The sequence below is a fragment of the Trematomus bernacchii genome, unplaced genomic scaffold (assembly GCF_902827165.1).
Source record: "Trematomus bernacchii unplaced genomic scaffold, fTreBer1.1, whole genome shotgun sequence".
NCBI lineage: Eukaryota > Metazoa > Chordata > Actinopteri > Perciformes > Nototheniidae > Trematomus > Trematomus bernacchii.
Window position 1 is genome coordinate 6477750 of NW_022987656.1, and position 288358 is coordinate 6766107.

The following is a 288358-nucleotide window of genomic DNA, read 5'->3' on the forward strand; positions in this document are numbered from 1 at the left end:
GTGTGTGTCTCTGTGTGTGTGTGTGTGTGTGTGTGTGTGTGTTTGTGGTGTGTGTGTGTGTGTGTCTCTGTGTGTGTGTCTGTGGTGGTCTGTGTGTGTCTGTGTGTGTGTGTGTGTGTGTCTGTGGTGTGTGTGTGTCTCTGTGTGTGTGTGTGTGGTGTGTGTGTGTGTGTGTGTGTGTGTGTGTTGTGTGTGTGTGTGTGTGTGTCTCTGTGTGTGTGTGTGTGTGTGTGTGTGTGTGTTTGTGTGTGTGTGTGTGTGTGTGTGTCTCTGTGCGTGTGTGTCTGTGTGTGTCTGTCTGTGTGTGTGTGTGTGTGTGTGTGTGTGTGTGTGTGTGTGTGTGTGTGTGTGTGTGTGTGTGTGTGTGTCTGTGTCTCTGTGTGTGTGTGTCTCTGTGTGTGTGTCTGTGTCTGTGACCACATCTGCATGTCCATGCACTTAAGTGTCTGTGGGTTTTACAGAAAATGCAAAGGTAAATGAACCAAAGGGAAACCTTAGACCCTGCTTTTTAAACTGAAACTTTGTACTGAGTTTGTGGAGACACATCAACATGTTGTGCTTATAGTCAACTTCAATTTAGGTTAGTTTATTGATGTAGCACATTTCAACGACAAATAAAGTGCCTTACAAAGGCATGACCTACAAGAAAAATTGAAAAAAAGACAATTCATTAAAGACATTGAATATAGTTGAAATAAGTCAATACAGTTGATGCTGCAAGAGGCGAAAGAGGTATAATGACAACATGTTGTTAAATGACCTCTGGAAAGGCATGATTAAACAAAAATAAAAAATCAGCATCGATTTAAACCAATCAGGGGCAGATGTTCTGGAAGTTCATTCCAGATCAGCAGAGCGAAAAACATAAACACTGCTTCCTGTTTTTAGGGTTAGGGTTGTTGATTGGATAGAAAAACCACCCTCTGAAAGTGCATGGACTTTACACTGAAAGCTACTCCACAACAATCAGTCAGAGAGTAACTTAAGCTTTTATAGAATACATAAAAAAGGGGGGAGGTGTGACGAGGCAGGCAGAGAAGAGGGAAAAAGGGGAGGGGGGCGGGGGGGGGACATGAAGTTGTGCATTCCACAGTTGGAAGGTGGGGCATCTGGAAAACTTTAGAGGAGAGGGGAGGGGAGAAGGAAGGAGAGGAGGAGGCTAATGGAGAATCTGCTGAATATTTAGGCCACATGTGCAAAATTTGAGCAGGGTCGTATTTCTACGAGGTTCTTTTGAGATTAAAAAGCCTGTTGATATGAGAAGATATGATCAATAATAAGCATGATCTGTAACTGTACTTGCTCGAGTAAGAGAACACTAGACTGAAAGGAAGATGACATGACAGAAGTTAGAGAGTATGTCACAGACTAAAAAGACTGAGAGCAGAGGAAGTCTGACCAAAGTGTTCTGCCTCTTCCTGCCTAATGATCAACTCAGGAAGTCGACAGAGAAACAGAGGGGAGGGCGCACAGAGAAACATATTTTCCCTTTGCCTTTTAGTTTTCCCTTATTCAGTCCTGAAGCAATCAACAGAGGGGAGGAAAAAAAAGGGGGGAGTTGAGAAAAAAGGCGGAGTGTTCAATGGAGCTCAGAGAGAGACATAGTAAAAGAGAGCAGTCCAACACTCAAACTGTGGAAATATGATGGAAGCCAGCGTAGTTTTCCACGGACACAGGGTGAGTGTGTGTGGGGTCTGTGATAAAGGTGTGTGACAATGCAAGGATATAGTCTGTTGGGACAGGGGGGGGGGGGGTGTAGGTGGGAGTTAGGAGAGGGAGTTGGGGGTTGAAAGTTACACAGCCAAAGCAGGAAAACAGATGTGATGACTCACCAGATAATATTTAGGTCAATAGTCCCTAAGAGCTTTTGAAATACTACATCCTGATTTTACGGGGTTTTGTCAAATCAGGTTTCTAATACAGGAATTGTAACAAGATTCTGGTTTTCTTACAGAAATGCTTTTCATTTGAGTATCTTTAAATCACTTGTTGTATGGAAGAATGTCAGTGGTTGAAAGTTGACGCTAACCACTGGAAAAAAGCAGATCAGACCGTTATATCGAATGTGGGGATATTGCAATTTGTTTAATTTTAAATGTACACAGCCACCCTCACCCACATCAACTTCACACTTTAGACCGTATGAGTGAGGACGTTGTTTACAGTGGGATCCTTTTTAAAGTTGCACTTTGTGTCAGTTCAAATGTTGAGGCTGCTGCATTTGTTGAATCTCAGTCATATTTCTCCTTTATAGGATTTACAATATATATTTATACTTTAGGATTATATAGATTAGGTAATAGATTAGGATGTTTTCATGTTTTTGGTTAAATTACTTGTTATTTCCATGAGACTGTGACTATCCCTAAGGTCATGCTAGGTCAGCAAAATCAGGGAATGAGTTATGCAGATCCCTGCTTAAGTATCAGTACTGCAGTATATAAATACTCCATTATAAGTAGTGCATTGGAAATGTGACTTAAGTAAAAGTACTGTGTTATTGTTGTAGTAGCTCGAGGTGGAGCCTATTATAGCCTTTTAATAGAGTTATCTATAACCATCATATTTTGTAATTAGTCCTGAAAGTAACTAGCATCTAAAACTGCCAAATAAATAAATAGAATGGAGTGAAGTAAACTAAAAATAGGTAGTGCAGTAGGAATATAAAGTTGAATGGAAAAACTCAAGTACAACTACTGTATCATGAATGTTTACTTACAGTACTTCAAATAGACTAAATGTTCTTATTTCCTTTCCACCCCTCTGCAAAGTCATGGTGTGTTATTCCAAGGACAGCAAGTCACACAATTAAGACAACTGCTTTTTGAACCAACGTAACAATGTCAATATATATTATTTCTAACATTTCTAACTAAAAAGACATGTTGTTAATATGAGCGTATGATGTCACCTAACGATAGCAAATATAAAGTCAAACAAATGATGTTTTCAAATGACTGTGCTGACAACATGCTGTTGTTCCTCAGAAGATTAGCTGACCTCATGGTTATTCTGTCCTTCCTGTGAATGAGCATGTCGTGCGTAAGGGGATGGGGGGGTGGCAATGGGGTTGTAGACATGTGATTTCCTCATATTTGCCAGATATGCCTATTCAATTCATAGAAAAGTGATCTCACTCAGAACTGGGTTCTGTAGCCGAAAAGGATTAAGATAAGATAAGATAAGATAAGACTTTATTTATCCAGAAGGAAATTGTTGTGCCAGAGCAACAAAATACAATAAACACAATAAACACAGGCAGCACAACAGCAAACTGTACACTAAAAGTGCAGCAAAAAGAGCAATTAAACATCTACAGACAACATGAAACATAGAAACATAGATGGTCACACAATCAATGCAATTATTAGCAGTATTTAGTTTTCAGTTGTTCAAGTAACAAGTGGTAAAAAAGGGGCAGATCATAACGCTTAACCCTATATCTGTTCTTAGAATAACAAATGTAGAGGGTTTTTTCATCCAAATTATATAAATAATTAGGAGGGTTTTTAGTTTTAACCCTTGTGTGTCCATCAACTGTGCAACTTAATTATATTACAATATATGATCAAAAGACCTAATTTACACAAGATGAAACCTAATTTCTGAGTTTTATAAAAGACTATTACAGACTGTTCTATATCATAGTTAAGAACATAGTTTTAAAATTATTAAATGTTTTCCAATACCAGAGCATAATGACACCTGTTGATCACAGATGCTATAAATTCATATATAACACCCATATTTCAATGAAAGTAGTGATCATTCATTTTTCATGTGAGGATGGAACCATCCATGTTATGTTTATGGAAATTAGATAAAATAACCCCTTATTCCAACATAAAAATAGTTTGAAACGGGTCAAATTTGACATAAGGACAACAGGTAGATTAGGTCTAACTTGTTTCAACACCTCTTAACATTTGGTCCATATACAGTAACACTAGTTACGGGTTTTTCCTCTCATCTATGTTTCATACAAGTGGTTAGCTGCAGGCCATTAGGGCCCACATGGATCATGGGATTGAAAGTGGGAGATCTAGACAATAACGTACTTTTTCTCCTGCTCATCACAAGGATCCGCTGTGAGTAAATAATATAACAGATATATAACAGAAGCTCAGGCATAGTAACAGCTTTCTGCACTAGTGATGCAACACCACTTGCAAATATCTACCCCAACTTGTGTTTAGCTAGCTACCCAAAGCTAACAAAAGGGGAAGTGAGTACTCAACAGCATTGGACGCCACTTAATCAAATCTAAAATTAGATTGATATGATCACACTTTTTCTTATTTAAAAATCAGTATTTTGTACAAAATGCACACAGCATCTCATCTGGCTCAATGTTAAAGTTAAGATCAACATGCTGTAGTACTGAATGCAGTGCTGGTTACAGCTACATGAAACTAGCTTAAGGGTGAAGCAGACATAGAATGTGTCTTATTTCTGAGCTAAACAAAGTGGTGGTCTCTGCCATCTGAAGGCCAAAGTAGTTAGTTGCTGTTATGTGTGAGTGGGACTGTAGCAAAAGTTATGGCTGCAGCAGTATGAAATAATGATCAAACTATTCCTATTGTAGCATCTTTATCGTGCAGATAAAGTTATAGCTCAAGGTTAAGACTACCTTTTCCCCACTCAACAAACCACACTGCTTCCTCTGACGATCACTATGTTAACCCTTTCTCCACTCCTAGTGTTGGACCATTGTGTTTGAAGAGCAGAAATTAGGACAAGAGACAAAAACAGCCACTAATCCAAGTATAGTGAAAGTGATGCAACAGATTATGCAATGTGAAGGTACAGAGAGCTTAATGGTATTTTTTCTTGTTTTTAAACAAATGATAAATTATCTTTAAAAAGGCGCTTGACATATATTTGATATATGTGACGTGCATCGAGCAAATGTATTATCACATCTTATTCTGTTGCATCCATTCGAATCAATCAATCTTAAAATCTGTCTGTTATACATTTTAAGAGTTTAATTTAATAATGTATACCTCTAAATATACCCCTAAAATTAATACATTATTATTGAAATAATACATATTGCTAGCTAGCTAATTTAAATGTTGACATGCTAACATCCCCAATGCTGATATCGCTAAAAAAGGATAAAGCAACGGTGTCAAAAAAGTACTTTTCGGAGTAATGCAGAAAAGAAGAAACCCTAAAATGAGTCAGCATTACCACCTACGAACCCTCGTCTCAAAGTCAGTGTTATTTTGAACTTGTTTTTGGTTAAATGCTTATGTTAGTATCTCTGGTGTACAACAAGCTTAAGTGATTTTTATACAGTAAATACCCCACTCAGTCGGGCGATTACTTTTATGCTTAAAAATCACAAAGTGGTGTTAATATGTGGAGATGATCCATAAACGTGTGTTTGCCACATAGCTTATTTTCTGCAATACACCAAAACCAATGGAAAAATCCCAGTGGCTTTTTGTCGAGGATTTCCTTGCAATGCTAACTTCCAGAATAAACGTCATCAGTGCTTCACTCTATTGGAGATAATAAAAATGGTATAGAATAACATGAGCTTTATTCTTTAAGCTTATGCTAGCTAAATGTGACTGTAATGCAAAAGCAGAGTTTTTCTTTTTCGTACCATAATGCAACACACAACTGCAGATTCATTAAGATGACTCCTGGTAATGGGGAAACTTCAACTCCTGTCAAGGTTTCTGAAGTCACAGAGAATGAGTCCTGGTGACCAGATTCAAGTCTCTGGAAGCTTACTGAAGACAAGATAAGAACAAATCCTCCACATGAAGTTTCTATGCCTGACCTTTACCCCTTTTATCCTTTACAGCCTCACAAGCCCTCTGACAGGACCACTCGACTCTCCACTCACCCCCTCCCCTGCCTCCATCCCTCCAGCTTCTCCCCTCTCTCCACCTTCCCTGCCATCATCCAACCTTCCGCTCCGGCCATGTCGACCCAAACCCCCGCCTCCCCTCAAGTCCACCTGTCCTCCGGCTGCAACTCCTCCAGCCCTTCCTCCCCCTCTCCCTCCTGTCTCCAAACCTCCTCCTCCTCTCCATCCTATCTCCAAACCTCCTCCCACCCTGTCCTCCAACCCTCCTCCCCCATCTCTTCCTCCTCCTCCTCTCTCCCCTACTCCGGCATCTCCTCCTCCCATCCTTTCTCCCCAGCCCTCTGATCCTACTCCTTGTCCCCCTCCTCTTCTCGATCCATTATCGCCAACAATTCCATCCTCTTCATCTCCTCCAACTCCCCCTGTTGTCCCACCATCCTGTTCAACTCCCCCATTGCTGAGTCCTTTAGATCGGCTGCTTGGTAGTGTCTCGGTGTGGCAGCCCAAAGGACTCAGCCAGGACCGAACCACCAGTATATTGGAGAAAGAGACGTCCGGGGTGAGATACACACACATTTATACTCTATTTACCCTCTAACCTTTCACTTAAACTTCTTCTGGAAAGAGAAGTTTGGATGTCTTATGACAATCAACTGGAGGGCTTGAGGTTCTTGTAAGGGAAAGTGGTCAGTGATACCCCTTTTTCTTTCTACTGAAATGGTACTACGTTCTAGTATTCTAGTAGCTGGGGCTAGTTTGGTTAATGTTGGTTCAACTTGCGACCCACTTAAGAACCAGTTTGCTTTTCCACCAGAGTCCAAGAGGAGCCACGTCATGAAAACACGTTTACATCATTGCAATACTAGTGTGAATATCCATTACGATAAGAAAAATGGCGGACTATGTTGGAGGTGTGCCCATGCTGCTATTACATTTTTTCAAAGCTAGATCAACAACCAGTTGTCAGGGCAGAAAGCAAGCACAGATGCAGCGGAAACACAAACAACAACTGGTTCTTCATTGGGCTCCTGTTCCAAACTGGCCGCCCAACTGCCTCGGTGGAAAAGGGGTACCAATTCCTATGATGTTGTAAAAGCTTACTCTGGCAAATGTTCATAAAATGATATATTAAAAAAATATATGATTTCATTAAAATGCCTGTGGAAGCTTTCAGGAAACAACTGTGTAGTTTGCTAGTAATTATGGGGAAAATACACACAAAGTACTGTTTAGTTTAGAGTTTAGTAAATTGTGTTGAGCTTATAGGCAGTTTTGGATTGCCAGGACATAACTCTCATAGCCCAATACACAAACACTGTAACTAGGTGCATACAATTTAAAATAAAAATTACTTGTAGAGTTTGACAGATGAGAATGGCACTGGATTTTATCATCAAACTGAGTAAAAGAAGTAAGATACAATAACTACTAAAAGGCCAACTAAAATCCAGGAGATATGCTACGACTGTGAGAGGTGTCTTTGAATTGCGGTAACGTGTATTTCGCTAAGCATGTGAGACTGAAATGCCTCTTAGACAAGCCTTAACCCTGCTGAAAAAAAACAGCTTAGACCAACTTAGCCAGTAGATATTAAGCTGGAATGGTTGGCTGGTTTAGAGGGGTTTTGGACACTTTAGCTGGCCAGGATGGCCGGTTTAGCTAAACCAGCTAAACCGGCCACCAGCTAAACCAACCATCCTGGCCAGCTAAAAAAAAACAGCATAGACCAGCATAGAATCAGAATCAGAAACGGGTTTAATGCCAGGTAGGTTCACACATACGAGGAATTTGACTTGATGTCATGGTGCATACTGTACATAAAATATTAAACAAAGAATCTCCATATAAAACAAAAAATCTAATATAAAAAAATCTTTAAGGACACTGTAATAAAATATAGTTAAATAGCAATAAAATAGAGCAGTAATTTACAGCGAAATGGAATGCAATTATAGAATGAATTATAGAATATAAACTATGAAATATGAAATAAGAATATGTGCAGTAAGCAGTATTTGAACATTGTGTGCATTAATGTAATGCATATAGAGTCTACGTTGTGTCAGTGGGGGGGCCGGGCCTTGTTTAAGAGGCCGGTAGCGGAGGGGAAGAAACTGTTCAGGTGGCGAGAGGTTTTGGTCCTGATGGAGCGCAGCCTCCTGCCAGAGGGGAGGGGGGTGAACAGTTTGTATCCAGGGTGGTAGGGGTCGGCCACTATCTTCCCTGCCCGCCTCAGGGTCCTGGAGGCGTGCAGGTGGTGGAGGGATGGCAGATTGCAGCCGATCACCTTCTCTGCAGAGCGGATGACACGCTGCAGCCTGCCCTTATCCTTGGCTGTGGCTGCAGCGTACCAGATGGTGATGGAGGAGGTGAGGATGGACTCGATGATGGAGGTGTAGAAGTTCACCATCAATGTCTTTGGCAGGTTGAATTTCTTCAATAGTATGCTGGTATGCTGGGATGGTCACCAGCATCCATCGATCACCAGCTTATGTTTAATAATAGTAGTAAATATACCATGCTGGAAGCTTACCAGGATTCCAGGGGACCAGCATACATTGTTTAAATACTGGTATGATTATTTAAACCAGAGAACATAAATATATTACAAAGATTCATTGTGTCAAGTATTCTGGTATCTACCAAAATAAAGACATTGTATAGGGTTCATAACAGTATTTTAATTGAATAAATAGCAATGAATAGCTAGTTAATATAATAAAATACACAGTAAAAATACAATAATTATACAAATAACGACCAACCTGCAAATCAACCTATACATCAAAATAAATATATGATCTAAAACCGGTGCATTTGATTTAAAATACAAGTAATAAATAGAATTCAATATTTAAATGGTAACAAAAACAGTAACACTATGTATGATAAGAAAAAGGCGAAAGAAAGTGTTTTTTGTTTTTCCTTGTTCATGTCCATAATGTTTCCCGTTGTGTAGCGTCCAGCCTTTCCCAATCTGGCCTGCACTTCTGTCTGTTGAAGCCCCTTCTTGAAGCAAACTGAAAAGAAATGTACAGATATAAGAACACTGTAAAAAGAAAACTTGACATTTACGTTAACATTTGGGCTGCTGTGGTTGCCAGAACTTGACCGTATTGTAAAATCCATTACAAATTACAGTTGGTTGGCATAGACGTTACAGTCAACAATTGCTTATGGTGAATTGCAATGGCAAAAACAAATAGAGCTAGTGTACACGGTGCAGCTGTATTATCTGGGAAATAGAAGAATCGGATCAGGATTCGGTATTGGCAGACAATCAATATCAAATTAATCGGATCAGCATTTGATCACCTTTGTCGAATTGCAGCCTAAATACAAAGATAACTCCACTCCTCTCCTACCACTCTTACCTCTAATAAGCCTTGGTAGAACTAGTGTGAGTCATAGCGACCAGAACGGACTGAAGACATGTGGAACAGAGGACAGGCATGGTTCCATGTACAGGAAACTGGAACTTTGAACAGGTGTTTTCATCTTTTCTGCCTGAAGATTCACAAGTTCTTGATCAGGTGTTTGATGTGGGCTGGCATGATCCTTTCTGCAGTGATAAATAAAGAAAACAAAGAAAACATTTTAAATAATAGTAATGATGGTAACAACAATAATATTAGTATAACTAGGGATGCTCCGATCGCCAATTTTGGGGCCGATCGCCGGAATCAGTATCGGCCGATACCGATCACCGATCCGATCGAGTGGGGGCTATGGGGATCTTCCATTTAAAGTGATGTTTAAAACTCAGTTAATGGGGCTCATTCACTGGCGCTTCCACAAACAACAACCAACATCATTATTACATTCAAATGAAGTACATTATTCAAGTTTACATTAACTTTGGATAATAACACGGGAGAAATGAGCGGAAGCTCTCTCTTTTCCTCTCTCCCTCTCTCTCTCCCCCTCTCTCTCCCTCCTGACAGCCTGTCAGTATCTCCTGCAGCTCACTGATCCAGTAATGAGTGACCCGACAGTGAAGAATAAATATATTTATAACTAGTTTAGCTTGTTCCAGAGGTAGATCAAATAGCTAAGTGTGTTAGGTCTAACTCTTGTGTGTTTTGCTCCGCTCACCGGTCCGTCACAGTGGGCGGAGCTGCAGGATTTCTGCTTCACACACACGTTGCATACCGCTATTTTATTGTCCTTTTCTGACACCTTAAAATACTGCCAGACTGGTGAAGCCATTTTGGCGAGCTTGTTTTGCCGCGCACAGAGAAAAGTGTCATGTATTTTACGTCATGTGATCGGCTCTCCTGATCGGCCTTTATAGAGAGCACCGATTGATCGGCAGAGAGTGAATATCGGCCGATAACGATCGGCGGCCGATCGATCGGAGCATCCCTAAGTATAACTATTTATATAGCACTTACACAATTGCAAAGGGATTCTCACAACAAAAATAAAGAACAAAACAATATCAACAATAAAAAAACAAATGATTATAGGAATGTTAAGAGACAAAGAAATGATAAACATTCTGAGAGGGCCGACTACAAAAGGTAGACTCAATGGCTCTTGATGACATCAATGCGCAGTCCCAATAGATGCTGTTGTATAAAAAGAAATAGAATAGGTCCAGATTTCTTCTATTTTGTGTTGGATGATTTGTTTTATTGATTGCTGATGGATGTTAAGATGTGTTTTACAATTATAACAAAACGATTATTCTAATTGGAATAAAAAAGATTGCAAATCATAGTTTTAATAAAATCACTAGCAATATAGGGTTTATTCAAAAGAAGTAAAGCATTAAGTTGCTAAATTAACGTACACTGAACTTTAAAAGAACTTACCACTATGTAGGAAAGGCTCTGATCAGAAGGGTTGACTAGTAGGACAGCAAAGAGGTGGAGGAGGTCTATGTCATGTACAACCATTGGTAGATGTTACACCTGAAAGAAAGATAAGGAAATAAGACAACACAGGAGGACAAACAATAACTTGCTTTTGGCATTGAAATGGATTAGAATCTCACCTTTTTCCTGGATGACAGAAAGGCCAGGAAGTCGTTCCCTTCAAGTCCGCAACCAGTCATAGGAGTTCAAATGCAAAGTCTGAACCAGCGTTTCCGCCAGACCAGGGCTGAGAGGGCGTCCACCCCGAGAGCGGGGGGGGGGTGTGACGTCATGTCTTGTCACGTGACTTGAATTGAGCCGTCCCTTATAGATCTCTTTACGTATTAGTGATGGGAATTAATTTAGCTCGGCTCACTAAGAAGAGCCGGCTCTTTCGGCTCCTAAGCGGCTCTTCATTTTTACCACAGTTTACCACGGAGCCTCAGTTTCGCCGCTGCGAGGCAAATAAAAAGAAAATACACCTTACAACATCTCATTTGTTGAAACCGTACACAAACAGAACAGTGAAAACGTAAGTGTGCCGTTTTAGTGCTAGGCTAAGGACAGAACCAGGCTAGCTGTTTCCCTTGTTTCTGGTCTTTATGCTAAGCTAAGCTAATCAAATCCTATCCCAGATTTATATGAATCCTCTCAACTCACTCACACAAAGAAAGTAAATAAAAGCATAGGCCTACATCATATAATTCAATTTTCCAAAAGGATAGACCTCTTCAAATAAATGTGCAGTTATATATCATTTTCTTTCTAGGAAATCATAGGAAACTATGGGAAACTTAAAAATCGTCAGCTTTAAATCCCATATTGTTTGAAATTGAATGTGGTCTTTAAGTGTTGGTATGACGTTGTTGCTGTTGCTCAACGTGTGGTATGTGAAAATGTGTTACAATACCTCTAAATGTTGTAACTAAACACTTTAATTTATGTTTGTGGTGTTGCCCGGTGTCTGTGTCTTGTGTATTTCTGAGTCTTGTGTCCTTATTTTAATATAATTGTGTTCCATTCTGACCTCAGAGTTGTAACCACATGTTGTCATTTGCAGGCATTCCTGGTTCACAGCACAGAGGACAAGGCCATGACGCTGTCAGTACGCCTGCCTGATGAACAGGGGGGGGCGTCCGTACACAACCTGAGGGTCAAACAACACAAGACATGTACGCGTTAGAAAATATGCAAGATTTGTGTGGTAGAGGACAGATAGTAGAGCAGTGAGTGATTTCATTATTACATTGTTTTCTGTCACAGTTATTCACTTAGATGGTTCTTCTCTGGTTTTTGATGACATCTTCAAATTGATCTCCTTCTACTGTGCCAGCAGGTAACAACACAGTGCAAACACAAAATAGCAAATGTACATACTGTGTTGTGTACGGTATGTACTGTATAGCATACAGCATGTGCACATAAAGTAGTGCAGTGATGAAGTGATTTCAGTAGGCTGACCCAAAGTTAGCATTGCAAAGGCTCCCTCGATAAAAATCGGATTTGAAAATATTGCAGAAAAAAAGTTCTGTGGCAAACACACCTTTATGAAACATACACGTTTTGTTCAGCAGCATAATCTCCATTGATTAACACCACTTTATATTTTTTGACACTTAAATGCACTCGCCAGAAGTAAAAAGCTAACGTAAGTAAGCTAACGTTGCTTGTTAGCAACCGCACATTTTATGACACATAAAGCTTTTGACATACACCAGTGGGGAATTTACTGACGTGAAAATCTCTTAAACTTGCGTTAACAATTGATCTTATTTCAGGCACGATTTTTATGATGTTTGAAGCGTTAATGCAAATGCCAGAACTAAAAAGCTAATGTTAGAAAATAGGGTATCATCACTTCAAGTCACCACCGCTAAGCTAAAGGCGGCTAATTCAATTCAATTCAATTCAAATGTATTTATATAGTCCAATATTACAAATCACATTTGTCTCAGAGGGCTTCACAAATCAGCAAACATGAATGATAATGTAAAAACAACAAACATATCTTAGAATATAGTAAAATGACAAGATGAATGTGAAAATAGCAATGAATGGGTACATAACACAATGACACAAATACAGTTAGAATACAATAATTACAATTATAATGTTCGTCATGATGACATTTTGTAGTCTCATTTAGTCAACCGCTGTTTTTCTGACACATAGAAGTTTTAGACATACAGCAGTGGGGTATTTACTGACATATTTTACATAGTTAAAAAAATCTCCTCAGATTGTGTTAACCACAGACCTTATTTCAGGCATCTAACCAAATACACTTTCAAAAAAACTATTGACTTTCAAGACCAGAGAACTGAAAGAAATAAAATGACTCATTTCTGCACCATATTGTATGCTAAAATATACAAATGTTTGTACAAAATCACAAAGACATGGCATATACACACAAACACATGTGGCATGCATTAAGTATACAGTACACATAGATATATATATACAGACAATGCACATTTATACAGTACATACACTTAACATCCATAACATGCATTATGCGCACATGTTAATGCCATGAAAACATGAGACAGTACACTTAATGCTGGCTTTTATTTTTAAATCCACCAATTAGGGACATTCTGGCCGTCCCACTGAGGTTACCCCGGGCCATCACCACGGCAACTAAGAGAGAGGAGCTGGAGGTCATCTCTGCTATGGGTGCAGGTAGATACATCTTCATCATCAGTGCATTCAAGTTGTTGTTGCTTTAACAAAGAATAGATACAGCAATGAAAGAAACCACCATAAAATGAATCAGATCAAAAGATGACTCGGCAGAAAACGTTAAAATAATATATATTAAAGTGAATATGAAAAGTATAAAGCACTAAGACTAGCAATGTTATTTATATACCAAAAGAGAAAACAGTAGGAAAACAGCATGAATATGTCATGAAAACATGACATGCCCTCTACTCTGGCTCCCTTGAGTTTAGACAAAAATAAGAAGGAAATAAAATAAAAATATTTGTAGGACTATTTATATTTTGTTGCACGGTTGAAAATGTTTCGTATCTTGTATTTTGAGGTGATGCTGTGACACATAAACAAATACAAAAAACGGTTTTAATTAGGTGAACTAAAAGATGCGTCATATCTGCTACGGTCCCGCACCAGCGCCTTTTCTTGCAGGCGAATAACCTGACCCCCGTCTCGATGAGCGAACTATGGATAAATCAAAGAAAAGAAAAGTATCTGAGGAACACAGAGGGTTTAATTCTGCGTGGACAGAGTTATCTGCTTTCACAGCAAACGATGCTGGCTTACCGGTATGTTTGATATGTGGAGAGAAGTTGTCAAAGGTGCTGCAGCCTTTACGTATTGGAGGAAAACACGGAAGAGGAAGACAGCTGACGATCTTCAGTCATAATTCAATCAGTTAACTCTTTTTAGGGTGCAGCTATATGTTTTATTTATTTCAAAGTGGGCCCATTTGAATTCATTTTCTTCAAATGTGCAGAGGACTCCCCAAGTGCTGTGTTGATTTATTTAAACATATTCATGTATAAAAGACGAACAAAAGTGCATTTTGCATGATAGGTCCCCTTTAACGTAGGCCTGTGTATTTTTTAGAATTCTCCTTATATGAGTTCTTTGTTTCTTATTAGAGGCAAACAGTTTTCTATAATGTAATAAATAATAAATGCAAAAAAACTGTAGTTTTTGTCTATGATGTAACAATATATACAACTTTATAAGCTATCAAGCTATCAAATATGTTTTGCAGCTCCAGACAAAAGAAATGGAAATGGGGCAAAATGGCTCTTTTGGTCAAAAAGGTTGCAGACCCCTGGCCTAGTTGCATCAAAGGAAATCATATTTCCTTATCATTTTGTTACCTTTCTAGATATAGATTCTACATTTCAAAATATGTTATGCACCTTCTATCCGAGAATTAGAGTAATAAATGGGGACATGGATGTTTTGACTTCCTACACATGAATAGTGTCAAATGTTGTGTTTGCATTTAGTTGATTTAGTTTAAATAAGCATGTTTATCTAGGCCCTTTTTGGTTTTTGTTTGATGTATATATGTCACACTGTAGGACTGCAGGAAACGATATTTCGATATTTCTGGATGTACAACATGTAGAATTCTTGACAATAAAGCTGACTTTGACTTTGACTTTGAATAATAATAATAATACACAATCACAAATACAATAGCATTTTCAAAGATAGGAAATTAATAATAGAAAAAAGGAATTTAAAAAGATGAAAAGACCAATTAAATGGCGTTGTTGCTAATTAAAACCCAAAATAAAAAAAATTATGTTTTCAGCTGTCGTTTAAATATGTCCACGAGGTTGCCTCTGATATTTCTAGGCTGGGTGGACAGTACCCCTGCTTCACCCATTTTATTTTGGGGGACTTGAGGTATATTGTAACGGTATACATGTTTAAGTAACCCTCGCAACCTTGACTACTTATCAGCTTTAACACTGACTGCATGTGTTGCAGATTTCTGGACGTCCGCTCTGAGCCTGCAAGCAGAGAACCAGGAGCAGGTTCTGGATCAGAACCAGAGTAGACCCTACATGTATGTTAACCCGGTGCCTATGGAGGACTCCCCCAGCAAAGACCTGAACACCTCCTCTATCTCCAAACTGGACATCATCGCCAATCATACCCCCACCCCCTCCCTGCAGAATGGAGAAGCCCCTCAGAAGATGAGCACAGAGGTCAAAGGGCAGTCCAAAAAGGTGCCCAGTCCGGACATTAAATACAAGCGTCCCCCGCCCCGACCCCCAGCATGGGCTTAGGGTCGGGGATGGGCCTCCTCTTCTCCTCTCCCCCCTCGCCTCACATGTCTGTAACTGATAGAAAAGAGGAAGGAAAGGGAGGGGCAGGGGAGAGAGAAGAGAGGAAGTTGGTGTCAACATCACTCACTCCGTCCAGGCCTCCGGTCCCCCCGCAGAGCCGAGCCGCTCCCCCACTGCCTCCTGCGCCTCTACGTCGCACCTCCTCCCGGAAAAGCACCGACCGAGAGGTAGGAGAGGGGACAGAGAGAGAGAAGGGACAACATCCTGCGAAGATAACTGAGAGAGAGGGAGGAGGAGAGGGAAGTAAATCAGGTCAGCCCAGTGAGGGGGGTGAAGAAGAGAGCATGCATCAGGAGGAAGAGGGGGAAAAGGACAATGAGAAGAAGGAGGAAGAGGAGGTGAAAATGGAGGATGATAACAAAAATCCAGCTCCCTCTGTGCGCTGTTAACCAAGAAGCCCTCCCGCCCGGTCCCTCCCCCGAGGAGGAAACCCTCTTCCCAAAACACACCTGTGAGCCCCGCTGCGGGAGGATCAGCCAATCAGACTGCAGGGATGAGAGGGCCCCCTCCATCCCCAGCGCGGAGGCCGGACGTGTCGCTGTACTCGCCACAAGGGGGGGCAGTGCTAGTAACAGACCCCGACTCCCGCTCCACCAGCAGCACAGAGGAAGAAGCAGAGCTGAGCCAGGAACAGGAGCAGAACCAGAAGTAGGTTCTGGATCTGTGGCAGAGGAAAAGTGTGCAAATATATGATATGATGTAAAACCAGGTTTGTAGTTCATCAAACTGCATAGTATGTGGATTTGAATTAATTTCTGAGTATGAGAACATTTATTTAATGGGCATATTCAACTGACCCATAATGCATTGTGGCTCTTTAGAAATGCCAAGGCAGACTGTGAGGCAGGTTTCTGTCCAATTTTAGGGCAAAGGTTAATCAATTTCACAGAAAATCAGCTAATGAAAATGTGAATGAATTATTAATTAATAGTGTGTTTCCATCCTGTGATTAGCATCAGCAGTTGGTTTAGCTTGACTTGCACTCTCATAGATAATGGGGGCAAATGTACTACTAGAATAATAGATATGACAAGTGAAATGGTCAAATCAGAGCCTATAAGGCTTGCCTATACTCTGATAGCAACCAGGACCAGCTTCCACACAGTCAGGAAATACTACACAGTAAAATATGTTATCCTGACTAGGGCTTTTTTTACATGACCTGTAACCCCACAAACAAAAAATTGGAACCTACGTTACCCACAATGCAACTCGACCGCTTGGTCAGACATCGCTTAAGTGTGTTATGCTTGCAGCGACTAATATAGCCTCCATAATTCTTAATTCATCTGTAATAATTAATCAAACATGTATTTCTGATTTGTGCATTACAAAGTATTTCACATCGCACATTAGCTTAACAATTGTATTAAAGTAATTATGTTAAGTCTTATACTTTTCAACAAATGTTTAAAACCTGCAGTTAAAAGGTATACAACTATCTAACTAGCAAACAGTTGAACCAACAAAGAGCAATTCTCGACCTATAATATTTGTAGTAAATGTAGTTTAAATCTGTCCTCGTTCATTCTAAATAAAACCAATAAAAGTCACTGGTGTCTAATAGCAATGTAGCACAGTTTTTCAGTATAAGTATAGAAAAGCATTATTAGAACCCCTTTATAAACCAAAAGATTCCACTACAAGCAAGGGCAGCTACATGCTTCGATTAAGCATGCTTAATATCAGAATGTGCAAGGCTGATTTTAGATTATTATCACAGACAAGATTTTTGTACAGAGTTCAAATCATCAAAACGTTTTAAACTATGCTTATAATTTGAAACTTCCCTGCCCAGAAGGTCTCAGACAGTTGAAGACTGGACCTCGAAGCCAATTGGTAACAATGTGTTGGTCAAAGAGCCATGCTCTACAGTTTCTATTTTTGTTTAAAAGATGTACCTTATCATTCTTTCCAGTCGCCCCCGCGGAGAGTCGCATCCCCAAGGTAGCAGTGAAGAGAACCCCCACTGTGATGTTGGACCGAGCCCGCTACCGCCTGTCCACGGTCCTCACCGGCCTCATCAGCCACGACCGGCGCCTCACGCAGCGCATCGTGGAGCTGGCCCGGGACCCGCTGAGCTACTTCGGCAACCTGGTGAGTACACAGGAGATCTTTATCTGCTTTGGATTTAGACCTCAATGCCACACATCATCTGGATTAAAAAATGGAATCAAGTATAGCTTTCTTACTTTGTATTTAGGTGAAAGAGCACCGTGCGTTCACCCTGGAGACCATGTCGAACCACTCCACCTCGACTGAGCTGCTACAGGAGATCCGACAGATGATGACCCAGCTGAAGAGCTACCTGCTGCAGAGCACTGAGCTGCAAGCCATGCTGGAGCCACAACACCAGTATTCAGAAGAAAAACTGGGTAAACTCAAATGACGCTGTTTTTTATTTAATACGTTGTTTTTTTTTCTTTTTATCAATTGGATTCTTATAGTAAGGGTTAGGGTTCCGGTCTTGGATTATTCACATTACTCAAGATTTGCCTATTGGTGTATTTTACAACTTTTAGGTCCTAATAATTAAAATATGTTCTATTTAAGTGATCTTCCTGGGAAGATGATTAAAGGGGACCTATCATGCAAAATGCACTTTTGTACGTCTTTTATACATGAATATGTGTCCCCGGTGTTCCAGGGAACTCACCAAGTGTCAGAAAACACAACCCTCTCTATTTTCCTCCATACCCAAATCTCTAAAAAAGGGGCTGCAACGGATCTGATAAAAACCGATCCAGATTTGAACACTGTCCTGACGTCAGGACGGTGGCGCTACGGCTATTGGGCCAACTCTCCACCTATCAGGGGAATGTGGGGTTGGGCCACGGCTGGCCATTGCCGCTCGAAAGCGCTGGAGACGCTGTAGTACATATGCCAGGCCTGTAAGTGGCGCTGTAGTCTGCCACAAAAGCAGCGAAGAAGACTTCCCGCGCATGGGTTACCATGGTTACCCTTCTGTTTATTCTCCGCTGTGGCTTTTTTTTCTCCCTCCCGAGGCAAGCGTTTGCTCCTGCTGCTTTAATTCAATGCAATCCCTCCCCGTCGAGGCAAGCACTGTAATTCTCTCCGGTTAGTCCACCAGCAGATGACAAACACCCACCTCTCCGCCTCTTCCAAGGAACGAGGGGACCGTGCGGCAGAGTTTCAGTTTCAGTTTCTTTCGCGGGTCAAGATGTCCGTTAAAGTTTCAATCTTCCGGACAAAATTAGAAAAGTGCCGGTCAAAGGTCTTCTTTGTTATTTATTGAGCTTTAAAACAAATGAATAACGACTCTATATAATAATATAATAAAACACGGAGGACGGAGATCTATTTTTCTCCCCCTCTTCTGACTTGATCAGAACGGCTCCCCTCTCCTGCAGGGGGGCGTGGTCAGCTGCAGCTCACAGAATCAGCCCCCTGCAAAAACAGGGCTGGAGAACAGCAAATAGAGCGAAATGAGGCATGGCTAAAATGCATGATCTGTTTGGTGTTTTGAAAACAGAAACGTATAAATATACCTTATATAGGTATGGCCCTACAATATATCATTTAAATATAGCATGATAGGTCCACTTTAACTTTAAAAGACAGATTTTTCCCAATGTATGTCTATGTAAGTCTTTTTGGGCCAAATGGCATCACTTAACATTGTAATACCACAATTAGGCCACTATTTCAATTTGATTTAAAGTCTGTCTCTGTTTCTTGTAGCATGTATCCGTACTCTTTATACATCCTTGCTTGGCCAAAGATGTTCTCCAACTATAGATAGCACATTACAATTGGCTAACATTACATAAAATGAGATATTTATACAGATTTAATAAACATGTAAATCATTACGAACGTTCCAACAAAGTCGACATTGGCTTAAAATGTTTACACAATTTGACTAATGTTAACGGCCCATGTTTTCAGAGCTAGTAAAATTGCCAAACTGACACAGACAAAGTTCATTTCTGCCTGATATGTCTGTCTAAAGATGTGATTGTCGTGTGAGAATATTTGGAAGACAAGTGGCTAGTGGAAAATAAGTCCAATATTATGGTGACTCTGGGGCAGAGGAGTTGGTCATAATCTCCCGTTGAGTTAAAAGACTCAGATCTACTGATAGATACAGAACCAAAGAGGCAGAGCCAGAGCAAAACCAACATGATACAGGGAATTAACTCTCAGTGTGGTGTCTATTTTCTATATTGTGGGATGGCCCTTGCTGCTGCTCTTCAGCTTCATTCTCTACACTAATGGCCAAGTGCTACAGAGACTTACTGTTGTCTCTAGACGAACAGGTGGTAATACAAGAGAGGACAGGCCAGGGCTAGTCCGTTAGCATGCTAATTTGAGTAGATATATCACAATACATAGACGTGTTTGACATAACATCAACACTGTAACCTCTTTCACATTCTGGTTGGCATTTTAGTTCATGTTTTGAAGATTCTAATTCTGGACCACATTTTACACATTTCACCTTTGAATGCTTATATGAGTCAGATTTTGTGAATCCAAAGTGTTTAGTTTTTGTTACAGTCATTCTCAAAGGAACGGTTTGCGTGATGTGTTATGTGTATTGACGGAATTGTACATGTGTGTGCCTGTGCAGAGAGCATCGCAGAGGCTGCTTTGTGTAAGAGTGTGCTGAAGCCACTGAGGGAGCACATTTACCAGAGTCTTGAGAAACTGCGCACCAATGACAGCAGCCTGAAACAGCTGGCACAGAACCAGGTAAGACTGGACCGGACAGCTGTGAGAGACGTGTTCATATCATTAGTAGCAGCTGATGCTGATGGTGTGTGTGTGTGTGTGTGTGTGTGTGTGTGTGTGTGTGTGTGTGTGTGTGTGTGTGTGTGTGTGTGTGTGTGTGTGTGTGTGTGTGTGTGTGTGTGTGTGGTGTGTGTGTGTGTGTGTGGTGTGTGTGTGTGTGTGTGTGTGTGTGTGTGTGTCAGTCTGTCATTCTAGGCAGCACCACCACAGCTTTAGGAGTAACCACTGCCGTCCCTGAGGCCTCTGCTATGGAGAAGATCAGCATCAAACTGAGCAACCTGCATCTGGAGTATTCACCCCAGAAAAAGATCGAGCTCATGCTGAAGGCATGCAAGATCATCTATGACTCCATGGCTGTCAGCAGTCCAGGTCAGAACCCCAGAAAAATAATTTAACCTATGAACTCCAATTCTATTGTTTTTTTTATCAAAACCAAACCTCCATTCATGGCAGTACGATTGTGGCAATATACATCAAATATGTTTTTAAGCCTTTGTCAGGCGTCTTATTGGCCCCATAACAAGCATTAGCATTAGCCTTCTTTACACACATGAAAAATGCTCTTTCAATGGCAAGCTAAGGTGAGCTCACAGGCCAATTACATGAGATCAGATATTCCTAATTGGAAAATTGTTTGTTAAATCCAGTTTCCGGGAGGCTTTTGGTGGTCTCAGCTCACTCTAGAGAATCTTCAATAATCATCAAAAGTCATTGTCCCAATTATAGCGTAATTACCACCACAGTTTTCTTGTCATGTCAACAACACTACACATTGGCACAAAACGTGTTTTTAGTGAACATTTTTGTACATCTCCCCACTTTTAATCAAAGAGTTTCCTCCCCGGGGAATACTTTGTCAAAATATTTATGTGTGTGTATGTGTGTTTGTGTTTAGGGCGTGCCCATGGCGCTGATGACTTCCTGCCAGTAATGATGTACGTCCTGGCTAGATCCAATCTGGCCAACCTGCAGCTGGATGTAGAATACATGATGGAGCTGATGGACCCTGCCTTAGCACTAGGAGAAGGTACCCAGAAAATACTAACACCCTGATCCCGTATCTGTGTTTGCAACATTATTGATTGTGTGTGTGGTGTGTGTGTGTGTGTGTGTGTGTGTGTGTGTGTGTGTGTGTGTGTGTGTGTGTGTGTGTGTGTGTGTGTGTGTGTGTGTGTGTGTGTGTGTGTGTGTGTGTGTGTGTGTGTGTGTGTGTGTGTGTGTGTGTGTGTGTGTGTGTGTGTGTGTGTGTGTGTGTGTAGGTTCCTATTATCTGACAACCACCTACGGGGCTCTGGAGCACATTAAGACTTTTGACCAGCAGAGGACAACAACACGGCAGCTCAGCAGAGAGGTTCAGGACTCCATCCACCGCTGGGAGAGGAGACGCACGCTGAACCAGGAGCGCATGGCCCAGGGATCTGTTCGGGTACACACACACACACACACACACACCAAGACGACATTATTAACAGTGGCACGCTGTGTGATCTGCTAGGGTCAAAGGGACTCACATGCTGTAAGAGATAATAAGGATGGTATTGCATGATGTACATGTAAAAAAACTGAATTCTACTTGTATTGTGGGAAAAAATTGAAACAAAAATAGCAGAGAAGTATTCAAGATTAAATTCAAGATTCAAAGGTTTTATTGTCATATGCACATAAGCTACAGTGTAGAAATGGCAATGAAATTCTTCTGACCTGAGCTCCTCCAACAATGCAACATAAAAAAAAAAAAAATAGTGCAAAAAGTCTACATACATAGACTATGTATGTACTATGTCTAATAGAATATGTTATGTTCAAGAACAGAATATGAAATTAAATAATGTACATTATTTAAATACGGTTTATTGCGGTACGTATCATAATATTCAGTGAATATTCACACAGATTATAATAGAGAAACCAGCTAAGATGTGTCCATCCATTGGTCTTTGAGTAACTTTTTGTGCATTGTTGTTGTTCAGGACTTTCTGACAGTGTCTTGTCCAGAGTTTGGAATCAACCTAAAAACTCTAGGGGTCCTGCCCACCACCACGATGGAGCAGCTGGCTGAGCAGTGTGCTGCACGCTTTGAACAAGGTACTGTATGATAGGTACTGTCACATGCTACTGTTAGCACTGGCTTTTCATTTGTTTCATTCACCACAATTCAGAGTCTGACCTAAAAGGGCCACTCCAGCAGTTTGATTATGCTAAACTTGGGGGACTTGCAAGAGAAAGATTTTCTAAAAAGGATTTTTAACACTGATGCAGCAGAGAATTAGATAGCCTGACTGATAGTCCCTAGTAGGGCTTATAACTACACCTCCAATAATGCAATAACTACCTTTACCCTGTGGTAATTTCTCCATCTACAATTCCTGTCTTTGTTGTTAAGCAGAGGTGGCAAATTACGCTTTGTATAAAAATAACTACTTAAAGGTATCCTATTATACTATTTTTAGGCATATTATAGGTCTCAGATATATCAAAAACATGTCTATGAAGTGTTTTGCTCAAAATACCAAACAGATCACCCATTCTAGCCTCATACTCCTCTATTTGAGCCCTCTTAGAGAAGTGCTGATTCTGGGTCCGTAGCTTTAAAAAAAAGACACTTTGTGAGTCTCCTGACACACCAGGGACACATATTTATGTAAAAAAGACATCAAACAGGGCATTCATAGGTGACCTTTAAAAGAAAAAATAAATGTGGTTTACATTTCGGGGGTTAACGTCATGCTTCCTTGTCCCTGTCCCCCAGACTCCTACATCCTCAGTGTTTATGTGGATGGTGTTCACCGGCCCATGGCCCCTACAGAGCTGGCCCTCATTGTTAAGAGCAGTTCCAAGCCTGGAGCTTACTGCTTCGTCTATCACCATGCCGACCAGCCCATCAGCCCGCCCCCCCGCAGCTGCCCGGCTGACGCACCTCCAGCTCCACCAGCTTTAACAGCTCCACCAGCTCCATCAGCTTTAACAGCTCCACCAGCTCCATCAGCCCCAACAGCTGTACCAGCTGTACCAGCTGTACCAGCACCACGCACTCGACCTGCACCACCCGTTTTACCAGCACCACCCGTTTTACCAGCGCCACCCATTCTACCAGCAACACCCATTCTTCCAGCTCCACCCGTTTTACCAGCACCATCCGTTTTACCAGCGCCACCAATTCTACCAGCAACACCCGTTCTTCCAGCTCCACCTGCTCCACCCGCTTTACCAGCACCACCAGCTCCACCCGCTCCACCTGCAGAAAGCTTCTCCCCAGATGAGTCTGCTGATGTGGACTTGGTGGAGCTGGAGGTAGAGGAGGAGAGTTTGATCAGCTTGTAGCTACTCCAGCATCACAGTGGCAGTATTGCTATGGTAACTACATCACCGTGGTAACAGCATTGCTGTGGTTACTGAATCCACCAACAAATATTTCAGACACTGATTCTGCAGGTCAACCTGGGGTCTGGAACCACAGGGACTGCAGGTTTATAGAATGTAAAAATACATATTATTGGAACATGCACGTATATGATCATGTTTATACTGTTTATATTACGTTATGCTTTGTGATGCTTGAGACTTTCTACAGACTTTGAGTCAAATGTATTAATTCATCTTTCTTCTCTTTATTAAAGTCCAGATAATTCAGACCCGTTGACATTATTCTGAGACAAAAAGCAGTCAAAACACTTAAGAGGGTACAAGGACTTTGCAGAATTACAAGCACAGGTATATATTAGCAGCAGCCATAGGCACAAATCTTCCATTTTCATTCAAAAAGTCCAGTAAGCACATGTTCTTTTAATTATATTACATTTTTTATACAAACTTATACTGATTGTATTGTAAATAAACTTGCTTTTTCAATTTTCCAATGCTGTTTCAGGTTTACAGTACATTTTTAAACTTAAAGGTAGGGTAGGTAATTTTGGAGAAACCAGCTCGACTGCGCTAGAATTTGAAAATACACAGCCGGAAAAAATCTGCCACTTCCTTACAGAGCCCCTCCTCCAACACACACGAGCGCGCACATGACCAATGTGGGCACGAGATAAGTTTGTGCACAGATGGAAGGCTGACAGGCAGGTAGGCCATCCAATTAATTATCTACGGCTTCCACAGATTACATTTTTTTATGGATTTTTTGCCAAAGCACTTAAGATATTCATTGCTATCGGGATGTTAAGAGCATTCCATGGAATATAACAAAAAGTGTATCTCGAGCCGGTTTCTCAAACTTACCTACCCCACCTTTAAGTTGCGGTACTTCACAACGTTTCCACAGTATATAAACGGTTATAATGCCATTACTTATTGTGTATAAACCCTTTTTAAAGAGTGCCAATTCACACAATAGAGACAAGACCAAGGTTATAAATTGGTGGGGCAGGATTTAGTCCTAAAACCTGGCAACGAGTTAGCATTTTACCATTTCCGGTTCCTTCGTCCCATGGTAAATGTACAAGAATGTGTTTTTGGTTAGATGCCTAAAATAATGTCTGTGGTTAACACAAGTTTCAGATGTTTTCAAGTTTTGTTCTAAAACATAAAATACGTCAGTAAATAGCCGACTAGTGAACGCCGGAAGCCTCTATGTGTTGGGGGCGGTTGCTAATGAGACTACTAAACCTTATCACGTCGAACATTAGCCGACTTTAGGTTAGCGGTGTTGACGAAAGATTATCATCAAACTGAACAACCTCCATCTGGGGTATTCCCCCCAAAAAAAGATTGAGCTCATGCTGAAGTCCTACAAGATCATCCAATGTTAGCTGTCAGAACCCCCAACAGCCCTTTAACCTACAACCTCTAATATCGCTAATGGTTTTTTATTTTTTTAAATCAAAGCAAGAAGAAACCAATCCCCATTCACGGCAATACAATTTGCCCACAAGGCGCGTACATACATTTTTGTAAAACGCCTGAAATAGGATCTGTTTTAACACAAGCTTAAGATATTTTCACGATTTGTCGTAGGACATAATATATGTTAGTAAATACCCCACTGGTAAATGTCTGAAGCTTCTATGTGCCATGAAAAAAAGTGACAGTATGAGACTACTGAACGTCATCACGTAGACAATTATTCGCGTTTAACCTAACAGTGTTGACGTGAAGTAATGTCATTGTAATTTAGTTAGGCTAGTATGAGATCCTAAATGGCCAGTATGACCGTTACCTAGTGCCTTTTGGAATGAGATGCACATTTTCCTGTCCAAGGGGAAAAGTGTGGTTGACTCTCCCGGATTCAAGCAACTTGGTAGGAGATCCTTGCTTCCACCATTGACCTAAATACATCACTGAAAGACATCTTTTAAGATGAATCCTAAATTAAGAGGCAGAAACACCAGCAGTCCCCACCCAAGAGGCCCCGCCATCTGCTGCTGGCACTGGTCTTTTAAACACTTCCTTTTCCAGGTGCACTTTGTTGTGCACCTCGTCACAGCAATGCAGCACACCTGGGAAGAGCAACTGCGTAGAAGGGTAAAAGGCACAGGAACACATACAGCCGTAACATGTCTGTCACGCAGGTGCCACTAATAACAGCTAATGAATCAACCTAGACCACACCCCTATACAACTACCAGACATAAGATAAAATAATACAGCCATATCATAACATTTGTTTATTACATTACAGTAGCTTTTTATTGCTTCTTTGCATTTGCTAACTTTCCTTCAGGTCGGTCTACAAAAATGCGTCATCGCTGCACCACTCCATCAGACTGCTTCAAGGGTACAAAGAAAAAGGAAAAAGTAAGTAAGTAAGGAAAAAGGAAGGATGACAATTTTCTTCTTTCTCTCTGCACCACAGTAAGATGGCAATACAAATACAAATCTTATACTTACGGAGGTCAGATAATGCTTGTTCAATTATCTCATCTGATATCAACAGTGGATGTCATGACAAAATGGATGTCAAGGAAACCACATTCATTGGCTTTATTGACATTATCAAGTAAAGGGATTTAAGGGAGGTAATAAACAGAACAGAGGCTATTTATTGACACTATATAACACTTAGTCACGAGGGACAGAATCCATCTCTATTACAGCTTATGAACCTACCCATCATACGTCATTGTCAGATTAGCCCCCCCCCCAATTCGACAATCGTCCGCTTCATGCAGTAATTGGAGTAAAAGGAGACAGAAGTGAGAAAACGTAAGATCTGAACTGCTTTCTCAAGCTCTGTTTCAGAAAACAAACAACAACATATCAAACCATAAAATCCAGGGTTCCCAAATGGGTTCTTTGGGGAATATTCAATTCAATTAAATATATTTAGCATGAACAGCGTTCTGCTATTTAGTCAAAAAGCATAGTCAAAGTAATACTGGACTTATCTTAAAATAAAACCATTTCACAATGAGAGTAAGTCGTGTTGAACAATAACTGCACCGATCAGCAGTTCTGGGCAGCAGCTCTTGGACGTTATCATGCCTTTCGCGAACAATTGCATGTGTAATCAGAACAATGTGTTTAACCCCACAACATCTCTATGTGTTGAAGAAGGATGTGGAATGCAGCCAGAAAAATACCTTGAAACATATGAGTCCCAGATTCCAGATCAAATGACATACAAAGCATCCGAAAACACTAACCAAGTTTTACTCAAAATATTCTCCCTGTTTGAAATGGACAGTATTAATGGGTGTCCAGACACTGCAATATCACAAATTCAAAAACCAATGTTTCCACAGATTTGTTATGATTGGTTAGAGGTGATTTACAACTGATGGCTGAAAACTTGAGATGAACACAACGAGGATGCAGGGTAAACCGAAGAAACGAGGGAGGATAGCTGAGTCCAGACTTATGGAGAAAGTCGTCTCATCATGGGCAACTTAAGATTACAGGTTAATAAAAAGTAGTCGCATTTGCTAGGAGTCAGAAGGAATTTTTTGAGTGTATGCAATGCATGAGGATATACATGGCAGCGTTCCATCGAAGGCCTCTGGACTCTTCGGGCCAAGAGGGATTGCACCAAGAGTCTTCACCATGAGCCTTGAGTCTTGAGAGGTCTCTGTGCTGTGGAATACGTCCTGCCTCGTTCCTGTGCATAAGACGCACTTCTGTATTTATAAATATTTATGTATTTTATTCTAAAATGGTCCAACTGTCACAAAACCTTATTTCCCCTTGGGATAAATAAAGTATTTTGATTCTGTTAAGCAAGTCAGTGACAATGGTACCAATGGGAGATGACATTGTCTTTGATGAGAACATAGGTGTTGTGAGGTGATACTACTTTGTGACTTCCGCTAGTTATCTATAAAAGACGTGTGTTGCAGAGCCATTGTTAAGGCCAGCTGCTTCCTGTCTGCAGGTCGTTATTTCCAACCAGGCCCATAACGAGGTCCTTAAATGGTAATAAGCTTCCTGCATGCCGACAAACTCTCGGAAATCTCCACCCTCTCAGCTTTTATCTAGTTTCCATTTTAGTCCATCCACACAGAAAGTGTTTCATGACCCAGGTACAAAGTTTCAAATATAGGTTTGTGTGAATAGAAACATCCTTTTATACATCATATCATATCATATATATATATATATATATATATATATATATATATATATATATATATATATATATATATATATATATATATACATTTCCTGCAAAGCTGGTGGAGATGGAAGGTATTTAAATACTGACATGCATACTAACAAGGTGTTTTCCAACATTTTCTAAAACACATTTGTCCAACAAAATGCAGCACTGAATATCAAGGATGACATTGGTTTCAGATGTTTTTCTCAGGTTTATGATTTGGTAGGCTGAGGGGGAGTTCATGGACCTGATGGACTCATATGCAATGCAATGAACACATAAGTAGGTTTCCCACTCATATTTCCCTTTTGGTTTAAGATAGTGGTGAAAGTTTGAAAACATAAAAGTACTTTTGCAAGTTACGGCATTATTTGTAAAATGCTTAATAAGCACCGTAACTTACAAGATCAGCGTTTCCCTGTCACGATCGTTTGTTTCCGTGAACAGTCCAAAGGATGGTCCAGTGTATAGTGAGCTAAAGAAGAAAACTGAAGCTTCTTTCCTATCACCTAGAGAAGCCTAACAGCTCTTATCATGACTGTCACTTCCTTTATTTCACGCCGTTAAGAATTTTCCGAAGCAAAAGTGACAATTAGCCCTTTCAACAATTCGCAACCCTAGTTTTTGTTCAGTCTTGGTTGGATTCTTGTTTGTTGTGTAAGTAATTGTTCCATTGTTCCTGCATTCGGGTCCACCCTGCTCCACTAACTTTGACACAAGTAATTAAAAAGTAAAATAAATGTGCTATCTATTTCAAACGTGTGTTTTCTAGAATATTCCATAATAAACAGGAAAGCCATAGACTTCGTCCAACCAGTGTACAACCTGCCAGAGAGTATGAATTAACACCCTTGCATAAATACAAACACGCACTATATAGATTTTAAGTAATAAGATGGTGGGCTCTGACCAGCACCGTGACTAAGAGTCATTGAAACAGGACACTAACAAGCTAACACACTTCCCCCGGGGCTGTCCTCCTGCACGCTAAACTCAAAGATAGTTTGATCTGGTGAAGGATGTGTATGCTTGCGTATATGTGTGGGTGGGTGGGTTTGGGGGCTGGGGTTAAAAACACGGCAGTCCAGGGTATATAAGTATGTACGACAAGAAAAATATACTTTCCAAACATCGTTGACCTGCAGAGAGACGCTAACAGAACCAAGTAGAAGTCTGAAAGCAAAAAAGAAAAAGTGGAAATTCAAATTTTTATTTAATCTTCTTTGTAATCTGAAAAAACAGGAGAATAAAGAAGGTAGGAAGCAGCAACACACGTACCTGACAGCAAGTAGAGTAGTCATTTCTGTTGCTGTGATTTGTTGTTTGCACTGGAATCTTTCTCTGCTGGTGTGACGACTGACCTTTAATCTTTGTGGTCCAGCCTTGAACCTTCAGACAAGCATCAAGACCACCTGAGAACCAGGTAAGAAATCAGCGTACTGCCTGCCTTCTGACAACTATAACATCCCATTCTAACCCTAACCCTAACCAACCCTATTCGCATGAAACTAATTACTTTAAGCTGTGTTGCAGGGTGATTTGTTTTTCAAGAAGAAAGATTGTGACCGTGACTGACACAATTTGTCTCCACACATACAAAACAAAAAGACGATTTTTAAAAGTTAGGTTTTGTTAATAATTCATAAATAGACAAATATATATATATAAATAGAGCAGCTTCTAAATCGTCAGGCACATTTCAGTAGATTTTTGTTTTCTATTTTCAAGATCTTTGGGAGGACTCAAAGGGAATTACAAAGAAACTATGACATATCCTAAGCTAACCTTTTTTCAAATATATGGTATAATGACATTAAATGGAATTTTGGGCATTACACATTATCTTGTGTAAATTAGAACAAGCCTTAGCACCGAATTTAAATAATTTGAAGGAAAAAACAGCAATGTGGTAGCGTAATAGTGAGAGAGAATTGTGTGTTAAATTCAAATGTAGAAAACATACTAGCATTCATAAAGATAAAAATAAGTTTCTGCTTTTATTGTTTTTACCTTATTTTATTGGAAATAAATTGGAAGATCATAAATACGCAACTCAGTTAACATGTAAATTGTACTATGTTAATTCTTTATTTTTTGTTAGGATGTCTGATCTGCTGGCTTTTCCCCGGATGTCCTTCCTGTTGCTTTGCATTCTGGGTATGATCTTGGTGACATCTGGCTTTCCTCAGCATCGACTTCATCTCAGGTGCTTACTCACTCAATTTGATCAAGGTTATAGATATGACTGTAATATAACAGTGAGTGAACTAACTAACAATAAATGAATACCCTTATATGTTGTATTTGTTTTGATATTCCTACATAATACAAACAAATACATATCTGAGATTTCAATAAGTTTAATAGTTATTATTATCTGATTCCAGAAGTGATTCAGAGGAACCTAAACGAGAGGAATGGGATGTCCTCATCCCCTCCATCTCTCTCCGTGATTGGAGCATTGAAATGATGTCAGCGCCCAGCCTCGGCGCAGCAGCCAATAGCAATGCAGGACTGATGAGAGAGGCGTGGCTGTTTGGCCCTGAGAGGGCAGAGGAAAGGTAACTGTCTAGTAGTTAGTAAGGGGAAATGCCATAATGTGTTGCAGTGATGAGGTATTTTTAAAGGAAGGGCTCTCTTTTAAAATAGTGAAAGAGTAAATGCAATAGCCAGGTATAAATAGCTAATGTTAGACTATACACAAAGTACATCAGTCACATGACTTCATGTCTCCACCGCTAGGCTAAAGGCGGATAATGTTTGGAGTGATGACGTTAAGTCGTCTCATTTGAACACTTGTTAGCAACCACTGTTTTAATGCCCCGTAGAGGCTTCAGACATCCACTAGTGGGGTATTTACTGACAGATTTCTATGTCTGAGAACAAAATGTGAAATTACAAAATGTCACTTAGGGCCCCAATTTGGCCAGGGGCAGCACTGCCGCAAGTGCTAAAGTGTCACCTAGATATTTGTAATATTCAGAAATTACTGCTAGATTCTAAGCTTTTTATTCTGGGTATGTATTCATCAAGAGTTTTGATTCGTAAACATGTTTTTTTACAAGCTCAACAAATTATTTATGTCTGTCCTCAGTTAATAAAAGTAACTGGTACTCACTGTACAATTTAATTGCCAACTCTAAACCAATATATATATAAAAAAGATCCTCACAGGAAGCTCATTGGAATGATGGAAATTGTGTTGAAGAGAACAACTCCCATGATCCCACGCTTCTTTAAGAGGCCATCAAAACTCTTTGTTGTAATGGTTCCGATTGAGACAAACAAATGACATTATGTGGAGACATTTTAAAGTTAAGTCATATCTTTTCCTATACTCTGGTACCTGGACTGATCCTGGGGTCTCGGTGTGTGTCTCCAGCGTGCGGGGGGCGTGGCCTGCAGAGTGGACGCACGGTGCCAGCATGAAGAGGAACATGGTGGTGGCGGACGACGCTGCCTTCAGGGAGAAGAGTAAACTCCTCACATCCATGGAGAGACAGAAGTGGCTCAACTCCTACATGCAGAAACTACTGGTAGTGAATTCATCGTGATAGTTCAGTCCTCACAGCCTTTATTCAGTCCATCAAACCACTTTGGCATGCTGCAGTGGCAAAACGCTTTTTAAAGGGATCCCTGGGTTACTGCAAAGCTCATATCAAGTCATCAACAACTGCTGTATTATAACTGCTCATGGCTTCATTTCAAAATGATATTCCTATTTTTTGTAGCACTTTCACTAACTAATAAAATTCACTATTAAAATAATTTGGTTGTATTTATTTGACGTATAAATAAAGACGCTTGTGTTGGATTTTCTACAGTAGTAATGCTGTGATGACAGATGAATTCAATATTATAAAGATGTAAGTGTTTGATTTACTTACGGCTGTAAATGTGAATAAACACATTTTAAAGACACATTTAGTATATCTAAAAACAATTATTTACTTTCAAATAAATTAACAAAACTTAAAATGATTTGGGGAACATATTGTGAGATACGCTCGTTATATTTCTTGTGTTTAGTACTGATTTGGAATTAGGATGCATTTAGCCAAGCTTAGAATTAAGATTTGAAAAATTGTGAAAATCCGCAATCTAGCTTCAGTAGACCTCGGCAGGTGGATAAAGATTCAACTAAAAAGATGCGGGTACATTTTTGAGATTTTGAGGGCTTTAAAAATGACTTAAAAATAGACTTTTGGAATATTACAGGAAAGAAGATCTGTGGCAAACAAATGATCATGATACTTACACGTTTAGTTCAGTAGGATAATCTCACATTTTAACATCACTTTATAATATTTGAAGCCTAAAGCAATCACTAGAAGTAAAAAGCTGATGTTATAAACAAACTGCTCATTTTCACTATGATGAGGGAAGGTTGTGTCATTTAGTCACTTATTAGCTTCAGACATTCACCAGTGGGATATTTACTGATATATTTTTTCTAGGGCTGTCAGTCGATTCAAATATTTAATCGCGATTAATCGCATGATGTCCATAGTTAATCGCGATTAATCGCAAATGAATCGCACATTTTGTATCTGTTTTAAATGTACCTTAGAGGAATATTTGTAATACTCTTATCAACATAGGAGTGGACAAATATGCTTTATGCAAATGTTTGTTTATTATCATTGGAACAATGACAAATATTCTCCTGAATATTCTCAACACAACAACCTGGAACCTCTTTCTCTCTCTTACACTCTCTCCCAACCCTGTGTACTTCTCTGCTCTGAGCCAGTTGCTCAAACAGACAAGCCTGTTCTTTTTGTTTTTTTTATACTTTTATTGTAATAACACAGTAGGCCTACTTACTATGGCCCAATCCCAAACCACGCCCTACACCCTACCCCTACACACTACCCCTCCGTTTGCGCGTTCGCGCGGAGGGTCCGCCACATTAAGTGCTGTTCCAAACCAACGAGTGTGGAGCGGTGTGGAGGGGGAGTGGGCTATCAAGCCCTCAAACAGCGAGTCTGCAGCGGTGCTGACTGGAGACCGGTCTCTACCTGACCGGAGTCACGCTGTGTGTGTCCGTCAGGAAACACGCTGTTTACAAACAGTTCCATCAAACATCCACTGATAAACTGCGATGTTAACAACCTCATGATAACCTCATATGTTTTAACTTAGGATCATACCTGTGTTTAGTCTAGAAAAAGGTAAATGTGTGCATTTTATTATAAAGTTGTGTATATTTACAGACTGTTGCAAAAACTAAGAAGCTTATAAACATCAGGTTTAAAACTAAAAGAGCTTTACAAAAAAGTAACACAATGAAAGATGTTTGGAGTTTTATTTGAGTTATTAATTTACATTTTTTGTCTAAGAGATGCTGATTTGAAACCGTTGTTACATACAGTTACGGCATTTCCTGTTTCTGCCGGAGAGAGGGGAGTTTGTCCCAAAGCTTGCCGCTGTATTTACTCCCTCCATCTGACAGGAGGAGCCTCGTTGAGCTGCGAGTGTGGCTACAGACGGAGTTCACTCCGTCACGGAGGGGTAGGGTCGAGGGAGTGGTTTGGGATTGGGCCTTAGTAACGAAATGGTTTCTCTGCATTTGACCCATCCTAGTGTCAGTTGTCGGCGAAATGCCGCTCCTCTGTCTTCATCTTCAGTCAAAGCATGAGACTGAAGTTCCCACTGTGGGTCAAAATAATGCGCTGTGATGTGCAGTCGACACGTTGGATGCGATCCGAATTATCTAACACAGCCCCTCCACAATGTTAAGCTGTAGCCACCCATTTAGCTATCGCTATTGTTGTCCAGGCGTCTCCCCGGCAAACTTTCAAGCGTGGTCTGCCGCAAGCGAGCGGCAAGAGCGGGGCTGTCAGCATCAGCTGTGTGCTTGGCTTGCTGTTTAAAACACCTTTCTTGTATCCATATCTCTCGCTAGAATCTCCCACCATCCAACTAACAACAACAACGTCAAGCCTTTGGGCTCTGAAACTACGGGGCGGGCCGAGGACAAATACACATGCGTTTATCGCACGTTAAAATAATTAGTGGCGTTAAAAAAAAAGTGCGTTAACGCGTTATTAACGCGTTAACTTGACAGCCCTAATTTTTTCGTAAAACATAAAAATATCTTCAGCTTGTGTTAACCAATAACCACAGATCTTATTCCTGGCATCTAACCGAAAACACGTTGAATTAATTGTTGACGTGTTTGAGGACTCATTCCTGCACCAATCTAAGTTATTGAAAGTGTATTTTTTGTGAAAGAATCTGAATATTTGGCAAACTAAAAAATGTGAATCCATGTTGTTTATTTCTGAATTCATAAATAAGCAGTTTGAGGATTTAAAAAAAAACAGCCTATGGAGGAATCAACACCAGTTCATCGAGCCTGCCAATCATCTCCTGCAGCTGCGTCCGATTGGCCAGTCTCTGCCGGCCCCTCCTCTCCAGCAGCAGAGCCTCCGTCTGCAGCAGCAGCTCTACAGCCTGAGACGCTGAGAGCCCCCCCGCAGTGGGGGTCCCGCCCCGGGCCCCGTCTGCTGGGGGGCTGCTGTGTCTGACCGGCCTCTCAGTCTGGAGCCTGTAGGCCAGGGGGCAGCAGGGCAGGCGGGGGGGGGCAGGAGAGAGGAGGGAGGCAGGAGTCTGATCTACCCTGCAGGAGTCCTCCTTCTCCTCGGCCCTCAGGGGCCTCTCTGACCCTCCCCTGTCCTTTCTGGGTATAAGATGACACAGAAACATACCTTAAGAGTCACAGTAGTGCTGCACAATACATTTCACTTTTATCTTGATCGAAATATGGACCAAGCATGTCCAAATCACAGTAAACATAAATATGTGGTAAAGGAAAAATACATGAAAATATCTGAATGAAATATTGTGGACCTGCAGAATTCTATGGTATTCTACACACTTAATAAAATACCCTGGTTTGGTACGTATCCTCTTAAGAAGAAAATCACGCCATGATGAGTCTAATTTATTTGTCCATGATAATGTGAATAATGTTCCAGAAATTATAATTTGCTTTAAAGGGGACCTATCATGTAAAATGCACTTTTTGATGTCTTTTATGCATAAATATGTGTCCCCGGTGTGTCAGGGAACTCACGCAGCGTCAGAAAATAAAACCCTCTCTTTTTTCCTCCGTAACCAAATCTCTAAAAACGGGGCTACAACGGAGCTGATCCAGATTTGCGTCCGATATGACGTAATATCGGAAATGTAGGCTGGCTTTACACCCACGGCCCTATCAGAAACGTTGCTATCAGAAACAATGCACGACTGTTTTGGACGTAATATGCATGTTTACATTAGCATCGCTAACACTCAGAGCTAACCTGTACTGGAGAGCATGTGTGTGAAGAAGCAGGAAATAAACTCACCTTGTGGTATAACCGGCAAGAGAGAAAGCCTTTGAGCTCCATACTGTTTCAGAAATAATCCTTGATAATCCATGATATGGCGTTTCATCACCGCAGTATTTAGTTTAGACAGTAGCTGCCGGGTCCCGCATGAGCTCAGCCCGCTCCTTTTTTTTTACCAATTTTTTTTTCATGCATAAAGATGAAAATATCCTTAGTTTGTTGTAATTCATGCATGAAGGAGTTAATAAATCACACACTGATGGACCATCCCTATATTGTAATTATTTATATAGGCTTTTTCTATAAAGAAATGTCGGGGTCGGTCAGGGGGTACTTGGCTGAGAAAATGTGACAAAGGGGGTACATTACTGAAAACAGTTTGAGAAGCACTGCTCTATACCAGCGGTTCCCAACCTTTTTCAACTCAGGGCCCACTTAAGAATCCAAAAAACTGTCGCGGCCCACATTCAACCATAAACAATACGGAGGCTAAATAAAGTTCTGATTGGTCCATTCAGAACATGTGACACGTTGTTAATCCTGTAGAACAGACCGCTGTCAAGGACTGTAATGACCGTTGCTAAGGAGGATCAAGAAAGAGAAAGGAAAAGAGGTTAAAATAAAAAAAAGTCTTAATAATAAAAATGTTTCCACACAAATCATAATGTTTTGCAAATTATTTGGCGGCAAATATTGAATTTACATATACTGTACACCCTTTAATATTTTATTTGGGCTTTTAGATGAAGACCGCACACAGTTAATAAATACAACTATTCTTCTGGCTAAAATACATATTTTTAAAAGTCAATCAAGGAGTAATCTTAATTTAAGGTGTTTGAGGAGTAGATTCAAAATACAATTATTATTGCTACAAAAATCAAAGGGTGGCTGAACACGCCATGAAATGGGAAATAATGAGCTCTAACGAAGAGTGGGATTAAAGGAACAATAAATATGCTTGCCATGTTGTTTTTTTGGTGGTATTTGGTTGTCAACCTATTTTTGTTTGTGAAATGTTGAAGTGGTCCAACTGACTCTATCTTTATTTCTTCTGTTTTTGTTTTGTTGTTGTCTGAGATGGGAATGTCATCTCCTATATGTTATTGTTATGTCCATGTTTGTGTCTTTAGCCTGTACAAAATAAAAAAACAAAAATACAAAAAAATAAAAACAAAACATCTTTATTTGGCGGCCCACTTTGCAATGCCAACCACAGGTTGGGAACCGCTGGTCTACACAATGTAAAATACAGAAAGAGGATCTTAGTTGCTAATTATTTTTGTTTTGATTTGTTTGACTGTTTGTATTTTTCTTTGTTGCATATGATTTGTAAGATTCTTATTTTATTTTGATTAAACACGAGTTGTGCCACAACTCACTCCTTTTCATACACTTGATTTTCAACTTAAACAAACATCTCTCACAATCGATCATCAAAACCATGAAGCAAAGACATCTGTAGGACGACTAACCAACGCGTGTGTGTTGTGCGTGTGCGTGTGTGTGTGTGTGTGTGTGTGTGTGTGTGTGTGTGTGTGTGTGTGTGTGTGTGTGTGTTGCACACCTGTCTTGTAGGCAGTCTCAATAGCATGTCATCCAATTTCTCTAGCCCACAGTTTCCGTGGTGACACCCTCCTGCTCTCCCATTAGGTGCTACTGTAGGCTTCTTGTGAACAGGATCTGTCAGATGGCCATCCACCACACTGTCCTGCACACACACACACACACACACACACACACACACACACACACACACACACACACACACACACACACACACACACACACACACACACACACACACACACACACACACACACACACACACACACACACACACACACACACACACACACACACACTAAGAATTTATCTTGAGTACAAATCTGTATGCTGTGAATAGTAGAATATATTAATCCATATATACAGTACACGATATATTTGATATGAATTTGCAGATTAACTTTTTCAGAGATAAACAAGTTGACATAATTTTCTTCAGACAGGATGTGCCACATCAAGGATTTTGCATATAGATTTATAGAGGCATAAATCCTAATGTTGTGTTGATTTGTGCTCTCATTGACCTGTGTTGTTGTGTCTAACTCACCATCCAGGTCCAGAAGACTTTCTCTACCTGTCTCCAGTTCAGATATGCTTCCAGGAGGTCACAGAGCTGCTGCAGACACACACAGTCCTACAACACAAACAAACACACTTTTCTTTTTAGGGATAGTTGAGTTTTCTGACAGCAGTGGGAATTGGGTGTTATTGGTTGTTACTACCTTTGGACACAGCTGCTCATTTTAACAGACACATATTTGACTGATTACTGACTTTCACATTTGTTTTCTTCACATTTACAAAGCCCAAATGATTTTAGCGGACAGAAAGTACGAAATTAAGATGATAACGATTGATTGATTTTTATTTTTTTATTTAACCCCAACAAAAGACATAAAAAGCATATTATGGAGAATGATTTGAATAACAGCACAGACTTACCTTCCTTAGCAATGTTGAGCTCTGATCTGAGGAGGAGGGGGATACAGAGGAGGGAAGGCTGGCAACAGAAACCTGAAAATAAAACTTAATATCAATATTTTACACTTCAATTAGTTAACAATTCTGATTTCATGCATCATTGTGCATTTTCTACAATTTTGACACTTTTCTAAGAACTTCTTTTAAGTTTTCAATGGAAACTTTAACAGTCTTCCTACACATTTGCTTCAAAACGTCCTATTTGTTGAACTTTGAGAAGAGTTTTTCGTTGCAGTACTGTCAAATGATATAAGAAAGCACGTAAAAAGTTTGAAAGAGGGGGTTTTCTCACAGCATGGAGAAGGCAGGTCCTCTCTTCTTGCATGGACAGCAGGGTGCGGCCCTGGTGTCTCAGAGAACCAACGAGCCACTGAAGCCTCCGGAGAGACGCTGAGTCCAACGGGAGCTCAGTTGGAAGCCGATGGTTTACCTAACAGAGAGAGAGAGATTAGAAATGTAAGATTACACAAATACATGTATTCAAAATGTATGATATGATACTATATTGTCAGGTCTGAAATGCTTCTTTCATCCCAGCAGAAGGGAACAGAACTGGCCAAACAGATTTTTCCTTAGCATTCTCATATTTTTTTAATTGTATATAAAATATCAATAACGGTCTATAGCTTATTAATATTTATTCTGTCTATAGTGTTTTATACTGTCTATTCTTATACCAGAACTAATGTATTCAATTTGTATACTGCTGTTTGAAATGGGTATACCTCCTTATGCTGTTCGAAGTGTTAATACTGTCAGATGTTTATATTTATTTAATACTATGAATAACACTACTTTAATACTTGTTTTGCAATCCTGCTAAGATGCTAACTGCATTTCGTTGTCTTAGTTCCTTTACTCAGTGCAATGACAATAGAGGTGAATCTATCTATTCTGATCTAAAACAGAAGAATGCGTTTAATTGCGTGGCAACAAAAATGACTTCTTTGTTTTGTCCTTTTGCAGACATATTCACCACCATAATGATGTGGTGCTTACAGGTGAAGGAGTGAGTATGAGTGTTTTGTCCTTTTGCAGACATATTCACCACCATAATACTGTGGTTCTTACAGGTGAAGGAGTGAGTATGAGTGTTTTGTCCAGTTGCTCCACTCTCTGAGTCAGCAGTTTCTCCAGAGTTCCTGTAGCGAGCAGCCAGCCCAGCGCCAGCAGGAGGTCTTTGCTGGAGTATCTCCCTCCCTCCCCTCCTTCTCTTCCCCCCCGCTCATACATCCAGTCAGCATGGTAGCCAGTCTGCCAGAGCCCTGCAGCCACCAGCCTCCTGAGCTCTGTGGCTGTAGACAGACAGAGAAAACACATTCAGTCGCTCAGCAAGTTCATATAACTATTTCTAACACAACAAATCACATTTTACTTATAGTTTCAGTTTCTTATTACGATTTCATACCCCTAGTATTAGACGCCTTTAGAAGTTGTGACATGAAGTCATGCAATTTTGATTTGATTTTTTCAATATGCAGGGATAACCTGCTGAAAAAAGAAAATCGTATAAACGTGTCACTAAGCTAATTCTCTGAAATATTTCAAAATCTCATTGGATTTAGTGGAGGGAGCCTATGCAGTGCTAATTTCTGGGTTACAGAAATAGGTCATGACCGCACCACTCTACGATGTTCTTTTTAGTGCAACATAGAAAAAAAGCATCTAAATGGAAATCAGTGAAGTCCTTGACAAATAGCAACAATTGCCATGTTTACATCAATAAATGGACCATGAGAATTACCTCCTCCTAGCTGTGAACGGGCCTCACAGGAAACAAAGCCACATTTCTGTTGGATATTGGCGAGGAGCTGCCAAAACTGATCCTCCTGAGAAACAACAGCAAGCAGAAAAATGTCCAAATACTATTTCAATATGTACAATGCAGTTTATTAGGAACGCATTGGTCCAACATACTATAAGTTGTCTAGTTTGACATACTGATATCTTATACAATGATGGGTACTTGTGGGTTATCTGTCACAACTTTTTAATAGCGGGTAGCAGACAGATAACAAATAGTACCCAATGATGTCTTTTATATTTGAAGTCAAAACAATTGTATCTTGTTTTCTTCTATATGAAATCATTTGTAACATCATGCGTCAGCCGCTCAGTCTAGGAACTTTGCTTAGGAACCTGAGAGTTGATGGTTTAAAGGTCCCCCCCCCCCCCCCCCTATGAGCCCACTGTGCTCTGATTGGTCAGCTCGCCCACTCTGTTCTGATGAGTCCACCACCGTTACAGCGGAACATCAGTGATTATGTGTTACAATGGCGTTTGTTGGCAACAAGAAAATGACACCAGTAATGACAAACAGATGAGAATGCTGCGTGGGGTCTGGGTGCCGTGTTGGCGGGATGTTGCGGGGCTCGCTGCTCCGCCCTTTGAGGCTCGAGGAGTGGACAGTGTGAGCTGTATTACTCATGGATGTATAATAAGAACTTATTCCTGGGTTGAAAATATTAAAAGCGGTGTCTCGCTGTCTCAGGCTGAGAAAAGATAAGGCTGAGTAATCCTTACGTCACTACGACCAGGAAGAAAAAAATGGAAAAAGAAAAATCTCCAACGAGGCGTTCTGGGGCAGCATAGACAGGTATTTTCTGTGTTAAGAGTTTTACTCGCTACAGGGTGTACTTTGAGGGTTTGTGACTCTGCAGACCGTTTACATGCATAAAAAGCTACATAACACACAAGGGGACGGGTAATAACCGGAAAAGCATGACATGGGACCTTTAAATCCCACACGTTACTGACCAAGTACTGTTAATGGTACTTTAAGATGTTCACCTCTTGGGCACTATTGATGTACCCTTGAGCAAGGCACAAGATCCCCACACTTCTTTCTGTGCGTATTTTCGCATTGCACTGCTTCTTAAATGCATTTTCACTGTATGCACGTTTGTCAAAAGAAAATATAAAGCTGTAAAATAACTTTACTAGAGTAATAAGTAGGCTGCAATATAGGTAACAGCTACCTCACACTAGTACTTGAGTTTTGGAGGAAATGCAGTTACATTCCACCCCTGACAGTGACAGCACATGATGAACCTACCACCGCGGGTCCTCCTCCGAACTTAGCCCGCCTGAAGTGCTCCGGCGCGGGGACACATTCCAGCCCGGTGGCCGCGAGCAGTCTGCACAGAGCCGCTATCACCTGCTTCACCTCCACACTTACTGCCGCTGCACTGCGCTGCATTACACACAGCTGAGTCACTATACGAGTATGAACAAACTGTATATCCACTCAGCTATTACATTAAGACCAGTACCGACAACCTTTTTCACACATTTTTTATTTAAAATCTAACGCTTGGAAGTTGAGCTGTTGATATTTCGCGGCGAAGACAACAACTTCCGGGTACGAGGCTGTTGCCAGGGAAGTGACTCTTCTTCTCCTTCTTATATGTCGGTGTTATGGTGCCGTTAAACTGCGTTACCGACACCTAGGACCATGATCAACTCTACACTTAATATGAAACAAAAATCAAACAAGCAAATATTGAAAACCATTCTGTGCAATAACTGTGTACAAATCAACGCAATTTATGTATATTAATGAAAAAAACAAAACAACATTTATAATTTGACAGTCTAAAATAGGTTTTCCCTCTGCCTGTACTAGAAGTCGCATCTAAAAAAGCACTTCACATCTGGAAATAAATATGACAACAATAAATAAAGTGTCTTGCTTTAGAACTGAATCTATACTATATTATCATATATTATCAAGGCACAACTGATTTACTTCAACAGTATTTATTTCAAAAATCTAAATCATAAAAAAAAACATCTTACAATTGTATGTACAAACCTACCTGAATAATTTAAAACATGAAAATAATTTTACACAGATAATGTGTAATGTAAATAATGAAGACATGCTACATGCATTAACCTTGGTATCACAAGGAACAGGAACAATGTAGAATGTATTGATCCAAAATTAAGCCTGAAAATAGAGTAGTTTCAAAAACTCTTGACAGACACTACATGACCTCAAACACAGGGCCAAACTGATCTATTTAGGTCATCCAAGTTTTCACTCTGAAGAGCTAGGGAGGTGTAGATGTATACAGTATGGTGCCTTCAAATCCCATGAGAATAATAAATACAAATGTAACCTCCTAATTTAATGCTACTGCTAATAACCGTCTGAGAAGTTAGTTTGGTAATAGAACCTAATTTCAGCGTATTCGAGAATTCTGATAGCAAAAACAGTATGAAATGTCCAATTTGACGTAAATGTAGCATAGAGCTAATATTTAGCTTTATTTGGCAACATCTCCATAGAAATACTATGGAGGGGTCACACACATGTCTTTACTCACTAGTGTGTGTGTGTGTGTGTGTGTGTGTGTGTGTGTGTGTGTGTGCTACATTGTGCTTTAGTTCTTGCTAGAGGTACATAGAGATGCATACAAAATCAAGGACAATAAAAAAAAACACATTGTAAGTTTAAAAAGTATTTTTTGCCCACATTAGTTCTGTTTCAATTTTCAGTTTAAAATGGTGCGATGGAAGGCTTCTGTGTATTAAGCCTCTCTCCAATTCTGCATTTGTATTAGTCACTTGCACTATTTAATGTGTTTTTATTCTTATTTCTAAAGTATATTGAATGTTGCATTGCTGGAGGAGCCTTCAGAAGGACTTAGGGTTTGTATTGCCAACAACTGCGCTGTAGCTATTGTGCATATGACAACAACACTTTTGAATCTTTTAATAAGGTCTCATTAAAACCTTTTTTATGGTCGCAAGGCCTGCAGGTATTAACCATTTAATAATTGTTTCATAGTTCTAAAATGTACGTGTGTGCTTTTATTGGTGTACTGTTGTAAAAGTCATTTTGTATAAAGGAAAGCACCATGACAAACCATACAAAACTTTAAAAAGGGAAGACTCTTTGGAAAGGTGATTCTAGTTTTGCAGATGGTTACGCTTCTCAGCTTTCTCCATCTCCTTCGTCCACTTCCGGTTTGATGACTGGGGTCCCTGAAAAAAATGAGAAATTAAATTAGCTAGCTAGAATGCTAATTCATTTCCAGGGTTAGGGCTCAAACCTGCACCACTGTGTTGATGCAGAAGCAGTCTTACCATCTAGTTTCTTCAGATTAGGAAGTCTTTTGGAGGCTTCATCCATCCAGGTCCCTTCAGATGAGTGCTTGTCCTCCAGAGGATTTCCCACAAACACCAGGTCTACCAGGCAGGGCAGGTCAGCTAGCCTCACAAACTCTCCTACAACACAGAAAATACATCATATACTAATGATACCAGCAGATATACCAGAGTGATCCATGACTATGGATATGGAAGCCCATGTAGATGCAGTGGTTAGTGAAAGCTACATTTATGTTTGTATTATTCATCTCTTTTCTTCTATTTTTAACTAGAGCATGTATGGCATAAGACAAGGATAAACGTATCAATATTTCAGAAAGAAGCGCAGTGCAGCAGACTTTGAGACGATCATCGCCCAAAGCATCTTCCAGCCATCCTGCCAGAGAGCTACACCTGCGACCTAACTACCATGAAGGAGGAGTAAGCAACCAGCAGGAGAGGAAAAGAGCTAAGAGCTAAGCTAACCAAGCTAGGACCTGTAAGGCTATTCCACTACCCAGAATGCTCCTGGCTGATGTCACAGGAAAAATACACTCTGCTGTACTTTGTGTCTTCATCATGGTATTCTGGATCATGCTGTAACTAGACGAGAGAAGGCGGACACTGCGTGGCTTGGTGCTCAAACGTCAAAGTAGATGGAAAGTGTTTTTCTTAAGTTGAAGTGTTCTAATGTATAAGATGCTAGCCATATTTCGTCTAAGCAAGAAATTGACATTGTTTTTGATTGTTTCAATTTCTCTTGTTGCAAATTCCAACAATACATTCAAGAATGCAAATACTCTTAAAGCTCTGTTCTGTATTATACTTTGTGTGTAGCACACTTTATTTGGTTGTGCAACCCTGTGTTGTATAATGACAATAAATGACTCTTGAAATGATTGGGTCAAAAATATTAGACCATTGCTAAAAGTTAGAAACCTTTACTGGCCTTGATTAGGCTTTAACAGCAGGTGAGACAGTCTTTTTCATTTCATTTCAAACCTTTATTTATCCAGGTGTATCCCATTGAGATCACTGATCTCTTTTTCAAGGGAGACCTGCTCAAGTAGGTTCCACATGAAACATTAAAAACATAAACAGAACAACAAAAAGGACATCATAGAGCATCATTACAGGGATTACAATTTACATAACTATCCACATGAACAGGTACCAACAGCTTCCGATTCAGTAGCATCCAACCGAGCTTTAAAAACATTTAGTGGCACCAGATTGCTCAGTTTCCATTTCAATTGCAGACTATTCCAGGACAGTGGAGCTGCGCATCTAAATGCTATCTTCCCTAAGACAGTCCTAGCAGTTGGCACATTTAATAAAACCACAGCATGCGATCTCAGGCAGTAGCCACTTACAATTCGCCGTGAGATCAGGGAGCAGATGTAGGATGGAAGTTTCCCTAACATGGTATATAAAAATGTACCAGTGACTGAGCCTCCGTACAGTTATCGAAGGCAAACCAGCCCTTGCATACAGGGTACAGTGATGGGTTAATACTTTACAGTGAGTTCTTATACAGGAAGTCCTCCCCGCAACATATAAAGGGGACACAGTGCTTTCAGCAAACGCAACTTAAGTTGATTACAAAATACTTCTAAACCTATTTATGACCCTCTTCAATAAAATAAAAGAAGGGAAAAAAGTGTCCTGATATAGGTCACTTCATAAATGTTCCATAAAGCCACCATTTCATCATGTGTAGATTATGAATATTAATGTAGCTCACCCCATTCTTTGACCAGGTTGTTGGACATGTAGAGGACTTTGAGGTTCTTCAAGGACTGGACACCCTTCAGTTTCTCTATCAAGTTATAGGAGATCCACAGCTCTTCTAATGTCTCCCCTACGGACTCCTGCACACACACACACACACACACACACACACACACACACACACACACACACACACACACACACACACACACACACACACACACACACACACACAGACACAGACACAACACAGACACAGACACAGACACAGACACAGACACAGACACAGACACATACACAACACACACACACACACACACACCACACACACACACACACACACACACACACAGACACACACCACACACACACACACACACACACACACACACACACACACACACACACACACACACACACACACACACACACACACACACACACACCACACACACACACACACCACACACACACACACACACACACACACACACACACACACACACACACACACACACACACACACATACACACACCTACACACACCGACACACACAGACACACAAACACAAACACACACACACACACAGACAAACACACACACACAGACACACACACAGACACACACACACAGACACACATACACACAGACACACACACACACAGACACACACACACAGACACACACCGACACACACAGACACACACACACATACACACACACACACACACACACACAGACACACACACAGACAGACAACACACACAACACAGACACACACACAGACACACAGACACACACACACACAGACAAACACACACACAGACACACACACACAGACACACAGACACACACACAGACACACACAATTGATACAAAAGGACATACATTTAGATGTTGTATTTAGCATGTGTAAGTACTGAAACTCGTTTAAAGGTGCAATGTGAAAGATATGGCAGCATTTGAGTTTGAAATGTTAGCAACAGATAGTTATGACCGGCTCGCAGACTTTCAGCACTTTGGTGGAATTAAGCATATTTTAGCCCTGGTGTTAGTTAGTATTAGGACTTTTCGTTAATAACTGACGTCTATAAAATATATTGTATGGAGCCAGTATTAGAGGTGAAATGCTGCCCCCTATTTCTTCAGTGTGGCCTGGAACTACACATTGCACATTTAAGTAAGTAAGTAAGTAATAAAATAAATGTATAAAAGCAGACAACAAGAAGAGAGGAAAACATGGAAATAATACAACTTTCTTTTTCATATGTAACTTACCAGCCCAGTAAGGGCCTTTATATTATTTCTTCCTAATGACAATATCTTCAAGTGTTCTGGAAAATACAACACAAATGTCATTAGTGCACCAGATTTCCACCTCTGAGTTTGTGTGTGGTTATATGTAATTGTGCAGTCAGTACTCACTCAGGCCGTTGAGATTGGTTATTTTTTCAATGCAGTTTGTGGACAGAGAGAGCTTCCTGTGGATGATACAGTACAATTAAATATCAGGTATTTGAATGGGGATTACATCATTGGTGACTAAACACTTTCACTGTATTAGCTGCTGTTTTACTTTCTCTTCACTAATCTACCAATGACAATTCTGTTAATGCCTCGAAAAGGAGGGGAAATGAGCGGGTAGCATTTAACAGGAAAAAGCTAACTTAAAGAGGTGGGTTTTAAGGTCTTAATGAGGAATCAGCAGTCAGTCACGCTATAAAACAGTCAAAAATATGTTTGTTTAAAAAAATGTGAATCATCAAAACTACGCACGGTCCTTAAGCATACAGTAATAAATGAACACAAAAATATAAGGCAGTATTAGCAATCGATCCAGACCGACAGTCTTCTTGCGCATGCCGGAAATGAAATGGAACAGATCTTTCTTAAAGGCATAATTCTACCTTACTATAGAAAATACTCAACATAAGCGATTGAGGAAGTACTTAGAACTTATCTTAACTTCAGTAAAAGTAACAACACTGAATTGTAAAAATACTAATCTTACTTAAGTAATATTACTCAAGTACTTTCATCAAAATAAACTCAAGTACCAAAAGACAAAGTACTTGTTATGTGAACTTCATTCATTTCAGAAATGTAGAAAATGATTGGATTATGATTATTGATGCATATATGTTTATCAATATAGAAGCATAAAGTAGCATAACATGACAATACTCTGGTAAAGAACAAGTATGCTTGTACTCAATGCAGTACTTGAGTAAATATGATTTATTACATTCCAACACTGCTTAATATTTCAACCTGTAAAATGTGTTGAAATTGCATGGTTACTCACTCGCAGTTGGTGAGCGTAGAGAGGGAGGGGTCCATCTTCTCTATAGGAGGAACCTGACCATACAGTTTGACGGCTTTAGTCTCACCCGCTTTCTCCCCTGACTTCTCCTCCTGCACGCACATGCACGTGCACGTGCACACACACACACACACACACACACACACACACACACACACACACACACACACACACACACACACACACACACACACACACACACACACACACACACACACACACACACACACACACACACACACACACACACACCACACACACACACACACACACACACACACACACACACACACACACACACACACACACACACACACACACACAGATCAAAAGAGACAATTACAAATACTTTGCTACAATCCTGTAACTACACAATGCTCCTTCAGTCCCAGATTCGACGTAATTGTCAGAGCACAGTTCAGTGATTCTGTTACACAGTATTTCATTCACGGTATTCTTTCTGTGCGTTTCAGCCGTGTTTATGTAACTCACCCACTTAGCCAGTGCTTCTCTCACTGTCGTTGCTTTGGCCTGCTGAAATAACATGACATCCAGTTAGACAGGCAGAGGCTACATTCATATCTGTTCATTTATTCACAAAAAGGTAACAATACAAGTACCATCATGACACAGAATGGAGATATGTGAATTGGGACACACTCATAAGCTATCCAAAGCTTTAGAATGCTAAACTTAGAATACTTACAAAATATGTTACTAACACCTCTTGAATTGGAGAGGGTTTATGTATTACACAGAAACATCACAAGCTAAAAACACCGAACAATAACCAAATTGCCTAAAAACTAATCCAAACCTTACGACTAAATGGTCAGAAAGAAAATCATTTTATCAGTGTGAACATTGGTTTAAAAAAGATGGGATATAATACACAGATATATGACAAGAACAAATAATAGTATAAAGTATAAGAATTAGAACAGCTCTACATCAAACTAAGTTAGGCTTTTATTACACTCTGTTTTTATTCTTATTTTCATTTGTGGTTTTTAAAGGCATGCTGAATGAGTAGACACTTACGTCCTAACGTTAGTCCTCCGAATATTACATTTAGAACTAGGAATAATGGCATATTAGACACATACATACACTCACGTTTAGCGCAGAGTTGATGTTAGCTAGTTCTTTAACGTCAGGTTAACTGACAATAAGGTTAGCTAAGAAGGCCTAGCTAATTAAAGCCCATATTAGCTAACAGCGACAACAACGCTGCATGTAAGGTTGAGCTTTGAGACATGAATAATTGCATGTTCGGGTAGGTTGTCATACTTGGCAACCTACCCAATTGTACACAATTGTGCAATATTATCCGAAAAAGCGACGAAGAATGAACGGAAAACACAAACACTTACCATGTTGATGTCTGCCCTGGTTGCTATGGCACTGCCAGGCAGGCAACCTACAAGCTGCGCATGCGCATTTTAACAAAGCAAAATGTAACTGCTGAACATTAGTGACTGTGTGTAGATAGTGCAGTATAAGTGGTTTTATCTAAGGTGAATTATTTCTCACCCTTTATCATAGTTTTACCCAATTTCCCGTGGGATAAAGAACGTTTTCTGATTCTGAATTTCAAGAATTAATTTTGTGGATTAAAGTAAGTTAAGTTCTGTTATCACGCTTTTCGATGAGAAATGGGCACAGAGTAGTACATAGCCCTGCCTTGTACAAGCCTGTCTGACATACAAGCTGACAGAATATGGACGTTGTACATGAAAAAGATGAAAGGGGTCAAAATAAAGCATTCCATTGTCCCATTGGGATGTCCCTTCACATGCAAACAGTAAGACTCTGTGTGTGTCAAACAAAAGCACACTGCAGACATGGCTGCTATGAGGCAATGTTATATAGCAAAATAATTGCTCAAATTCTTTGCAAAAGTAGAAATACTATGTTCTTAACATATTGCATCAAAGGTCAGGTGTCATGTTCTTATTATACATCCATGGTGTGTATGCATTGCTGCAGCTGTTATCCTCGTAAAGCATTGTAATACTGCCCTCATGTGGTACACTTCAGAATGGTTCTTAGGCTCTGTATGACTTCACCTTGAATCAACACTTGAGATTTCATTACATCTATAAGTGCTATTCCAATGACCAAAACACTCTCATTCTCTGTTTATGAAAGGTGCCTTTATATGGTACATACTTATGTCAATCATTTAAATGTAATCAGAATGAAGTTTAGATTACTCTATTTATCCTAGGGAAAATCAGGTGAATGAAATGTTATACAAAATATAGTTCAAATGTGTATATAGACATAGGAAGTCAAATAAGAATGTGCAATAACACGATACAATTAAATAAATATATTTATATTACACATAAGATGTTACATGTCCAATTTAAGATAAAATAAAATAGATACAAAAAAATGATATAAACTTTTAAATTGCCATATATTGTAATACAATATATACAGTACAGTGGTGTATTAGTATTAGTCCTAGTGATAACCACATACTGTATATTTATTATATATTGGAAGTACACGATGGTCACATGACTTCATGTCAAGATGGCAATGGCCAAAGCAACATCAAGGCTTCAAAACCAGTATAAAGCGTCTTTGAGCATTTGGAAAAGCGCTATAAAAATCCCATGTATTATTATTATTATTATTATTATTATTATTATTATTATTATTATTATTATTATTATTATTATTATTACTATTATTATAACCATAGGCCAATAACCAATGGGTGACGCCACAGAGACTATTTCACTCTTTCATATGGCAACAAATACATTGCACTATTTTTCAATATCTTTCTACAAACAAATGACAGACAACATTTTACAATAGATTTGTTTTAATAGCTTTCTGATTTGCTATACCCTTATATTCTCATGATACCATTTTGCTAAAGGCCGTACACCCAGAATAAAAGCCTTCTTACCCTAACCTTTAACCTTTTGATCTACTTTACAACTAATGTATATTCAACAGTAGCATATCATCTGATAATGCCACATAATCCATTCTCATGATGTCGAGCATTAAATCATGTTGTGTCCAAAAAGAGAGCATGTCATGTTGTGCCATTGCTCATCCACATATGATGACTTATGATCTGTGTGTCTCAAATGGTGAGATGTGTTGATCTTCAGACCTTAGAGTGAAGACTTCAGGGTCAGGGTGCCTTATGTATATTTCATAATTTATTTTCGTAATATTTTATATATTTAGAAATACATTTTGTTTTAACTCATTAATTACCTCTTTAACTTAACTTTTTTGTTGTCTTTCCAGTGTCTTATAATCTCTATATTATTTATATAGTTAGCTACATTCATTCAGAAAGAAACATTATATGTGATAAATTCTTGATATTAATTTTTCGATAAAATTTGACAGGCTTGAAAGTTTCTTGCAGCCCGAACATTGTTACTGGTTGATAGACATGCAATTGAATATGCACAGGACACTACACACTAACACACACACACACACACACACACACACACACACACACACACACACACACACACACACACACACACACACACACACACACACACACACACCTTCCTGGCTGTCAGTGGAAGAAGTGAGCTCACCGTGGCCTGAAGGCTATGCAGACAGGGTATGGTTACACAGACCAAAACACACAGCTCATAATACGTCCACTGCAACTCTAGAGCTGACGTGCACAGCGTCATGTTCAGTAATATGCATATCTCTAGACAACTGAAGGTATTATAGTCATTGTCATTTTGACTGTACAGCGTATGCCAGGACATTTGAGACGAATGACAATTGTGTATCACTACCTAACATTTTGTAGGTTCTGTCACAAAGGAGGCGCTTTCTGTGGTTTCTTGCCAAAACTATATTTGATCAGTATTCTTTTCATTCATTCCATCCGTCCATGGGTGCAATTGAAGTGCACAATATCTGTGACAGCTGCCTAATAATCAGTGGTGGAAAAATTAGAAAGACATTAAGTAGCACAACTACAGTGTAAAAATACTGATACCCCTTCTAAAGCAGGACCAGTGCCTGTTTGCGAATAAAGTTTTCCGGTTTCAACTGCAGTGGCCCTGGCTCTAAGCTCCAAAAACTGGTTCCATTCAACTATTTGCTCAGTTGGCACGAGAACAGCGAACAACGTAAATTGGAGGCTAGGACGGGATTTACGGAGCCACAACAGTTCACAGCAAGAAAGTTGGAGAAGCAGTAGCGTAAGATCGGAAAATGGCTAGAACACAACCATACATTTAAAAATGTCATGGAACATTAACCAAGCATACATGGGACATATCATTATTTTTCACTATGACTACCCTTTTGCTATCATTGTTGCGTTAACAGCGGAATTCACTCCCGCTTCACATGATACAATCCTTCAAATTTAGGGTGCTATGTTGCCTACCATTGACAATTAAAACTGAAAAAACCCCTACATTTTTGGTGAAATATGCATCAAGGGGTGTTACTGCTGAGACAGTCTAACCGTAAATTACTTATTCCAAGAAGCGGCTAGGATTAGGAAAAGGTAGGTTGAACACCGGTGGAACATGAGCAGCATACCACTCTAGCGGTCAGATAAATCCACTGAACTATAGTCGCATACTAAAAGCCACGTTACTCGTACTCTTTGGAGTACAACGTTGGAGAAGTCACTCTTGCAATTCAAACTGGCTTCACAAGTTCAACCAACTCCAAATAAAACTAGCCCACGGACCTAGAACAGAACTCAACTCAGTGGAAGAGGGGTGTGAGGAGCTCTTAAAGATCTCCTATCATGCTATTTTTAGGCATATATTATGGGTCTCAGATATATAAAAAATATATAAAAAAACATGTCTATGATGTGTTTTGCTCAAAATATCAAACAGATCATGCATTTTAGACATCCCTCATATCCCTCTATTTCAGGCCTGCTAGATAACTGCAGGTTCGGGGTCCTTAGCTTGAAAAAAAAAAAAAGAGGAGGGGGAGCTAATGCCTGCTCAGAAATCTACGAGATACAGCTAAATGCTGCCGTGATTAAACGCCATATCACGTTCCAAACCACATCAAGGATTATTTCTGAAACAGTATGGAGCTCAAATGCTTTTTCTCTTGCCGGTTTACCACAAGGTGAGTTCCTTTCTTTATTTCCACATACTCTCTCCAGTACAGCGTTAGCGAGTGTTAGCGATGCTTGCTAATGTAAACAAAGACTATTAGGCGCGTTCACACCGCAGTACTTTTCCCACTTTAGTTCCGATATAGTTCCGAAATGTTGCGTTCACACCAAAAAAATCCGGAACAAAAATTAGTTCATGAGAACCTTTTTACTACCTTTTCCGTCCCTGCTAGAGAGCAGGGACTTTCGTGGGAGAAAAAGGTTCCATATTTCTGATTGGCTGGGCGGATTGCAAACCACGCCCCGTAAAACTCCCAAAAAGTTTTGTGAAGCCGCCATTTTATTATCCTCGCATTAGCATTATTAGCATTAGCCCAGCGCACAAACGCAGAGAGACTAACTTATGGCAACACAAAAGAAAACATGGGAGCGGTGGAGATGAGGAGGTGTCGGCGTTCTGGCGATTTAAGTCCCAGCAGCTTCTACTGAAGCCAGTCCCCAACTCCGGGGACTTCCGGCCGGGGACTTCGGGTGGCAGTATACGCCGTGAAGTTGTTTGCGGCCTGCCAGTAAACCCAAAGCAGAAGAAGAAGAAGTGACGTCAGCGGCTTCATTTGCCTAATCCCCCCCCAGGGACTTATTCCGGTGTGAACGCGATCTGTACTTAGTTCATGAGAACTAAAGAGTTCTCATGAACTAAGTTCTGATTAACCTTTGTGGGAAAAGTGATAGCATTGTTTCTGATAGTGCCATGGGTCCACATTTCCGATACTACGTCATATCGGACGCAAATCTGGATCAGCTCCGTTGTACCCCCGTTTTTAGAGATTTGGGAACGGAGGAAAAGAGAGAGGGTTTTATTTTCTGACACTTTGTGAGTTCCCTGACACACCGGGGACACATATATATATATATATATAAAAGACATCAAAAAGTGCATTTTGCATGATAGGTCCCCTTTAAGACGTGACTTCAAACTGAAAAGTTAAAACGTAGGCTTGGGTTTTCAGCTGGCTACAGAGTCATTTCCTGCTCTGACTAAATAATTGGGTAAGTGGCTAAGTGCCAGATCAGATGCCCTTAGTAGTGAATATAACAGTAGGCATCACCTGGGAGACATGTTTGGAAGACTCTTGATTCAGCCCAATAATCACAAACATTTTCATAGCATACAACACAAAAATGGTAGAAACCAAAGGAAAAGCAAATGAGGAGAGAGACATTTTACAATTGCTTCAAATATATTCAGCATGACAAAATTATAGAATATGTAGATGGTTGGAAACTAAGCTCACACACACACCATGTCAACTCATTATAAAGGTTACTAACACGAAGGAGAAAAGAGTCAAGAGGAAAGGCTAAATATCCTCGGGGGGAAAGATCCAGATGTAAACACCTGGAATAAGGAGTCAAGGAATGTTAGCCTAGCTAAGCATGAAGACAGGAAGCGGGGGGAAACAGCCAGCTGGCTTAATCTAGAACTAATTAACACTTTGTATTTAGTTTGTTAATGGCAAGAGCAGGGTGCACTGACTCTGTGTATCCTGCTGGAGTCATGTCGTCTAATTGAGGTCTAATTCAGGTCTGTTACAATCATGGCTGTAGAGATAACAAACCTTTTTTTATAGCCGGGGACGCTTCATAGAAATGCTGGGTGGATTCGCTTTTTTAAATAGTCTTAACATTTTCTAAACTGCGATTGCTGCAACAGTTTGATGGGCTATTGTATTTCTGCTAAAGCTGGTCAAAATTCCATAAGCCTACAATCGTAGTTATAGAGCGCCGAATGAATGAGTTCCAAACCTAGAAATAGGTTACATTTTAGCATTTCCGGGCTCCCTTGTCTTGAAATAAGCAGTTATTTGATTGGTTTTTTGGTTACATTTCCGAAATAACGTTTATGGTTAAAATACACTTACAACATTTTACCTTTTGTTCTGTGACACAAAACACATCCTTTAACAACGTACCTGTGAACTTGTGAAGCTTTTACGTTTTTTTTACGTGAATGAGACTATTAAACTTCATGACGCTGATACTTAGCCGCCTTAAGCTTAGTAAAGTCATGTGACCGTGATGTAGTTAGTTAGAGCTATTTACCTCTGCCCATTGCATTTAAGCTTGAACAATTATAAAACTAATGTTAATATGTGGAAATTCAGCTACTTAACAAAAAGTGTAAATATCACATACGTATGTTTTCCAAAGATCTTTTTTTCTGCAATATTTCAAAATCCGAATACCATTGACTTTTTGTCGAGTGAGCTTTTGCGATGCTAACTCCCTGAGCTTTTTAGATTACAATTTCAACAGTTTGTAAACATTCACCGGGCAAAGTGAATACAATACAAACGTTTATCGTACAGTGCAGTGAAAAAAAAACTTAATTTAAACTTGTTTTAACAATTCATTCAAGAATAGAGCTAAAGCAAATAAGAAATAAACACAATATCTTCTGCACCTCAACTGTCCAAGTGTTTAGGTCCTTTCAGGTAACCAATGGGTAATGTTACAGATTAAGTGACTGCTCTGGGTTGTGTGTGTGTGCATATGTGTCTGTGGAGTGGGCGGGCAAGGGAGTATAAGGAAAGGTTGACAGACAAGTGGGTCTGCCTGCGTCCAAAGATAGATCACTTTTTTCTGACAGAGGATGCAACAAACTGTTGAAGCTATAGAGACATCAACCAGTTAGGGTTACGACAGGGATAGAATGTTTCTGAACTGAGAAGTAAATCGTTGGAGATCGGCATCCATAGGAATGGTGTACTGACGGTTCTTCTTCTTCTGGCGTTTGTCTTTAGACCTTCAGCTTTGTTGAGGTCAATTGGACCACGGTTGCCATTCGGTGGCCGGTGTTTGGGGGAACTGGGGATGATGTGCTCTACGGATTGTTGCAACAACAGCACAGGATCATCATTTTATTCACAAGCAGCTGCAAATATTAGCCCGTACTGCACACGTCCTGGCGCAGTCAAAATGTCTAAAAGGGTCCGTCCAAACCAAGACAAATGAAAAGCATCTCTCTTCTACCAATCAAGAACCACTGGTGATTTACCAGTGGACAGAAAGGAATGGGCTAAACCAAAGGAATATAGACCCTATTTACCAACTGGTACTGTAATCATAGAAAATACAGTGTTTCATCTGTTGGTTAAACTACGTGGGAAAGTTATTCATGAGTCTAACAAATATCTCAAAGTCTGTATTGCTCTTGCAGCAGCAAACAAAACAGCAATCCAGGAAGCAGAGATAAGAGCAAATCCAGCAACAGTGGACCCTACGGTACGACAAAAGAAGTATGACGTTGCTGATCCCGGTGCCAATGACAGCAATACGATGATGCCCGTCACGGTTAAACCTGATGCTAGGCCCGCCGAAGCAAGGAAACAAAGAGATCTCTGCTCTGATGTCTCAGCTTCTGAAACAGAATCTGAGTGCTGTGGTTGTCTGGAGAGGCTGAAGGAGGACAGTGAGGATGAGTACTACACTGAGCAGAGGATCACAGAATGGGTTCTCAAAGTCAACTGCAGCCTCTTCTCAATAGGAAACGATGAGCTAAAAAACTCAAAACCTGTAGAGGAGCAAGATGTAACGACTATAAAAATCATCTACACTGGAGACTGAACTGAAATAATATTGGTATTATTGTCAAAATCATTTGAACTCATTTTCCATCATGTGATTATCTCAAATGTCAGGGAAAATAAAATAGTAACAGGACATCAGCTTTTTTTTGTCAAACTAACAATTCCAGGAAGGAACGTAAGTACTATTATTGCTAAAGCTAATTGCTAGCAATTATTGCTAATGACAGACCTACTAGTTTTTGTGATAAATTACATAATTATAAAACCAACGATATATAGTTCCACAATGATTTTAGGAAGACAAAGACGTTTCCAGTTCATGATGATTAAACCTCTGCTTGGGTTCAGGTTCAGTGAAACTATAATGGGGATTGCATTACATCAATAAATCTGTATCCTAATAAATAATGCAAATAGACTGAACTGTATTACCCAATCATTTAATGAGGCAGTTTTACTTGAAGGGTTCACATGAATAGGTCACGCTTGGATTTCTTTGTTCTGCAAGGCCATCCAATGTCAAGACAATTTAAGGGACAGGGAGATATGTGTCCAGTTGTAATCAGGTAAGTGAGAACACCTGTGGGTCATGGCTTTGTCTCTGTTTTGTCAGCTTTAAAGGTGGCTCTATTTTACATGTTGTTCTTTTTCTATAAGTTTATAAGTACTGTTAATATATTTTATGTATCCAAAGAAAATTAGGTAATGGACATCTCAATATGTAGAAGTGTTGAGTATACTAGGTTTTTAGTCTTTCTCTTTGAGTCTGTTATAGTTTTTTTAAGCTGTGAAGTGTTGTACAATATGAGTTTTCATTAATTTTAAGTAACGGACAACTCAACTCTTTTCAAAAATTATAAATAAAATATATCAAATGACCCATCATTACACTTAAAATCACTGAAAAGGTTATTTTAAAAATTATTTTAGTTAGTGAATACCAAGCAATTGACATTATAAAAACAGATTAATCAACAATAGAGATAAATTGCCCTGTTTTCCCTCCCTTATTCTGATGATTAAGTTGAAAAAATAAATGTAATACAATTAGTCCAAAAAAAAAGAACGAACATAATAATTTCTACATATTTCAAGAATTAGCCATTTTGCCAAACTCTTTCTGACATTACAGGTCAAAGGACACTACACCGCGGCTCACAGGTGGAGCAGGATGTCCCAGATATAGCAGCCACCCCCATCACATGCTCCATGAGCAATCAGTAATTTTCAGCACTGGTGACATTTGAATGTATGTTGTGTTCTACTCAGCATGCTGATTTCACACTTGGTCAGCGAGTTCTGTCACACATCCGTCACATGAAACCTGTAGTTCTTCCTTCCAAGACATGTGACCAGGGTTTCCGTTAGCCGGTATTGCCCGAACACTGACCGGACAAATCTATTGAAGCACTAGTTAGCACTAACCGCACTCATCACAAGCAACAAGAAGCATTGTCATAAGGACAGCTCTTTGCGATTATCGAGGCTTCAATTTAATAACGGCAAAGTCTTCATAAGTGATTTTAGCTAAATCCATTCCTAGGGGGCCAAACTGGCCAAGGTAGCATTCAAGCTGGCAGCAGGATGCCTTAATTTAAATGTGATGAGCCATATATTTTGGTTTGTTTATAAGTGTTTTTTTTCTGCTTTAGTTTACCTGGGGAATAAATTGTCCTTAAGCTGAGTGAGATTCTTTGTGTTTAGAATTACAGCTTTGGCTTGCGTAATATATATATTTTTAATTATACCCTATTTACGGGACAGGCTTTTATTTGAAATAACCTGCATTTGATAAGATATAAATCTACATGCATTGATTATAGCCGTCCTATCAATTGATTTTAAGGTCAATAATAAACACAGATAATATTTGACTGGAATTCCTCCAATTTCTCCTATTTATCTAATTTGTCAAGTGTCATAAAAACGGTGCTTGCTAGCAAATGGCTAAATGAGACTACTAAACGCCATTGAGCCGGACACTCGATGACGTTTAGTATAAGTCCACATTTAGCTTAGCGGATATGACGTGCAGCCATTTGACTATGATGTAGTTTTTTTATTGTGGAAATATCTGTTTGATTTTGTGTCAAAGGGGCCCTTGCTATGCTCACTCTTGTGTAGGCCTACAACAATAGGCATCATTGTCACAAAGTATAGGCTTCCCTAAGTGGTAGGGGGAAGAGTGCAGCTGGTGGCCTTTTAATTTGTTGGCCCCTGCACCTTAGACATCCTAAGACCACCACTGCCCATACTGTGTTAGCAGGAAATCAAGGACCAAATGTCCCCTTATAGCTAAATGAAACCCATTTTTTCCACAGTAAAGCATAATTACTGCTTGTGGTATGCTTCTTCCAACAAAATTAGAAAACATTTTGTGCAAAATGGAGCACTGATTGATGAATGATCAGACACTATGAGTATGATTCACAAATAGGTCACCTTACTCATTTTGGGGGATTTCACACAGTACCAGTCTGGGTGTTGTAGTCTCTCTCTACTAGTGATTTTTTTTAGGCGGCCCAAAATCTTCACTTATTAATTGGAGGACGAGGACACCTTAAAGCAGAGGACATGCACGCTCACACACACACAGAGCCGTCCTCCAGAGGTGGTGCAGCAGCAGCAGCCCGCACACCACCTCACTGTTTCTATGTATGTGCGGGCACAGTGCAGACAGAGGTTGTAAACATGGCGGCGGACGGGATGGTGCTCACCAACCACGACCATCAGACCCGAGTGGGGATTCTGACGGGTAAGGACACTGTGTGATAAAATGCAATAAAATGCTTCTCTGCAGTGCACCTCTGTGGCGTTTTGTCGTCGGTTGCCTGTGCACGTCGGTGTCACGATACGGGCTGTCTTCGCCGTCGAGCTAGCTATCGTTAGCCACTATGCTAAGCTAACCGGTTTCATTGACTTGTCATTGCTTTAACGTTAGCTGCCTGCCTTTTGACAGGTCGCACAGATGTGGGACTAGTATGTAGCGACGATATTTGCAATTATGTAGTGACGTTTATACCGTTTATATTTACATGTGAACATGGCTGTCATATTCAGTTATGTACTATGTAGCTACACGACATTTAGTAATATATTTTAATCAGTGTCAAGTGAGACAGTAGGAAAAAGAACACCTAGCAAAGACTTTCAAAACTAGGTGGCTATTCCTTGGCGAGCAAGTGCTGCAATGAGTTTTTAACTAAGATTTGTGCTTTTATTTTGAAGGCAAACTCATCGTACTTCCCGTTTTTCTGTGCTGTGTCTTGTCACCTTTACGTTTATATTTCCAAGCAATGTAGCGATACAGAGCCTACATGAGCTGCATTATTCATGTCCCTTTGCAGATCCGCTCTGTTGTCCGCTATTGGGGGTGCTCTTCATTAACATTTATGTATATGGTTCCTTTGACGGCCATTTCACACGGGTTTAATAGAGGACTTTCCCGTCATATCAGAAATGCACGTTTATTAATCATAAATCGTGCGTTTGGAAGCTATTAAAAGCTAATAAGAAGGCAAGGCGCACTGCCCAGGCGAAATGAATTATGTTGTGTAGGTTGTTTTAGCAGCTTCGCTAATTAGCTCGGCTGATGTTCGCCTGTGAGTCGTGCGGAGGAGGACTGGGACCAGTATACAGCCGTGTGACAGCCACCGGTCGGTCACCAGTACCACTGTTTCTCCTTCAAAGCAGGGGAAGACGTGATAAAAATGCTAAGCGGATGCTCCCCAGCAGCTGCTCGGAAAGCCTGTCGTGCTTTTGATAAGCTAGCATCTCGGCTAGCCAAACAGCAGCTAACACTGCCGTCCATACAACCGAAACCTCCTGTCATATGTTTGCACACGTTACCCATTCACGTCATGTGTGTGTGTGGTTTTAGACAATCATTTAATCCAGGAGTTAGGTCACGTATAGGGTCAAATATGGGGTTTAAATTAGATCTAAGCTTACATAAATGGAGCAAAAGGCGTCGAAAAGATGAATAAATAATGATGTGTTGGTACTACTAGGCAAAGTCACAGGCTGGTTGTAAAATCAGCAGTCAAACCACAGATATGAGATGTTCCTCCTGTGGTTACTGGGCAGAAGGAGCCAGGTTCAAGCTACACAGTGTACGAGGAGTGCTAAATTTAGCTGAAATACTTTGGGAAATACTTCAAACAGAGGCCGTGTTTTTACCAAAGAGCTCTGTGTCCAAAGGGGAAACCACTTAAAGGGCCAGTGTGTGGTATTTAGGGGGAGCTATTAGCAGAAATTAAATACAATATTTCTACCTATTTTTATCATCAGTGTACGATTATATGAAACTGCAATGCTAGATGCCGCCAAATCCTACATATAGAACATGAAAGCTGGGGAAATTCGATATTTTTAGCATTGTCAACAAATTCCATTTTAAAGACACAAACCAGCAATGAATAGATCCTAGGAATGAGTGTGATGTATGTATACAAGCCTGATTCTTGTATTTTACTTATTGAAAACACAATTAAGCAACACATATGAAAACCTGAGTCCACAAAGCAAATCAAATGGTTTCCAATGAGGAATTGGCACAAACGACTTTCTAGAGAAAAAAACCCCGCTCCTAGTGTATTTTTTGTGAGCGCTTCGCCATTTATGTGCGGCCACTCCGAGGAGTTGATGTTGAAAATATTCCAACTTTTTAGAAATGCGCTGATGGCGTCTCTGTAGAAATTAAAAGAGAAATTTGTTTATGGCATAGATATATATAATTATGTTTTGCCGGTAACTATCATAACAGAGATTTAAAAAAAGCCAGTTTCTTTCTTAGGATATCGACCAGTTATTCAATGGATGTTGCTGCCAGTGAGTGTTGAACTTTTATCGTTATAAGCGGATTGTCCTGCTCGCTCTAGAGCCAGCCGGTTGGTGTTGAAAAACACAATGTTAAAAGTCAAACCTCGGGAGCAATTTTTTGATAAAATGCTTGGAGGATGCTCTGCTTAGTGCCCTGCAAGTGCCTTTCTTTCGGAAAAAGATGATATGTGGATGAAGGGCCTAAGTAACCATCAGTGACGAGTCGACCACTGTAGTTTACTTCAAGATGGTCTATTTGCGGTTTCAAAGTACCATGGAACATGCCTACAATATGATTCGCCTTTGAAACACTGACAGTTTTTGCACCAAAACTACTTGGTTATGTTTAGGAAAAGATCATAGTTTGTGATGAAATAAATAAATGAATCCCAGAAGTGGTTAATCTCAGAGGTGTTAGTAAAGTGGTTGTGTGTTGTAACCTCTGATACTGGAAATAGTCACTTCTCACTTATTTTCACTTATCACACCGTCCTGTAAATTCTCACTAGCTCACCAAGTCTTTGTTTATCTGAATTTAAAGTACCTGAACACACAAGGTTTGAATTTGACTGTTCGATGTATTTTTTTTTCTATCTCTCCGGCTTCCTGTTCATCTTCGGCTGATCTGACAATATAGGCAGAAAATAACCCAAAATACAAATTATAATATTTACTGTGGAAAAATCTACTATCTTAGTAAGTACAATTTACTTTGAGGAACAGATGGGGAATTTATTTTTATTTTCTCAAAAATAAATATACGTCAATCTCTTGAGAACCTATAGGTTTGAAATCACACAAGCAGCAATGGCTTATGTTACGGGGTGGCCCCTTCCCATGTCCTTCATTGCATGTTCAGTGTCGTTGGGGTTTTAAAAAACCCAACATTACGTTTGAACAAAACATAATGGTCTTGTAATGGATATATTTGACATTAAGGAAGATATAGAAAAATCGAATTTTGTGCCTCAAAAATCTAGTTTTGGTGGATCATTGAAATAAAGGGAAGGTAATGTACGTTGTAATAAATTGTGAATATATTATCTATGGGCTAAGGTGCCTCTAGCTAGTGTCAAAGCCAAACAACTTTACAAGAGTTAGCCGATAAAGTTTAAAATATGATCAATTATTAAGACATTTCTATTGACACTTGTAATCTTAGCCTTTGCAGACCATTTACACAGAAACCTATAGAACACACTACAGGAAAGAGAAACCCCCAAAAATGAGTATCAAATGAGGTTCTACCCTTTGAAGACAACCAGTGTATCGGTGATCAGTTTGATTTCCATATGTAGTAAACTGCATCATATTCATCCTGCTGGAGGTGTTTCTGTTCTGTAACCTGGACTCCCCTCTCTCCAGTGAGTGACAGCTGCTTCAGGAACCTGGCTGAGGACCGCAGTGGAGTCAACCTGAAGGACCTGGTCCATGATCCCTCACTGTGAGTCTACATAAACAGCCTCACTACTAATGAATGCACTGAAGAATTCATAAAAGCATTTGATTATTTATATAGAAATGACTCTCTTCACGAACAAATTGTTCATCTTGTAATTACAAGTATGTCATAGAAAACACAAATACATGTATTCTAAAGTGTTCTTTGCAATCTTACTCATAAAACACATGTTTCAACTCCCTGTTGAACCTGCATTAACAAACAGCTTTAATTGTGTGAACTTTACTGCATTTGTGTGTGTTTTTTATTTGAAGACTTCCCTGTAGTAGCACGGTTAACAATAATGTTTCTGTCGGATTAATCCTTGTGCTTCAGCAATCCATGTAAACTTAGTTGTATGGTTATGATTGAAGGTGATCACATAGAGTTAAAAGAGTAGGCATTAAAATAACTCTGTAGTATTTACAATAGCACAAGCTAGCGAGTTAACTATATAATACTAATAGGCAATATGTCCTTTGTCTCAATTTGTGGACTTCTGCGGTTGCAATTGCTATTTTGAGTGTGTTTACACTGAGAATTATAACAAAATGCAGTGCACGATTAATGGTCTTAACATTCCACTTCACTTACGTTGTAACCATAACTTAAACATGTTTACTTAAGCAAGACAAGACATTTGTTATTTACGCATGGAGCTGCCAGGCTCCATGTTGACATTTACCTCTGACCTACATTTTCTGATGTGTACATTATCCTACTACTGCTGTGAGGTCATCCGTGTTAGCCTCCAGTCTTTCCTTTCCCCCCCCAGATAGCACTGAAGTAATCATGTTAAGGATATTCTGTATGTTGAGATGCACAGACTACATTCCAATTTTTAAATGTCTTGTCCACTGATACAGTTTCAACTTAATCTTACTAAAACAAATCTCATTAACAGTAACAGGTTTTTGGATTAATAAGATCATATTAATGTGAATAGCAGCATGTCACACATTTCTTTACTTTTCCGGAAGAAAATATATTATTATATTATTGCGATTATGGCAAAAATCATAATCACGATTATTTTGGTCAATAATTGATATCACGATTATTAAAAACGATTATCCATTTACTTTGAAAACATCCATTTATTGAAAACATTTGAACAATATGTTTTTAACAGTTGATTACCCTGAACTTTAAGTATAATTCAACTGAAAAGCCAATTTAAAAAAAAATAATCGTTTTATTTCGATTACGTTGTTTTTGTAATCGTTGCAAGCCAAGATCGTAATCGAGATTAAAATATGATTAATTGCACAGCCCTAAAATATATGCAACATATCTATATAAAACACCTTATGTGATTTACATCCAAACTTCCCGACATAAGGTGTAACTGTGCTGTTCTGTGGGATTTCAAATGTGACCAAATTGGATGTAAATACATGTATAACCGATGTTTTATTTGATTGTTGCCTCTGTGTTTAGTGTCCTGTCTGTAACTTGGTGTGGTGGTGTTACCACTGAACAGGTCTCTCTTGAGAATGAGACCTTGTCTCAATGAGATTCACCTGTATAAATAAAGGCTAAATAAAAAAATAAAAAAACGTTCATAAACTTAGCTGACTCTAACTCTCTAAAGGTAACAACATCCAAATATGTTTTTGATTACAGTTGCAATTTTAATACATATGTTTATGGATTTCTAATACATTTATTTAGGATAATAAATATTTGACATCATATCAAAAAGGTTTTGCAAATGTATTTCTATGTGGACATTCGTAATAATTTTTTTCCTGTGCATTGAAACATCTTATTTTAGAGTCATTTTAAATGGAAACAAAATCTATTTTTGAAGTCATTCTTTGTGCATAGATTATTGTTGAGACTGATCTGGCCCCATAGAATATGGTCTGCATGGTTGACATACAGTACACATGCGTGTCCTCTGCCATCACACTGACTCTGACTCTTTCTCACCCTGCAGGCTGGGAGGAGTCATAGCAGCCTACAAGATCGTTCCAGATGAGATTGATGAGATCAAGGTACGTTTCTTGAAGTCGAACTCACCAGCAATCACATGACTCAAAGTCAATACAAAAATAAATGACAATTTGTCGTGGAAAAAGTCTGGACTTTGGTCCACACTCCAAAAAGTTTCAGTCTGTGTCGCAACGCTGGAGAAAAGCAATGGCTAATTCCTCCTGACATACTTCCTGAACCTTTGCTCTTTGGCTCATGTTTTCAGCAGTTCCAGGGACCATCAGTCTATTATCAGCCAGCTGGGCAGGACACAGTTTACAGGACACAGTTTACAGGACACAGTTTACAGGACACAGTTTACAGGACACAGTTTACAGGACACAGTTCACAGGACACAGTTCACAGGACACAGTTCACAGTTCACAGTTCACAGTTCACAGTTCACAGTTCACAGTTCACAGTTCACAGTTCACAGGACACAGTTTACAGTTCACAGGACACAGTTCACAGGACACAGTTCACAGGACACAGTTCACAGGACACAGTTCACAGGACACAGTTCACAGGACACAGTTCACAGGACACAGTTCACAGGACACAGTTTACAGGACACAGTTTACAGGACACAGTTCACAGTATACTGTAGATGGAGATTACAATGATTCTTTATGTGCAGAGAATCACATCATCAACAGTAGCTCACATGCTCATTTACAAATAGCAGTACAATACAATTAGACATTTTGCTAGGACTTGCACTTTTTAAAACTCTTTAAATATATAAATATAATGAATATTTCATATTTATAAAAAAAAAAAAAGATCCACAATGCCTAAGCAAATAAAAGCTGGATTTAGAAATGCCTATTTTTATCCGTTAGAATAAACAGTAGGGCAACTATGGCAACCATGCTCCGGGTCTTCTTCGCTGCTTTTGGTGTATTTTGTGGCGGCAGCAGCGCCACTTACAGGCCCGGCATATGTACTACAGCGTTTCCAGCGGGTCGAGCGGTCTCGTGTGAACGGACACGTTAAATGAATCGAATGCGTGTGAACGGAAGACTTTTTTAAAAACGCATACGGTGCGTAAATGCAAACGTTCCCGTGTAAATGGGGTTTAAAGGTGTACACACAGGATGTTGATCTGTTGACACAAAGAATCCTGAAAGAAAGGAGGAATGCATGGTGTAGTTGTAAACTGTGAGTGTTTTCATGTGTACAGGACACTCTCCTGGAGTGGTGTGATGAGCAGCAGCTGAATCTCATCCTCACCACTGGAGGAACTGGGTTTGCACCCCGAGATGTCACCCCTGAGGTACAGAAGAACACAACTAGGCAAACTGTGTGAAAAGCTCAATACAACAAGCATTAGGTCACAGTTGATTGATCATCAGTGTTACAGTTGGGAATGGACTGAATCGGACACTCTTTTTTCATTATTTCTCATTATAAATGCTAATCAAAATAAGTATATAAGTTTACAAATATTTTATTAAGAGATTACACACATTTTTGATAATCACCAATTTGAATATTGACTTTGATTAATTCAGTAATCCAATACAATTTATTTTATAAAATAAAAAACTAACTGTCATGGTTTTTGGTTCATCTTTCAAAATTATTATATAGGGTTATAGTAACTGTACTGTATATATCAATATTAAATAAGTTGAATTTAAAAAAAAAAGCAAACATTGAGCCACTAACTTGATCAAAACATAACAAATTTATATTATTTATAATAATAATAAGTATTATTGTGATTAAAAAAAGGAAAACTAAAGACTATAACACTCGTAGTTATTTTTTATGTATAAAATGTAATAAAGAACTGTACTACTACGCAGTATTTATATTTAAAAAAAAACTCAAATTGCAGCTTTAAAATGCTATCACATGTATTTGATTAAAACAGGATAGTAGAAGAACCATCATCATAATAATAATAATAATAATAATAAGATTTAGCTAAAAGAGCCATTCTGCATAATGTATACTTTTACTTTTAATTTCGTTCTTTATGTTATTATTATAATAGTTATTTTAATTTTAGCGTAGGTTAAGTTTGATGTTAACACTTTTCTTACCTAAACTCGGGTAACATTTTGAATGTATAAGGTACTTTAAGACCAAAGAATTTCTACATAGTATTTCTACTATTATATTATAGTATTTCTACTATTATATTATAGTATTTCTACTATTATATTATAGTATTTCTACTATTATAGTATTTCTACTTCCATCTCCTGGTGTTTTGTGTTGCAGGCCACCAGAGAGGTGATAGAGCGGGAGGCTCCGGGGATGGCCCTGGCCATGCTGATGGGATCACTCAATGTAACACCACTAGGCATGCTGTCCAGGTGAACCCTTGATGTTTTCACTGCTGTGGTCACTGCCTGTCAGTTAGACACGCTGCCTACTCCAGGAGTGATCTGCTAATCTGCTGTTTTCTAACTATATTAGAGTGTGTGGTATGATATCTTGTGCTCTAACCATCTTTCCACTGCTTTCTCTAGGCCTGTGTGTGGTATCCGTGGTAAAACTCTGATCATCAACCTGCCAGGGAGCAAGAAGGGCTCTCAGGTAAGATCATGTGACTTTGCTCACCTATGCTTACCCTGAACTCTGCTAGAAAGAAAACCTCTTATGATAATCTTCTCAAAATATCTAATGCTAATTACTTGAAATAATTCAATACAAAACCTACAATAACCTACTAACTATGGAATATCATTTAATGTTAAATGTTTGTCATTTTGAAAGCAAATTGAATTGGGAAAATAAGGCATTGTGACTTTTGAAGGACTTGACTTGAGAATATTGCTGTACCTAACTCTAAACAGTAAATGTAAGTACAGAAGAACGCAAATTGAGACGCAGCCCCACTACTTCCAGAATTCAGAAAGTGACTACATTTTACAAGGCTAAAACTTTGGGATCATGTCAAAACCACAGATTTAATTTCAAATGTTTTATTTCACTTTCACACCCATTATCCAGTAAAGAAATATGACTATCATTTGAGGATTTTACAGTTTGATGAAACAATAAATCCTCACCACACTGTTTCAAAACCTCTATGGGTGGACAAGAGGAGGGGGCAGTAGCTCCTGAGTAGTGGGACAGCATCATGTAGGGTGGGCTAGTTCCAAGCTGACTTCTGATGTCAGTGCTTTGGTTTGTGTTGCAGGAGTGTTTCCAGTTCATCCTGCCTGCTCTGCCTCATGCCATCGACCTGCTGCGTGAGGCCATCGTCCAGGTGAAGAACACGCACGCCGCCCTGGAGCAGCTGCCCTCCCCCTCCCCTCTGCTGGCCAACATGCACCTCGACTCCAACATGCACACCATGGAGCGCGGCACCCAGTGCGAGGACGAGGAGGAGGACGAGGAGGAGGACATGAGGAGAGGGCGGCACGTGCACAACCACCACCACCACCACCACCTCCAGCACGGCTCCTCCCACATCACCGCAGCCGCCATCGCTGCCAAGGTAACAGCGGACGGGACACACATCAGTGCTGCTGCTGCTGGAAACCTGATAGATGAAACTTGAATGATCCCTGTGGGGAAATTGGGTCATTGCAGCAGCAGGGAACTGTACTACACACAACTCTGTGCTCTAATGCTGCTGCAGGACTCCAACTAATATTATCAAATATAAGAAATGACATATTAGTAAAATATTTCAATGAGATAGTCAGCAGAGCATTTCAGACCATTTTCAGAAACATTCTTGGCTCCTTTACTTTCACGAATAAACAATTTGTTTCCTTTACTGTTTTTGAAGACACTATCCTTCAAAGCGCTGCCCCATAATGCAATGCAACTCCCATTCCCTATTGGCAAGAAGTTGACACCATGAAATGCACAAAAGGAAACTTTAAAATAAATGATGAAAATATAAATAAAAAAAATAGGAAAAGAGATATAAACATTATTATAATAATAATGACATTAATAATTTACAATTAATCTCTGCCTCAATTGAGCACCGAATATGCTCTAGACATATACTAGGATTCAACCTCGTCTGGTATATCAATAAGTCTCTTTCCTACAGTGTTTTCATTCATGGTCCATTTTGTACCAAGTACCGTAGTTGCAACAAGTAATATCAACGTCTATTCCTACAACAATTTGGACCCATTTTTCACATAAGATGCAACCCTATAATTAATCAAATAGTCTATTTTGATTTTGTTACTTTGTGAAACAATCTTTGTTTATTTTTCTTCAATATTTCCCACAAGAATAGCTCTTTGCCAAGTCTTTTTTGTACTAAGTATTGTAGTTACAGCAAGTGTTGATATTGCAGTCAAAATGAAGAACATAACTACTTTGAGCTGGTGCAAAGCCAGCACGTTAAAGATACTTTCACATAAGCCGATTCCAAATACTCCGAATGTAAAGCCATGTAGAAGAAAAGTGGAGGGAGCATTAAGGAAGTCCAAGGAGCAGCTTTGAAATATAAATGTCATATTTTTTGTGTTTCATTCATTTCCCACTGTGAAGCACTCCATTTCAACTCATTCACCTGTCTGTTTACGGGGACATGTGTCTGTCTGTCTGTCTGTCTGTTTGTACCTACCCCGCATGCATGTGTGTTTGTGTTTGTGTCCATCAGACGAGCCATGCTGTGGTCATGGCTAAGGGGGCTCCCTACCTGCCCGGCAACACACCTGCCCCGCCCACTCATTTCACCTGCTCCTGTTCCCCTGACCAGCAGGTGAGACACACACCTCTCCTCTCCTCTCATTGGTCGGTTCATCATGTCTTTCACATACACTGTCTTGTTCTTCATACCTAGATTACACTTATTTGAATCTCTGAAATTATTAAAATGTGTCCAGAGCTGCAAAAATATTCATTAATAAACCTATACATAGTGTATGTATATGCTGTCCCACACCAAATGACAGAATGAAAAAAACAAAAACAAGCTAGTTAAGAAAGTTAAACGTTTGATGGTAAAGACCTGCATATTTCTCTCAGGAGCTGAGTGAAACCAAAAATAGCGACAAGGGGAGTGAAAACGTGTTTAGGTGGACTCCAACATGTCTGCTTGGTGTGTAAACTGTTTGATAATACAGTGGTGCAGGAATGATTCCTTAAACCTGGAAAGGAGTGAGCATTTCATCACTTCCTGTTCAATCATCTTGAAGTCAATGTTTTTTTAATGTGTTTTTTGTTAAATGCATGTTCTGTATGTTCTATGACCAATACAAATATACGCCAGTAAATACCCAACTGGTGAATGTCCACAGCTTCTGTGGCATAAAATCAACCGTAAAGAATTACACTAAACGTCATCAGGCCGAACATTAGCCGCCTTTAGCTTAGAAGTGGTGATGTAGTTCTTTTGTAATCCTAATATTAGCTATGTTCTTCTAAAGATTGCATGTTTGTCATAACAATTCTTGAAGTTAATTATATGTCAAAGTTATTTTTAACAGCTTGTTTCCGCTGCCCCCAGGTGGTCAAGAAAGTGAATGCAGCTTTGTATAAGAACTAATCCATTTCTTTTTAAGTCCTGATTAAACTAATCAAGTTATGTAATGATGTTGCCAATTCATTACAGCCAAGGTCAATATAAATATTATTGCTGACAATTTGCCACAGCATACCATATCTTTTTAGCAACGCGAGTAGTCTAAGTTGTAGTAGACCGCAAAACAACTGAAGGAATTGATTTGACTCATTAAGTTAGGGATGGGTATCGTTTGAAATTTATCGATTCCGATTCCGGTTCTTATCGATTCCCCGTTTCGATTCCAAAATTGTAAAAGAAAGAGGTCAAACATTTAGATAACAAAAATATCTTTATTCTTTTAAGCTTTAACTGACATTTTTACAAATAAAAAATATACATGCAATACAAATGTATTACACAATAGCTGTGCCTTATTTTAACTGAGCTATGCCTGTGGCAAGCTATGAACAGGCATTACACTGTGCCTAGTCTTTTTCTTTTTTAGTGTAGTGGAGCCTCACTTTAGAGCGTTTACCGCGATCTATCTTTGGTGTTATGAAGTGACTGAGCTCGTGAACTGTCTACGGGAGGGCGGGGGGAGCCTCGCTGCGGGGCAACTGTGGACCTCTGTCGCCTGTCAGCGCAACTTACATGATGCCGTTTAAAAAAATTAAGGGCGGTGCCGGCCGTCAGCGTACCGCTGACGACCGGCCGTTCTGTGATTCTCCAGAACACACAGATGGCCAGTCCGTCCTTAACCTGGCTGTATTCCACCGGGTCGCCGCGGCGCAGACGGACCCGGTGGAATACAGGGTCTACCGCGTTTAGGAACCGTTAAGCAGAACCGAAATTGTGTATTTTGTATGGGTACCCGGTACCCGGCATTTTCTTATCGGTTCTCATCTGGAACCGAGTTTCGGTTCCCAACCCTACATTAAGTAAGTTTGTTTGTCTGTGTGTGTTTGTAGATCCCGGACTCTATCATTTCTCGAGGCGTTCAGGTGCTTCCTCGAGATTCAGCCTCTTTAAGCTCCACCCCTTCTGAGTCACCACGGGCAACACAGGCGACCTCCCGCCTTTCCACCGCCTCATGCCCGACACCCAAGGTACACACAAACTTTCTTACATGCACATACACATACACATTAGCACTGAGAATAATCTAATGTTTTAACTATACAAATATTTGAAAAAACACCTTGAATGAAATGTAAAGTGCAGCATATTTTTACATTATGAATCTTGGAAAGCATACTGCAGAGCTTGCCAATCATTTATATTAATAAAATAACCACAATAAAGAACTGTTTCCCTATTATTATAGAGATGTTTCTTATTTTCTGATTGTTTTTAAACTTTATTTTGATGTATCACTTATTATAACAAACTTTATAAAAAGGTTGTTTTTCATTCAGATATTTTTGAGAATGGTTTGGTTCCAATGTAACCACTTCATCTACTTTGAACAAAGCGTAAGGAGTCTTGTGGATTGGCCTATTAAATGTGACTTCCAATACTGTACCAAATGTGGCTTTGAATTGGAATATTAATAGTAATATATGACCAAGTGTTAGACAGTAAGGACTTGTGAGTTGTTTGGAATTGAGTTGAAGTGAATGACACTGAGGTTAGGCAAACTGAAATATAAATATCTTCAGCGGTTGTCTTCACGTGAAATGTGTGTATAATCAGACACAAAGCTTCTGGTGTGCCGGTTTTGACCTTCACAGCCAGAATTCATGTTATTTATGATTCCATGTCCTGTATATTAGACATTATGAACAGATAAATCAACATGAATTAAATTGCTAAACTTTATTGTTGTGAATAAGTATGGAATATGTGTCTGTCTCTCTGCAGGTTCAGTCCCGATGTGGCAGTAATGAGAACATTCTGAGGGCCAGTAAGTAACTGGAGACTTTTAATCCTAATGGTACCGTTTATAGTAACATATTCACCACTTACTTAACCCCTTTCCCTGATTGTGTGTGTGTGTGTGTAGGCCACAGTGCAGTGGACATCAGTAAAGTGGCACGTCGTCATCGCATGTCTCCCTTCCCATTGACGTCGATGGACAAAGCCTTCATCACCGTTCTAGAGATGACACCTATTCTGGGAATTGAAGTAATTAACTACAGAGGTGAGTCTTCTGTGTTTTTATCCCCCTAATATTTGCTGTGATTGTTGTTAATATATGGTTTGCACTAATTTGACGTGGTTTGGCTCACTTCTCAAGACGGTTTGGGTCGAGTGCTCGCTCAGGACATCTATGCCAAAGACAACCTTCCTCCATTCCCGGCTTCCGTTAAAGATGGCTATGCTGTACGAGGTGAGACAACTAATATCATCTATTACTATCCATTCAAATCCAATGTAAAAATCCCATTGGCTTTTTGTCAAGGGAGCTCAGGTCGGCCTACAAAAAAACGTAATCACTGCACCCATACAACATTAATTAAACATTATGTCAGGGACACAAATGTAAAACGTCAATTACCATTTCCATTTGGCTTATCTGACAACTGCAAATGTCTCTGCTTTTACATTTATGAATGTATTTGTTCACAGCATTCTGTATAGAAACTTTCCTCTTGGCTGTCACCTAAAAATCGATAATCATGGTCTAATTTCCATCGTTAACCTAAACTAACGTCATCCTGTTTGTGCTGTAGCCGCGGACGGCCCGGGAGATCGCTTCATCATGGGAGAATCACAGGCTGGACAGCAGGTCAGCTATAATACACTAACACTGTGCTAATGTGGTAACAACCTGGAACCATTACTTATACTTTTAAAACTCCAATGATTTACATCAAGCATGGTGGAAAACGTCTGCTTAAAGGTGGGGTAGGTAAGTTTGAGAAACCGGCTCGAGATCGCTAGAATTTGAAAATACACAACCGGAGAAAATCTGCCACTTCCTTACAGAGCCCCTCCTCCAACACACACGAACGCGCACATGACCAATGAGGGCACGAGATAAGTTTGTGCCCCGATGGAAGGCTGACAGGCAGGTAGGCCATCCAGTTATTTTAGCCGGGGCCGGCTAAAATGATTGGTCGTGCTTTTTACAGTACTACGGCTTCCACAGATGACATTTTTTTTTATGGATTTTTTGTCAAAGCACTTAAGATATTCATTGCTATCGGGATGTTAAGAGCATTCCATGGAATATAACAAAAAGTGTATCTCGAGCCGGTTTCTCAAACTTACCTACCCTACCTTTAATAAATATTCATTTCATTTCATTTCAAACCTTTATTTAACCAGATGGTCCCATTGAGATCATAGATCTCTTTTTCAAGGGAGACCTGCAAAATATCCTACCTTCACTAAAAGTATCGCTGCTGTTAATACTTTCAATGCGGCTACTAAAATATGGTTTGATTGTTTAAGCGCAATCACCAGCATCAAGTGATCGTTCCAAGGGGTAGTCTGTGTGTTTGAATAGATTAACTCTCAGCTACTCACATTATTGGTGGCACAGTTTTGAAACAGTTGAGCCATTTACAATGAAGCATCATTTATCCTGTATTTGTGTTTGTGAATGCTCGCGTGCAGCCCACCCACACAGTTATGCCAGGTCAGGTGATGAGGGTAACGACCGGCGCTCCGATACCTTGTGGTGCTGATGCTGTGGTCCAGGTAGAAGACACAGAGCTTCTGAGGGAGTCTGAGGATGTAAGTACACTAGTGATGATAGAACCTTTGTAGTTCTACAGTAGATGTTTTGTAACAAATCATTTGATTATCTTGCTTATTTCAGGGCACAGAGGAGCTCGAGGTGAGGATTATGGTCCAGGCCCGGCCCGGACAGGACATCAGGTAAAGAAATTCTAATAGAATCAAGTGAACGCTAATAACTATAAAAGCTACACAAGAAAGCCAATGACTCCTGTTCATGGCCGCAGTGTTTCTTGAACTAATACAATACTATGAATACAATTTGGTGTTCCCCAAAGTATAATCCTCAGTCCTCTGCTTTTTAGTCTGTTTATAAACAACTTGCTAAAAGTAAAGCTTCAAATCCTACAAGACTTTTAGATGTATTAACACGTTTGAATACGCACAAGCCAAGTCACTAGCATCCTACCTGCATACTTGAATGGTGTCCAGCATTGGATAGAAAATAACCATATTCTGTCTTTTTTTTGGAAATAAATTCAAACGGTTTTATGTTTAATCAAGATATCAAATCAAGAAAAAGAGGAGGTGAAAAATGTTGGCTCCATGGCTCAAATTGGATTAACGCAAAGAACATAAACAAAATCAACCTTTATATTTTGACTGCGTTTCAGAGTAAACAGCCCTTTTATAAACTATATATAGCTATAAACCCTATTTGTAGCACATCATTTGTATGTATGTAAAATGCGTCTTCAGCAAAGAAAACCTAACAGTATACATATTTGTGTGTGTGCACAGGCCAATAGGTCATGACATCAGGCGAGGGGAGTGTGTGTTGGCTAAAGGAACACATATGGGCCCGTCAGAGATCGGCCTGCTAGCTACAGTGGGGGTGACGGAGGTCAGCGTGCACAAGTTCCCTGTGGTTGCTGTCATGTCCACTGGGAATGAGGTACATGCTGACCAGATACATTACACACAGATTTTTCTGTAAGGAAGTGGCAGATTTTTTCCGGCTGTGTATTTTCAAATTCTAGCTCACTCGAGCTGGTTTCTCCAAAATTACCTACCCCACCTTTAAGTGATTTGCATTTGCTACCAGTTCAAATGCTCTCTGTTTTTGTTGGTGTCTGTTTTGTGTAGCTGTTGAATCCAGAGGATGACCTCCACCCAGGAAAAATCAGAGACTCCAACCGCTCAACTCTGTTGTCCACCATCCAGGAACATGGATATCCTACCATCAACCTGGGCATCGTTGGAGACAAGTAGGAGCATTTTAGATTCCTAAAAAATCAAATCTGCCAGTAGAGGGTGGTGCAGGAATGAGTCCATAAAATATTAGTTGGCATTTTTGTTATTTGATCTCTTCTAAATATGCACTGTCAGGTAGAATCTACAATCAGAAATCTTTGGTTCATTGCTTATGTTCACTGAAATGCAATTGTTGTAGGAATGAGTCCTAAAAAACTGAAATGAGTTAGCATTTTAGCCCTTCTGGGGCCCCCTTTAATTTAAGTTGAACATGTTTTTGGTTAGATTCTTTAAACATGATCTGTGCTTAACACAAGCTTATGAGATTGTAATGTATTGTTCTACGACCTAAAACACATCAGTAAATACCCCACTGGTGAATGTACAAAGCTTTTACAGGTTCCAAAAGAGGCAGTTGCTAACAAGTGCATAAATGAGAGTACTAAACGTCATCAGGCCTTTAGCTTAGCGGTATTGACATGAAGTCATGCGATGTGGTGTGATCCATTTCTAGCTTAATGTTAGTTTTTTTTAATCGCATTTTCACTTCAAAAATCATCGACGTGTTGCTAAAATGTGGAGATTATCCTGCTGAGTTGCACTCCCTCTTAAACTGAGTTGAATGTATCATGCTTGGGTTTGCAGCCCTGATGACTTGCTGTCGGCTCTCCATGAGGGAATCAGTCGTGCCGATGTCATCATCACCTCAGGGGGTGTGTCCATGGGAGAGAAGGTAGCTAACAATCACTCATTTCATGACATTTTGAGTAGATATTCTGGTCTTTTAAAAAGTAGGCAGCCAAATTATCATAAACGTTTTTCACTGTATATTTTTTTGCTTTATTAAGTTTCAGTTGTACAGTGTTATTGTTATCCACCTGTCTGTGTTTGTATGTTTTATCAGGACTACCTAAAGCAGGTGCTGGATATTGATCTTCATGCTCAGATCCACTTTGGACGAGTCTTTATGAAGCCAGGGTGAGATGGGGGAAAGGGGTGGAGTGTGGCTTGGGGTAATTAAGGTGGGGGAATGGGTTGTTTTATATGAAAATTCATTTTGTTATAGACCCCAGGTGAGCAATGTACTGCAGTTAGTGTTTCCAGTTGTAGTACTGCTTTTTCTCATTCTATTTCTGTGATTGTAACTGCTTACTGCTTGTACTGCTTTAAAGGGGAATTACGCCCATTTTCTACTCTTTCCCGGATAACATTTTTTACACAAACTCATCGATGTCATTATAAAGTCTGGAGCTGTTTCATAGACAATAAATTAGGAAAGATGCTATACATGACATTGAAAGCACCCAAGGGTATGTTCTGGCTATTTGGGTGCATTTTGGCTAATTTTGGTAAACAAAAAAGGAAAAATACATTAGTCTCCCTTTCATTGTCTCTTTTGGATGTCACAAGGTGATACCACACAAATAAACCAATAGATCCCAAATACTAAATCATACACTCCTTTACTAACAATGAAACAATGTCTTTAAATTGAAGGTTTAAAGGGTCATCATTTCCTATCAAATATCTGTTTTGAAAGTGGTCCTAAAATATTTCCTCGAAACAAATGTATTTATTTAAGTTTTGTGTTGAAACTTATTTTGAACACATCTTCAAAAAGTTGTAATTGACCTTTGCCCTGTTCTCATTTGAGCTGAATAGAGCTAATACTGAACACATCAGGATGTTAAAAGCTAGCAGGCTAATATAAACCTTTTAACCTCCTTCCAATTTCAACATTGATTTGTTGTCCATAATGTAGCATTATCAGGTAAAAGGGTGCGTTGAAATTAAGTCAACTGCATCCCAATCACATTTTCTTTTGTCCTTGGGACAACGTGACAACTTCAGTCTCTTCGGTAATGTAGAAAAACGAGTGTCTTTGCTCATTTGAAAATGTTGTTCTTGTCCTATTGTCTATGAAGCGGCTCCAGACTTTATACCTGATGATTGTAGCACTAATTATACCACTGCCAATGATAATATGATGACATAGAGGGAAAGTAATGACCCGTGGGTTTCTGTTCCTCAGTCTTCCTACTACCTTTGCCACAGCGGACATTGACGGAGCACGGAAACTCATCTTTGCTCTGCCAGGTAATATATCAATATCTGAAGTCATTCTGGAGTGTGTTGTTTGGAGTCGGTAAGTGTGTATCCCCTTGTTGTCCTGTTTCCTGGAACATCACTGGCCCCCATCTGCTTTGACTGAATGTCTGTGTGTCTTTGGCCCAACACCAACTATGATTATTCATCTCAAGATGTATAGGTAACCTCTCCTTGGCAACAGCAGCCACACTGTAAAGAAGTTAAGTTAACATACATACAAAATGTTCTAGCATCAATTCTTGTTCAAAACATAATACATCAATTCAATATTTGCTCATTGATACACAGAAAAAGCGTATCAATGGGCAAATTGATACGCTTCATTTAGTTTAATTTATAAACGGAACATAAAAGAAGATAGGACCAGTGAACACAGTACTATACAAATACAAGTTATGCATTTGGGTTTCTTTTCTATATTTGATAAACGTACCACTATGCTATCTTCGGGAAGAGGCCGCTGTTCGTTTTATTGGGTTCATTTAGAAGTCTGTAAAGATTTGCTTTTGCAAACTTTAACGTTGTTAGCAAAGTAGCTAGCTAGGTAATGTCGGTGATAGCCACTTCCTGTGAGGGCAAAGCAGCTGTGCGCAATTTAGGAAAACCCTACATGGTGGACATTGACACACTATGAAAGTGTTAACGGGGTGTGCAATGCAGTTTACTAAGGGAAGTATCTGAATTGAGACAAATCAAAGAATATCTCTTTACTTCATGTGTTCCTTATTTCTTTGGGGTAACTTACCAACTAACTCAATGAACACTAGCACTTAAATTCAGCAACACTCGGGTAGAAGAAGAAGAATAAGATTAACCTTTATTAATCCCCCTAGGGGGAAGTTCAGTTTTTCACTCTGGCTTGTATTTGTTTTAATGCACACACACAGTATACAGGTAGGTGCACACATGCAATACACACACCATTATACAGAATAGCAGGTATGCCCCTTGTGGTAATAGATGCAGCTTAAGCAAGAGTGACACTATTGCAAAGACTTCCTGCAAATATGAACACGGATGTTAGCCAGCAGGATGGCTGCTAATCTAACTAGCCTGTGCTAGAGTTTAGGGTATTGCTGGCTATTTCTCTTTTTCCCCCCTCCAGACCCACATGTAATATCAGTCCCTGTCTTGTGTGTATGTACTCGAGCTGTCCTTGTCCTTGGTGTGAATGGTTGGTTTATGCTACTGATGGATATATATAAAGCTGATATACAGTAATACTTGTATAATATGAAGCAAAAGCCAGTATTGTTCTGTCTGTAGATTTCAGGTCCCGTAAGAAGAAGGTTCCGCTTATTTTATTAAAACCCGCCTCACTCTGCCTTTCAAAACAGTTCTTCCCATTTTTTTCCTGGACCCTGTTTCTCTATTAAGCATATAAATCAAGTTAACTCAATTGGTTCATTTTGAATAGCATATGGCTCAAACATGTACTGTAATGTGCGTTTTATCCAACATATTATGACTTGGAGTCAGTCCAGCTCTCTGCTGTGTGAAGACATTTGACTTCCAAAGAACACACTGCAGGAACATAACAGAAGTCATGCTTGTCTCAAATCTGATCAAAATGATGCTGTTCTGGAACATTGATGGGCGTTGATGCCGTGAAATAGCACAGTGATGTAGCCTGACATGTCATGATGCCTACATTTTGTGGGATTGCATAGTAAACACTCAGTGCTTCTTTTTTGACGTCATTGGTTTCCAATGGCTGTTGCCCTCTACTCTCTGGCAGCTTTGTAGGTTTTGTCTTGGTCTGAAGCACACACACACGAATACTATACTGTTCATATATTAATGTCCCCCCGAAGTTAAGCACTTTTAGCAGCTTGGTTTTAGGCCTCAGTTTCCTTTGGGTTAATCCTTTTCTACTTAACTCTCCTTTTAAACGCCAGTCATTTCCGTTCCTTGATAAGCGATGCAAAGGTTTTGAAGCAGCATGGTATTGATAGGTAACATATCTTTACAATTCACACACTGAGTTATACAGACATATCAATGAAATCTGATTAATTTGACATGAATCTCAGTATGTGTTGGTACAGTTCCTGGCTGGTGTTTCTTTTGGTTTTTTGGCATGTACCTGTCCCTATTACATTACATATTATTAAGCTGACACTTTTCTCCAACGTGACATACTTACACATCAATATTATAGACATGCATACAAGAATTATTCAACAAGTCAACTGCAGGGATAGGGATCCAAATGGAAGGAGCCAACTTGCGACAGACAACAGACTTAGTTTTTGTTATGACCAACTAATACAGTGGAAACTAATTGAAAAGATTGGACTGATTAGAAATGGGCAGAACTGTCCTTTGAAGAGCAGCTAACCACAAGAAGTGTATATCTGCTGCTATAGAACCCCCAGTCAGTAAGTTGCCACGGTAATGTAAAGGAACCCTACAGTATAGTGTCCCGTGGCCTTAGTCTGGGCCTTTTTGATTTGGAGTGTTATAATCTTTCCTCCACTCTAGCAATGTATATGTATTGCTATTGTTATTAAAGGAAACTTCAACTTCAGAGTGACTGGGCCCTCCCTGCTGGAGGCCGTAGCCCCGAGTGAGGCCGAGACCAGGCAACCACTATCCACTGCACCTACAGGAAGTAGGTCCTGAAAGTTAACCCATGATTACCCATAAATGACTGCTGCAAAGATCCTCTTTTATCCCAAAGAAAGATGTCTTAGAAAAACATGTAGATTAGCTATTACCCCAAACACTTCAATATATGAGGAGCCAACACATTACAATGCAATATGTCATGGGTATAGAGGGGGTGCAGGGATGATGTATTCCGCCCTGGAAGCTAGCATCACAACGGGCTCCCTCGACAAACGGCAATGGGATTTTGGAATGTTGCAAAAAATAAGCTCTGACACATTTATATTCTACTTACTCGTTTTGTTCAGCAGGATAATCCCCACATGTTAGAACCACTTTCAGATTCTTGAAGCATAAATGCAACCGCAAGAAGGAAAAAGCTAATAACAAACTACATTCAGTTCCATTGCTTCACATAGCCACCGCTAAGCTAATGGCGGCTAATTATTGGCATGATGACGTTTAGTAGCCTTATTTTAGCCACTTGTTAGCAACCACAGTTCTTATGACACATAGTAGCTTCAGCTTGGTGTATTTAATGACATATTTTAGTTTGTAGAACAAAACTTTAAGACCCTTTTTAGCTTGTGTTAACCACAGACCTTATTTTAGGTGGCTAACCAAAAGACTTTCAATCACTTCAAAACAATCGAAACTGGAAGTGCTAAAATGCAAACTCACATCGGATCACTTTCAGTGAACATAAGCAATGAACCAAAGATTTCCGTGTTTCTAATTGCAGATTCGGACCATGCCTTAAACACAATGCAAAGAGGAAAAAGCATTCCCGCCTTAAGTGGGTTTTTGTTTCTATCATATCACTACTCTAACCGCTGTTGACTAGCATCACTTTTGTTTTTCCATGTCTTTTGTGACATTGTATTTTCACCATGAGAACCAACCATAGGATTGCCTCAGAAGAAGTGACCGTGATGTCACCAGGCCTTTTTCTTTTTATAAAGTTGAGTGATTGTCAACCACTAGTGCGCGGTGCAGCTTCATACAAAAGTTTGGAGAATTCTGAAAAATGCTGGGTGCAGCACTTTTTCCATTAGGCTGCCAAATATGCTCTTGTATTCTTTGGAACAAAAGAAAACCTACTTTTGCATTCAGACGAAAAGCTATATGGACAATTTCAAATACGTAAAGTCCAGGAATTCCTCTTTGCTTTGCTTAGTCAGTTACATGACCACTCTCTGACCGCCAATGACATCTGTATAGTGTAACACGCTGTGGGAACAACTTCATTTTGTTATTAACTTCCCATATGCTATTTTCCTTGATTAAATTAGCTATATACTGTAGTATCCATATGTCTATACCCTGACCTCTGAGTCACCCTCAGTTCATTGACCAATTGTCCTTCAGGCTGTTACATAGGAACCTTGATTACCCAGCCTCTTGTCCTGGTCCTTGTTCTCTTCAGCCCTCCTAATGACCCTCAGTCCCTTCTGCCTCTACCTGCTTATCAGAGCTCGTTTCATGCTGCGTTGATATTGTAGTCAAAAACAAGTTTAATGGTTTGGCACCAGGAGGTCTGTTTGACAAGGATATAGTAGTCTTTTCTCATACGTTTATGTTTTTTACAATATCTCAATTCATTTTGACCATTTAATTGGTCTTAATTTGAAAAAGGAATGGTGAATAATCATTTTAATGCACCACAGATGTTTTGACAAAAGTCACTTTAAAGGTAGGGTAGGTACGTTTGAGAAACCGGCTCAAGATCGCTAGAATTTGAAAATACACAACTGAAGAAAATCTGCCACTTCCTTATAGAGCCCCTCCTCCAACACACACGAACGCGCACATGACCAATGAGGGCACGAGATAAGTTTGTGCACAGATGGAAGGCTGACAGGCAGGTAGGCCATCCAGTTATTTTAGCCGGGCCGGCTAAAGCGTCATAGATCATTTTGAGTGAAGTCAAAAATACTATGACAGCTTTAGTGACAATGGACTTTGCAAATTAAGATGTTTGCATACAAAGATTTTATAAAATATGATCTGTAAAAAACAGTTAATACAAAAAACATATTATTTTTTGTGCATTGAGTACTTTAATACTATAACATTTTTCTGATTATACTTACTTACAATTACTGATGTAACATTTTGAATCCAGGACTCCAGGACAGTACTTTTACAGTGTTGTATTAGTACCTCTACTCAGTAAACGATCAGAATACTTCTTGCACCACTGCTTGAACTAAGACTAGGATAGCTCGTTCCCGTTAAACAAAGTTGAGCCTTATACTCTGTTCCTCTGTACAACTCTTTTGTTGCCATAATGTAGTTAAAGGTTATTGAAGGAAGGCATGTTGTGTCAGCAATAAGGGAGCATGCCACATTTCTTTTATTTAAAATGATCAAACTTGGCATTTAATGTGCAATGTCAATGTACAGTTAACCCTGTCTCACTCAATGTAAGACTCATCGTGTAGCACTGTATTTCATGTGTAGTCAAATAGACACATTTGAGCTTTTAGATGAGAAAACTCATAGTAGTCCACAGCCTCTTTTTCGCAAGGAATTGGCAATAATGTGATTTGCCTACATACTGTATATCTTTGCAAACAAGATGCACCCCCAACGAGATCTGATTTGCTTATGCTTCCTCTGATGTGTTGCACAAATGACCAACTGGCAGTTTTCAGAAAATTGTCGACAAGTATGTTACTGTCCTGAACAAGGTACAAGGTCCACTGTGTTAGTTATGACTGTAATACACATTTACTAAAGTGAGTACATGTACAATACACACACAGGGATGTGTCTTTATGTACCACTAGTGTAAAGAGGTATCAGCAGTTCACTCAAACCATTATACAGTTCTACAATTTTTATTGAATAGATATTATTATAATACTTTGATGGACACTATTGTTTAAGCCCCAATATAAATGGTATCAACGTTCAACTGATGATTGTAGTTTGCATGTTTTTCCTGTGTACAGTTGCCTTAGTAACACAGTGTTGTTGTTTTGCAGGTAACCCAGTGTCTGCAGTGGTGACATGTAACCTGTTTGTGATTCCTGCTCTGAGGAAGATGCAAGGCATTCTGGATCCTAGACCTACAATTATTAAAGCTAGGGTAATACACTCACACACACACACACGCACACACTCACACTCTCACACACAAAATAATAAATCAGATTTTGAATAATTTATTTATCCCTTCCCTTGAAACAATTGCTTAATTTTAGAAAATATTTAATTATTTTTGTAACCATAAAGTAAAAATGTAAACAATATATAACAACAATTAATATATAAAAATATGCATTAATTATATTAATATAAATAAGAGTGTATTAATAAGAATAATTATATTAATGCTGAAAATCAAAGTATTGTGCCAAATATACAGTAATAATGTCCATAGTGGTTTGAGTATTGCACAGTTTAGTAATTGCACGTTTTAAAGCCTAAGTATTCGAAAGTTTCATAAATGCACTATACTTATCACCTTATTATGTGACATTCAGTCTCTGAAAACCTTCTGTCCAAAATGAAAATGTATCTCGGAACCCATTGGCCAACGCTAGCCAACCAAAGCCTTTAACAGTAACCTACAAAATGTATACAATGTGACACGCTTGCAAGCACTGTTGTTGGACAACAATGTTTTCATTTGATTCAAACCCTCATTTGTGCTCTTGGTCCACATCAAATCTGTATGAAATATGTTAACATTGTGTTTGTGTGTATTTCAGCTCTCCTGTGATGTGAAGCTGGATCCCAGACCAGAGTACCACCGCTGTATTCTGACCTGGCACCACCAGGAGCCCCTGCCCTGGGCACAGAGCACAGGTGGGCAAAGGACACACTCACGCAGTACGCATATGCATATACACACAGCCATATCATCAGGTATTCCAAACCCGACACAGAAGTATATGTATCATAAAATGATACACATCCCACAAAGGGCTGGCCAATATATACCTTTCTTAATACTTTATGAGACTCGATATTGTCTTAGAGTTCAGAGATGGTAAGATTGCATAAATGTCTTTTACTGGTTTTAAAGGTTGCATTACAGCAGAGCGATATCATTTTGCGAATTTACCAGACTGTTTTACCCGTTTCCTGTTTTTCCTTTCGCCACTTAAAGTCCATGCAGAGACGCGGACAGACGCGAATTCGCTCCGACGGCGCGCATGAAGCGGTGGACGCGGCGCGAATCACGCGATTGAAGGGGGCCGCTTCAAACGCGAGAGTTCAATTTTTTTCAACTTGAGTGTCAAATTCACCTGACACGTTCTCGCGAAAGCCTATCAGCGTTGGGATTCCCTCTGACGTCCCTCTGACGTCCTGCTGTTGATCAGTTGTAAAGATGGAAGAGATGATCGTTGTGGCTGTGAGTGAGTGGGTTCCCGGAGATTTACGATACAATGTCGTATATCTACCGGGACCGCAACAAAAAGGAGCTGGCTTGGAGGAGAATAAGAACCCAGACACGACGGCGTTTGTTGCTACGTTTGTAGGACTTCCACAGAAGGTACAAAGCAGCAATAGTTGTTATGTCCTCCATAGTCAAGGACAGAAATAACCAAAACGGTCTTGCATGGAAGTGTAAACAACATCAACTGTCCGTCAACGGCGCGGCGCGTCAACGGTATGTCTGTTTTGAATGACGCGATAAAACAAACTGCAAGCCGCGGGGAAACTTGAGCGATTGGAATATTCGCATCGCGTCCGGTGTGAACGCAGCATAAGTTAACATCGGAAGAGCTCCCTCGTCCAAAAGCAATGGTATTTTCCCTTTCTCTCTGGATTTTGGAATATTGCAGAAAATAAACTCCGTGCTAAACACGTTTATGATACCTACACTTTTTGTTCAACAGGATAATTCCTACATAACATCGTTAACACCATGGTTTAATATATGGTTTCACCATATATATGGTTTCACATATGGTTTATGGAGAGTTAATGCAATCACCATAAGTAGAAGCTAACAGCTATAGGCTAAACCAGGGATGGGCAAATGGCGGTCCGGGGGCCCTCAGAATAATTTATAAACAACGTAATTAATTAAAATTAAATTAAAAAATGTTTTTTACTTGTAGTACTGATACCGTCCACTAGACTCCTAGTTACGTCGCAAGCTGCGTACATGATTTCGTTCGGCAGCCAAATACCGCAAAATAATCTGTGACGCGTTTGTGTATTGTGTTTGTTTCCCGGGGAAACACTAAAAGAAACACCGGCTGTTGTTATGCCTGCTGTGACGTCAAGTTACCGCTTGTAATTATGCCGTTACAAGCTTCAAAGTTGTATTTATCATCTGAATTTGGCGAAACAAGTTTAATATTCTAAAAGCCAAGACTTTGTTTATTTGAAATCAGATGAAAACAAACTGTCACGGACCCTGCCGTGTTATCTATGATTACTATACGCTTTTCATTCATAATTTCAGCGGGAGGGAGGGGGAGCGGCGCTCAGGAACAGCAGAGAGTTGACATTCCCCTTATTGTGGAATAAGGGGAATGCAGAGACAGGCTACAAGTGTCTTAACTAGGTTCAAGTTAGACAAACTAATGTCTGGGTTAGTGTTCATGACTTCATGTTTATGTCATCTTAATGTTTAATCTTAATGCACACACATTTTCCGTGCTTTCCAATAGTTTTATTCCACTGTTAAATAACCTGTTCAATACAAACATGCCACTTTTCTGTGAACTGATATTTGTTTAGTGAGCTTATTAGAGGATGTTCCCTGAAAGATTGAAAAATGTCAATGAAGATGTCAGACTTAGTATATTTGTTAATATTTACATACAATACATGGAATTTGTGTTTGTGTGTGTTCCAAGTGAATCTGCGGCCCCCTGGTGGCCAGTACATAAATGATGTGGCCCCCACCACCATCCAAGTTGCCCATCCCTGGGCTAAGCTAACTGCCTTACAATGGCATGACTTCACGCGACCATCGCTAAGCTAAGGGTGGCTAACTCATCAGCTTGTGTTAACCACAGATAATATTTCAGGCATCTAACCAAAAACACACGTAAAAAAAAAAAAACACAACACACAAGGGATCCTGGAAGTGCTGCTAACTCATTTCTAGGTTAAAGGACTCATTCCTGCACCACTCTTTCCTACATTCAGTCTCACATATAATCCTCCTCTCCGTCTCCAGGCAACCAGGTATCCAGCAGGCTAATGTCCATGCGTAGCGCCAACGGTCTGCTGATGTTACCTCCCAAAACAGAGCAGTATGTGGAGCTGCATAAGGGAGAGGTCGTCGACGTCATGGTCATCGGACGGCTATGATGCAGGTACGATATACTAGCATTATATTGGCATTATATTAGCATGTTAGCAACGTTCATCCAACTGTAACGCCAACAAATGTCCTCCCCAGACTTCTATGTCACTCGCTACCGATTACCATGGCAGTGCCAGGACTTCCTGTCAGGACAGGAAACGGGCGGGGGCAGGAAGCAATGCATGTCTACCTGGTCGCCATTAGCTGTGATGTCATATGCAACAGCCAATCGGAGCCAGCGGAGGCTGAAACCTCATTGGTCTGCTCTGAGGAGATCACTGTTCAATGGAGAGAAAAAAAAGATATATAAAATACGAGATTTATTCTGTAATATTATTATCCTGATGATAATGATTATTAATATTGTTAATTAATATTCTATTTATTATTATTATTATTATTATTATTATTATTATTATTATTATTATTATCATGGTTCTGATTGAATATTATCATCTTAGTAGTAATCATCCCCTCTTCTCTCCTGTTCATTTGCTTTGTGCGTTGGATATTTTTCCCTCGTAGATATAGAGACGTAGAGACTCCTTCCTCCACCTCCTTCTTTTCCTTTTCTCTCACCCTCTTTTCTTCTCTTCTTTTCTAGAACACCATATAGAAACCCCCTCCCTGCAGTATCACTACGCCTCCCCCGACCTACACTATTGACAGAAATATGAGCGTATAAAGACATCTTTTTTTGAAGCTGCTGATATAGTTTGTGCCAGTACAGTATATATATATATAACATTATTTTTGCCAAAAAATACAACGATAACTTGTTTTTTATTTTGTTTTAATCATACTGAGACATTAAAACTCTTCATGACTCACAGAAATGATAAGAAAGAAATATGACTTCACTGATCTTCTGTCATAGGTCAGGTGATCCACATACAGTATAAAGTATTAGTCTAACCTTACCACTTGTGGTGTTTGATTTACACAAAATCATAGTTGACACCACAAAACTGCAGTACAAAATATAACAACTTAGTTGTAGAGATGCAAATACCACAATTAGAGGATATTGTTGTGAAATTCTATGTTTTTCTTATTATCAACAAATCACATCAAAATGACCAGAATTGTCATATTTCTAGGCATTATGCTAAGCTAAGCTAACCAGCTGCTGGCTTTAACTTCATATTAATTAACACAGATGAGAGAGGAGAACGCTTCATATTTTTTTATTAATCTCGTTATTTTTACTTTGGTCGTATTTACCAAAATGTAAAACCATTTTTTTTAAACGGGACAGAATAGTGCATTTACAAAAACAGCTGGGCACTTATAATAATATTTTATATTTTTTGATTGCTTTTTAAGGTGCTCTGAGACACTTTATACATACAGGTAAAAATTCATAAAACAAACTAAATGTACCATAATAGTTATTTACATGCTACTCTAGAATTTGAGCAAACATGACTGGGGACTTCTTTTTTGCCAAGGAGAATTCAAATATGTATCATATCTGTGTGATTGAGTCAAAATGAACCATAGACCATGTGTTCAAGGTGAAACAAAATGGACTTCACTTGTTCAAAAGTGTGACTCAGCGATGTGTTTTTTGTCGATTTTGGAGCTCTATGGCAGGAAGAAGATATTATGGGTTTGATGCACACATGATATTCTATCATAGGATTAATTTATAACTGGTTTGGGTCTTTTCATGTGATTTGTTGACTACAGAGAAAAATATGTCCTTTTAAGTATAGCCAAAGATGAATGAATATGTGACAGTTAGTCTCAAAGGCTGGCTTCTGTTTGGCCAATCAGCCGCCTCCATCTTTTTCAAACCACAACAACATGAGCGAAAGTGCTGCTTGAGTGAGTTGTGACAGACCGTTTTCCCAACTCAGAGAAAACTCCGACCCGACATCACCTGAAAAAAGGGTGTCGGGTTCAGGTGCTCGGAAACTACACAACTAGTGTTTTTCCTACCACAACCGTGTTAAGGTGCTCGTTAAAGTCAAAATAATCCAAACAGTTTAACGCTGTCTCTCAATGTACTGTATATAGTCTGAGCATCACTGAGAAATAAAGAAAACATGTTTGATATTTAGCCCACAATCAAAGTTTACTATTAGCATTAGCCAGTTAGCTGCTGTATCCTGCTGATCAAACACTTCAATGGTTTACCAATTAACAAGGACCGTTCAAATGCATCATATGCAAACTGTGAGTCCCAAGCATTCACCTATGCACCATACCTTAACTCCTCTAGCTCTCCTGGTTCTTCCTATCAGTGCCACACAAATACACAATGTCAAAGGTCAAATGCTGCATTCAGGTCAGATTGGAATAACAGTACAAAATGATGGTACTTATTTTAATTTATTTACAAGGATGTTGTCAAACATTTAAAAAAAAGCTGGTCCTATGTCTTTCCTAAACACTTTTCTTTGATCTTTCATGGGGTTAAGGAAAAGACAATGTTCCTAAGAGGGGGAAAACTCAGAGATGTTTCTGTATATAGACTAGTAGCGCATCTAGATACCTCACCGTTCTTATCATATTTTTTCAAGCAGGCTTTTAAACGTGGACGAAAGAGAAATATATTACTTCATTACAATGTTTAAACTCCAATAAATAAAAAAAACTCACTTTTTGGTTTAACTTAACAAACTTCAAAACATATAGGTATTTTACAATTTAAATGATCTGTGTTTGTAGGTCAATATTGGTTGTTTCTGATTGGTCGAATGGTGCCATACCTTAAATGTTGCAACCACAAGGAATTGTGAGTTAGTTTTCTCTCATTTCGTAAAGGATTGTTCAGCGTATCCTAAGCTAAAAAGATATATTTTGGGAAGCATTGAAGCTCCTTTCCTATAGAGAATTCAAACAGCTCTTATCATTGCTGCCACTTAGGTTCTTCCGGGTTATTGGGAACCTTCCTAAGAGAAAAAGTGTATTAAACCGCAACCCAAGATGTTTTCCTAGATGCTTCTGATGATCTTCAGTAACTCCAAAAGATATGACGTCAAGATCAGAAGCTTCTATATTTCCTGTGTGAACTGAATGCAGCACCATAGAGAACTCCTGAGCTTTGACCCCTCTCTCTTGATAGGCTGATGCAGTCTTCCTCCACCCCTCCCCCTGTCCTTCCTCACATCTCATCTTCCTTTTTTTCTTCCCTTCTCTCACTTGCATGCCAATAAAAAGGGGGCGTGTCCTCCTCTTTAGGCAGGTGTCATTTCAGGCGTGAGACGGGGGTGCAGCACCTAGGCACGACTTCTGATCTGACTAAATGTAACACAGTTACAGTTCTTTATGTGACAAGTGGTGCGAAAAAAGAAAAAAAATCAAAGTCCAGACTCTGGTATCACACTGTCTTCTCATTTATTCCTCTAGCTCAGATATCAGAAAATTCCCAGTTACCTCAAATGCACCATATGTCAATCAGTGGCTCATGCTGGGTTCATGTCGTATAAGAAAAAACGGAAGAACAGGGTGACTTATTTAGCAAATTCATACAGTGGTAGACCACATCAAATTAACTTAAATGAGTTTTAAATTGACATTATGTTTTTTCGGCAGCTGATATTTACGATAAACCCATTATTACACAAACGCAGCATCAGAAGACGTCCTGACACCTGCCCAAGGAGGATGAATCGAACCCAGATAGATTCATTTGAGTAAGAAGAAGCAGGTTTTTGTTAAACTGCCTTTGTACTGAGTGATTGGTAACACTGGACTGAACTCAGTGTCACACTGCACACACTATAAACTATGACCAGCACTTGTAATGAAGCAATGACACAGCATTCTACTACTACTGTATAAAAATTATGAAGAGGATGTTTTTTTCTGTAATGATATTATTGAAACTGAAGATGAATTAATAAAAATAATCCTGATTATTCTGTACCTCTTGTCTGGGAAAGTTGTCTTTTTTCCTATTATTATTATTATTACAAAATAAATATTTAACAGTCTTTCTTTTTGAGTGTTGAGGAAAAGCTTTAATACAAGGTGTAAATATTTGTTTATTTTTGCAGTTATTTCAGATCTTTAATAGGCATTTTGTGTTTCTAACTAACTGCTGAGAATTAGGATATAACCTTCTACACAAGGTCCAAAAAGTATTGTGATGAGAGATTTTATTCCATCATACAAACAAACACGACCGCAATTATTGAGTATAATGATAGATTTTCAATCTTTTTTTGCTCTTTTTCATAATTTTGCAACAATTTAGAAGTGTAGTTCCCACATTCAAATGACAACACTCCAAATAAATAAATGACAAACTTATTTTTTTCAAATCAAAGAACAAGCCAAACTCCATGAGGATAAATAGGTATTTATTGCTTTGGAATTTTTTTATTACCAATTTTGAAAGAAATGTTTTTTTTTCTTTTAATCATTTTTGTACTTGCTGGTAATTCATTCGTTTTTTTCTGATTTTGTAAATTGCTGTGAATATAATCTTCACTTCAATTCAAAATTAAATGTAAATCTCTTTCCAAATTCATAACATAGGTTGTATTTGAACAGGCCAATGTCTGTCCTCTTTAAACATGGGTTTTGTGTTCATTACACCCTACTTATGTCTCTAACAACCTATATTGAATAATTGAACATTGATTGTATATTCTGTAGATTCCCTTCTCTAAACACTCAATATACCATGGCCTATTCTTCTGCAGACATGAGAACAAAGCCTAGGTTAAGTGTTTCCTTATCATTACGTATTAATATGTAGATCAGTATTTCAGGTTAGCTCAACCTTGTGATCTAATCTCATGGACATATGATCAGTGAATACCGACATTTTGAAAACTATGATATATACATTTGTATTTGTTGTAAATGCTGTGTAAAATGCATTTTCATGAAATTAGGGAGTAGTGAGGTAAAAAAAAACATCTATCAGCAGTCAGTATAGGCTACTGTGCACATATCCTTGCATGAGGGTATACTCAATTAAACAATCATAAAGATGTAATGTAACCTAAAAGCAATATTCATTATTCATTCATGCTATTCATTTCAGTTTCTTTTTTTGTTGGTTTATGCTCACGTTAGTTGTTAATCTTGGTTAATTATTAATACTAAATAATCAGTAGTAATATTTCCAAAGTAGTTGTCACATGATATATAGCAACCAATGTAGCAACGTGTTTGATTGGTTTAGACAAGATTCCTCTCATCGCTGTGTCCAATCAGCATCATTGTTTTACATAGTTGGAATGTTGTCTCCTCCCCCTTTTGGAGTTGGAAATGACAGTGAGAAGGAGGAGAGAAGGTACTAGCGCTGCTGCACAACAAGCAACCAGTCTAGAGTGAAACTGTGGTGCAGAACAATAAAACCCGAACTAACGCAGGTTGCATTAAAACTAATCATTTGTAACGACTTCCCCTTTGGATATAGCAGCTAAAGAAGAACGTGGACGGCTGAGAAACACAGTGAGTATTGCAGTGTTTTCTGTCTGAGGCGGCTTTGTTATCAACAGGTGCTGCAGGAAGCAGCAAGCTAGCTAGTTAGCTGCTAACATTAGCACGATAAAGTTAAATAATATAAACCAGCCACTTACTAAATAAAGTTATTATTTTGAGAGTGTTTAGTCTCTAAACTGATGACAAAGGATAGTACCAACTAAAGAAACTACATTTCTACAGAAAATGAAGCTTATTAGCCCATGTCTCAGCTACTTCTGGGGTACTCTGATAGTGAAACTGGCTAACCAAAACACTAATTTTACGTTGCTCGCTTAGCTAGCTGACACAACGCCCTGTCAAATACAATAAGTAACCTTCATTCATAATGTTATACAAAATAACTTTACATTTCATTTTTCAGAATTATAACAACTGTGTTGTTGTTGCGTTTATCCTTCCTAGGTTCAAGTGAAGTTAACGGACAGTTTTAATAACGTAGCCTTGGCTAATGTTAATTGTCATAACGTTACGTTTCGCCACATACTTTCTGTACACCTACTAAAGTTACGTTGCTATCGTGGTATGCTAGTTTTGTTGAAAAAAGTAACCAATTCCTGCCTGCTGTATAAAGTCTGTGCCAGGACAAGCAGAAGCTACAAATAATAAAAGGTTTTCTGGTTATCAACAGAGGTGGGTACTCAGATGTTGTACTTAAGTAAAAGTAGAAGTACCAGAGTGTATACATACTCTGTTACAAGTAAAAGTCCTGCATTCAAAATGTTACCTAAGTAAAAAGTACAAAAGTATTGGCATCACAATAGTAAAAGTAGTTATTGTGCAGATTGGTCCATTTCAGAATAATATATATGATATGTTTTATAATGATTGATCATGAAAGTGTTATCAAAGCTGGTAAAGGTGCAGCTAGTTGTTAATGACTTTGTTTACTGCAGGGTAGCTTGTGAATTTAATCCAGGTGGAACTAAAGTCTGATTTAAGTGTTAGAAAATTATACTTTTTACCTCTGAATTGTAGTGGAGTACAAAGTAGCAACAAATGTAAATACTTCAGTAAAGTACAAATCTCTCAAAATTGTACTTAAGAACAGTATTTGGTTATCAGAAGACACATCCCTGAAATAGGGAGGTAAGATTGTCTATGAGCCGAGGCTTGCCCTTTTCAAAACTTTCAACTCTAACTACTCCCAGAATATCCCTTAACCCGGGTTCGTCACACGACAAACCTGTTGAGCATTGTGCTGTTTGCCTGAAAGTGTTAACATTTTCCCGTCAAAGTCTATTCTGTGGAAAATGTGTATATGTTCCAGTGTAATGTTGTATAGTGCTTCTGCATGCCATATCATGAGGACTGTGCCTGGGAAGAGTCTAACCTAAAAGGGTGGGGTTTCTCTTATGTTGAATAGTGGCAAAACTATTAGTGGCTGACAGGTTTAGACTTGACTTTAGCCTAGCTTAATAAATAACCTTACTGAATTATAGAGGGAGTTCCATTTTTTTTTTTAAATATTGCTCTACCAGCAGCTGAAAGCTCATTTTAAGTCATTAGCTGCAAGTGAATGTGGTTCATTGTCAATAGTTCAAATATACCTATAGATAGTATGTAAACCCCCTGGTGCTTTTGCACTGACCTTTAGATAGGCTTTACTACAGGTATGAGGTCACATTGCTATGGCGATGGGGTCAAAGCTGACTTTAACACACACACACACACACACACACACACACACACACACACACACACACACGTACACACACTGGGCTGGTTGAGCAGAGAGGTGAGGACAGGCACATCGGGCCTCAGGCCAGCACAATACAGGAACCCTCTGTTCTCTGGAATGCTCTCTCCATCACTTTCTCTCTCTCTGGTGCTCGGACCTGATTAGGACCCAAAGTTAGGCTAATACTAAATCAAAATGTGTCACCAGACCTAAACTGAAGCTGATACTGTCCCCTTACAGTGTTCCCCTCAGATATAATGAAGGTTCCTTTCTGGCCATGACTAGTCGGTTTAATCTAAAGCTTATGTTACTCAGCCTAATTCTGCCTTGCTGTTTAGGCATTTGTTAGCAGTGTTACGCTGTCAATCAGTAAAGTTGGCCTTAGCCTGCCAAAACAATGGGTTGGGTGATCAAGATAAGGATCTTCTTAGCCGTTCTCTCAGTGGATTTCTTACTGTAAATCATAATGGTTATTTATTTAGGTTATGAAAATCTGTTCTATATACAGCTTGTGTACACATACAATGTTTCAGTCATAAGATCTTTGTCACAGACACACTTTTATGATACTTACACATTATGTTCAGCTGTATAATCTTGACAAACTTAAACACATTTTATGATTTTTTTTTAAAGCCTAAATCCCATCGGCATTAGTAAAAAACTAACGTTAGACAACATGGTCACATGACTTCATGTCACCGTTGCTAAGCTAAAGGTGGCTAATCTTCTTTGTGATGACATTAGACCTAGTCTAATTTAGACACTTGTAAGCAACCACTGATTTTATGACACATAAAATCTTCAGACCAGTGGATAATTTACTGACGTATTTTATGTCGTAGGACAAAACATAAAAATCAAACCAAAACAAACTAACGGAAATCTCATTAAAAAAACGATTGACTTTGACGATGGTAAAACACTAACACATTCCCGGGTTTTAGGACTCCTTCCACACAACTCTATTCCCTCCACTCTGCCTTATTTTGACTCTTTTGCTCTCTGTCTGGTACAGGGTGGTACGTGTGTACGTGTGTACGTGTGTGTGTGTGTGTGTGTGTGTGTGTGTGTGTGACCAGATAAGAGCGAGCTCTGCTTCTGCTCTCGTTGACATTCCCCCTCACTGCTCTACTCACTCTTTGTGTCACATAATGTCATGCCCTCTGATTCATTGCCTGTATGATCAACAATCGGGTTGATTTTCAGAAAATTGGTTAAATTTCTAGCTGGTCTTGAATTTGAGTCAGTCGCCTTCCAATCAATGTTCCATATTTCCACAATGCCGGTGTCAAAGATCTGTTTAAAACTGCAGTGAGCTTATTTTTTGTCTTGGAGTAGTATTTCACAAGGTGTGGCTATAAGGGTAGTTTTTACTTTGACTTTGCTGTGACAGAAGTAGTCTTCCCTTTTAGATAGAATACAATTATTAGCAAGTAATGATGTTTTTAATTGCTGTTTTAAAATGCTGTCAATATTGTTTGGGTTGCAGACAGTTGTATTTTTTAAAATACCTTCATTGGAATTGTAAATGGAAACAATAGATTTAGGTTCCTTGTTTATGTTGAGAATAAGCATCTACTTCATTCCCAGTCCATTGATCCATTCATTATGATTCTATGAACATTTGAATACTACTATTGTGCCTGGTCTTCATTAGTGTTGCTGTAATGATAATTTAAGTTTATCTATTTTATTATAGAAAGTATTTAAATACTTTACCTGAAGTAAAGTATTTAGATACAGATACTGAAAATCGTTGGTTATTGTGCTATTAACCTGTTAAAAAAAAAAGCCTGTTAAGCCCCGTAGCCTCCTCCGGCGGGGGCTAATAAACACACACCGGGCTTTTTTTTCACGAAACTGTGTCTCAGGGCTTCTTAAAATGTAATAAACTATGAATGTGTCATAATCACTTAACGGGAAGAAACTAAGCTAACTGACGATATGAACCATTTTTACCGAAACAAAACACAAGTCTCACAAGAAGCGTCTAAATGAGCCCTGAGCGAAAAAATGCTAACGCACTTAGCACAGAACTCTAAGTATAAATCGATCGATATACTTATCGGATCTGCACAAACAAGCTTTGCTAGCAAGCTGAGATTCCACAGATTCTAGAAATATAAGTATCATCACTGAGCGATCAGAACTCGCGACAGGGGAAGCAAAACCAGACAACACACGACGTAGCTTTAGGTAGCAAAACACGGAGATATGCTCAACTTTAGCTGTTATTCTGATCAAAAGTTGCGTTCAATGGCATTACAACGAGAAAAACGTGGCTGAAGGTTAATCCATAGGTTAATCCAATGTGTCTGTCACTTTGAAAAAATTATTGATAATCCATAATCCCATTTGTATGTAAAAAACGGAGTTTTCATATTAGCTGCTAATGATAGCTTCCAGAGTGTATGACAGCTTCCTGTTTTGGGTATTCTGGCTACGCGTCACTCTCACTCCTTATTTGGTAACGTGTGTGTGTGTGTATGTGGAATTTCCCCTCAATTCCATTGGATGTCAATCATCAACATCGACCAAGGGGGGCCAGAGATATGGAAAATCCACCCTAATGACCGCAGAAGTGTTTTTTTTGTTGCTAAATCTCTAAAAAGGTAAAATTTAACTTGTTTTGCATCAATCTTGATACAGGTTACTTATATTATATGTTATAGTTTGGATTCCTAAAGCTTTTAGTCTACTATCCCATCATTCAAGGGTGGTTTACACTATACTGTAAGTAATGTAAGTAATGTTTCTTTGGACGGACACAATAATTTACATTTTTTTACTATGTTCAATCTGAATTTACTTTAAAATAAAACAAATCTGTATTTATTCTGACACTTCTACATCCAACTCACAGATGTAACCTTGCTTTGAGAAAAAAGATTATTAATTTACCCCTTTTAGAAGTGAAGTTATGGTCATTTGTTCTGGGAATGTCATTTTCGAGCCTGAGACCTGAAAAACAGGCTCAGGGCTTAACAGGTTAACATCTCATACTTTCAAACAGTGCTGTTAATCGGTTAAAACATGGATTGTTTTAATCACAATATTAATCACTGAACAATCATAATTAATAACACATTTAAAATCCTAGTATTAACCTGTATTTTGGGGGGAGTTTAAACAATTATGCATGTGGTGTTGTAATAAAGAAATGCATGACAAACTGGTAAGAGTATATCAGAGGGTTTTTTACTTTACTATAACATGATATCTGAAATGTTAGTAGAAGTTGGACAGTTTTGCAACACGTATCTAAAGCATGGACTAAGCCGCTGTCACAGAGAGCCGCTGTGATTCCCTTTTGTATAATGTGTGCTACACAGTCAATATTATCTCTGCTGCTATCATACTGTGAGCTCTAGTGGTGACCCTGTCCACTGTCTCTCACTCCTGTCCATTTTAAGAAAATGGTAGTGATGTTTCTTACTGATATCTAGTTGTCTCCTCTCCAGACAGGTTCATGGTAAACATCCACACTGGTGTAGGAAGTTTGACCAAACTTGGTTATGTGATTTATTTGCATACATATTTTTTTAGGGCTGTCAGTCGATTAAAATATTTAATCGCGATTAATCGCATGATTGTCCATAGTTAATCGCGATTAATCGCAAATTAATCGCACATTTTTTATCTGTTCTAAATGTACCTTATGCCCCTTTCACACCAACGCAACTCCGGTTCAAGCTCCGTGCTAGAGCTTTTCTGGTTCAGAACCGGTTCTTCGGTTTAGCGCCGGCTCTTTTCACACCGCTCAGAGCCCGACTGGTGCTGCCGCTGCTGCGTCATGACGTCACAGTTTACGTCGCTGAGTTTCTCCCCAACGCCGGAGCTCACCTCACAACAACGGGCCGGGGACTGCGTTGCTTTTAATCATACGAAGCCAGATTAAATTAAATAACGACTTCTCCAACCTTATACTTTTCTCCAGAGTGCCGTGGTTCATTGTTTATTAATGTGTTTCAGCGGCATTTACCGACCGCTGCAGTGCTGGCCGGCTGCTCTTCAACGGGAGTGTATTCTCCCGTTAGCTCCGGGTTAGCTCACACGGCTCTAAAGTATTCACTGTCTGACTGTCACACAAGCAGCTGTTACATATCCCCAGTTCCCCTTAAGTGAATGTGTGTCAGTCTGAATTGACGCTGTTTGGCATCACAACGCTGTTATGAAAGTTTCTCTGGTATAACATGGGTGATGTTAGCATAGCAACTGAAGCTAAACTGACTACTTGCTAAGCAGTTTTCTACAGGCACTTTTTACCGACGTATTTTTCATTATGATTCTACTTGTGATAGTCGGACATGACAACCTGTGCAGCCCATGTATTGATTCCATCCGATAGCTGCTATAATAACAAACAAAACGTCTGCCTGCTCTCCACAATGATCAATAACAGCGAACGGATGGTCAAAGTAAGGTACAAATAAACAGAATCACACAAAGCCTGGTTAGTGTTGCCTGACTTTATAAAGTGTGTTTTTTTTTTAACAAGTGTGTGGTTGCGTTCTAGTCACTTTGCTCAGCACTACTGCTTGTTACAACTTTTATTTGCCGTACTCGCCTTAACTGTTATCTCAGGTTAATCTCGCCCCCCTCCGACGTAAGCGTGACGTATGCGGTTCTTGCTTCTAGACCAGGGGTCTCCAACCTTTCTTCATCTGAGAGCTACTTTCAAAAAATGAAAGTGGCCAAGAGCTACTTGCATCACATCGCTTACATTTATTCACATAGCCCTCATCAGTTGAATTAAGCTATACTTTTGTACACGTGTGAAATTGCAATACCTAAAGCTTATCAAAAATAAGGTCCAAGAAAACGAAGATTTCTCACATATTATTATGGCCCACATAATAAGTACATCACTGAACATTCACATAAGTGTCCTTAATCACCACCTTACAAGCATTTCACTCTTTTGTTAGTGAGATTAATGGCACTGCATACAGTCCACCATAGAGGTGTATGCTGGACCCACTTAGGTTCACTTAATAGAGTCATTTAAATGTTCATCAGTCGGTCTTGTTCTGTATTTAGATTTCATTCATGTCAGAAAAAGCTGCTTCACAAAGGTATGTAGAACAGAACCAAATAAAGCAGACATTTTCAGTGCTGCTTGGTGAATGTTCTTATAGTTTTCTGGGTCTACAAGGCTCCAGAAATGTTGTGAGTTTTGCTGAGACTTAAGCTGAACATTATTTTGGAGATCTCCACAGGATTGACACTGAACAGTTGTTCAGCCATCTTTTTCTTCTTCTTCTTCGTCTTGACATTAAATTATAAACCATAATAAATCAATTGTATAGGTCTAGCCTCCCTATATCTGTGTGTGAAAATGGTTCCATCCTCAAAAACAAAAAACTAATACTTCTGCAGTCTAGCTGCAGCTTCTAGCTACGGTCTTCTGTTAAAAAAAAGACACACATGACTTGAGTCTGAAAACAGCAGGAGTATTTACAATAGCATTATTAGCACACTTACATTCTCTGTCTTACTGTTACATAAATCCCATGAATGTATGAGATTAAGTTAGCTTCATCATATCTCAATCAGTGATTAAGTGAATAATAAAGTTTCTATCGGGTCACTATCAGCCTGTCACTCATTATTTTCAGGGAGGGGGCGGGGTTTGGAGGAACGGAGAGGAGACGGTGATCGCGGAAGCTTTCCTCCTGCCTTCACAAACTTTACACAAGTATTTATCAACTGAAAATAGCAAGAGGACATTCATACTCTGCAATCCAAGACTTGATTAAATCCACCAAAAACCTGACATGACGATAACGAGTGTTTTTCAAAAAACACAAATCCCTCCCTGTGTGTCTGTGAGGCGCAGCGACAGGGCCTGATTCAGAGCGGGTCATTCTACTGTTAGTTCTGGACTCGTGCTGGTGGAGAAAGCAGACTGCTCCGTGTGTGTTGTCGCTGTGCTGCTGTCACGTCTGTTCCTTGATCTCTGCGTCACCGACCATTTGATATTCGTGTGACAGAAAAAAATCTAAAATAAAAAAACGTTATTGTCCAGCCGCGGCCGAAAAATCAATAAGCAACCTTACTACGCTATAATCGATAATCGAGCGGCGAGCTACTGAAAAGCTGCCCGCGAGCTACCGGTAGCTCGCGATCGACGTGTTGGAGAGCCCTGTTCTAGACGGACAACTTTTTGGTGCTCGAAACGAACCGGATTCCGGAGCTATGACGCTGCTCCGCTGCGGTGTGAACAGGAAAACCCGGTGCTTTTCAAGCACCAGCACCGAACCGGCCCTGAAACACCGTTGGTGTGAAAGGGGTATTAGAGGGATATTTTTCAAGTTTTTAATACTCTTATCAACATATGAGTGGACAACTATGCTTTAGTTGTCCACTCGCGCTCGTTCGTTCGTTCGTTCAAGGCATATATGCCTGTGTGTATGAGCTGTGTTGCGCGCACTATCCGTGCTGAGTGTGCTGTCTGGCTACCTGCATAAAGTCAAGTGCTCGGCGCAGTTGTCGGCGAAATGTCGCTCCTCTGTTTTCATTGAAACAGCTCCTTATATCCGTTAGCTCAGCTAGCTAGCACCAGATGCTAACAACAACACGTAAGGTGTGCTTCGCTCGCGCCACACATACACACTCCCTCCCGGTCCTCCCGATGGCCAGTCCGGGCCTGCCGGTGAGCGTGGAAGTGTGGTCTGCCACAAGCGGGCAGCAGGAGCGGGGCTGTCAGCATCAGCTTGTAGATGGTATTTTAAACTCGATGCAAAAAATACACATGCGTTAATCGCGTTAAAATAATTAGTGGCGTTAATTTTTTTTTGCGTTAACGCGTTATTAACGCGTTAACTTGACAGCCCTAATATTTTTATATAACATGTTAAGATTAATGGCGAGTGTTATATTGACAGCCATAGTTCAACCCTTAATTAATTAATGAATTTGAGCTCTGTCACTGATGTTACTCTATAATTATATTAGGGACGTTACGATTCTTAAAATCCAAATGTTTGCAATAATAGTAGGCAATGCATGTAGGCTTCAGACAAAAAGAACCACTAGATTGGAGAAGGGTATTTTACAACAAAAGCAAAAAGTGACCAGATCCTGAACTATGGTTTTGGCTATCAACGGCACATTTGTTGTTTATGTAATTCATTTCAAAGCAATATGTGCCAAGCAGTGACTTTTCCATTTTCCTTCTATCTCTGTCATCTCCAACTCTGTCAGTGGCCTGTGGGAAACCTTCCTGAATGTTAGGGCTGCATTCCAGAAAAGAGTTCTGCCTGTTTGATCGGCTGTAGTTGGTTGGCATTGTTGATCAAACAATTAAGAGTTATATCAGATCATTTTAATGACGCACACAAATACATTTCAATATTTAGAAACTCCTGGGAATAGTTATCTCGTTAATGTCATAAATGCAGGTTTTAAAGTGTAGCAAACCCTTTAATAGAAGGCTTTTTGTTTCCAAAAGTTTTGCCTGTTGCCTCAACAAGACAGACATTCATACGCACACACCGGGGGGTAAGCTTTGGTGGCAGATGGTGTTGTGCATGTGTATGTTTTTGGGGTGGGGGTAGTAGTTGGTATTACTAGTGCAGTGCCAGTTTGGGATGTGTTATTGCTGCTGCATGTAGGGTTTCTATCTATGTGCACGTTTACAAAGTCATAGCTCCTTTTAAATGTTTATGCCCAGGTTTTGCGCTTTGGAAGAAAGGTGAGTTTCAGACTGGTCAACACCATGAAACAGAAAGCTAAGCAACCGGAGATATTTTTCTTTTATTGTGGGGTTATTGATTCTCTCTCTTGCCTTATGAAATCCTTCCCTTTTGCTAGTTTGTGTTACCTCCATAGCATTTTATATTCACTGAAGTAATGCACATTCTTCTTCAAAAATCAAGGGGTGAAGATACAAAAGGGTTTGGGGTCGGAGGGTCATCACTAGGGATGGGTATCGTTAGGATTTTATCGATACCGATACTGCTTATCGATACCGGTATTTTTCGATACTCTTATCGATACTTTTCAATAATTTGGTGCTCAAAATTATAGGCATGATTACAAGATGTGAAAATTAAACAACGGTCATTTTATTTTTATTTATTATTTAATGTAACTTTTTCAATGTCATGGCAAGCAGGTATGAGTGTGTTTGACAGTGTGTCTCTGGAAGGGGGGCGGTAATTAGGGGCAGTTCATAAATCCATGTAAACATGACCATTATTCAGTTAAAACGAGACGCTGCGTGCGCACCTCCTAAACCGGAAGCTCTGGTCGGCTAACCATTATAATCCGTTTATTGCGTTTATTTATAATTGTATGATGGATTATCAGTAATCATTTTAAAGTTACACAGAGACATTGGATTAACCGTTTGTATGCCCTTGAACACAACTAAAATGACGTAGAAAATATCGCTTTTGCCAGTTATGTGCTAAAGTAGCCGTTAGCCCGTTTTGCTAAGTGTTGATTTAGACTCTTGGTGTTTGACTTCTGTTCCGTGTAGGTAAAATGGTTAATATCGTCTGTTAGCTGAGTTTCTTCCCGTTAAGTGGGTATGCATCATTAATAGGTTGTTAAGAAGCCTTGAGACGCTGTTTCTTGCAAGATGTTGCGTCTGCCCCTATGGGCTGCCCCCGGGAGTCTCACAATAATAAGAGCGCTGTTAGGAGAGATGACGAGTGGCATTCACAGTGGCCAATCAGAGTGGTACTCAAACCGGATACGTCACATGGGATGAGGGTTCCCAACCAACCAGAATTGTTTAAACTAAGGAAGTAGCGTAATTCATATACCGATAGCAGCACCGTTTGTCCAGCGGCTTAACGGTATACCAATACCGTCCAATCAGGTACCGGTACTGACTTAGTACCGGTTCTCTATACCCATCCCTAGTCATCACAAAGAAAATGTAATTGTAATCTAGATAGAATAGAAATAGAATCGGAGGGATGAAACCCTCTTTAATGGTCACCAGTGTTGGGACTAACGCGTTACTGTAACGCAACTACCTTTTGCGGTAACTAATAACGTTACTAGTTACCTATTCCCATTCAGTAACGCCGTTATAGTTACTGTGATTTAAATGGGTGCGTTACTGCGTTACATTATGTGATCCAACTGAACCGAATCTCCCTGCGGATGTAACTTACAGGCGAATACAGTGATGTCCTCTCACAGTACCATGGAAAAGTGAAAGTGACCAGAGAGGAGTGATGATTGGTTAACGCGGGGTAACATTTCAGGGTAAGCCAATCAGAGACAGAGTTGGGCGGGTCTTGCCTCATGGGGAAAATACACAGGCACACAAACACTTGCTAACACACACACACACAATGGCAGATGCAAGTATCAGCGAGAGCAGCAGCGCATTTACAACTTGGACCACTATTTTCAATTTGTGGGGATAAAGGACGCAAAAAATATTACGGTCAAATGTAAACTGTGTGCAGGACAGAAAGCATTGTCCACATCGAATTACAGCAATGCCAATCTCCTGAAGCACCTAACTAATGTACATGGGGCTATAAAACTAGTCTCCAAAGACCCCACCGTCTCAACCACCGGCAGTGACCCAGATGGAGCAACACCATCTAAACAGCCAAAAAACGATTTTTTTATTGTTATTATTTTTAAAGTAAAGTAACTTGTTACTAGTTACTTTTATAATTTAGTAACTAATAAAGTAACTAGTTACTTTTTTGAGAGCAGTAACTATTACTAGTTACTTTTTAAAAGTAACTTGCCCAACACTGATGGTCACACATGCAGAGCACACAGCACACACAGTGAAATGTGGCCTCTGCATTTAACCCATCCTAGTAGTAGATGCCTGGATAGATTAAATAGTACATTGACATATGCTCTTTCAGGGTTTGAGGGTTCTGCGCCCTCTTACTTTATATGAAAATCATGTGACGTCACGTCGTGTCACGTGACTTGAATTTTGAATTGAGCCGTCCCTTTATAGATACTATCTCTTTACGTATTAGTGATGGGAATTCCGTCTCTTTTTAGTGAGCCGGATCATTTGGCTCGGCTCACTAATGGCGCGTTTCCACTACACGGCCTCGCTCGGTATGGCTAGGCCTCGTTAGGACTGGCTCACTTTATGGCGCATTTCCATTACGGTTTAGGAACTGGGGTAGTATCTATAGTAACGCAGTGTAGGCGGAGCCCAGGGCTCTCGGCTAACTTCTTTCACCATCCTCCCGGAACCGTCCCGAAATACAATCTAAGCCGTCCCGAAATTAATGTGGACCGTTCCGAATTTAAAATATTAGTTTTTCTACATTATCATTAGTTAAAATCATTCAAAGTGACCTTTAACATAAATAAAACATCATACAAATCATTAGATGATAATTCATCAACCTTTTTAATTGAGTAAATCAGTCAAACACATAAACAAAGGCCAAATATATTTAAAAAAAACACACAAGCGAGAAAGTTACTCTAATATTGAATCCAATCAAGTTCTATCCAATTATCAAAAACATCCAACACTCTGTCCTGAAGACAGAAGACAGAACCCAGAGTAACCACTAACCAGGATGACAGTCTGTAACACAGTCAGGAGACCTTTACAAACTGCCCCCGCCCCCTCGCACACAGACGGGGGAGAGAGCTCTCTCGTCTGGATTGGAAAGATCGAAAATAAGATCGAAAATACATCATAGACGCATTTTGTAGACTTATTGCATATTAGAAACGGAGTTGGCGAAACTAAAACTGCGATATAATGTTCATGTAGCAATAATACATGACATATATGTTTTAAATGTCTCCACTACCGATAAAAAGTCAGATAACGTCGGAGCTTAACGCTACCACTGTCTTTAATAATTCCGGCCCGGGGCCCGTTTAATACCGGGGCTCGGTACCCATCCCTACATGGGGAGAGACGCAGCATATTGCTAAGGACTAAATACGATGGAGAGTTCTCATCTCAGCCTTATTACCCATAGGGGATGAAGAGGAGTTAGTAAATAAAGAGGCCGGCGCTCCAGGGTTAGGTTCTGCTGTGCGTTTTCGTGATGTAACGTAAACAATTGCAGAATTCCTCCACGGGATGCCATTGTCATTGTACATCACTCAACGCGAAATACACACACTCAGTACATAGCTAGACCCAATAATTTGCGGGCCAGGAGTTTGCGGGCACAGCTGTGTGTGTGTGTGTGTGTGTGTGTGTGTGTGTGTGTGTGTGTGTGTGTGTGTGTGTGTGGTGTGTGTGTGTGTGTGTGTGTGTGTGTGTGTGTGTGTGTGTGTGTGTGTGTGTGTGTGTGTGTGTGTGTGTGTGTGTGTGTGTGTGTGTGTGTGTGTGTGTGTGTGTGTGTGTGTGTGTGTGTGTGTGTGTGTGTGTGTGTGTGTGTGTGTGTGTGTGTGTGTGTGTGTGTGTGTGTGTGTGTGTGTGTGTGTGTGTGTGTGTGTGTGTGTGTGTGTGTGTGTGTGTGTGTGTGTGTGTGTGTGTGTGTGTGTGTGTGTGTGTGTGTGTATTTCGCGGTTTGCTAAATGTTTTGTGCGTGTGTGTTTATGTTGACAAGGAGGTTTAATAACTGTGTGCTACACAAAACGTGCAGTCAGTTTCATTTTCATCGCCGTTCGTACTGTAGTAGAGTTATCAGGGTATTTTTATTTTAACTCTCGTCCCAAATTCGTCCCAAGATTATTTTTTATCCTCCCCGACCCTATTTTTTTCGGCCCCGGGACGACGGGACGTCCTTAAACTCGAGCCCTGGCGGAGCCGTGACGTCATCTTCAATGAGAACCCCAGAAAAACAACACAGCCATTAGCTGTTAGCACTCAGAGCTCACAGCTCCTCATATATGTTCAGAAACTAGACAAAAGTTAAACAAGTACAAACCACAGACTCTCTGTGTCATGGCGAGTACAGTTGCTGCTTTATTTATGTCTGTATAGGCCGTTGTTGTGAGTGTGGACGGTCGGAGCATATACTGCGTTAGCTTAGCCAATCTCCATTTAGAAAACACGCATTTTAAAAGGTTTTTCGCCTGCCGTCTGTCTGCAGACTTGACAAAGCATTAATTCATGGTTTTTACTAACCGGTATCAGTATGTTGTTACTTCGGCATCCTTTTGAAACGTGTATTACAATTAAATCACGGTCAAATATGTCCATCTTGTAGTTGTAGCCCCCTTGCCAGCGATGCTCTCTCTAGTTTAGCATACTCAGCCCGACTCAGCCTCGTTGTCTCTGGCCCTAGACCCACGATTTTATGAGGCCAGAAAAACTGTGAATTAGGACCCGCCGGCCGGTACTAGGCCAAGTGGAAACGCAACCAAAGACGGGCCGCTGACGTCACAGCCCTCTTAAACCGTGCTCCGCGCTGTAGTGGAAACGCGCCATAAGAAGAGCCGGCTCTTTCGGCCCCTAAACGGCTCTTCATTTTACAGTTTACCACGGAGCCTCAGTTTCGCCGCTGCGAGGCTCCGGCGCTCGCAGGAGGTATCACTACAAACCCCTATTATTAGTGCTTCTCATAAAATGATTATAGAACTCGAAACAAAAGTCAACTCGGATAAAATCTGGATTATTTTAAATAAACCTTATTGAATGATTCTTTACAGGGTTAACAAAATGTATCTTAAGTAGAGAAACAACAGTTTTGGTGCACATTTTATAACGTATATAATATGGGAGTCGATCATGGTCCTATATTGTAGGAAGCCATAAAATTGTTTAATATTGGATATTGTGCATCCCCATTAATTTTTTTTTTTAATGTATGTAAACACCTAAAAAGTCCTGCTTGCAAAGGTATTTGGCAACATCAGATTTTCATAGATGTATTAATGCGGCCGCTGCATGAGCTGTTAAAGCTCCCATGTCATGCTTTTCCGGTTATTACCCGTCCCCTTGTGTGTTATGAAGGTTTTTATGCATGTAAACGGTGTGCAGAGTCAAAACCCTCAAAGTACACCCTGTAGCGAGTAAAACTCTAACACAGGAAATACCTCCCCAAAACGCCTCGTTGGAGATACGTCACTGCCCATTTGATTCTTCCGGGTACCGCATGATGTCATGCGGTACCCGGAACGAAATGGACCAATCCCGAAGAGCTATGGCCACACCAGCAGCGGCGTGTTCCTCCTCCAGAGGTTCGAAGAACCGGCATTTCACAGACGAAAGCTTCCAAAACATTGCCCAGTTTGAGGCCGGATATGCACAGCTTGTTTGGACCGTTTGGAGCAGGGGAAGATCTGGGTATACAACCTGTAAGTTTGCATTGTTATTTGTGTATTTATCAAACAAGACTGTTTAAATGTGTAAACTGTGTTGGACTGCTAAGCCATTGACACAGTGCTAACTAAATTGCTAGAGTTTCCATATATCAACTCTAATATCAGCAGATGGCCTTGCATACATGTATCTCATAGCAGGAGAATGTCTGCATTCACACACAAAATACCTATTGACAGTATACTGCGGGTGATTTGCCGGTCAGTCGCGAAACGTAATTACATTATAGCTGGCGTAGCGATCTAACACACGGAGCTAGAGCTAGTTTCGGTCAGAAAAACATTTTTGTGATGCTACGTTGCTAGCGTTTAAATATATCAACTACAATGTCAGCAGATGGCCTTACATGTTTGTCATGGCAGGAGAATGTCTGCAGTCACACACACGGAATACTCATACAGTATACTGTACTGTGATTTACCGTACATTGTGACCGTACATATACTGCATGTAGCTAACGAGGCTAGCTGTATGCTAGCGCAAAACAATGTATTCATGCAAGTTACATTGTATGGTAGCAGAATACCCGTATACGATTGCAATTATAAACACGTTATTGCTAGCCTAATATGAACCACTAGCTTTTGTTCATAGTAGTTTTATTACACTGCATTATAGTTGCCTTTCCTCCAAGCTAACGTTCATATCGTGTTAGCTACCAAGGTAAACAAAGCTAGGTTAGCATATTAGCAGGCAAGCTGTTCATTACACAACTACTACTAACTAATCTAAAACAACTAAGTTTCTCTAATATTTTGTGATTTGCATTTGATTTCGTCCAGCCAGATCCTGGCGGACAATCCATGACGGGGAAGGGATTCTACTACTACTGAGGCGTCGTGCTAAAAGGCACCGCACCGACTGTGCGCAGGCAAGATGCGAGGAGGAGGAATGAATGATATACCGTGTGTATATATGTATATTTATGTTCATTTTGTACATTTCTAAAAATAAAGTTTAATGGAAATACTTAGTAGGCCTATCCTTTCTTCCCTGAATTCATATATAGCAAACCATGATTTGATTTCTCATCAAACAGTAGTAGTTTATAACGGGTAAAAATAACTTACTCTTTGTTATGAGAGTAGCTCGTAGGCCACAACGGAAAGACAAGGAGACATACACGAGTTTACAAAACCACGGCACATTTATTGTGGTAAATGCAAAGATAGGTGGTTGAGAGGATCGCAGAGTTAGTCTTCCTGCAGCCGCTTTGGAGAGAGACTGTGTCCGGAGGTGTCCGTGATCGTGCTGATTAGCCTCTTCAGCTCCACCCCATCGTAAGACAAAGGCCCTGGGGCCGTCACACTCTTCTATAACAACAGTTAAAAATATATATGTATATAAAATATACCGCTGTACCGACGCCATGATAAGACTGATGTTACGCTGAGAGCAGCCGGGAAAAGCACTGACATGGGCGCAGCCTCTCTGGTGGTTGACTAATCAGAACGAGTGGCCGAGCTGACCAATCGGAGCACACTAGGCTCACAGGGAGGGGGGGGGCAAGAGCTCCAACGAGTCGTTTAGTGGAGAAAGTGAATACTGCTGAATACACATGCTTGACAGAGATGCTGTATGCGAAACCAATGTGAGTTTGGAAAATTGCACAGTATAAATCTATTTTAGTATACCTCAACAATGTAATTATGATCAGTGGAAATGGCCATGACATGGGCCCTTTAAGTCATTAGTACGGAGCCCCCTAGGGGACATGGAGAAGAAAAATAAATTATTTGCGAGATCTCGCAAAACCCCTTTGCGAGGTCTCGCAAAACTTTTCATTTAGCTCAATGTACTTCCTGGTGAGTTCGGCAACACAGAAACACAGAAACCACAACAATGGAGCGGTTCATCAATTTTACTTTGAGCTTTGCCAATGCCGAATGCTTCACCCTGTATCTAGCTATGCCAGCTTTGAGTTGCAGCTTTTTGAACTGAACCCGGCCTCGCCTATACTCTGCGCAGTCGTGTATCGTCCGCCAAAGTGTAATAAGGATTTCATAAATGACTTTTCTGACTTTCTGTCCGGGATCATGGTGAAATATGATCGTGTTTTGATTTCCGGAGACTTCAATGTCCATGTGTGTTGCGAGTCCAAACCTCTGGTTAGGGACTTTTTAAATCTCCTTGATTCTTTTGGTCTCGTTCAGTCCGTGGCTGGCCCAACACACGAAAAAGGACACACTTTGGACTTAGTATTATCGTTTGGACTGTCTGTATCTGTGGATGAAATATGTGCAGCAACGCGTATCTCAGACCATTTACCGGTTCTGTTTACAACCTCGATCCCTTCCGCAGGAGTCGAATCACGTGCCCCGGCGAGTCGTCTGCGTTCGATTAACCCCTTGACTGCCTCACAGTTCTCTGATGCTTTTAATGCTTCTCCGATCTGTAAATTAGATGTGAACTGTGCTTTTAATGCTGATGAGCTTATCTCCATGTTTGATTCGACATGTACACTAATACTGGATTCTGTTGCTCCTTTTACGCTTAGACGCACCAAAGTTCTATCAGAGCCGTGGCTCAATGACTGTACTCGTGATCTCAGACGCGCTTGCAGGCGTGCAGAGAGAAAATGGAAAAAGGATAAACTCCATGTCTCCCTAGAAATCCTTCGTGCTTGCCTTTCCGACTACCAGACGGCAGTCAAAGCAGCCAAAACAGAGCACATTTCTCTGTTAATCTCCAAAAACAGCCATAAACCTCAGGTTCTTTTTAATGTCCTCAACTCTATCATTAATCCCTGTGATGTTTCTTCTATTGTCCCATCGACTACTCTCTGTGATAAGTTTCTTAAATTTTTTATTGAAAAGGTATCTGCTCTTAGGCTAGCCCACACTAGTGCTACCCCAGATCCTGCTCCTTTTCTGTGCCCTGCTGTCCTCGACCACTTTGAGCCTGTATCCCTCTCTTCTCTCTCGGATGTAGTCAAGCACCTGCGGCCGACAAACTGCATCTCAGACAGCATTCCCTCTCGCCTTCTCAGAGATGTTTTAGAATCAGTTGGAGCAAGTATTTTATTACTTTTAAACACCTCTCTTACCTCAGGATGTGTCCCAGCTGCCTTCAAACATGCCGTGGTTAAGCCACTCCTTAAAAAGAAAAATCTCGACCCCTCCATTCTCGCAAATCTTAGGCCCATCTCCCAGCTGCCTTTTTTATCAAAAGCCCTGGAGCGAGTAGTCTACGCCCAGCTGCAGTCCTTTTTAACCACGCATGGAATCCATGAAAAGTTCCAGTCTGGCTTCAAACCCATGCACAGCACTGAAACAGCTCTTTTAAGAGTTTTTAATGATCTGCTCCTAGCCGCCGACTCAGGTAGCCCAGCTGTCTTGGTGCTGTTAGACCTGACAGCTGCCTTTGACACTGTGGACCATAGCATCCTGCTGTCACGGCTTGAACAGTCCGCTGGCATCACAGGCTCTGCCCTTGCATGGTTCAGGTCCTACCTGACAGACCATAGCTTCTCGGTACAGCTAGGTGCCTTCTCCTCTGCCAAAGCCCCTCTTACCTGTGGGGTTCCCCAAGGCTCGATTCTGGGCCCCATCCTTTTCCTACTGTACATACTGCCCCTAGGTTCAATACTCACAAAACATAACATTCCCTTCCACTGCTACGCCGACGATGTACAGATATATCTGCCTCTAAAAGCAAATGTCACACACTCACTACAGCAGCTGATGGACTGCTTAGCAGAGATTAAATCCTGGCTGAGCAAAAACTTCCTCAACCTCAACGAGAGCAAGACTGAGGTCATCTTTTTTGGACCGCAACCTCCAGCCTCTCCGGTTGATATTCTGGGCTCTATCAAAAAAAACATCCTCCCCTCGGTCATGAACCTTGGAGTGACATTCACCAGCACTTTTAAATTTGACAAGCAGGTTAGCACCGTAGTAAAATCCTGCTTTTTTAAAATAAGACTATTGGCCAAAACCAAGTCGTATTTATCTTTTAAAGACTTAGAAAGGGTTATCAACGCCTTTGTAACCTCGAGACTGGACTATTGTAACGCTCTGTATGTGGGTATGGACCAGGCCTCAATCAAACGCTTACAGCTAGTCCAAAACGCGGCTGCACGTTTGCTGACTGGTCACAAAAAGCGCGACCACATCACCCCTATTCTGGCCTCATTACACTGGCTTCCAGTTCGGTTCAGAATTGATTTTAAAGTCCTTTTATTTGTTTTTAAAGCCCTAAATGGGCTGGCTCCGGCCTATATAACTGAACTGCTCCAGCGCTACACCCCAGCCAGAGCTTTAAGGTCTGCTGACCAGCTGCTGCTGGTAGTGCCCAAGACCAGGCTAAAAACCAGAGGGCACCGAGCCTTCGCAGCAGCTGGCCCCAGGCTCTGGAACACTTTGCCCCTCCATGTGAGGTCGGCCCAGACCGTAGGGGTTTTTAAATCCACATTAAAAACACACTTCTTCTCTCTGGCTTTCTAATTAGAGCGGAGCATGACTCCTGACTTTTCCGTGTGTTTTATTCTTATTTTGTTTTTTAAGTTATATCTGTTGTAATTTATTGTCGTTTATTGTGTTTTGTAGTAATGTGTTTTTTATTACATGTACAGCACTTTGGCTCGACCAAAAATCGCTTTTAAATGTGCTTTATAAATAAAACCTGATTTGATTTGATTTGATTTGCCTTAAATATAAAGATATAACATCAGTGCTTGGCAATAGGCACGGGTTTCCCATAAGTGAAAGACACCTCAAGAGAACACTCAGAGCGAGGGGACATGCACGTCGCAAAGCATACTCTGTCTGAGCTGAGTTATTGACAGATTCGAATTTCGCGGATCAATAATTCATGAACATAACGTTGTAAAAATACAAACAACATGACTTTACAATAATAGCAAGGTAAACAACGAGCTACAGAGTCGTTTTTATCAGAACAGTTCGATAAGCGCCGTCATCCGAGCTAAACATCAAGAATTGGTCACAATCTGCAGCTGGAGGAGAGAGGAGTGCTTAGGGACAGTATACAAACTGCAACGCCGAAAATATATACTCATAGGAAAATTCAATAACTTCATTTTTTTTAGATGTAGTACTACCAAAATCTCTTAACACATCAATGGTTATGTTGTTGTTACAGTATAACACTTATTTTGAATAAATATGCTTTAATATTTTTCAGGCTTTTTTATTTCAAACTATTTTAAATTACTAAACTTACTTCAATTCAATAACTTCATTTTACAATGTAGTGCAACCAAACCCCTTTCACACATCAATAGTACATTGCAGCTCATACTACATAAGGGTTGTCCAAACTACGGCCCGGGGGCCAAATTGAACTTCTTGAATATATATGTATATACTAGGGCTGTCAAGCGTTAATAAGGCGTTAACGCAAAAAGAAATTAATGCCACTAATTATTTTAACGCGATTAACGCATGTGTATTTTTTGTCCTCGGCCGCCCCGTAGTTTCAGAGCGCATCGAGTTTAAAATACCATCTACAAGCTGATGCTGACAGCCCCGCTCCTGCCGCCCGCTTGTGGCAGACCACACTTCCACACTCACCAGCAGGCCCGGACTGGCCATCGGGAGGACCGGGAGGGTGTGTGTATGTGTGGCGCGATCGATTAATATTCGCCAGGGCTGTCCGATTTTCGATTTTGATCATGGTCAGTTTCTGGCATCCCTAGTAGCCAGACAGTGGGACATTGTACGAAAAGTCAGCACACTCAGCACGGATAGTGCGCGCAACATGATTGCAGCGTCCAGGCAGCTCCCGTTCGAACACACACACACACACACACACACACACACACACACACACACACACACACACACACACACACACTTTGTATTGTATTAATGTATGAGAGAGGTTCCAGGTTGAATTGAGGCGAATATTTGTAATGTTCAGAGGTTGTTGTGTTTAATATTCATGAGAATATTTGTCATTGTTCAAATGATGATAAACAAACATATAAAGCATATTTGTCCTCTCATATGTTGATAAGAGTATTAAAAACTTGAAAAATATCCCTCTAAGGTACATTTAGAACAGATAAAAAAATGTGCGATTAATCGCGATTAACTATGGACAATCATGCGATTAAATATTTGAATCGACTGACAGCCCTAGTATATACCTGTTAATAAGCCCACATTTTCTAACAAATCAAACAAAGAAAAAAACAGGTTACAAAATTATTTTAAAACATATTTATTCAAAATAAGTGTTATACTGTAACAACAACATAACCATTGATGTGTTAAGAGATTTTGGTAGCACTACATCTTAAAAAAAAGTTATTGAATTTTTCTAAGTATATATTTTCGGCGTTGCAGTTTGTATACGACTACTGTCACAAACTGGATGAATGTGAAGTATTTTGTTAAAGGAGGATGAAAGCGTAATCAAGGAGCACTATTGGAGTGACTTTGATGGTTATTGGACTCAGGATTAATTAATTTGGATTCCCGCTGTATGAAGAAATTAAAGGACGGCGCAAGTGGAAACAATTCACAAAGGGATTAAACTCTTTAAAACACGCCGGATTTTGCCGATGTGTTTATGTGGATTCAAAAGTCGTAAATAATCTACAAAATGGAGGAGACCGATCTGATCGGAGCAACTGTGACAAATAATCTGAAACCGGCGATCTTTGGGGAGCGCCCCCCAGGTTGGGAACCACTGGCGTGTAGGGAGGGGCAGCAGCCATATCATTAGCTAGAACTAGCTAGATCTGATGGATTTGGACATAAACGCGAGTGAAGTATAACCGGACGCGAGAGAGAGAGAGAGATCAGCACCTGCAGCTCTGCCCGCTGTGAGGGACCGGTGAGCGGAGCAAAACACACCTTTAGACCTAACACATTTAGCTATGGCACTGTCGTATACATTGAATTATTCCATTTGATAATATGTAATCAACTTAGGCACCCCTCCCAAAAAATACTTTTATCATTCATAACTTTCATAATTCCAGAGATACATCCCATAATTCATCACATTTTTAACCATTGAAGTCAATGGAGAAAATCTTCAGACTTGACATTATTCGTGTAACACAACTTTTAAATCTGATTCTGACTTTTAGAGATATTAAACATTGTTCAGACCTTGTTAAAGAGGTTTTCTTCAGATTTTAACATTAACTAGAGTGCGTGATGTCACAGATAGAGTGGAGCAAATCTTGAAATTTGCCTTCATATATTTTTTTTAAACTGCCATAATTCCCAAACCCTACATTCCTGAGACATAATTTGTCATGACAACCGTAGGAAAACATCTCGTAGCTTGAGAAATGACAAATAATTAAGCAAAAATAATTAAACAAAATGCCTCTTGAGAGCATGAAGTGACAAAAACGTTCAACATGTCTCCATTAAAACCCATTGTAATTTCAGGCTGATATTTCCTCACAGCAGCAGCCGCACACCTTTAGTTAAACTGCCAAAAAGGCCACATTATTAACCCGAAAGTACACAAAAATTACACTTCAGATACTCAACTTCCTTGACATGCTTCACGTTTTGAAATTCACAGATATCTGTTATCGTTCTTCCACAAAACGTTCACATGTAAGAGGTTTATCTCTCATCAGAGCAATGCAAAACCTTTGATCTCTACAGAGCTCGTTAGCTCAACTATAAACACCTGTGTAATGGAACACGATGATGTCATCACTCCAACTGACATGCTCAGAGCAGCAGACTTCAGATAATGGTTAATGGTCGTGCCCTCAACAGCTCTACGTCAATTATGGGGTGTCATCATATGCCGTTCAAGAGAAGAGAGAGAGGGCGATCAAGAGTCAGTTCTAACTGTTCATTTCATTTCACTCTCTCTCTCTCTCTCTCTATCTTCCTCTTCCTCAATATCTTCCTCTATCTTCCTCTTCCTCAATATCTTCCTCTATCTTCCCCTTCCTCAATATCTTCCTCTCTCCATCTTCCTCTTCCTCAATATCTTCCTCTCTCCATCTTCCTCAATATCTTTCTCTCTCTCTCTCTCTCTCTCTCTCTCTCTCTCTCTCTCTCTCTCTCTCTCGCTCTCTCTCTCTCTCTCTCTCTCACACACACACACAATGTTCCAAACGGCCCAAAACTTCACAGGTTTGGTAACGATGCAGCCATCAACGCATCTAAGCGTATTATGGGGTGTCATCAAATGCCGTTGCCATGGCGACAGACCATTCGCCATCAAGTTAGTTCAAAAGTTTGCAGTTCAAATATTCTGCTGCTTTTCCAAGCCTTTTTACTTTCTTTTCTTCACTCATCACACATTCAAGCCCCCAGTGTTCATGTATCATTTCAATCTAAATTCACTTTCTTCTTACACATTACATTTCAGCATAGCAGTTTAGTGTCAGCTTTTCAGCATAAAGCATTCCCACTAGCAATTTCTTCAGGGATTGCATTCTCTAGTTTAAACTAATGTTGTATTGGAAAGTTGGACAACAGAAAAATACAAAATAGATACATAAAACAATTAACTTAAAGAAAGGGGTTTCTGTGGTGTAATAGGTTCATTCATAATTCACAGAGGTAAACAGAGAAGGTGCGTGTACGCATGTGATAACTGAATGGACTATATGTCCTATAGTTTTTTTGGATTTTATTATATATTTTCCAGACATAACAAGAAAAAACCCAATAAAAAAGGGTGATGTAGGTATTACAGTGGTAATGTGTTTCTATTAAACAAGTAGTGTAACCGTAGGAACACATGACCTTGCATCAGTACATGGTTTTTAAAAAAACATAAAAATCCGTGTATTATCTATTTTCCTTACTCAAGTGATTTCCTATATAAGACTCAATATACTTACTCACGTGTAGGTCCAAAAATGTCTTATAAAGAAGTCCCGTTTCTAATAAAATGCCAATGTTCCAGCCTTTTTAGTGAAAGTAATAAAGGGTAAAACTAGTCCAACCAGCATTTCCGGAGGATTTTAAGTGATTTTATTGCTGTCTCCTGGTGGGATAGACATATTTGTCTGCTGGACCTGAGGCATGAGAGAAAGCTCTGAGAAACAATAATGTGGGGAAGCCAGCTGTTCATACTGATGTTTCTAACTGTTGATTATGGCTGTGTATTGGAGAGACAATAGGATATGTATCATGATGTAGCGACAAACTGTCATGGTATGAAGAATACACCACCATGCAATTATACAGAAAAGGATTAGGGCCACACGTACATTTTCTTTTTGAGATCTGAGAAAAAAAGTTGAATTGGTCAGATCGCAAAAGAATATTTATATTTGACCCTAATTCTGCATACAAATACAACCTGAGTTAATACAAATGTTTTAATTATGCAATCAGAACAGTTGGATTTTTATTTGAGCCGTCCCTGATAGATACTATCTCTTTACGTTAGTGAGCCGGATCATTTGGCTCTGAGCGCCGGCTGTTTCGGCTCTCAAACGGCTCTTCATGTTACCACAGTTTACCATGGAGCCTCAGTTTCGCCGCTGCAAGGCTCCGGCGCTCGCAGTTCACGCGCGTGCTCCACTAGCACCCCCCCCCCCCCTCATCTCGTCCAAATTGCGCACTTTCCGTGTGTCCAATGTCGGGGAAACGATCTTCAATACTCCGAAAAGAATCCCACCAGACTCCTTTGCCCCTCCAACAGAGGGATTTCCTTGTCCTTTTTCCTTTTCGTAATTTCAAGCGATAAAAACTCTCGATCTTCTCTCGAATTATTAACTTTTTTGGACGCCCTCGGCTCGAGTTCAAATGACAGCAAGACGCCCCCCTGGCGGAAACGCTGCTTATGATTCTACTTGTGATAGTCGGACATGTATTGATTCCATCCGATAGCTGCTATAATACAAAACAAAACGTCTGCCTGCTCTACACAATGATCAATAACAGCAAACGGATGGTCAAAGTAAGGCACAAATAAACAGAATCACACGAAGCCTGGTTAGTGTTGCCTGACTTTATAAGTGTGTGGTTGCGTTCTAGTCACTTTGCTCAGCGCTACTGCTTGTTACAACTTTTATTTACCGTTCTCGCCATAAACTGTTAGCTCAGGTTAATCTCGCCCCCCTCCGACGTAAGCGTGACTTATGCGGTTCTTGCTTCTAGACCGTCAATATTTTGGTGCTTGGTAAGAACCGGTCTTCGGAGAAAAGAGCCGGCTCCGCTGCGGTGTGAACAGGAAAAACCGGTGCTTATCAGGCTCTAGCTCCGAACCGGCCCTGGAACCGCGTTGGTGTATGTAACATCCAACATCATCGCACTACTTTCTGTGTAATCTGAGCAAAGATATTAGGAAAATAGGGCTGCACAATTAAACGCCATTTTATCAGTCTTTAGAGAGACTAGTGCAATATTCAAATTGTGGGAAGTGCAATATTTGTGAAAGGCTAAATTATCATCTTAATATATTTTTCAGTGATAATGAGAATAAAATGATCGATCCAGGTAATATAGTGAGTCTGAAACTGATATTGCAATGCAATAATAATGTAAAACAATTTTTTTCCAAATTGTGCAGCAAACATTCTCCATTCTATGGGTTTTAGGAGGTATTTACAAGAATGTGTTTGATGTTACAAAAAACCTGATCGGGCATCAGCAATTCCATTTTATTAGTCTAACATTTGTTTACTTATACCTGGGACCGTCCAAAAAAATAATAAAAGTAGTGATGCTCTGCTCCCTTTGACTGGATTTGAATTCATGCTGATTGGTCCCAATATATAATAAAGTCAAATACACTAAGATAGATTTCTATAGTAGTGTTTTGATCACTCACACAGGCATATATTATACACACTCCCTTCCCCCATCAGTGGAATTTGGTTCACAGGGCTGCCTGGCATTCCTCACTGCTGCATCATGGGACCTCAGTGGGACCTATGCTCTGTGTGTGTGTTTGTGTGTCCTCCTGCTTGTGAGAGATAGCATATCAATGTGCTGTTGTTATTGTGGGAACAGAAGATAAGGCATCCATCTGTCTCACCTTTTTATTTGTGTGTGTGTGTGTGTGTGTGTGTGTGGTGTGTGTGTGTGTGTGTGTGTGTGTGTGTGTGTGTGAGTGTGTGGTGTGTGTGTGTGTGTGTGTGTGTGTGTGTGTGTGTGTGTGTGTGTGTGTGTGTGTGTGTGTGTGTGTGTGTGTGTGGTGTGTGTGTGTGTGTGTGTGTGTGTGTGTGTGTGTGTGTGTGTGTGTGTGTGTGTGTGTGTGGTGTGTGTGTGTGTGTGTGTGTGTGTGTGTGTGTGTGTGTGTGTGTGTGTGTGTGTGTGTGTGTGTGTGTGTGTGTGTGTGTGGTGTGTGTGTGTGTGTGTGTGTGTGTGTGTGTGTGTGTGTGTGTGTGTGTGTGTGTGTGTGTGTGTGTGTGTGTGTGTGTGTGTCCACAAAGCCGTTGTCATGGTTGTGTGTGCAGAGTGGGGGGTTGTGATGACGTAATTGTCTCTGAACTACATATCAGAAAGAGCTAGCTAAGATGGAGCGAAAGCACCTGAGTCATTAATTATTTAGTGGTTTTGAACTAGTTAGTGTACCAATTAATCCTAATTGGTAAAAACATTCATTGTGAATTGACAGCCAGTAAACTATTGCTCAGATAGCATTAGCTCAGGTTGTAAACCAGCAGGTCAACAGGTTTGGTCAGTCAGTCTGCACCAGTTTCGTTGTCATTAAAGGATAATACTTTTTTCCCCCACTTTTTGTTTATTTGCACTTTATACGGTGGCCGACGGGTGCCCAACACAAAAGGAGGAATGAGCTGCAGCTCCAGAAACAATGCAAATATTAAAACACAAATGTGCCAAAACACATGCAAATGAAGAAACATCTTCACAAACTTGACAACACATGCACGGCATTTAAAAGCTTTCACTAACTTGATTAAACATGGGCAGCGTTTACTAAAAGCGATGTATAAACAAAAACGCTGCAAATACAAAAACGCTGCAGGTGATGCGCTCAGCTGGGACCGGAGCGCTTCTTGACGCTCTGGGTTTATAAAGTTGTCCAACTGTCACTGTTGGCACAGTTAGCCTGTTTCTTTGTCATTCAAATCTGATCCAACTAAACCAACACATCCTGATAAATAATATAAGCTGTGTAATGTTGTTTAAAGGGGACCTATCATGCAAAATGCACTTTTGTACGTCTTTTATACGTCTTTTATACATGAATATGTGTCCCCGGTGTTCCAGGGAACTCACCAAGTGTCAGAAAACACAACCCTCTCTATTTTCCTGCATACCCAAATCTCTAAAAACGGGGCTGCAACGGATCTGATAAAAACTGATCCAGATTTGAACACTGTCCTGACGTCAGGACGGTGGCGCTACGGCTATTGGGCCAACTCTCCACCTATCAGGGGAATGTGGGGTTGGGCCACGGCCGGCCATTGCCGCTCGAAAGCGCTGGAGACGCTGTAGTACATATGCCAGGCCTGTAAGTGCCGCTGTAGTCTGCCACAAAAGCAGCAAAGAAGACTTCCCGCGCATGGTTGCCATGGTTGCCCTTCTGTTTATTCGCCGCTGTGGCTTTTTTTCTCCCTCCCCGAGGCAAGCGTTTGCTCCTGCTGCTTTAATTCAATGCAATCCCTCCCCGTCGAGGCAAGCACTGTAATTCTCTCCGGTTAGTCCACCAGCAGATGACAAACACCTACCTCTCCGCCTCTTCCAAGGAACGAGGGGACCGTGCGGCAGAGTTTCAGTTAGGTTTTCTTTCGCCGGTCAAGATGTCCGTTAAAGTTTAAATCTTCCGGACAAAATTAGAAAAGTGCCGGTCAAAGGTCTTCTTTGTTATTTATTGAGCTTTAAAACAAATGAATAAAGACTCTATATAATAATATAATAAAACACGGAGGACGGAGATCTATTTTTCTCCCCCTCTTCTGACTTGATCAGAGCGGCTCCCCTCTCCTGCAGGGGGCCGTGGTCAGCTGCAGCTCACAGAATCAGCCCCCTGCAAAAACAGGGCTGGAGAACAGCAAATAGAGCGAAATGAGGCATGGCTAAAATGCATGATCTGTTTGGTATTTTGAAAACAGAAACGTATAAATATACCTTATATAGGTATGGCCCTACAATATATCATTTAAATATAGCATGATAGGTCCACTTTAACTGTTGACTGTAATGTGTTTTTTCCAATTTTAACATTAATTGATATGTATTAGGTCAAATGTAATTAATATTATCAAAAGTTTTTTTTTTTAAACTACTCTTTTAGAGGCTATAATTTACTGTTTTTGGCTGAATTCCATGGCTGGCTCACCGTTATAGTTTACGAGGACACTTGTTCATTATGTAATTTGTACCACCTGTGTTTTTCTTCTGATAAAAGTCCAAATGTCTGCTGGGAGAAATCTGTTCTTTCAGCTGTTTTGGCCACCTTTTTTTGGGCATGTTTTTTCTCCTTTGTTTACTTCCATAACATAATGACATCTCTATGTAACACTCGCTTCTGTTGGCTAGTGCTCCAACACATTGCACGTGATAGGCTAACTGTTGGGACATATCTAAGCGGTTGACCAATTACAACTAGAGATGTCCCGATCCGATCACGTGATCGGGGATCGGAGCCGATCACGTGATTTTCAAAAGATCGGAATCGGGAGAAAAAAATCGGGGATCGGGATTTTTTTTTTTTTTTTTTAATAAAATATTTTTATTTTATTTAATGTTACAAAACAAAAATGACCATGTTCACGTCTTAAAGTCATCCTGAGGCCTTAGTTTTGGTTTAAAATTACACAACATCATGTATGTGTTGCTTCTTTTGGGCTTGTTTCATAGACCTGGTTGCTTATTTCTCTCAAATCTGGCAACAGAGTGGGCGCAGTGTCTAATAGTAGCAGTAAGCTAACAAGAGGCTACGTTCAGCTGGTGACTCGGGAGTCGGGACAGAGAAAATGTCAGGAGTTTGGAAGTATTATAAAATTGAAAGGGAAGGCAGTGTAACAGCCAGATGCAATGTTTGCAAGGCGGAGGTTCCGCGTGGTGGAAAGAACAGAGCTACGTTCAACACGACCAATCTAATACAAACACCACCAACAACAACACGACGAGTACACAGCGGCCACTCGGGTAACGGCACTGAAACAACCGACACTTTCAGAGACTTTTAAAAGGAAAGAGAAACTGCCCCAGAACAGTGAAAAGGCCAAAAGAATAACAGCCAAGATAGCTGAATTCATCGCGTTGGATGACCAGCCGTTATCTGTTACCTTTTTGTTCTCTTAATGCATTGCATAAAGATCGTATCGGGAAAAATCGGTATCGGCAGATTGTCAAAATCAAATGATCGGATCGGGAGCAAAAAAAGGTGATCGGGACATCCCTAATTACAACAGAGCCGGCCAGCTAACCAATCAGAGCAAACTGGGCTTTGGTTTCAGACAGAGGGTGAAAAGAGGTGCTGCAGCACAGACAGTATGAGAAACATAAAGAGCTTTTTGAACATTAAGCATGTGAACATGTCACAGGAGAGGGACACAATAATAACATACATGTGAAAATGAGCATAACATGTCCTCTTTAGAGTCATTTATTTTTTAAGAAACTTTCATTTTGGAATACTAAACACTCATACATCCTGTGTTTGTCATGTCAGACTCAATAGTCACAGGTAAATAGATCCCTAATGGTCATGATTAACCAGACCTGGGTCTGATAGTGTAGCACCGCGAAATGGCCTTCAGGACACTTCCTCTTCTGATGTGATCTTATCAATGTTGGAGGAATGTTGGGATGTTGAATGTCACACACTAGTTTCCACATAAGAAATACTCCCACTGGTTCTCTGTCGGTTTGTGTCCCTTATTTATTAAGTGTGTCTTATTTCTGTCTTTACTTTTACTGTTTAGCTTTATTGTATTTATTCTCTAGCTTATTTGACCTTCTTAGATTCATGTGCATCATTTACACATGCACATATGTGTGTTAATACGTTTTAACCTCCTACTTAAATTGAAGGTCATATTTTGTGTAAAAGCAAAGCTTTTTTATTAAATTAATAAATAATGACATATTTCTTCTGCTTTCTCCACAGCTGAAGGTATCATGGCCGCCCTGTTTGCTGAGCTGCCCTCCTAGATGTCACTGATATTTAGAAAACCTTACCCAAACAACCCTGTAATCCACACACCAACAATGACAACCTCCCATCTGAACGGCCATGTCGCTGGAGAGGGAGGGGGAGGGGGAGGAGATGAAGAGCTGAGGGGAGGACAGCATAGGGAGATGGCTGTGGACTGTCCAGGAGAGCTGGGGAGTCGAACACTACCGGTCAGAAGATCTGCACAGCTGGAGAGGATACGACAGCACCAGGTACACACACACACACTCACTCACTCACACACTCACACTCACACTCACACTCACACTCACACACACACACACACACGTTATTTTCTTATAGAGTACTACACTTATAGAGTGATACAGTGATTTTTGTAGGCTAACCCCAAAGTTAGCATCGCTAACCTCTCCCTCAACAAAAAGCATTGAGATTTTTACATTGGATTTAAGAATATTGAATAAGGCCTTAAGCAAACACACATTTATGATACTTCCACGTTTTGTTCAGCAGGAAAATCTCTACGTATATCACCACTTGTTTGTTTCTTGAATTGTTGAACATAAATGCAATTGCAAGAGGTAACTTTAGGCTATAAAGGAACTACAGTCACCACGGCTAAGCTAAAGGTAGCTAATGTTAGGTGTGATTTGTGTCGAATGCTTCTCTTTGCCACTTGTTGGCAACCACCTTTTTAAGACACATAGAAGTTTCAGACATTCTCAAGTGGGGTATTTTCTGATTGCATAAAACCAAAAAACTTATACTGGTACCTAACTCATTTCCGGCTTTTAGGACTCATCCCTGCACCACTTTATTTAATTCAACATAAAAGCTGCAACAAACATTCAAGCGATATTTATTTTAAAGTGAATTTAAGAACAACCATTGTTAATGAAATAGCTGTAGCAGTAAGTGCTCAAATTGAATGGTAACAGACAAGACACATAGAAATATAAGAGCAGGGTGCTTTGTCACAGTCACTGCCCAGTGTCAGCATGGTCTGCATGTCTTTGTGCTAACTGAGTTCACAAGAGCTATTGGCGCTGGTGCTGTGTAACAAAGTGCATTTACTCACCTGTGTACAACTCTCTGCTGCTAGTGCTAGGATATGCTATTTGACACTTTCACTGCCATACGTTTAGGAGGAAAAACTTTAGTCTAGTTACTTTGTAGGTTAAGAATTTGGAAAAAATACAATTTCAGGAGGCAAGCGCACCCTCTTCACATTTAAGAGCGGGCTTAAGACTTTGCTTTTTGATGAAGCTTATAGTTAGGGCTGACAAGGTCCTTCCGGGTCCTTTATTTAATTAAATGTCGACGATTTTACCGATGGATTGTCTGTTGTAATTTGATTACATTTTTTACACTGTCATCCATACTTTGTGATGTACAAACTGTAAAGCCTGCTGAGACATATGTGTTTAGTGATATTAGGCAATATAAACATTTGATCTGATTTGAAAACATATGATCTTAAGAGCAAAGAGACTATTATTCCAACCGTAAACATGGCAAAGAGTAAGCACAATTTAGGATTAAACGTCAACAAAGCTGGGAGACTTTAGAAAAAAGGTTTTCATCATGCAGATACCTGCTATTTATGCTTGCTCTCAGCTGTAAACACAGTTTTTACTGCACTGTAACCAATAACGTATTATAGTGAAGAAATGTAACAAAATGCTTATTGTTTATTTACTCAATATGAGGCTGTTATGCTTTGTTGTTTAATTGTATTTCTATTGACGGTGCATTTATTCTTCCGTGTGTGTGCCAGGAGGATCTGCGTCGCCGCAGAGAGGAGGAGGGTCGGCAGCTGGACCTGAACTCCTCCATCAGACTCAGGAAGCTCTCCCAGCATCCCCACATCGGCATCGACAACCCCACATTCCTGCAGGACTCAAACACACCGCAGCAGCCAGCTCTCAACATCCAGCACACACACGCACTGCTAGGTAAAACCCACACACACACATAATGGATGAAAGAGAAAGAAAAGAATACAAAGTTACAGTGTACGGTAGAAATCAAATGTCTGCAGAAAGCTGGCAGGGAGGGAGAGGAATGTATGGAAGGCATGACTGCTGCTAGGGAGGGAATTCCTCAGGGAGGGAGAGAAGGACATGAGAGGCTCTTGAGGGTGACTTAATTAAACGTTGTGAGGGGTGGCAATGTTGACACGCACACAGTAGCGCCTTTACTTAAGGAATTAGATGCAGCTCTTACATACCTCAATCTGAAGCCAGGAAAAGCAAGCCGTCACCTGACAGGAAAGTACATCTCTCATTTCAAGCCCCTTTATGGTCTTCTCTTTTCTGTGGGTTGATTTGTGGAAGTGAAATGTTATCAAAAGAGATATACCGCTGTAAAATGTCTCAGCCAAGGCCAATACCGATGTTTAAAATAGCCATTTTCAAAAATGTGGCCGATGCTGACACCAATGCAGATATTTTTATATTATTTTGTCGTTGGTTATTCTCCTTTTGTGCTAGGGAAACTTTGAATGAGCCCAAATTCCTAAAAATAACTTTAAAAACCTTATAAAGTTGCCATTCATTTAATTAAACCGTTAAATAATAAATATACAGAACAAGTTTGTGCTTTGATAAAGCCATGGACAAAAAAGATGACCAGAGACTGTGCAGCATTTCGTTTTTTGTCAACACAAAAGCAATGATTTTCTTCCCCCTTCTATGAAGGTGGTGGCCACTGCCAATGTTGGGCCAGTGCATCAAGTTACTAAACAGTGCATGTGTTCTTATTGCAGAGTTGGAGGAGCTGCTGCTGTCCCTGAAGCAGATTCGGGGATGCTTGTCCGACCAGCAGAGTCAGAGCGACATCGAGCATGTTCTTGCACTACTAAACAAGGTAATAGAAGGAGCATTAGATGGAGAGAGCTTCAGAGTCAATATGAAATGGAGGTCTTTTTCAAGACTTTCTGGCTAAAAGAGATTTACAAAGACAAAGCAGTGTTGTCTGAGCTGTCTGAGCGTCCATGACAACTGGGGCCTCACCAGATGCCAAAAGTTCAAATGAAGGCTTCAATATATGGAGGGGGCTTTTGAATGTAAGCTACTGAGAAGCACTCTATTATGCCAGTATTAAATATTCTTGCATTGGATATTTTTGAAGCCCAAAGTCTTATAAATGTAAAGAGTTTGCAGAAACCACCTCCTCTTTGGCTTTCTCTTTTACACATCTGTCTACAAGTCATTGAAGGTGTTCATGTGCCTCCACAGGGAAGCCCACAGCAAATAAAGATGTCACTGTTTCTGCTAGAACCATTTGTAAGAATCTTAAAAGCATTGAATATCCCTTTGTGGCTGCTCGGACATTTCCTGGAACCTTTTCTGAGGAAATAAGACATATCATCTAGTACATTAAAGTGAAGGAACATAGTATTCATTTAAAATACATTGAGAATATTATATATATCCCCCAGCCTTACATTGTTGGTTGTCTAACTCAACCCTGTTTTTTTTCAAAAGAACTGTAAATGAAGTGAAATGACCAAAACAAGCGCAAGTGAACACTGTCAGTTTGAAAACAGCAAATGGAAAAGTTTGATTTCAGTTTTAAACAATGTGAATACAGGTATAGTGATGTGAGAAGATGACATGTGAGCTCCAGTTGAGAAGAATATAACAGAAGCTGCTCTTGTCTTTTTCCTCCTGTAGTCTGACTTCCAGTCAGCGCTGAAGATCCATAATGCCGTGGCAACCAGCATGCATCGACCCTCTCCTCCGTACCCACACACACACCAGGCTCTGCAGCTGGCCATGGAGGTAATTCCAGTTTGAAATCTTATTTCCTAGACACTTCTTGTCGCATCCACACACACACTCACTAAAACACGCACAAACACACACACACGCAAAATAACAGTCCAGGTCAGTGAGTGTTATAATGAGATTGGATACAGAGCAGCTCTGTTGAGTATCAATTAGAGCTCAAACACAAGTGATTATAGCATGTGCACACACACACACACACACACACACACACACACACACACACACACACACACACACACACACACACACACACACACACACACACACACACACCACACACACACACACACTCACTCCTATATGCCAACTCTTTTATTCTGTAATAACATGTGTAGGCAACAGCCTGTCAGTATAGAGTGGTGCAGTGATCTTTGTAGGAAGTTTGTATCGCTAAGGGCTCCCTCAACAAAAAGCAGTGGGAATATTGCCCAAATTAATCTCTGTGGCAAAAAACCGTTTATGATGCTTATTTAGCCACTTGTTAGCAGCCACAGTTTTGATAACACATAGAAGCTTCAGAGATTCACCTGTGTGGGATCTACTATTGTTATGTCGTAAAACAAAATGTGAAAATCCTGTGAGCCTGTGTTAACCACAGACCTTATTTGGGTAGTTAAAAAAACAGTTGACTTTGAAACAAAGGTACCGGAAATGGTAACATGTGTACTTATTCCTGGGTTTTGAATTCATTCCAGCACCACTCTATATAAATGTATGATACCAATGACTTCATCAGAAAGACAGATCCAAAGCTTTAGGACTTTTGAAAGGTTTCCAAGCATAGTAGAGAATATTACTTTGTAAAGTTTGATATTTGTATAGGTGATTTACACATGATACCAGGTTCATGATAACCAGATTAAGATATGCCAACATCCATGATGCTAGTACGATCAGTGCTGTATGTTCTTCCTGCCACAGGTTGAGTTGATAAGATATGGCTCATTTCAGTGGCATGTCATTATAGAGCCGCACACACCTGCTCCATGTTGGCCTCTCCACAACCTTCCCTGCATTTGGCTTTAAAGACGAAACACTTTCAGACTTAATACTGCACTCAAAGAAATGCCTCCTGTTAGACTCAAATCCTTGTAGACTGGGCCCAGATTTAGATTAACCCTTAGCTGTTTAATTTGAATTATGTTTGGGGCTTTACAATAAAATGAGACAAATGATCCCTTTAAGCTCAGAAATGTCTGCAGATGCTATATTGAATATGTTGAATGTGTTATTGCTATGGTGACTTTGCCTTGATGATGCTGTGATATCTTATGTTCCCAGACCAGGAGTCTCATCGAGACGAGTCAGAACAAAGAGGGACTGGAACTACACAGCCTGCTGTCAGACACACACATCCAGGTACACGCACACAACCTAAATCACAACCATATGCACAAACAACTTTACTAATACAACCACACACACATAAACACTCACACACAACTATATGTACACACCCACAAATCCTGGTTCACCATCTCACACAACCACATGCACAACCAGGTACACACGCACGCACGCGCACACATATACACACACACACATAACCACACACAAAACCATGCACACGCGCACACACACAAACCCACCCAGGTTAACACACACAACCACACAGACACACAACATAAGAAACATGCACACACACTGTTTTCGGAAAAATCCTGTTATACTATGACTACTAATGTTTGTGTGTGTGTTGAATGATTGTGTGTGTGCAGTCCTTGCTCCTGTCCCATGACAGGATAGCAGAGCAGGAGATGCAACTTGAGCCGCCGCCCACCCAGGGAGAGACCCTAACCCAGTTGGGGGGGGAGACTGTGAAGATTGTGCGCATAGAGAAAGCTCAGGACATCCCACTGGTGAGGAGAACACACACTCTATATCCCACCATGTTTACACTTAAAGTGCTCAGTTAGAATCAAAGGGCTGTACATACCACAGGGAGTGGGTCATGTCCATGTGTGTCCATCATCCTGCTGCTCTGTGTGTCCTGCAGGGGGCGACGGTGCGGAACGAGATGGAGAGTGTGGTGATCAGTCGGATTGTTCGAGGTGGAGCCGCTGAACGAAGCGGACTTCTGTCAGAAGGAGATGAAATCCTGGAGATTAACGGCATCGAGATCAGAGGGAAGGATGTCAACCAGGTCTTTGATATTCTTGTAAGTATATCCAAAGAGTTCTTTGATGGAGTAATGAATAAGATCACTTATGCGGCTTTCACACCAGCGCTTTTCCCGTTCTAGCTCCGTGCTAGAGCTCTTCTGGTTCAGCTCCGGTTTCCCTTTTCTGCTCCCGCTTTGTTCACACCACACAGAGCCGGGGTGGTACTGCGTCATTGCCTCATCGTTTGCGTCATGACGTAACCGTTTACTTCATAAAAGCCAAACCGCGCGGAAATCCCTCACATCGACAACAACAACAATGGCAATGCTGCTTATTAAGTTTGAGGTTTTCCATCGTTGTGTACAAACTGGATAAAACGCGGGCATTTTGTTGTTGTTCAGGAGGTTGATCCCGCCCATGCCCCTGCCCCCGCCTCAACGTAAGAGAGACGTAACCGGCGCCGCCTCTTAGCTCCGGAATCTTGCTTCTAGACCGATAATCTTTTGGAGCTGGAAACGAACCGGATTCCGGAGCTAAGAGGCGGCGCCTCTGCGGTGTGAAGAGGAAAAACCGGTACTTTTCAGGCTCTAGCTCCGAGCCGGCCTTGAAAACGCGTTGGTGTGAAAGGGGCATTAGGGGTGTAACAATTAGTCATTGTTTGTTTCAAACTCCAGGTGTTTTAGTGTCCGTTTGGGACTGCATTATCTGCATTTACATCTTTATATACTTAGGTTCTTTAAAGGTCCCATGTCATGCTTTTCCGGTTATTACCCGTCCCCTTGTGTGTTATGTAGCTTTTTCTGCATGTAAACGGTGTGCAGAGTCACAAACCCTCAAAGTAGGGAGTAAAACTCTAACACAGAAAAGACCTGTCTGTGCTGCCCCAGAACGCCTCGTTGGACATTTCTCTTTTTCCATTTTTGTCTTCCTGGTCGTAGTGACGTAACGGCTCCTCACACACTCAGCCTTATCTTTTCTCAGCCGCGGCTCCGAGAGGTGTTTTTTTCTTTATCTAAACCTCTCTAAAAAGGTCAAATGTCACTTGTTTTGCATCTTGATACAGGGTACTCATTATATGTTATAGTTTGGATTCCTAAAGCTTTTAGTCTACTATCCCATCCTTCAAGGGTGGTTTTCACTATAAGTAATGGTGCACATAACTTTTTTAGTGAGTTACTCAGATGAGTACCCCACACGAAGCGTGGTCCTCCTCAGTGTCTCCTTCACTGTCCTCTATTTACACTTCTTGCATGCTAGATGATGAAGATGATGAAGATGCCTCCGATTTGCTTTCTCCAAACTTGTTGCCAAAACTGTGAAGTCCTTGCATTTCCTGAGGCCAAGTTGAAGGATCAAATACTAAGAAATGATCACATGACTTGAAGTCATATCTGATTTCAGAGGTGGGAAGTAACAAAGTACACTTATTCAAGTACTGTACTTAAGTACAATCATTTGAGATATTTGTACTTTACTTGACTTTGATGCTACTTTGTACTTCTACTCCACTACAGTTCAGAGGTAAATGTTGTACTTTTACTCCACTACATGTATGTAATACCTTTAGTTACTTTACAGATGTGGATGAATGATGTGAAATATACTCAAGTGTTAAATCAGACTTTAGTTCCACCTGGAGTAAATTCACAAGCTACCCTGCAGTATACAAAGTCATTCAAACTAGCTGCACCTTTACCAGCTTTGAGAACACTTTCATGATCAATCATTATAAAACATATCATATATATTATTCTGAAATGGACCAATCTGCACAATGACTACTTTTATTTTTGGTACTTTAAGTATATTTTGAAAATACTTTTCTAATTTTACTTGAGTAACATTTTGAATGCAGGACTTTTACTGCGTACCTGCGTACCAGTTATGTGCACCCTGACTATAAGTGATGTGTTTTTTTTGGACGGAAACTATAATTTACATTTTGTTACTATGTTCAATCTGAATTTACTTTAAAATAAAAACATCTATTGATTCTGACTTTCTTCATCCAACTCACAGGTGTATCATTGCTTTGAGAAAAAAGATCATTAATTTACCCATTTTTTTGAAGATATAGTCATTTGTTCTGGGCATGTCATTTTCGAGCCTGAGACCTGAAAAACAGGCTCAGGGCTTAACAGGTTAATGAAAGCCTAACATTTCTGGCCAATATTCTCCCTGTTGTTTGCCCTGATGTGTGAACTTTAAAGAACAATTTGACTTGTTCTGGCAAAGGCAACTGGATGGTATCCACCAAAAATAAATATGGATCACCCTTGGTTCTTTGTATGTTATTCTTATTCAAGCACATGTAGCCAATTGCCTATAACTTAAAATTCCTTTACTATATGTTATTTAGAAATGTTCCTGTCCAACATCTGCATCAAAATCAGATCAGAATCAGGTTTATTGCGAAGTAGGTATACATACACAAGGAATTAGGTTTATTGGGCCACAACACAGAGGCAGTCATCCGCAGCGCCACCTAGTTGTTCATCCATCACATTCATTTGTCATTTGTGTCAAGATGATACGTTTCCCTTATCAATTGCTGTATCTAGTGATACTTTTATTACATATGACAACAGCAAAAGGACCAAAGGTCATTATAAAAGTTAAATGAACAATCCATGTGATGAAGAGATGTTGATTAATTGTGTGTGTGTGTGTGTGTGTGTGTGTGTGTGTGTGTGTGTGTGTGTGTGTGTGTGGTGTGTGTGTGTGTGTGTGGTGTGTGTGGTGTGTGTGTGTGTGTGTGTGTGTGTGTGTGTGTGTGTGTGTGTGTGTGTGTGTGTGTGTGTGTGTGTGTGTGTGTGTGGTGTGTGTGTGTGTGTGGTGTGTGTGTGTGGTGTGTGTGTGTGTGTGTGTGTGTGTGTGTGTGTGTGTGGTGTGTGTGTGTGTGTGTGTGTGTGTGTGTGTGTGTGTGTGTGTGTGTGTGTGTGTGTGTGTGTGTTTCAGGCGGACATGCACGGCCTCCTGACCTTTGTGCTCATTCCCAGCAATCAGGGCAAACCCCCCCCCTGTCAAAGAGTCCGTGGTGAGTGCTCAATCATAAACATCTGAGCAAATGTTTTGATAAAGAACAGATTTAGAAAGTGTTCAAATGAGGTTTGTAAATGTCTTTTTGGATGTACGATACGATATTACTTTATTTGTCAGATCAAGTCTGAAATGTGACTTGCGTCACAGCAGCTCCATGTCCAACATCAACAGACAAATATCCAGACACAAATACATGAAACACAAACAACAAACATTTAACATAACAGCACAATCAGTGAGAGAAAAGCTGCTCAAAGAGCCTTCAGCGTGCATTTGATCTGGGATTCAGCTCTGTATTTACTGAGAGGATTGACTGATGCACAAAGGAGTGCTTCAGTCTGACTTTATTGAATGATGTGATCTAAACCCAGTCTCCTTCCCTCCCTCAGGTCCATGTGAAGGCCCATTTCGACTACGACCCCTCAGACGACCCCTATGTGCCGTGCAGAGAGCTGGGCCTGTCATTCCAGAAGGGGGACATTCTCCACATCATCAGCCAGTCTGACCCCAACTGGTGGCAGGCCTACAGGGACGGTGACGAGGACAACCAGCCACTAGCCGGACTCGTACCAGGTACTTCCCTCTGTCTGGCCATTTTGTCTTTTGGGTGTTTTACTTATACAGTGAAGGAAATAAGTATTTGATTCCTTCCAGATTTTGTAAGTTTGTCAATCTTCAGACGGGCCGTTCATGTTCTTCTTGAGCAGGGGGCCTTCAGGCGCTGCAGGATTTGATCCATTTTGGTGTAGAGCAGCTGTTTTCAAAGTGTGAGGCACGCTTCCCCGGGGGGGCGCCAGAGAGCTTCAGGGGAGGCGCAGCGTCAGAAAAAAATAACGAGAAACAGTGAAATCTAGCTAGTTAACTTCAGCTAACTTTATGCGAGCGGCAACATGGATCGATTTTTAGTGAAGTTACCTAAAGTGAGAGAGGAGACAGCATCTGGCAGAAAACGTGTGTCACTTGGGGCGGACTGGTCCTCTGTAGAATCTGGAGAATCACAGAACGGCTGGTCGTCAAGGGCCGTTGACGACCGGCTTGGTTCGCTGGCGGCCGGCACCGCCCTTAATTTCCACCGTTTTCCCCGCAGCGAGGCTCCCCCCGTTGACAGTTCACTAGCGCTCCCTTCACCTCCACCTACCTGTGTGAGTGCGGGTTTTCCGCATTGACTTTGATCAAAAGCAAGTACCGGTCAAGGCTGCAGCCAGAAGATGATCTGCGTTTATTCCTGTCTGCATTGCATCCCTGCATCACCCGCCTGTGTGCATCAAAGACGCAGACTCATTGTTCCCACTAAAGTAGGGGAGAGTCATAAGGAGGCAAAGTTGACGTTCAGTGTGTTGCCGGGAGCATATAAGGATTTATCCACCATGTTGAAAATGTAAAACAAATATGTTTAAAACATAAAGATAAAAAGGTTTAAAAAAGTTATTGTTTAATGTTTTAAGGAGGTGACTCTACTCAGCCAATCAGCACGATAGATTCAAACACACTCTCAGAGACGAGACAAGAAGAGAGAAACAGTCAGAGTCATTTCAAATGGCGTGCTCAATAAAGAGAAAGGTAGACAGAGAAAACAGAGCATAATGACATGTTCTCTCACTGGACCTCTTTGAAGTGCAATTGAATACCCCTGCATTATGGCAACAACAACAATAATAACAATAATAATAATAATAATAATAATAGCAATAGCTATAATAATTGGGAGGGGGGGTGCGGCTGTTCTTATGTTTTCTGAGGGGAGGCTCGCCTTCCCACACTTTGAAAACCCCTGGTGTAGTGTGTTCCCAATAGTTTTCTTGGTGACTGTGGTCCCAGCTGCCTTGAGATCATAAACAAGTTCCTCCTGTGTAGTTCTTTGCTGATCCCTCACCTTTCTCATGATCATCAATACCCCACGGGGCCAGATCTTGTGTGGAGCCCCAGACCGAGGGCGACTGATGCTCATTTTGTGTTTCTTCTATTTCTGAATAATGGAACCAACACTGGTCTCCTTCTCACCAAGCTGCTTTCTGATGGTCTTGTAGCCGATCCCAGCCTTCTGCAGGTCTACAGTCTTGTCCCTGAGGTCTTTATGGCGCATTTCCATTACAGTTTAGGAACTGGGGTAGTATCTATAGTAACGCAGTGAAGGCGGAGCCGTGACGTGATCTTCAGAGAACCCCAGAAAAACAACACAGCCGTTAGCTGTTAGCACTCAGAGCTCACAGCTCCTCATATATGTTCAGAAACTAGACAAAAGTTAAACAAGTACAAACCACAGACTGTCTGTGTCATGGCGAATACAGTCGCTGCTTTATTTATGTCTGTATAGGCCGTTGTTGTGAGTGTGGACGGTCGGAGCATATACTGCGTTAGCTTAGCCAATCTCCATTTAGAACACACGCATTTTAAAAGGTTTTTCGCCTGCCGTCTGTCTGCAGACTTGTCAAAGCATTAATTCATGGTTTTTACTAACTGGTATCAGTATGTTGTTACTTCGGCATCATTTTGAAACGTGTATTACAATTAAATCACGGTCAAATATGTCCATCTTGTAGTTGTAGCCCCCTTGCCAGCGATGCTCTCTCTAGTTTAGCATACTCAGCCCGACTCAGCCTCGTTGTCTCTGGCCCTGGACCCACGATTTTATGAGGCCAGAAAAACTGTGAATTAGGACCCGCCGGCCGGTACTAGGCCAAGTGGAAACGCAACCAAAGACGGGCCGCTGACGTCACAGCCCTCTTAAACCGTGCTCCGCGCTGTAGTGGAAACGCGCCATTAGACAGCTCTTTGGTCTTGCCCATGGTGGAGAGGTTGGAATCTGATTGATTGATTCTGTGGACAGGTGTCTTTTATACAGGTAACAAGTTGATGTTAGGAGTACTACTTTCTTAAAGGAAGAGGACTTATGCGGTCTGTGGGAGCCAGAATCCTTGTTGGTTGCAAGGGGATCAAATACTTATTTCCCACGGTTAAATGCAAATCAATTTTGATCTTTTATATAATGTCAATTTCTGGATTTTCTTTTTGATATTCTGTCAATCATTAGTCAAATAAACCTACCATTAAAATGATAGACTGTTCATTTCTTTGTAAGTGGGTAAACTTACAAAGTCGGCAAGGGATAAAACACTTATTTCCTCCACTGTAGCATCTTAGTAAAACCCTTGACGGTTGGCTGTGGCACTCCAATACATACCCATACATGCCAACCTTTCCAAATCCAAAAGAGGTAGGTTTGCGCGCGGCAAATGTGCACGCCCAAATTAGGTAATCAGAACCCCAGTAATTACATGTATAAACCATGTATTTAACATATATATTGCATCATTTTATGCATTTTTCAGAAAAAGTGGTAGTTTGGTAAACACTAAACAGTGACATCAACGACATGTTTGGTCTGTAAAATGCCCGAAAAGTAAAAGAATGGGAGATAAATATCCCAAAGTCTCCACATTTTATTATATTTTTAATGTGTTTCTGGTCCTCTTTCAGTTGCATTGTTGGAGAAGCCTGTGACATAAGATTTTCAACGACATAATTACTCTGTAGCTATGTTAGTTTGACAATAAAGAACCTTGAACCTTGAACCTTGACAGTGTAGATCAGGGGTGCCCAACCTTTTTTGAACCGAGAGCTACTTTTAAAGTTGCCAGTCTGCCGAGATCTACCAGTCCAAATAGAGAGGTGTAGCCATTACTGACAGCCTACTACCAGGTAAATACACACTTCTACTTGTATAAAACTGACCTTTGTACGATTAATACTTCATAAAATACTGCAGATCCTTTATCTTACCTCTTTCTAATCTACACACATACAAGTATTTAACTGAAGTTACACAACAGTGTTGTTGATACAGAGTTGGGAGTTTATTCACACGTCACAAACTACAGTGGGTAATGTTTTCAAGAAACATTGAACAGTGCTGCCACATATGATACAGGAAAAAAAGAAAAGACTGAACCCTTTCTTTGCCATTATATAAAAATAGTGTTGCTACAAAAGTATAAATTAGTTTTACTAATAAGACAACTCAGATCTGAAGCTACACAGGAATCTGCTGCCAGAGTGCAATAAAAAAGAGAAAATTAATAGAATCAAACCCTTTTCTTTTTTTTGCATTTTAGTAGAGTATAAAAAGAAATGCCTTTAAAATAGGATGCAAGCAACACTAGTTTCTGAATTGATAATAGACTATAATCAATTTAAACAGAACAGATCTTAAAGTTTGCATTCTTATACCATTTTGTACAATAATTATAATGAATAAGTTCAAACAAACTAAAACTTACAGCTGATTAATAACGGTATCTAACTTGAGTTTTTATTATATCAAAAACCTGTTGAAATGCTACTGTTATTTTTACTGTCCCCAAAAAGCGCGTCGGCAGCCTCCAGGAATGCTTCTTTCACAACTTCGCCGTCTTTGAAAGACTTCATGTGTTTTGCAAGAACGTGACTGACACGATAAGATGCTATGGTAGCAGCCTTGCTCTTGTTGTTGGGCCTGGTGAAAATGGACTGCTGTGCATTTAGCTGTCCTTTCAGGTCCCTCACCTTTTGGGAGCGTAGGGCAGAATTAGGAGGGAATTCCGTCTCGTAGCGTTTGTGCACTGTTTTGAAATGCCGCTCCTAAATTACCCTTCTTCGATAAAGCCACGCTCGCATTGCAGATGAGACAGATGGACTTTGAATTGGAATAGATACAAAAATAATCATCCTCCCCACTCGGAGTGAAAATTATATATTTTGGGCTCTTTTGCTTCTGCCATAATTGTGGTCTTGTGTGTGCGGACTGCACAGCAAACTAGTGCCCACTGCCCACTGCCTACCAGCCACGCCCCGATACATGGGGTCACACCAATCACAAAGCTTTGATGCGTTCAAGTGCATTATTCTGGCACAGGAAGATTATGTTATAGGACATTAACGATAAAACAGAATATTGTTGTTCTATTTTTAGACATATCTCGCGATCGACTGAAACACAGAGGACTGTTTGTATGATGGGATCACAGACACGCTGCAAACGGTGTCCGCCAAAAGTCGAGTCCAGTGTCTATGTAGTGTCATTTTTATTTGTTATAGTTTGGAAAGATTGAAAATCGGTAGGGAGAGTCAGCTAAGTCGGTAGACGGTAGAAACATGTCAAAAGCGGTAGACTACCGCCCAAATCGGTAGGGTTGGCAGGTATGCATACCCATGTGATCATACTCTTTATTGCATGATATGACTACTGTTTTTTGTATTGATATTCTCTCTTTTTGACCACAGGGAAGAGTTTCCAGCAGCAAAGAGAAGCCATGAAACAGACCATAGAAGAAGAAAAGGAGCCGGAGAAGTCTGGTATGTTGCTCTACTCTTTGCACTTTAGAGTTCCCTGAAGTGAGCATCACAAAGGGGTCAATCCACAAAAGCATTCATTTATGATACGTAAACAGCAGGATCATCTCCACATATTAACACCATTTCATGCATTTTGAAGTGTAAATGTATTCACCAGAAGTAGAAAGCTAACGTTAGCATGACTTCGCTAAGCTAAAGGCGGCTAATATTCGGATTGATGGCGTTTAGTAATTTCTTCAGTTTGTGTTAACCACAGACCTTATTTCAGGCTTCTAACCACAAATACTTTCAGAAAACCATTGACTTTGAGGCAAGGGAACTGGAAGTGCTAAAATGCTAACTCATTTCTGGGTTTTATGACTCATTCCCGCACCACTCTATAACCTGATGAATAACTATTTTAGGTTTATAATACTAAATTATAGAATAATGTTTATGGTTTGTCAATGTCCAATTATCCAATGAGTTTACTGACAGTACACCATTATGCACCACAAAGCTTGCTATTTTACACCAACAGACAGTTGAATGTGTATGTTCCTGCATACATGAAATACAATCGGTCTTGTAGCTTATGGCGCATTTCCATTGCAGGGCCTTGCTCGGCTTAGTACGGTATAGTTAGGCCTTGTTAGGCCAGGCTCACTTTATGCTGCGTTTCCATTACAGTTTAGTAGCTGGGGCAGTAACTATAGTAACGCAGTGTAGGCGGAGCCGTGACGTCATCTTCAATGCAAACCACAGAAAACCAACATCAGCCGTTAGCTGTTAGCCCTCAGAGCTCACAGCTCCTCATATCTGTTCAGAAACTAGACAACAGTTAAACAAGTACAAACCACAGACTGCCTGTGTCAGGCATCATTTTGAAACGTGTGGTACAATTAAATCACGGTCAAATATGTTCATTTTGTTGTAGTTGTAGCCCCCTTGCCAGCGATTCTCTCTCTAGTTTAGCATACTCAGCCCGACTCAGCCTGGTTGTTGGCCCGCTAAGAACCTCGATTTTATGGGGCCAGAAAAACTGTGAAATAGTACCCGCTAGCCGGTACTACGCCAAGTGGAAACGCAACCAAAAACGGGCCGGGCAAGGCACGGCACGCTTAAACCGCGCTGTAGTGGAAATGCGCCATTAATGTGTGTGTTTTACGTTGTCGTCTCGTTTACAGGGAAGCTGTGGTGTGCAAAGAAGAACAAGAGGAAGAGAAAGAAGCTGCTTTACAACACCCAAAAGAGTGATGGTAGGACTTCCTGTCTTTCTGTCACTCTCAAACATTTCATTTAGTCTTCTTACAGTTTTTCCTTTGGACCATATATTTGATTAATTCTGTTCTACTCAATTTGCCAGATGTTGACAACGAGGAGATCCTGACCTATGAGGAGATGGCTCTGTACCACCAGCCGGCCAATAGGAAGCGGCCGATCGCACTGATTGGTCCAGGCAGTTGCGGGCAGGCGGAGCTCAGACAAAAACTGCTCAACAGCCAACCAGAGCGCTTCGCTGGAGCCGTGCCCCGTAAGATTACACACACACACACACACACACACACTCACACTCACACTCACACTCACACTCACACTCTCTCACACACACACACACTCATTAATTTGAAACATGCTTTTGTGTGTGTGTGTGTGTGTCAGACACCACTCGGAGCCGGCGGGATGGCGAGCTGGGTGGTCGAGATTATCACTTTGTGTCTCGTCAGACGTTTGAGGCAGAGCTGTCAGCAGGTAAGCTCTCATGCTAGGGAAGACACACTCTAATATCATACTGTATATACATGGGTTATTTAGTATGACACTCTTTAAATGTCTTTTTGGGGATTTCCATTAGCTGCTCTTCCACCACTTACAGTCAGACACACATACTTTACACTCATCTCTCGTTATCCAAAAATGAAGGATGGAAGAAAAAACTAAAATGATCCTTTTAACCATTATTTATTCCTCACAAATGTATAGCACACCTCTACTGCAAATAAAAAGTAATTGATGACAACTATAGGTAATCATCTGAAAAGACCTTCAATTATATATTTATCCAACCTGCACTTGATAGAAGTCAATATCAGAGTTTGCTTCTTCCTTTGACACTGAAGCACAATATCAGCAAAGGGTAGTCAAGCTAAATGATCTGACTCATTCAGAAGCCTAAATATAAGAAAATCACCAAATAATGACGAGTCCTCAAAGAAAGGTTTGGGAACAACTGGTGTAAACTGAGCACATTAAGTACTCATTCAATAAACACAAAGTTGCAACGGTGCCAGGGACGCCAGAGAAGGGCAGGACCTTAATGTGTGCGGGTGTTTAAATTCCTCCACCCCAACTTCCTGTGCACTTCCTCAGGCTCCCACCCAATTTCTCTATTGCGACATACTCACAAGCTGGAAATACCAGCACCACTGTGTCCATGGTAACAAGCTTAAATCAAAAACTAGTAAGAGTAGTGACACTAGAGTTAGTAAGAAAACAGCCAAGGGTTCACATGTTTAAGTGTAATTTTTCAACAGGAATGAATATGAAATGTTCCTACAGTAAATATATTAGCACATCCATTGGTTTTTTGATTGTTTTCTTTATTATGAAATCAAATGAAGTAAATGAAAATGAAATCAAACCCAGAAATTATTTATATAAACATTAAAAACTCAAATGAACACATTGTACTGCAGACATGTCAAATGTCATAGTGTGAAAAAATATATTACTTGGAGAAATGTGGTAAATAAAATGTTCCTTCTTGTTTTCACAGGAAAGCTGATTGAGTCTGGAGACTTTGAGAAGAACATGTACGGGACGAGTTCTGACTCAGTGAGGCAGGTCATCAACACTGGGAAGATCTGTGTGCTCTGTCTGCACACACAGGTACACACACACACACACACACACACACACACACACACACACACACACACACACACACACACACACAGATTACACAGGGTGGTGTAGTGATGGTTTTGGTTGAATCCTTATGTATGTTGGTGTGTGTATGTTTACAGGCTCTAAAGGTATTGAGGAGTTCAGACTTAAAGCCTTACATCATCTTCATAGCCCCGCCCTCCCAGGAAAGACTCCGCGCCCTATTGGCTAAAGACAACAAAAACCCAAAGGTGCCTGTCTAACTGTTTACACTTCCTGTTTACACTCAGTCAACACACATATCTCCAGTGTTAACATCCGTGTGTGTGTGTTTGTGTGTGTTCGTGTGTGTGTGTGTGTGCAGCCCGAGGAGCTGCGGGACATCATTGAGAAGGCGCGAGAGATGGAGCAGAGCTGCGGACATCTGTTCGACGCCGTCATCGTCAACGCGGACCAGGACAAAGCCTTCAACGAGCTGCTGAGACTCATCAACAAACTGGACACTGAGCCACAGTGGGTGCCCTGCTCCTGGCTGCGCTGAGAACACACACACACACACACACACACACACACACACACACACACACACACACGTCATAAAGTGACAATGGAGTACACTTTGATACATTCAACAAACTGGAACCTTAAACGCTGTGTGGGAGTTACATAGTGTCATGGCCGCTGTTAAGGGAAACTAATCTGAGATTTTGAGAGTTTCAATGTTATGAGAAAACATATCAGTGAAACCTATAGAGTGGTGGAGAGTCCTAAAACCTGGAAATGAGTTATCATTTTAGAACTTCTTCTTGACTCATCTCAAAGCTTTTTGAACATGTTTTGGATAGATGTCTGATTTAAGGTCTGTGGTTACCACGAGCTGAATATATTTTCACGTTTTGTCCTACGACATAAAATACCTCAGTAAACACTCAATTTAAAAACGGCGGTTACTAACAAGTGTCTAAATGAGACGACTAAACGTCATCACACCCAACATTAGCTGCCTTTAGCTTAGCGGTGTTGATGTGTTGAAGTCATGTGACAGTGATGTGGTTTTATAGCGTAGCGTTAGCTTTTGAGTTCTGAAGATTGCATTTACGTGTAAAACATTATAAAAGTGGTGTTAAAATGTGGAGATTATCCAGCTGAACTGAAAGTGTAAGTATCCTAAACGTGTGACTGCCACAGATCTTACTCTCTGCAAGTTTCAGAAATCAAATTAAAAAAATCCCATTGCTTTTTGTCATGGGAACCAGTGCGCTTCCTACAAAGATGCAAAAACGTTATAGCCTCAGTTCTAAATCTCCTCATTACACACATAAAAGCTAATATCTGGAATATTTCTTGTAAATCTACGACTTCATTATATTGCCTTATTTCTAGCATTTTTTTTTTGATAAGCTTTTATATCAGAATACTTACTTCTGAAAATGTTCTGTTCAAATCTGGTTTATACCGTATTGCCAAAAAAATAAATAAATGAGAACTACTTTAAGCTTTCTATCAATATATGTAAGGATTTAAAATGTTAGGATTTTACATTACATACATATATTATATTACTATCAATTTCAATTTTAATCTCATAACATAATGACTTTTAAAAAATCTAAATCTCAGATTAGAGTTTGTCTTCGCATTGACTCTAATGACGCTAAATAGCACACATCCTGTAGAATGTATTAACCAGGCACTGATGATAATACTTTATGCTATATAAACCTTATGTGTATTCACTGTCCTTAAAGGGAGAGACCCTCACTGGGGTCTCTGTTGGTGCCTGACTGCTCCCTCATGTTTATGTTCAGCAGCGACATGCACACACTCATCTTCTAATCATCACACTGTAGTGAGACCAAAACATGGACCTGGAGAATCCTTTCTTCTTTTATTATTATTTAGAGGAATGTGGGGCCTCATCAAAGTTGCATTATTTTGTCTTGTGACCATTTCAACCATAAGAATTTAACATATTTAAACTATAACAGTCCACTTGTTTAAACTTTTTGCAGTGCTTAGAATATATGAAATTAAAATCAAATCAATCTTCTTATTAAGGTCAAATAAATGAGGCCCCTGGTGAGGAATAAATGTGACACTAATTGAAGTCACTGAGCCACGGCATTCACTGCTATGAAGAACACACACTCTGTATGAAGCAGTGTATTGACTCCTCTGACTGACTGACTGTTGAACAGACGGCTCTTCACGATTTCCAATGAACACTGAGATAAAGGACACGGCACTTGATATTTTCTCTTTCACCTGTTTCTGACTGACTGTCCCGTCTGATCACATTAAGTAGAGATGACCTCTGACCCTGAGCTGCTGGGTAAAGAAACCGTGAACGTTTTAGTCTTTAGCTGGCACATGATGCTGAATTTATTCTATATTTTGTGTGTGCGTGTGAACGAATGTGTGTCTCAAATATGATGGCCTGACAAAGTATCACTGTTATCACTGGGTAGAGCATTTATATATTTGTTATATTGAAGATAGGTTTATGAAGTCCAGAATGCACCAATAGGATCGCAGGTTCCACCTTTCGCCATTCGTTAAGGAGGAAGAAGGGGCGGGGCTTCACTGTATTGAATGTAAAGTTAATGGACACCACTTCCTGTTATCAGAAATCCCTTCTGATTAAATCTGTATGAATATTCACAATGAATAAATAAATAGATGATTGATGAAAAATGACTCGCCTTGTGTTTTTTGTTGAAAATTATACTTTTTTCCCTTAAAGTTTCTCTCCCACACTCCCCAACCTGACATGCCTCCATTGAATTATTTTCTTACATCTGTAACGTAGTGACATCACAATGTAACACTTCTATTGGCAAGTACTCCTAGAAATTGTACTTGATAGGCTAACAGGCGGGATATCTCTAAGTAGTTGACCAATCACAACAGACTAACCAATCGGAGCAGACTGGCCTCTGGTTTCAGACAGAGGGTGAAAAGAGGCAGTATTAGAAAAATAAAGAGCTTTTTGAACATTAAATCATGGAAACATGTCACAGTAGAGACACTAAATACTAATACCTGAAAATGAGCTGAATACGTCCTCTTTAAATACTTATTCACCACTGTAATGTATATTGTAATGTACGTGTAATATATTGTAGTACAATGTGCACATGTCAAGTAAATAACATGTAATGTCATTTCTTATCAGCTGTATTACATTTACATTTCATCACTGTAAAACAACCGGTAGCTCTGTCTACATTTACTGCACTTTATTCCACAGTAGCACTCTTTTACGTGGTACTAAAACATAAGTACCAGTTACTCGGTACTATCCACAATTGTTCCTAATAGAACACCAACACACAGCGAGTGGAGTTGAATAGAGCCGTCCCGTACCATTCAGTTGAAACATTACACCATAAATGAGTCAGTGGAAGAGGATTAGGGCTAAAGAATGTTGACATCTGACCAAAAGTGATTTTATTTTATGAGATTTAGATCAGAATTCTGAGATTAAAGTCAGAAATCTAACTTTTCTCTCACAATTCAGAGATTTTCAGAAAAGTCAGAAATATTGTATTCTCTGAATTCTGAGCTTAATCTAAGAACAAAAGCTATTAAAAACGTTTTCCTCGATTTTAACATTGTTTCAAATATGCCCCTAATCCTCTGTGTTACACTGATACTGAGGATGATTTCCTTCTATGCTTTGTAGTAACGTGAGAGAGCCACACGGCGGCGCTGTTCTGCAGGTTATTGTTGCCATGTGCCATGCTTCAGTTTACTTTCTCAGATCTACCACTTCACTTTTTACTTTAGTCCAAATATAGCTGCTCCTTTGATTTAGCAACATGTGTGTTTGCTGCATGTTTGGTCTGGTTCTGAACAGGAAGTTGCTAAACTGCTTCTTTCCTGTCTGATCATGCCAAATCAATGACTCTGGCTGATTTCCCCTTTAGCCTCACCCTGATACACCCTTCTTTCCTTCACAGGTACTGCTGACTGCACTGAGATCAGCAGCAAAAGCATCTTACTCCACTTACACAGTCAATTCTTCTCTCTGTAAACTACAATGGCAAGAGGATCACGTTTAAATGTTTAGCTTTTGGTTGCTTTATAAAAAGTTAAAGACTTTATAGAAATTACATTTATCACATAGAAATCAATTGTTGTCAGTGACTATACTTTACATTTTGCTCTAGGGAAGTCCCCTAAGGCTAAAAGACCTGGAAGTGGTCCTACAGTAATCCTTCATTTTATTTTCATTCTATTAATCCCTTCCCAGTCTGCTCCGATTGGTCAACTGCTTAGAGATGTCCCGCCCCTTAGTTTATCATGTACAATTTGTAGGAGCCTAACCAATAAAAGCGCAAGAGTTACGTTATGATGTCACTATGTTACTAAAGTAAGCAAAGGAGTGTGGGGTAGAGAAACTCCCTCTGGAGGGAACACAGGGATTTTAGCCTTTTCCCAAGAGAGGGAAACCCCCCAAAATAGGCCCTCTTGAAGTTAACTTTGTATAAACTCGCCTTTAATATTTATATTACACAGATGCCACCTCTTTCTTTCTGCATTGTAATTTCACTCTGATCCTCAATCACTTATAATCTTATTTTGTGCACAGGCTAAAACATCTCCAAAATATGATGTCTTAATTCTGAGTCCTCTATTCCTTTTAACCAAAGGATAACATTTAGGGAACAAAGAAAAAATAGTCAATCTTATTACTAGTGCTTTCATTATAGCAAAACCAGTGTAGCTCAATATATTACTTATGTAAAATAGTCCACTAATTTCAGGGTACCAAAACAAAAGTTTTCTATTTCAGGATCTTCTTCAAGATGTTAATTATCGTATTACTTCTGTGCTCTTTGGCTCGCGACAGAAGGCGGTGACGTAAGACTGAGAATAAAAAATGAAACTGCACAGTAATTGGCTGATTTACCAAATAGGGGCGGGGACTACACTTTTGCAGCAGCGGATTGGTCTATAGTGTTGTCATTCATCCCTTTCGTTCCTTTTGTCGCACGGTCAGGTTGATGGAGAGAAAGGAGGTATAGAGCGATAGAGGGACGTGGTGGAGATGTAGCAAACAACGGAAATAACTATTTTAACGTTTTATGTTTATCTATCGTGTATTTCAGTTTTCTCCACTTTCTTTACTTTTCTTAACTTATTTCACGGCCGTTTTTGTCGATTTACGTTCCGAGTCGTGTATCCTTGGCAACGCGAACTACTGTCCCGAGAAGTTTGGATCAAGTGTTACACCTTCAACCGGAAAATAAACTGGATCTTTACCCGCCAAACTAACGGAACTGACTCCGGTGTGCATATGGAAGCATTTCAAACAGTTTGGATCCAAATTCAACGTATTTCATTTTAAACCCAGTGTTTTGGGAAACAGGACAGCGCGAGACAATAGTGGTGAGAGAGGGAGCTCGTGCAGGGGGGAATCGATGCCTCGCGGGGGCTTTGTTCTACCGCGAGCCTTCTGCTGAGACCGACTGATGGCCGCTGGATTTATGAATATTTACTGATTAATTAACGGAGTGAAAAGCCTTTGGAACAACATGGACGTGACTCTGTCCGAGTTACTGTCCACTTTCATGGAGTCTCCGCTGGTGGTGTGGGTGAGTGGGAGCAGCACACGCACACACAAACACTTGCTGACCTCTGACTTTTTTTTAACTTTCTCTGATCTCTTTCTCTCAGTTCGGCTACATTTCTTTAAAACTACAATACTGTAGTAGAAACACAACTTTGCCCTCCATTTTACCATGCTGCAGGAGCTTGCATTATTAACCCATTGAGAGACACTGTTCTGACCGGTACAGTACCAGGGAAAGTACTTTCAGAGTCAAAACAGAATCATTACATTATGTTTTTCCTCACTGGTTACAGATGCTGTTTCTTTGCCCTTCTATCATATTTTGACCAAATAATGATGTTCAAGAGCCTCTCCCATAGTCGGCATGTCCAAGTGTGATACTGTCAAAATATGAATCAGAGCAAACATTACTGCAGCTAATTGAAGAAAACTAGCATAGCTTCAAACTGGGACTGAGCTAGCCATTGCTCAAAACTAATGGAAACTCGACCTAGAGTAATGTAGCAACAGTTAACCCATTTGCAAACAGAAATGTGTCACTTTTTATGGATATATTCATTTACAGGCAGATAAACTCCCTCTGGAGGGAACACAGGGATTTGATCCTTTGCAGAGCATGTACATGCACACAAACCTATAGAACACACTACAGGGAAGGGGAACCCCAACAAGCAGAATAGGGCCTCTTCAAATGTGAAGTTGACAGCATTTCACTTTAGTATAGCTCTTAAAGAAGGGTTCCCACTTTTAACACAATGTTGATGCTCTGTTGGCTACCAGGGCGCCCCTTCACTTGTTCTTTGCAAGGATGCATTCAAATGTTAAAATGAAGCTCCTCTAAAGACAAATAAGTGTATTTTTAGTGCCAAATATCCACTCTGTTGCAACTCGGCACTCTAGCGTAAGGAGGCATTTTCATACTTCAACAGACTGTAACTCTGGAAGACACTCAGTTGTCTTATCATGACCCCGGCTCCAAAATGGAGGAAGAATATTGATATCACGGCTGCAGAAAGTCTACCCATCTCCTGTTGCATACTTGAAAGTGAAACCCACCTGTTTCTTGTCCAGTTTAAAACTCCCCCAAAAAACCTTTTCTCTTCTGTATGTAGCACTAAGAAATGCTTGGCCTATTTGGGGCTGATGTCCTTGCAGGATTCTTGCTTCTTTGTGTTTGTTCCTTCTTGGTTGAATGCACTTATTGCAAGAGCCTCAGCTAAATGTAACAGCTATTGTAATGATCTGGAAACTCAGTATTTGGTATGATGTCATCAAGCATTTCAAGTCAAAAGGGAAACATTGAAAAGATGTGTGGTGTAGTAACTTGTTTCTGTGTGTGTAGGTGCGGACGCTGGGCCCTCTGGGTTCCTGTGAAGACGCGGGCTCAGAGGAGCAGGTGAACATGTTCATGGAGCTGGTGGACGGCGTCTTCCTGCACAAGATCATGACACACATGTAAGTAACCCCACAGCGAGGGGTCCACGTTTTATTTGCATGAGACAGTGAAAGAAGTTCTTTGATGTGTATCTGGCCTGGGTATATGAACGGTAATCAGTTAATTCAGTATTTCCTGTGTGTGTGTGTGTGTGTGTGTGTGTGTGTGTGCACGACCACATCCTGACTCGCTGGTTTCAGGTTGTAAACGTCACAGCCAGATGTGCTGCTGAAGTCTGCATAAAGAACAGCACATTATAAGAGAGAGCCTAGTTAGATCATTAACAGTGCCTTTAGAACTGACCCGCTGTCAGTTTGTACTTTGGCTCAGGAAGTGCACAGTAGCAGACAGGTAGTACACCGACGCAGTGTGCTATAACAAATCTCAACGTGGACATGCTTGCACGCATCGTTTTCAAGTAATGCTTATAATTATCTCAACTGTGCATCTTGCAAGGTGGAGCACAGTGACAAAATCTGTTCACTGACAGACTGACAGAAATATATATATAGTATCCACATTCCAATGTTTTCTGAGCGGCGGCAGCTTTTTTCAATAGATTCCAACGAGAACAGAAAATAAAAGTGCTGCACCCAACTTATTTGTTCTGAGCGCTCTGCCATTTTTGTTTGGTCACTCCAAGTGTTTCGAGTGAAAATATTCAAATGTGCCTGAAGCACCTAGAGAAGCTTGTTTTTGACTAACCTCATATTGAAACTATCATATTAAAGATCTGAAATTTGATTTGTTGGATCAGGTTCGCCAGGTGGACCATGGATTTTGCTGCCGACTTTTATCTTGTCTTACTTCCTGTTATTTGCAATAGTGAAAAAACAATGTCAAACAAATATATAGTAGCACAAACGGATGATCAAATCCAAGGGGATGAAGCTAGTCTGTCACACAAAAGCGGTTAGGATATGGATATGCTATCAAGATATTGTTGTCATAGAAATATCTTGACAGCCACTGTTGTATGATAGACTGGGATCGCCCCTTGCCTTAATTCTGTTGAACTATGTATGAATGAGCTTTACCGCTAATTCTGACAGCCGTAGCGCATGGAGAACAATCTGTGTACGGAGACAACACAACACTCACCGACAGCTGAATCAAGTGTCTGCTCAAACAAACATGCTTTTCAGTGTTTGTTATTGGACAGTTTACGTCTGGAAGACACGGCCAAAAACACATTTTTCCTCCAGTTTCTACATCGATGAGGATGCGAGTTTTCTACAATTACAATGGCAGTGTGCTCAGAAAAATGATGCTGGGTTCAGCTCTATTATTTGAGGAGGAACAGCATAAGCTCTGTCCTCATTGGGAACAATTCAAAAAGAATCTGGTGGTTAGAAAAATGTGATATATTATGGTCAGAAGCCCTGAACAGCAGAACCGTTGACATTTTGCCATGATGACACATACGTACATATGGTAAATGATAAATAAATTGCATTTATAAGCACTTTATTCAGTCTTTACTACTCCTTAAAGTGCATTTACATATACAAATCAGCATTCATACCCATGCATACAGAGGCAGGGCTACCATGCCTCCTGTTCAAGGAAGCTAACATTCATTAGGTAACATTAAGTATCTTGCCCATCACAAGCTGAAAAATATTTGCGTTTCTGTCAAGGCTGACAAATATTATTTTCCTTTCATTCTTTATAAATTGGAGCGACACATTTGGGCACTAAGTCTGTCCCGACTGATAATAACGGCAAATACCTACTTGTTTGGAATCTAAATCTCCTCCCACCAGACGGCCCTCTGTCCCCAATCACCCCACATGTTCATATATCAGTTATTGTCTTCGGAAACAATGATAATCACCCTATTGTTCTCCTGGCAATGAATGTAGGCTGGGAGGGGGGAGGGGGGGTCATTAGGACTGTCGGAGGGGTTTATTGGAAAGTGGGTTACGGGCGAGGAGGCAAGGGTGGAGAGCCAGAAGGAATAATAAAGGAAGCCAGGCAGAGAAGCAGTAAGCTGTCTGAACTATAATTCCTTTTTTCAAAAATCTTCATTCTGAGTCACACTGAAACAGGCTGAAGTTGAAGTATTGGTCAACATAGTGTAACTGAAATGAGGGGAGCTGGCATCTGAAATGGGTGTGCTGAAATACTTAAATGTGTAATTTTAGTACAATGAATAAGCTTTTGATGACCTTAAAGTGCGAAGTTGAAGTATCTGAAGTGCTGTTTAAACTGTGTAAGTGAAAGTCAAGAAAGAACTTACTCTAACTTAAAGTCAAAGATTGATGTTTTGGCTGAAGTAGAGCTGGAATACACTGTGTATTTCAATGTGTGTGGAATTGTGATTATGGTTTTGTCCAAATGTGAAACGCTAAGACCTGAAAGGGCAAGTGTTATTTAAAGTGTGAGCTCTGACATGGTTCAAGGGTCAAGTGATGTTGAAGTGCTTTTTCCTTATATTTCTGTCTTATTTTGTTGAAGTTTTACCATTGAAAGGATTTGAGATATCAGTTGGAGCTTAACCACTGAACCAGATGAAACCTGGCAAATAATAAAAGCCGAGCTCATTCAAAGGAGAATAGATGAAACCATGTGAAATGTCAGTCTGTAACCCTATTATTGTTCAGAGCTGATTGAACCCAAACAAGTTACTGTTTTAATAAACCTATTAGTAGATTAAGTATTTTATTTAGCTTCATTTCAGTGAGCAAAGTACATTTTCCAGGAGCTCAGATGGTAAGGATCACTTCTGAATGCTTGGCCAAGCAAAATGGAAGTTTGTTTTCCAGCCTCTGTGTTCTTATTATCATCCCCATGAGGCAGCAGACTGACTCCATGACAGTAGGTCAGCCAGACAGCGTCACCCCCCCGTTCAAATGCAAATCAGTCTGGCCCAGGCTGGCGTGTGTCGGGCATAAATCCTAATCCAACACAATAGTAACCCTGCATTTGGGACGTGTGTGTGTGCGTATGTGTGTGTAATATGATCTTTGTCTTAAGTAGCACCAATTTACGTCAATCTAAGTGCTCCTGTAATGCGTTTGTGTCTCCATAGTGACCCCAGCCCCACCAATCAGAGACTGACCAAGAATGTGAACAATGACGTGTCGCTCCGCCTCTACAACCTGACCGTTCTCACCAGACACATCAGGACGTACTACCAGGTATGCTAACACAAGAGCTCGCAAACTACGGCAACAATTATAGGTCAAACTCAACTACAGCACACAAGCGGCAGTCCAGATTGTAATTATTATTATAAAAAAAGGTTTACCCACACAAACGGTCTTATCTAGTAGAAACAAAATATAAAGAGTGGTGCAGTGATGATGTATTTTTGTATGCTGACCTTCACAAGGCCTCCTTTGACAACAAGTAAATGGGTTATTTCCATTTGATTTCTGAATATTAAAGGTCACCTATTATGCAAAATCCACTTTTTCATGTCTTTTCTACATCACCATGTGTCCCCTCTGCAAAGAGATTCTGAAAGTTTCAGGAAAAAAGACCCCCTCTCTTTTTGTCCTGATCCATATAAAAACCTGTCTGAAAATGAGCTGATCAGATGTTGGCAATTTTATGATGTCATAACGTTTTTTGGGCTTGTGTAACCATTAGCCAATCACCAACCAAGGTAACCCCCCTCACCTTATCACCTGAATCTCCTCCTAGAGCACCATTAGCCGCGTTCACACCAAGTACTTTGCCGTACTCAGTGCCGGCACTCAGTGCCCCGGCACTTATTACCCCAGGGCACTTAGTACAGATCGCGTTCACACCGGAATAAATTCCCTGAGGGAAGATTACGCAAATGAGCCGCTGACGTCACTTCGTCTTCTTCTGCTTTGGGTTTACTGGCAGGCCGCAAACAACTTCACGGCGTATACCGCCACCCGGAGTCCCTGGCCGGAAGTCCCCGGAGTTGGGGACTGGCTTCAGTAGAAGCTGCTGGGACTCCCAGCAGCTTCTACTGAAGCCTTCCGAGTAAATCGCCAGAACGCCGACACCTCCTCATCTCCACCGCTCCCATGTTTTATTTTGTGTTGCCATAACTTAGTCTCTCTGCGTTTGTGCGCTGGGCGAATGCTAATGCTAATAATGCTAATGCGAGGATAATAAAATTGCGGCTCTACAAAACATTTCAGAGTTTTACGGGGCGTGGTTTGCAATTCGCCCAGCCAATCAGAACTGGGGCACTTTTTTCCCCCAGGAAAGTACCATCTCTCAGCAGTCACTAAAAATGGGGGTAAAAGTTCCCGAGATTAAGTACTCTTTTTGGTGTGAACGCGACATAAGGGGTACTAACGGAAGTAAACGCGAAAAGTACGGTGAAAAGTACTCCGGTGTGAACGCGGCTAATGGGTTCTTTTTAACCAAATATCTCTCAGAGGGGCGTGGGGAGTGGCTCCTTATTTTCCTCTAAAGTAACAGACAGAATCAGCACTTTGGAAACATGGCTGAAACAGAGGGGATTATGGGATGCTGCAATGATCTGTTTGGTATTTCAGACAAACACTTCAGAGCTATAATATATTGATGAAAAACAGTATAATAGGGGACCTTTAAAGCAAACACACATTTATGATACTTACTTACTCTTTTGTTTAATGGGTGAATCTCCACATATAATCAACACTTTCAGATTTTAAGCGTCTATGCAACCGCCAGAAGTAAAATGCTAACGTTAGGCTTTAAAAGAACCACATCACCACCAACGCTAAGCTAAAGGTAGCTAATGTTTGCCGTGGTGACCTTTAGTAGTCTCATTTAGTTACTTGTTAGCAACCTCGACTTTAAGAAGCATAGAAGCTTCAGACTCACTTATGGGGTATTTAACCTATTTTAATATTATCATAATTTATCAGACGTATTTGTTCGTGAACAAAATGCGAACATCTATTCAGCTTGTTCACATTTCAGACATTCCTTTCAGGCATCTAACCAAAAACCCATAAAAAAGAAAAATTGTTAAATTGAGAAGTGCTTAAATGCTAACTCATTTCCAGGTTTTAGGACTCATTCCTGCATCACTCCATATACTGCCATTTGTAGAGAATGTTTAATGTAGTATTTTCTTCACTGGCATTATGGATATTGCTTGCTCTTTAATCAGTCTCCGTCTGCCTCTTTCTGTTTCGACGTGTGTGTGTGTGTGTGTGTGTGTGTGTGTGTGTGTGTGTGTGTGTGTGTGTGTGTGTGTGTGTGTGTGTGTGTGTGTGTGTGTGTGGTGTGTGTGTGTGTGTGTGTGTGTGTGTGTGTGTGGTGTGTGTGTTGTGTGTGTGTGTGTGTGTGTGTGTGGTGTGTGTGTGTGTGTGTGTGGTGTGTGTGTGTAGTGTGTGTGTGTGTGTGTGTGTGTGTGTGTGTGTGTGTGTGTGTGTGTGTGTGTGGTGTGTGTGTGTGTGTGTGTGTGTGTGTGTGTGTTGTGTGTGTGTGTGTGTGTGTGTGTGTGTGTGTGTGTGTGTGTGTGTGTGTGTGTGTGTGTGTGGTGATGTGTGTGTGTGTGTGTGTGTGTGTGTGTGTGTGTGTGTGTGTGTGTGTGTGTGTGTGTGTGCTCTGGCCCGGCCCTGCCGCCACTCCTTCACCCAACCATTCCTGCACCCACATACGGTGTTTTTCAGATGGAACACATCAGTATGGATCTAACTCTAACCAACTGCCCCATCATTTTCTAGTCTACTTGCTTGACCTCCAATGATCAGATCAATACCAGCAGGAAGTCACACAGTGTGCCCTGCAAAAGTCATGCTCAGTGTGAAGTGCTTTGATATACAAATTGATAAAAAACGCTTTACTGCTATACTTTTTCTTTCCTTGTCCAAAAATGTTTAATTTCCTGTTTCCTATAGGTCTGTATGTTGCATCTTTATAAAGGAATGCTGTGTTCAACTTAGCTTTACGCAGCGTCAAACAGTCAAATTCGTTCTAATACTGGATTTGATTGCACTGGAAAAAAAGAGTCCTAAGAAACGATAAGATTTAGGGGAAGTATGACCAAACTGCCATCCGATATTTTCCCCTGATTGAGCACTGAATAGATTAGAGCGGTTCCCAACCTGTGGGCCGCGGCCCTCTAGTAGTCCGCGGAGGCATTACAAGTGGGCCGCCAAATAATTTCATTATTATCATTATTTTTATAATTTTTTTGTACAGGCTAAAGACACAAACATTGACATAACAATAACATATAGGAGATGACATTCCCATCTCAGACAACAAAACAAAAACAGAAGAAATAAAGATAGTCAGTCAGTGAAGTCAGTCACTTCAACATTTCACAAACAAAAATAGGTTGACAACCAAATACCACCAAAAAAACAACATGGCAAGCATATTTATTGTTCCTTTAATCCCACTCTTCGTTAGAGCTCATTATTTCCCATTTCATGGCGTGTTCAGCCACCCTTTGATTTTTTGTAGCAATAATAATTGTATTTTGAATCTACTCCTCAAACACCTTAAATTAAGATTACTCCTTGATTGACTTTTAAAAATATGTATTTTAGCCAGAAGAATAGTTGTATTTATTAACTGTGTGCGGTCTTCATCTAAAAGCCCAAATAAAATATTAAAGGGTGTACAGTATATGTAAATTCAATATTTGCCGCCAAATAATTTGCAAAATATTATGATTTGTGTGGAAACATTTTCATTATTAAGATTTTTTTTTTTTTTTAACCTCCTTTCCTTTCTCTTTCTTGATCCTCCTTAGCAACGGTCATTATAGTCCTTGACAGCGGTCTGTTCTACTGGATTTACAACGTGTCACATGTTCTGAATGGACCAATCAGAACTTTATTTACGTATTGTATATGGTTGAATGTGGGCCACAAACATTTGATTCTTAAGTGGGCCCTGAGTTGAAAAAGGTTGGGAACTAGGGATGCTCCGATTGATCGGCCGCCGATCTATATCGGCCGATACTCACTCTCTGCCGATCGATCGGTGCTCTCGCGATCGCGAGAGCCGATCGCATGACGTAAAATGATGACGTAAAATACATTACACTTTTCTCTCTGCGCGGCAAAACAAGCTCGCCAAAATGGCTTCACCGGTCTGGCAGTATTTTAAGGTGTCCGAAAATGACATTAAAATAGCGGTATGCAACGTGTGTGTGAAGCAGAAATCCTGCTGTGACGGACCGGTGAGCGGAGCGAAACACACACACTAAGAGTTAGACCTAACACACTTAGCTATTTGATCTACCTCTGGAACAAGCTAAACTAGTTATAAATATATTTATTCTTCACTGTCTGACTCATTACTGGATCAGTGAGCTGCATGAGATACTGACAGGCTGTCAGGAGAGAGAGAGAGAGGGGGGGAGAGGAAAAGAGAGCGCTTCCTCTCATTTCTCCCGTGTTATTATCCAAAGTTAATGTAAACTTGAATAATGTACTTCATTTGAATGTAATAATGATGTTGGTTGTTGTTTGTGGAAGCGCCAGTGAATGAGCCCCATTAACTGAGTTTTAAACATCACTTTAAATGGAAGATCCCCATTGGCCCCGCCCACTCGATCGGATCGGCGATCGGTATCGGCCGATACTGATTCCGGCGATCGGCCCCAAAATTGGCGATCGGAGCATCCCTATTGGGAACCGCTGCATTAGATTACAAAACAGGCAGTAAACAACACATTTCTCTGTTGACTTGAATGAGGGGTTACCGAGACCCCAGGCAAACTTTGAGAATCCAGAACGTTTTTCCGTATAATATCGTAGTAGCTTACTATTTAAAAAAATAAATGTATCATCTAATCATGTTTTTCACCCAATAAATGCAATAGCCGTAGTGAGATAACTTCAACAGACCATTTGTGGTGTTACATTTTACTTAACGTAACATTGTAGTTGTCCTAGACCCATGGGAAAGTTTATATAATCCAGAAAATGTTTCTATATTGTATCTTCGTACACTCCCATCACTGTGTGGGGTTGGAGAGAGGAAGTGTGTTTTGGTCAACAGGACATGACTGCACGCTGTGTGTATGCACAACACAAGCACAGAGGATTTATGCCTCTGAACAAGGAGCTGTGATTTGCTTCATCCTAAATGTTACAAAACAATTCAAACCAGGGTTAAATCTGTAGTTAAGGTGAGAGTGCGTTTATTTTAGGCAAGGCAAGTTTATTTATATAGTACCTTTCAACACAAGGCAATTCAAAGTGCTTTACAAAAAAAAGGTCTTTTAGTCACCTCTTATGGCGTAGTTCCATTTTGCACATATGTCAGTGTGTTGGTTGTCTAGTGGTTATAGACGTACCTTTTTCCAGTTTTTAAGCCATCTTTTTGCCAAACACCTGAGGCCTGTACGACGAAGCCGGTTCAACATAACCTGGATATGTTTGAGTTAGCCGGTTGGCCTAATCCAAAACATACCCGCTCTCGCTAAGCGGTCCTACGACGCTGGTTATCAAGTGGATCACTCAAGCCAGCCGTGTCCTATCTAGTTAGGTGCGCGTTCACATAAAAGGGGTGGTATTTTGAGCATTTGACCAATCACAAACATGGACAAGCGTACTGACAGCGCAGCGTCATACTTCCTGAATGAAAAGTGAACTATAATATTAGACAAATATGAAGACGTTAAACTTTAAACATCCATGACTTAAACACTTTATCCAGGATAAAAGCCACATAGCTGCACCTGCAAGGTGAATACAGCTGGTAACAGAAAGTGTTTGAATGCGTACATTAACAGGTTTATGATATCACTGCCCCGTCTAAGTTTAATTACATTTGACTCGAGTGTTTCGTCAACTTAATGTGTTGCTTAAAATAATACTTCTGCATACAGTATGTGACACTGTGAGTGTTGCACGGCCAGATACGGCTCAAGAAGCTGACTCAAATAAGGAAATATATGATACATTATGATGTGATATGATATGAATGATAATGGGACACATCGACGTCTGCACTCACAGTGCCGCGGACTGTACTTAATGTTACTTTGATCCGGTTACTTATGTTGTGGCAGATATTTAAGTAAGCTTTCTTAACGCTAATGTTATAATAGTCAGATTGCTCTGAAGATGGGAGGGGATATTCTATTCATTTTCACGTTCACACAGTCGGTGATTCTTTCCTGCAACGGCAGTTTAAACTGTATTTTTCTCCTGTAATATGACTTGATCGACTTGATTTCACCAAATGTAATGACATCGATCAACAGAATAATACTTAATAATCAAACTGCTCTTTATTAGTCACATTAATCATTTAATAATCAATTTTCTCTCTGCTGGTAAAGTAACGTGTTTTCTTCTATTGTAAGAGGGATCAGTAAGGTAAGGCTTCCGTGACGGTTTGATTCAGAAGGAGTTTAATGTATAAGATCCCTGATGTTGAGGTGACCAGAATGTTTATTTCCACTGTGTACAACATGTTATAAGGGACCCACAATCTATTTTTATGCAAGGGATAATGTGCAGCGAGGCGGTCTCTATGGGGAAAAGAACACCTGAATCTAGATCCCTCTGCAGGCAGTACTTTAACTATATTTTGATGCTAATACTTTTGTACTTTTACTTGAGTAACATTTTGAATGCAGGACTTTTTATTGTAACCGAGTATTCCTACACTCTGGTACTTTACTCAAGTACAGTCAAGATCTGAACTTCTCCCACCTCTGGCAATAAATCCTGAGTGGTTACCAAAAAAAACCCTGCGCTGAAGGTTATTTTCATTTTACAAATCCTGCACTCAGCTTTGCTTTCTCCAATATCATTGAAATGCAGCCAGATGCTGCTTCTTTTTTCGGTTTTCGCTAATTTCTTGACTTTTTCCGACGCGCTTGCATTTCAATCCGGCTCCCCGTCTCCCCGTCGCTCTGTGTAGCTGGCCTGTACCACTACACCTGCTGTCTTTGGAGCGTCTGCCCCCCACCCTTCTTTCACATAATGGTATGATCCTAGTGTGTCCTTGCATATGATTGGCCGCATGGTGGCTCAGCTAAATAAAGACCCGCCCCTGCCTGCAAGGATTCTCAGCAAGAGTAGAAGCGGCTGGAGAATCTGCTCTCCCCGACGAGTCTGCTCTAGCGGCATCTCGCGATCGGCGTGTTGGAGACCTCTGAATTAAATGATCAAGTCACCTCAAGTCAGAAGGCTCAAGTCCAAGTCAAGTCCTGAGTCATTGGTGTTCAAGTCCAAGTCGAGTCGCAAGTGTTTTGTGATTTTGTCAAGTCGAGTCCAAAGTCATCAAATTGGTGACTCGAGTCTGACTCGAGTCCAAGTCATGTGACTCGACTCTGACTCGAGTCCAAGTCATGTGACGCGAGTCCACACCTCTGCTAAAAAGAGAACCAGCGTTGTAGGACCGGAAACCCCGAGCTAAGCGATAATCCGGCTTCGTCGTACAGGCCTCTGATCTCAACGATGAACAACAACTTTATGCTATCCTACTTATTGTAAGTTGCGTTGGATGAAAGCGTCAGCCAAATGTAATGCAATGTACTCAGACAAAGCTGACTGACAAACCAGCATCTTTTTGTTATTATTTTGATGCTCCTCCAGAATACCTTTTTTCGTCCCACAAAGGGGAAATGTACATTGTTACAGCAAGTAAAGAGCCAAAGGTAGCTTAAATAATTAAGAAGCATGCATAAGAAATATTTTTTTTTAAAGTAGAAATTACACAATTTTGAAAGTGGCTTAAATGTTGATGCTTAAAAACATTTTAGGCTTCATTTGAAAACCCCATTGGAAGCTTAAAATACAAAAAAGCCCCTAGTTTTACAATGAGCTTACTCACTCTGTTGCCATCTAATTGGTGCTGCTTATGAGACATCTTTGTCAATCGCTATATATAGGCTCACAACAGTTTGGTAAACACTGGCTTGACATTTGACCAAATCTTTTGAGAAAGTCTGCAGTAGTTCTACTGAATAAGGGTAGTCATAAAAGTGTATAATGGTAGCTCTCCTTTCACACTTCTGAGGGACTCTGCCTTCACTATTTTACTGGCTTGGCATCTTGCCTATAAATGGAAACATGCTTTACCTCTATCATTTGAAGGATGGACTAAGGAACTCTTAGCTTGGGAAAACAAATTGAGAGCTATCTTCAACCCTTTGGTCGACTATGGAAACATTTTCAAAATAATGTAAACGTTTGCCCGGGTCTAGGACGATACATAGTAGTTGGTGTTTAAATTGGAGATTATTTGACAGTGTGTCCCTCTAAGACGTACAGTATGTCAATAGAGTGGAGCAGGAATGATTCCTAAACCTGGAAACTAGTTAGCATTTTACCACTTTTAGACTCCAACGTCTTGGAGTACATTTTTTCTGGTTATATTCACAAAATAAGATCTGGGGTTAACACAAGTTTACGAGATGATCACGTTTTTTGCTACAAAATAAAATACGTCAGTTAATATTCCACTGGTAATTGTCGGAAGCTTCTGTGTGTCGTAAAAACAGAGTTACCAACAAGTGGTTAAATGAGTCTACTGAACGTCATCAGGGCGAACATTAGCCACCTTTAGCCTAGCAGTGATGTAAGGTCATGCCAGCGTGATGTAGTTCCTTCAAAGCCGTTAGCAATGTACTTCTGCCGATAGCACTTGCGCTGTTAATATTTGGAGATTATCCTCCTGAACAAACGTGTAATCATAAAAGTGTGTTTGGCACAGATCTCAACTTCCGCAATATTCTAAAATCCAATGAAAAAATCCCATTACGATCTTGTCAAGAAAGCCCTTGCAATGCTAATTTCTGGGTCTGTCTACAAAATCTGTCATAACTGCACCAGTCTATTGGCCTTATGTATTGTAGCCACAAAGTTCCCACTAAATGAAGCCGCAGTGGGCTAAGTTTGGTTCTTCATTGTGACTGGTCTCCATTGTCAGTCCATACTGATGTTCTTGTTCCATCAAATTTAATAAGAAAACAAAACAAATATTAACAGCAAGAGCATATTGTCAACAAAAGTTATTGAAACCAATTTGCCCTTTGTCTTTGCCATAACCCGCACACAACAGGTGGACTAGTAACTTTAAACCACACCATGTGACAATTGCAGGAAGCGCCTAATTACAATGCTGTGTGGTGTCAACAAACAATGGTAATAATAGAAATAATAAGCAACTGTGAAATAAGCATTTTGGCTTTGTACATGTCATTCATTATGCTTAAGGGGGTTAAAGTTGTATATCAAGCTACATATAGAACTGTAGGTTTTTTTATATTTCCATGTAGAAACCAGGTTGTAGTTATGCATGTTAGATGATGTTTTCAAGAATGTAGTCCACTTACACTGACCTGGGACACAATCTAAACTGTGTGTGAACCCTACTAAAACAAAGACAGGTCATTATCTGGTTCACTGTGCCACCAAACAGAAAGCATTTCAGATAATATGGAATACTTAATTATAGCATTGATCCCACGTAGAGCTCAGAGTAAAGAGCACATCTGCTGCTGACCGTTTGCGTGTATGAAGTGGGTCATTCTGGGCAGTATGGTGGTTAATCTCTAACCACAGTCAAACACCCTCAACACACACTCGCACGCACACACACTTCATAGTATAACCGTAAGTCAATGAGTTATGAGCCTCGGAAGGCCACTTAATATAGTTAAGGATTAGCCGCAAGAACTCACACACGCACACACACACACACAGTATGTTTGTTGATATGGGGCTAGGCGTTGGCTTTCCAGTGTCTCCTCCCAGTCTCCCAAGTGACAAAATGTTTGTGTCACTGTGTGGGGGGGTCTGTTACCTCCCTTCTGTTTTGTCTCTTTTGTACAAAGCAGAGTAACCTGATATCACGAGCTCTGAATACCGACTCTTTTCACACTCTTGCTGTGTTTTCTCCTAACTGTTCCACCTACATGCTGGAAGAAACTGATTCAATGTTAAACAGAACATTTGTAAAAGACATTTGTAAAAATACCTTTTGGTGGTTACAGCTTCTCAAATGTCACCATGGCCAATTTATAATATCCTTAAAAACGGAAAACCTTAAAAAGAAATACTGCTGCAATAACCTTTTTTTAAAACATTAATCGCTGTAATAGTACTTGCGTAGCTATTCATATCGCACAAGATTGAATGATGAGCTATGTACACATTCGGCCATTTTTTTTTCTGGTAAAGACTTCTTTGTCATATCAAATAAGAGTAAAACTTGCAACATTGTAACTATTAAAAAGTAAGTCTAATTTAATAACTAAAAAAGAATAACTCCATGCAAATATAATTTGAGACAGACAGGTATGAGTGTCAGTGATAATAGGACTGTCTGAGTGGGACAGGTGTGAAACTCTGGCTCTTGTGAGAGACATTGTATTGTTGTGCAGTAACTCAAGCAGAACTCTCCTCTGCTCTCTTTTCCTCGAGCTCCTTTCCCCCGTCACTTTAGTCCTCCTTGGTTACCGTGGGAACTGCAGAACAAAGCCCTGTGCCTATGTGGGATGTTTTGAACTCCATATCCTCTGGCCTGCTTTGAACACACACGTACACACAGACACACACCCTCGGCAGATTGTAATATTGAGAGTGAATTGATGCATGTGTATGACTGTGTGTGTGTGTTGTTGCTGACCCTGGTCAAACCTGTCCACAGTGCTTTATCGCCCCAAATAACTGCCATCCACTGTGAGGAATAACTGCAGTTTGGTGTTTGTGTACTGGGTGTGAGGGTGCCCATTTTGATTTTCATCCACTTAATGTACTGGTTGAGGCATTAACGTCAGAAATCCTTCACTTTCTGACATCATCTCTTTTGATTTCAATGAGACTTTCCTGCAGGATAACCTATGAGAGAGTGTAAGAGCATGCTTGCTGAACAAGAATGATTAAAGAGGCCCTATTATGAAGTATTGGGTTCTCCCTCTCCTGTAGTGTGTTCTATAGGTTGTTCTGCATGTAAATGCTCTGCAAATGCTCAAATCCCTGTGTTTCTCTCTAGTGACATCACTATGTTACACTCTTTCTAATGGCTAGTGCTCCAACCCACTGTACTTGATATGCTAAGGGGCAGGCAGTTAACCAGTCAGAACAGACTGGGCTCTGGTGAAAAGAGAAAATATAGTTCTTTTTGAACATTAAAGCTTTAACATGTCACAGTTGAGGCACTACATTTCAATATGAACCTGTAAATGAGCATATTAGGGCCCCTTTAACCATTTAGGATATAGGGCCCTCAGCAGCAACAGCTGTTAGGTCACATCTTTTATGTTGCATAGGATTTTCTGTTTCAAATATGACTTATTTGTTCTTATTTTTGTTAACCACATGACTGAACAACTGAAAAACAGTTTTGTACTTTCCGATTGAAGGATGAAAAAGACAGATGTTTTAATGTTATCATTATTTATTTTTTAAACGTCTAATATTGGTCAACTTGAAGGGTCCTTTCTACTGAATGTTTGGTTAATCAAACCCTGTTCTAATACTTTCTCACAGGCTTACATGCAGGAAAAAAGTGTGTGTGTGTGTGTGTAGTGTGGGTGTGTGTGTGTGTGTGTGTTGTGTGTGTGTGTGTGTGTGTGTGTGTTGTGTGTGTGTGTGTGTGTGTGTGTGTGTGTGTGTGTGTGTGTGTGTGTGTGTGTGTGTGTGTGTGTGTGTGTGTGTGTGTGTGTGTGTGTGTGTGTGTGTGTGGTGTGTGGTGTGTGTGTGGTGTGTGTGTGTGTGTGTGTGTGTGTGTGTGTGATGTCGTGTGTGTGTGTGTGTGTGTGTGTGTGTGTGTGTGTGTGTGTGTGTGTGTGTGTGTGTGTGTGTGTGTGTGTGTGTGTGTGTGGTGTGTGTGGGTGTGTGTGTGATGTGTGTGTGTGTGTGTGTGTGTGTGTGTGTGTGTGTGTGTGTGTGTGTGTGTGTGTGTGTGTGTGTGTGTGTGTGTGTGTGTGTGTGTTCAATAGAAGAACAGTAAAAGAAAGCAGAGGAGTTACTATGGAGGAAGGAATGAGCCTTCCCTTGTCTGCCTGCTTCTGTCAGACTGTCTTTGAAAACGATCCGCCCCCCCATACATTCTGCTGTTTACCAGCAGAACCGTAGACCGTGACTACTGTCAATCAGTATTTAAAGACATAATCAAACGTCTATCTGGCAAATTGCTGAGCTGAGGCAAATGAACTGGTTCCTGAATATATATATATATATATATATATATATATATATATTCAAAAGCAAACTGGTCTTTAAGTAACACATCAAAGCTTTTGTTATTCAGACAGTAGGATGGGTTGTAATTGTACTGGTCTAGTGCTCCTTGTAATCCTTTGTGCAATAAGATTGAACCAAAATGTTACTGTTTTGACCTCTGGCAAGGATTATATTTTTGGTAACATTTGGCAGTAGAATATCTTAAAACCAACATATAAGACTTCGGCTAAATGAAATGTAACATTATAGATAATGCTTTTGTACATAACTGTGAGGCACAGAAGCATACTTATTCTCTGTTTGTTTTTACACATTTCATCCAGACTTGACACATTTGGCCGAAGCATAGATTGTCCTTTATTTGATTGTCACATTTAGATTAAGATCATATTGCAAAATGTGATTTCAAACATAACTGGCATCGCAGTAAGAGTAAGTGGCTTTAAATGTGACACATATCAAATATTGCCTTTCCCATTTGATCCAAAGCCTTGATATTCCTAAAGCTTTGTTTCACATATTGTGTCACCACTGCAGGAGGAGAGGGACATGTTGGGATTTAGATTTAAAGCGGAGAACATTGGTAACTCGGTTTAAGTGCGATCTGCTGTCAGTTGCCACCATTTTATTGATCTCGGATTAGAAATGTGGCACGATATAGTGTGTGTGTATAAATGGGCCATGCTGTATTGATGATCTGGTGTCAGCTTTTAGTGTGAGATGTTGCAGGAGAATATCTATTGATCTGAATGATCACTAGTATACATGCAAACTCATTGAAAGTCCAATGAAGGCCGATTGTGATCATCCTTGACATCCAGGCTGTGTGTGTATTCCATGTGTGTACACTGCCAAACCGTAGTGCCACATGCAGGTCCAGGTGGTATAAGAGAGTGTAACCAGATCTGTCTCATCTATCATTGAAAACCAGCTACTAAGCACTGAGCTTGGCATTCAACACATAATCCTTTTTTCCAAAATAAAAACACCAACCTAAACATACAACAGAGCTATAGATTCATGTATCTCTTTCCTCCGCCTTTTAATAACTGCTAGCATCAAATATTGATGCTACGATTATAATGGATAAAAACACAATCCTCAAACTATGAAATAACACTTTTATTGCTGAATATAGTACAGTTATTTCACGCCATGATTGATTTAGTTATTCAAACAGCAGTGAACTATATTACACTTTTGTTAGATTCTGCAAATGAACTAATATCAAATATGCTGAGTCTAGGGATGCACCCATTTATCAGCAAAACATTGGACATTTTCGACTACAATCGGCTGTCATCTTTCTTTATAGAAATATAGGATATTGGAGAATTCATCCTGTTTCAAAGATTTGACACAATTGAAGAAATAGAGCTGCAACAAGGAGCCGTAGGTGTACAGCACTTCTTGAAAGAAGAAACCAATCAAATTGTCACATGCAGTTCACTGTGATACAATAGCTGCATCTCAGCTCGGTTAAATGGATTCCTTGCGTCCCTCACTTGCGTCGTTTCCCTGCGACTAGTCCCTCCCACCAGGGAAGCATGGAGAGAGGCAAGGAAACCACGAGAAGCAGGGAAATGAGTTTTAAGAGCAATGGGACGTTGTTTCCTCCGGAGCGTCACGTGAAGCGACGTCCGTTGTGATGACGCCGCACAGCTGATCGTCTGACAGCAGCCAGATCAGTGCATGCGCTGCATCGTCCAATCAGTGAGCGATACACAGTAAGGGGGCGGGGCGAGTGTCTGAGGATTTCACCGGAGGATGGTCTGGTAGTTCCTCGATTATCGCTCCTCCGTTATCGCTCCTCGATCCTCGGTCCTCTGGCACAAATAAGGCCACTGGGACGCTACTCAAGATGGCGCAGACAAATCAACTTCCGGTGATACCGAGCCCGAGGAGCGAGGAAATGAAAAATAACCGAAGTGAGACGCACCCAATGCATGATGACTGTTGGCCTCCTTCAAACAGAAACGGTCAGACCTCTGTGTCTTTAGTTCCGTTAGCTGTTATCCCAGTTAGCTGTATTAGCCATGGACAAACAGCTCATCTTTCACACTACTATGTCTGCATGGTATCCTCCTGTCAAGCTTTAGGTCAAAGAACAGCTCAGCCTAAATTGGTAATGTTGTTTGGTCATTTTGTTTAGCTTAGATGAATACAAGTTTAGCCAAGACTAACTAGAGCTATGACTGACTAGATACGTCTGAGAGGGCTAGAATATATAAACCCTTTTTGATTCTTTATATAACTATTTGGTGTTATCACCAATGTAATATATAGGACACACTGAGGTAAGAATCTAAGAAGAGCAAGCTGCTTAAATCCCCTTAGAAACATGTCATTGAAAATGTCTCTTGCTCTTTAGCAGTATATTCAGTGTTTAGATAATAGGTGTCATAACATATTCTTGGTAAAGCTCCCAGACTGACGGTGTGTTTCAGCTGAGTGTCTCTAAAGACATCTGGTGGCCAGCCTACATGTTTTATTCACATTGTGTGTGTGTGTGTGTGTGTGTGTGTGTGTGTGTGTGTGTGTGTGTGTGTGTGTGTGTGTGTGTGTGTGTGTGTGGTGTGTGTGTGTGTGTGTGTGTGTGTGTGTGTGTGTGTGTGTGTGTGTGGTGTGTGTGTGTGTGTGTGTGTGTGTGTGTGTGTGTGTGTGTGTGTGTGTGTGTGTGTGTGTGTGTGTGTGTGTGTGTGTGTGTGTGTGTGTGTGTGTGGTGTGTGTGTGTGTGTGTGTGTGTGTGTGTGTGTGTGTGTGTGTGTGTGTGTGTGTGTGTGTGTGTGTGTGTGTGTGTGTGTGTGTGTGTGTGTGTGTGTGTGTGTGTGTGTGTGTGTGTGTGTGTGTGTGTGTTCTCTCATTACCTGCTGGTGTATAGGCCAGTGTAACAGTATCTGCACCGCTATACACACTACCTTATACCTGTTACTGCTACTTGGTTGTAACCCTAATGTAAAGTCATTATATTAACAATAATAATTAAGCTTTTTTTCATAGCACAACAGGATGCAGCTCAAAGTACTTAAAACACAAGACAAAAGAAGACTTAAAGTAAACAACAAATTACCCCCTCTGTAAAAGTAAGGCAGAAATAAGGCAACATTTATAAATATGTAAAAAAAGAAAGAAAGGGGAATGTTGCTAATCAAAAGCAAAGTGGGAAAGAGTATGCTTCCAGCTGGAGTCTACAAAAAGTCTGCCTCTAACATTTCCTGGTCGGGTCACGGGTGTTCCAAAGGTTGGGCGGCAGTGGATAAAAGCCGCTCGCACACATTTTATTCCAGGGGACTTTGGGGCAATATTTAAAAAAGGTAATGCTCACACAGGGACATGTGATAGAGAATCGGAGATATCAGTGGGTGCTGGAGCAAACAGACATTTGTATACCATAAGAAGGATTCTACAAATCTGGAAAGCCAGTGCAGTGTCGCTTATACAGAAGTGCTCTATTTGTCTTTTTTTTTTTAAAGCCCAGCAGCGCAGTTACTGTACAGTATACATCAGCTGTAGTTTCTTGTTTGACTTATTTGACTTCATAAAGAGACCAACCTACTTGAGATGAACGCAGGATTGAGCATCTTGTTTATTTACAAAACACACATTTTGCCACTACTTCTCTGCTGGAAGAAAGCTGTTGCTGGTAACCTTGCTTACAGTATATAAGATTGATAAAACAAGTATTGACCCATAGATTGGATTTTCTTTTTATTGTCAAATATGGATTCCTGATTCAGATAAAACAAGTTGTGCTTTTGCAACAAGGACCCAACATGTTGTTTTTGTTCTCTTTGAGAAGGTGGTGCTGCATGCCGTTCACTGTTTGATTCCAGCCAGCCCTTTCCTTGCTGACAGCCACTTCCCTTATCCCAAAACATCCCCATCTAACACACTCCCTTCTCTTGAACCAGAGGTCATCAGCATGTCTAGTCCCTTGTGTCCTTTCTATAACCCCCATGTCTTCCTTTGTGACCTTATTCATGTTTCCTCATATAAAAACAACTTGCGTTGACCTGCCTCTCCCTATGCCCTGGTTAATTTCATAGCATTTGATTATGAGAGGTGTTTTTATTGCTCACAATTCCTCTTTAGTCTGGACTATCAGATGTGTTTTGGGAGACAGGAGGATATTCTGGAATGAAAACACATTTTTCCAAACTCAGACCCCCACACACACACACACACACACATACACACACATACACACACACACACACTCTCCAGCTGGGTGTTTCCTGTTGGCTGCCTGCCTACACACACACAAACATGCAGTTGCACAAGTCTGGGTCACTCTGGACCTTAACCTGCTATCACCAATGTTTCATTTTGGGCCAAACATGACATTTTGCACCACTAGTGGTAAGCATCAACAGTTATAGAAACTGTAATATATAAATGTCAGACCAATTTTTATTTTATTTTTAAATGTTATGAAGATTTGCACCCTACATGGGCACTGGCTGATGTTTGGTCTCAACAGGCAAGTTAGGTGACATGCAATGGCAGTAGCTTATATGGTGCCGCTAAGCAGAGTGCTGCAGGTTCATCCCTCACAGCAAAATAAGGCAGTCGTGCAAAACTCATTTTGCTAGGTTGCATTGTTCATATTTGGGTGTTTAGGCACAATGGCTGCAGTGTTTTTAGTGGCCTCTGCTGTCACTGCAGGGCAAAACAAGCTTTGAGTGTGTTGACATGAAAAGTAAATCTTTAAACGGGCAACATTGTCATACTCCTGATAAGGAAAGATGTGATGTAAACAAGGCATGGCTCATACATATAAACAGTAAATATATTCATGAAAAGTACAAAGATTGTTATCTGTGTTTTATACCTATCGGTTACACAATAATAATAATAATAATAATAGCTTGGATTTATATAGCGCCTTTCATGAGACCCAAGTTCGCTTAACAAAGAAGAATAGGGCAAAAACAAACATAACAAAAGGCATTCAGACAACCAGTCAGACAGACAAAACAACAACATATACAGCATAAGCTAGAATACACTAATAGATACATAAAGATACCATTTTTTTTAACAAACACACTATATGCAAGTGTAGTGGAGTAATGGAGTAAGGTAGTGTGTGTACAAATTGTTCAGGGTTATGGACAGAGTGGAGTCTGGTAAAGAAAAAGAAATAAGGATCATTGGTGAATGCTTGAGACGGCAGAGCAGACGGCAAGCGGCTCGAAACCCAAGACGACACCCACCTGTCACTCAAAGCAGCCATGCATCTAATGATATGTAACATTAAGCCTCAATATAACTTCAACCGATATGAGTACAGTTGCCCTAAAGGGGAAAAGCATTATTGTATCAGACTGTAAGCATGCTGAAAGTTTCTAGTGCTCCTGCAGCACTTGACAGTAACACTGCCTTTTGTACAGTTGTTATTATTATCACCATTCAAAGTGTTTGTTCTTTTTCTCTGTCCCACTAACCTCCCACACCTCATCGTGTCTGTTACAGGAGACCTTACAGCAGTTAGTCCTCATGCCCCTTCCCAACATCCTCTCCATCGCCAAGGATCCAATATCAGGTAACACACTCTCTCACACATCAGTCCTACATATTTCCATGTATTATACACATGTATCTTCCTATGGAGCATTGTATTTATGACCAGTGCAATGTTGTTTTTCTATTTCTTATTGTCAGCTTATATTGGGATGTTCCCCCTTAACCTCTTGTTATACCGGCTACCATCTTATTTAGGCTTTATATTCGCCAACTAGTTTTCCCTTTGATACAATTATGTATTACTGTTATCAGTTAGGTCATGTACTAACACTTGTATTCAGCTTCATCACAGTTGCTTGTGTTTGGTTTCCTCTAGTTAAGAGCATGGAGGAGCTAAAAAGTCTTCTGTTGCTGGTACTAGGCTGTGCTGTCCAGGTAACGCACTCACACACACTCTCACACACACGCCCAAACACAGCCGCTCACTGTACCACCCAGTCTCCCAGCAGGAAGTGTATCTGTCTGTTTTCTTTGCATGTCTGAGCACAGCCGTTCAGTGATAAGGTGCAGGGTGGGACTGCACCATCACAATGAATAGAGTTACATCAATAATACCCAATCATAAGCAGTGTAATTGTGGTGCTGAGAAATCAAAAGGTTGGGTATTGGTCGGCAAAGAGCATTGCATGAGAGCCCTTTACAGACAGTTTCTATTAATCCCATGTAGTAGATGTTAAGTTAACTTATCGTTTCATTAAAAAATATAGATAAATCTTCACAGGAAAGTCATTAGGATAGATCCTCTGAAGACCATGAATGTTATTTTATAGGAATATGTAAGTAGAAATGTGTTAAAGTGAACACATTTGCCCGTGTAGACCAGCACATTTCAAAATATATTTGAAGCATTAATTAAGAATCATCCAGCTATTGCGAGTGTTTTGGGTTACCAGTAATTAAAGAGGAGGGGCAAGTCCTGTGGGAGGGGGGGGGCGCAGGTGTGTTCTGTCTGTGTTTTGTTTGTTCGGCTATTAGTTGTCTCCGATTTCCACTTCTCCCATGGCTTTGAACCTACCAAAGGGTTTTTTGATGTTGCTTTTTCTCTTATCATTTTCATTTGCTTTGGTCTGTTCTGTTTCTCCCTCCATTACAATACAATACAGCTTTAGAGCACTTTAAACCTCAAAAGTACAAGTCAAAACAATAGACCATTTCAAAGCAATAAAAGCAACGCTCTAAAAGATGTTAATACCTCATTTCCCTCCCGTCCCTCCCTCCGTGTGTCTCCCTCCCTGCCTGTACTGGTTCTACTAGTTCCAGGAAAAGGGCCATGAGAGAGCTATAATGGAACCACAGGGGGAGGGAGGGAAGGAGGGGGGATAAAGCCACATGTTTTTAATGTCGTTTAAATGTACAATTGTTCCTCCCTCGCAGGGGCGTCAAACTCAAATACACAGTGGGCCAAAATAAAAAAATGGGTACTAGTCGAGGGCCGGACTGGTTCAATGTTTGTTGCAAAAACGTATTGAAATGAACTTATTGCACACATTAAACCTGGAACTAACAAAGCTTAAATGATTGCCTATAAAAACAACATTAAACATTAAATAATCAGTAGCATTCATTTCTTATGGCTCTATCTGCAGCTTTTCCAGAGTCATTTCTTATGATCACATTTTTCCACAGGCCAACAACAGCTTCAACAAAACTATTTCCCTCAAAGAAAAAACCAAACATGCCCTGTTGTCGTGAGAGACAAAGTGCAGAAGGAAACATCCATTAAACTCAGTGTGCTGCTCTGTGATGCTAGTTCAAGCCAGATACTTGGCATCTCATCTTGGGTGCAAGTTCATCAATGTTTGGGGTCAGGCTCTGAGCTGAGGAGACCCTCAGGATTGAGTGAAGGTGTGCGTGCAATATACCAGAGGGCCAGATCTAATAGGAATTAGAAATGATCCTGCGGGCCGAAATTAAATCCACCAAGGGCCTGATTTGGCCCCCGGGCCTTGAGTTTGACACATGTGCTCCAGGGGATCAAATAAACATCTTCCATTTAAATGTGCATTCTTTATCATACTATATTTCCCATAGTCCTGTGCTGCTCGAGACCAATGTGGGCAACAAACAATATACACATGTTCATTCAAATGTGTCTAATGTTCTGCTTTGTGTTTGTGTGACAGTGTGAGCGTAAGGAGGAGATGATAGAGAAGATCAAGCTGCTGGACTTTGACACTCAGGCTGCGATTGTTTCTCACATCCAGGAGGTCAGTAGAGCTCAGTGCTACACTATCACAGAAACATATCAGTGATAAATGCACATCTCAGGTTCAATCATTTGTTCTGCTGTTTTCCCTATTCCACTGAAATCCTCACTAACCATCAATTACAAATACCAACAGACTAGTCCATGTATCAATGATGTGTGGATCAATGGATGGAATTGTTCTGTCATGTGAACGGTTCAATTATCATGTGAACTCAACCTTTTTGATATTCAGCAAGATCATCTCCACATAGTAACACCACTTTGTGATTTTTAAAGTGTAAATGCAATAGCCAGAAGTCAAAAGCTAACATAAGGTTATAAACAAACTACATCATGGTTGCATGGCTGCGCATCACCACCGCGAAGTGATTTTATGACATGTGAAAATGTTTTATTTTGTTGAGACTAGGGACACATTCCTCAGATCAGGCCTCATTCCTGCACCGCTGTATACTTACAGAATTTGAAACTTCTTACATTAAAAAAGGTGGTTATTGTTATAGGAAAACCTCAGTTTCTGTTTAAAGACATCAGATTTCTTCTTTGAGCTTTCTGGAAGTATAATAATTCCGGGGCGGAAGACTATAAAACTCTGTAATGTTTTCTGTACTCTGTAGATGATTACATTACATTGCATTTAGCTGACGCTTTTATCCAAAGCGACTTACAATAAGTCTAGATGATGCCATACAGTATATATTCATGCATTTACTTCTTAGAGGCTATTCAGTGTTTCCCCTATATACAATGTATGTGCGCCGCTGCTACGGGGCGCCAGCCAGGTACCAAACATTTATTTTTATTTGTATTATTATCATAATTTTTTATTTTTTTATACACCAAAATAATAATACGTGACCCCTAGAGGTCCACCCCCAAATAAAGCAGGTTCAAATAATTAAATTGCATACATTTTATTTTGATTGTTTGTTATGTGGATGTGTAGTATTTGTGTTACTGTATGTTCAATAAAGGTGATTTAGCAAAATACACCTGTAGAGCCTCAAGAGCCTTTCTTGTGCGGGCAGACACATAGAAACATATTGGCGGGGCGCACTTCGCACACACTAAAAAATTCCACGCGCTCCGCGCTCACATTTTGTTGTGCCTTAGCACCGCTGCTATGACTCCATCCTAGGGGAAACACTGGGCTATTATCTGCTGGATGAAAGGTTCATGCTAATGATGTTAGCATGCTAGTTAACCTTACTTCAAAGAGTCATCACTTGCTGCATGGACGGGCATTGTTTAAACTCACACTTGCCAAACAAGTCAAGCCAAATAAAAAATGCAATAAATTCACAAGTCAATGAAATACGTTAATTTGTATGCAGCTGTAATAAGTGACATCTTATTTGAATAGTCTTACCAATAGATATAATGAAGTGCTAGAATCTGAACTGAATGTGTACATGAGCACTGTTGCAATGTAACTACTGTAAGTACATTTACTCATTTATTGTACTTGCATCAACTTTGAGGTACATGTATTTTGATGTAATGCTACTTTTCATGTCTACTACACTAGATTGATCTCACATCTTTTGTTACTTATAAATAAAGATTTTTAACTAATACAAAATGTATATCAACTAATAAATAAACATTGACATAAAATCATAGGTTAACATTTCCAGCAAATTCATTAATTAAATAATTAAACTTTAACTCAAGTGAGATTTTGAATACAGAACTTTTACTTGTAACCAAGTGTTTTTTACAATTAATTATTGTAACTTTTATTTAAGAATAGAATCTGAGTATTTATTCCGCCACTGGCAAGGTGGAAGTCACTATGTTTTATATTAGAGTATACTACCGGTCTTATATTTGAAATAAAAAAATGGTGTGTGTGTTGTCTGTGTCAGGTGACACACAACCAGCTGAACGTCCTGGACCTCTCCTGGCTGGATGAAGGGCCAGCGCTCGGTCAGGAGGAGCTGGAGCCTCTGTCCCGCAACATGGCTGCGTCGCTACAGCAACTGATCGACCAGAGAGACAAAGATAGTGAGGTAATGACACTCACACACAACAACCCCTGCCAGGCTGATACTGCTGTTATACTTGTAATGATAAGTATGTTTCAAACACTTCAAATCCCCATCAAAAATACCAGCCATTATTTTCTTCTTAGAATATGATGGATATTATGCAGATCGTTTGGTTACATATCAAAATCATTTATATGCTTCATTTTTTCCCCGAGAAATTGGGTTTCTTAACAGTTGCTCCATTTTAGAATAAAACGTTTTTTTTGTATATAAAGCATAAGAAGTAAATGTAAAATTGTGCAATAAAACATCAAATAAAATCTTATGTAAACATAGGAAGTTGAAGGAACATGTGCAATACAAATATAACATGAAATAGAATCAAATAGGAATATAAAAAAACGGAGTTAAAGTAAAAATGTGCAATATAAAAAATGAAATAACAATGTTAAAATAAACACAAGTTATATTAAAAAATGATATATTACAATTATAATATGTAATAATGTGTACATTTCAATATGTGCAGTGGTTTTATAGCATTAGTCAGCTATTGATATTATGGATGAATTCCAGTGTATAGGTTTAACATGGTATTATGCTGATTCAGAGGATTTTCTACACATTTCTATAAATGGATTTATGTCGGGAAATGGTTCAATTATTATAAGACATTTTGCCAGTATTTCATTGAGAAAACTCGAATGGGATGGGAATTCAGCAACATCCCTTCTGCCTTTCAGGTGATCGTGGATCTGACCCAGGAGAGGGACTACCTGTCCAGCCAGCAGCCCCAGGAGGGCTGCAGGAACCTGGGCATGAACAGCTTGGAGCGGGGGCAGGGCTCTGGAGGAGGGGGGATGAGTAACGGGGGATCGTCTGTCAATACGTCTGGCCTGACCAAAGAGGAGAAGCAGCATCTGTCTGTGGAGCTCGCTGACACCAAATCCAAGCTCCGCAGATACAGACAAGAACTGTGAGTGTCTCCAGAATCAGAATACCTTTATTCCACCCATAGGGGGATGTACATGATTACAGCAAGTCAAGAGCCTAAGATAGCTTCATATTCATTAAGAAGCATGCATCAAATATTAAAGATCACATCGAAGTTTCACAATTTACAATTGACAAAATACTCATCCAGTACCAGTAACAGTATTTATACAAAAGAATAAGTGTAGCATGTATAAAATAGTGTGATAGCAACCAGGTGATGGTATTCAAAGTGGAAGTATATATTGTCCAGTTATTTACAGATTGATTACAGAAGTTTCAATGTCTAACTAAGCTCATTTTACAGTTCTGACAAACAAAAACCTAGATGTTTTCTTCAAAATCATACACATAACAATCAAATCAGTTCAGGCTATTCTTTTTCTGTTAAGACAAGATCATACAGTATGATTACATGTAATGTGAAAGATGAAACAAATCACTTCATACGGCTAAATTGACAGTTCATTACATATTGTTGCACGGTAGAGTCTTAACGTTTTGTGTTGGTGGAACTGGTTTAAGGCTGAACTCTGGGGATGCAGCAGCTGGAAGTCATTATATATCCAACATATCTTATTATGCTGTGTACTTCTGATAGGGTGTAATCCCATTGAGGATACAACTATTTGCAGATAAACAAAACACTATTCAATCTGCAGTAACTTGGAAGACATGCTGCTAAATCTACTGTTTTACTGTGCTATATTAAAGACTTGCTGTAAACATTGTTTACTGTCTCTACAATGGCTTCACTGTTTATGTGTGTTTCTGCTTGCAGGGAGGAGAAGACAGAGCAGCTGATGGACTCTAAACATGAAGTGGAGCGACTCGATCAGGAGTTGCAGAGACAGAAACAAGAGGTCAGAGCCGTTAATAACCAGTGGTGACTGGAGGAACATTATGAAAACAAGAATTAACACTGGGGATACACTTCACACAATAATGGCATTGATAAGTGCCATTTTTGCCGCTAATTCTAATATGAATGGTCCAGTTTCTCTGTGAATATCCTACTGTCTCATATTGCAAGTGTTAACATACATCTATTCTTTTTATTCACACTTCAAAGCTACATTTTATTAGTTAAATCGGTACAATTTAACTTTAATTGTCATTATATTATTTATTCTGGAAATCAACCTAGTAATTTCCCATTTGTAAACTTTTTATTTTAATTGTATTAGTGTTGGGACACACAGTTTACCGGCCCTATTTACACCTGGCATTAACATGCATTTCAAGTCATCTGATTACAAGAGTACTACTGACTCTTAATACAGGTGTGAGTGCACCCAAGACGCATTAGAGAGGCATTGAGATAGGGTCACATAGACCACATTAGGAGGTGATCGATGCTACATTCTGTCTGCATTGTGTAAGTCCTAGGAATCATTAAAGGACCGCCTTCTCAATTGACGTCCATTTCCGATTTAAAATGTAACATGTTTGAGAAAGCCATGGAGATATAAGAGTGTGCCAAACATCTTGGGTGGTATGTCTTCCTGGAGCACACAAGGAATACACCCAGTTTATATTGCTTTCACTTGATCTTATTTGTATTTAATCAAGGCACAGGAAGGGAGAAAAAGGTTGCATTTCATCTTTGAAAACAGAAATATGGAGAAATCTACGTGATTACACATAGAGCGAGAAAAGGATGGCTCATTAATGTTGCTTGTGTGTGTGTTTTGGTCCAGAACCAGTCTCTGTCCTGTGAGGCCCGGTCAGTCAGAGTGTACCGGGACGAGGTGGACTCTCTGAGGGAGAGAGCAGCCCGGGTGGACCGACTGGAGACTGAGCTGACCCGCTGTAAAGAGAAACTCAACGATGTTCACTTCTACAAGACCAGGATGGAGGTACACCCACAGCGTCACACTTCACACCGATATAGCATCAGGCTTACATTATAACATTATAACAGTCTGTGTACTGTATGGATCTTTGAAGGGTAATTGGATATATTTATTGTAATGTTGAGGTGCTTTACATTTTCATAATGTCTAAACAACATATTCTACTACATTTATATATTTAGCATTTACTGGTTTAGTTGCAGACTAAACTCTATTATTTCTTCAGTCAAAGTAGAAATACTACAGTCTTAAAATACTCCATACTTCATACTAAGGTCAAATGTATGAATTCAAAGTGTAAGAGCATTTTATTATTATAGTTTCCTAATGTGGAGCCAATTTGAGATACTGGTCAAATATTGGGTTGATTATTAGTACAGTATGGTATCATTTCATATACAGTAGTCATATCATGTGTTTCTATAGGTAAAAAGTAGGGCTGCACGATATTGAAAAAAACAGACATTGCGATATTTTTTTCCCCTGCGATATATATTGCGGTTTTTTAAACTATATTTAACCGGATGAAGGATTTTAGTCACGGACGTCTGGATCTTAACTGGTTGACTCAGACTCATCATACCTTAAGTCATGATCTAACATGTCATGATAATGCATGTTGCTTACCCTCAAATAAGGGGGTTCATCTGTGAATGAAGAAGAGGGCTCCCTTGAAAAAGAGATCTATGATCTCAATGAGACCAATCTGGTTACATAAAGGTTTGAAATGAAATTAAAAGAGAAGAACCTTTTTGTATCCAAATAGTTCCAGATGGCAGATGTTGCTTTTCTTTTTGGAAGTAAATCTTCATTCTCGTCCTCCTGTGCCTCGCTCATTTTTTACCGGTGTTTTGATGGTCTGCAAACTAGCGGGGCGGGGCCTGCTGTGATCTGATCAAGAATGATTGTGATTGGTGGTTTGTTGTGCATGCAGAGCCTGCATGTCACTCACTCAAGTACCCCTAACATGAGAGCCGCGCAAGTTTTCCAAGCAGCAAAATAATTGTAACATGTCGTGTTTGAGTTAATTTACCTAGTTAATATCGCATGTCCTAAAAAAAAAAATGAAAGTAGAATGAATCAAATCGCACGTCCCTGCGATGTGAATATCGCGCATATCGCGGTTATCGCCATGACACGATATATCGTTCAGCCCTAGTAAAAAGGAACTAGTTACTCAAAGTGTTGATACAGTTACTGGAGTTAAAGTATGATATTTTTGCCTCTAAACTGTAGTTGAGGAAATAATGAAGTGATATACTAAAGTAAATATAATTAGTTACACTTCACCACTGTTAAGTTGATATACCTTGTTTACTTTAACACTTAATACAGAATCATTATCTTTTATTGGATATGTTTCATGTTATTGAAATTCCAAAAGATAAGGCATAAACGCACCATGGAGCCAGACTTACTTGGCAGCTGGCAAAGGCATTAAACTCAGTATGTATGTGTCTGTGGTCCTTCAGGAGCTTCGCGAGGACAACGAGACGCTCATCGAGACCAAGGTGCTGTTGGAAGAGCAGCTGTCAGCATCCAGGGGGCGCTGTGACAAACTGCACACACTGGAGAAAGACAACCTGTTACTACGAGCTAAACTAAACGACTTGGAAATGGTAATATACAATGCCATGAGTCTAAACTACACAAATGATAAGTCAAAATGTCATGTATCTGCTAATTTACAGGTTTTCACATAAGCTTGAATAACAAAACAGCCTTTCTTGTGCATAAACAATTAGTGTTGTGCATAAACAATTAGTGTTGTGCTGTACGTCCTATACTTGGGAATGAGTCTTAAAGACAATGTCTTTTTGAATGAATTTTTGGTAAGTAAATCTAAGGTGAAGAGACTTTCACATTTTGTTCTACAACATCAAATATGTCAGTGCATACCCCACTGGTGAATGTCTGAAGCTTTTACATGTCATAAAAACTGTGATTGCAAACCAGTAGCTAAATGAGACTACTAAATGCCATCACTTCGACCATTAGCCACCTTTAGCTTAGCGGCGGTGACCTAAAGTCATGCAACCGCAATGTCGTTTTATAGCCTAGCTAACTTTTTTACTTCTGGCTATTGTATTCGTGCCTCAAAAGTGGTGTTAATATGTGGAGATTATCCTGCTGAAACAAACCTGTAGCATAATCAATGTTCATTTGCCACAGCTCTTATTTTCTGCAATATTCCATAATCCATTGAAAAATTCCCCTTGCTTTTTGTTGAGGGAGCCCATGTGATGCTAACTTCCGGCTCGGCCTACAAAGATATGTCATCACTGCCCCACTCTTGTAAGAGTTCTACATGAGTTATGAATCAGGGCTTTTTGATATGCTAATGGTCTGTTTCTGGGTTTTGGTTCTTGATGTCCCTAAAACAATGCTTATGACTCTTAAGAAAACATTGGCATTCAAATGTTGCAGGAGCGGGACAATGAGCGTCGGAGGATGGAGGAGCTGGTGGAGGAGAACATGCTGCTGGAGATCGGACAGAAACAGAGTATGAACGAGTCGGCTCATCTGGGCTGGGAGCTGGAGCAGCTGTCCAAGAACCATGACAACACTAACACAGAGAGTAAGACATACTCATTATTGAGTGGTGCAGTGACGCAGCATCGAAAATGATAAAAGTAGGGTAGACATGTGGATATTATCCGGCTGAACAAAACGTGCATTTATCAAACAGGTTTGTTTTCCACAGACTTTATTTCGAGGTGTTTTCCAAAATCCTATGGAGAAATCCCATTGCTCTTTTGTCGAGGGAACCCATTCACAGCTTACTTCCGGGTTTTAGGACGCGTCACTGCACCACTCTATTGGGTTTTACTCTGCTATACCCTGTTCTCTATTTGGTCAAAACTAAAATATTCTTTTCTTTGCAGCTCGTAAGTCCTTGGTCCACGAGCTGAACGAGTGTGTTTCCAGTCGGGTGTTGAAGCTGGAGAAGGAGAACCGGGAGCTTCAGACCTCTGTAGAGAGACTGAAGGAGGAGAACCACCTCCTGCAGGAGCAGCAGCTCCACACCCAGGAGCTGGACCGGGAGAACCAAGGCTTCAGCAATAAGGTGTGTGTGTATACAAGTTGTATTACTCATTTCTCTGTTACTATTAGTTACACTAACCTTATGTTGTTTGTTTCTTAGATTGAGCGTCTCCAGGGTTTATTGGAGCAGGAGAGGCTGACTAATCAGGACATGGAGTCTCTGGGGGAGGAAATACTGAAGGAAAAACTGAATCTGGAGAGAGATATGCACACTCTGAGGGCGGAGAAAGACAGACAGGTATTTCAAAACTCTAAAGCATATGTTGCACACTTGGACGCAGGTCCAATGAATGATGCATCCGTATAAACATTCATGTACACTCTTAAACTTGCTTAAAACTTAAAATATAGGAAAAAAACACTGACTGACTATACTAAGATACAAATACACAGCTTATTATTTAGTTAAAGGTGGTTACACTACTTGTATTACTCCATATGAGCTAACAGGTGACACAGTGTTTCACATGACAAACACGTCATTTTACCGGATAAAGTTATGATAACAATCATAATAATTTTCATATCTTTTGTAACACTTAGATGTTAATTATACATCTATATCGCTACGTTTATACAACATTTGTACAAATCTTGCTCACCTAAAAACTCAAGCACATCACTGCATCATAGCTCCATACCTAAATGTGTGCGGGTCCCACACACTCAGGAAAAACAATGATAACGTTTTTTTGAATATCATTTTTAATTATTTATTACAGGCAAGAGACATAAATAATGGAAATTAATAAGTAAAATTAAAACAAAAATAATAAGCAATTAAAATAACATGAACATTGGCTTTGTCAACGTTAATGTTTATTATAAGAGACCAAAAAGCATAATCTGATTCTGTCCACACCATATTCTCCTCTTCCTGTCCAATCAGATCTCAGAGTTGGAGAGTGAGAAGCAGCACCTCTCTGATGCCGTGGCGTCCCTTCAGGAGCGCGCTCAGTCCAACAGCGAGGCCAGGGTCCGCGAGGTGGAAACCGAGAACCGCCTCCTGCACCAGAACATCACTGACACCAGCTCCCGATTGGCCAGCTTAGAGACCCAACTCAAACTGGCCAATGAGGAGGCAGAGAGGCTGGGGAGCAGGGCGGGGCGATGTGAGGAGCTGGAGCGAGAGACGGCCAGGCTGGAGAGGGGCAGGGACACTTTGAGCAGAGAGGTAATCTGTCTATGTGTCTTTATTAGGATACCGTTAGCATTAGCATTGGCTACTCTTCCTCCACAAAAACACAAAACATAAGCAAACAAAACAACTCATCTAATGTAGTTAACAGTCAAGAATGGTTGTGAAAAAGTTAAAATAAATAGTAATTCATGACAAACATAACAACATTTCACCAAAATCAGACAAAAGCATATTTTTCCAAACATTGTAGGGTGTTTGAACCAGCAGGAGACTGTCAATGTGTGAATGATTTTGGTAACACTTTACTGTATGACAGGGGATTTCTGAATATTTTCCATATACAAAATTCACAACAACATTGAGCAAATGCATTTTTTTTCAAACGTTATTGATGTAAATTAACCAGAAGTAGCGCAATAAAGGGATTTTATAGCAGTGCGTTGTATAACAGGGGAGTTATTGAATGTTGTTTTTGTTGAAAAATACCTTCAATTGTTTACTTATCTATCCTGTGCTTACAGTCATGTTCAATTCCCAGACATTTTTTGAAGAGTATTTAAATAAAAACATTAAAAAAAAATGTAATAATAGGTAAATACTCAAAATAGATAATAGTAATAATGGTAATATTATATTTTTACATATATTTTTTAAGTTATTATATATAGGCATTAAAGGTAGGGTAGGTAAGTTTGAGAAACCGGCTCGAGATACACTTTTTGTTATATTCCATGGAATGCTCTTAACATCCCGATAGTAATGAATATCTTAAGTGCTTTGACAAAATCCATAACAAAATGTCATCTGTGGAAGCCGTAGTACTGTAAAAAGCACGACCAATCATTTTAGCCGGCCCGGCTAAAGTAACTGGATGGCCTACCTGCCTGTCAGCCTTCCATCTGTGCACAAACTTATCTCGTGCCCTCATTGGTCATGTACGCGTTCGTGTGTTGGAGGAGGGGCTCTGTAAGGAAGTGGCAGATTTTCTCCGGCTGTGTATTTTCAAATTCTTGCGCACTGGAGCTGGTTTCTCCAAAATGACCTACCCTACCTTTAAGTAATAGTAATAGAGTCCAGGAGTGAGTCCTAAACCTGTGAATGAGTTAGCATGTGAGCACTTGCCATCCCTTGTCTTGATGTCAACGTTTTTTGTTTTGTTGTCATGCATAACTTATTCTTAAAAGCATACTGAATTGATTCAATTCTAACTCAGACTATATCTTCTCTGTCTTGCTTGTAGCTGGCCTCTCTGCGTGTTTGCAGCGAGCAGTCGGAGGCTCTGGAGAAGCAGGTGTCCTCCCTGGAGCAGGAGGTGCACCGGCTGAAGCGGGAGCTGGAGGAGGCCCAGGGGGAGGCCCAGGGGGAGCAGCAGCGGCTGGGGAGGCAGGAGGCGGAGCACAGCCTGCTGTCCAAGGAGAACCTGGACCTGCGCTGCTCCATGGAGAATCTGCGCTCCTCATCCACCCGTCTGGCCTCCCTGCAGGACGAGCACAAGGAGGTGCAGAGACAGACTCAGGATCTGCAGAGGAAGCTGGAGGAGGCCAGAGGGGAGGCGCAGGGAGAGAAGAAGAGGGCAGAGAGGCTGGAGCAGAACATGGCCACTCTGAACCAGGAGAAGCATCGCTTAGAGGAGGAAATACAGAGAAGCAAAGAGGACAGGGAAGAGGAAGAGAGGGAGAGGCAGGAGACGCATGTCAGAGAGGAGGAACTGAGAAGGGAAGTACAAGAACTGAAGAATGAGCGGAAAAGGAGGGAGGAAGTGGAAGAGGAGAGGAGGAAGCTCCAAGTGGCCTTGGAGCAGGCAGAGAAGGGCAGGAAGAACCTGGAGAAGGAGAGCTGGAGGAGCAGGACACTGCTGGAAGGGAAAGAGACAGAGCTGGAGGAGAAAGCCAGGAGGTTAACCACAGTGGAGAAAGAGGGAGCAACTCTGAAGAAGGAAATGGAGAGGCTGAGGGAGGTGTCGGTCAAAGCCAAGGAGCTGGAGAAGGAGAACAAAGAGCTGCAGAAACAGGCGACTATCGACAAGAGGACTCTGGCCACGCTGAGAGAGGTGAGAGGAAAACACTGCAGGTCACACAACACCTTATTTCATGTCTAAATAAAGAGGTGAACAGAAGTAAATAGACTTTAAAGACACTCTTTTCCTCACAGCTGTTGACAAAATAATGTTACCACATATTACCAGTCTTTAAGCGACTGTTCTGGAGAACAACAGGACTTTACTCAGAGGGGCAAACTTGGATAGAAATTCGTTAAAGTCATCAGAAAAAAGGAAATGTGACCTTTTTCAACTGGGCATATTCCCTCTGCTGAGGAAGCTCTTGATATGTGGGTGTGTTTGTTCATCCAATCGGAAGCTCTGAAAAGGAGACTGCCAATGTTCTTAGAAACATAGTGTTCTATTTCTGCATGATTTTAAAGACAATATTTGTATCATATTTTTTTTGGGCTTATCACCAAGGATGATCATTTAACAGATGAATACGATGAGACATGATACCCTGTAGCCTGTAACATGTAATGTAAGCTAACTAGCTAGCTAAACGTGTTAATGAAAGCTGACTTCCACACAGTCCCGGTGCTTGGTGCTCTCTGAGAGTGAGCGGCTCTGAATAACCGAACACTACATTCTAACAGCACTCCAAATGTACGAATGGCTAAGTTTGTGCCCAAGTCGAGTGACTATTTTCGAATGCACCCCATATAAAACCCCAGAATAGGTAAAGAAATTGACTTTGCGGTGATGCCATTTTTATCAGCCACTGATTCCAAGGTGGAGAATTAGCTCTTAATCTCAACAGAATAATACTGACGATAAATATGAGTCCTCATGTACTCTGTATGAAAGTGTTGATGTTCATGAGTTCTCATAGTCGTGTCATGTGTTGTTATGTCTCCAGGATTTGGTGTCAGAGAAGCTGAGTGTTCAGCAGCAGAGTGTTGACCTGGAGAGACTCAATGAAGAACTGGAGAAGATGGGACTGAACAAAGAGAAACTGCTGCAGCAAGAGCACACACTGGAGGACAGGTAGGGTCTCATACGCTGGTCCCATTCTAGGACTACTCATCAGAAGTCAATGACTTACATTTCTTCTGTGCACATGTCAGCAGGTACAGGCTACTGGAGTCTCGGCTTGAGGAAACTGTCCAGCAGACAATGAAGATTAAAGAGGAGAAGATCTTTTCTCTAGAAAGGAAACTGGAAGAGAGCAAAAAGCTCAACACTAAGCTACGAGCTGACCTATCCACTGTAAGACAGTCACACTCACATTCTAACCAAATGTTTTTACACATTACGAGCTGTTGTAATGTAGACTGTTTTACAATATGTGGGTTTTTTTCCAGGGAGAAGAAAACCACAACTCCCATCATCATTCGGAAAGTGACCGGGGTCAAGGGTCAGCCACGGCAGAACTGCTAAAAATCAAAGATCATATTATCGATATAGAAAAGAATGTAAGATGTTCTTTATTAAATACAGTTATTTCATATAAACGTTGTGCAACATGAACCAGGCATATGTGTGACATTATCTATTGATCACCATACTTTGAATAACAACCCCCCCCCCCCAGTGGCTGTAGGTCACAGTGTTATTAATCAGTGACGGGGATATCTACCAACTCATTGTGACCTCCGATACAATTTGCTCTAGTTATTTGTTCCATTAGGTTTCGAGGACATTTCTATTGTCTTTTTACACAATCCGTACAATACAAAACCTTGAAAGTTCTAATCAGGGTTGAAATATCAGCTTCAGCTAAATCTTTACTAAATCTGACACATCGAATGTTTCATTATCTCCATGATCGAAATACTGAAAACCTTGTCTAAAAATGATATGATTTTAAACTTAAGTAGTTATAGTATATTGGGTGACTAATGAAAAGGCCTTACGTCTGCCCAGTTAATGCTCCGCCACAGTTTGATATAATGTGTGATCACATTCTTATAAATAATAGTAAGTGAGTAAATACTATTTAGTTTGTTGGCTCTAAATCTCAGTATTGATTAATTAGATTTGCTTCGATGGCTAAGCTAACATTACCCATCTAATACGAGTAATGACGTTTTTTATTTTAAATAGGCTAGTATTTATTTTTACACCTAATTTAGTTTTTTTGTTATTCATATTTTATGTAGCTTATTTAATGTTATTTTAAATGTCTATTTTCCTCTAATTGATTGCGTTATAATTCACCCTTTTTACGTATTTGTTTAATGACAGAATATGGTGAACTACTCAATGTGCCTATTATCTATCATTTGGATGTGAGAATGTTCATTGTTTGGGTGCCTGGTGTTCCCTTCAGAACTCCTCCCTGCTGACGGAGAGCAGCCTGCTGAAGGGGCAGCTCAAACAGCTGGAGAACCAGAACACGTCTCTGAACAACCAGATGATGGGGCTGCAGCGACACACCTCCACCCTGCAGGAGCAGAACTCAGCACTACACAAAGAGACAGCAAAACTACAGGTACACAATTCAATCCTCTCACGTCATCATTTCTATTACATTTCTCAGGGAAATATATATAAAGGATCATGTGCAGTGAGGCGTTCATTATCGCCCGACGCGAAGCTGAACTGTGACAACAGCAGTGTAACTTAAAATGATGTCAGCACTGATGGAGGTTTTCTGTGACTGTCCAAGTCTGTTCATGTCCATGAACCAGTCTTTAAACACTGCCAGAGCCCATACCGTGTTCCTGTTAGTATTTACTTCCTGTCTGTCTTCTTCTGGTGATTTATCTGACGTCCACCGCTGGTCCTTTTAACCTCTTTCCATCTCTCCCTTGATCTTCCTTAGCAACGGTCATTATTTTTGCTTAGCAGCGGTGTGTTCAAAAGTATTAATAACCTCTGAAATATCCAAATTAACCAATCGGAATGTAATATTCAACTTAGCTGTGAAATACATTCTTAACAACTACTGAGTTCTAATGAATGGCACTTGCTCTTAGGTGGAAAACTCCACAATCTCTTCCCAGAGTGCATCCCTCATGGCCCAGAATGCCGTGCTGCAGGGCCAGGTCACGGCCTTGGAGTCGGAGGTGGAGTCGTGGCAGAGGCAGCGGGAGGAGGCGTGGCGAGGCAGAGAGAGCGTGCTCAGCGATCACGAGCGCCTGCTGAACGTTCACGAGAGGCAGGCTCAGGAGTACGAGCAGCTGATCAGTCAGCACGCCGCTCTGAAGGGCAAACAGAGGGCGCTAGAGAGCGAGCAGCGCACACTGCACAGCAAGTGAGTGAAGGACCAAAGAGTATCTATAACAAAAGATGACTCACTACAAGCTATAGTATATGGTACACACTTAGTTAAGTGGAAAGGTATATTAAGCAAACATTAGATGTCTTCTATGTTAACTGACATTTGAGGCATTACAACAAATCTGGATGATTTCATAATCTTCGGTCGAAGCTTATACCAATGAAGTCACAGTCACAGTGACATGGCTTTTAGAGCATATTCAGTTTCTGAAATGTGTCATACATAAGTCAAAACCTTGAAATTAGATTGTATTGTAAAACAAGTTTTTGTTGATATTGCAAGATAAATGTAGCTTTTGAAAGATATGAAGCTGTATGATTTTACATTCACCACATCATTGATAGATCAGGAATGATTAACAAAGTCAATGTAATCAAAGTGTTTGCCAGCTGAAATCTAACAACACACCTCCTACTATGATGTAACAGTTGAGTGAGGTTTATTATATTGGGTGGGGTACCTAGTCAAGACAAATCACATACCATTGCATACATTTATTCAAGTTTGTTGAAGATGAGTCATCAACCTACAAAGTACAAATATATACAACAAAATATATATGTATATATTTGTTTAAACACTGGGATAAGAGCTTGGAAACTATATTAGTTCTTTTCATCTTGTGTTTTTGATGCAGATGCTTTGCCACTTGTTAAGAATGAAAGGATGTTTATCAAATTGTAAGGTAGTATTACGTACTTAACCAATATGTACCAATGTTTATTAGTACTTCTAAACAAAATCAAAATAATCAGGTGTTTAGTGGATATACATCTTTATTTAGACCTGTCTTGTAGATATACTGTAGTTCTAAAGTTTAAGTAAATGAACTGAGAAAAAGTCATGTCTTCACTTCCCGGTCACTGATATTAAATTCAAATGTAATATAAATCGGCGTAAAGAATAAACCAAGTCAAATGACAACATAGACGATCCATATGACAAAACTGATCATGTGGATATACTGTGGATGAAAAAGAGGTATCCTGGACAACAGGCTCCTCAGACAACAAACATCCTCACACTGCCTTTCTGCCAAACAACACAGTTTCATCTGATACTCTTATCCCATGAAACATAATAGTGGCGCATCCCTGCTTAACAACCTTAATAACCAGCTCCACAGGTGAACAAAAGAAAGGGCCATACATGGTACATGCTAGATGGTACCAAGTGCTAATGCAAACACCAGGCTTTCTCCTGTTGGGATCATAGACAGTATGATGAATAATAACCCTCTGCAGGTATTGTATTTTGGTGCAGCAGAAGGAGAAATGGGACGAGCAGGAGGGGCACGGCCGAAAAGAGAAGGAGGAACTAAACCAGGAGCTCCAGAAGACTCGGCTACTGCAGCAGGAGAATCTACAGCTCAAATCAGAAGTGGACAGGTACTGGAAGATTACACACATGCCCCTTTCACACCGGCGCTTTTCCAGCTCCTGCTGGGAGCTAGAGCCTGAAAAGCGCCGGTTTTTCCTGTTCACACCGCAGCGGCGGCGCGTCATAGCTCCGGAATGCGGTTCACTTCCAACTCCAAAAAATTGTCGGTCCAGAGGCAAGAGCTTCGGAGCTATGACGCGGCGTCTCTTACGTCGAGGCGTGCAGGAAACCTTACTTTGACCATCCGTTCGCTGTTATTGGTCATTGTGGAGAGCAGGCAGACGTTTTGTTTGTTATTATAGCAGCTATCGGATGGAATCAATACATGGGCTGCACAGGTTGTCATGTCCGACTATCACAAGTAGAATCATAATGAAAAATACGCCGGTAAAATGTGCCTGTAGAAAACGGCTTAGCAAGTAGTCAGTTTAGCTTCGGTTGCTATGCTAACATCACCCATGTTATACCAGAGAAACTTTCATAACAGCGTTGTGATGCCAAACAGCGTCAATTCAGACTGACACACATTCACTTAAGGGGAACTGGGGATATGTATCAGCTGCTTGTGTGACAGTCAGACAGTGAATACTTTAGAGCCGTGTGAGCTAACCCGGAGCTAACGGGAGAATACACTCCCGTGGAAGAGCAGCCAGCACTGCAGCGGTCGGTAAATGCCGCTGAAACACATTAATAAACAATGAACCACGGCACTCTGGAGAAAAGTATAAGGTTGGAGAAGTCGTTATTTAATTTAATCTGGCTTCGTATGATTAAAAGCAACACGATCATCGACCTGACGCAGTCCCCGGCCCGTTGTTGTTGTGGGAGAAAATCAGCGACGTAAACTGTGACGTCATGACGCAGCTCTGGGCAGTGTGAACAGAGCGGGAGCTGAAAAGGGAAACCGGAGCTGAACCAGAAAAGCTCTCGCTAGGAGCTAGAAAGGGAAAAGCGCTGGTGTGAAAGCCGCAACAGTCACACCATCAGACATTGACAACAACAAGTGTAATGTTGTGGATCATTTTGCTGTGATAATGGTCCACAATGAGACAAACATGTTTGAAACTGCACACTGAGATTCACCAAAAGCATCCTTCATCTACATTTGACTTTCACACAATAACTCTATGATGACGCTATTCACTGGAACAGATAGTAAACAAATCTGTTCATTTATGTTCGGTTAAAAACGAGCTGTAAAACAGATTCAAAACGCATATATCAGAGCCTAAGGCAAATATCAAAGGTATGGTAAATCAATCCCATTTGTAAATCAGCTTGAAGTTGATCTTAAGTGATAAGGTTTTTGAAACAGGTTCAGGTACAGTTGAGCCATAGGCTGGTTACAGTGAGAGGTAGAACCTGGCAGCACACTTTGAGGTTATCTCTTGATTTCTCTCATAGTGGAATTCTCTCTGCCTTCCCCTTTTAGACTAGCAGAGAGCCAATCCCAGCAGTCCGGGCAGTGTGAGGGGCTGCAGCACAGAGTGAACGATATGAAGGGCTTACTAAGCTCCTCCCAGCAGGAAGTGAGTCGATGGATGGCACAGCACGACTCCCTGATGGAGCAACACCAGGGCCTGGATCTCACCATGACCAAACTGGACAACCACTGTGAGGTAAACTCCGCCTTCTCTTCTGCCATCAGGCAGTCTGGAACATGAAGTGATCAATATGTTTTGTAGCACAGCAGTGTTGTGACTGAAAACTATGAATCTTTCCTTTAGAGAACAAGGCTGGATGAGAGATGCTCTGGTTGCTTTGATTAGATACATTTTAATGTTTCAAACATTCCAAGTTTTGATCATATTTACGTAAATGGCCACCACCAATGTGTGGCCTCCTAGGCTTTTTCTTTTTGTGTATGCCCTGTAGTGAGCAAACAAGCTTATAGGTATTGTTTAAACTATTACTGGCTTACATTGGGTTTCTTCTATCGTTTTTTGTTATTTGTATTAGCACTGAAGTAGACTGCGTCTCTCCAGATCAGCATCTCATGTTACTGTCCTGACATGACTATGTGTCTCTGTGCATGTCTGTGTTTAGCTGTTGAGTCGACTGAAAGGGAACCTGGAAGAGGAGAACCACCATCTGCTGAGTCAGATCAACCTGCTGAGTCAGCAGAACCACACTCTCCTGGAGCGGAGCATGGAGAGCAAAGAGCTGTATCACCAGGAACAGAAACTATACATGTAACTGCACACAGCACCTGCAACTGCACACCGTTACACCCCGTACTTATGTAGTACACTACCAGTGACACAAGTATTCACATGTGGTGGTTAGGTGACTTTTCAAATGAAAAACTTTCAACAATTTCTTTCTTTTTCCCTTGCCAAACTGAAGTATTATTTAGCGCTTAACACGCTCGCATTCAATTGTTTGTGTCATTAGATTTCTTAGCTGTTTACAACCCCAAAAAACCTTACCATGCACCACAATGACTCTGTGGCATCCAGCTTGTTTGTGCATTAGCGCCCCCTTCTGATCCAGAGTGTGAATCTTTGTCTCTCCCATGCTCAGTAATCTGCCATCCAATGAAATGTACTTCCTGTTTTGAGTAACATCATCTGATAGGAAGACAAAATCACAATGTATGAATGTTTCTTTTCTTCTATGTCTTTCTTCATGTAGAGATAAGCTGAACGCTCTACGTCGTCAGAAAGAAAAACTGGAGGAGAAGATCATGGACCAGTACAAGTTCTACGACCCCACGCCTAAAAAGTAATGCTTTTATCAGCCCTTTCATTTTGAAAGATAACATGGAAAAGCCAGTGGTGTACAGTATTTACCTACATTTACTCAAGTACTGTACACTTTTCAATGACCTATATCACTCTTGCTCAACTACATCTCGGGTGCAAATATTTTACTCCACCACATTCTTTTGGCAGCTTAAGTTACTTTGAGGATTCAGATTAATAAAATATATAATCAACACAATAAAAAAAGTATGTATTATAGGTTAGACTAAACTTTATTGTTCACCTTAATGAAATGAACATATGACACAGTAGTTTATATAGTAAATATGTAAGCTCCTGCATTACCAGCTGCAACTTGAATGCATCAATGTTTAAAATACAATAATAACATATATATTAGGCTGAAATAAGCCATTGAGTGCTATACCCTTGTACTTAAAGTATATTTTGATTCTTTTTTTTCTTTAAATGTAAGTAACATTTTGAAGGCTGGACTTATACTGACCAGGGGCCTCATTTATAAAGCCTTGCGTAGGATTCACGTGGGAAGGTTGCTTACGTTGGACAAAGCAAATAAATACGCACAGACATTTTCCCATTTATAAAACACTGCGTACCGGTGTAGGACTTGCATACGGCACATCCTACGCCGGTTTCCCTTTTATAAATCACAATCAACTCGAAATGCGGCACAGCTTTTGCGGGCTTCACGTAACGCCCATATTTGTCTCCACTGCAGCCTGTGCGTCTCAACCCCCCCGCAGCAACTCTATATCCACCACTTAAATGAAATCAAACTAATGTGTTGTGTAATATCAGCTGCCAAATCTACCAAATATATGGTGTTCTTAGTTTCCATACCTCCTGTGTTTTATGAGCGACTTATCAAGTCTTAGCAAACGGCATAAAACATGAATACATGATAGTATATAAAACCATGCTCGTATCTATACAACCAAAACGGCCTCAGTTTAGATGTAATTCTGTCCTCCTGCTTACCGCATCATTTAAGAGAATACATGTCATAACATTAAGACAACATATTCGAGGTGGTTTTAACATATCTGTATTTATTTATTTCTCCAAGTTATGTTTTTGTGTGCACTGAGGAGTCTCAAACAGGCGTTTGTTTAATCATTTTAAGATTGGCTTCAATCTATTTTTGCGAATGAATTCTTCATATATGATAAATGAGAGGTAACATTTTATTTATGGTATTATTTCCACATATTTCTCTCCATTCTTCCTTCTGCCAACGGTGTCGCAGTTTCTCCTCTCTCCCGTTTTTGTGCGTACCACGTACGGATGGGTCAGAGTGTGCGTGGAGGACCGCACACTCTGACCCATCTGGCCCCAGAGTATTTCTACACTGTGGTATTACTACTTTTACTTAAATAAATCATCTGAGTACTCCTTCCCCCTCTGGCTGTAGTGTATAATAATGGCTGTAGTGCAGTGTTGCTTTTCTGCGGTATCAGCTCCATACCGTGGGTAACGTAGTTGTTTTCTTTCAGGAGGAGCCAGTGGTCCGGAGCCAAAGCTTTGGCCAAACTGATCAAACCCCGGAAGGAGAGCAGCAGGGAGCGGGGGGGCGACCGGGACAAGGAGGCAGGCAAAGACCGAGACCGAGAACGAGCCAAGAGTGCCCCGGACATCCCATTGCCCTCCCCCCCTCCCCTCCTCCCTCCTGAAACCCCCCCACCACATCACCAGCGCTCAGGAAATTACACGCAGGACAGCGGCCATGCCCACAGTAACCATAACAACCACACCGCCAGTCTGGGACCCCAGAGCCCAGCAATCACACCCATCAGCGCAGGTAAACACTCTCTCACAGACACACATACAAAATGTGATTAAATCTCTTAATACATCATAAATGACCACTAAATGTCTGATGATGGGCCTTTTTTTCCAAGGACCCTTACAATTTCCCCGTCAAAGACACAATTACAAAATGGTGGTGCAGTGAGAACATATTTGTGTAGGCCGACCAGGAAGTTAGCGTAACAAGGGCTCCCTCAACAAAAAGCTGTGATTTTCCACTTGATTTTTTAATTTAGCTGAAAAATAAGATCTTTGAAGATGACGTTAGGCTATAAACAAACTATGCGCCAGTAGCATGGCTGCGCATCACCTCCGCTAAGGCGGCTAATGTTTAGCTAGATGTTACATTATATTACATTGCATTGCATTTAGCTGACGCTTTTATCCAAAGAGACTTACAATAAGTGCATTCGACCAGGAAGATACAAACTTGAAGAAAACAGAATCATATAAGTACATCAGGTTTCATAGAGCTAAAACATTTCAAGTGCTACTCAACTGGCTTTAGAAAAGCCAGTCCTTTGTTAGTATATAAGTGCTTTGTTAGCAGTTCTTTAGTGGTCTCATTTAGTCACTTGTTAGCAACTGTTTTTATGACTCATGAAAGATTCAGACATTCACCAGTGAGGTATTTACTGACGTATTTGATGTCATAGAGAAAAACTGAAAATCTCTTCAGCTTGTGTTAACCACTAACCTTATACCTCATTTCCGGGTTCAAGAACTCATATCAGCACCACTTTATCCTAAATTAATGTCTATGGTTATATCTTCTCAGGATAGATGGAAAAAGGGTGTAAATGAAACAATTGATCATACAATGCACATATATTCAGCACATTTTTAGCTAACACTTTGGCTCCAAAACTTCAAAGCTGATTGAGCTTGTGTACTTGTGATCAGGCGCACTTCCTCACTAGTTCTCTAGAGGGAGCTGTTGGCCAACACATCACCCTCCACTGTATCTGTTTCCTCAGTCTCTGCAGTGACACATAGAAAAAGAACATTAACTCCCCCTGAGCCATAAGCTCACATTCTCTCAAACTTCAATATGTTTGGAATATGTGCAATGTACAATTACACTTTGTGATTTATGTAATATGTAATCAGTCAATTCGGGTACAGTTAAATGACTGTGTATAATGTTTGCCTTACATTTGATTAAGCCCAACAAGCACTAAAAAGGAGCCATTTCTTGCTACCTTATTGGAATGTATGTATGAGATGCATAATACACTTACCATGAATGCAGTCTAGTGTTGGTCCTTCTTCATTGTCACACCAACATGAAGAGATGGATCATGCTGAACAGGGCATGGTGTGGTTTATATGGACTGATGAAACAATGGGAGTCACGGACAAGGCAGTCAAAGAAATGGTTGGCGGTGCCGTTATTGTCAATATCTCTCTAAACAGTCAATTCTACAACCAGTATTTCTCAACATTTTGAATACAACTTGTGACAAGGGGTCACAAGTTGACATTTCTTGACCACACACAGTTAAAGGCAGGGAACCACTCATAGAAGTGTGTTCTAATGCATGCGCTTTTTTCATGGGTTTTCTTTTTCAATGCTTTATCTTAAGTTCTACTCATGGCTGAGCTCAATTCACATTTCAAATGGCTTTTTGATTTCATTCCACAATAATTCAGTTCAAATAACAATACATCTTCTAAACAGCAAAATGCATACGTCTTGTTTGTCTGCATAAATGACTCCCCACATAGGCTGGAGTCATGCATACAGTTTGTATCTGTCACTTCCTGTGCACTGTCGCATCATTAGTCATTTGGTTAGATAAAAGTGAGTTGAGGTCAGCCTTGAGTCTCATGCATGATTTGACTGTTTTCTTGTTTTCATCTAAAAGATCTTCTTGCATGATATTGATTATTTTCCATTCTGTCAATCACATACTAAATCACTTGTAATCAACTGTCTTTCATTTACTCATTATTTCATCATTTTCTTTACATTTCTCTCTCCATTCTCTTCATCTCAGCTACACCCACCCCAAAACGTTTCCGTTTCCTCCGCAGTAAAAGTCAAGAGAAACTCCTCCCCCTCTCCCCCCCCCTCCTCCTCCTCCTCCCGTCCCTCCCTCTCACTCACTAGAAGACTTCAGTTCTGGTCTTCCTCAGCTGACGCCATCACTAGCGAGCCAAACTCAGACAACGGAGTATTCTAACATCCTCTTCATCATCCTTTTAACCATACACATCATCATCAGCATCGTCTTCTCTGACACCCCCACATCAGACTGTTCAACAACCCCCATCTCTGTGACTCTCAGCACTCCAAATGCACATATCATACATACACACAATCCGATAAACATACACAAGCAGGTTCATGCTGCAGGTGTGAGCCACCAAGTATTACTAGTAAGTAGTGTGTGTGTGTGTGTGTGTGTGTGTGTGTGTGTGTGTGTGTGTGTGTGTGTGTGTGTGTGGTGTGTGTGTGTGTGTGTGGTGTGTGGGTGTGTTGTGTGTGTGTGTGTGTGTGTGTTGTGTGTGTGTGTGTGTGTGTGTGTGTGTGTGTGTTGTGGTGTGTGTGTGTGTGTTGTGTGTGTGTGTGTTGTGTGTGTGTGTGTGTGGTGTGTGTGTGTGTGTGCTGTGTGTGTGTGGTGTGTGTGGTGTGTGTGTGTGTGTGTGTGCTGTGTGTGTGTGTGTTGTGTGTGTGTGGTGTGTGGTGTGTAGTGTGTGTGTGTGGTGTGTGTGTGTGTGTGTGTGTGTGGTGTGTTTGTGTGTGTTGTGTGTGTGTGTGTGATTGTGTGTGTAGTGTTTGTGTGTGATGTGTGTGTTGCGTGGTGTGGTGTGATGTGTGTGTGTGTGTGTGTGTTGCTCTCCCTCTACCATACCTGCCCCCTGAGTTCAGTGTGTGATTACGCAGACATCTACACGTCACTACAAATGGAACGTATATGATACCGTATGTATTTATGTTGAAACTGAATTGTCTTCATAAAAAGAAAGACGTAATACAATAACTCTTTATATCAGATTCATTACTTTTTATAATTGAGGGACATGTTTCCTTCCTCTTTATTTAATTATCATTTTTCACAGTATTTTCAAAACAAAGTTATTTATTTAATTTGAAGATTTAGTTTGAGTTTTTTTTACCTCATTAGATATGACAATAGACATTTAAAGCTTAATTCAAAAACCTCAATAGAAGTTTCCAATGTAAAAAAAAAGACTTTTGGTACTGCACTAATATAAATAATATGAGTATTGTGTGCGATCACCTCACTTCATGCTTTGAATGCTTTTCATGTTATATTAAGAGCACATCTCAGTGTGTGTGAGTTGCTCTAAATCGGATGCTTTGCTGCAGTTTTCTCTCTTTCTCCTCAGTCAGCAGTCACCATAGCAACCGCACTTTTCACCTAGCACCTCTTTTATAACCTTTTTACAACCAGCAGCTGACGGTGGCTTATATAAGCTAATGTTAGCTTACATGAAGCATAGTCAAGGACATTATGTTGTCTGTTGGGCTGAATGTTAAAACAATTTCCATTCATGTCCACACCTTCACTTCCAAAACACAGTCATAATGTCTAAATAGAATGACAACTGATATCACAGTGACTTATAAGCTTAAATGAACAAATCATTTCAAATGTGTTGCTTGGCTTTCCTGCTGCTTGCTGTAACACACAACATATGTCTCACCGTCCTACTATGGCACGCAGGTTCTAACATTGTGATCGGTCTGCAGGTTTGACGGACAGGGGCCGGGGGGGTTATCGTAGCAGCACCCCAGGAGGCAGCAGTGAGAGCGTCAATGGAGAGAACGGACATGGACAAGGTAAGGAATTGTAAATCCAGCAGGAGAGTGAGCTACTTGATTAAGATGGAAGTTCATTCCAGCTTTCAGAGGCTTGAGCAGGCCTGTTTTCAAGCGTAGGTAAAGACACTGGTATATTATAACTAAAGGGATCCAATAGTAACAACCATGTCATGCTAGCTTGTTGCCAAAGAAGGTTACTGAGCCAAAGTTAGGCATGTACAGTGTTATATACCACCTGCTTGGAAAGAATGTAAACAACTGGAATCACATGGATGCAATCACTTTTCATTTAGTCCAAACACATTTCACCCTGTAACTCAATCACATCTTTTGCAATATTTAGTGTTGACAGTGGCTGATTGCTCTTATGCAATTTCTTTCTGACGGAAATACAGCCTCCGGGGGCAGGGGTTCAATCTTTCTTGGGCTCCGATAATATCCAGTCAAAGACTTCCTCTTCTCTGTGCTGGTCACTGTAACAGTCCGATTAGCAATTTGAGAAGCAAGCATTTAGTTGGTGTTGAGAGACACATTACATTACATATCATTTAGCCACAGAATTTGTTATATGCAGATATCTGCATTAAAAAGTCAATGTAACGTCATGCTATAGCCAATGAGTTCCAGGGTTGCATTTTGACCAATGTGTTACGGCTGTTTTGCTCATTAAACGGGCTAATTACATGCTAAAGCCTGCTTAAATCCTGCTTTTTTAAAATAAGACTATTGGCCAAAACCAAGTCGTATTTATCTTTTAAAGACTTGGAAAGGGTTATTAACGCCTTTGTAACCTCGAGACTGGACTATTGTAACGCTCTGTATGTGGGTATGGACCAGGCCTCAATCAAACGCTTACAGCTAGTCCAAAACGCTGCTGCACGTTTGCTGACTGGCCACAAAAAGCGCGACCACATCACCCCTATTCTGGCCTCACTACACTGGCTTCCAGTTCGGTTCAGAATTGATTTTAAAGTCCTTTTATTTGTTTTTAAAGCACTAAATGGGCTGGCTCCGGCCTATATAACTGAACTGCTCCAGCGCTACACCCCAGCCAGAGCTTTAAGGTCTGCTGACCAGCTGCTGCTGGTAGTGCCCAAGACCAGGCTTAAAACCAGAGGGCACTGAGCCTTCGCAGCAGCTGGCCCTAGGCTCTGGAACACTCTGCCCCTCCATGTGAGGTCGGCCCAGACCCTAGGGGTTTTTAAATCTAAACTAAAAACACACTTCTTCTCTCTGGCTTTCTAGTTAGAGCGGAGCACGACTCCTGACTTTTCCGTGTGTTTTATTTTTATTTTGTTTTTAAGATATATCTGTTGTAATTTATTGTCGTTTATTGTGATTTGTAGTAATGTGTTTTTATTACATGTACAGCACTTTGGCTCGACCAAAAATCGCTTTTAAATGTGCTATATAAATAAAACCTGATTTGATTTGATTTGATTTAAATGGGTTTTCTTGTCACGAAAACATGAATGCTTCCCATACTAAATATACATATTCTGCATTCATATAATATAAGCGCCAGGAAAAATGTAGTATTATTATTATTATTATTATTATTATTATTATTATTATTATTATTATTATTATTATTATTATTATTATTATTATTATTATTATTATATATAGATATCTGTTTATAGTGATTAGTTTGATCTTTGTTGATTTCAAACCTTAAAGTGTACTTGTCAAAGCTTAGGTTTCCCTTTCCCCAATGTCTCTTGTCCTCCAATGCTTCCTGTTAAAAATCTTTATTTTAGATGAATGCTTTGACATATTTTGTAAAGGAATATATTTTGATAGCATGTCTTTATATCAAATGCTGAATTGAATGATGATCATATTAACATTATGTTTCCCCCCAGGTCCGGCCCACAAAGCTCTGAGCTCCACTCCCAGCCATCAGTCTCCCTCACTGGGCCTCCCTAACAACTCCAACCCCCGACTGGGAGGCCCGGCCCGCCGGCCCAGAGGTCAGCCCGCTGGTTCAAAAGTAACCTTATATAGAAGCCATTTTTTAAAGTTTCTTTTTTTTTAAAGTGTGTACATTTTTTCAGGTCTGTTATTTGATGAAGACTCTCGCCACAACACTTCCGACTCCATATTTAGTCCGCATGGCAACACGGGAGGTCGCCCGGGGTCGGCAGACTTCAGCCACAACACCTCAAGCTCCAACTCACCCGTCAACTGCAGAGGTACACACTGTGTATTTGTACACTTAAATCTAAAGTCATATTCAGCCCAATGTGTACAAATCAATGTACATTACTGAAAATACATTATTTTATCAAACTCTAATAAAAATGTGTAAAAAATCTCTATAACTAAAAGATGAATAATTGTATTAAATTATAATATAACATTTTAAATGTAGATAAACATTACTGAAAATGGAAAAAAGTATTACATTCTAATAAAAATGTTTAAATACTGTATATTTAAACACTATTTAAGGCTATTAATATTATTAAATTATAACAAATATTGTTTAAAATAAATATACATTACTGTAAAAATATAATATCATCAAAATATAATTTAAAACATTTTAAAACAAATATACATTACTGAAATTAGATCATATTGAAATATAATTAAAATTGAAAAATAAATATACATTACTGAAAAGAGATATTTAAAAAATATTATTATTAAATATATACAAATATGTTAAAATAATTATACTTTACTTAAAATATATATTTTTAAATGATAATAAAATAAATGTACATTACTTAAAGTAGATCATATAATTAAATGTACATACGGTTAACAGACAGTGAATCCTGTATTCATCTGATCGTAGTTTTAGGTTCAGTCAGTAATAATAAAATGTTTTTCTTATTAGACCCATCAGATCGCCAGACTCGCTCAGCCAGCCTCTCCAGTGATGATGTCACGGGTCTCAGCCAATCACAACTGGCTCTGTCACGTAGCTCCACCCTTCCATATGACCACGTGCCCCAGAGGGCTCAACCACAACGTGGGGTTGGGGTTCGGAGTAAGACTTGTACGTCTTCTCCTGTTAAGGACATGTTGACCCTGGAAGAGTTTCTACATGAGAGCAACCTGAAGTCACCTCCTATGGTAAGAAATGTATGCAGTATGGTCAAAACAAATCATCGCTGAAGACAGTGAGATACCTGCAAAAAAAGCATCATTATAATGCAGACGCAGTTAAAAGACATAGGAAGTCATTCCCCTCTACTGTTGTGCTTCTATCACAGCTGTTCTACAGTGGGGTAACTGTACAACTAAAGTCAGGGAATACAATTAACGATCTTGGTAAGTCAGAGGAAGTGTTGAAAAACTACAAATGAGTCACTAGCTGAATGTGTTTTCATGCCTTAACACTGCCGACAGCTGTGGTCGGAGGCATTGGCCGTTATCTGTCCTCCCATTCTCGTGAACACAATGCCTCGGAAACTCTTGAGGGAATGTCTTGAAACTTTGGCACAAACCTTTTGGACTCAATGATGAAGTGATATTGTGGTAAAAGTCAAAGTCCGGTGACCTTACAAAACTAGTTTTGGCTATAGCTCAAGGATTTGTATGCTATTACTCTTAGTCTATGACTAATAGGCTCAACTATGAAGAGATGACATTTCATTTTCAAGTAGTACAAGTAGGGTAGATTGTGACCATCCGCCGGGTCTGCTACAGAATGGCTGACTAATGGCATAATGGTATTGCTTATATAGTTTATACCTTGGTATTAAATGTATATAAATATATAAAACACTAATTTAAGTTTCTTGTGAGTGGCGGCACAGATTAGACTATGACAGGTTCTGCATGTTCCATATTCCTAACTTGTGTTTCAGTTTCCTTTTCATCAAATTACATGGAGGTGACAGGGTATGCATACTAAACAAAGGACAGGAGGTGGGTTACTGGTTCAACTTTAGCCAAACAGCACATGTGTTGACCCAAGAACCCCTCACAACTTGATTCAAGTCATGGTCATTGTTTTAGATTCTAATTACCAGAGGCACATGTCAGTGGAACACGAGTAGCACAACGAGTAGTATTCACACAGCAGTGGCATTCCAACAGTCAGAGATAGCGTATGTCAGTTGGCGTTATCAGTCAGTATATGCTGGAGTTTAATACATTACATGTTACTTATTATTAGACGCTTTTATCCAAAGCGACTTACATACTCAATACTGTGGACAATCCCCACAGGAGCAATTTGGGGTGAAGTGTCTCAGGGACACAACGACATGCTGACTGCAGTGGGGTTTGAACCCAACACCAAGGCTCTATCCACTGCGCCACACGCCTCCTAGAATTGATGTGTTTCATGGAGCAGTGGCATGCCACCACTTGGACATTTTTGTTAGCTAACCCCTTTGATAAAATACAATTCTACCTTTTTATTTTTTCTTACTTTTTCCTTTGTCTAGGTGTCAACAGGAAGCAAGGAGGACTTAATGACTGACTACTTCACCAGAAGTCCCGCCCCCTCGGGTCCCCCTGGCAAAGATCAGACTCCTACCAGCTATGTCACGCCCACTGTACAGGCATCCAACCAGAGGCCAGGACAGAGCGTCAAGCCGTTGCCCCGCCAGCCTGTGGGCCAATCACCAGCCTCGGGCCAGACCGTCATCCAGAGGTCCGGCCAATCACTGAGCAGGGCGTTCAGCCTGGCCTCGGCTGATTTGCTGCGCTCAAACGGACCAGACAGTTTCCATGGAAATGACGGCCAATCAGATGGGGTTGTCCGCAGACCAGGGGCAGGGGCTAACGGGAGGGAACGCCCTCTGTCTGCTCGGCTGGCTGGCCCAACCAATCAGCCTGCAGACAGCAGCTTCCTGAATCTGCCCATTCACCATTCCACCTCTCTCAATCTGCAGACAGAGAGACACGCAGAGAGAGAAAGAGAGAGGGGGAGGACTCCTGTCTCTCGGAACGGCCCCACCCCGTCCTCCACCTACCACAAGGTGGCTGAGGTTGCCATGGTCACCCCTGTCAGGGCTGTGTCGGCCACGCGGCCTGAAGAACCCTCAGTAAAAGGGGAGGGGCTAATGTCAGGTGACTCCTCCCACGTAGAGAAGGAGAGTGAGAAGGCAGGGTGTGGATCTGTGGAACGGCCCAAAAGCACGCCCTCGTCCCCCGATCCCAACAACGACCCTCAGACTGTGTGGTATGAGTATGGCTGTGTCTGAACGCCGACCCTAAAGAACCAGTGTGGCTCAACCTGGAACTGGATACAGACTGCTGGGGCTGATCATTGGAGCTTTACAAACCCTCAGACACAAGTTATCAGTCTCTGAAATGTAGATAAATGCTTCAACTCTTGGAAGTCTACTCTTTGCTCCAATTCAACTGGAAATAAGTCCAAGAGCTGTCACACATGCATTGCTTGATCATGCGACATTCCTGCTGAAAGTTCGACAAAGTTGAACTCCATCGAATAGGAAGATGCAACTTTTAAAACCTGGAAAACAAAGACACATTTTGAAGGAAACCATTTATTTATTGAATCAAAAGCTGAATCTGTCTGAGGTGGATGCAATATGGAAGGATTTGATATGAACACACCAACACTATAGATGGTCTCTGAGGATGCTGGAGTACATTGCTATGCCGTTTCATTTTCACTGTGTTCACTGTAATCACAAGCAGCCTCCAGTCCACACCATGGGTTTTTCAAAGGTGTTGCATTAACTGGCTGTTTTTTAATACTGAATGTTTTGACCAAATGATCACATTGTTTTTTAAAGACTTGAACACATACAGAAATGGAGATTGGAGCTGAGAATCCATAACACTTAAAGCCTGCAGGTACAGAGGACAAGAATACCAAGTCTGGGCTCAGTCTATGAGCTGGAACTCTTTGACTGGGGTCAACCCCTGCTGGGGTTTACCTGGAATCAACCAGGAACAAACCATCATTAAAAAGACTGGTTGAACTGAAGTGAATGCAAACAGAAGCAACTGAATGTATCGGATCTCTCCTCCTTTTTCTGTTTGCCTCTATTATCTAAAACAAACACTGGAATACAGGAGCCGGAGAGGGGAAGGAAAGGGGGGGGGGGGGGTAAAGCAAAGAGAGTAGAAGCAAGTGATGGAGGAAGGGGTTGAGGGGAGCTTTATTGAGAACACATTGATGGATGCTGGGATGGACAGATATAAAAGTGGAAGCAGTGACTTGAGGAAGGAAAGACAAAAACGACGGGCAGGGCTGCTCCCAGTTAAATTACAGTCTTTCTCCCTCCATCTTTAGACTCTGTCCCAGCATGCAACACGCTAACACTTTACTGGAAATGTTGTTCTGCCCGAGCCAACACTAGTTTCACAAACACACACACCAACACACACACATGTGTATATAAATATATATAATGATATATACAGACGGGGGAATTGTCCTTGAGGGGCTTGGTTGTGGCCTCGCTAACCATTGAGCTGGACTTAATTCACACACACACACACCACAGGGTGAACCACTGTGTTTTTGGGAGAGTGTACCGCTGCATGCTAAGTGAGCCGGACAGTTTTAAGTACGGCACAACAGAGAGGGAGAGACCCAGAGAGTGCAGACCCTCTGTGGAGAGGAGAGTTTGCATTGAATGAATTAGCTCTGGCAACAGTTGGGGGTTGTATAATAACTGAAAGCACCAAGTGTTTGCTCGATTCTCCAGTCAGTGAACGGATGATTTTGTCCTCAGCTCAAGTGTCTCTGGTCACTTTGGTGCGCCATACATATATCACTTCATACGAGCATATGTTCTATTGAGTGGTGCAAGGATAAACATTTTTGAAAGGCCAGAAATTGTCATCGCAAGGGATCCTTACGGTGGCCGACAAGTGCAAATGCGCAATAGCATAACAAACTTCCATTAGGAGAAATGCGCTGCAATTTCTAACAAAGGATGCAAATGTAAAAACACAAATGTGCCAAAGCACACGCAAATAAAGAAACATCTTCACCAACTTCAACTACAGATACGTAGTGTTTACTAAAAGCACTGCATGAATGCAACGCTGCAAAAGCTCCAAACGCACCAAAACGTGAACACTAAAACACAGTTTGGACCCGAGCGCTCGTTGATGTTCGGGGATTATGAAGTTGGCCCTTATATCATAAGCAATCATGCGATCACAGATTAGCCGATCAAAAGTATGTTTTAGGTCACTTTACAGCAGCTGTGACAGTTGACCAACTTTATAACTAGATCATTTTTTACATTGGCATCATTGTTGAAAGTGCAGTACGTTTCTCCTAATTGAAATGTTTATGCCGTTGGCACCTCTCGGCCACCGTAGGCCAACAGTAAAGAGTCAAAAGCTCAAATGAGGGTATAAACAAGTCAACATGGCATGGCTGCACATAGTAACCGCTAAGCTAAAGGCGGCTAATGTTCGGCCTGATGCCATTTAGTAGTCTCATTTAGCTACTAAAGCTTCAGACATTCAACAGTGGGGTATTTACTGACCTTCATTTCAGGCATCGAACCAAAAACACATTCAAGAAACGCTCATTTCTAAGTTTGAGGATTTGTGATTCCTGCACTGCTCTATTATGTCCTCTGAAGCTTCTTGACTCTATTCACAACACCGTGTCACTATGTTGGACATACTCACTTTGACATCACTGATTTGAATGTAATCACATCAAGACAGAGATATATTAAACGCCTCTTGTCCCCTTATTAAAAGCAGCAAGATGATTACAAGATGTTCATCTTTCACACACATTTAACTGAACTATGTTTCAATCACACACAATGGTGTAAGACTGGGGATGATGCACAATGAGTCCGATTCAAATGCAGACACATTTAGCTTTTAGTGTTTTCATCACGACTCTTGGGAGGATTTATAAATACTTGCTCCATTTTTTGAGCCCATTGAAGAAAGAAAAGATGAGGAGGCGGAAGACATTAAGGAAAGTGCGCCTTAGAGACAGTCGGTGTTAATGTAATGAATGATTGTTATGCTAATTCTACTGATTTGACCCCTGACTGTACTGCTGTCTGTAATTACTAACCCATCCCTCCTGCATTGTTAATGACGGAGGCAAAGACATTCCTAAAAAGCACTAGAACGATGATGAGGAGGAGGAGGAGGAAGATGCAACACTGGAGAATGAAGATTTGACTGGAATCCATCACTAACCGTTCCTCTCACCTTCCCAGCATAAAGCACATGTCAATATGCAACAAACTAAATTATTAAACCTGTAACATTTGTACATGACGTTAGATTTTATAAACACGGGAAAGGTTTAGAAGACTTCTGGACTAAGACTTCGCCTTAAAGAAAAACATGTTTGTTAATACCAAAAATCCAGATCAATACCTGTGAAGTGTTTTTTGTTGTTATTGTATTAGATCATTTTAGCAGATGAAGTGAAATGATATGATGCACTGTAGGTTGATGCTGTCTATGTACCTGCTTCGTGTGTATGTGTTTGTGTGTGTTGCATTTTTGTCAGCACTCATTTCATTATTAGTTCTGTGTGTGTGTGTGTGTGTGTGTGTCAATTTGCTGATGTCAAAAGAAAACAACATTGACATTTCGTTATTAGAAATAGAAAATTCCAAGAACAATTGTTTTTTAATTTAAACTACGCCATCACACACACACACACACACACACACGTGTCTCAGTTTTCTGGACCTGTGTGTATGTGTGTGTCCTGACTGTTTGTCTGTGTGCCTGCTTTGTTTACTACCTGTGTGTCCACTTTAGTTAGTGTCCCATGATTCCCTTCTCATTCTGTGGTTCTTATTGATACCCTTTGAGAGGATCAGCGGCTGCTTCCTGCTCACTGACTGATCCCTTCCAATGTGGGTTAGTCACACAGTCCCCGCAGAGGAATACTGAGAACCAGATAGTCATGAAGACGTTAGAGAGAAGTAAAGCAGAAGGGAAAGCAGCGCTGACGTCACTGACATTTCCTGCTGTAACTGGAATAACCTCTACTTCACTTTATGACTGCTCTGCTGTGATGGGATACTGTTGAAAGCTACTATTGTCATTTAGTAGAGACTGCTGTAATTACACCCAAAAGCTTTTTGGTAATAAAGATTTATGAAAATGAACTGAGGCTCCTATACCTGAGTGCATTTGAAATTCACAGCTGGCAACTTTATGAACAAAACTCTGTTAGCGGAAATTGAAAGCAACATTAATAATCACCTGAAACTAAGAATTGTGTTCTCAATAGCTACGAGGGAGCAATTACTGTCTACATGATCCTCTTCATTTGAGTTATTGTGCCGCCATGTTTCTACAGTAGCTCATAACGGACAAACATAAGAACATTACATTACACGTTACTTGTTAGACGCTGTTATCCAAAGCGACTTACATACTCAATACTGTGGACAATCCCCACAGGAGCAATTTGGGGTGAAGTGTCTCAGGGACACAACGACATGCTGACTGCAGTGGGGTTTGAACCTGTGAGCCCCTGATCCGAACACCTACGCACAACCCACTGTACTACACACCTCCCAAGAACATAAGGACTACAGACCAATAGCCCTCACATCAGTGATTATGAAATCACTAGAAAGAATTCTGCTCTGATTTCTTATCAGTACAACACAAGACAAACTTGATCCATACCAATTTGCCTATAAACAAGGGTGCGGTACGGAAGACACTGTGGCTACTTTGGTTCACATCATCACTAAACATTTAGATAAAGGTAACACCTATGCAAGAGCCCTCTTCCTAGACTTCTCATCAGCATTCAACACAATACAAGCAGACATCTTGGTGTCAAAAATGGAAGTAAATCCATACCTGATTTACTGGTATGCCGCTTTCCTCACTAGTAGAGAGCAACTTGTGAAGGTTAACAAAACCCTGTCATCTGCCATCACAACCAATGTAGGTGCCCCCCAGGGCTGCGTGAGTTCAGCTGTGCTCTTTACTCTCTACACTGATGATTGTCGTACCAACACACCAAATCAAGTCATCATTAAGTACTCCGATGATACTGCAATAATATCTCTGCTCAGTAACACAGACGACCCTGAGCTGCACCAACAGGCTGTAAATCAGGTGGTCGAGCGGACTGATGGTAATGCTCTTGAGATCAACACCAAGAAAACTGAGGAAATCATTTTTGGCTCACCATCTGACTCCCATAAAGTCCCCATTGTCATCCATACAGATGAAATCAAGCAGGGAGTTTCATACAAATACTTGGGTGTAATTCATGTAGTGAAACTATTCATGTGCAGGGTTTGAACTTTAAAAATGTATTCCGTTACAATAACTATATGTGAATACAATCTAATCAGTAAACTAAGTATCACTATACAAAAGTAATGTAACCTGATTACTTTTGGATTACCTCAATATCAAGTACTATAGGAAGTTTTTTACTTAAAGGGGACCTATCATGCAAAATGCACTTGTGTACGTCTTTTAAACATGAATATGTGTCCCCGGTGTTCCAGGGAACTCACCAAGTATCAGAAAACACAACCCTCTCTATTTTCCTCCATACCCAAATCTCTAAAAAAGGGGCTGCAACAGATCTGATAAAAACTGATCCAGATTTGAACACTGTCCTGACGTCAGGACAGTGGCGCTATGGCTATTGGGCCAACTCCACCAATCAGGAGGAGACAGCCACGGCCATTGCCGTTCGAAAGCGCTGGAGACGCTGTAGTACATATGCCAGGCCAGTAGATGGTGCTGTTCTCACTGAATCTGCCCTTGCAGAGCAGAGCTAAAAAAAAGTGCAAATTGAGCGAAATGAGGCATGGCTAAAATGCATGATCTGTTTGGTATTTTGAAAACAGAAACGTATAAATATACCTTATATAGGTATGGCCCTACAATATATCATTTAAATATACCATGATAGGTCCACTTTAAAGGTAGGGTAGGTAAGAATGGAGAAACCACAGATGAATTTTTTTAATGTATTTATTGTCAAAGCATTTAATATATTCATTGCTATCGGGATGTTAAAGGTGGGGTATGTCATTTATTTCAGAAACAATTTTTGTTATATTGCATGGAATGCTCTTAACATCCCGATAGTAATGAATATCTTAAGTGCTTTGACAATAAATACATAAAAAAATGTCATCTGTGGAAGCCGTAGTACTGTAAAAAGCACGACCAATCATTTTAGCCGGCCCGGCTAAAATAACTGGATGGCCTACCTGCCTGTCAGCCTTCCATCTGTGCACAAACTTATCTCGTGCCCTCATTGGGCATGTGCGCGTTCGTGTGTGTTGGAGGAGGGGCTCTGTAAGGAAGTCTGAAGGAAGGGGCAGATTTTTTCCGGCTGTGTATTTTCAAATTCTAGCGCACTCGAGCTGGTTTCTCCAAAATTACCTACCCCACCTTTAAGTGTGTTCTGTAAGACAACAGAACAATGTTACAATGACCAACAATGACATTTCACTACAAAAGCAAATACACAATCTGATTTGAGTTGCTTCCTACTTATTACGTAAAACCGTTAAGTATACCCTCCAATTCGTGTAAGAAATAGATATACCACACCAGTTTTACAGGCTATAAAACACATATTTAAAGAAAATACATATGCTTGTGATCTCATCTTGCATTCAGTCAGCAGGAAGAGCGCGCGAGAGAGCGAGAGCGAGAGAGCGAGAGCGAGAGGAGAGAGATGTCTTCAGTCTGATGCGGACCTTCAGATCGGAGAGATTAGGTAAGAAATAAGTGTGTTTTTTCATGTAAATAATATGCTCAACTAGACTTTCTGAATTTGAGATTCTCACAGTACAGATTATATGTGTAACCTTTGCGGACAAATGTAAATCGAAGCGCTTTTTTTTAATTAGTTATTAACTAATAAAAACTCACATGTCTGCGGATTCCTGTTGAATATAGATTATGTTTGAAGCGTCTTTTTTCCCCTTAAAAATAATGATTTGTAATGGTTACATTAGCGACAGTGTTTGATTTCTGGTAATTATATCTGAAGTGGCATTTTGGTGGATTCCCGTTGAATGTGGATTGTTCTGAGGGATCGATGGTTTAATATGAGGACTGAACTGTGGTCAGAATGCCTGCAGCCTCTTCAGTTATTAATAATTCATCTTATCTGTAAGTCTGTCACTCAGCACTGAGCTGGAGGACTTTATTTACTCTGCAGCACACAGAAATCAACCTGGCTTCAGATGACTTTTCACTGACTGTTTTCAGCAGCTCATGCAGAGCTTTATGAAATATTCATACAGTCATCATGTGTGGAGTCAGCTTCTGAAATATGAATATCCACAGGTAGTATAACGCTATAAGAGAATGCTCAGGTGCTGTACACGTGTTTTACATATGGAAATAGCAGATATTATAATATATAAATATTAAATCGCAGCATCATGCACATGACAAGACAATAATATCAGCAACAACAATTGCATTACATATTTTTATAGCTTCTATTTAGTCATGACTTTGTTCGTGAATTGCAGCAGTGACCACTTCTGTTATTTATTTTTCACACAGTATTTTTCTTGGAATTGTATTGCTTCATCTGTACGACAAATGTCAATCTTAGAAAGAAACAACACAAATACATAAGCTTGAAAACTGCACTTGCACTACTGTTATTTTAGCCTTTACAGAACATTTACATGCATCAAAACCTATAGACCGCACCACAGGAAAGGGAAACCCCCATTTGTCGTAACCAATGAACAATGGAAGTTGAGGTCTATAAATGTTCGCTCATTTTTACTATATAAATGTCGCAGACACAAATTGGGTGGATTGACAAAACATTTTCAAACGTTCATACTCCCCAGATGATCCGTAATTCATTTGGCGTCGGTGAGGCCATTGGTCGGCAGTGAAACGCCTCACCAACGATTGGGTGGATTCAATTACGTCTGGTTTAGAGCACTGTAGGACTGTCAGTTATGTTTTCCTCTGTGGCGTGATCAAGTCAGACGTTTAGTTTGTCCAGTGCTTTGGGGGGAATAGAATAGGGCCAACTGTTGTAATTACAACCACAAAAAGCATGCAGGGCAACTGGCAAATAATCTCAACTGTTCCTGCAGGATATTCTGCTGTCAAGTCAGACATTCACCATCGGAAGGGACAGGGACACAAATCTGAAAATGTCAAACCGCCCATAGGAACTCTTTGAAATGACCTCTGACTGGCCGAAGTCTGGATTATCTGAAGCCTAAAAACAGAGCCAAGAGAAGGCGCAGTAATCAAGTTGTCTCTCCGATCCCCTAAAACTTGATATGTTGTAAGATGTTAACAGGAAGTGTGATCAGACTGTCAGTGATCATGATAAACACGATGATAAAGCATTCAGTAAAACAAATCTCCGTACTCAATCAGTGAAGTGTCATTTTATAGCCCAATATCACAGAATACACATTTGTCTCTGGGCACCTGTATGGACCATTGTTCAGATAAAAAGGACCTACGATAATGTGGCTCTTTCATTGCCAATCAAGTGTAGGCTTTATCATTTTGTGGTCGTAACACTTAAAAAAACATATTTTGTATCCATATTAAATTTTAAGTGGGATTTATAAGAGACATTTCTGCACAAAAATTGCTTTAAGAGCACATATTTTGCTAATGTACAGGTTCATATTTGTATTATGTGCCTCTACCGTGACTCTTTTCACCCTCTGTCTGAAACCAGAGCCCATTCTGCTCTGATTGGTTAGCTAGCTGCCTGCGGTGTTGTGTTGGGATAACGTAAAAACAAACTAATTATGTTTTACTCCCAAGTTTACAAGTAAGGAGTAAGAAAGTTAGGAAAAGTGGTCACTTGGACGAAAAGTGTTAATATGTCTATCACGATGAGATCTGAATATGTGATACTGTTTCACTTTCATCAATATTCCAATAGGTGATCATATAACAGGGCTACCATTTATAATGAGGCTAAATATGAGGGTAACATTCTGCTGTGAGGTAGAGGAGCGGCAGTGAGCGGGACCCGCATTGTTGCCTGATGCACTACTTACTGCTGTTGCCCTGGTTACCGCTGTCAGGGTCGCTGATGATTGAGCAACAATGGCATTGCAGCTGGAAGTTAATATGGAGGCAGTGACCACATGGTCATTTGTTATTTATTGATCTGTTTTTAGAGAAACGAGACTTGCTCTCCTCTGCAGGCGAGGAGACTTCTGATAGAGTCTGCATCGGGACACGTACACATTGGTCTCATTATAATCAAGGCAATGAATGATCACAGCTAGAGCAGCAGCCTGATACCCATTTAACAAACCTCTGCACATAATTAACAACATGCATTTTCTAAAATACTGAGTAGGCACAAGAACCATTTCTACTGGCACATTAGCCCCTTTCACACCAAGTACTTTGCCGTACTTAGTTCCCAGCACTTAGTTCCCCCATGGAACTAAAGTACAGATCGCGTTCACACCGGAATAAGTCCCTGAGGGAAGATTACGCAAATGAAGCCGCTGACGTCACTTCTTCTTCTTCTGCTTTGGGTTTACTGGCAGGCCGCAAACAGCTTCACGGCGTATACTGCCACCCGAAGTCCCCGGCCGGAAGTCCCCGGAGTTGGGGACTGGCTTCCGAGTAAATCGCCAGAACGCCGACACCTACTCATCACTCCACCGCTCCAATGTTTTTTTTTGTGTTGCCATAAGTTAGTCTCTCTCCGTTGGTGCGCTGGGCTAATGCTAATGCTAATAATGCTAATGCCAGCAAATACAATGGCGGCTTCACAAACAACATTTTTTACGGGCCATGGTTTGCAAATCGCCCAGCCAATCAGAAGTTGGAACTTTTTTCTCCCCAGGAAAGTGCCTGCTCTCTAGCAGGGACTGAAAAGGGGGGAAAAGTTCTCATGAACTAAGTTCTCTTTTTGGTGTGAACGCAAAATCCCAGGAACTATCGGAACTACACGTAAAAGGGAAAAGTAAGGGGAAGAGTACTCCGGTGTGAAAGCGCCTAATGTGTTTATATTCTTCAAGTGTGTATTTATTGATATGATATGGTGGCCAACAGGTGCAAACGTGCTACATTGGCCCAAAAATGTGCATTCGAAGAAAGACACCTCGGCTTCAGAAGCAATGCAAATATAAAAACACAAATGTGTCAAAACTCATGCAAAATAAGAAACATCTTCACCATCCTGATGAGACATTGACACTAAAAAGTCACACACACAGCTGGGACCGGAGCGTTGTTGATGTTCAAGGATTATAAAGGCGCGTCTGCACCTCTCGGCCCCCGTAATATTATTATTGTGAAATCATTATTTGATATCTCAGAATATGATAAAGGCGTCTTTTTAAATACTTTGTTACGGCTGCTGCCTTCCCGGTTCTGCTAACTCTGTTGTTGTGTTATATGTAAATGAGCTGTGCGGTTGCCCTGACGTCATTGGCTACTCATCTCCTGGTCCGCCCCCGGGCCCGACGCACTCCAATCCCGGCGCACATCCGGCGCACACCTTCCGGAGACGACTACAAAGCCTGGGGACAACGATCAGTCAGGAGGCTCTGTTATGTGAACAGACGCCTCTCGCTACGTGCTCTTAGATTGATTGTGAAATTCTGTTAACAGTGGTTAACTCGTGTGGTAGTATTGATGTGGTTAGATGTGTTAGATTAGGATAGTATTATGTTGACTGTTGTCTCAGTATAGCTGTGTTTGCATACAGGCTCCTTTGTTAAAGCTCCCATGTCATGCTTTTCCGGTTATTACCCGTCCCCTTGTGTGTTATGAAGGTTTTTATGCATGTAAACGGTGTGCAGAGTCAAAACCCTCAAAGTACACCCTGTAGCGAGTAAAACTCTAACACAGAAAATACCTCCCCAAAACGCCTCGTTGGAGATACGTCACTGCCCATTTGAGTCTTCCATTTAGTTCCGGGTACGGCATGATGTCATGCGGTACCCGGAACGAAATGGACCAATCCCGAAGAGCTATGGCCACACCCAGCGGCGCTGGCCGCACCCTCTGCCAGCCTAACATTTACTGTTGGAAGCTCTGGTTCAGTTCACAATCGATCCAGTCATGCCACTGCCAAGGACCTGTTTCCTGAAATGTGAGGAGAAATCTGAGCTGTTTGTCCTACCGACGGAAGAACCACGACGAAGTCAGTGGTTGAAATTTCTTTTTAACACTGTTCCTTCAGAGGATCGAAGAACCGGCATTTCACAGACGAAAGCTTCCAAAACATTGCCCAGTTTGAGGCCGGATATGCACAGCATTTGAAACTGAAGGACGATGCTATTCCTAGTTTGTTTGGACCGTTTGGAGCAGGGGAAGATTCGGGTACACAACCTGTAAGTTTGCATTGTTATTTGTGTATTTATCAAACAAGACTGTTTAAATGTATAAACTGTGTCAGACTGCTAAGCCATTGACACAGTGCTAACTGTGCTAACTAAGTTGCTAGCGTTTCCATATATCAACTCTAATATCAGCAGATGGCCTTGCATACAGTACATGTATCTCATAGCAGGAGAATGTCTGCATTCACACACGAAATACTCATAGACAGTATACTCTGGGTGATTTGCCGTACGGTCAGTCGCGAAACGTAATTACATTATAGCTGGCGTAGCGTGTATGCTACCGAGCTAACCAACGGAGCTAGACATGGGTTTGCTCGGGAAAACACGTTCTTGCTAGCCTAATATGAATCACTAGCTTTTGTTCATAGTGGTTTTATTACACTAAACAAGCCCAGCTCATACAGTATACTCCGGCTGATTTACCGTACATTGTGACAGTACATGTACATACTGCATGTATGGCTAACGAGGCTAGCTATACATGCTAGTGCAAAAACAATGTATTCATGACGTTACAACAGGGTTGCCAACTTTGGGTACCTGGCTGGAGTGAGATTTTCATATCATGGGTTTAATTCGGTTTAATTACACATATGCGCACGAAATGACTGCTATCGTGTCAGCAGCGGGACCTTAGCATATATATAGGATATATATACAATATATACAAATACACAATAATGGACACAGACTATAAAGGGCACACAGTTTCATTCACTAATGAAAGTCAAACATGTTTGTTTCCACTGTTTTATTGTGTGCCTGTCGCGATAAGCAATTAATTGACTTATCGTACGATAAATAAAAATGAACTCGATAACTTTTCTGACCTCGATAAATTGCCATTTACATGAGGATGTGACAAGCAGTTTGAAAGGATGTACTTGAATAATTATTATATATTATCATTATGTCAGTGGTCTAAAATGGTCATACAACGGTGCCGACAATATTATCGCTTATCGCAATAATTTCCGGGAAAATGTATCCAACAAAATTAATTATCGTGAGAGGCCTATACATGAAACACACACACACAAACAAATCTACAGACTTACTCCAAACTGCCAAATATATTAATTAACACACTCTCACTCTCATATACTCTTTGACTCTATTTTGGCCTAGTAGAACAATAAGCAGCAGACTTTTACTTTTTTATCATTTCTACTGGATCTTAGATCTGCGCATGCGCTTCAGAGTATTTTTGTTGGGTAATCTCTGGTAGGGCTAACCCATACAGTGGTGGGGCTCAAGTCAGTATTTGCAATGTAATTACATACACGCTCCCCCCGACAGTGAAACGCCACGCGTGAGGTTTAGATTATTTCCCTGTCTCAATCCCAATTGAACTGTATGAAATAAAAAGGCACATTTGTCTTGTAGGAAATAAAAAGGGCGACCTGGAGCCAATCCTGCAATTTCCCCACAAGTGAAAGAGTTGACATGCTGAAAACCCAACCCCTGCAGGGGGGTGTGGGGGGATTCTCCCCCAGGAGAATTTTTTAAATACTAACATAAAATACACATTCTGGTACTCTCTTGAGAAGAAAAATAAATAAATCTATTACTACACATTTAAAAAAATGAATGCCATATTAGTTTTGTGTTACTTTGTTCTGAAAGCTGAACCTGCTGCTCCTCACAGAAGAGGCTGTGTGAATTACTTTACATTGTGGATAAGGGTGGATAGCCCCCATTGTTCTGTGTGTCAAAATGAAAGACAGCCCACACACCTATCAATCATCAAACCGTGGGGTCTTATTTCATTACGTGTTGATTTCTATCAACACGTAATGTTGTATCGATGTATAGAGATGTACTACCGCAAAAGTATTCTCCGTCGGGAATTCCTGCAACAACACCACGCCGTTATCGTGATTCTGATTGGCCAGAAGACATTATCAAAGATGTTCTATTGAGAAGACGATCACTACGTGACAAAAGTTTTCAAAACCGTTTCTAGTCTTCGTATTCTTATTTTTGGCGTGAGAATAGTTTGGGCAGCGTGAGAGCGTGAGATTGAGAGTGAAAGCGTGTGTCACACGCCAGATGCGTGAGAGTTGGCAACCCTGCGTTACAATGAATGACCGAACGTAGCAGACTACCCGTATAAGATTGCAATTATAAACACGTTATTGCTAGCCTAATATGAACCACTAGCTTTTGTTCATAGTAGTTTTATTACTCTACATTATAGTTGCCGTTCCTCCGAGCTAGCGTTCATATCGTGTTAGCTACCAAGGTAAACAAAGCTAGGTTAGCATATTAGCTGGCAAGCTACTGTGTTCATTTGATAGACTCCTACCACAACTACTACTAACGAATCTAAAACAACTAAGTTTCTCTAATATTTTGTGATTTGCATTTGATTTCGTCCAGCCAGATCCTGGCGCACAATACATGACGGGACTACCACACTGATGCATCGTCCTAAAAAGCCCCAGCTGCTATAGGCAAGATGCCGACAACGGGGAGTAATTGATGATATACCGTGTATATATGTATATTTACGTTCATTTTGTAAATTTCTAAAAATAAAGTTTAATGGAAATACTTAGTAGGCCTATCCTTTCTTCCCTGAATTATTTGCTCCTATAACATATCATTCATATATAGCAAACCATGATTTGATTTCTCATCAAACAGTAGTAGTTTATAACAGGTAAAAATAACTTACTCTTTGTTATGACCGGCTCGTAGGCCACAACGGAAAGACAAGGAGACATACACAAGTTTACAAAACCACGGCACATTTATTGTGGTAAATGCAGAGATAGGTGGTCGAGGGGAGAGGATCGCTGAGCCGATTTGGAGAGAGAGAGGGGCCGCCGTGTGACTCCGGGCAGCTGGCTAGCACCTCGGCTCCGGCCAGGTGTCCGTGATCGCGCTGATTAGCCTCTTCAGCTCCACCCCATCGTAAGACAAAGGCCCTGGGGCCGTCACACTCTTCTATAACAACAGTTGTAGGTACAGTTTGGTTAGTTAGCGTATAAAATATACGGCTGTACCGACGCCATTATAAGACTGATGTTCCGCTGAGAGCAGCCGGAAAAAGCACTGTTAGACATGGGCGGAGCCTCTCTGGTGGTTGACTAATCAGAACAGAGTGGCCGAGCTGACCAATCGGAGCACACTAGGCTCACAGGGAGGGGGGGGCAAGAGCTCCAACGAGTCGTTTAGTGGAGAGCGTGAATACTGCTGAATACACATACTTTACAGAGATGCTGTATGCGAAACCAATGTGAGTTTGGAAAATTGCACAGTATAAATCTATTTTAGTATACCTCAACAATGTAATTATGATCAGTGGAAATGGCCATGACATGGGCCCTTTAAGGCCCTGACACACCAGGCCGAAATCGGCCGTTTTCGTTAGTCGGACGACGAAGCGTGCCCTGTCGCCCAAACTCAATTTGGTGTGTCCCGCACCGTCGGCCGTGACACGCCTTATTTGGCCTTTCTTATTTTGAATCGGCCATGCGTCGGCCACAGGCAGTCGGACAGAGATATCACTGATTGGCTGTTCAGCTAGCGAATCAGTGCATGAGAAGCGAAACGGTTGCTTGAGAATGTCTTCCACAAGCAACACTCCAATGGCTGATAGCTCCAGTACCGCACGAAACATGTTTTCGATGGACGAGAGTGAAAATGGAACGCACATGCTATTTGTTGTTTGTTTAGATCACGCAGTCTGTTCTTCTTCTCTGTCTTCCGGTTGTTGCCTCTTTTGAATGACGAATACACACTACCGCCGCCTGCTGGTAAGGAGAGTTATTGCCACTCACGCATGCGCAGTTCGTACGTGCTCGGCTGAAGTCTTTGCGGTGTGTTCCAGTGCGACACATGGCCAAGACGCAGGAGAACACGGCGACGCAACAGTCGGCGTCGGCAAGTTCTCTGGTGACTGCTTGGTGTGTCAGGGCCTTTAGTTGTACCACTTTGATAGTGAGGGTTGTTATTTTGGTTGTTAGTGTATATCTCTTTGTATTTACTTAGGCTCCCATTTTAGAGTCCTCCCTTTGTTTGGTTGCCCATTTAAAACTGCGCCTTTTTGGCCACTTTGTTTGTTCCAGGCTGCTTGCCTGCCATTTTTGTTAATCTGCTATATAATAAACTCCTTTATAATTATTACCAATTCCAACTGGTGTGTGTTGCATTTCCTCATCCCCTAGTGCGGACGTAACATACTTGAAGAAGCTATTGTCCACCTCATGCAGGAAGTGTGGCAGCAAATTACGTGGCAACTGAGTTGGTCTTCGGTTTCTTCATTCCAGATCGCCATGATGTAAAATAAATTCTTGCGTCCAGGTGAGATGAAAATGAAAAATAATAGCCGTCTGTGTGTGCCTTCTTCACTTCCGTTTCGCTTCTCACGCACTGATTCGCTAAGCTGAACAGCCAATCAGAGTGATTTCTTTTGCCGACAGCTCGGTGTCGGCACGGCCGAAAAGACACGACGGTGCGGGACCATGGATGTATAATAAGAACTGGATACAGCGTCGGAGGCGCCAGTAAACCCAAAGCAGAAGAAGAAGAAGTGACGTCAGCGGCTTCATTTGCCTAATCCACCCTCAGGGACTTATTCCGGTGTGAACACGATTTACTAGGACAGTTACGGGACTAAAGAGTTCGGCGGGACTAAGTACTGGGAACTAAGTACGGCAAAGTACTTGGTGTGAAAGCGGCTAATAACACATTCACAATAGTAGAAACTTGTCATTCTTGCAAGTTTACCATTTTGATTCACTGCTGTACCAGGTTTATGAACTGTAAATATCAAATGGCAGACAGACACAGTTAGAGTCTCACTGGTGAACAGCAGGTGGTGGAGACCAAAAATAGAGCTAAAACAAGAATTTTGTTGAATTAATGTAAATTGGCAGGTAGTTAGAAAAAGGTATCAGGAATAAAACAGGAATTCTATTGTCTTGGGCTCGATGTGTAAATGACAGCTATATCATCTTAACAAGGCCACCAGGTGTCTTTAGTTTGTTTTGGAGTGCACATACAAATTGATCAATCAGGTCTGCCTAAATCTTGGAGTTGATGATAGGAGATATCAGTTGTATTCTGCTGACTTGACAAGAGAAAGTTAGTGGAATTAATGCCCACTTTCTCCCAAATATTTGAAGCCAAATGTTTTCCTTTAATCTTAACCAACATTGTTTGTATTCTGCTCAAGTTGCCAGCAAATATTGTTCCAACAGGTCTATTCAACTTTCAACCACGAGAGGGAAAGAACACTCAATCTTCAGATCCAAAGTCAGTCCATTAGGCCACATGGTCACAAAGAGGAAGAGATAGGATGAAGGGTAGAATGCTGACCTATATGAAAGTTAGTGCTCACCTTCTGAACCACATGCTGCAGACACATTAGAGGCTTCTCAATTCTTAAATTTCCCCTCCTCGACTCCTCGATTCCTCGGTCCTCCGGTAGTGACCCGGAAATGGATTTCAGCGCGCCATGTTGAAGGACATCTCATTTCTCTAAATGCACATCGAGGACCGAGCATCGAGGAGGCTCTCTGGAGGAGCTATGATCGAGGAGAGAGGAGAGAGGAGAGAGGAGAGAGGAGAGAGGAGGCTCTCTGGAGGAGCTATGATCGAGGAGAGAGGAGAGAGGAGGCTCTCTGGAGGAGCTATGATCGAGGAGAGAGGAGAGAGGAGAGAGGAGAGAGGAGGCTCTCTGGAGGAGCTATGATCGAGGAGAGAGGAGAGAGGAGAGAGGAGGCTTTCTGGAGGAGCTATGATCGAGGAGAGAGGAGAGAGGAGGCTCTCTGGAGGAGCTATAATCGAGGATACACTGATGGTTCCTCCACGGCTCCTCCGCGGATGTATTTCCGGGAACGGTGGAGGCGTGACGCACGGCCGGACTGATCTCAGCCAATGACAGCTCTGCATGCATCCCCTGGATATTATTTTAGTAACTGCTTTCATCGTGACGCGATGTTTCCAGTGAGAACAGCTGTGAGGTCCGTGCAGAAAGCAGAGCAGTGTGTATAATATATATCACTCAGTATAACAGGCCTACATTACTCTCTGTATTTGTATGCTGTAGTTTAGTAGATATCTACAAACAAAGAGTCCATATCTTTCTAAAACCATTTAGTGCTTCACATAATAAAATACACAACGGCTGTAGCCTGATATGATATGCTTTAGGAGCTGTAGGTGTGTGTGGTAGGCCTACAGTGTGTAGGTGTGTGTGTGGTACAGTGTGTAGGTGTGTGTGTGGTACAGTGTGTAGGTGTGTGTGGTACAGTGTGTAGGTGTGTGTGGTACAGTGTGTAGGTGTGTGTGTGGTACAGTGTGTAGGTGCGTGTTGTACAGTGCGTAGGTGTGTGTGTGGTACAGTGTGTAGGTGTGTGTGTGGTACAGTGTGTAGGTGTGTGTGGTACAGTGTGCGTGTTGTACAGTGTGTAGGTGCGTGTTGTACAGTGTGTAGGTGTGTGTGGTACAGTGTGTAGGTGTGTGTGGTACAGTGTGTAGGTGCGTGTTGTACAGTGTGTAGGTGTGTGTTGTACAGTGTGTGTGTTGTACAGTGTGTAGGTGCGTGTTGTACAGTGTGTAGGTGCGTGTTGTACACAGTGTGTAGGTTTGTGTTGTACAGTGTGTAGATGCGTGTTGTACAGTGCGTAGATGCGGCGGACAGACGGGTCTCAGTTGGTTTGGTGTCCTATGCTTACTTTTAATACTTGAAAATACAACTTTTGGCCCGTAATTTCAATTCCCCATTTCAGCGACCAGAGAGAGGGGGGGGATATATCCAGTCTCTGATTGTGTTACGTTATTATGAGAGTGCTCTCATACTTTAAATTGTATATATTTATATAAATATATGTGTGTGTATATGTCCGCATCTGTAGCCTGTTATTGTCTCATTATACCGCACTGTGAATTAATTAAAAGTAAATATATAAGTCGTCATGAACACATCTGTCCATCAGACAGAGGGCTGTGCCTCTGTCATCATTAATGGACGTCTCTTTAAAATGACCGCTCAAGGAGAGGATTTCTCATTTCTCTAACCGCCTGCTGCTTCCCCTCCTCTCTCCTCGGTTCCCCTCCTCGACTCCTCCGCTCGCATCTCCTGTGGGCGGGACTAAGACACAAGGATAGGAGTCGAGGAGGGGAAATGTAAGAATTGAGAAGCCTCCATTGACTCTATAGGTTACTGCCACCGGCCAGTATTGGAATGGAACCCATGGCATTGGCCTTATTAGCACCACGCTCTAACTATCAGAGCTAACCGGCCTTCACTGAAAAAACATTGACTTGAATTAAATGTATTATGTCAACACATTTCACATAACTGTATTAGGTTAGTTGAAAGCAAAAATATTTAGTTTAAAATACTAGGTTCAACTTAATATTATTGCTTTCTACTAACCTAATACAGTTATGAAATGTGTTGACATAATACATTTCATTCAAGTCAACGTTCCAGTTTTTCGGTGTGTTTTTGTTGACTATCTTAAGCAAAAAAAGGAAAAGGACTTGAAATTGCCTTCAAAGTTTGGCCAGTTTGGGATGGTTGATCAGGTTTGATCAGATACAAGCTTGGATTTTGGTGGAAGAGTGATAGCTTGAAGATTAGACTGCTGACTTCAAATGTGAAAGTTTGAAATGAATGCCCACCTCAAACATATTTGGAGTAAAAATCCTTTTTTTTTTTAAATCAACACTAAAGACACACTTCTTCTCCCTGGCCTTCTAGTCAGAGCGGAGCACGACTCATGACATTTCCCTGTGTTTGATCTTTATATTTGCTGTTGTAATTTATTGTCTTCTGTTTTGCGATTGTAGTAATGTGTTATTTATTATTTGCATGTACAACACTTTGGCTCGACCAACAATCGTTTTAAAATGTGCTTTATAAATAAAACCTGATTTGATTTGATTTGATTTTCTATTTGCCATTGTTTGTATCATGCTCAAGTTGATGGTAAACTTTGTTCTTCCGTGAGTCAGGCAGGAGCGTTCAACCACGAAGGGAATCGAACTTTGCTCAACTTTTGTGAACATACACTGCAGCTCAGACACATTGATTTAATATGTTACTGATACCGGCCACTATGGGGTTTAAACACATGCACTTTGTCCTTGGTTCAGCTAACTGAAAACTACAAGTGATCCGACTCATGAAGATAACTGAGATAGTATTGAATAAACAACGTATTGACACCTCCTAGCCTATTAAGTATTAATGCAGTTCCGGGAACTAAAGAGTTCTGATGAACTAAGTACTGGGAACTAAGTACGGCAAAGTACTTGGTGTGAAAGCGCCTAATAGGGAAAAGTATTTCTGGGCCCAGTGACGTCAGGGACTGATACGGAAATTGTAGTACCGCCGTTTGGACACAACGAATATTTTCATCAGAGTCCGGCGCACTTCCTGGGTGCTTGTGCGAAACACACCAAGTAGGGCGACAGGACGCTCATCGACGGCCCGACATCTATTGACGGCCGAAATCGGCTTGGTGTGTCAGGGCCTTTAGGCTAAATGTTTTAGAGCAGTGCTATTGCTCTTAAACTCTTACAGCCTTTATATAAACAAACACAAAAATAACAAAATGAGAACTCAATACATTCTCATCACTGCCTCATTTTTTGAGTCAGGAAAACTTTATTGGCAATCTACATTCTCAGTTAGAGCTGAATGGAACTCCATCCCAACAACCAAGAGAACAACATTCAGGTTGTTAAGAACTGAGTCAAAGACATTGTGTTATGACTCAGATCTGTCTTCACTTTGTAATGTCTACAGTCCTCTCTCTGTGCTGCTGTCACCTGTTGCTATTTGGGTTTATTTTAATTGGCATGCATCTGTATTGCAAGATTGTAATGATTGTATTAACTTTAAATTATTTAAAATATTATATATACATACGTATACCTATTCGTTTTTAGGGTGACTTTGTCCCTGTTAAATAAACTAACCTATAAAGGAAATAAAAACAGACCAAATGCTAAACTGTGATGAGCAGTGCACTTCAGTGTAAACTGCTATCTGTCTCACTCCGGTATGAAACGTGTTGTAATATATCAGATCAGAATGATCAGATGCTCTGAAGGCTCTCCTTCCTCATGATGGCCAAAGAGAGTAACAACATATTCACCTAGGACATAATAAATACACAGAGCTCACTAAATAAACAGATGTCCATGTTCTGATTGCTATACAGTACAATACAGTTTGAACAAGTTCAGTTCCAGGCAGCTACTGTACATAGATGTGTCTTCCAGAGGAGCAGATCTGCAGACAGGATTTGTTCTAAAAACCTCTCCAAGCCCCTCTTCCTGCCAGAGCCATGAGTCCAGAGCTCAAGAGGTTGCATCATTAGTGAGGAAAGTGTCTGCTGAACGCCTTGATCAAGACTTCATGTGGGAGGTGTGAAAATGTGAGCTCCAGCAGTTAGGAAACTGCAACTCTGCTCCCCTACAGAACTGACTCCTTCAGTAACACAGTGGGGGGGTTAGTGGAAGCTTTGGTCACTTTATGGCTACTAGTGTTGGTCTGATTGATTCCATCAGTCTTTCCTTTAAAGGTTTGTTATTTCTCACAGTAGTGAAGGATGTGCTTCTCTATAGAGCTAAATCCTCTGTGGGCAGCCATGTGTTTCCGTGACTTCCTGTTTCTGCTTCAGTTGGGGATCACTGAGGCTGCTTGGTTCAGATCCCTGTGTTTATCTCTGACCGAGTGCCCATACTCTGCCTCTTTATATTCTACTGTTTGTTTCTCCAAGCTTTGCATGCTGTGCAGCTTTTCGGAAGACGTGGTTAACATCTTTTGTTCCTGTGTTAACACCCTCAGGGTTATGTTGTATATTGTAAATTGTTTAATGTAAATTGCATGATTTATTTTATTTGAGTTCCAAGTTTGATGAAATTGCTCAGTGCTTCTTTATGACTGGACTACATCATCTCAGTGGGCTGGGAGGGGGGGGGGGGATTGTCAACAGTGAAAGCACTGAATTAGGAGGGGGTCCATCTTCATGAGATACACGTGTAGAGCTGAACAGGAAGTGAATCTGTCATGGTTCCAGTTTTTGGTTTCCTCTTTTATTTTTGAAAAGTCTTCTCTCCTTGTGTCATGTTATTGCCCTAGTTGCACCTGTTCCTATCAGCCCCCAATGAATGAAGTGTGTATGATGGAGGTGAAGTGGCAGGAGTAGTTGGATAAGTGTGAATTTGGTTTGGTTAGTATGAATGTCATTGAGATGTTAAATAATAACCCTTATGGCTACACACAGCTATAAAAGTCCTTATGCATGAAAGTGATTGAATTGAAAGTTTGAAAGGAGTATAAATCCATAGATGAAAGTTAAAAGAGAAAGGTAAAGCAATATTTAAGTACTAACATACATTACTAATAATATAAGAAGAACATTGTTTGAATGGCTTTTCAAGCAGACTCAGGAAGATTTTTTGTTTCAGTATCTTTTTCAAGAACACTACAACAAGCTGACTTCAGAGGCTGGGATCAAAGCAGCAACCCTCTGATTAGTAGATAAGCGCATTTTATTTTATTTGTATTATAGCATGAAGGGACTACAAATGCATGTTGTGACGTTCTTTCACAGATCTGTTTACTTTTGTCTCTGCAAACTGAATGTGTTTCCGTTGCTGTGACACATTGGTCAGGCTGTCACAGGGTGTTGTGACTCACAGCTGCACGACATCACACCCCGCTCACTGCTCTGTCGTCGAGCAAAAGGTGTGAAATCTTTCCTACAGTTCACATCTGAATGTTTGTGTATCATTTCTTCCGTTCCTCTGCCTGAATAAGGGTTACAATCATGGTTCAGCGTGACACTCCAGGAATGCACAGAGAGAGAGTGATGGACGGAGATATGATACTTGTGGCTGGAGTGTGTTGTGTGAAAATGGCTCTAAATGCTTTCTAGTATGTCATTATGGAGCTATTCTAAATGGACCAGCATGCCAAGACCAATACATCTAGTGGAGATTATACTCAGAAGTATCACTGACTCTGTTACAGAGAAGCTGCAGCTCAGGATGCAGCGCTGCACTGAGATGCTTTCATAAATCTGTTTTATTTTCATTCACTGGCTTCTTTCAAATGTGTTATTGAAAGTCAAAACAGTGACCCTAAAACACTTACATACAGCACTGCACTACTGCATCACAATGAAATGGCAATGCCAGGAATATAAAGTAAGAAGAACACATTTCAGAAAACATTTTATTTGCAAATATGTTTTTTTATGTTGGCATCAGACAGAGTAAATGCACAGAGACCGATCTTCTTTGCGGGTTGATATGACCGCAAATGATCCTCCTTAGCAACGGTCATGTTATGCCTAGCAGCGGTGTGTTAGCGAGAATGAACAACCTCTGAGATGTCCAAATTGACCAATCAGAATTGAATATTCATAATAAGGCACACATGCTTGCTTGCAACCACTGGTGGAAAGTAAGCACATCTACTCGAGTTCTGTATTTCAGTACAATGTTATGTTACTTGTACTTTACTTGAGTAGGCTATTTACTTATTTTTTTATGCTCTACTACAATTTGGAAGCACCACTGTCATTTTACTCCACTACATTTATATGAGAAGAGTAGTAGTTACTTTGGAGATATATATTATTAATACAAAATATGAATAAACTGGATTAAGATTTACCTTGCAGAAAAAAAGCCATTCTGCATAATGAGTACTTTTATATTTTGAACTTTAAGTATATTTGATGCTACTACATTTTGACTTTAACTTAAGTGGTATTACAACTTGATTGTGAGCACTTCTTCCACCTGCTAAACATGTACCTGATAGCATTCTGATTGTGAGCGTGTTAGCATGCTGATGTTAGCATTTAGCTCAAAGCCCTGTTGTGAGCTAGCTGCTAGCATAGCTTCAGACCCAGGGTTGGTTTATGCTATAAAATAATAGCTTCCTACGACGTGTTCACCGACCTTTCTGATGGAATATAGTTATAGTGTATGTGTCTAGTTATGCTCTGATCAAAGGCTCCAGATTGTTCCAGGTGGATTTGAATAGTTTCGCCCAACAACTTAAAAACATCCTCTTCTTTAATTAGCAATATTGCCAACTTAGTGACTCAGAGGAATTGCTGGACACACACTGACTGATCATTTATGACCAACAAGACCAGATGTATATTTCAGTTTATTCAATAGTTTACAACACTACTTAGCTTATTCAAACAGTAGTTTGAAAGATTATGGTCATTCCTTTGCTCATCTAAGTGAGGACTTTTACCGTTTAATACCCTTAATGTTACCATGTTAAGTGTGTGTCTGTGTTTGTGTAAGTATTTACATCCAGTTAAATCTAATATTTGATCAGATGTTTATAATCTCTGACGATATATTTGTCTGTGTTCCACAGCTCCACAAATGAAAGAGAAGAGAGACACTGACCCAGATGACGAGTTAGGCCATGGAGTGCTCCATCCGACATGAAGATTTATCTGTTTTGTTACATTGTAGTAGCATGCATGTCTTAAAACCTTCCTGTGGACATGCATGTTGAAGGTGGCGTGAGTGTAAGCGGGTAGTGATGGTGCTCAACATGTCTGAGGAGGAAGTGACCAACTGTACCATCAACCATAAAGTCCACCAGTACGTCTTCTCCAGTGTGTACATTCTGGTGCTCACGGTAAGTGTGTGTGCATCTTGAATACCTCCACACAAAAATGTTAAGGTGTATGAATACTTAATAAAAGTGCACAAGTAATCGTTGAGGTCGTAAACTGACATTTCCTAAGTGCTACAAATTCTAGTTCCTCCTTGAATTCACCAATGTGCACACTTTGATGATGTGTGTACGTTTTAGCATTAGCTGCTTTTTATTTGTCAGCACTGTAATAGAATTAGGACAAATGGTGCACTTAGCCTCAGCACTCTGTAGATTACTCTGTGTTTCGGTCACTTAGCGGTCCCTAGTGAAATACAGGGGGGGAAATCCAAGCATCATTTGAAATGTTATACAGCAGCTGTTTGCGAAAGTGAAGTTTAACATCAAATTTAAACCAAAACTCATTTAGAAAATGTGCCAATAAGTCCTAAAACCCGGAAATGATTGAACATTTTAGCTCTACCCGTTTGTTAAATCAATGTTTTCTTTTGGTTTGATGCTTTAAATGGATCTTAAGAGCTTTTCTACAAAGTAGTTTTGTTCTAAAACAAATACTCCACTGGTGGATGTCTGAACCTCCAATGTGTCATAAAAACGGTTGTTGCTATCAAGTGACAAAATAAATAAAGTAATCACGACAAACACTACCCGCCTTAAGCCTAGCGGTGTGAAGTCATGTGACTGTGATGTAGTTCGTTTATAGGCTAACGTTAGATATTTACTTCTGGCTTTTGCATTCATGCTTCACAAATCCAAAAGTGGTGTTAATATGTGGAGATTATCATAATGATCAGAAGGTCTAAGTATCGTAAATGTGTGTTTGCCACAGATCAGGGAACCCTTGTGATGCTAACTTCTGGGGTTAGCCTAAAACAATGTCAGCACTGCACCACTCCCATGCACACAATGCCTTTTTAGAAACGTTCCACAATATACCTTACCTTTCTGTAAGTGTTTTGTAACCTTAACTGAACTTGCAATACTCTTACTACATGCTAAATATAACCTTGACATGTGCAGATGTTGGACAACAAAAGCCTGAATTTGAAAAATGTAGGCATTGGGCTCATAAACGTTGGTAATATGTTAGAATCATCCAACCTCAACGTTCTTGTTTAGTTGTGTAAGCAGAAGGGACGTTTTCTAGGCATGCTGCATTGTAGGAAAAACATAACTAGTGCCAGAGAATAAAATAATCACAATCATTTGTCTTCCTAATCCCAGGTTGGTATTCCCTCCAACATCTACTCTCTGTACCACGCTGCTGTGCAGCTGAAGCAGAAGAACGAGCTGGGAGTTTATCTGATGAACCTGACAGTGTCTGATCTATTGTACCTGGCATCCTTACCACTGTGGCTGCAGTACTTCTTCCAGGTAAAGTGAAACCCTGCATGTACAATGCAAATACAAAATTGTGTAGCAGTCCATTTCGATTTGCTTTTATTCCCTTTTCACCTACCTACATACCGAGACTGTAGTTTCTGTATATGAATGTGTGTTGTTGTTTACAGGATGATGACTGGAGCCACAGAGAGTGGTTGTGTCAGCTCTGTGGTTTCCTGCTCTATGAGAACATCTACATCAGCATCGGTTTCCTGTGCTGTATCAGCCTGGATCGCTACTTGGCTGTGGTCTACCCTTTAAGGTAATTACGGTTTGGTATAATAAACATATAGCTGCAGGTCTCTGCCAATGTAACATTAATCTTCTCTTTTAAGATTGAACCTTTAACCATAGTTCCTGTGTGCTACAATCAATCAATCATTGTCTCCAGGTTCACCTCCCTCCGCTCCATGCGTACAGCGTGGCTGGTGAGCTCCTTCGTCTGGCTGAAGGAGATCGCTGTGGGTGTGGTTTTCTTCCACCATAAAGAACTGAGCAAAGACATCAACAACCAATCGGTGTGCTTCGAGCACTACCCCATGCAGCCGTGGGAGTATCCCATCAACTATTACCGCTTCACTATTGGCTTCATGTTTCCTCTGGCTATTTTATCGGTATGATAACTGTTTTACTACTGTTTTACTAAAAAGTAAAATGATACAAACACATATCTTTTGATGCCGCTCTCCACTCTGTCTAAGAGGTGATGTTTGTAAAGCAATTGACCTGAGAATCTTGGGAAAATAACAAATGGCATATAATTAGCAAAAGTAAGCTTGCTTTCTTCACAAGATCTGCCTTCAGCAAGGTGATCTTGGGTAAAGGAATATAACTGAAGTCCTAATGTCCAAGCACATTTTTACTGGACACATATACATTCCAAAACTGCTAAAACCGCCTTATGTAATAAAAAAATGAATGAATTATCTAAGGTTGCTTTGTCTCTACTTAATTTACCATACAAACCTATATTTCTATCTACAGAAATGCAAACCCATGTAAAAAGAAGTTGTTGAAAAACACGTGTTTTTTTTTAGAGAGGACGAAGACAGGATTATGATATGTAAATGTGTTATCTTGACCCTGATGCTGTCCAGATCAGCTACCTGTGTGTTCTGCGCGCCGTGGGTCGGAGCGCCGGGACGCAGCCAGATCAGAAGACCAGGATCAGGCAGCTGGTCGGCAGCACCATCCTCATCTTCCTCGTCTGCTTCTCCCCCTACCACGTCTTCCTGTTGGTACGCACCATGCTGGAGCGAGACTGCAACTTCATTGCAGGTACAGTTTCTTTTTTGAAAAGTAATCCAGTAACGTTTTTGCCGAAACAGACTAACTTTGGTCTGTTTTCTTATTTTTCAGGAATATTTAACTACTACCACCTGTCATTGTTGCTGACCAGTCTGAACTGTGTGGCGGACCCCGCTCTGTACTGCTTCGTGAGCGAGAGCGCCCGCCGCGGCCTGTACAGAGTCGTTTTCAGGCCTATTGGTAGGATACTGTGTTGCTGCTGCCGCTGTGGCAACGCCAGCCCCAGCAACCCCCCCACAGACTCCAACGAGGTCGCCACCGACGAGAACAATGGACATCCAACGGTGATGCTGCTCACACACACAAAGACGCCCAACAATTTAGAAAAAGAAACTTCCAGCAAAAAGACGATTTTAATCACACAGACTGGAGAAAAAACGACTATACGCTTAGTTGTAAATGGACACTCTGACAAATGTGTGGACAGTGATGGGGAGCCCAGCTGTGTGATAGCCGTGAATGAGCAGAGCCAAAAGACCAAAGAGATTGAAAAGAACTCTATCTAAATCAATCCGAGAGCAATCAGAGACCTTAGAGGCCGAACAGCAGCGGCCCTAATGAAAGCCTGCTGCCGACCCAAATCTGTTTACACCCCCCCAATGGCTTTGGACTGAAAGCATTTTTCTTCTTCTCTCTCTGGGGCAATTCTACTGAGCTTTGATACAACAGTATATGAGAGCTCAACATGAATCTGAGGTCCAATTTGCCTCTCTACTGGAGTTGTACTTAATTACCTTGAATGAATTGGGCATTTCCATAGCAAACCCTTAAGCTGGTACGCGGTAAAACGGCTTTACGCTGATGTTAACCTTGTGTTTCTATGGAGAGTGCGATGCCGCCCGACTAGGTGGAATAGCTATACTTGGAGTCGATACCATACAATTACCATAACGTAACTTGTTAAACCACAGTATTAAAACAAAAAGTGCCATGTGCAACCACAATAGATCAGATAACTCTAAGTTTCATTCCAGTCTAGTCCGCAGGCTCTGTAAGGGTTTGCATTTCACTTGTGCTTTGTGTGTAAAAGTGACCTAAAATGTATCTTTAGGCAAGGTCTCATTGACAGTTGAGTAGAACGATATCATTGTACAGTTTGTCATGCACCCTGACCAGGGTTGGACAACATTATTCATCTTGGGAAATGTGTCACTGAGGCATGGATTCATGTCCAATACGTTTCTTTATCATTCACAGAAAAGTGTCTGATGGCAGGTTCATGTGGGACTTTGGAAATACCACAGTGTCCCGATTCAGTTCTGAGAATGGCGGCTAAACTTGAGCTTTTTATATATATATATATACGTATTTATATGAACTATATATTAAAGTTGTCTACAAACATGACATATATCTAAGACTACCAACCTCCTACTTCTTCCTCTTACGAACATTCATTGAAATGAGACTTAAGCATGACTTTGCATTGGTGTAGAAATCTTAAGCTTTAAAGCAATACTGTGTGACTTTTGCAGCTAATGTGGCCCATAATTGTCAAAAAAGGGAAAATGGAAAAAGAAGAGAGAAGAGTCCGTCAAGTCTGCAAACTGACAGGACTGTCTGTTACATAGCATAGCTAGCTAATGTGTAACACCATTACAGTGTTGTTAACATTAGCCACCAGGTAAAGCTTTACACCTATTTCATCATAAATGTTCTGCACTCGTTTTTGTGTAGTGAAGAGCCACCACTCTATCAAATCAAATCAAATCAAATCAGGTTTTATTTATATAGCACATTTAAAAGCGATTTTTGGTCGAGCCAAAGTGCTGTACATGTAATAAAAACACATTACTACAATCACAATAAACGACAATAAATTACAACAGATATATATAAAAAACAAAATAAAAATAAAAACACAAGGAAAAATCAGGAGTCGTGCTCCGCTCTAACTAGAAAGCCAGAGAGAAGAAGTGTGTTTTTAGTGTAGATTTAAAAACCCCTAGGGTCTGGGCCGACCTCCCATGGAGGGGCAGAGTGTTCCAGAGCCTAGGGCCAGCTGCTGTGAAGGCTCGGTGCCCTCGGGTTTTTAGCCTGGTCTTGGGCACTACCAGCAGCAGCTGGTCAGCAGACCTTAAAGCTCTGGCTGGGGTGTAGCGCTGGAGCAGTTCAGCTATATAGGCCGGAGCCAGCCCATTTAGTGCTTTAAAAACAAATAAAAGGGTTTTAAAATCAATTCTGAACCGAACTGGAAGCCAGTGTAGTGAGGCCAGAATAGGGGTGATGTGGTCACGCTTTTTGTGGCCAGTCAGCAAACGTGCAGCTGCGTTTTGGACTAGCTGCAAGCGTTTGATTGAGGCCTGGTCCATACCCACATACAGAGCGTTGCAATAGTCCAGTCTCGAGGTTACAAAGGCGTTAATAACCCTTTCTAAGTCATTCAAAGATAAATACGACTTGGTTTTGGCCAATAGTCTTATTTAAAAAAAGCAGGATTTGACTACGGTGCTGACCTGCTTGTCGAATTTAAAAGCGCTAGTGAAGGTCACTCCAAGGTTCATGACCGAGGGGAGGATGTTTTTTTTGAGAGAGCCCAGAATATCAACCGGAGAGGCTGGAGGTTGCGGTCCAAAAAAGATGACCTCAGTCTTGCTCTCGTTGAGGTTGAGAAAGTTTTTGCTCAGCCAGGATTTTATCTCTGTTAAGCAGTCCATCAACTGCTGTAGAGAGTGTTTGACATTTGCTTTGAGAGGCAGATAGATCTGTACATCGTCGGCGTAGCAGTGGAAGGGAATATTATGTTTTGTGAGAATTGAACCTAGGGGCAGTATGTACAGTAGAAAAAGGATGGGGCCCAGAATCGAGCCTTGGGGAACCCCACAGGTAAGAGGGGCTTTGGCAGAGGAGAAGGCACCTAGCTGTACCGAGAAGCTACGGTCTGTCAGGTAGGACCTGAACCATGCAAGGGCAGAGCCTGTAATGCCAGCGGACTGTTCAAGCCGTGACAGCAGGATGCTATGGTCCACAGTGTCAAAGGCAGCTGTCAGGTCTAACAGCACCAAGACAGCTGGGCTACCTGAGTCGGCGGCTAGGAGCAGATCATTAAAAACTCTTAAAAGAGCTGTTTCAGTGCTGTGCATGGGTTTGAAGCCAGACTGAAACTTTTCATGGATTCCATGGATGGTTAAAAAAGACTGCAGCTGGGCGTAGACTACTCGCTCCAGGGCTTTTGATAAAAAAGGTAGCTGGGAGATGGGCCTAAAATTTGCGAGAATGGAGGGGTCGAGATTTTTCTTTTTAAGTAGTGGCTGCACCACGGCATGTTTGAAGGCAGCTGGGACACATCCTGAGGTAAGAGAGGTTTTTAAAAGTAATAAAATACTTGCTCCAACTGAATCAAAAACATCTCTGAGAAGGCGAGAGGGAATGCTGTCTGAGGTGCAGTTTGTCGGCCGCAGGTGCTTGACTACATCCGAGAGAGAAGAGAGGGATACAGGCTCAAAGTGGTCGAGGACAGCAGGGTACAGAAAAGTAGCAGGATCTGGGGTAGCACTAGTGTGGGCTAGCCTAAGAGCAGATACTTTTTCAATAAAAAATTTAAGAAACTTATCACAGAGAGTAGTCGATGGGACAATAGAAGAAACATCACAGGGATTAATGATAGAGTTGAGGACATTAAAAAGAACCTGAGGTTTATGGCTGTTTTTGGAGATGAACAGAGAAATGTGCTCTGTTTTGGCTGCTTTGACTGCCGTCTGGTAGTCGGAAAGGCAAGCACGAAGGATTTCTAGGGAGACATGGAGTTTATCCTTTTTCCATTTTCTCTCTGCACGCCTGCAAGCGCAGCTGAGATCACGAGTACAGTCATTGAGCCACGGCTCTGATAGAACTTTTGTGCGTCTAAGCGTAAAAGGAGCAACAGAATCCAGTATTAGTGTACATGTCGAGTCAAACATGGAGATAAGCTCATCAGCACTAAAAGCACAGTTCACATCTAATTTACAGATCGGAGAAGCATTAAAAACATCAGAGAACTGTGAGGCAGTCAAGGGGTTAATCGAACGCAGATGACGCGCCGGGGCACGTGATTCGACTCCTGCGGAAGGGATCGAGGTTGTAAACAGAACCGGTAAATGGTCTGAGATACGCGTTGCTGCACATATTTCATCCACAGATACAGACAGTCCAAACGATAATACTAAATCCAAAGTGTGTCCTTTTTCGTGTGTTGGGCCAGCCACGGACTGAACGAGACCAAAAGAATCAAGGAGATTTAAAAAGTCCCTAACCAGAGGTTTGGACTCGCAACACACATGGACATTGAAGTCTCCGGAGATCAAAACACGATCATATTTCACCATGATCCCGGACAGAAAGTCAGAAAAGTCATTTATGAAATCCTTATTGCACTTTGGCGGACGATACACGACTGCGCAGAGTATAGGCGAGGCCGGGTTCAGTTCAAAAAGCTGCAACTCAAAGCTGGCATAGCTAGTTACAGGGTGAAGCAATCGGCATTGGAGGCTAGCTCTAAACACTGATGCTATGCCCCCACCATGGCCAGTGGCACGGGGGGAGCTGAAGAATGTACTCTAGGAACAGTTAGTGTTTCCAGTATGATAGCTCAGCAACAATACGTATATATGTATGGCACACTTATACAGAGGGGAATCACAGCACTTCTCCGCAAAGTGTCAAAAAAGTGTCTGACTTCATGCCAACAATTCAGAAATCATCAAAACGAAGCTTATATGAATCAGATAATAAACTCTGATTTCCCTCACCAGATTACATGCATTTCTTTTTTACGGCACCACACGTGTGTTTTTGTTATATTGACACACACACATTATAAGTGTGTGTGTGTCAAACTGTGCAGAGAAAACTCCTGCTATCGTTTTCTGTTGTTTGTGTTAGTGTGTTTGTGATTGTACGTATACATGTGAGTGTGTGTGTTAATCTTGGCAGTATAATCCTGGCTGCTGCTGCCGTCCAACAGGAAGTCACAGAGAACTTGGGTCGTGCTGGAGTAAAGGTGACGGTTAAAAAGGCGATGAGAAGAACAGGAATACAAAACAGAAGCATGGAAAGCAGAGACTGTTCAAACTGGCCCTTCTTCTTGGCTTTAAAACCTGAGCTTCCTGATCCATGGGAAAAAAACTGGAAGTAATGAGATGAGAAAATCTGGTGGACCTAATTATATTATATTATATTGGAATGATAGCTTCTATACAGTTTGTAACTTTAAAGAGAGCCTTAAAACTGCAGTAATTAAACCGCTCCTAAAAAAGCATAACTTGGACACAACCGTAATGAATAATTACAGGCCAATATCAAATATTGTCCATGCTTTTATTTTCAGTAGACTCGACTACTGCAATAGTGTATTCACAGGGCTGACAAAAAAATCTATCAGAGAACTGCAGCTGATTCAGAACGCTGCTGCACGTGTCCTCACTAACACTAAAAGAGTGGATCACATCGGTCCGGTTCTGAAATCTTTACATTGGCTTCCAGTCGGCCAAAGAATTGATTTTAAAGTACTATTGCTAGTTTTTAAATCATTACATGGTTTAGGACCAAAGTATATTGATGAACTCCTACACAATTACGAGCCATCAAGGTGCCTCAGGTCTTCTGGGACGGGTCTGCTATCGGTTCCGAGAGTAACAACAAAACATGGAGAGGCAGCATTTAGCTATTATGCCCCGACACTCTGGAAGAAACTACCCAAATCATGCACGTCCGCAGAAACGCTTACCATTTTTAAATCGAGACTAAAAACATATCTCTTTGCCGCTGCTTTTAATTGAGCTGCTCATATTCGAACTACAGTATGCCTTTTAAACATGTATTGTATACCTGTGGTGTTTATTTTAATTATTTTAGTATCTTTGCTTTGTAATGCCTGTTGTAAAATGCCATTATATAATGTGTTTTTACTGTATTTATTCATAAAAAGTATTTTGATTTGTTTTGTAAAGCACTTTGAATTGTCGCGTACAGAAAAGTGCTATATAAATACACTTGCCTTGCCTTGCCTTGCCTTTGCAGAGGTGGGAGAAGTACTGTGCAGATTTGTCAATTTCAAAATAATATATATGATATGTTTTATAATGATTGATCATGAAAGTGTTCTCAAAGCTGGTAAAGGTGCAGCTAGTTTGAATGACTTTGTATACTGCAGGGTAGCTTGAGAATTTACTCCAGGTGGAACTAAAGTCTGATTTAACACTTGATTATATTTCACATCATTCATCCACATCTGCAAAGTAACTAAAGGTATTAAATAAATGGAGTGGAATAAAAGTACACCATTTACCTCTGAACTGTAGTGGAGTAGAAGTACAAAGTAGTAAAACATTAAAATACTCAAGTAAAGTACAACTATCTCAAAATTGTACATAAGTACAGTACTTGAGTAAATGGAGTTACTTCCCACCTCTGAGCCTTTGTAACTTTTGCTGCTCTTCTGTTTTACAATGAGGCATCACGAGGTGATGTCACAACAACACATTTCCAAGATGGAGATGAAGTAGATGAAGAGGATTATTAACCTTACCTGAGTTATTAAAGGACATCACCAAAACAAGTGAAGTGTTCCACAGAGAGGAAAGAGAAAGCATGTATCCTGAAGTGTTAACATTTCATTTGAATACATAATGTAAAGTAGCAGAAGTTTAGAGAAGGTGAACAAATGTACTATTAATAATGATAAACCTATTCATATTAACACAATTATATAAAATAATAATATTAATTATGTTAAATACAAATATAAATTGTATTAATTTAGTATGATTTAACTTCCATTAAGGGTCCCATCATATGCTTTTCTGGTTATTACCCGTCCCCTTGTGTGTTATGTAGCTTTTTCTGCATGTAAACAGTCTGCAGAGTCACAAACCCTCAAAGTACACCCTGTAGCGAGTAAAACTCTAACACAGAAAAAACCTGTCTATGCTGCCCCAGACTCTTTTTCCATTTTTTTCTTCCAGGGCCTATTGACGTCACTAACTCTAAGACCAATTGGTCCAATCCGCACACACACACACACACACACACACACACACACACACACACACACACACACACACACACACACACACACACACACACACACGCACACACACACACACACACACACACACACACACACACACACACACACACACACACACACACACACACACACACTCAGCCTGAGCTCTGCTGAGCACCCAGGAAACGACACCAGTAATACAGCTCACACTGTCCGCTCCTCGAGCCCCACAGGGCGGAGCAGCGAGCCCCGCAACGTCCCACCAACACGGCACCCAGACCCCACGCAGCATTCTCATCTATTTGTCATTACTGGTGTTATTTTCTGGTTGCTAACAAACGCCATTGTAAAACATAATCACTGATGTTCCGCTGTAACGGTGGTTGACTAATCAGAACAGAGTGGGCGAGCTGACCAATCAGAGCACACTGGGCTCATAGGGAGGGGGGGGGGGGGGCAGGAGCTCCAACAAGCCGTGTAGGACAGAGAGTGAATACACATACTATACAGAGATGCTGTATGAGAAACCAATGTGATTTTGGAAAATTGAACAATGTAAATCTATTTTAGTATACCTCAACAATGGAATTATGATCAGTAGAAATGGCCAAGACATGGGACCTTTAAGTCCACCCAATTGGGCACCAACTTAAGTAAATAGCCAGTTAGTGTAATCTTATTAAATATTTTCATAAAGTGTACACTATGAATTAGGAAAAGGTGTTAATAATTTCATGAATACCTCTAAACAACACTACAGAATGAATAGCTTGTAAAGGTTAAAGGATTTCGGGATTCTTTTCCAAAGGTTGTCAGAAATCTTTTGCAAAATGTAACCAGCCACATATTCCATAAAGCACATATTAAGAAGATCATGAAGGACAATTCAAATCTCTAAACTAAGCAGTGACCACTTAACATTACCTTATAGTACTTTACAACAGATCACACAATACAGCTCAGTGAATATTAAACTAACTAACACATGTTCCAACACTTAGAGGTTGTGTACTTGCTTAGGCTTGAAAGGTTAAGTCAATGAAGAGCGAGGTTACTTAGCTTTGATAGCTTAGCTGGCAAGTCCTGAAATGGTTAAAAGTTTGTGGCGTAATGCCATCTTTAGTGTGTTTTTGCTTGTTAGTGCTTATCTTGCAGAATACAGTTAGCTCTTTGCTTACTGTTTGTTGCTTTATAGTGAAGACTGGACAGCTGTTTGCCATCTAGGTTGTAGTGTTAGCAGTGCTGGCTAACAGGAAGTATGCTAAGTTGTTGCTTCTCTGCTCCATGTGATGGGGGGGGGGGGGGGGGATGCCAGGATGTGAGTTCACATCACAGCTGCCATTTACAGTATGTACAATAATATCGTTGGACCTAAATCCTTTGTGAACCTGAACTTGAGAGTGATACACAGTTCATCCAGCTCTCATCGACTGCAATCCAATACCAGGGTTTCCGATTCCCTTTTATTAATAAACCAAACTTGCATTGGCTGTGTTAAACACTAGGGAGTGGTTGAAATAGAGAGAGAAGGAGTGATAGGCCTAACAGCTTTTCTGGCAGAAACCCTGCCACAGTATATTCCCCCAGTTAGAGGGCTGGAGAAGGCCGACAAATCAGGAATACTGCCAAATCCTGACAACTAATACTCCAGAGTTAAATTAATGGAGATAGTTTACTGCTTTCTCAAAGCCTAATGGTTGGTTATTAAGGAGTTATGATCATTTATTTTCTAAACAACTGTAGAGGGATTCAAACATTACCTTGCAGCCCTCTAAATCGCCATTGGTTTTCCCAGAAAGCCTTATGGTCCCAGGCAAACCTCCGGCACTATACACACAGTACAACTGACACTAAACATGTCCACACCATTCATCAGTTTGATTTTTTATTTATTTATAGTTTTATTCCACCTCCCTACAAAACCTGACACATTACACGTCGCACTTCTGCCCAATTTTAGGCTCGGAAGAAATAGCATCCCACTCAGACTCCATCCACCTCCACTTCCCTATCACTCATGACAACTTCTCTATCCCTCCTACAACTCTAGCCCCAATCCCTAACCCTAACCCTCTCTTAACCCTAACCCTACTCCTCCACCACAAACCACTTTTTCCTTTCCATACAAACGAACATACCACATAGACAGACCCAACCGCAAAGCACAGGACTGAATGATCAATGGTACTTATTAAGTCCTGACACCGGAAGAATCAATTATTAATATAATCCAAGCTTCTACCAACCCACTCATTCAAGTGGACAGCTACCAGGGGCCAAAGTTTATCATTGAATGCTCCGTTTTAGTGCTGCTGGACCTTAGCGCAGCTTTTGACACTGGATCACAGAATAATGATGGAAAGGCTCAGGCAGGTGGGTGTCACAGGGAGTGCCCTGAAATGGTTCTCCTCCTAACTTTCAGATAGGAGTTTCTCTGTGTCTATAGGTCCTTACACATCTGATACTGCTGCTCTTACCTGTGGTGTGCCTCAAGGTTCTGTTTTGGGTCCTATTTTATTTTCCATATGCTTCCCTTGGGTCAGGTTATCAGCAAATTCAGTAATATTTCCTACCACTGTTACGCTGATGATATTCATCTCTGTCTCTTTTAAACCTGATAATCCTGATAGATTATCTGTATTACACAACTGTCTAAATGCCATTAAGGACTGGATGTCTAACAACTTCTTGCAGCTTAATGCAGACAAAACAGAGGTTCTCATCATTGCGTCAGACAGTATAGCTCCGACAGTTGCAAAGAGTATAGGGTCCCTTTCCTCAGCTGTTCGGTCCAATCTACGAAATCTTGGTGTGACATTTGATCAGGCAATGCATTTTGATCAGCATGTTAAATCACTGACCCGTACATGCTTTTTCCATCTCAGAAATATTGCAAAGCTCAGGTCTGTTGTGTCATTAGCGCAGCTTGAAATGATCATTCATGCTTTTATATCATCCCGGCTGGATTACTGTAACTCCATTTTAACATGTCTCAGCAAGTCATCTCTAAACCGCCTACAAATGATCCAGAATGCTGCTGCAAGACTGTTAACCAGGTCAAGCAGGATGACACACATTACACCAATTTTAAAATCCTTACATTGGCTCCCCACTCGTTTTAGAATAGATGTTAAGGTCCTGGTTATTACATATAGAGCCCTGCGTGGAAATGCACCGGAATATATATGTGACCTTCAACATCCTTACATCGCCAGTAGGTCACGTAGGACTTCAGACCAGGGCCTACTGTCTGTCCCACGGTCTCGTCTAAAAACGAAAGGTGACAGTGTCTTTCAGGTGGTGCTCCAACACTGTGGAACTCTCTCCCTATAGACATCCGCTCTGCAGTCTCCGTAGAAGCTTTGAAAAAACTACTGAAGACCTACCTTTTTACATTGGCTTTTATTTCTATTTGAAATGTGTGTGGTGTGTTCTGTTATTATGTTTGTTCCTTTCTGGACTCCACGTGGTCTGTGTTATGTTTTTATGTTGACCTTAAACATTTCTGCCTCATGTGGTTATTGTATTCATGTTTCTGTGGTCTTAATTTTAAATGTTGTTCTTACTTGTGAAGCACTTTGTGAAATTATATTTCTGTGAAAGGTGCTATAATAAATAAACGTATTAATATTATTATTATTATTTTCTGCAATTACCAACAAAAAGAGACATTCCATTAACACTTCCAAGATTGGTACATGTATCCATTGCCATCAACGATAAGAACCATGGAACCCAGGCAACGACCGTCAAACAACTCAGGTAACTGATCATCTTAACCGCTTTGCCTTTCCCCAATGCCTCCATACACTTCCCATTAATGAACTTTTCACCTGACCTCACCCAGACAAAACGAAATAATCTAAAAATAATTTTTAAAAAGAAACCGGGCGCATACCACACAGCCCAGCTGGAAAGCCTACACGACACATTCAACACAGAAGCAGATAAGATCTACTCTCTGAAAACTGGTGCCACTGCCAACAACTTCATTACAAATACACATAAACCAAACCCAATACACACCAAACACACACACAGCTGTTTGCTGGAACTACTTGTAAACAGCTAGTTTCCTGACGGACACACACAGCGTTGAGACCGGTCAGGTAGAGACCGGTCTCCAGTCAGCACCGCTGCAGACTCGCTGTTTGAGGGTTTGATAGCCCACTCCCCCTCCACACCGCTCCACACTTGTTGGTTTGGAACAGCACTTAATGTGGCGGACCCTCAGCGCGAACGCGCAAACGGAGGGGTAGTGTGTAGGGGTAGGGTGTAGGGCGTGGTTTGGGATTGGGCCTTATGTCGCGTTTCCACTACACGGCCTCGCTCGGCCCCGCTCGGTATGGCTGGGCCTCGTTAGGACTGGCTCACTTTATGGCGCATTTCCATTACAGTTTAGGAACTGGGGCAGTATCTATAGTAACGCAGTGTAGGCGGAGCCGTGACGTGATCTTCAGAGGACCCCAGAAAAACAACACAGCCGTTAGCTGTTAGCACTCAGAGCTCACAGCTCCTCATATCTGTTCAGAAACTAGACAAAAGTTAAACAAGTACAAACCACAGACTGTCTGTGTCATGGTGAATGCAGTCGCTGCTTTATTTATGTCTGTATAGGCCGTTGTTGTGAGTGTGGACGGTCGGGGCATATACTGCGTTAGCTTAGCCAATCTCCATTTAGAAAACAAGCATTTTAAAAGGTTTTTCCCCTGCCGTCTGTCTGCAGACTTGACAAAGCATTAATTCATGGTTTTTACTAACCGGTATCAGTATGTTGTTACTTCGGCATCATTTTGAAACGTGTATTACAATTAAATCACGGTCAAATATGTCCATCTTGTTGTAGTTGTTGCCCCCTTGCCAGCGACGCTCTCTCTAGTTTAGCATACTCAGCCCGACTCAGCCTCGTTGCCTCTGGCCCTGGCCCCACGATTTTATGAGGCCAGAAAAACTGTGAATTAGGACCCGCCGGCCGGTACTAGGCCAAGTGGAAACGCAACCAAAGACGGGCCGCTGACGTCACAGCCCTCTTAAACCGGGCTGCGGGCTGTAGTGGAAACGCGCCATTAGTATGTTTGCTTAAGTACTCTAATGGCGCATTTCCACTACACGGTCGGCCTCGGCCACACTCGGTACGGCTCGGTACGGCTTGGCCGCGTTGGGCCTTAACAGGGCCGACTCACTTCATGCTGCGCTTCCATTACAGTTTAGGAACTGGGGTAGTTACTATAGTAACGCAGTGTAGGCGGAGCCGTGACGTCATCTTCAATGAGAAATCCAGAAACACAACACAGCCGTTAGCTGTTAGCACTCAGAGCTCACAGCTCCTTATATATGTTCAGAAACTCGACAAAAGTTAAACAAGTACAAACCACAGACTGCCTGTGTCATGGTGAATACAGTCGCTGCTTTATTTATGTCTGTATAGGCCGTTGTTGTGAGTGTGGACGGTCAAAGCATATACTGCGTTAGCTTAGCCAATCTCCATCTAGAAAAACACGCATTTTAAAAGGTTTTTTGCCTGCCGTCTGTCTGCAGACTTGACAAAGCATTAATTCATGGTTTTTACTAACCGGTATCAGTATGTTGTTACTTCGGCATCATTTTGAAACGTGTATTACAATTAAATCACGGTCAAATATGTCCATCTTGTTGTAGTTCTAGCCCTCTTGCCAGCGCTCCTCTCTCTAGTTTAGCATACTCAGCCCGACTCAGCCCTGTTTGTTGGCCCCGATAGAACCACAATTTTCTAGGGCCAGAAAAGAGGTGAAAAAGTGGCCCCGCGCTGTGCCGCGCCGAGACTAGGCCTAGTGGAAGCACAACCAAAAAAGGGGACGGCACGACACGGCACGCTTAAAGCGAGCTCCGCGCTGCAGTGGAACTGCGCCATAAGCCAGCAGCTCAATGGTGTTTTTAATGAAGCACTAGCTCCAAATGTAGCTAAATCTAACAAGAAAGTCACCAAGTTATCAACACCGAAACCCCTTCCCTTCAGGCCTCCCCCGAAAGCCCCATCCTCAAAATGATCAATATGAAGGTATCCAACAAAGCTGGCTGCTGCTAGTACTTTCCTGACTCATCAATGCATTCAGCCAATACTGCCACAACAGTAGTAACTCTAGCGCACGCACGCACGCACGCGCACACACACACACACACACACACACACACACACACACACACACACACACACACACACACACACACACACACACACACACACACACACACACACACACACACACACACACACACAGGAAAAGTCCACCTGGACCTGGTCGTGGCAATTAGTTTATTTAATCACAGCGCTCACATTAGTCCTGTATTTACCTGTGATATTTAAAATCCTGATAAAGAAAACTCTCACAGCCTTTGTTGGGTTAACAGTCCATAATCTTTATCATCTAGTTCATAAATCACATGGATCAAAGTGACTGTTGTCCCTCTTCACTGGTATCCCCTGTCCCCTTTTCATAATTTCAACCCTATTCTAAGGGGAAGCATTTACGCAATGTGGTGCCTTTTCATTTCAGTTTCTTTCTTTGTATTTCTTCACCCCTTTCTCGTTTCATATTTTAGGAGAGTGCATGTACGTAGACACGTTGTGCCTCTCTTCCTCTGTTTCTTACTTTTCTCTTCATACCCGTTTCTCAGACCTATTCTAAGGGAGCTGACACGTTGTGCCTCTTCACTTTTACTTTCTAAGGGTCAAAGTTCATATGGCGAGGGATTCCTTTGAGCGATATGCGCCGGCCCGTGCCTTACCTTGGACTTCTAATAGAACTGCTCGGGTCTTGATAGATTGAGTGGGGAAGTTCAGGAGATATATGCCATATTTTCAGTGAAGTGAAAATGGATCTTTCTGTCATCAATAAAGAAAATAAGTGGAAAATGTACTCCCAGTATCTAACCAAGGTTAAAACAGTGTGAGTTTACAGCACCTTACATCAATCATACTCTACAGAGTGGTGCAAAACTCTGTCAGCTCTTTTGTGTCCTGGATGTGTAAATGAGCAAAAATCTGCTGCCACCAAGTGGGAAAAACTCAGTAATGCAGCTTTAAAATGCTCCTTTTAGCTCTTATGTTAAAAGAAACTCTGAAAATCACAATATACGTTGGTGATTTCCTGTAGTAAGCTAATGCCCTATACAGGAAGAGGTAAGCACCAGGTAAGCACACATCATGACAACGTCATAGCTGCTGCAGTTGAAGCTAACAGTCAGCATGTGGCTCTGATTGTCCATGTCGTCTTTGGTATAACGTGGAGTCGATGCCTCTAGCCTCCAACGGACACCCAGACAGAGCCATAGAAGCAGTTCTGACTGCAGAATCCAGTTTCCAGAAACATCCCTGGTCACATGTTGGGTGTCTTTATGGCTGAGCTGGTCGGTTGAGCAGTTGCAGAGCTGTTGACTGTGTTGCTGTACTGAGTCCCACCGCTAGAGGGAGACACACATCACATTACATTAGAAATCTTTACAGACCTATTCTAAGTACAATACAGTAAGGGGGGTGGGGGAGGTTTCCACAGCTTGAATAATTTAATACAACCAATAAAGTAATAACATTTCCTGAGTTATATTGTAATTTAAAAAAATCCGATAATATATAAAAATGTATATATAAAAAACAAAATACATTGGCTATCAGGAGGAACTAATTATCATACAAAATAATACAATTAAAATAATAATTAATTATTATATTTAATAAAATCATAAATCATTATGTTAATTATTCATCATTATAAATGTTATTATAACTTAATTTACAAAAGAACACTTCAATGGGGGCATCACCTAGTATACAAGGACAATTACAGCCAGTTAATGTCGTCTCATAAAATAATTTCATGGAGTATACTACACTATCAATAAGTAAATCTGATTTATAGTATAACTGATAACAATATAATAACTACAACATGGCTATATCTAGTACTGTTTGAAGGATTTGGGAACATCTTGTAGGTTGGCAGAGCTCTTGGTTCCAACTCTGGTCCAACATTAAACAAACCAGCATGTATTTTCCAAAAAGCTGATTTTAATTGTTGTCCTCTGCAGACACAGGAAGTGGTGAGGGGTCTTTGCACAAACAAAGGACATTGTGATGTTAAGACTGAATGCTCATAGAGCTTCTTCTGCTGCCCCCAAGTAGAAGAAACCAACAGAAAGAAATCACTTGATGTAACAAAGTGTTGTTTACTGCAGCCACAGTGGACAGACGTTTGCTAGTATACTTATGTAGAAATGTGAGGTACTTTTACCTTACCTGAGTATTCTTTATAATGCTAATATTCCTACTCAACTAGAATTTGGAAGCCAATATTGTACTTGAAGCCAATATTGTACTTTGTACTCCACTCTGACAGCTTTAGCTTGAATTATTTTTCAGATTATTAGCTAAAACTAAATACAAATCAACTACTAAATAAACATTGTTATATAATTAAGCAATAGCTCACGACAGGCTGTGGTATATGCTCAGTATATCACAGCTAAGGTGATTATTTTTTTACCGCACACATTGAATAGAAAAATACTCTGAGCATGCGCAGTGTAGTTTTTACGACTCAATCGGCACAGTGTATACACTAATTAGAAGAACACAGACTAAAACAGCAATGTACAGACGAATCAGATGATTAAACATGATCTTAAAATATATTTTAAGATGTATTTTTTTTGCATTTATTTGCATTTTCTTTGAATTATTATTTGAATTACTTTCTGCTGACACTAGGTGGGGCTGTGCCTGCCCCTAATGACCAGTCGCCACTGAGTATATATGGTTATTGCCAATACTTTGGTACTTTTATTAAAGTAAGAATTTGAATGCAGGGCTTATTTACTGCTTTTACTGAAGTAAACGATCTAAGTACTTCTTCCACCTCTTTAGGGTCCTGTATTAAAGATCAGATTACTTCCAGCATTAAGGACTATGATGCTGCGTGCCTGCGTTACCCTCCCCAGGATCCCCCCCTGCTGTGTCCCTGCTGACCCCCCCCTCCCTCCGTTGCGTCATCCGGGGCAAAGCCAATATTACAAGCTGGACTGCAGCCAGAGGAACCGGACCGAGAGGATGAGCTCAGCCGGGGAGAGCTGCACACCTCCCCGCTCTGCGCGCTGCAACCCGGCCGTACTGAGAGTTCTGCCTAAAGACTGAGAACACAACCTGAGGAAACGTATCGTCGGTTTACTAGTTGCATTCTACATGTGCATGGAATAACCATACCTGAATAAGGAATCGGACACCAGGGATTATAACAATTTGGGATCAAGCGTCTCCAGGCGGAGCGGAGAGAGTGCACGGACAGCAGGACGCCTGACCCCCCCTCACCTCCGCGGGTACAGGCTGAGGAGCTCCGCCACTTTGGAGAAGATCCACCCTGAGCTGTGGAGAAGATGCAGCGGGGGACAGGGTCCTGTCTCCGGCTCCTGACCCTCACCCTGCTGTGGGTGTCAGTTCGCGGGTTCCCCACAACCTCCAGAGACAGAAACAGCTCAGCATCCGCTCCTCAGGTAAACTAGCCCCCCCCATGCTGTACAGATTATTATGGTGCTTGACTTGTAATGTATTGAATGTTCACACAGTGAAAATGCACACAGTGAAAATGCAGTAAATGACAGTAAAGCAAGAATTGTGTAAACTGACATTCTTATCTTTGTCTACTTAAAACAATAATAATGATATTATTCTATTGAGATTTAACATTGACATCATGTTTTACTAATATAGATTTCAGTTTATAATTAGGTTTACGTTTATTTTGTGACTTGTCCTTCTCCACATCCAAGTAAATAAGAAGACTTAACCCTAAAACTTTGATACTTTATAATTATTCAAACATAGCAAATAGAAATTCAAGTCCTCCCAATGTCATTGGTTCATTTAACTGTTCATACAACATTTACAATTGATGAAGATGTAGTCTCACAGGGCAGTTAAGCACCAGCTGTAGTTGAAATATTATCATTGGATAATCAACATTAGTTTATTCTTGATGTTGAAAACATATCTATTTTCGTCCCAAAATGTATGTTCAATTATTACTTTAGTACTTTTCCCAGGAATAGTTCCGATAGTTCCTGGGATTTTGCGTTCACACAAAAAAGATCTGGAACTAGAACTTTTTGCGAACCTTTTCACCCCTTTTTAGTCCCTGCTAGAGAGCAGGGACTTTCCTGGGGAGAAAAAGGTTCCAATTTCTGATTGGCTGGGCGAATTGCAAACCACGCCCCGTAAAACTCTGAAAAGTTTTTGTGAAGCCGCCATTTTATTTGCTTTATTAGCATTATTAGCATTAGCATTAGCCCAGCGCACCAACAGAGAGAGACTAAGACCCTGTTTACATGGAGACGGTTCGTGTTGTATCCGCTACTTTTCTCTTTCGTATAGCCCGTTCGTTCACACAAGGCCGTAACGGAACCGCGGAAACAGACCCCTCAAACGGGTCCCAAGGTGGGTAGATCTGCGGACGGAACGCTCTGGGGGGCCTAACGGCTCCGTGTGTACATCCTATACGATCATTTCCTGATAACGATGAAGCCATAGCCCCACCTCTCCCCACCTCTGCTGCTCACTGCTGTAGCATGGTCAGTAGCTACTGTCAGTACTACAGTGCTACTGCTACTGACCATGCTACAGATGTTAGTGCAAAATCTACTGCTCCTCTACCACAACCATCAGCAACAAGTGGACATGGAGAACTACATGAACTACATGTTGCTAAATCCACCGCGGAGCGTAACCAGAAGGGCAACCATGGCAACCATGCTCAGGGGTCTTCTTCGCTGCTTTTGGTGTATTTTGTGGCGGAAGTACAGCGCCACTTACAGGCCCGGCATATGTACTACAGCGTCTCCAGCGGGTCGAGCGGTCTCGTGTGAACGGACAAGTCGTGTGAACGGACAAGTTTCTTTCACCAAAGTACTTGGTGTGAAAGCGGCTAATAACACATTCACAATAGTAGAAACTTGTCATTCTTGCAAGTTTACCATTTTAATTCACTGCTGTACCAGGTTTATGAACTGTAAATATCAAATGGCAGACAGACACAGTTAGAGTCTCACTGGTGAACAGCAGGTGGTGGAGACCAAAAATAGAGCTAAAATGAGAATTTTGTTGACTTAAAGGTGGGGTATGTAATTTTGGACAAACCAGCTTGAGTGCGCTAGAATTTGAAAATACACTACCGGAAAAAATCTGCCTCTTCCTTACAGAGCCCCTCCTCCAACACACACGAACGCGCACATGACCAATGAGGGCACGAGATAAGTTTGTGCACTGATGGAAGGCTGACAGGCAGGTAGGCCATCCAGTTATTTTAGCCGCGTCGGCTAAAATGATTGGTCGTGCTTTTTACAGCGCCACGGCTTCCACAGATTATTTTTTTTAATGTATTTATTGTCAAAGCATTTAATATATTCATTGCTATCGGGATGTTAAGAGCATTCCATGGAATATAACAAAAAGCGTTTCTGAAATAAATTACATACCCCACCTTTAATGTAAATTGGCTGGTAGTTAGAAAAAGGTATCAGGAATAAAACAGGAATTCTATTGTCTTGGGCTCGATGTGTAAATGACAGCTATATCATCTTAACAAGGCCACCAGGTGTCTTTAGTTTGTTTTGGAGTGCACATAAAAATTGATCAATCAGGTCTGCCTAAATCTTGGAGTTGATGATAGGAGATATCAGTTGTATTCTGCTGACTTGACAAGAGAAAGTTAGTGGAATTAATGCCCACTTTCTCCCAAATATTTGAAGCCAAATGTTTTCCTTTAATCTTAACCAACATTGTTTGTATTCTGCTCAAGTTGCCAGCAAATATTGTTCCAACAGGTCTATTCAACTTTCAACCACGAGAGGGAAAGAACACTCAATCTTCAGATCCAAAGTCAGACGCCTTGTCCATTAGGCCACATGGTCACAAAGAGGAAGAGATAGGATGAAGGGTAGAATGCTGACCTAAATGAAAGTTAGTGCTCACCTTCTGAACCACATGCTGCAGACACATTGACTCTATAGGTTACTGCCACCGGCCAGTATTGGAATGGAACCCATGGCATTGGCCTTATTAGCACCACGCTCTAACTATCAGAGCTAACCGGCCTTTACTGAAAAAACATTGACTTGAATTAAATGTATTATGTCAACACATTTCACATAACTGTATTAGGTTAGTTGAAAGCAAAAATATTTAGTTTAAAATACTAGGTTCAACTTAATATTATTGCTTTCTACTAACCTAATACAGTTATGTGAAATGTGTTGACATAATACATTTCATTCAAGTCAACGTTCCAGTTTTTCGGTGTGTTTTTGTTGACTATCTTAAGCAAAAAAAGGAAAAGGACTTGAAATTGCCTTCAAAGTTTGGCCAGTTTGGGATGGTTGATCAGGTTTGATCAGATACAAGCTTGGATTTTGGTGGAAGAGTGATAGCTTGAAGATTAGACTGCTGACTTCAAATGTGAAAGTTTGAAATGAATGCCCACCTCAAACATATTTGGAGTAAAAATCCTTTCTATTTGCCATTGTTTGTATCATGCTCAAGTTGATGGTAAACTTTGTTCTTCCGTGAGTCAGGCAGGAGCGTTCAACCACGAAGGGAATCGAACTTTGCTCAACTTTTGTGAACATACACTGCAGCTCAGACACATTGATTTAATATGTTACTGATACCGGCCACTATGGGGTTTAAACACATGCACTTTGTCCTTGGTTCAGCTAACTGAAAACTACAAGTGATCCGACTCATGAAGATAACTGAGATAGTATTGAATAAACAACGCATTGACACCTCCTAGCCTATTAAGTATTAATGCAGCTGACTGACAAGAACCTCACTGAAGTCACTTTTCTTGAGATATATGCAGCGAAGTAAACCATGAACTCATTCATCATCAAATGTTTGAGAGGAATAATCTATGTTGAATGGTCGGGTTTAGTTTTTTGCGAAACTTTGCTAAAACACATCAAGCAAGTGCACCAAGACAGTCATATTAATCATCCAACAACAAGAAGGTAAGCATGTCTGTCTTGCAGCTATAAATAACACCAATCTCTGAGAATGCCCAAAGAAAAAATGGACAAAATCAAACGGAATATTAACATAAAGATTGAGGGTCACCGTAAAACAAAGTTTTAGCAGTATTGTCCCCGTCATGCAATGAAAGGAACTCAACTGGAAGTTTGAATGATTGTATTCTAAAGATATTATAAGATGGATGGATGGTAGATGGATGGATACTTTATTCATCCCAAATGCGAAATTATTTTGTTACAGCACCAGTGGGTTCAGGCATTAAAATATTTGAAAGGTGGAATAAAAATGGAAATATTATTAAATACAAATGAAAATAAACATAAACCGCAAATACATCTACAGTAGAAAATACATGTATCACAAAGAATAAACAATATAACATGTTCTGGATAAGCTAGAAGGTTCTCTAAAAGACCAATAAACCAATTTACTACAGGATATTATATTAGAATAGTTTATTTTAAAGCTATTATAGAAGGAAAGGAGTCATACATATGTGTGTGAATATGTGCTCAGGTATTTCTGGCTCCACTGCTCTCTGGTCTCTCAGCTCCACTCTGGGTTTTTAATCAAATGTTTTCTGCTCACAGGGAGCCTTAAGCCTGACCTCTCCTGCGGCTGCTATATGAACACGAGACAAACAGCCTCTTTATTAAAAATGTTGCTGTTCATGGTAGATGGCCACAAGATAAAAATGACTATCCATGCATTTCACAAACTAGCCATACATTTTCTACACCTTGTAGAAAAGTTTGGGAGGATAGAGACATAATGTTCTAGAATAGGGAAAGTCAAAGTCAACTTTATTGTCAAACTTCGGTGTGTGAGATACAGACAGAGAGGTATACTGTAAATATACATACATACTCCTGTACACCCACTTTTTATATATATATATGTATATATACTCCTACATAATCAAACATAGACACATATATACACATTTCCACATTAAAATGCATCAATAAAAAATATAAAGCGCAACAGTCAATATATACAAAAATAACAGTCACTTATAAACGGATGGAGATTAAGAACATTGGTCTCCACCACCTGCTTCAAAGTGCATTAAAGGGGGGGGGGGGGGGGGGATCTGTGATTACCCGGGCTAATTTTATTTGAAAAAGTAGTTGTTCTTACTTTGGTAACTGCTAAAAGTTGTATGTTTATATTGATGTGTTTCTTTGTATGATGGTTACTACCAACTGTGAGCAGGCCTGTGGGCGTGGAGGTACAGCAGGTTGTCCAGTAATGACAGGGTTCATGGTTCCATTCCCTCAGAGGTGTATAGATGTTTCTTCTGAGTGAAAAAGATTGAACGCTATGCAAAGAGATCTACTTTGCTTTTGTGAGCAAATCCTCTGATTTCTGTGATTCATACAAGCAGCCAGAAAACAGAACAGCTGACTTGTGATAGGCTGATACTCCTGTTCATCCAAAAACAGCTTAGTGGATCAGTGTTTTTTTTAATGACCAACAACAGTTGTGTTGTGTTCTGGTAAAAACATGATCGATTTAGCTTATTCACAGAGGTAGGCAGGCACTTCTGAGACGTTTTGCAGTTAGAACCTAGTTGCCTTAATTATAACTGCTTATTGCGGGTAATATATCTATGATACTAAACTTTAAATAAAGCTCATTTTGTGTACGTGATACCTCAACTCATACTGGATTTGAGGCTTATACTGATGCTAATATTTGGAGGTAAGACATTTTCACATACTGTCAATAGTTTTATCAAGGTCACTGTAAATGAATGTGCTGTTTAGCATTTATTTAAGTTCAGTGTCTGTTACCTTTTATTATGATGAGTACATTATTATCATACCTTCAATGAATAAAACCTTTGTTGCCCCTAGTGGGATGGGTTTGCGCAGAGAGCACAGAAGAATATCACTACCATCCATGACAGCAAACACCCTGATATAATGATAAAACATCAACATCATACAAAAATCACAAGGAAATATGATTTGGTAAATAATTAAAAGAAATAAGTTGAAAACATGTCAGAACACTGCCCACTTTGAATAAGAATGCAAATGACATTAAAACTGACACAAGCTCATTGTCTTAAATTCAATGGCTTATGCTTCCTACCTTTAACTATTTTAAAATGGTAAAACTAAATGAATTAATCATTTACACAGAGAGATCCATTAATTCATCATAATAATAATAATAATAAATTCAATTTATAAAGCACCTTTCATTGCTAACAGCAATCCCAAGGTGCATATCATATAAGAATGATAATAAAATGTATTTATAAAATAGCTTCTCATAGTAATCAAAGACATTTATTGCATCAAATAACTCCCTTTAATATCTGCATCTCACAGCCAGGAGTAGGTGCACTTGGTTACTATCCCGGGGTGTGCTGGTGTTGATACAGCTGGGCGGAGTTTGCCATCAAATAAGTGTTGAATAAGCCCAGCGGTGTGGGCGGGATGTGCCGGGTTAGCAGAATAGTCCCGGAGACCCAGTGTTAGGATATTGGATATCTAGAGAGCTACTTTGACGTTTCGCTGGATTAAAAATAAGGCGGGATATTTCCCCGAGTCCTTGAAACGCCCAAGGTGCTGGAAGACCAAACAAGGAAAAGTTACGCTTGTTAAGAAATTGTTCTACAGCTTTCGTAGAGGTCTAAACCTAAACATACAGTTTATTTTTTTATCAATTTCCTTCTATTTGAGTCAATATTTCCCCCAAAGGATGAATGGTAGACAACACGTTCACTGTTTATGATCACTGGGGTTTCACAGACAAACAGCAATGTCATTAAAATGTTCATTTTCATTGTAGATGGCCACAAGATGGAAATAACTATTTATGCATTTCACAAAATAGTCATACATTTCCTACACATTATTGAAACGTTTGGGAGGTTAGGGACCAAGCAGTAAGGCAACAGGACAAAGGAGTGTTTTTAAAGAAACTGGGTCTTTTATCCAAAATTCCCCAAAAACATTACAAACCAAGAATCTCTAATAACTAGGCAGATAAAAGAGGTCAACAGAAAATACCTTAAATAAATATAACAGCAACAGTTGTTAACTCAATAAACCTACCTGGCACAATGACAAAACAAGGAACATAGTATTGTGGCTTGGCCCAACCAAATAGAAAATGGAAGTTAACAGAATACAGAAGAACACTGACAAAACCCAAATCCCCCCTTTGACATGGAAGCATATGGTTTCTCCCAATTTGGCTCAAGTGGCTGCTTCCAGTATTTATCCTCAGCCCTCGGCCACGCCTTTTGCTGAACCAGGAAGTAGCCTCCCCCAACGACCACGGAAACTCAATGACAAAGAAAGTCAGAAATACAAACAAATACTTGTGTTAGCTGTGATAGAATGTGTGAAAATAAACTAAGTAATGTCAGGTTACCAGCAAATGAAGAGTTTACAATTTAAATCAAATGTTTGGTGTTAATTGTTGGTTTAACTGCAACTGAAATGCAGCAAAACTACTGGAGGTGAGGGTGTAATGTATTTGTTTTAGGGTGTGCGGTTGTGACCATCCCAGGGCGGTTAGAGACATGATGTCAGAGGATAGTCAGTCAATAGATTCTGAATGACAGCGGATACAGACTGTAACTTGATGCAATAAAGATATGAGCGGTTGTTAATATGACAATAACATGTCATTAGAACCTCTGGTTGTTAATAAGGACATTACACATGGGGGAATTTCCATAGACTATTCACTTATTTCTAAAGTATTTAAATGACTACCAATTTATGCAGATAAACCCACTTAGTTACAGGCAAAGTCCCCTTTGCATGACTTTAAATCTGTCTTCTTCTCTCAGGTGAAAGCAGAGCCTCATGGCGGAGATCTCCAGACTCTCCAGGAGCTCCAGCAGGAGAACCTGTTGCAGACCCTTCCCTCAGGTCCGTCCCTCCCCAGGCCCAGACACCGCTGGTCCCCAGGTGTCCTCCCCCTGCCTGAACCCAAGGAGGACTCTGAGACCTTTGTCCTGGACCTGAGGAACTTCCCAGAGCTGGCCAACGCCGACATGAGCTCCCAGAACCCCAACATCCAGGTAGGGGTGCATGTGGAAAGAACTATAATGGTGTGGACAAATTGTTCCATTGGAAATTGGAAGTAGGGGGGGGGGGGATAACGGTTTCATGTTTCAGGGTCCACATGTGTCTTTTATCTTCAAGTGCAGTGTAATGTAATTCAGCTGGCTGTGGTATCTCGGATCAAAAATAATGATCAACAGTAAAACAACAGAAAAAAACCTCTTATTGCCATATACAGTACAGTTCACTCCCAACTCAGGCTTGGCCCTAATAACGCATCACATTACAGAAAATACTTACAAATAAATAGTGTTGGGGTAGTAACTCAAAAAAATTGTTACATTTGAATACCTTACTTACTTAGTTACACTACTAGTTACATTAATGGACTATTCTGTAACATCACCTGAGATCTATGCCTGAGATGCACCATTAATCAAATGACACATAACTAAATAAAGTTAAACCTAATGTATGCCCAGATCAGCATAAATCCTTAATCTAATCAGGACAGTACTGTACACATACCTCTGTTTCTGCTCTTTGAACATCAGCCATGTTTTCTTTAGCTCAGGTTCCATCATAACACTGGTCCAGGTAGCTAATAGCTATCCATGAAGTCGCGAGTTTAGCCGAGCGAAAAGGGAAGTTTTATTCGTTTTTCTGTCCCCCTGTGTTGCAGATAGTCGAAGACCTTAAAGAAACGCAAGTAATGAGATCATTTTGTGCTGAATAACTGTAATGTAATTACTGCTGTTATCAACAATAACGCGTTACGTGATTGCGTTACAGACAAAAGTAATCTGATTACAGTAATGCGTTATTTTATAGCCTTAACTGTAATCCAGAAGTAAAGTTACTAAGTACATTTACTCAAGTACTGTTCTTAAGTACAATTTTTTACTTGTACTTTACTTGAGTATTTTCTGCTACTTTGTACTTCTACTCCACTACAATTCAGAGGTAAATTATGTACTTATACTCCACTACATGTATTTAATACCTTTAGTTACTTCACAGATGTGGATGAATGATGTGAAATATAATCAAGTGTTAAATCAGACTTTAGTTCCACCTGGAGTAAATTCACAAGCTACCCTGCAGTATACAAAGCCATTCAAACTAGCTGCACCTTTACCAGCTTTGAGAACACTTTAATGATCAGTCATTATAAAACATATATATATATTATTCTGAAGTGAGCCAATCTGCACAATCACTACTTTTATTTTTGGTGTTTTAATTATATTTTTACGTTAGAACCTTTGTACTTTTACTTGAGTAACATTTTGATTGCAGGCCTTTTATTGTAACAGAGTATTCCTATACTCTGGTACTTCTACTTTTACTCAAATACAGGTTCTAAGTACGTCTTCCACCTCTGGTAATCAGATATGATATACATTTTAGGTCATATCGCCAACCCCAGATTGGAAATACATTCACGTCATTTTCCTCATGTCAAGAAGAGTTCATATTGGTAAGGTGCAGGTGTTTCAGATTAAATCATTGATCACAGGGGGTGGGGATGGAGCAGAGTCCTCCACCATCACTTTCCCCTCAGTTTTTGTTCTCAGCACCATGTATCTCCCTCTCGCTCTGTGAAAACCATCTCTGTGTACATCTGGTTTGAGTCAGGACAGAGTCTTGAGTTACCACATGCAGGACCTTTAACAGTAGGGTGCTCCAACTTGTCCATGAACACCAGACATCTACACTGGTGTTTGGAGGAATAAAAGAACAAAGGGGGAAAAGTGGAAATATAAAACATATGACAGCCGAATATAATAGTTCAAAAGGTCTTAAGTGTGACTCTGAAACCAAATCCTGGTGGAGTTGGCTTGACGAAAAATGGGTTTAGCACTTGTGGAGTTGATTTAGAGAAACAATGATGTGACTCTGGAATTCAGAGCCTGGTCAACATCCGGAATTCTTGGAAGAATTACATACCCTGCTATTTAACGTCCCAGAAAATGGCCCTCCGTCCTCTGACTTCCTACTTCTGGTAAACTCCTTTGCTATCTGAATGTCTCAATCTCCACCTTCCCATAAAGCTGGCAACCACCTCAACCTCAAATGTAACAGAAACTGCTCTACTTCAAAGCTCTCTGCAAACCTGCTTCTATTTCGTATATGGCTTCGCCCTCTAAGGCTATCGCTATTGGGTAATCCCCCTGCGCACCCGCGCAGCACTGAAACACTTGTAGTCCACGCCCGCCCGCAAGGTGGGCCCCACCCTCGGGCTCCCTTCCGGTATAAATAGGAAGGAGGCCCGACAATCTGCTCCCTCTTTTTCTTCAGCACCCCGTTACTGAAGCACAAGAGACACTTTCATTAACAGAGCAATCATGAGCAGCAATTGTGTGAGAGATTGTCCCTCATGTGGCTCTGGATACATTATGAGTTACGACCAGCACACGATGTGCGAATCCTGCCTGGGGCCAGAGCACGCATACGCGGCTCTCAGCCAGCAGGTCGCATGCACACACTGTGCCCGTCTCCCCTCGGACGACAGGAAGCGAAGAGCGGACGCTCTCGCTGCTGCGGCCGAGGAGGACGATTGGCCCGTCCAGGCTTTCGAGCCCGTGGACGGCGGCCTCATGTCCCTGGAGCCGAGTGCCGGGCAGGTGTCGGACGACTCCTACCCCGCCTCCCTCCACGGTTCACCGTACGGTTCTCCCCTCCCTCCTCTCCCCCGGACGGGGGAGACAGAGTCGGAGCAGGGTGCCGGCTTGGCGGCCGAGCACGCGGTCCCCTTCTCCGTCACCACGGCGCTGCCGGTGATAGGTGGCATCCTGGGGGAACTACCGGAGATCATATGCAAGGCGGCCGCCTGCAGAGGTCTCCCCGTTCCCCCAGCTCAGGAGAGGTGTGCTCCGGACGATATGGCCGGAGTTTTTTCGCGGGTGCAGACGGTCAGGAGTGACCCGGTCTGGCCACGCTTCCCCGCCATCAGGAGGTACCAGGAGGGGGGCAGCGGCGAACCCGAGGACCCTGAAGGCTCCGGTGGCCACATTTGTTCCCCTCACCAAGGTGGAGGGGTTCACAGATGCTGGTTTCCCAGCCACCCCTTCTTTGGAGCCGAGCCTGACGGCGTTTTTTGGGGTGAGACAGGCCAACATGATCGCCGGACGGCGCCCTACGTTGGCCTCCCCCAGGGACCAGTATGTCGCCCGCCAGGCCGACCGGGTGCACCAGTGTGCCTTTCAGGCGTCGGCGGCGGCGAACAACAACGCGCTGCTCTCAAACTCGGTGGTGACGCTGGTGGAGCGGTCCACCACCTTGGCCGCTGATGAAGCGGAGGAGATCGGCAAGGCGGCCAGCACGGCGCTCACACTGCGCGTCCGTCGCTGTCTCCCAGGCGAGGATCGCCGCGTGGGTGACGCAGATTCAGCGCCACCTCTGGCTGCAGCAGGCGTCATTTACGGAGACGGCCAGGAAGGTGCTTCTGGACGCTCCAATCAGCCCGGACGGGCTGTTCGGACCCCAGTTCCACGCCATGGTGGAGTCCATGAAGTCGGCTGCAGAACAGGCGGACGACATCCGCCAGCACGTCAGCTGGCTCCAGCCTGCTGGGCGGCCACAGCGGCATCAACGCCCGCAGCAGCCGCAGCAGCCGCAGCGTCCGACCCGGCCACAGCGACAGGCGGAGAGACGCCCACAGCCGCGGCGTCAGGGTCCTTCAGCGGATGCAGGGGCTCCGTCCCACGTCTCCGCTCCCCCGCCACCCCAGAGACAAAGGGGTCTTCCAGCGGTGGGTCAACGGGGAGTGAGGCACTCCCGCTCTTGGTCTGCTCCACCAGAGCCTCCGAGGAAGCAGAGACGTTTTTGACGTGTTGGGGTTGTGTGGAAAATAAAAGGAGAGTTCATTTTCCAACTTTTTGTCTGAGTCATCAGTATCAAGTGTTTTCTCACCCCCCACTCTGTGTAAGCCAGCTGCCTATAACCTATCGGTTAGTATACTGACCGATAGGTTATAGGCAGCAGGGCTCGTTGCAAAAGCCTGCAGTTTTTAATCTATCGGTTAATAAACTGCAGAGTTCGCTAATTAAGCCAGCTGCCACCAATCTGTTGATTAGTAGACAGCAGGGCTCGCTGCAGAAGCCTGCTGGTTTTAACCTATTGGTTAATGAACCGCAGAGCTCGCGGCATTCCTCTGTCCGAGATGCGTCTCCGACACACGTAATAAGCCCATGAGCGCAGTTATGACGCCTCATGTGGACGTCACGGCACACACCTCCACTCATCCCCTGAGCATGTACACGCCTCATGATGAGAGCCGGAGTGAAACGCAGCGTGTGGAGGCTCCCTCACAGCCCTTTGCTCCAGGCCCACCTTGGGTTGCCTCACGGGCTGCGGCGGCGAGGGCTCTGACGTGGCTCGTCGCCATGACGACCACAACACATCTCGAGCATGCGCGCCCGCTCTCAGAGTGTTTCTCAGAGTGGTAGCGCGTGTGTCTGATGGACAGATGGATGAGCAGGCTGATCAGCAGAGGGTACACCCTGCAGTTCGCCTCTCCCCCCCCCCCCCCCCACAGTTCAATGGGACACAGGAAACGCTCCTGTCATCCCAGGAACAGTCTTACGGGGAGTGGAAAAAGACTGGGGGAATGAGACCATCCTCGATCTGTCAGTATTTCACATGCTGACGATCAAACAGGTGCTGGAATGTGTTCACCAGGACGACTGGTTCACTTCCACCTGAAGGATGCATACTTCCATACCCATCATCCCGAAACACAGGAAATTCCTGCGTTTCTCTTTTCAGGGAATATCAGACCAGACAATCGTCTGCTGTTTGGATGTTCCCTGGCTCCTCGCATTTTGTGTAGAGAAGGCTGGAGCCACTACACAGAGGAGGGATGAGAATGAGGTTTTTCTCTGGACGACCTGCTATTTGCTGGCTCGCTCCAGCATGAGGAAGTCGCTTTACAGACGTTACATCTCGTATCGCATCTGTCAAAGCCTGGGTTTCATAATGAATTTGGAGAAGAGCTGCCCTCTCCCCTCTCAGACATTCATTTATCTGGGAGTGGAATTAAACTCAGCCAGCAGAGCGCGGCTCTTGCGGCAGTGAGTGGAGGAACTGCAGCGAGATCTCCTCCGGCGTGTCTAAACCCGCACAGCCCTCTCCGTGACGCAGCTGCTCGGCATTGGCGTCAGCTGGTCACGTGGTGATCCCCATGGGTCTCCCCCACAGGAGGAGACTCCAGAGGTGGGTCATTCGCTGCAGAAGCCTGCTGTTTTAACCTATTGGTTTATAAACTGCATAGCTCGCGGCATTCCTCTGTCCCAGATATGCCTCCTACAGAGCACGGTCATGACGACCATTACAGCATATCACAGAGAAGCCTCTCCCCCCCGCAGTTCCATGGGATAAGACTCCTGTCATCCCAGGAACAGTGTCTTGCGCTCCATTCAGCGCTGCAGGAACTCCTGTTGAAAAAGGCATTTTTTCAAGGGAGGAAAATCAGGGGTGTTTACTCCCGTTATTTTCTAAAATCCCGGAAAAGAACGGGGGAGTGAGACCCATCCTTGATCTGTCAGTATTCCCATGCTGACGATCAAACAGGTGCTGGAATGTGTTCACCAGGACGACTGGTTCACTTCCATAAACCGGAAGCACATATACTTCCATGTACCCTATCATCATCCCGAAACTCAGGAAATTCCTGCGTTTCTCTTTTCAGGGAAATATCAGACCAGACAATCGTCTGCCGTTCGGATGTTCCCTGGCTCCTCACATTTTTTCAAAGTGTATAGAAGGCTGGAGCCACTACACAGAGGATGGATGAGAGAGTGTGGTTTTATCTGGACGACCTGCTATTGCTGGCTCGCTCCAGGGAGGAAGTCGCTTTACAGACGTTACATCTCGTATCGCATCTGTCAAAGCTTGGTTTCCATAATGGATTTGAAGAAGAGCTGTCCTCTTCCCCCCCAGACATTCATTTATCTGCGAGTGGAATAAAACTCAGCCAGCAGAGCGCGGCTCTCGCTGCAGCGAGTGGAGAGACTGACAGCTCCCTATCCAGCGTGTCACATCCCACAGCGTGGTGACAGCCCTCTCCGTGATACAGCTGCTCAGCATGACGTCAGCTGATCACGTGGGGATTCCCTGGGGTCTCCCCCACAGGAGGGGTCTCCAGAGGTGGTTCATTCGCCCACGCACCGACCCCGTGCGTCAGAGGTAAAATGTGCTGGAGTATTCCATCACTTCGCCTCGTTGCTGTACAATCAAACATGTGTTGATTCGCCCAGCCAACAGACCACGGCAGCCTACCTCAATCGCCAGGGAGGAGTACGATCTGCGCAGCTTCTGAACGCAGCCAGGCGGCTGCTGTTCTGGGCGCGCACACACGTTGCTCTCCATCATGATCAGAGCAATGTATATTCCCGGCGATTTGAACAGAGGTTCTCGCAGAGCGCAGCAGCCGTTTATGCGAGGAGGACGGAGACTCAGACATGTGTCACGCACACTGGCGGGTCACGCGCACTGGCGCCTCAGTGGGATTTGGCTTTGGTGTTACGCGCACTAAGCAAAGCCCTTTTGAACCTTTAGATCAGGTTCCCCTTAAACTGTTATCAGCCAAAGTAGGCTATTACTTTTGGCTCTAATATCAGCGAAAAGGGTGAGTGATTCGCTCTCTCTGTGGCTCCGTCATGTCTCCGGATCCAAGGAGATGGCAGTTCAGCTGGGTTACGCCCTAACCCGGCTTCATGCCTAAGGCTAAGGTCATCACAACTCTTTTAGGTCAAGAGTGATCACCCTGGCTGGCTTCTTTCCCCCTCCTCACAGGTCGGAGGAAGAAGCCACGTCTCATCTCAGCTGTCCTGCTATGTGGCGCGCACGGCTGCCTTGCGCCGTTCTCAGCGCCTGTTTGTGCCTTATAGAGAGCGCTCGATAGGGCAGTCTCTATCTGCACAACGGCTGTCACACTGGCTGTGTGAAGCTGTGTCACATATGTCTCCGCTGGGGTGGATCCCCCGGAGAACATCAATGCGCACTCCACCAGAGGAATGTTTCCTCCTCCACGGCTTTGCACGGAGGAATGACAGTGGAAGACATTTGCATTGCGGCATCTTGGTCTTCTCCCTGTTCATTTATTCAATTTTATTTGAGGGATGTCTCCCATTCCTCTCTGACACACCCTGTGCTGAGTGTCCTGTCAGAGTGAGTGACGTCAGGGATCCAGCTGTGCGCCTCTCTCCTGCCTCGGCACACGGAGAGTGGCCTGTATTTCCCTTTTATGAGAGGGACGTCCCCCTTTTTCCCCTGACACATTTCGTACGGAATGTCCTGTCAGAGTGAGTGATGTCAGGGATCCAGCTGTGCGCTCTCCTGCCTGTCTGCACGCAGAGAGCTGCTATTCCCCCTCCTTTCTGTCACTGGGCAAAGTGTGACCTTCGTCTCTACTTTCTCACAGCGGCAGGTATGTATTATTCCCAGCCTTCGTCCCCTCATGGTAAATATTCATGTTATGCTATATTCCAGGGACTGTGATGCGCCATTCGCATGGCGCAATAGGCATGGGTTATTATCTGAGCAGGTGTGTCTGTGCTTCTTGTACCGGGGGGACCCAGTGGGCAGACTACATCTTGCTTCGCCCTTAACCCAATAGCGATAGCCTTGGAGGGCGAAGCCATATACGAAATAGAACTGAAGTTACCTACTGTAACTCCAGCTTCTATGAGTATTGGCGTAGCCCTCTAAGTTCTGGGCCCCACGGGCTCCACGAATAGCTGAAGAAAAGTTGTTTTGTGTGGGAGCAGATTGTCGGGCCTCCTTCCTATTTATACCGGAAGGGAGCCCGGGTGGGGCCCACCTTGCGGGCGGGCGTGGACTACAAGTGTTTCAGTGCTGCGCGGGTGCGCAGGGGGATTACCCAATAGCGATAGCCTTAGAGGGCTACGCCTATACTCATAGAAGCTGGAGTCACAGTAGGTAACTTCAGATCACCTCTCTGATCCCTTTCTCATATCCTTCACTCTGCCCCTTTCCCATTATGACAAAAGGACATCCTCTAATACGGTTATGGGTAACCTCCTCTCTTGCTTCATTTGTGCTCTCAGTGCTCCCGGTTTCTCACTCATTTCTCCAAACTCTGTGACAAATACTCTATCCTCATCTCTAGACTCTTTCTGTCCTCTCACCTCAAGGCTGGTTTGTCAGTCATTACATTACATTACATGTTACTTGTTAGACGCTTTTATCCAAAGCGACTTACATACTCAATACTGTGGGCAATCCCCACAGGAGCAATTTGGGGTGAAGTGTCTCAGGGACACAACAACAACATGCTGACTGCAGTGGGGTTTGAACCTGTGACCCCCTGATCCCAACACCAAGGCTCTATCCACTGCGCCACACGCCTCCCCTTTAGCTCCCTGGTTGACTGACTCGATAAGTGCTGACAGAACCATCCTATGGGGAGCTGAGAGGAAATGGTGGATGTCCAAACACCTTGACAACCTCATTCCCAATATCTTCTCTTTCTCTTCTTCTGTTTCTACAGCAAAAATGACTTTCAATCTAAAATTCCACCCTATTCTGCAACCCCCAAAAACTATTCTGTATCTTCTCCACCCTTCTCGATCCCTTCAGTTCCTCATTTCCTTCTTGCGTTCTACCAAGCGATTGTGTCAACTGCTTAGTAAAGAGCTATTCTAAGCCTTGTTACCACTTCCAACCCTGATAATGCTCTCTGGACCCAATCCCCTCTCACCAGCTCCAGTCTATTGCTCCTAATCATTTTCCTTTTTTCACAAATCTCATCAACATTTCCTAAGCAAATGGTTGTTTTCCAAAGAGGCAAGATGTAACCCTCTCCTAAAGAAATCCACACTTGACCCTTGTGATGTAACAGACTACAGACCTGTCTCTCTTCTCCCCTGTCAATCCAACACACTTGAGAGAGCTGTCTTTAATAAACTCTCTTCATACCTTCATCAAAACAGCCTTCGTTATTCCTACCAGTCTGTTTCATGGCATGCCACTTAACTGATATTAACCTCCTTGCTGTCACTGAGGAACTGCAGACCGTAAGAGCAGTCTCCCTCTCCTCTGTAATCATCCTTTGAACCTTTCTGCTGCATTTGACACAACTAAACAACAAAATCTCCTTTACAAATGTCAAGAAGTAGGAATCTCAGGCTCTGCCCTTTCCCTGCTCAAATCTTACCTCAAGCACCACACCTACAGGGTCATAGAGAGGAGTCTGTGTCAGACCCTTGTCAACTCACCACTGGTATCCCTCTGGGCTCCATCCTCGGCCCCAATTCTTTTTTGTCTCTACACCAATTGACTTGGCTCTCTTATTTGCTTTCATGGCTTGTCCTACCACGGCTAAAGAATGTCATGTTTTGCTCAAATCTCTCAATGGATATCTGCACACCATGTAAAGCTAAACCTTGAGGAGACTGCTCTATCCATGATCCTACTATCAACATCAGGCCAAAACACACTAACTGTCACTGCACCGCCCAACATTGCTGCTACAACCCTGCAGATACACTCTTTTCAACATTGGGAGAACATGTTTTAGAATCTGTTTGGATACACTGGTACTGGCCCACCATTCTGTGAATGGATCAGGCCTATCAAACATCCACGACGTGGTTAAACCATCCTGTTTGCATTGCCCTGCCTTGGCCAATCGGGTTGCTACCCCCTTACTGCAAGTTGGACTCTGGTTCCCTTCAGTATTACTCATTGCATTACCCATGTACTATAACTGCTTTGTAGAGGCATTTGTTTGAGCAAGTTAGCTCTGTCACCATCATTATATGACACTTCTGTGTGAATGCATATTTTAGGTAATGACGATTATCTCAAATGACAGAATCTTTGTTTTTGCTGCTGAGGTCATTTTTGTCAAAGTTGTTCCACTGAAGCAAGTTGTTGAGTGTAAAGGCACGGACACACCAAGCCGATTATCGGCGTCGGTGGGCGTCAGGCCGACGATGAGCGTCGACACGCCCTACTCGGATTGGTGTGTCCCGCACCGTCGGGTCTTTTCAGCCGTGCCGACGCCTTTTCGGCCGAAAACCCGCCGGCCAAAGAAATCACTCTGATTGGCTGTTCAGCTTAGCGAATCAGTGCATGAGAAGCGAAACGGAAGTGAGGGACCCAAACAAACTATTAAGAAGGCAAATCTGAGATTTCATTTAACTCCAGCTCTCGACACAGGTTCGGGAAAGCCCCATGAGCTTCTCGCTGCAGAGTGAAAATGGAACGCACACGCTATTTGTTGTTTGTTTATATCACGCAGTCTGTTCTTCTTCTCTCGGTTATCACGCAGTCTGTCTTCCGGTTGTTGCCTCTTTTGAATGACGAATACACACTACCGCTGCCTGCTGGTAAGGAGAGTTATTGCCACTCACGCATGTGCAGTTCGTACGTGCTTCTTGGCCGTCGGCTGAAGTCTTTGCGGTGTGTTCCAGTGCGACACATGGCCAAGGCGCAGAGACGCGAGGCGACACAACAGTCGGGGTCCGTCTGTGTCAGTTCTTTGTTGTCAGATTGGGCCTTAAGAGTATTATTGGTCTGACATTGTAGTAGAAGATAACAACTGTTATCAGTCTAAATTAGATTATTTGCATCTGGCTAAACTATAAAGCAAGTATTTTGTGTTTTTCTTTCAGGTGACCATCGAGGTGGTAGGGGACTCACAGACGGAGACAGAGGTGGAGATGGACCTGGTGAAAGGGGGGCAGCATAACGACTGGTCGGTGTCCTCCTCAGAATGGGCCAACAGCCACAAGAAGCTGTTCTGGCCGCTGTTCTGGGAGTACCCAGATCAGCTGGAGAACGGGCTGGAAAAATCCACTCAGGAAGAACAATCTGAGGAATACACCTACGACCCAGAGGAGCCCGTGTTGAGTGGAGTGGGCGGAGAATGGGGCGGTCACTGGAACACAGGCTGGGATGCAAAGGATAACTATGGTGAGATTGTTAATCTGATTTAAAAATACATTTAAAAAGTGCTTTACAGACATATTAACAAAATAACACAACACAATAAGGAGACAGTTAAAAGATGATGCATCACACCGGCGCTTTTCCAGCTCCTGCTCGGAGCTGGAGCTGGAAAAGCACCGGTTTTTCCTGTTCACACCGCAGCGGCGGCGCGTCATAGCTCCGGAATGCGGTTCACTTCCAGCTCCAAAAAATTGTCGGTCCAGAGGCAAGAGCTTCGGAGCTATGACGCGGCGTCGCTTACGTCTCTTACGTCGAGGCGTGCAGGAAACCTTACTTTGACCATCCGTTCGCTGTTATTGATCATTGTGGAGATACATGGGCTGTACAGGTTGTCATGTCCGACTATCACAAGTAGAATCATAATGAAAAATACGCCGGTAAAAAGTGCCTGTAGAAAACGGCTTAGCAAGTAGTCAGTTTAGCTTCGGTTGCTATGCTAACATCACCCATGTTATACCAGAGAAACTTTCATAACAGCGTTGTGATGCCAAACAGCGTCAATTCAGACTGACACACATTCACTTAAGGGGAACTGGGGATATGTATCAGCTGCTTGTGTGACAGTCAGACAGTGAATACTTTAGAGCCGTGTGAGCTAACCCGGAGCTAACGGGAGAATAAACTCCCGTGGAAGAGCAGCCAGCACTGCAGCGGTCGGTAAATGCCGCTGAAACACATTAATAAACAATGAACCACGGCACTCTGGAGAAAAGTATAAGGTTGGAGAAGTCGTTATTTAATTTAATCTGGCTTCGTATGATTAAAAGCAACACGATCATCGACCCGACGCAGTCCCCCCCCCCGTTGTTGTTGTGGGAGAAAATCAGCGACGTAAACTGTGACGTCATGACGCAGCTCTGGGCAGTGTGAACAGAGCGGGAGCTGAAAAGGGAAACCGGAGCTGAACCAGAAAAGCTCTCGCTAGGAGCTAGAAAGGGAAAAGCGCTGGTGTGAAAGCCGCATGACATATCCAGCCAGTACCAGTGTATCCAAACAGATTCTAAAACATGTTCTCCCAATGTTGAAAAGAGTGTATCTGCAGGGTTGTAGCAGCAATGTTGGGCGGTGCAGTGACAGTTAGTGTGTTTTGGCCTGATGTTGATAGTAGGATCATGGATAGAGCAGTCTCCTCAAGGTTTAGCTTTACATGGTGTGCAGATATCCATTGAGAGATTTGAGCAAAACAAGCAGTGATTTGTGTGGCCACCTGGTTTTCAGACAGGAGAAAAGACTGAATCAGTGTCATATCTGCCTATTTTGTACATGTTTAAGGTGATTTATCGATTTATGCGGCATTAATGAGGCAAAAGCATGAAGAAAGTCTCAATTCTCCCAGATTGCTGGTGCACTGCTGATCCCCCGGAGATAATAACTATTTAAAGTAAGCCATGCTCCCTTCAAAATATGGCTTTGTGCCCTTTATTAATACTTACCCAAACAGGACTTCTAGTAAATCCGATTTTAAAAACCACACTGGACTTGGAACCCTTCAATGTTGCTTTGAATATTTGGTATTACAGTTATATTGTTATTATAATTTTAACGTCAAATATTTATTGTGCGTCACTCAAAAAGGCTGTTCTTAATGTCCTCTGAGGCATTTCACTGCAGACTTTGAACGTATGTGTCGCTAAGCTAACTGTATGCCTTGTATGTAGCAGTGTGCTAACACAAGAACACACACATTTCATGTGCTCACCCTCCAGATGACTTCTCACTCTCATACTCAAAGCAAGCTGGCAGTGATTCCTGTCTGATCATTAGTGTGTTCGGCCCAATTCGATTGGTCACAGAGCATCATTATCTTCTGTGTGGAACAGGGGAATACTCCCAGATCTTTACTTTTTTAAGGGCATTGCACTTTCTTCCTCTAGAAACTGTCCTAAAACCCAACATTTTTTAATTTTGTGTTTTTCGATTAAGTACCCAAGAATTGTGGATATTTTGTTCCTTTACAGTAAATACCCCTCTCATAAATGTCCTTCTTTGTGTTATAAAACGGCTGAACAAAACGTGTAAGTATCATAAACTTGTGTTTACGACAGAGATTATTTTCTGCAATATTCCAATGGATTCCCATTGCTTTTCGTTGAGGGAGTCCTTGTGATGCTAACTTCAGGGTCAGCCTACAAAAATAAGTCATCACTCTACTACTCTGTTAGCATATGATCTAACACTGTTATTTTAAGCTCCTTTTTGCAGAGAGAAAAAAAGGAAAGGAAAAACAAGTCATTCTGGCTCAGTTGTTGATAAGATGTTTTGCTAGCATACAGCCGTCATCACTCTCACTGCAAGAAAAGGCTTTTGAAGTCCTCCTCCTGCGAGCGCTGTTTAAACACAGAGCAGCGTGTCTCAGAGGTCCCACGCTGTCGCTACTTGGCCCTTTTTCAGCTCTCCTTAATTACATAACACACATACACCAGCTGGGAGAGGAATTCACAACCTAACTTCAAAGCCCGCTCTTCATATATTACTCTATAGTTTTGTTTTTCCTCTCTGTGCGCTGTCTGTCCTTCATTCTTCTCCCTGTGTTTTCTCAGAGTACGAGGAGTGGAGTGACTGGGTTCCCTGCAGCGTCACATGTGGAAACGGCACCCAGAAACGCACCCGCTCCTGTGGCTACGCATGTACGGCCACGGAGTCACGCACGTGTGACTTGGAGGACTGTGCCAGTAAGTAACATACAAATGTTTTAAATGAGGTCAACTATCACCCAAAACAGCAGCTGTTATAGCGGATATGACAAGAAGTGGCATGAATTCCAATTTTAGATGAGCTACCAAGCCACTGCAACTTATGCAATTAAGCTAACTAGTGATAGCAAGTTTTGTGTTTTTTAAGTGAGGAAGAACAAGAATACCAATTCAGTTCAGATGATCAAAGACAATTTGTCCAGGGAAGATATTTTATTCTCAGAAACACAGCAGAGAGACCAATACAACACTCAAGACTTGAGAGTACACAACAAATACCACCAGTAACATAATAATACAAAACCACTTTCTCAGTAGTCTTTACCACCCTAACCAGATTGAACAGGCTTTAACTGTGTGATGTAAATGTTGCTATCTTCCCCTGTCCTTAAGGAGCATACAATCTAAGAAAAGGAACTATTTAAAAATCAGCTTTGCAAAACTTATAGAAGCAAGAATATTCAACACATTCGTTGGATTTAGAGAGAAACATTGAACGAAACTTAACACACCTATGGTTTGGAAACAGACATTCTTTACTTTATTGCATTGTTGTCATTTTTTACCCCCAGTGTGGGCCAAGTGTGGTTCCCCCTTAGATGAAATAAAAAACACTGTGCATTAAAGCAACACAACATATACATCAGTTACCTCGGTACACTAGATTGTTTTCCAGCTTTGACAATGTATGAAAACATCTATATGACGGAAATAAGGTTAGATCTGTCCGTATTCTCGACAATGAGGTATCAATAATCTTTTCAAAGCAGCAGCCAGGACAACTTCATTTAATGGAAAAGACAAAACCAAACCTAAAAAAACAGATTCACCCACTATTATTAGTATTCCTATTTTGTTCATTAAAGTGTAAAATGACAGTATGTTGGTCAAGACACAAATAAAGACAATTTGTTTTTTGTTTGTCTTATAGACACTGCAATTTCAGTGACTGATCCCACACCCATCCAGAAGGACAACAGCACAGACTCCCTGGACACAAGTACGTATTGAGTTTCTGGATGACTGTTATATTGTATGTTGACCTGCATATGAAACATTATGTTCCATTCAGTGGTGGGGAAAAACCTCTGATTTTGATATTTAGAAACCTCCCATGTTGAGAGCTGCACTGCTGAGTATGTCAGAGAAACGATGAAACCGCGACCCTGCCTCCCAGAAATGTTTGAATTGCTTTTAGTTTCCATTTTATTGCTCTCCTGCTGCAGGCAGCGGCCAGAGAACACGATAGTTCTCTTCACTCTGCAAACATAACAAGAGATAGAGCAGGAAAGGAGAACACAATCCAGTGTCTGACATTTTCCTTCTCAACCCACATCCACTATAGGAAGCAAATATATAGAGAAGCTTTTAATATAACAATTAACAAAAACGTTTTTCTTCCCTTTTTTATTCAACACCTAAAGAGGCCACATTATGCTATTTAGGGTTATCCCTATGTAGTGTGATAGATAGGTTGTTGTGCATGTACATGTTCTCCAAAGTTTCCTTCAAAGGGATTTCCTTGATGTTCTCTTAACTATGCATGAACTTTGGTGTTTCAAGCAAGGATCTTTTAAAAGAAAAATGGAAGTTAGCGCATTCCTGTTGTTAAGCTAATTCAGCTTAATAGCAAAATAAACCAGAAAGACCCAAATTTGTTTGTACAGTTCCTGAAATTTTTTCTTGGACAGTTACTGCAGGGAAATGGTTTAATACTTTCCGTGTTTTTGCCATTTCCTTGTTGGGTTCCAGTTGCTATTACCTGAATTGGATTTCACTTTGTAGCATTTTAAAATTAAATAATATGTGATGCACTTTGACAAAGGGTCATTAATGCAGCCAATGCAATCGTTCTATATCTGACTGGTTATTGTATTCCAATAATTATAAGAATGTAAAGACTAATTCAATCAAACTTCTTCCAATCCCCATACCTAGACGTGGACAGCTGTGAGAAGTGGCTCAGCTGTAAGAACGACTTCCTGGAGAAGTACCTGCACCAGATGCTGACAGAGCTGCCCAGCTGCCCGTGCTCCTTCCCCTTAGAGGCCGTCTACAGCGCCGTCAACATCCAGGACGGCTCACTCCGTAAGACCTATCGCTGGAGGGACGCCAGCGGACCCAAAGAGCGCCTGGACATCTACAAACCCTCCGCCAGATTCTGCCTCCGCTCCATGCTGTCATACGATAGCACCACGCTGGCCGCTCAGCACTGTTGCTACGACGATCAATTGAAACTGATAACACGAGGGAAAGGAGCAGGAGCACCCAATCTGATCAGTACTGAGTTCTCACCAGAACTTCATTATAAGGTGGATGTTCTACCCTGGATCCTGTGCAAGGGAGACTGGAGTCTGTTTCACTCAGTGAGGCCGCCTAACAATGGGCTGAGCTGTTTAGAGAACCCCACTGAACAGGTGTTCCAAACAGAACTTAAAGAGGCCAGGGAGTACTGAGAGTATTGGAGTTAGAACAAGAATGGACGATAACATGGAGACGTGATGGAAATCCATCGTCTCCATCCTGCACAAGCACAGAGAAACTGAAATACAGCATTTCTGTGACGATACATGAACTCTGCAAGCTGAAGGACTTTGGTGCAGTCACACTAAGAAGGGTCGATACCAAAGACACATTAATGGTATTTGGCAATTAAAATCCAATTTCTCCTAACCATTGTCTCCATCCTGAACAAGCACAGCAAGACAGAACTGCATAAATACAACGTTTCTTCGGCCATGAATGAACTCAACCTCATGGCCTCTAGCATCAACTGACACTTGGCTGGTAAACTTGGTTTACTTTGGTAAATGCAAATGTTATACAGTAAAGACATTTATATAGGACACTTGTCGGCTCATCCCTGGTTCTGTATGTTGCTGTTACTGTATTTGACCTTGTACACTATCAGTGTGAGAGGAGGTATTTATTTATTGGCCCCTGAACTATTTTAATCAGAAAATCATTCCTGTTTAGCTGGTAAGCAGCCAATAAAGTCAAATGGAACTTTGGACTTTAAATGCTCTACTTCTTCATCTTTACAAAGTCTGACAAAATTGTTGCCAGAGCAGGTCTGGCGTTTCTCTTCCTGTCAACATCTGCCATGTCTTCATTTGCTAAACAATGCATGCTCACACGACAGGAAAACATAAGAATAGGAATTGCGAGTTAGGAGCAGCCCCATCTGGATCATGTTGTATATGGTAGAGTTTCCTTAAAAGGTTGTAACATTTCTACAGCATTGATGCAAAATGTGATATCCCAATGACAAATGGGATTCAATTCACATTCCGTTTTCAATTTTTTCAAGGTCTGCCATCCACACTAACATGCCCAAACAATTGAAATATGTTGACATCTCTTCACCCAATTGAAATGTTGGTAGGTGGGAAGCCAGTGAGGGGCCAACCCCTTGTTTCTACTATAACCAGACTCAACAAAATGTGTTGTGGTTCAATCCCCTTTGACTCATAGGGCTGGTATTTATTAAAAAAATTAACCAATACAATTGCTAGTTTACTATTTAAGTTTTCCTTAAACCGTAGACCAGGCCTTTTCAACTCTTAAGCCTCTTACACACCAAACTGACACCAAAGAACAAGTCCCGACGGAACTTCGCCTCACGTCTCCTGCGTCTTGGCCATGTTTCGCACTGGAACATACCGCAAAGACTTCAGCCGACGGCCAAGTTGCACGTACGAACTGCGCATGCGTGAGTGGCAATAACTCTCCTTACCAGCAGGCAGCGGTAGTGTGTATTCGTCATTCAAAAGAGGCAACAACCGGAATTCAACATGTCGAATCGGCGGCGGAAGGTGTCGGCACGGCCGAAAAGACACGACGGTGCACGGCGGTGCAGTACACACCAATCTGAGTAGGGCGACACGACGCTCATCGACGGCCCGACATCTATCGACGCTTACACACCGAGATAATCGGCTCGGTGTGTAAGGGGCTTTAGCCCTCGGGCCAACTCGAGTCCACAGAATATGTCAGACCATGATTGGTCCTTTGTAAAACCTCAAGAAAGAAAGATGTCCTCCAAATATCGGACATTTTGCCACAAAAAAACCTTTTAATTGGCAGGGTGTCCTGAGCTGTCAGTCATCATGCATAATTGATGACAGCCCACCTTACATGCGCTTGTAGAAGTAACGGCACATTTAGCTGGCTAGCAGGCGTCCGGTGTTGAATTTGGATAACAGATGGCTCAATGTAGCTGTCAACCCTGAAGAGGATGCCAAAAATAGCATCAGGACTGAGAGATATGTGAACATTGAAATCACTGAGGGCAAGCCAGTGTGTTTGCTCTGCAATAAGTGCATCTCTGTTGCAAAGAATTTAAACTGCTGAGTCATTTAAAAAAAAAGAAGCATCCAAGTGTTTTATATATATTTTTCTGTAGGGATGTTAAGCAAAACAAATCCTAACTAACAGCAAACTACAAGTGACTATTACAGTCAACAACACTCTACCAGTCAGTAAACAACTATAACATCTCTGAGACGATAATAGAATGCATGTGTGTCACTGATGAAGAGGTTTTGAAAAGTTGAAAGACCAGGTGATGTCATGTATCAACTCGATACATGTGTCAGATACAAGAATTGCAAGAAAAATGTACGCTGATGTTACATCACTGGCTGTGGATGCTGGTTTCAGATCCGTCTTTACTTCCTAATTAAAAAGACTTGACATGTGTGTGTTAACAATGTTTGGATCAATTTAGAGCTGTGAATCGAAAACTCACACATGAACACCATAAAACTAACACTCATGCCTTCTTGACAGACAAAAGTTAGTATCAATGTTTGCATCTATCCAGCTCAAGGCTGAAAGGCAACACTTGGGAACATAAAGAATGTTTTCATACCTCGATCACAGAGATGGCTTTCGAGATCACAAACTTTGGCATTCTATTCCACTCTCTCATGACTGTTAAAATATGCCTATAGATAAAGCATCCCGCTGGTCAGTACTAACTGTAAGCATGCAAGTACACTGAGCCATCTGGCACTGCAGTACCTCCGCAGAGTCTGTGAAGTACACAAACAAATCATGGAAATCAAGACAATTATCTTAGAGCTCTGTAAGTGGTCTCAGATTTCTATTGGTGTTATTATGGCATTACGATTATGAGAAAAACGTATTGAGAGAGAGGGAAAGAGAAATGGGGGTGGGAAATAGATAAATAATATACTTTATATTCTGTCAGTGGCAGCTACCCCAGACAAAAGCAGCTAGCTTGCTACTGTGGCCGAAGGGTGGTTCAGGTTAGGGTTAGGGTTGGAAGTAGGACCCTCCTACTTTTGGTGCCTTAGGTGGGTGCATATCTAAAACAAGATATATTCAATTGGAAGTTTGGGGTCAGCCATGGTCCGGGATATTAGGCTAGCATCCTCTTAGACAGCTTTGACCGCATTGTGTAAGCCTTTGACTAAACTTGCATTAAAAGAGTTTAAGAATATCCATTGCTGTTGGAAAATAAGGAAACATAAAAATATGCCCACAATAGTCTTTCTGACAAAAGGTAATTTACACCATCAGATGGAATTAAATTTAAATTGTTCTAGCTGTCATACATAAACGTATGTGGACCATTGCAGTTCCCTTACATAAATGCTTTAAACAACTTCTTATATACGTTTTCAAAATAACTCATATGGGCATTTAAAGGAACTGTGTTGTCACCTCAAGATTGGATTCATCATAAATGATAGTGTTTATTCAAGTATAACCAATGTTATGGTTTGATTTGTAGCACAACAATTAAAAAGGCTGAGATTTACACTTTTACAGTCACCCCTGCATTTGTTTTAAATGGACTATTGTGCTTCCACACGTTAGGCTTTTTGTTGAGCTTTAGATATGCTCACATTACAACAACATGTCAGATAAATGCTGCCAGACTGAATTTACCCTTTTTTTCCCGGCCGCTCCAGGCACCCGTACTGTAACAGTATGGTTCAATGTGCAGCATGTTTAACTCACACATCACATTGTCCAATTTATGTAGAAGTATCACAGTCTATTGCCTCAAATATGTCCTAAACTACCACCAATTACAACAGCTGGCAGGATAAATACCAGTATCCTGGTTACTGATCACTGCATGCTATTTTTTGAGCAGGCGTTGTGGGAGATATATTTGTTCATAAAAGTGAAACCTTCACTGTACATTTGCTACCACTTGGCAAATATCCTGCCTATTTCTTCTCTGCTCCAATCGCTAACAGCTGTCTTCTCCCGCTCCAACACACATTTGCTATGGATTCTCACCATGGGAGGAAATCCATAGACTCAAACATTAAGAGTTTTTGAGATGGAGGAAACGTAATAAACCTATAAAATCTTGCTTTCATTTTCATGCGGTTCTTTCGAATTTCATTAAATCAAACTTATGAACAGAATTCAGATTCAGAATATTCTATTGTCCATTACATTTACATACAATGGAAATGTGTACAGTATTTGGCACTGGCAAATAAGATACAATAACACTCACCATACACAGTTTAACATACAATTCATAAACACAAATCATCTTAAAGTGACTAAGTGGCAGTCTTAATAAAAGGGATTTGTTCTTCCACTGGCTTCAGTCCATTAAAATATTGGTTTTATTAATAATAAATCATTCACTCAAGTTAGCTGTTGGTGGCAGAATGTCTTTGAGTCTCGAAAAGGGGGCTTACATTTGAGTGAAGGTGTGTGTGTCTGTGTGTGTTTTAGAGTGAAGACTTATTTAAACAGGCTGTTATTGAGGATGGTCACGGATGGAAGGTATAGTATCACCATTTAGCCGCTTTATGTAAAAAAAAAAATGGCAATCTTTATCAAGGTCTTACAAGTGTCAGCATTAAATCATCAAGTGATAATCATAATACAATCATGAGGATACTGTGTCGGGGAAGCAAACCCTCTCATGAAATAAGATAAGATTCACTGATTAAAGAGGTCTAAACCGCTCCAGCTTATGTAAACACTGCCCAACCTGCCGGATGGTTTCTCGTTACGACCCAGCATTCACTGCGTCATCACAGGATCTACTTTCTGCCAAGGACCCATGATTGTTGACCAGGGCTAAATCTATGATGGCTGCATCTGTACAACATTAGGTGGTTTTAGCCAGTTGTTGGGTATCAATACATCATCGATTAATGGGGAGAAAAAAACAACTCGGGATGATCCCTTTCCAAGAACGTGAAAGACATCTTGTTCCAGAATAAACAACGCAATACAATTTCAACATGGACAAACCATGTATGTGAACATATTTGAAAATGAAGGATCCAAGGGGATGTCACAAAGCTTCCGGATGCCATAAATTAAATCAAAATAACGGACTACAGCAACAGGTAGAGCCATGATTAATGATCCAGACATAACCAAACTGCCTGTGTCATGATCTTTGCTTATGCTTTTTCTTTCTCCTGTTTAATTTGTTAAATCACTCTTATAGTGTCATGTCTGGTTTGACTTCCTGTCTTTGTATGCCCCGCCTTTTTGTAATAGTTTGCAACGCCCTGATTCTATCCAGTTGTGTCTATAGAGTGCAGTGACGAGTCCTAAAACCCGGAAGTGAGTTAACATTTTACCACTTCCGGTTCCCTTGTCTCAGAGCCAATGGGATTTCTCCATAGGATTTTGGAAAATAGCTGGAAATAAGGTCTGTGGTTGACACAAATTTAAGAGACGGATCTGAAAAACGATGGTTGTTAACAACTGGCTGAATAGGACTACAGAAGTTGTCGAGGACGTCGTACGTCATTACACCGAACACGTAAACACTCCCGCTAAGTTTGTTTGCCCCTGTTCTGCTTGAAAGCAAGTACCTGCGCTCTTGCCAACTGTGAAAACAAACGCTTCAACTTGTACAATTTTGAATCTGTAATTTTGAATATCGATCTTAAAGGGGACCTATCATGCAAAATGCACTTTTGTACGTCTTTTATACATGAATATGTGTCCCCGGTGTTCCAGGGAACTCACCAAGTGTCAGAAAACACAACCCTCTCTATTTTCCTCCATACCCAAATCTCTAAAAAAGGGGCTGCAACGGATCTGATAAAAACTGATCCAGATTTGAACACTGTCCTGACGTCAGGACGGTGGCGCTACGGCTATTGGGCCAACTCCACCAATCAGGAGGAGACAGCCACGGCCATTGCCGTTTGAAAGCGCTGGAGACGCTGTAGTACATATGCCAGGCCTGTAAGTGGCGCTGTAGTCTGCCACAAAAGCAGCGAAGAAGACTTCCCGCCCATAGTTACCATGGTTACCCTTCTGTTTATTCTCCGCTGTGGCTTTTTTTCTCCCTCCCCGAGGCAAGCGTTTGCTCCCGCTGCAATGCAATCCCTCCCCGTCGAGGCAAGCACTGTAATTCTCTCCGGTTAGTCCACCAGCAGATGACAAACACCCACCTCTCCGCCTCTTCCAAGGAACCAGGGGACCGTGCGGCAGAGTTTCAGTTTCAGTTTGTTACGCCGGTCAAGATGTCCGTTAAAGTTTCAATCTTCCGGACACAATTAGAAAAGTGCCGGTCAAAGGTCTTCTTTGTTATTTATTGAGCTTTAAAACAAATGAATAACAACTCTATATAATAACACACGGAGGACGGAGATATCTTTTTCTCCCCCTCTTCTGACAGCCCAGCAGCTGATCAGAGCACGTCTCCCCTCTCCTGCAGGGGGGCGTGGTCAGCAGAATCAGACCCGTAGACAGCAAACAGCACATAGAGCGAAATGAGGCATGGCTAAAATGCATGATCTGTTTGGTATTTTGAAAACAGAAACGTATAAATATACCTTATATAGGTATGGCCCTACAATATATCATTTAAATATAGCATGATAGGTCCACTTTAAGTTGGCGTGACGTTGAAGATCGTGCGAACCTGCTGTACAGTAGTTTGTTTATAGCATAACGTTATCATTTTGCTTCTGGCGATTAGATTTATGATTCGAAAATTATAAGAGTAGGGTAGACATGTGGATATTATCCGGCTGAACAAAACGTGCATTTATCAAACAGGTTCGTTTTCCACAGACCTTATTTCGAGCTATTTTCCAAAATCCTATGGAGAAATCCCATTGCTTTTTTGTCGAGGGAACCCATTCGCAGTTTACTTCCGGGTAAATACGTCATCCCTGCACCACTCTATACCCAGCTGCCCTTGTGGTTTTGCCTACCCTCTCCAGCTGTGTCTTGTTAATGTGATTAGTTAGGTACCTGTTTACCATTGTTCTCTATCAGTTCATCAGATCATCAAAGTTACCTGCTGTGGTCAGTCTGCCAATGTTCACTAGATTATTATTTCTGCATTAGGGTCCAACTGCCTGCTAAATCCATGACAGTACAAACAGCCCAAAAATAGACCAATCAGATAGATTGTAATCTGTACTTGTCATACACGTTTGACCATGTTTTGGAGAGTTGAAGAGAGTGTCTTGTAGGGAGGTCGGAGTCTCTTATCAGCCCTGTCTGAGGATCTCTTTGCTGTGAGAAATGGCGCATTTCCACTACAGCGCGGAGCGCGGTTTAAGCGTGCCGTGCCGTGCCCGGTTGGTTGCGTTTCCACTAGGCGTAGTACCGGCTAGCGGGTACTATTTCACAGTTTTTCTGACCCAGCCCGCCTCTCAGTCAGTCAGACTTGGGAACCTTTACTCTGCAGCCCACCTCTCTTCACCCAGCTCCAGTCCCATACCAAGTCCTGGGAACCCACCTGGTCTTTGGAGGTCCTTGAAGCTTACGCCAGTCTCCCAGTCTTCCTCGAAAGAGACACATGCTAAATGTTTTAAAGGTTTACTATTATGCTATTTTTAGGCATATATTATGGGTCTCAGATATATACAAATATATAAAAAACATGTCTATGATGTGTTTTGCTCAAAATACCAAACAGATCATGCATTTTAGACATCCCTCATATCCCTCTATTTCAGCCCTGTTAGAAAAACACAGATTTTGGTTCCTTAACTTGAAAAAAAAAAAAAGAGGAGGGGGAGCTAATGCCTGCTCAGAATGACCCGGCAGCTACACTTAAATTCTGCTGTGATTAAACGCCATCATGTTCCAAACCACATCAAGGATTATTTCTGAAACAGTATGGAGCTCAAAGGCTTTTTCTCTTGCAGGTTTACCACAAGGTGAGTTCCTTTTTTTATTTCCTGTGTTTTTTTCCTGTTTTTTTTTTTCATATTACGTCCAAAACACGTCGCGCATCATTTCTGATAGCAACGTTTCTGATAGGGCCGATATGACGTAATTTATGTCATATCGGATGACAAATCTGGATCAGCTCAGTTGTACAGTACCCCCGTTTTTAGAGATCTAGGTACGGAGGAAAAGAGAGAGGGTTTTATTTTCTGACACTTTGTGAGTTCCCTGACACACCAGGGACACATATTTATGTATTAAAGACATCAAAAAGTGCATTTAGCGTAATAGGTCCCCTTTAAAACCCAGTTTGCTAGCCTCCATCTTGACTTCTTCCATTCTACTCCTCAACAAGGTCTTCAGCTGACACCAAGCCAGTTCCAGCATTGGGAATTCCCGGACGCAAGTATCTGCATTGGTGGACAGGCCAACATTTGTCCGGTCTATTCCTGCTGCTGGTGCTCAGCTGGCGGTCCGGCATATTCCTGCTCCTCTGCCCTGCTGGTGGTACGGCTGACATCCCCTCCTTCTTAGCAAAACCCTGGTAACTCTGCTGAGCTGACCACATCTTTTGTTGTTCCAGTTCAGATCAAGTTTTTTTAATTAGTTAGGAGGCATGGTGCCTTTTGGTGTGATGAAAAAACCTTTATGAAGAGGATTTCTGTGGTGGTCATTTTATAAACTGAAAACAGACATCCCTTATTTTTTAACAGTAGCAATACAATTAATAATATCCATTGTAAACAGACTAAATGCCCTTTCCGAATAAATGGAAAATGATCATTCTGCCTTTCTATATTAGTCAGGGTCTCCTGTTGATTTGAAGTCGTCCTTATCCCTTTGGTATTAGTTCTTGTTCGGGCACAGTTGCTTTGTTTCTGACCCGTTTTGAAATATTTTCCTTTCCCCTTCCTCGTTGCAGTCCATCAAACACAAACCTTAAGTGTTCTTCGACACTCTCTGAAAGCAGGGGGTGTAAAAGGAAAGGTGAGAAGGACAGTGTTGAAATTACACTAGGTTGTGTGTGTGTGTGTGTGTGTGTGTGTGTGTGTGTGTGTGTGTGTGTGTGTGTGTGTGTGTGTGTGTGTGTGTGTGTGTGTGTGTGTGTGTGTGTGTGTGTGTGTGTGTGTGTGTGTGTGTGTGTGTGTGTGTGTGTGTGTGTATGCAGAGTGGGAAAGACCTGGACTGAGAGTTGACAAAAAAACAAATATGTTATGTTTAACTTGACAGTAAATGAAATAGAAGAAGGGAAGAAGAATGTGTGAGGAGGAGCCACAGGAAGTGGATAGATGAACCTGAACACAACATGGCAGACTTTTGTAGTGGTTAGATCGGAGTTATTTATTCATTTATTTCTGATTTTACATATACTGCACAGTATGGAGCACACAAACACATTTCAGCCATATCTGCTAACAGCATGATCACCCCCAACAGGTTCAACTACAGTGTCACACTGATCAAAGAGGCCCTGATGTGCTCTTTGGGGTTCTTCCTTTCCTGTAGTGTGTTATATAAACACACATGGGGAGTGTAACAGGAGTATGTAATCAGGATACTAAAACGTATAATCAGGTTACTGGTACATTTTTCCAAAATGGGGATTACTAGGGGGATTGAAACGTTACAATACATTTGAAAATAAATATCATTTTATTTGTTGTATATTTTTTCAAAAGCAGTAGATGGACACCTGATTTATTGAACAAAAATACTGTGTTTGCTTTTAATTAATGTTTTTAAATTAATAAAGCATTTGTGAACTATAATATTCTAGGACCCATTTTTGATATCAAAATATCCTGTTTTCTTCTTTTCTAAGATCAAACTGTTTGGTTGCTTCACATAAAACCCTCAAGCAGAAAACACCTTGTTGATATTTCTTTCATTCTTATTCATTGGCATTGCATTTGATATTGAGGTAACAAAGAGTAATCAGAATATATTACTTTTATATTGTGATACTTAGATACTTTTTTTTAACGTAATTAGTAATGGTAACTGATTCCATTTTCAAAGTAACTCTCTCAACCCTGTATACATTTGTGTGCATGTACGTATATGGTCTGCAAAGGCTAAAATCTTAAAGTTCTCGCCAGAGGGATCTGTTAGTGTCAGTGCTATAGCTCTACATTACATTACATTACATTGCATTTAGCTGACGCTTTTATCCAAAGCGACTTACAATAGTGCATTCGACCAAGAAGATACAAACTTGAAGAAAACAGAATCATATAAGTAGATCAGGTTTCATAGAGCCAAAACATTTCAAGTGCTACTCAACTGGCTTTAGATAAGCCAGTCCTTTGTTAGTATATAAGTGCTTCGTTAGTATATAAGTGCTTAGTTAGTATATAAGTACTTTTTTTATTGTTTTAATTGTATCGCTCGAAGTGGAGTCGAAAGAGATGAGTTTTCAGTCTGCGCCGGAAGATGTGTAAGCTATCTGCTGTCCTGATTTCAATGGGGGGCTCATTCCACCATTTTGGAGCCAGGATAGCAAACCGACGTGTTTTTGCTGATGGGAACTTGGGTCCCCCTCGCAGTGCGGGTGCAGCGAGCCGTTTGGCTGATGCAGAGCGGAGTGCACGTGCTGGGGTGTATGGTTTAACCATGTCCTGGATGTAGGAAGGGCCAGATCCATTCACAGCATGGTACGCTAGTACCAGTGTCTTGAAGTGGATTCTAGCAGTTACTGGAAGCCAGTGAAGTGAGCGGAGGAGCGGTGTGGTGTGAGAAAATGTTGGACGTTGAAGACCAGACGAGCCGCTGCATTCTGGATGAGCTGCATAGGTCGGATGGCACATGCAGGTAGACCAGCCAGGAGGGAGTTGCAATAGTCTAGGCGTGAGATGACTAGAGCCTGGGCCAGAACCTGCGTCGCTTCCTGGGTCAGGTGCGGACGTATCCTCCTGATGTTGTAAAGGGTGTATCTGCAGCAGCGGGTTGTAGCAGCGATGTTTGCAGTGAAGGACAGTTTGTTATCTAGGGTCACACCCAGATTCCTTGCAGTCTGAGTCGGGGAAACAACAGAGGGGCCGATGTTGATTGTTAGGTCAAGAGTGGGACAATCTTTTCCCGGAAGAAAAAGCAGTTCAGTCTTGTCAAGGTTGAGCTTGAGGTGGTGAGCAGACATCCACTGAGAGATGTCTGCTAGACAAGCAGAGATGCGTGCGACAACCTGGGTTTCAGAACGGGGAAAAAACTAAATTAATTGGGTGTCGTCAGCGTAGCAATGGTATGAAAAACCATGCGGGCTAATGACCGATCCGAGCGAGTTTGTGTACAGAGAGAAGAGGAGGGGACCAAGGACAGAGCCCTGAGGGACCCCTGTAGATAATTGACAAGGGTCGGACTCTGACCCTCTCCAAGTTACCCTGTAGGTGCGGTCTTTGAGGTAGGAGGTGAGGAGGGAAAGTGCAGAGCCTGAAAATCCAAGTTCTTGGAGAGTGCGAAGGAGGATCTGATGGTTCACCGTGTCGAATGCAGCAGACAGGTCTCAACTGATTGTTTTCCTCTTTTCAGAAGAAGACATCTTCTGTAATATATTCTAGCTAGTGCATGGGGCCAATCAATGAAGATATGTAATCACGTTAATCCTAATAATAATCTGTAATCATGATTAATCAAAAAAACATGTGTGGTGTTGTAATAATGAAATGCATGACAAAGTGGAAAGATACATTTGAGGGTTACTAACATCTCAGTTTAGTTTGGATGATTTTTTAATTATTGGAACCAAATTCAGCCATTTTTTGGAGATTCATTTGCATTATTTTGTTAACGCGCTAAAGTATCCAGATTAATCTTGTTAACGTTGACTGCCCCATTTCTGTTACTACATAAAATAGAATAATCTAGCATTGTTCACTTGTATTTTTCCTGGTATTTGTCCAACAGCCTCATCATATTTCATACGTCTTCCTCTTCATATTGTTATTATGTATTCTGCACATGAGGAATAAAAGGATGACCCTTGTTCTGTCTTGCATTGTGTTTTTTACACAGCTGTGACCCATCTTCCAGTCAGTGGAATCCAAACACAGCTTTAATGAATGATCTATTTTACCTCGGTGAGAAGCTGGCACCCCGTGGCAGAGACCGCCTGCTAACAGTCTGGGTCTTATTATGGGGGATTTGTGAGGGGGTGAAGGCTGGAGTAATGGATCCCTGTGTAGGGGCAGGTTATCTTCCAGCGGGCCAGCTGAGTAAACCTGGGGATTTCTCCGCATTAGCAGGTCCAGGACCAGTGATTAGTCCAATCAGCCTCAGGTTTCAGCACCCCCCCGGCTCTGAGCGGACACACTGGGTGGGACCAGGGACGTAACCAATTACCTAAATGTTTTTCCTTATAAGTGCTTTAATAAGGTTAATCCAGGTATAAGCCTTATTATTTTACATCATTAAAAAGAACTACAGTGTTTTGCACGTGTTACTGCATTTACTATAAGCACATACATGACAGAAATGCCGACCATTTTTCAAAGTGTGCTGTTTGTCGTCCTTCCAGAACTAAAACAGCTTTATTGGAAGAGCAGCAACTATTTACTCTTTGACACTTGCAGTCTAACAAAAGTAAATTAGAACGTGCGCTCTACATTTAATGGGTACCATTGGACTTTGTTGTGGCTAAATTAGGCTGGCTTTGTTTTTAACAACATCAGCGGTGCCAGAGCCAATGCCTAACTGAACAGATAAAGGAGTTGTCTTTAATGCAGTTCAACCGTCAGTCCCAACATTGACTTTATGAGGGTTCAGATTAAACCCTTCCCGAAAATGGACCTAGTGTTCTTCATGCAATTGGACCACATCTGTTTATTTTCATTAAAACACACTGTATCTCTTGTGTGTTACAGTCATAAACAAAAACGGTTGATTCTGCACAAACTGCTTTTCGTGTGTGAACTTCCTTTGAACAGCATTCGTAAGTCGGTTTTATCAGACTCCCCCAACGTAAAAAAATGCATGTTTTCATCTGTAGCCAATCAGATGTCTTCTTCTTTTCAGCCAATCGTATTTTTGTGCTCAGATCTATTTAAGCTGCGTCCCTGCAGTCTTGGTTCTCTGTTTTATGTGAAGAACTTTGTGACTTTGTTTTGAAATGTGCTATATAAATAAAGTTTACTATTATAATTATTATTTATATGAAAACATATATATAAACACATTACAAAATTAATTTGTAATTTTTTGATGTACATATAAAAATTGAGAATAATCTGACTCCCTTTTCAACAGGTTAAATGATAGCCTAAAGGCAGCTTTAATGTGATTTGGTAACCCTTAAAGTAATTCAACAAATCACATACAGTGGGTTTATAACAGTCTTTGGTATTAATCACGTCCAGGTTGGTAGAGAAACCACAGCCATCCGTCAGATGTGGTCTGAGCAACCGCAGTATGTAAGTGTAACGCTTGAGTCAAAAATGTCATGTCAGTGTTTTTGCAACAGTTGAGTTGCCCTTTTTTTTTAAATGAAAACATATTGTTTTGTCATGATGCAGCAGATCCACCATTTGGTGGTACTCTCCTCTCACCTGTGTAGAGGAAATCATTTCTGCAGGCAAACGTCAACGGGTTACAGCTAGAAAGGCCTCTTTTCACCTGCCCTACTGACTGGGATTAATCCAAACTGTGCCCAGAGAGGGACATAAAACTAGAGCAAAACAAATAAATGAGACAAACGAGAGTCAAGGTGTCTCTGATACCAGAGGTCCATTAAAAAAAACATCTGTTTTAGAGTTGCATGTTTGTGCAGGAATGCTCTCTTACACTGCTGGCCCCATTCTTCACAAGTCACTTGGCATTAACTTCAATGTTTCTCAGTTACAGGCTTTGTTAAAGTTACCTTTCAGAGTTTTAAAGCCCGGGAGCACAGGAATTGTTTTTCTACCAAACATGTTTTTGGGATTATTTTCAGTAAAGAACACATTCTTTAATATGTACTGTATATAAAACATAAAATGTTATATAGAGAGAGATGTGGCAGCCTTGGCCAATATATGAATAATTAGTGCAGTTAAAGGTGAGCAGAAATGCACCTTGCATTACTTAAGCTAATGTTTTGTACGCTTCTTTGTTTTTGCCAAGAAGTGTTTCATTTATAACAAAAGTAAAGTAAGTAAACCTTAATTTGTTTCCAGCTTAATTTGTCATGTTCATTTTGAACATATTCAAGGGTTTATAAGATTAATCAATTAAAACCCAATAGATGTTCTCCTTGACATTAAAGTGGGAATGAGAAGGTCAAAGTTAAGCCATTAAAAGTCAAAGTAAGACCTGTTTTACGTTATGTGGCAAAAAAGCTGACAAGTTGCAGTTCTCCATCTGCCCTGCATTCCGGCTGTTACAGGCACCCTTAATGCAACAGTACAGAGAAAGATGCAATGTGTTCAATAAAATCGCACACATTCTCATTCCCAAGTGAGCTATATACAGTAGCGTCCCAGGCGTGTCATTTTTTGAAAGAAAAAGAGGCGTCCCCGCCTTTAGAGGATGTGATCACACTGTTGTGTGGATGTGTGTATTAGCACTTATACATCTTACATTTCCTCAGGTCCTCAACATCATACAAGCAAAGGAAGAAGTAGATCCATCTGACAGCTAGATTATCAATGCTATGCCCTTTATTATTGATGATGGACATTTTTTTCCACATATCTTGCCTATTAATAATATAAATGTGTTTTCATGTCAGCCTGCTGTACACCACATTCTTTGTTGTTATAGTCACATTTTGTTTCTCATTACACAACTTGGCAAACATGATTTATCTAGGCAGACATGTATGGTCTAATTATTCTTTTTTGTGGAGCACATTTAGCTGAATTTGTGTGAAAAACTTCATTTCATGAATTTGACTTATAGTATGAGGGACATGGCCTTTCCTAAATATCGTCTTTTGGCGTTAATAACAGCGCTACCATTTGGTGAATGTGCTCAGATTCTCTTTGGAATCCAACCTCATCTTTAGTTTTCTTCCAAGTTTGTTGTTTCTAACTCATTCCAGCTCACAGCGATTCAAAATGTATCTCGAGGGCTTTTTCAATTAAGATCTAATTCAACCTATTAATGCAAAGTATTGGATCAAGAGTTCTGGGGTTAGGAAAACATCCCTTTGAAAAAAGTCTTCAGCCTTCTGTCAGTGTTACGTGAAGCACAATATTATTCATCCCTCCCCAGCAGAGACTTGAGCTGCACCAACACTCAGTCGTTCTTTCAAATGAGCACTGCAGTAACAACCAGCATCATGATGAAAAGAAGAGAAGCACTGTGTCAAAGTTTCACACCTCTGATGTTGACTTCAAGGTCTGCAGGGGGGGGGGGGGGTCAAGATAATGATAGCTACAGAACACAGGCATCTGTTTGGACTGAAAACAGGGCATTGTAGTAACACAGGCAGGGGCTGGGCAAGATGCATTTGTTTGACTTCCTGCTGGGAGATAAGAGGAGAACAAAGTGTTGAGAGGCGCTCATCTGGGTTCAGCAACAAGGGATCTGCTCATAAACCAGAAACACAAAGGCATTAGAAGGCAGCTTTAAAGGCTCTTTGTGTATGCTGATATGCTGAGGGGGGTCCGAACACATGCACGTGATCCCTGACTCTGCAATTCTGCTGTATAAAGTCTGTATATGAGCCTGGTAGTACTGCGAACAACAATAATTCATTTTCTGAATGAAGGGGAAGCAGGTTCCTCCAGTTAGACCTACTCACTCGACATTAGACATCTAAGAAATAATGGCATTGGCCAAGGTGGGAGGTAACTAAGTATATTTACTCAAGTACTGTGCTTAAGTAATTTTGAGGTACTTTACTTGAGTATTTCCATTTGATGCTACTTTATACTTCTAACTAGTGGACTAACTCTTTAAAGGGGACCTATCATGCAAAATGCACTTGTGTACGTCTTTTATACATGAATATGTGTCCCCGGTGTTCCAGGGAACTCACCAAGTGTCAGAAAACACAACCCTCTCTATTTTCCTCCATACCCAAATCTCTAAAAAAGGGGCTGCAACGGATCTGATAAAAACTGATCCAGATTTGAACACTGTCCTGACGTCAGGACAGTGGCGCTACGGCTATTGGGCCAACTCCACCAATCAGGAGGAGACAGCCACGGCCATTGCCGTTCGAAAGCGCTGGAGATGCTGTAGTACATATGCCAGGCCTGTAAGTGGTGCTGTTCTCACTAAATCTGCCCTTGCAAAAACAGAGCTAAAAAATGTCAAATTGAGCAAAATGAGGCATGGCTAAAATGCATGATCTGTTTGGTATTTTGAAAACAGAAACGTATAAATATACCTTATATAGGTATGGCCCTACAATATATCATTTAAATATAGCATGATAGGTCCACTTTAAGTCACAAAAGAGTCAAATTACTTAAATATTTTACAAAAAGTAAATCAGAACTTTATCTACAAGAGTGAAATACTAACAAACCAAATATGAATAAATATATTAAGGATCTGTCAGCTGGCAGTTTTTGAAAATATCTGGGGGAGCTTCATGGAGTTTTTGAAAAAGAATGTTGGTAATGATCAATACAACTCAAGAGCGGGGCGGGGAGGGGGGCAACGGGAATAAGATTATAAAGTGTAGTAGCCCACGTCATAGTCTTTCAGATTTCTTTCAGATTTCTGTACTTTGTTATCCATGTATCATCTGTATACTGACCTGTGTTTATTTACATGCCTATTCATTTGATTGTACACTGTATCTTTCACCTAGACTGACCGTTTTATGTATGTGTAATGTTCGTTATATTTTAAAAACTAAATTCAATAATAATATTGTTACAAGAGTGAAATACTACTTGTTGCAACAATATTATCTAGAAATGTCACATTTTTTTTATATAATTATATGCAAACAAAGGCAATTTTCCTGCACAACAATTACTTTCTTAATACTTTAAGTACATTTTTCTGAAAATGAATTTGTACTTTTACTCAAGTTAAGCATCTGAATACTAACAATGTGGTGTCTCCTCCTTTATCTTAGCCAAAAAGTTGCAAACAAAGACAGCCAATGACCAACCAGCATGTTCGTCCCAATTTAAAGGGCCAACAAAACAAGAAATAAATTAACCTTAAAGGTGGGGTAGGTAAGTTTGAGAAACCGGCTCGAGATACACTTTTTGTTATATTCCATGGAATGCTCTTAACATCCCGATAGCAATGAATATCTTAAGTGCTTTGACAAAAAATCCATAAAAAAATTTCATCTGTGGAAGCCGTAGTACTGTAAAAAGCACGACCAATCATTTTAGCCGGCCCGGCTAAAATAACTGGATGGCCTACCTGCCTGTCAGCCTTCCATCTGTGCACAAACTTATCTCGTGCCCTCATTGGTCATGTGCGCGTTCGTGTGTGTTGGAGGAGGGGCTCTGTAAGGAAGTGGCAGATTTTTTCCGGTTGTGTATTTTCAAATTCTTGTGCACTCGAGCTGGTTTCTCCAAAATTACCTACCCCACCTTTAAGTTAAGGAATCAGTAGTGAGTAGTGGAAGTCAGTTTGACAATTGCACCTTTCTTGGAGTGGCCTTGCAAAAAGAGAGAGCTTAAATAATTTAACCTGTTAAGCCCTGAGCCTGTTTTCCAGGCCTCAGGCTCGAAAATGACCTTCCCAGAACAAATGACTATAACTTCACTTCTAAAAGGGGTACATTAATAATCTTTGTTCTCAAAGCAATGATACACCTGTGAGTTGGATGTAGAAAAGTCAGAATCAATATAGATTTGTTTTATTTTAAAGTAAATTCAGATTGAACATAGTAAAAAAATGTAAATTATAGTGTCCGTCCAAAAGAAAAACATTACTTATAGTGAAAACCACCCTTGAATGATGGGATAGTAGACTAAAAGCTTTAGGAATCCAAACTATAAAATATAATAAGTACCCTGTATCAAGATTGATGCAAAACAAGTGAAATCTGACCTTTTTAGAGAGATTTAGCACAAAAAAAACATCTTTGATCACACATTGATCAGAGTGTAAATAATACAAACAAATAACGACATAAATAGACAATGCTGTCACTGTCTTCACAGGACCTGGAAAGCATTTGCCGATTATCTGTCAGGGAATAGTCTGGGGACTGACTAGGGAGGAATACAGAGAGAAGTAATAAAAGAGAGAGAGAAAAGGAGGCAAACAAAAGTCTTTTGAACTTTGGTTCTGGAGGAAAAAAAGAGAGCAGAGAGGGAAAAGGCAGGAAAGGAAGAGATGATTACACACAGACACACTCAGGCATGTGTGTTTTATGGCCGTTGGTGGGGCAGTAAAAGGTGGCCTGTTGTGCTGTGTGGATGGACAGCACAGAGACCATAAGACCAGATGTGTCTGACACACACACACACACACACACACACACACACACACACACACACACACACACACACACACACACACACACACACACACACACACACACACACACACACACACACACACACACACACACACACACACACACACACACACACACACACACACACACACACACACACACTTGATCTCTCGCATGTTTTATCAAACAGATTGACAGCACTGATTCTGTTTTCCGTAGTTGTTCTATTCCTGATTGAGCCTGAATGTCTGTGTTTTTTAACCATATTGTGGCATAAAGTGACACCGGTGATAGTGACCCAACTGGTATATTCCCCGCCCCAAGTGTGTGTGTGTGTGTGTGTGTGTGTGTGTGTGTGTGTGTGTGTGTGTGTGTGTGTCGCTCATCTTGCACACAGCTCCCTCTCATTCGCGGCAGATCGCAGTGTGAACTATAAGCACTACAGTTTACTCCTGAGCCACTGCCAGGAACTTATCTTATGTTTTATCAAACTTGCCAAACCCTCGGGCGAGAGCAAATTGAACCGAATGAAGGCAGGGCATGAAACCAGCTTTTCGAACAAAACTGTGACTGTTTCTTAAGCTCTGACTCTAAGGACAGATGTCAAGATTCCTAAAAGCAAATATTTTTAAAAGGTATTTAGAGCTGTTGAAGGATCTTATTAGAGGTGCTCATGCTGAGAGAGATATTCTGCATGGCTCAAGCAGAGTAGAACTTTTACATGGTCACCTCAACTGCCATTTACCATCACGAATGGTATCTTGTACAAGGCAAGGCAAGGCAAGGCAAGGCAAGTTTATTTATATAGCACTTTTCTGTACGCGACAATTCAAAGTGCTTTACAAAACAAATTAAAATACTTTTTATGAATAAATACAGTAAAAACACATTATATTTAAGCAATAGCTCACGACAGGCCGTGGTATATGGCCATTATATCACAGTTAAGGGGCGTGTTTCGGCCCGACGCGAAGCGGACCCGCATCAGAAAGCTTTTGAATGGGGGTACTTTTCCAGTTGGTCTACCTGCTCTTCACGTAGCTCTGCATGTCGTCGTTTAGGTGCTTTTTTTTCTGGAGATAGGCACTCCTCAATCCACTCCTCCATAGTAAGACCCCCCCGGAGGTCGAAGTTAATCTTAAATGTTTCCATCTTATCCTTTGTAAGTTTGTTTCGTAACGGAAGAAATGTAAATATATTTATAAAACGGACAAGTCAAATCAAGCAATCTGATTGGTCGATAGCGTTTTTGCGGACCTTTTTGATTACAGATTTGAAAACATCGTTGCTTGCTTTAAAAGTAGCACAATTCATTATGTCAAACCTTGGAAAGTATCTAAATATCCCTGCCCTAATGCCAAAGGAACTGCACACTGAATATGTTTTTGCCGTTTGATGTCTATGTCTGGACCGTTGCGTAAAAAGGAGGGTTTCTGCCCCGTTACTTCTCCGCTGCTTACTTGTTCCAGTTTGAAAAGCAAACTGCAACTGCTAAGAACCAATCAGATTGCTTGATTTGACTTGTCCGTTTTATAAAATGGCATTTTACAACAGGCATTACAAAGCAAAGATAATAAAATAATAAAAATAAACACCACAGGTGTACAATACATGTTTAAAAGGCATACTGTAGTTCGAATATGAGCAGCTCAATTAAAAGCAGCGGCAAAGAGATATGTTTTTAGTCTCGATTTAAAAATGGTAAGCGTTTCTGCGGACGTGCATGATTTGGGTAGTTTGTTCCAGAGTGTCGGGGCATAATAGCTAAATGCTGCCTCTCCATGTTTTGTTGTTACTCTCGGAACTGATAGCAGACCCGTCCCAGAAGACCTGAGGCACCTTGATGGCTCGTAATTGTGTAGGAGTTCATCAATATACTTTGGTCCTAAACCATGTAATGATTTAAAAACTAGCAATAGTACTTTAAAATCAATTCTTTGGCCGACTGGAAGCCAATGTAAAGATTTCAGAACCGGACTGATGTGATCCACTCTTTTAGTGTTAGTGAGGACACGTGCAGCAGCGTTCTGAATCAGCTGCAGTTCTCTGATGGATTTTTTTGTCAGCCCTGTGAATACACTATTGCAGTAGTCGAGTCTACTGAAAATAAAAGCATGGACAAGCTTTTCTAAGTCCTGTTGTGACATTAGTTTTTTAATCCTCGATATATTCTTCAGGTGATAATAAGCAGACCTAATGACTGTTGTAATGTGGCTGTTGAAATTCAGGTCTGAGTCCATCACGACACCTAGATTTCTGGCTTTATTAGTGGTTTTGTAGTCTGCCGACTGAAGCTCTGCGATTACTTTTAATCGGTCCTTCTTTGCTCCAAAAACAATGATCTCAGTTTTTTGTTTGTTCAGTTGGAGAACGTTCTGAGTCATCCGGTCAGTGATGTGCTCAATGCACTTGCTCAGTGTTCTAATCGGAGAATAGTCTCCTGGTGTGATTTTAAAAATAAATCTGGGTGTCGTCTGCATAGATGTGATAGCTTAGATCGCTCTTTTTAATAATTTCAGCCAGAGGTAGCATATAAATATAAAAAAGCAAAGGTCCTAAGATGGAGCCTTGAGGAACCCCGCATGACATATTTGTCAAAGTTGATGTGTAGTTGCCTATTGAGACAACGTTTTTTCTGTCCTTTAAGTAGGTACTAAACCAATTTAGAGCTGTTCCTGAAACTCCCACCCAGTTTTCTAGACGGTCGAGCAATATGTTGTGGTCAACAGTGTCAAATGCAGCGCTGAGATCTAATAATACTAAAACTGATATTCTGCCACTGTCTGTGTTTAAATGAATGTAATTTAAGACCTTTACAAGTGCAGTTTCAGTGCTGTGGTTATCATGTACAGCATGATAACTGTGTGCAGCTATTACAAATTAGCTTATAGCTGACGGAGGTCCTGTAAAACCTTAAAGTGCAGATTTAGTTAAGGATTATATGGAGTTTGACAATGCAAAATGGTTTTTATTAAAGTGAGGGATTTGAGCGGTGAATCAGAATCAGAATACCTTTATTAGTCCCACGGAGGGGAAATTTGCGTAGTTACAGCAGGAAAAAGAGCCACAGAAAAAGTAAAAAAGTACTAAGTTATGATGTAATTTAAAAAATATATAATAAAAAATAAAAAGTTACATAATTAAAAAAAAAACAGTTATTAATGGCATCTATATTGCACATCTAGCACATATTGCACATAGGTGGTTGGTATTTAACAGCAGCAAATTACACAATTTACAAAATACAAAATACACACCTTGCAACAGTTCTAAGGATTTAGCAGCCAGGTATATTACACAGTTATTAACGGTATTTATATATTGCACATATTGCACATAGTTTGTTGGTATTTAGCAGCAAGGGGTGATATAAGCCGCGTTCACACCGGAGTACTTTTCACCGTACTTTTCGCGTTTAGTTCCGTTAGTACCCCTTATGTCGCGTTCACACCAAAAATCGTACTTAATCTCGGGTACTTTTACCCCCATTTTTAGAGCCGGCTGTGAGAGCGTACTTTCCTGAGGGTGAAAAGTGCCCCAAAAGTGCCCCAGTGCTGATTGGCTGGGCGAATTGCAAACCACGCCCGTACAACTGTGAAAATGATGTGTGGAGACGCCATTGTTTTCCCTCGCTACAAAATCCCAACGCATCCTATACATCACATGTAAGTGATTATTCTGATACCATCATGTTTCATCGGTTATAAACTGGCAAAGCTTTATTTGTCATTTATTTATCATCAATGTTGCAACCTTGTGGAGGAATGGCAAGGGCACATACACAAATATGATAATTTATATAATTTTAAATATTATTTGACCTAAAACTAAATGTTTTTATGATTGTCCTCTGAGGAGGACATGGGGATTTGCAAACCTTTAATTCCCCCCCCCCCCCATTTTACACAACACAAAATGGAGTCCACTATGGGCCGAAACTAACATTTATGTTTCCATAGTGTTTATGGCAGACGGATGCAGTGGGTCTCAGGAAGATATATATATATACTAATAACGGTGGGTTTGCTGCTGAGCCTATTTACTGTGCATACAACACACCTGGCAGAGTTTATTGTTATTATATTGCCACACTGTACACTATTGTAATGTGGCCTGTCTTGACTGGAAAATAAAAGAGAAACAAAAGCACTGTACAAAAGATTAGCTTTATTGTCAAAATGTTTACAATTTACACGCTGTTCAGATGCCTCATAAAGCTGGGTCGCCGGTAAGGCAGTCCATTCGTCCCTGTACTCATTACTTTCACAAAGGTTATGTAATATGCAAAATGCTGCCACCTGGAATGTGATCTTGTAGTCGTTTCTTTTCATCAAGCACCGCCACCTGCCCTTCAGTCTGCCAAAAGCGTTCTCCACCACCACTCGTGCTCGGCTTGTTTTGTTATTGTACGCAAGTTGCTCAGGCTGCATTAACTCAGTTACAAAGCTGTATAACATGAGCACAAACAGCACAACTTCAGTCGACTCCATCTCCATCATGTCTGAGGTCGGAAGGTAAACAACAGACGCCTAATGTACAGCGAGTGGGTGGGCGTCGCAGTATACGCGGGAAGTTTTTCTTCTTCTTCTCTTGTTTTGCAGCGGATTGCAAACAACTTTAAGGTGCATACCGCCACCTACTGTACTCGCCGTGAAGTGGTTTGTGGCCTGCCAGTAAAGCCAAAGCAGAAGAAGAAGAAGTGACGTCAGCGGCTCATTTGCGTAATCTTCCCTCAGGGAAAAGTACTCCGGTGTGAACGCGATCTGTACTAAGTGCCCTGGGGTTAAAAGCGCCGGGGCTCTTAGTGCCGGAACTAAGTACAGGAAAGTACTTGGTGTGAACGCGGCTATAGTCTGTGTTGTGGTGTGTGTGGGGAGGGGGGGGGGGTCAACTAGGGGCTGTGCTGGTTGTATAGTTCCTTACCAGTCTGTTCAGTCTCTTCCTGTCAGCAGCCGAGATGCCACACCATAGAAAAGGGCTGATGCCACAACAGAGTCATAAAATGGAAGGAGGAAGAGGGATGTTGTCTATGCTAAGATTTTCAGTTCTGTCGTCTCGAACGTCTAAAACAATTGTTGTTAGATACCTAAAATACGATTTGTGTTAACAAAAGTTTAAGATATGTTTAAGTTTTGTTTTATGAGACAACATAGGCCTATGTCAGTAAATACTCCACTGGTGAATGTCAAAAGCTTCTGTGTCATAAAATGGCGGTTGCCAAGTGACAACATGAGACTACTAAACGTTATCATGCTACATTAGCAGCCTTTAGCTTAGCGGTGGTTATGCGCAGTTATGTGACCATGATATAGTTCCTTTACAGTCTAGTGTTAGCTTTTGACTGGCGATTGCATTTACACTTTAAATATTCTATAAATTGTGTTAATATGTGGAGAATATCCTGCTGAACAAAACGTGTACAATGTCACAACCCAGACACAAAATGTCATGTCATGTTTGGCAGTGATGACCAACAGCAGCAGTCAGTGAGCAGAGAGGGTTCAGCATTTTTCTGCTGCCAAACATATGCATTAGTGTGCAACATTCACAATTGTTTAACAATTGTTTATTTTTCAATAAATTGGAAGGCAGATATCTGCTGTCAGTCTGAATTGTCTCTGTCCTTTTTTGTTTCTAAAGAAATAGAGATAAAAGTCATTTCAATAAGTACTTCTGAGGCCAGTTATCATGTTGTGTATTAGGGACAGTGTTGGGCAAGTTACTTCCAAAATGTAATACAGTACATATTACTTATTACTGTCTTTTCTAAGTAATAAGTTACATTACAATATTACTGTCTCTGAAATGTAATGAGTTACACTACTTTTATATTACTTTTGAGTTACTTAACCGCAAAAGAATGGCTAGGTATTTTAAATGCTAAAATGTAGTTTAGTGCAGCTCATTATACATCCAGTGAAGGGCGATGTGGTATAGCATAACAACTGTGTAGGCCCTTAAGGCTACTAACAACTTTTATTACACGGCTTAGTTGAATACTCAATTCTGATTGGTCAATTCAGAACACGTGACATGTATTGTTAATACTTTCTTAGCGGAAGAAATACGATCATTTTAAGTCAATAAAATCATTTCAATTAATATTGGGAGTCGAGTCGTTAGTTTGCTTAGGATCTGGCCGTGTAATAAGCGGGATAATGTGCAGCGGCTTGGTCATTATGGGGAAAAGAACACCCTTCATGCTCATCAAGATCAGCCTGTCGGGGGTTCTTTTCCCCATAATGACTGATTACGTAAACACCAGGTTTACTAATCTACCCACAATTTTTCTCTGGTGTCGGAATGTCTTGAGATGTTGATGAATTCTTAAAAAACAAAACACCATTTAATTTCGAATTGTAACGGGTATATTACCCAAATTTCAATAGTAATGCGTTAGCCTACATTACTTTGTTACAGCAAAAAGTAATACATTACTGTAACTCCGTTACTTTTGTAACGCGTTACACCCAACACTGATTAGGGATAGATATTAAAACACGACAGCTTTTAATTTTGAGGTGTGTAATATTCCCAAGCATGACTTCATCACTAATTCATTACCTGTGTCGTCTGGAGGGTCATGTTAGTGTATGACAAATGTCTTATGCCCCTTTCACACCGGCGCTTTTCCAGCTCCTGCTGGGAGCTAGAGCCTGAAAAGCGCCGGTTTTTCCTGTTCACACCGCAGCGGCGGCGCGTCATAGCTCCGGAATGCGGTTCACTTCCAGCTCCAAAAAGTTGTCGGTCCAGAGGCAAGAGCTTTGGAGCTATGACGCGGCGTCGCTTACGTCGAGGCGTGCAGGAAACCTTACTTTGACCATCCGTTCGCTGTTATTGATCATTGTGGAGAGCAGGCAGAAGTTTTGTTTGTTATTATAGCAGCTATCGGATGGAATCAATACATGGGCTGTACAGGTTGTCATGTCCGACTATCACAAGTAGAATCATAATGAAAAATACGCCGGTAAAATGTGCCTGGAGAACACGGCTTAGCAAGTAGTCAGTTTAGCTTCGGTTGCTATGCTAACATCACCCATGTTATACCAGAG

General features: G+C 41.0%; 9 protein-coding genes across 12 annotated transcripts; 7 read left to right on the forward strand and 2 right to left on the reverse strand.

Annotated features, from left to right (window-relative positions):
• The first annotated feature begins 1430 nt into the window (after positions 1 to 1430).
• rin3 (Ras and Rab interactor 3) lies at positions 1431 to 24142 on the forward strand. The gene is given in 18 exon segments (XM_034135170.1): positions 1431 to 1662; positions 1664 to 1677; positions 5822 to 6386; positions 11747 to 11858; positions 11950 to 12022; positions 13280 to 13371; positions 15169 to 15456; positions 15459 to 15884; positions 15887 to 16178; positions 16352 to 16368; positions 17449 to 17627; positions 17734 to 17905; positions 20125 to 20246; positions 20468 to 20654; positions 21181 to 21312; positions 21545 to 21711; positions 22256 to 22370; positions 23035 to 24142. Coding segments are annotated over 18 exon segments (3546 nt in total). The 5' UTR covers positions 1431 to 1641; the 3' UTR covers positions 23607 to 24142.
• A 4785-nt stretch (positions 24143 to 28927) lies between these two features.
• On the forward strand, positions 28928 to 31590 carry pth2 (parathyroid hormone 2). 3 transcript variants are annotated; one of them, XM_034135191.1, is made up of 5 exons: positions 28928 to 29077; positions 29204 to 29245; positions 29924 to 30028; positions 30210 to 30383; positions 31172 to 31590. In XM_034135191.1, the coding sequence occupies exons 3-5, from the start codon at positions 29925 to 29927 to the stop codon at positions 31374 to 31376; spliced, it is 483 nt and encodes a 160-aa protein (XP_033991082.1). In that variant the 5' UTR covers positions 28928 to 29077; positions 29204 to 29245; position 29924; the 3' UTR covers positions 31377 to 31590. The 3 variants fall into 3 exon arrangements, with proteins under 3 accessions (XP_033991082.1, XP_033991081.1, XP_033991083.1); XM_034135190.1 differs by having other exon boundaries at positions 28929 to 29245; XM_034135192.1 differs by having other exon boundaries at positions 28929 to 29245; positions 31205 to 31376.
• A 2496-nt stretch (positions 31591 to 34086) lies between these two features.
• Positions 34087 to 41398, reverse strand: tedc1 (tubulin epsilon and delta complex 1). Its single transcript, XM_034135188.1, is given in 9 exon segments — positions 34087 to 34413; positions 34415 to 34507; positions 36727 to 36870; positions 37273 to 37359; positions 37668 to 37739; positions 37999 to 38136; positions 38778 to 39001; positions 39451 to 39535; positions 40762 to 41398. Coding segments are annotated over 9 exon segments (1248 nt in total). The 5' UTR covers positions 40906 to 41398; the 3' UTR covers positions 34087 to 34152.
• Positions 41399 to 41449: 51 nt separating this feature from the next.
• On the reverse strand, positions 41450 to 48301 carry dnal1 (dynein, axonemal, light chain 1). The gene is made up of 8 exons (XM_034135189.1): positions 48232 to 48301; positions 47351 to 47392; positions 46841 to 46950; positions 45961 to 46016; positions 45814 to 45869; positions 44548 to 44674; positions 42801 to 42941; positions 41450 to 42698 (listed from the first exon to the last, which is right to left on the reverse strand). Exons 1-8 carry the CDS (start codon positions 48232 to 48234, stop codon positions 42649 to 42651), a joined length of 585 nt encoding a protein of 194 aa, XP_033991080.1. The 5' UTR covers positions 48235 to 48301; the 3' UTR covers positions 41450 to 42648.
• A 9794-nt stretch (positions 48302 to 58095) lies between these two features.
• gphna (gephyrin a) lies at positions 58096 to 88981 on the forward strand. Its single transcript, XM_034135226.1, has 24 exons — positions 58096 to 58307; positions 61739 to 61817; positions 63757 to 63814; positions 64975 to 65067; positions 66024 to 66118; positions 66275 to 66341; positions 66949 to 67248; positions 68383 to 68484; positions 70197 to 70334; positions 71089 to 71131; positions 71231 to 71368; positions 71465 to 71557; positions 71901 to 71956; positions 72790 to 72909; positions 72995 to 73053; positions 73654 to 73807; positions 73999 to 74120; positions 74752 to 74839; positions 75011 to 75084; positions 76139 to 76203; positions 81816 to 81919; positions 82545 to 82641; positions 84977 to 85115; positions 85202 to 88981. The coding sequence occupies exons 1-23, from the start codon at positions 58127 to 58129 to the stop codon at positions 85108 to 85110; spliced, it is 2460 nt and encodes an 819-aa protein (XP_033991117.1). The 5' UTR covers positions 58096 to 58126; the 3' UTR covers positions 85111 to 85115; positions 85202 to 88981.
• Positions 88982 to 90351: 1370 nt separating this feature from the next.
• mpp5a (membrane protein, palmitoylated 5a (MAGUK p55 subfamily member 5)) lies at positions 90352 to 140329 on the forward strand. The gene is given in 18 exon segments (XM_034135242.1): positions 90352 to 90523; positions 120472 to 120749; positions 122276 to 122453; positions 123266 to 123366; positions 124176 to 124283; positions 125574 to 125651; positions 126011 to 126151; positions 126289 to 126450; positions 129353 to 129406; positions 129408 to 129431; positions 129826 to 130009; positions 134696 to 134767; positions 135934 to 136005; positions 136113 to 136280; positions 136409 to 136498; positions 137523 to 137635; positions 137773 to 137883; positions 137997 to 140329. Coding segments are annotated over 17 exon segments (2067 nt in total). The 5' UTR covers positions 90352 to 90523; positions 120472 to 120515; the 3' UTR covers positions 138174 to 140329.
• A 2309-nt stretch (positions 140330 to 142638) lies between these two features.
• On the forward strand, positions 142639 to 200526 carry ccdc88c (coiled-coil domain containing 88C). Of its 2 annotated transcripts, none has more exons than XM_034135214.1 (31): positions 142639 to 143232; positions 144553 to 144665; positions 147680 to 147788; positions 165213 to 165282; positions 165580 to 165638; positions 167387 to 167470; positions 169341 to 169484; positions 170207 to 170439; positions 171238 to 171319; positions 172157 to 172315; positions 173785 to 173931; positions 174740 to 174890; positions 175198 to 175379; positions 175458 to 175595; positions 176247 to 176531; positions 177739 to 178548; positions 179399 to 179526; positions 179607 to 179748; positions 179844 to 179954; positions 180812 to 180973; positions 181461 to 181738; positions 183010 to 183153; positions 184578 to 184764; positions 185192 to 185337; positions 185780 to 185869; positions 187365 to 187669; positions 191399 to 191488; positions 193336 to 193443; positions 193528 to 193665; positions 194319 to 194557; positions 195880 to 200526. In XM_034135214.1, the coding sequence occupies exons 1-31, from the start codon at positions 143173 to 143175 to the stop codon at positions 196639 to 196641; spliced, it is 5856 nt and encodes a 1951-aa protein (XP_033991105.1). In that variant the 5' UTR covers positions 142639 to 143172; the 3' UTR covers positions 196642 to 200526. The 2 variants fall into 2 exon arrangements, with proteins under 2 accessions (XP_033991105.1, XP_033991106.1); XM_034135215.1 differs by having other exon boundaries at positions 179610 to 179748.
• A 2527-nt stretch (positions 200527 to 203053) lies between these two features.
• Positions 203054 to 224406, forward strand: LOC117486620 (ovarian cancer G-protein coupled receptor 1). Its single transcript, XM_034135122.1, has 7 exons — positions 203054 to 203129; positions 220109 to 220378; positions 221582 to 221731; positions 221869 to 222002; positions 222132 to 222354; positions 222838 to 223018; positions 223100 to 224406. The coding sequence occupies exons 2-7, from the start codon at positions 220280 to 220282 to the stop codon at positions 223552 to 223554; spliced, it is 1242 nt and encodes a 413-aa protein (XP_033991013.1). The 5' UTR covers positions 203054 to 203129; positions 220109 to 220279; the 3' UTR covers positions 223555 to 224406.
• A 14742-nt stretch (positions 224407 to 239148) lies between these two features.
• ism2a (isthmin 2a) lies at positions 239149 to 263802 on the forward strand. Its single transcript, XM_034135280.1, has 6 exons — positions 239149 to 239555; positions 246905 to 247138; positions 257765 to 258065; positions 260642 to 260773; positions 261726 to 261794; positions 262733 to 263802. Exons 1-6 carry the CDS (start codon positions 239439 to 239441, stop codon positions 263248 to 263250), a joined length of 1371 nt encoding a protein of 456 aa, XP_033991171.1. The 5' UTR covers positions 239149 to 239438; the 3' UTR covers positions 263251 to 263802.
• Positions 263803 to 288358: the final 24556 nt, after the last annotated feature.

Excerpts from the sequence above, each read along its gene's own strand:
- pth2 (XM_034135191.1), top strand. The coding sequence starts at position 29,925 with ATGTCTGATCTGCTGGCTTTTCCCCGGATGTCCTTCCTGTTGCTTTGC. Across the intron at positions 30,029-30,209 it reads CAGCATCGACTTCATCTCAG|AAGTGATTCAGAGGAACCTA; the intron begins GTGCTTACTCAC and ends ATCTGATTCCAG. Across the intron at positions 30,384-31,171 it reads CCTGAGAGGGCAGAGGAAAG|GACTGATCCTGGGGTCTCGG; the intron begins GTAACTGTCTAG and ends CTCTGGTACCTG.
- dnal1 (XM_034135189.1), bottom strand. Across the intron at positions 46,951-47,350 it reads GAGAAGCACTGGCTAAGTGG|GAGGAGAAGTCAGGGGAGAA; the intron begins GTGAGTTACATA and ends ATGTGCGTGCAG. Across the intron at positions 42,699-42,800 it reads TAATCTGAAGAAACTAGATG|GGACCCCAGTCATCAAACCG; the intron begins GTAAGACTGCTT and ends CATTTTTTTCAG.
- gphna (XM_034135226.1), top strand. The coding sequence starts at position 58,127 with ATGCACGCTCACACACACACAGAGCCGTCCTCCAGAGGTGGTGCAGCA. Across the intron at positions 66,342-66,948 it reads GGAGCAAGAAGGGCTCTCAG|GAGTGTTTCCAGTTCATCCT; the intron begins GTAAGATCATGT and ends TTTGTGTTGCAG. Across the intron at positions 68,485-70,196 it reads CCTGTTCCCCTGACCAGCAG|ATCCCGGACTCTATCATTTC; the intron begins GTGAGACACACA and ends GTGTGTTTGTAG.
- ccdc88c (XM_034135214.1), top strand. The coding sequence starts at position 143,173 with ATGGACGTGACTCTGTCCGAGTTACTGTCCACTTTCATGGAGTCTCCG. Across the intron at positions 173,932-174,739 it reads AACTAAACGACTTGGAAATG|GAGCGGGACAATGAGCGTCG; the intron begins GTAATATACAAT and ends CAAATGTTGCAG. Across the intron at positions 191,489-193,335 it reads AGAGAACGGACATGGACAAG|GTCCGGCCCACAAAGCTCTG; the intron begins GTAAGGAATTGT and ends GTTTCCCCCCAG.
- LOC117486620 (XM_034135122.1), top strand. The coding sequence starts at position 220,280 with ATGGTGCTCAACATGTCTGAGGAGGAAGTGACCAACTGTACCATCAAC. Across the intron at positions 222,355-222,837 it reads TTCCTCTGGCTATTTTATCG|ATCAGCTACCTGTGTGTTCT; the intron begins GTATGATAACTG and ends GATGCTGTCCAG. Across the intron at positions 223,019-223,099 it reads AGACTGCAACTTCATTGCAG|GAATATTTAACTACTACCAC; the intron begins GTACAGTTTCTT and ends CTTATTTTTCAG.
- ism2a (XM_034135280.1), top strand. The coding sequence starts at position 239,439 with ATGCAGCGGGGGACAGGGTCCTGTCTCCGGCTCCTGACCCTCACCCTG. Across the intron at positions 247,139-257,764 it reads CCCAGAACCCCAACATCCAG|GTGACCATCGAGGTGGTAGG; the intron begins GTAGGGGTGCAT and ends TTTTTCTTTCAG. Across the intron at positions 260,774-261,725 it reads TGACTTGGAGGACTGTGCCA|ACACTGCAATTTCAGTGACT; the intron begins GTAAGTAACATA and ends TTTGTCTTATAG.